This window comes from Arvicola amphibius, chromosome 3 (assembly GCF_903992535.2).
Source record: "Arvicola amphibius chromosome 3, mArvAmp1.2, whole genome shotgun sequence".
Lineage (NCBI taxonomy): Eukaryota > Metazoa > Chordata > Mammalia > Rodentia > Cricetidae > Arvicola > Arvicola amphibius.
Window position 1 is genome coordinate 173,739,761 of NC_052049.1, and position 274,682 is coordinate 174,014,442.

At 52.3% G+C, this 274,682-nt stretch overlaps 16 protein-coding genes across 30 annotated transcripts in view; 11 read left to right on the forward strand and 5 right to left on the reverse strand.

The window, feature by feature from the left end:
• Positions 1 to 6,455: 6,455 nt before the first annotated feature.
• On the forward strand, positions 6,456 to 133,421 carry Cacna2d2 (calcium voltage-gated channel auxiliary subunit alpha2delta 2). 6 transcript variants are annotated; one of them, XM_038321920.1, is made up of 39 exons: positions 6,456 to 6,670; positions 31,263 to 31,344; positions 69,913 to 70,029; positions 100,827 to 100,886; positions 108,951 to 108,995; positions 112,123 to 112,264; positions 115,023 to 115,154; positions 115,316 to 115,373; positions 116,042 to 116,092; positions 116,224 to 116,323; positions 116,460 to 116,618; positions 116,853 to 116,960; positions 117,060 to 117,138; positions 117,659 to 117,708; positions 117,883 to 117,972; positions 118,177 to 118,248; positions 118,465 to 118,539; positions 120,616 to 120,690; positions 120,771 to 120,842; positions 121,128 to 121,199; positions 121,306 to 121,367; positions 122,079 to 122,155; positions 123,285 to 123,305; positions 126,211 to 126,271; positions 128,157 to 128,254; positions 128,466 to 128,556; positions 128,674 to 128,736; positions 128,894 to 128,997; positions 129,198 to 129,296; positions 129,379 to 129,467; positions 129,673 to 129,720; positions 129,944 to 130,015; positions 130,117 to 130,269; positions 130,421 to 130,473; positions 130,562 to 130,617; positions 130,776 to 130,902; positions 131,027 to 131,136; positions 131,232 to 131,314; positions 131,404 to 133,421. In XM_038321920.1, exons 1-39 carry the CDS (start codon positions 6,456 to 6,458, stop codon positions 131,545 to 131,547), a joined length of 3,465 nt encoding a protein of 1,154 aa, XP_038177848.1. In that variant the 3' UTR covers positions 131,548 to 133,421. The 6 variants fall into 6 exon arrangements, with proteins under 6 accessions (XP_038177848.1, XP_038177851.1, XP_038177853.1 ...); XM_038321923.1 differs by having other exon boundaries at positions 131,027 to 131,135; positions 131,225 to 131,314; XM_038321925.1 differs by lacking the exon at positions 123,285 to 123,305 and having other exon boundaries at positions 129,670 to 129,720.
• Positions 133,422 to 138,337: 4,916 nt separating this feature from the next.
• On the forward strand, positions 138,338 to 142,834 carry Tmem115 (transmembrane protein 115). The gene is made up of 2 exons (XM_038323633.2): positions 138,338 to 139,687; positions 142,058 to 142,834. Exons 1-2 carry the CDS (start codon positions 138,837 to 138,839, stop codon positions 142,260 to 142,262), a joined length of 1,056 nt encoding a protein of 351 aa, XP_038179561.1. The 5' UTR covers positions 138,338 to 138,836; the 3' UTR covers positions 142,263 to 142,834.
• Positions 142,835 to 143,794: 960 nt separating this feature from the next.
• Positions 143,795 to 146,455, reverse strand: LOC119810250 (cytochrome b561 domain-containing protein 2). 2 transcript variants are annotated; one of them, XM_038323634.1, is made up of 4 exons: positions 146,302 to 146,455; positions 145,749 to 145,902; positions 145,267 to 145,304; positions 143,795 to 144,622 (listed from the first exon to the last, which is right to left on the reverse strand). In XM_038323634.1, the coding sequence occupies exons 1-4, from the start codon at positions 146,449 to 146,451 to the stop codon at positions 144,119 to 144,121; spliced, it is 846 nt and encodes a 281-aa protein (XP_038179562.1). In that variant the 5' UTR covers positions 146,452 to 146,455; the 3' UTR covers positions 143,795 to 144,118. The 2 variants fall into 2 exon arrangements, with proteins under 2 accessions (XP_038179562.1, XP_038179563.1); XM_038323635.1 differs by lacking the exon at positions 146,302 to 146,455 and adding an exon at positions 146,058 to 146,124.
• Positions 146,456 to 146,482: 27 nt separating this feature from the next.
• Positions 146,483 to 149,844, forward strand: Nprl2 (NPR2 like, GATOR1 complex subunit). The gene is made up of 11 exons (XM_038323632.2): positions 146,483 to 146,721; positions 147,215 to 147,306; positions 147,384 to 147,552; positions 147,697 to 147,805; positions 148,171 to 148,307; positions 148,407 to 148,504; positions 148,622 to 148,658; positions 148,771 to 148,864; positions 148,939 to 149,056; positions 149,286 to 149,428; positions 149,513 to 149,844. Exons 1-11 carry the CDS (start codon positions 146,644 to 146,646, stop codon positions 149,578 to 149,580), a joined length of 1,143 nt encoding a protein of 380 aa, XP_038179560.1. The 5' UTR covers positions 146,483 to 146,643; the 3' UTR covers positions 149,581 to 149,844.
• A 2,492-nt stretch (positions 149,845 to 152,336) lies between these two features.
• Zmynd10 (zinc finger MYND-type containing 10) lies at positions 152,337 to 157,034 on the forward strand. The gene is made up of 12 exons (XM_038323439.1): positions 152,337 to 152,572; positions 152,825 to 152,933; positions 154,571 to 154,687; positions 154,778 to 154,831; positions 154,949 to 155,086; positions 155,167 to 155,255; positions 155,351 to 155,451; positions 155,739 to 155,911; positions 156,124 to 156,249; positions 156,334 to 156,455; positions 156,580 to 156,705; positions 156,799 to 157,034. Exons 1-12 carry the CDS (start codon positions 152,481 to 152,483, stop codon positions 156,872 to 156,874), a joined length of 1,323 nt encoding a protein of 440 aa, XP_038179367.1. The 5' UTR covers positions 152,337 to 152,480; the 3' UTR covers positions 156,875 to 157,034.
• A 378-nt stretch (positions 157,035 to 157,412) lies between these two features.
• Positions 157,413 to 167,036, forward strand: Rassf1 (Ras association domain family member 1). 2 transcript variants are annotated; one of them, XM_038323745.1, is made up of 6 exons: positions 157,413 to 157,720; positions 159,586 to 159,692; positions 162,999 to 163,103; positions 163,310 to 163,607; positions 163,731 to 163,846; positions 166,512 to 167,036. In XM_038323745.1, exons 1-6 carry the CDS (start codon positions 157,471 to 157,473, stop codon positions 166,656 to 166,658), a joined length of 1,023 nt encoding a protein of 340 aa, XP_038179673.1. In that variant the 5' UTR covers positions 157,413 to 157,470; the 3' UTR covers positions 166,659 to 167,036. The 2 variants fall into 2 exon arrangements, with proteins under 2 accessions (XP_038179673.1, XP_038179674.1); XM_038323746.1 differs by lacking the exons at positions 157,413 to 157,720; positions 159,586 to 159,692 and adding an exon at positions 159,713 to 160,415.
• A 1,307-nt stretch (positions 167,037 to 168,343) lies between these two features.
• On the forward strand, positions 168,344 to 171,162 carry Tusc2 (tumor suppressor 2, mitochondrial calcium regulator). Its single transcript, XM_038323228.1, has 3 exons — positions 168,344 to 168,627; positions 169,662 to 169,782; positions 169,928 to 171,162. The coding sequence occupies exons 1-3, from the start codon at positions 168,482 to 168,484 to the stop codon at positions 169,991 to 169,993; spliced, it is 333 nt and encodes a 110-aa protein (XP_038179156.1). The 5' UTR covers positions 168,344 to 168,481; the 3' UTR covers positions 169,994 to 171,162.
• A 2,109-nt stretch (positions 171,163 to 173,271) lies between these two features.
• On the forward strand, positions 173,272 to 178,083 carry Hyal2 (hyaluronidase 2). 2 transcript variants are annotated; one of them, XM_038322626.2, is made up of 5 exons: positions 173,288 to 173,390; positions 174,336 to 174,586; positions 175,435 to 176,401; positions 176,825 to 176,914; positions 177,367 to 178,083. In XM_038322626.2, the coding sequence occupies exons 3-5, from the start codon at positions 175,481 to 175,483 to the stop codon at positions 177,766 to 177,768; spliced, it is 1,413 nt and encodes a 470-aa protein (XP_038178554.1). In that variant the 5' UTR covers positions 173,288 to 173,390; positions 174,336 to 174,586; positions 175,435 to 175,480; the 3' UTR covers positions 177,769 to 178,083. The 2 variants fall into 2 exon arrangements, with proteins under 2 accessions (XP_038178555.1, XP_038178554.1); XM_038322627.2 differs by lacking the exon at positions 174,336 to 174,586 and having other exon boundaries at positions 173,272 to 173,390.
• A 3,509-nt stretch (positions 178,084 to 181,592) lies between these two features.
• Hyal1 (hyaluronidase 1) lies at positions 181,593 to 190,221 on the forward strand. Of its 4 annotated transcripts, none has more exons than XM_038322100.1 (6): positions 181,593 to 181,786; positions 182,257 to 183,180; positions 183,619 to 183,708; positions 184,062 to 184,368; positions 185,611 to 185,786; positions 190,138 to 190,221. In XM_038322100.1, the coding sequence occupies exons 1-5, from the start codon at positions 181,727 to 181,729 to the stop codon at positions 185,781 to 185,783; spliced, it is 1,554 nt and encodes a 517-aa protein (XP_038178028.1). In that variant the 5' UTR covers positions 181,593 to 181,726; the 3' UTR covers positions 185,784 to 185,786; positions 190,138 to 190,221. The 4 variants fall into 4 exon arrangements, with proteins under 4 accessions (XP_038178028.1, XP_038178027.1, XP_038178026.1 ...); XM_038322099.1 differs by lacking the exon at positions 190,138 to 190,221 and adding an exon at positions 187,656 to 187,788; XM_038322098.1 differs by lacking the exon at positions 190,138 to 190,221 and adding an exon at positions 187,540 to 187,678.
• Naa80 (N-alpha-acetyltransferase 80, NatH catalytic subunit) lies at positions 185,654 to 188,736 on the forward strand. Its single transcript, XM_038322103.1, has 2 exons — positions 185,654 to 185,786; positions 187,540 to 188,736. Coding segments are annotated over exons 1-2 (1,002 nt in total). The 5' UTR covers positions 185,654 to 185,784; the 3' UTR covers positions 188,540 to 188,736.
• Positions 189,363 to 192,075, forward strand: Hyal3 (hyaluronidase 3). The gene is made up of 4 exons (XM_038322104.2): positions 189,363 to 189,487; positions 190,019 to 190,260; positions 191,146 to 191,235; positions 191,341 to 192,075. Exons 1-4 carry the CDS (start codon positions 189,370 to 189,372, stop codon positions 191,608 to 191,610), a joined length of 720 nt encoding a protein of 239 aa, XP_038178032.1. The 5' UTR covers positions 189,363 to 189,369; the 3' UTR covers positions 191,611 to 192,075.
• A 303-nt stretch (positions 192,076 to 192,378) lies between these two features.
• Positions 192,379 to 197,489, forward strand: Ifrd2 (interferon related developmental regulator 2). Its single transcript, XM_038322101.2, has 12 exons — positions 192,379 to 192,675; positions 194,434 to 194,553; positions 194,641 to 194,725; positions 194,838 to 194,962; positions 195,045 to 195,202; positions 195,352 to 195,402; positions 195,491 to 195,669; positions 195,754 to 195,859; positions 196,176 to 196,313; positions 196,552 to 196,680; positions 196,755 to 196,850; positions 196,975 to 197,489. The coding sequence occupies exons 1-12, from the start codon at positions 192,618 to 192,620 to the stop codon at positions 197,053 to 197,055; spliced, it is 1,326 nt and encodes a 441-aa protein (XP_038178029.1). The 5' UTR covers positions 192,379 to 192,617; the 3' UTR covers positions 197,056 to 197,489.
• A 504-nt stretch (positions 197,490 to 197,993) lies between these two features.
• Positions 197,994 to 201,699, reverse strand: Lsmem2 (leucine rich single-pass membrane protein 2). Of its 2 annotated transcripts, none has more exons than XM_038321214.1 (4): positions 201,672 to 201,699; positions 198,536 to 198,646; positions 198,280 to 198,465; positions 197,994 to 198,127 (listed from the first exon to the last, which is right to left on the reverse strand). In XM_038321214.1, the coding sequence occupies exons 1-4, from the start codon at positions 201,691 to 201,693 to the stop codon at positions 197,994 to 197,996; spliced, it is 453 nt and encodes a 150-aa protein (XP_038177142.1). In that variant the 5' UTR covers positions 201,694 to 201,699. The 2 variants fall into 2 exon arrangements, with proteins under 2 accessions (XP_038177142.1, XP_038177141.1); XM_038321213.1 differs by having other exon boundaries at positions 198,530 to 198,646.
• A 1,493-nt stretch (positions 201,700 to 203,192) lies between these two features.
• Sema3b (semaphorin 3B) lies at positions 203,193 to 210,658 on the reverse strand. 2 transcript variants are annotated; one of them, XM_038323224.1, is made up of 17 exons: positions 210,550 to 210,658; positions 209,633 to 209,790; positions 209,390 to 209,452; positions 208,864 to 208,983; positions 208,693 to 208,786; positions 208,386 to 208,505; positions 207,485 to 207,630; positions 207,277 to 207,388; positions 207,102 to 207,171; positions 206,834 to 206,978; positions 206,334 to 206,553; positions 205,281 to 205,372; positions 205,158 to 205,199; positions 204,802 to 204,959; positions 204,630 to 204,685; positions 204,403 to 204,542; positions 203,193 to 204,006 (listed from the first exon to the last, which is right to left on the reverse strand). In XM_038323224.1, the coding sequence occupies exons 1-17, from the start codon at positions 210,656 to 210,658 to the stop codon at positions 203,584 to 203,586; spliced, it is 2,268 nt and encodes a 755-aa protein (XP_038179152.1). In that variant the 3' UTR covers positions 203,193 to 203,583. The 2 variants fall into 2 exon arrangements, with proteins under 2 accessions (XP_038179152.1, XP_038179153.1); XM_038323225.1 differs by having other exon boundaries at positions 207,102 to 207,185; positions 207,276 to 207,388.
• Positions 210,659 to 221,725: 11,067 nt separating this feature from the next.
• On the reverse strand, positions 221,726 to 242,819 carry Gnai2 (G protein subunit alpha i2). Its single transcript, XM_038322584.2, has 9 exons — positions 242,560 to 242,819; positions 227,736 to 227,778; positions 227,413 to 227,554; positions 227,066 to 227,226; positions 224,560 to 224,688; positions 224,074 to 224,203; positions 223,831 to 223,984; positions 223,263 to 223,476; positions 221,726 to 222,712 (listed from the first exon to the last, which is right to left on the reverse strand). The coding sequence occupies exons 1-8, from the start codon at positions 242,675 to 242,677 to the stop codon at positions 223,286 to 223,288; spliced, it is 1,068 nt and encodes a 355-aa protein (XP_038178512.1). The 5' UTR covers positions 242,678 to 242,819; the 3' UTR covers positions 221,726 to 222,712; positions 223,263 to 223,285.
• A 17,987-nt stretch (positions 242,820 to 260,806) lies between these two features.
• The window catches only part of Slc38a3 (solute carrier family 38 member 3), a 16,873-nt gene continuing 2,997 nt past the window's right edge, over positions 260,807 to 274,682 (reverse strand). For both annotated transcript variants that reach the window (XM_038321366.2, XM_038321365.2), the window contains exons 2-16: positions 268,392 to 268,543; positions 268,214 to 268,292; positions 267,949 to 268,064; positions 267,329 to 267,402; positions 267,150 to 267,242; positions 266,981 to 267,062; positions 265,919 to 266,001; positions 265,780 to 265,838; positions 265,419 to 265,583; positions 265,253 to 265,332; positions 264,717 to 264,817; positions 264,382 to 264,506; positions 264,151 to 264,295; positions 261,782 to 261,885; positions 260,807 to 261,691 (exon numbers count right to left, since the gene is read on the reverse strand). In XM_038321366.2, the coding sequence (XP_038177294.1) occupies positions 261,587 to 261,691; positions 261,782 to 261,885; positions 264,151 to 264,295; positions 264,382 to 264,506; positions 264,717 to 264,817; positions 265,253 to 265,332; positions 265,419 to 265,583; positions 265,780 to 265,838; positions 265,919 to 266,001; positions 266,981 to 267,062; positions 267,150 to 267,242; positions 267,329 to 267,402; positions 267,949 to 268,064; positions 268,214 to 268,292; positions 268,392 to 268,492 (1,512 nt within the window). In that variant the 5' untranslated portion in view covers positions 268,493 to 268,543 and the 3' untranslated portion in view covers positions 260,807 to 261,586. The remainder of the gene's footprint in view (positions 261,692 to 261,781; positions 261,886 to 264,150; positions 264,296 to 264,381; positions 264,507 to 264,716; positions 264,818 to 265,252; positions 265,333 to 265,418; positions 265,584 to 265,779; positions 265,839 to 265,918; positions 266,002 to 266,980; positions 267,063 to 267,149; positions 267,243 to 267,328; positions 267,403 to 267,948; positions 268,065 to 268,213; positions 268,293 to 268,391; positions 268,544 to 274,682) is intronic.

Consider the following 274,682-nt stretch of genomic DNA (forward strand, 5'->3'; position numbering starts at 1 on the left):
CATGCATAGCTACCGGCTGAAAATGTCCCTTCCTTGACTTGTCCCAGGTTCAAAAGGAGACAGTACCACCTCCAGAAAGTAGGGACCTCACAAAATGGGGCACTGCTGGCTACAACCTTTCACAACACAGAGCTCCCACTAGCTATGCTGCCATCTTGTGCAGCCTCAGCTTCCCCTCCAGAGCCAAAATAGGAGCCTCTAGCCACGTCCATCTCCAAGGCTCGACAGATGGAACACTGCCTGCTTCCCTCAGCATCACAGTTAAATGAAGTCATGATGGAATTGGGTGCTGCCCTCCTGCTACCTGTCTTTCAGAGGTCAGTTCACTAAGGGGCTGATGAACAAAAGCTAACTGTCACTTCCAGCAGGGGAAGCAGACAGTTTTAGGAATTTCCCCAGGGCACTTTCTCAGCCTGTTGCTGGAGACTGTACTTCCTCAGGTTCAATCTCAATTCGTTGGTATCTAGAGCCGGCATGTTGAAGCCTTTCTTTTCTGTTCTGTTTTTTCCTTATTCCCACATACCCTGGCAGGTTCTCATATACCCCTGGCTGTCCTGGAACTAAAAAAGCCCACCTGCCTCTGCTTCCTGAGTGCTGGGTTAAAAGCATGCACCACCATCTTGCCCCATACTCAGGTGCCTTTCTCTAGTGCCAAGAGGAAGGTGGTTGGTGTGAGGTGTGGTTCTGTCTCAGAAAGGCCCCTTTTAGGAAGTGGCTCTCTCATTCCTGACATGCTGTGTGGAGGTGACTCATTCGGAAGAAGCATCCCTGGCCTGTTGACTTCATTAACCAATTGATCAAGGTCATCTGTGCCTCAATCTCTACACTTGCAAAATGACCAAGTTAGAAACAAACCATTTCCAAAATCACTAACTGGGTGCTAGCAGCCTGGGCAGGACACAGTTCTGCCCAGAACGATCTTTCCTACCCTTGATGGGTACAGTATCTGGCTGGCCCTCACCCTCTTCTGGTGGGATGGAGGGGCAGCTAGCAGAGGGGCAATTTGCTGTGGCCACCAGGCAAAGGCACTGAAGGGACATTAGGCGGTGATGAAAGGGCTGCGCTGCCAAAGCCTGACTTAGCCTACCATGGACACCCTTCACTTCCACCTGGAGGCAGAAAAACACATCTCGTGGAGAAGTTAGAGCTGCTGTCAGCCCTGGCCAGGGGCCTCTGAGGAGGCTTTTATTTATTCGAAAACCGTTCAGACACCTAATGCTCTGCTGAGGGGACAATTTCTCTCTTTTATTTGTCCTCATTTTCTCCTGCCAGGGTGGGATGACGGTCTGAGGAAAGCAAGCAAGACCAGCATCTGGGCATTTCTGCCACAGCAATGGGAAGGAGGCATAGAGGACAGAACCCAAACACCTGCCTGGGCGCTCTCTCTCTCTCTCTCCTCTCTCTCTCTCTCTCTCTCTCTCTCTCTCTCTCTCTCTCTCTCTTTCTCGTGTGTGTGTGTGTGTGTGTGTGTGTGTGTGTGTGTGTGTGTGTGGTAGAGGGGGTTTAAACTCAGGGCTTTGTGTTTGACAGGCAGAGAAACATTGTATCACGGAACCACATCCACATCTAGCCTGGGCCTTGGCTCTTTCTATTTACTGAGCCCCTGGATGAGCCCACCCTTCCCTGCTCCTCAGTTTCCACATCTGTAAGATGAGCAGGTTGGTCCAGATCTCCCCGAGGAACACCAGCTGTAGGACTACACAGATGGCTGAGTAACCATGTCTGTCTGTACAGAACCCGAGTTAGAAGGAAGCCTGTTACATGCAACAGAAGCAGTGTAGACTGCTTCCCTAAGCTCACAGGGTGATTGACATATTTTTACTTTCCTTCTTTATGGATGAGGCTACCCAGGGTCCTGGAGCCCTGGGTACAACGGTAAACAGCCTGCCTTGACGTCTTATCATACGTACCTCATGCTGTCCCGGAGACCACACTGTCCATCTTCCTGCCTCTGCTGGGAGCTCATTCTTGGTTATTCACACACACTTTCCCTGGAGAAAGGGCCCAGCCTGCTCCTACCTCAGGCCTTTATGCAGCCTGTCTGCCAGTGATGCTCCTTTGTCCTCCATCACACAGCCACTCAAGTTCTTGTCTTCCCTTTTGTGCCACTCCCAGGGTCCTCCCCTTTCCTGACTGCCTGGGTCTCGCAGAGCACAGTAATTCTATGTCCTGTTTGATTATGTGGTTTTTTTAAAAAAAAAATTAGCATGCATGTTTGAGGTATTTATCATATCTTTCCTGTGTGTCATGTTCCCCTACTAAGTAGGGAGTTCCCAGGAACCATGGACCAAGCCTCTTTTAGAAGCTCGGATCTACCTAATTAACCAGAGTTCTCCACTTGAGCAGGTGATCTGAGTTCAGTGACCCCTGTGATAATGGCAATCTAAGTAGGCAGCTACTGTTGCAGTATAAAAAGTCCTTGCTCGCCCATGGGCCCCAGACTGGGACTGTAGCTTTCCCTGCTTCTAGAGCCCAGGATGAGCATGTCAAAGTCAGGTCTGAGGCTATGACCAGCCTCCATCTTCATCGTGGGAGACAGATCTGGGATAATAATGCCATCTCCAGAGTCAAAGCCCCACTAGACCTTCACTAACATATTAGTGGCTTTAGGTAAGTTTCGTCCCATCTCTGGACCTCAGTTTCCCCTTAAGTCTAAGAAGATACTGGAGGTTCTGCCAGTCTGAGCCCACGATTTTACAGGTTAAAGGCTTAAACTCCACCTCCCTCTATCACAGTGAATTTAACAAAGGAGATTTAAAGGCTTTTTTGTTCTTGGTTTTGATCAAATTTGTTTATTTTTTGGTACGGGATTTTACTATGTTGTCCAGGTTGGCCCTGAACTCCTGGGCTCAAATCCATCCTTCAAGCCTCAGATGATCCGGTTTCATCTGGAAGTATTCTCTATGCGGTCAGAGGTGGAGCCCTCTTCTGGTTATAGATGGAGGTTACAGTTCATCTGCACCATGCTTAGACTGGGGCATTTAGGGGAGTGCACCCCTGCTAGTCTTGAAGGCTGAGCTGGAATCTTTCCTCCTTTTCCAGGAAGCTCCTACTTGCTTCAGTGTAGAGCCTGCCCTTCCTAGGGGATGTGTGACTCCTCTGTCTTTCCTCATTCAGCACTAGCTAAATGCTGAGTCCTGCCCTAAGGATATTACATGCTTTGGGTTTTGGCACTAGGTGGATGAAGACACAGGCAGAATAGATTTGCCTATGTAATCCATAATGCCTGTTGCCAAAGTTGATCCACCTCACTTCCAGATCAGGCTACACATCTTGGGCATAACTCTTGGGCTCCTTAACCGGCCCCCTGTTGGCTTCCTTATGCCAAGATTTCTTTGCTCTTTCAAATGGTCACAACCTAAATAGTACCTGGAAAGTGTGAGAAGGACTGGAGAGCTTTTAGGTGCCAACTTGATGAAAGGAGGGAGTGTGGGTGTCTTTCAGACCCCCAGGCAGAAGCCATCACTTGTGTGTGGCTGAAGAGGAAGTAGGAGAAATGGGGGGAGGCCCATCCGATTGTGGAGGGGCTGTTCTAATACTTCCTGGCGTAAGTAGTTTGATGGTCTCTTGAATATCCTGTGCCCAAATGGTAAAGGTGCAAGAGTATGCCCCCAGGGAGAAGAGACTGTAGGACTAAGGCCTCAGGGCAGGGGTTTTCACTGCAAGGGTTGCTGGACAACCTATAAGCTTGAGGGACAAGTGGGGGTGTTGGTGGTGGGGTAGTTTGTGGTAGAAATCTTGCTGCCCTGGCATAGTAAATAATCCTGTTGGGCTTCCTCTTCCCTTGGGTGGTATGGCTGAGCGTAGGGCCCTCTTGGCACATAGTAGGTTCTCTTTGGCACATAGTAGGTTCCCATAAAGCTCCGTCAATCTCTCTGGCTACTGATCTGACCTCCTGTAAGTCATAGAAACAGCTCCTGCCAGGTCCCTGGCTAGAATTGGTTTCTTTCTGCTGGCTGCAATGTTACATGCCCCTGCCACCCAACACCTTCCAAGACAGTCACCTTGGTCAGACGGGTGGGTCTAGCATTTCCTGCTGAACGCATCTGCCTGCTGTGGACATCTTATTCTCTGGTAAGCCACAATTGCTCCTCCCCAGATCTTAACCTGTGGCTGGAGCCAGCTGCCAGGAGGCTGAGGATATTGTAAGTCTCCCAAGTCTGAATGTGTAAACTCTTACTACCCATTTACTCTTAATTACCTCCCCTCCTTATTTGTCTTCCTTTAACGGCCTGTCAACCAAAATCTCCCGCCTTTCCCTCGGCGCCAGCGGCCTCAATTAGGTGCACATCTGCGGAGGCTGAGACTCAAATGCCCAACTGCCAGCGCTCCCTGCCGAACCAACTGGCCCCAGGTGCTTGACGGGCCTGGGTTCTCTCCGAGGACAGCACTGCCATCTTTGTGTCAAAGGTCAAGCAGGCTGTCCCTGACGTGTGTCAGGACATTGCAGAGTCTGCCTTGGGAAAGTGCCACCCTTTAGAAGAAACTGAAAAGGGATTACATCCCTTGGGCTGAACAGTTATTTGTCCAGACAATGAGCGGGGGAAGGCATCTCAGGCCAGTCCTCCCTGAATGTGAGGGATACAGATGTTAGAGACAGGAGTCAGCAGGCTAGGAGGGGGATGCTTAGCCCAGGCTGACTAACTCCAGTCCAGGACTCTGTCTTTATTCAACTTGGTGGTGGAACTGCCCAGTCCAGAGCGGACAGGGAGCAGTGGGTATTTGACTCAGTCACACATCTGGCTCAGGGAGGCCCCTGCATGTGTCTCCTTACAGAACTGGCCTGACGCAGCCTCCCATAGTTCACGAGACCCTTCCTGTCTTTCAGGTTCCAGGAACTAGTGGCAACCCAGAACCTCTTGCCTTCTTTGATATCATTGATGGGGGCCTCCTGATTTTCAGTATATTGCCAACCTGGCCCTGAAATGTCACTCAGAAAAGAGGAAGCCATTCCTTTGTCACGTCCTAACTTATAGGAGTGGGGCAAGGATGGGAAGCCCACAGCAGAGTTGAAAATCAAGGAAAGGTTGCCCTGCGTCTCTACAGGCTCTGTCGCCCTCAGTCCAGAGGCCACTGTTCTCTCCTCTCTCTGAAACCTCTCCTACTGTGGATGATAGGTGACCTACCCAGGCATGAGACAAGAGTCCCTGGGCATCTCTGAACTAAACCCAGCAATTAAGAACCCCTTAGCTTCATGTTTGGCAGAATCTGTGAGCAGCTACTGCTAGAGGGGTGCATCCCTGTGCCAGGCTGTCAGAGAGCATTCTCATCAGTGGGGGAGGGGAACAACGTGGGACTCAAGGGCCAACTTCAGCAGTCCCAACTGTGAGGGCTTCAGCCACCCATTTATCCACCTTCTCATCTTTTCCTGGCAATGACCCTGAGGACCTAGAGCGTATTCCTAAGAAAACAGTGGATTCTGAGAAGGTGGCCCACAAGCTGAAAGTTACACAAGCCTATCCTTGTAACTACATCAGGGAACTGCCAGGGGTCACTAGGATAGAATCGAATTAATTGTGCTGGAGTGATCTCCCTGACCCTCGCTCGACTAGAGGCTGTGCAAGTCCAGGGAGCTGAGGCTTGGGCTCCCCTACACACGTTGCCTTGGCGGTAAAGAGGAGCAAAGCAAAAACGGAGGTCTCTAACCATCCAAACTCCCAAGGAGCTAGAATCAAAATCTCCCCCCTCTCTCTCTCCCCCCCCCCCAAGGGCTGGAAGTGCAAGCCCCCCTATTCCCCTCAGGAAGAAATCTTGAGGTAGATGAGGTAGCTGGAGCTACTGTGGGTGGGACAGCACTGCCACCCTCCTCTCTGGTCTGCCGAAGCCTGCCATTTCACCATTAAACCTGTGACTCCAGGCCTTAAGCCTGTTGAAGGTCGAGCCCCGTAAGAGTCAGATGTGCAACTGCCTAGGAGAGTTCTCACTCACAGGGCAGAAGAATGTTCCCAGGTCTAAATTGGGGGGGGTGGAGGTGGGGACGTACACTGGGCGCTTGGACAGAGGCTGAGACGTAGGACTCGCGAACCCGGACTCAGATCGGTTGCACGAGCCAATAGGGCAGGCTCGGGGGTGAACGGGGACGAGGGGCGCGCGGGCACAGGCGGGCGCGTGGCCGCGGCGGGGGCGCGCGGAGGCGGGCCGGCCGAGGAAAGAGAGGGAGGGTGGGAAGGAGCGACAGGGGAGGGCGGCGCCGGCAGGTTGGCGGCGGCCGCTATTTGAGCGCAGGTCCCGGGCCAGGCGCTCAAAGCGCTTGGAGCCAGCGCGGCGGGGAGATCGTAGCGCGCAGCCCGCAGAGGCGCTGCGGCCAGTGCAGCCCCGGAGGCCCCAAGCGGAAGAAGGAGGTGGAAAAGAGGCCGGCTTGCCTCCCGCAGCCCGCCGCCCGCCCCCCCCCCCCAACCCGCCGCCGCCGCCGCCGTCCCCCCCCCTCCCCGCGGCGCCGCATCTTGAATGGAAACATGGCGGTGCCGGCTCGGACCTGCGGCGCTTCTTGGCCCGGCCCGGTGCGGACCGCGCGCCCCTGGCCCGGTCGCGGCCCCCGGCCCTTCCCTGACCCCCGGGACCCAGCGTCCGGGCCCGCACGCCCGCTATTGCTATTGCTGCCGCCGCTGCTGCTTTTACCGCTGCTCACCGCCCCCGGTGCCTCTGCCTACAGCTTCCCCCAGCAGCACACGTAAGTGGCCTCGGCCAGCAGCGGGACCCCGCGGAGCCCTGCGCTCCCCTGCGCCCCTCAGCCAGCGTCTGCCCCTCCTCGCGCCGGGTGTCAGGGCGGGGGCTCTGTGTCCCGTGGCATGCTGCAACTGAGGGTGGCGGCTACAAACCCCGTGGGCTAGCAGCCAGGGTCCCGGAGCTTCTGGCTGCGTTGCGAAACTTCCTTGCGGTGCCCCTGCTTCCCATAGACTGCCCCCACCCTCAAGGGGACTGAGCAAAAAAATCTCCAATCCCAGGGATGGGGCAAGGGGTTTGAGTTTGTCAGCTGATACTCCAGCCACTGTCCTGGTAATAAGGATCTTGGGGTTGGTTGAGAGAATGGCCAGAGACCCCTGTCCGCTAGACTTGAAACAACGAATCTGCCCTGTGTTCTATCCCGGGTGGGAACCTAGCGCTTTAGAGTCAGACGTGGGGTCAGACATCCACACTTGTTCTTTTTGGGCCTTTTCCTTTGGTTGGGGGCGGGGAGGAAGGGTGCTGGATGCAGAAGATACCAGTACCTTCTAGCTGTGGTCAATGTCACCTGTTCTTGGCCGCCCACCTGAGGGGGCGTCCCTGGAGAGCTCAATAAGGAGGTGAAGGTGCTGGGGTTGGGCCAGAAGGGAAAGACCCCTGCCTGCCCCTGATGCTGACCCTGTCGGCTCCAGTTCCTCACAGGGTAATAGCATTTCCAGGTTCTACCAGTCTCCTCACCTTCCCCAGGAGCTGGCAAAGTCGGGCAGATGTGTTTAGATAGGAAGTGGGTATTCTGTATGTGCCCATTAGGACAACATCTGTTTCTTGACACCATGCTCCAACCATATGCCATTGTCCAGACACCCCTTTGGGGCTTGACAAGGACCCTGCTTCTGTTTTCTGTCCTCGGCTTTGAGGAGCTACCTGTCCCCTGGACTCCTTCATGAGTGTCCTGGCTCAGGTTTGGGCATGAGGGTCAGGGTCTGGTCCGGCTAGTCTGCATCATAAGAGCGGTTCTACCCTTGGGTAGGATCCCCTGGTTCTGCCACAGAACCTGCCTACTTCAGCTGGCAGGTTCTCCCAGCTGAGGGAAAATCAAACTCGGACGGAGCACTGCTCCGAGTCTGTCTCCTGTCCTCTCTGCCATCCGTCGCTCTCCTCACACAGCCTGGCAGTGCTCAGGCGGGTGATCAGTAGGCAAATTACAGGTGCCGCACGGACGTGTCCTCTGTCAGCTGTCTGGGTTTTCACAAGCGCAGGGAAGTTCAAGGGTTGGTGGGGTGTGTTATTGTCTTTCATGTGCTGCGATGAAACTGGATTGGAACTACGGGCGTCTAAAAAGAGCAAAAGCGGTTTTTATTGTTCTTTTTTTCCTCAAAGGCAAGCCACAGTTTTTTTCCCTTTCCTAGCTGTTTCTTTCCCAGCTCCTCAAGTGAAGGTTTAAGTAGTCATCTCTTTCTGCCTCTTCTGACCTCTCTCCCCTTCCCTGCAGCGTGCTTCCCATGGCTGCTGGGCCTTCCTGGGTCTCCCCTAGGACAACGTAAAACCCTGAGCAAGTGTGCACCTGTCCCCCATCCCCAGAAGATGTTGAGGAGGGTGTGACTACAGCCACACATCATTTCCAGCTGGACACTCTTCTCCTTTTGATGTAGTTGGAGTTAATTTGAGGGTTCGGGACATGTCTTACAAACCATAATTAGGGGATGAAGTAAAGGAGGAACAGGGGCTTTGGGGTCTAGTGGGAGGTGACGAACTGTGGCATCGAAGCAGATTTGCCGTGACAGGCAGCGCCCTTCAGCTGCCCTGGTCCCCTGGATGTAGATTTTATTGATCCTTGGAGGAGGAAGGGGACTCTCGTGGACCCCTCCTAGTGACTGCGTAGTTCCAAGTTAGGGCTTTTGTTAAATGACATAAAAGGCTGATGCTGCCGCTGGGGGTCCAGGGCGAGTGCCCAGCCTCGGAGGCGCTGATACAGGTGGATTCTCAAGCTGGAGAGTAGGACTAATAGTCCCATGGTACTGGGATGACATGGAACACGCCTTCTGTGGGGAGGGTCCTCAATGATTAAAAATACCCTCTGGGGTGTGGAGCTGTGGGAAGGGGCCCAGCTTTTCAAACTGCTTGGTTTTAATCAAATGCGGGCTTAGGATCTGGTGGCCGTTATCTCTCTGGCAGTGTGGCCGTCTGCCATCGGGTGAAATGAACTGAGCCGTTAGATTATAAAGGGCAGAGGAGTTGCCACTGGAGGGAGGATGGGACTTTGGTTTTAGGAAAAAGGGGCCTCTGTTGCCCATCTGAATTTGAATCAGGGGTTTCAGATACATGTGTCATGCATGGGTGTGTATATACTCTCGTGTCTAGGAGGATGGAGTCCTAGAACAGCACATGCTCCCTTTTACCTGCTTCCTTCTGTTCCCGTTTACGCCCACCCCAGCGGTCAGGCCAGCCAGTGCTGCTGGCGGAGAGTCAGTCCTGGCTGCTAACAGCCTTGATGTATTTATGTATTTTCTGTCCCTCTTTGTTGCCCCCACATTCCAGTTTTGGGGCTTAGGGTCTCTCTCTCTCTCCTCACCTCCTTATTTATCCTGTCATCAATCTGTGCCCACCCTGACCTGCCTGCCTTTTTGTTCTTTCTGTTGGGTCCCTGTACCCTGCCGTGTGGTACCCCTGGTTTTCATGCTCCCCTGCTCAGTGAAGTTCTGGTTAAGCGCTAGATGGATTGCCCATCTGAACTGCCCGCCTGCCCGCACCTCTTAACACAGCTCTGCTCTAGCGATGGGTAGGTTTGGTGCCTTCCTTACTCTGGCATGGGTGAGGAGCAGTGAGGGGCCCTGAAGGGTTTGTACCCCCAACAAATTAATGCCTGTCAGAGTATATACGTGCTTCTCTTCTGAGCGGACAAGAGGGGAGCAGTGCCCATGACAGGGCATGCGTCAGTCTAGCTATGGTTAATGGTGGGTGACGTGTGTCTGTCTGGGCCTAGAGTAGGTCTCTCTACCTCTCTGTGGCTCTCCCTATTGGTGGGAGGCAACATTACATGTGTGGGTCCCCCCTCTTTCCAACAACCTGCGCAGCTTTCGCAGGAGGGAGGGGTGAGGCTTCCAGGCGTGCTGCCTGTCAGTAGAATGCGGCACTGCCAGGTGCCTGCACCCCTCCTGGTGCTGAGGTTCTGGGGGAGATCTTCGGTTGCTGTGCCCCCTGTACCCGACTTTTATTAGACTATTCCTCCTGGAAAGACAGGTCAGGCTAACCTCCTGAAAATGGAAGAAGGCCACTTTTAAATGGGTACCTTAGGGACTAGTCTCCCAGATTCCACACCACACCTATGTCCCCAGAAGAGACTGATCTCAAAGTGACAAAGTAACACTGACTGTCAAGTAAATCAAGTGAACCCTTCAGCATTCAATGTCTCCTTCTCCTCTCTGCTTGAGGGTAGATAGACACCACCAGCTCTTAGCCTCTTGGAGGACACAGTTTGGAGGCATGCTGGGTGTCGGTGTGAGCCTTGTGTGCTCCATTTTGGTCTCTAGATCGGACCCTCTCTTTTGAGAGGACCTTGCCTTGATTTCCCCTACTGAAATAATATAATCTTAAGAGGCTAGCGGGGAGAATCAGTGGGAGAAGGGCAGGCACCAGTGAGCAGGGACCAGGGCAGTGACTGTTCATATCTGTATCAAGTTCACAAGCCATGGCTGTGGGACCTCAACTGACTGTCGTTTCTCAGTGCCCCACCCCCACTTGGTTGACCGCATTCTTATTTTTTCTTAAAAATATTTTTTATTTATTGAAGTAAGGTCTTGTTATGTAGACCAGTGTGACCTCTGAGCACTGGAACTAAGTTGTGCTACCATGCCCTACACGAACTTCCTTCTTGTCTCCCCTTTGCTCCCCCTGTCCAACCATCATGGTTGGTGATTGGTGGTGGAATCTGTGGCCATGGAGATGGTGGACTCCCCTCACTGAGCCCAGGATGAGCTGCTCACCCCTGTTACCAGCTGTCCCCGGAACCCTTGTCAAGGCCTTCCCCAGACTGAAGATGGAAGGGCCTACCCAAAACCCACATTTCCTATAAGGACCGAGAGGATTTCTGTCAGAGATGTACCCTCCCTGCCAGGGCCCTGGGGACATCTGGACGGGGGTCCTGGAAGTAGGGAGAGGAGCTAAAAACTCAAGTCTTTAGGAAGAAAATGGAAAGGCCGACGACGTGGGAGGTGGGTGAGAGCCCCCTTTCCCTCTGTGACCCTGCCCGCTCGTCCCTTTTTTCTCTTTTTGGTCTTCTGCAAGCCGAGGGGCCATCCTTGGCCAAGGCTGGCCTGCCAGTCCTCCTTCTTGTGTGCACGCTGGTCATCATAGAATGTTTCCGCAACCCAGAATTGTCCTTGCCCTACTGCTTTAAATGTGGCAAAGCCTGCTGGGTAGGGTAGTGAGCAGCAGTGTGTGTGTGTGTGTGTGTGTGTGTGTGTGTGTGTGTGTGTGTGTGTGTGTGTGTGTGTGTGTGTGTGTGTGTGTTGACTCCATTTCCACATTCTGTTATGGTTCTCAAAAGAAAGGTCAGAGGTCAGGGTAGAGCCTGGTTTTTAATGCATGTGTGAAGTTGGAGCCTCTCAGCTAATTTGCTAGGTCCCTAGAACGTCACAAGACTCCGAGCTTCCAGATGCTTGAGACCAGTTGGGGTTAGGGCAGAAGGCCCTAGGTTCCTGAGGGCCTGTTGCTATTCAGAGGTTGCCTGCAGGTGTAGGAGTCAAAGCCGGCAGGTCTGGGCCCTGCAGGTAGCATTGCCTATGGGATGGGAATGGTCTCTTTCTGAGAAAGGTCCTTTCTCACCTCAAGCCTCCAACCCATTCCAAAATTGTCTGGGAACCTTTGATCTGTGTCTTCTGGTGATTGGGTCCTAGGCCTGGGAGGGGTACCTGAAGTCCCCAAGTGGATGGTGAGGAGGTTCCTATCACAGACATGGGCCTGAAACTTGCTGAGGAGATTCTCTTCATGTCACGTTTATTTTTCCTGGCACCGCTATCTAAACAAGAAGCTACGGAATCAATACGTGTATTCCCAAAGGAAAGTGTATGTATGGTTTGTACTTCTTTTTTCTTTTTAAATTTGTTTTTTACATTCCCTTTTTCTCTCGTTCTTTGTAACCTAAAGAGTCTTCTGCATTAGTGTCACTAAGGACCTCAGGGTGGGGAGAGTGTCAGTTCAGATGACCACTGAGCTTGAAACGCCCCTAAAGGGTTCTGAAGTCCCTAGAGGTTTCTTGGGACGCCCTTAAGGAATCAAGAATTCTGTCCTTTGGATGCACACAGATTGAGCATGGCTTTATGTAGACAGGTCCTACCCTGCCCCTATGAGACTTAGGCGGTTGGTGTGGTTGTCCCCACCACTGATCCTGTCCCCTCTTCGGTCCTGCTGTTTGCCATGGCCACACGCACTTCCTTACCTGTCTGGTCTTGTCTGATTCTCTTTGTCCTCCGCTGCTACTGGTGACTGAGCCTGGTGGGAGGATGACCTCATCTGCTAGCAGACCCTGCTTAGCTGTGTGTTGGGGGGGGGGAATGCTTTACTTGGGTTGGGGTGCTTCTGTCAAGAGCAAATCCAGCCCAGCCTTCTCTGGTGACCTTGGACAGAGGTGTCCCCCTGCCCAGCTCCCACACCTAGTCTCAGTCTCCTCTCTTCTCAGATCTTTCGACCCTGACATTCCAGCCCTCTAAGAAGACGAGTGTGGGGATCTTCCTTCCAGCTCCTCTCCATTCTAGCAGGGGTGAGGTGGGACCCGCCCCCAGCCAGCCTCCTCTCAGTGTGCATGAGGTTGTCTGGGCCTAGTACCTTGGGTGCCTTGATGCCTCTTGGCTTCTGACTGACCCACTTTGGGCTCTGATTAGCCTAATTGTTTAGCAGAAAAGGAGGAGGAGATGAAGTTTTTCCTGCTGGTCTTTAACTATCTCTTCCCACCTTAAAAGTGATGCTCACCAAACAAAGGGAACAGGGAAGGAGACGCCCTTCCATCATTCTCCCTTCCATTCCCTTAGATCCTAGGCTCCTTGCTTCCTCCCCCAATAGAGGGCCAGTCCTTTCTGAGCAATGCCCTTTTAGTGTGCCCCTAAGAGTGTCCCCCCCACACACACAGCCTTATGACCTTGGGTACTTACTAGGCTTCTTTAGAGTTGGGAACCTCTGTGGTACCTTGTAGGGTTGGGATGGTGCAGATCATGAGGAATAGATGTACTTCTAGGCTCTGGATCTAGGAGGGTGCTCAGGTAGAGCTGTGCCTACCCTGAGTGACCTGACCTCTTACCCATAGCATCCAGTATTCAGTCAGAGCCTGTAGGTACCTGGGCCCAGTTAGGGTTTCTGAGGCTTTCCTGTTGGACTGGGCCCTTACCTTTGCCTTAGTGCAAATGTAAGCCTATAGGTAGGATTGTCTACAGCTGTGTGTTCATGTATGACTTTGCACATGTATTGGACATGCATCATACTTGTTTACACACTTAATTGTGTGCCTGTGAGTAGGTGTGTACTTAGGTGTATTTGTGCTAACATAGTACTTGTATGCACATGTGTAGGTGTATATGTGCAGACATGTTTGTATGCACAGAGTAGTGCAGGTGTATGCACACAGGCACATATGAGCTCAAATGTGGGTGTGTGCTCATGTGCCTCTGTGTGTGTGTGATGCAGGCACACGCCAGTTTATCTCTACAGCCAGAATGTGCTTGCCGTACCCACCTTCTGTACCTGCCTTTGATGTGAATGCCAGAAGTTGGTGGGCGAATGCTGGCAGTGGGAAACAAAGCCTCCTGCTTGTGAAGACCTGTGTTTTGCAAACTCTTGTGTCAGGGACAGCCTGAGTTGAGGCTGAGCTACAAAGTTTGATCATCTACCAACTGGCAGGATGACAGTCTGAGAAGAAAACACACGGAGGCTGTGTCCTCGTAATTCAGATTTCTGCAAACTAAATGATATTTAGATTCACCGGAGGACTTGGGACTCTGAGGAGCTCTGGGAGGCCTTGGAGAAGCGGAGTGTTTTTGCAAGTAGCCCTCGTGTGGAGAAAGTCTGTAGGGGTCACATGGAGGAGGTCAGGGTGCTGGCAAACGGGAAGACTTGCTGTGTGACCTTGGGCTGCTGGGTTTCCCTCTCTGTACACTTCTCATTTGCGCAGTGAAGGGCGAGGAGCACCTGCAGCAGGTTTTGGGGTTCCTGCCCAAGGGAAGATGCCCCGTAGTCAGTAGTCACTATTCAGCATCTGACCTGTTGACCCTGTGTGCTCTATTCGGTGTCTCTAGTAAGATTCAGGGATGAATTTTCGTGTCCTAAATCTTTATGAGATTGCTTGTCCTGGTCCCCCTCATTAGGGTACTGGCGCTTGGGGCTGTGCAGGTTCTGATGTTTGAGAGAACCGTAAGTTTGACTTTATTGGCATTCTTAATGTCTGTGTGTTGGGAGGCAGGATGGCCTAAGGTTCTAGGCAATTTGAGAAGGGATGCCATCTTTATACTAGGTGGAAGGCAATATCTGGTACCCTAGTAGGCAGAGATCCTCTCTGGTGCTACCCCCAGACTACCCCTGTGCCTACCAGAAGACAGTGGGCACCAGTGAACACCAGGTTACAGGGCAGGACACAGAGGACAGATAAACAGATGGGGTGGCAGAGGAGTATCTTTACCAGCTGCAGAATTATTGCTCTGAAAGGGCTTGGGAATGATGAGGCCCCTGAGGCTCGGGGAGGAAGATGGGGGGCTGGGGGGAGGAAGATGGGGGCCAGGGGGGAGGAACATGGGGGGCCGGGGGAGGCTTGTCCCACAGTCAACTGGGCAGGGCTGATGCTGAAGCAGAACAGGAGGGGTCTGGAGGAAAAAGGCAGAGGAGATTCCTGAGGTGCTCGTGTACAAGACCTTGGTGTTTCTGGGCCCTCCTGACTAATTTAAATAATTGGATGGGCTGCCTCCTTCCCTGCAAGTCTCCCTGCCTGCCTGATGCTGGCTGCAACGCGGGCAGAGGGACTACAGGTAGAGGTGCAGGGAGTATTTTTGAAGGATCAAGGAACCTGTGCAAAACCAGTTGGGCACTCTGAGCCTTGTGTGCTTCCTGGACTTAGGAGGGACCCAGCCACAGAAGCTCCAGGAGAGCCACATGGCCTGATTTTGTATGCAAGGAAACCGAGGCCCAAGGAAAGGGAAGGGAGCCTTCAGAGGCCACATTTATGTTGTGGGCTAGGGCTCAGTGCATGCAGCTTGAAGGGTGATTTCCCATGCAGCCATCTGCACACTGGGACATGCAATCATTTGTCTTAAATAGCCATATCTGTGGCCTGGGGTAAGGGAGCAGTGGGGGGTCCCTTGGGTGAACTTAAAGCAGACTGCCTTTGTAGTGTGGTACTCCAGTCCTATTGGGGGGTGGGGTAGACCTTGATGCCGATGTCCCCGTGCTGTTTCAGAGTCACCTAAGCTTTCTGGTTCTCCTTGGGAAAAGCATCCTTGCCATTAGGCAGAAAGGTGGGTACCATGGGATGGGTGTGCTCCTCAGACAGGTAGAAGCCCCTGCTTTGCCTCGAGTTTCCAACCTGACGTGGCATTTCAGTCTTGATAGCTTCCTTCCGCAACCGCGTTCTCCCGCTGGCGCTGCCTGAAATGCTGCATTTGAAGCCTTAAAGGTCAGGCTCGGTGCTGCCATCAGCTCCAACAAACAAACAACAAAGCACCCCACTCCGGCCCTGCCCCCAACTTCAGTTATTAGAAATGTGAAGGCGCTGACAGAACTACTAACCTCCGCACAGAGCCTTTACAGAAGGACCTTCCTCTGTCCTCTCTGGGCCGGCGCTGGGGAGGGGGGCTTCCTTCTCTGGGACCCATCCCCGCCATGTCTCTTTATGGGAATTAGCTGTGACCTACACTCCAGCCTGGAATTCAGATCTTTGCCTGGGCTGCCACTAACCCTGGGAATACCTCTTCTCCAGCCAGCTACAGCCACGTACAGACTTCTCTGCCAGGTTGGTCTTCTGGGCCCCAGTGCTGGGGTGAGGAGCCTTCCTGAATGATGCCCACTCTGTGTCTCTCCTCTAGTCCCGCACCTGGGCCAGTGCTAGGCTACCTTATGGGGACTGTGGGGGAGGAAGGATTGTGCTGTCCCGCAGCGGACACTGAGTCCGTGGGGCGTGTTTGGCTATGGCGATGACGAATCAAGGCTGCTCGGGTGTACACCTTGGCAACCCCAGTAGGAGGTTTCCCCCTGTGGTTAGGCCTTTCCTCCTCTGACAAGGAGTCAGAGGTTGATAAGTATAAGCTGTCAATGAGAACCAGCTCTTCTGTGCTCTGCCTGGCTGGCCTTACTTTGGGTATGGCCGACTATTTTGGTCAACTTCCCTAACGGTAACAAGATGGCTGCCACAGCTCCAGGCATCGTATCAGACCCGGACTTTACGGATAGAACATGAGATAGTTCCTCTAGGTTTCTGTTAAGAAGAGAAGAAACCTTGCCTAGAAGCCCCTAGCCTACTTCCCCTTACACTTCATTGGCTAGCACTGGGTCACATGCCCACTCTAGACCAATCACTGGCGATTGGAGAAGGCACATTGTGATTGGTTCAGGCTAATCAGGATTTACCCTTGAGCTGAGGATGGGGTCACCTTGGGGCTGGAGGTGGAGATTCTGCAGGCTTGGGTTCTGTTAGCAAGAAAGCTGACGTGATGGGGGGTAGGGAGACCGTGGCTGCTCCAGGGTTAGACCAGAGGGGCGGAGAGGAGCTAAGGAAGCAGGAGAGGAGGGGGAAAGATGAGAGGAAAGGGGAGACATAGTCAAGAAAGCAAGAAAGTAGTTATTTGACCCACAACATCGGTTTCTGAGAGCTGGGCTCTGGTAGTGTGTTTTGTACATGCTGTGCAAGGAGGCCAGTTCACACACACCCTGTATCACACTCAAGAGGAAAGGAGGCTCCCGACAAGGCTAAGCGATGCTGTTGTCTCGCTTATAGCAAGTGGTGGCTGAAAGGACTGGCCCTCTCTGATGGAAACCTTGGTGGGTTTGTCAGGGGTGCTTTCTCTCTGAGCCAGGAGCAGCCCTGAGGATGGAGGCATCTCAGAGATTAGGGGACCCGATAGGACAGCGCCGCTTCACCCTAGAGCATAGCTGTGGCTCGGTGCCTTTGTTGAGCCAGCTTGTCCATTTTAGCTCCTGCGAGGTACAGGTGGAGAAACTGAGTCCTACTAAGAGACAGCACTTGAGCTTCTGAGCAGGTGAGGCGTAGCCTAGACCCCCAACCCATGAAGGATGCTGTGCTGTGCCAGCCGAGGTTGGCCAGCCTGGATGGAGGAGGTCATTCAGGTCACTTCGTTTCTCCGTCAAGGCAAGGGCAAACTGTTCTGAGCAGCAGGAAGCTACTAGACATTACCAACCCATTGGCAGAGGGGCATATCCTGCTGCTATGGAGCCAATCTGCTGGCCTGCCTTAATGGGTTGCCATGAGCATCCCGTGGCCATGGGGAAGATCCCTACTTCACTGGGTACTGTCTGTGAGATCGCCTCCTCACCCTAGAGGGAGGGCAGCTTCGGGAAGCGCTATACTTGTGCCAATAGTGGGACTGTATTTGTGCCTGGGTATTGCTGATTGGCTGCCGAAGAATGATAAAGTCCACACGCTAAAACAGCTGTGTTCCATGACCTGGTGCCCACCTTCCCATTTCTCTCTGGGCTCTTTATTGAACCAGTCCTTAGTCTGAGTTGGGCTCCCTGGCTGTTTCTGCCTCCTGGGTTAGAGTGCCCCTCTGGTCATTAATCCTCACCTACCACATGAGGGTATGGCCCTCTGGAACTGTTTGGAATCCAGAAAGGGAAGGGTATGGCCTCTCCTGGGCACAGCCAAGAGCCCTTCTGTCCACTACAGTCCTCCTGTGGTCCACACCTATTTCTGGCACCTGCTGGAAGCTGGTGGCATTGTGTCCAGTGTGCATGTGGAGTAGAGGGGAAGAACAGTCGAGTCTCATTCCTTATTTCCCATCTCCACCTCTGCTTTCCTGTAGTCCCTCTGCCCGGGTTGCATCCAGCATCAGGCAGGCAGGAAGACTTGCAGGGAGGGAGGCAGCCCATCCAATTATTTGAATTAGTCAGGAAGGCCCAGAAACACCAAGGTCTTGTACACGAGCACCTCAGGAATCCCCTCTGCCTTTTTCCTCCAGACCCCTCCTGTTCTGCTTCAGCATCAGCCCTGCCCAGCTGACTGCGGGGGTCTGTACAAGCCCCCCATCTTCCTCCCTGAGCCTCAGGGGCCTCATCATTTTCAGGCCCCTTCAGAGTGTTAATCCTGAGCTGGTGAAGATACTCCTCTGTCACCCCATCTGTTTATCCGTCCTCTGTGTTCTGCCCTGTAAGCTGGTGTTCACTGGTGCCCACTGTCTTCTGGCAGGAACAGGAGTGGGCTGGGGTAGCACCGGAGAGGATCTCTGCCTACTAGGGTACCAGATACTGCCTTGCACCTACTGTGAAGATGGGGACAATTGAGCAGAACTTCAGAGGGTCTGATCAGCCCGAAGTAAACCCACCTGTGGTCCAGCTAATGTTTGCTTGTTTCGTAGTGCTTGGCAAGGAGTCACTGTCCTCTGAAACCTCCCATATCTCCCTGGGAGGGTTATGGGCATTCTAGGGTACTCCAGTACCCACTTCTCCAGTATGTGTCCGTCAGGGCTGTGTGCCCAGGCTGCTGTCTTCAGCTCCTGTTTCGTGCCTCTTGAGTGCTCAGTGAGTGTTTGCAGAGCAAGGAGCTCACAATCTGCACAGTGGTCCCAAGGCCGGACTGGTCATGTCTCTGGAAGCTGAAGCAGACTTAGCCGTGGTTTGGGGTGGGGCCTCCTGTGGGCCTATTTTGGCTGCTGCTAGAGTGCAGTCTGCACCCCTGTCTTCCAGCAGTGTTGCTGCACTAGCTTCCCTGAGGGTGAAAAGGGGGCCGGAGACCCATAGGACTGTAGCGTTTAATGTGGAGGAGGGGATCAACATTTTCCTTTTCTGTTTGTCTGTTTAGAGATGAGGTAGCCTAGGCTGGCTTCAGGCTTCAGATTAAGGCATAGCTGAGCATGACCTTGAACTTCAGCGTCTCCTGCTTCCAGATCCAGGTTCTGGGATTACAGGCATTTACCATAACACCAGGCTTATGTGGCAATGGATACTAAACCTCCTGGGCCTCATACATGTTAGACAAACACACTGCCAAATGGGCCTCATCCCCAGACCAGAACCCGTATTTTTCTAGAGTCCTCCAGGTTAGCCAAGGTGGAGAACTGTGGCCAAGGGGAGAAATGGGAAACTAAATACCCATTCTTCTTGACAAGGGTGAGGGGAATGGCGGACTGGCCTCCTAAGGAGGCTGTCTCACTCCCTCCAGTCTGTTCTGCAGTGTTGTTTGCCCAAGCCCCACCTCCTTGTTGAACACTTTGTAGGCTGCTTGTCTGTCCAAACCCATTTCCCAACTGCCTTCCCTAGTTAAGCCCACTCCCCACACCTTCACTGTGCGGTGAGCTAACTGGGTCCCTGCTCTCAGGAGCTCACAGTCTGTGGGGAAGGTGGACAGTGAAGAAGACGTGTGTGTAGCTGAACAAATGATAGCCCTGAATGACCCAGGCATCGTGGAATATCCGGGGAATGTGGAGACATCACACTCCAGGCCACCGATTGTCTCTAAACCTTCCTCAGTTGGGGTTATGGGGGTTCTGATGATAACCTTCCACTGAAGATAAGCTACTGTTGCGGGGCCAGGCAGAAAGCGGGTAGAATCTGAAAGAGGCTGCCTAGTACCTGGCTCCAGCTCCAGGTGCTGAACCCCTGGTTACCCGTTTCTCTTTCCTTGCTCGTCATCGACACTGTTGCCCCTTTGGGCAGTGCCTTCTAGTGCCCAAAATGTCTTGGGAAGCCAGACCATGTACCTGGGGCCAGCCAGCCTGCTGCCCCACAGCCCCAGTTTCCTTGCACAGAGCTTCTGGGAAGTGGGTGGCAAGGAGCAATCCCAGAGGCCATTAAATCGAGTGATTTACATGGTTCCTGAGCTAGTGCCGGGAGAAATATATTTCACAGGTGATTTCCAGACTGGTGGCGTAAGATGAGGCCATTACTCTAAAATGAAGCAGGATGGAGACTCCATGTGCCCATCTGGAGGGACTTGTGGCTTTGGGTTTTTTGTTGTATGATGTGCACTCCTACTATGTGCTAGAAACTCTGCAGGGAGAGGAGCTGAGAAATCACAATGCCTCCTAGTTACAGAGTTCCAGGTATTCGGTGCCTTAGTTACTTCATCTTTAAAGGGAATTGGATGTGTTTTTATCAGTCATTTAGCCCTGTTCTGAACAGTTGATGTTGTGATGGCATGTAGCTCCTCTCTGCCTGGCCGCCATCCTGGAGGTGCCTTTCAAAGTGGGGCTTCGGGGTGGCCCATAAGCCCCATCTTGATATAGGTGTGGATCCCTAGAAACCCACAGAGGTGTTTTGTGTAGAGTACCAGAGAGCAGCAAAAACCCTTGTGGGCCTTTCTTGTCAGTAAGAGGGTCTGATGTTGGGGCAGCAGGGTAAAGAGTGTAGAGAATAATAATGCTCCAGTCTTGGGCTGGGAATGTAGCTCAGTTGGTTGAGTGCTTATCTAGCATGCACAAGGCTCTGAGTTCAAATCCCAGCAGCACCTAAACTTGGCACAGTGGCACAGGCTTGTAACCCTAGCATTCTGGAGGTAGAGTCAGGAGCCTCTAAGTTCAAGGTCACCCTCAACTATGTACAAAATTTGAAGCCAGCCTTTGCTACCTGGAGTGAGTCTCCGTACCTACAACTCCCACCTCAGGAATAAGGATACTAGTTACAGAGTTTAAGCTACAATGTTGAAATGCATGAGCTGGGAGGGTGGTGGTGGTGCTGGCCTTCAATCCCAGCACTTGGGAGGCAGAGACATGTGGATCTCTGTGTGTGTGAGACCAGCTTGATTTACAAAGCGGGGTCTAGGACAGTCGGGGCTACAGAGAGAAACCCTGTCTTGAAAACAAAAGCAAGCAAGCAAACAAGCAAACAGAAAACATGGGCCAACAGGCTCGACGGCAGGACCCAGTTGTGATGGGCACAGGTTTGTGTTCTGTGGGGTGATTGATTAGAGTGGAGTCCTTAGACATGTAGTTCTTAGCTGCCAGCTTGTTCTCCCTTCCTCCCAACTCAGAGGTCGAGCTTCCTGGTATATACAGAGGAGATCCTGCCTAGGCTATTACCTGCCTAGGTTGGGTCCCAGGAATTGAGTAGTGTCCTGCTCCATGACTCCTGAATTTCCCACCTTCTGTTTGTATCTGTTTTCCTAATACCTCATTGTTGGGAGCCTGCACCCTTACCACCCAGTACAGTCTTGGGCAAGTTGCCCCACGTTTCCAGGGTGCAGTGTCTGTGTCTGTGAAGTGGGCATGAATTGGTTTGCGCCTGGCTGTTTATCTTGACAGCAGTCACAGAGCACACCTAGCACACAATGGGTGCCTTACCCCCTATTTCCTGTGTGTTTGGGTGTTTGCTGAGGGTGAAGCCTCTCCCCCCCCCCCCATTGCAGCCTCTTTCACACTGCAGAGAGAGAAGGTCAGACCAGGTGTCAGTTTGGGGGAAAAAAATCTGTCCTCAAATCTTCCCAGAAGATTTCTTTCCCTGGCTCCAAACTATGCTCCACAAAAAGGATAGTTATGGACCCAGGCTCTAGTCTCAACTTAAGGTAAGGCTTGCTAAAATATGGTGAGAACTGTGGGTTTGTGGGGGTTGGTGAGGAAAATCCAGGAGGGCTTTCTGTCAGAGGTGACTGGGCCAGATGAGGAGGGACAAGGCCAGAGAATAGAGCTGCCCCTAATGGGCTGGCCTCTGAAGTCTTGGCCTGGATTCTCCTGGGTCTCTGAAGGCCTAGGAACTAAGGAGGAACAAGAGATCTTGAGGGGGTCTCTGTCCTCCTCAAGGCATGAAACCACATTGAGGACAAGCAGAGGACAGCTATTTGTAGCTCAGTGAGGAATTGACTCATACTGGCGGAGGGGAAGGACTGCAGAAGGGGAGATGAGGACTGGTGAATCACAGAACTGAGCAGAACGGGTGGCGCTATGTGGATGGGGTCTGTCTGGACACCCCCACGGGGGCTTTAGGTATTGGTTGGGGCAGCGATGGGAGGATGTCACACATGAGCTGTCCCTGACTTAGTTGGTGATTTCCACAGGTGTCCCAGACCTGCTCTTACCTCTGAGACCAGCGAGGCTACTCACTCCATCATAGCACCTGGCTCGGCACACAGGGTGGTGGCCATATGGCCACCTCCTATGAGCCAATTTGAGGGACCTTCGCTTGTCGGCTTGGGAAATGGGTCTGGGTGGGACTTGACTGTAGGGAATGCACCAGAAGAGGAGAGCTGCTGTGCCTGCTGCAGGCGGCTGAGGACCTAGGAAGTCTACAACAGAAAACCTACCTCCTGTAACTATGGCTGAAACCCTTTGCCCTGCCCCAAGGCCTCGGTTACTCCGTAAGTGGTTCTTGCTCACTGCTGAATCCCAGTTTAGGATTGGGAACTTCACAAACAATGACACCTGGGTGCTGGCATTCATAAGCCTCAGCTGCCAGGGAAGTTGTTGGCATTTTCCAGGACCTTAGGAAAGGATTCCAGACCCTACCCTTCCGCGATGAGCTATGAACCACACACGCACACCAGGACTTTCTCAGCGTAGTGCAGGGAAACTGAAGTTGTGCCAAACAAGACTCTGGGGCTCGCATAGAATTTAGCTGGAAAATAAAAGGTCTCACTGCCAGGGCTGTTGAAAACCACTTGTGGCCCAAACTTATCAGCCTATAGATGGGAAACTGAGGCACAGACAGGAGAGTATGTGTGCTTGCACGGAGTCCATATCCTTCAGTTCAGGGCACCGGAACCCAAGTGGACATGAGAAAGCACCACAAGCCAAAGGGGTAGGTGAAGAAGGTACCTGGTGGCCTTCATTGCGGGCAGGGTGACAGGGTGGCGGACAGTCCCCATTCGGGCTATTCCTCTGCACTTTCTTCTTGCTTCCTGGAAGAAGTGTCTGTGCCAGCACACCACCCTTCTGAAAGAGCCATGAATTATGCAGGGAAGCCACAGGCCTGGGCAGGCCCATCATAAATGAGCCTTAATAATTTATACTGAGAGGAGCCAGGGGAAGGGAGGGCCTTCTGGGCTAGTTCTGGGACAGCCTTCATTGGTGAGTGCCTAGAGCTGGCCACTCACAGGGGGAGCAGCATTCCGGGGAGGTCAGCTGGTCTCAGGGGAAGTATATTTGCTCAGTCAAGGACCTGTTCCTCAAGGCCAGAGATCTGGAACGTGAGCCTCGGGGCAAGCAGCCCAAGGCAGAAGCATTTGCTGAGAAGAAAATACCTAGTTAAAACAGTGACCCTCCAGGAGGAATAGAGACCAGTGACTACTAGTGGAGAGATTGCATTTTAAAATAGAGTTGGGGGGGGGGCTTCACTGAGCCAGTGGCGTGTATGCAGAGGCCTGGGGGCTTCATTGAGCTGGCGGCGTGTAAGCAGAAGCCTGGAGAAGGGGAGAGGACTGTGGGCCACTGAAGAGAGACTGTTCTAGGAATGAGGAAACCCTGTGTTCCAAGGTGTGTACTATGAGCTCAAGGCTATGTTCAGCCACACTGAGCAAGGCCACTGAAGGATATGGCTACTGGTAGGCTTTGACTTTTCCTCCCGGCCCAGGACCTAAGTTTGCTGCATATAAGAGGAACACCATCCCAAAAGGAAACCCTGGCTAGGTATGATCAAGAAACTGGAGAGATGAACTGCTGAAGCAAAAACTAGCAACCAGTGAGCTAGCCGTGGTCGGTCCAGGGGAGATGATGGCCGCCCAGGCCAGACTGGGGGTAGAGGTTGGGAGTGGGAGCAGAAAGGTGATTAGTGGGGTGGGAAGGGCACATTGTGAAGGTGCAGCCAGTAGGATTTGCACAACAAGTTGGATGTGGGTGTGAAAAAAAATAGGTTCCTAGTCACTCCCAAAACAGGGCTGACCATCAGCAGTGGCAAGAGACTGAGGGGAGGGGAGGGGAGTGGCCCCAGAGGGAAGACCAGGATCTTAACTTCATATACATTCAGACACCTGCTAGACACCCAAGTGGCCATATTACATCAGCAACTAGACATGTGTCCTCAAGAAAGAGAGAAGCCATCCTGATTGGCCTTCATGAGCCATACAACCTCGGGGACTTCACTCATTTGCTTTCTGCCTCAGTTTCCCCCATGAGGATTGGAGATAGTGATTGGGCTGCTGAGACAGTTAATTAAGAGAATACACTGTAGTCCCTGGGAGACCCTAGACAAGAGGGCTCCAGTCATACCTTTGAGGCATGAATTCTGGAGTGGTCTCGGGGACCTTGGGACAGCCCTGTTTAATTAGGAAAACTGAGATTTGTATGTGGCTCATAGAGAATGAATGGCCTGGTACACCGAAGACAGAAGGAAGATGGCCCTAGGGTCTCTGCCCACCAAGGCCAGGACCCGCTCCTCCACACTTCCCTGCTGCTGGTCTTCTGCCCTCTCCCTGTTCCATCTGCCTTCTCCAGCCCCTGTTCCACCAGGGCACTGTTACTGAGTAGAATTTACTTCCTGAGTGCTAGAACAATCTACTGTAGGGGTTTCTCGGTGTAGCTAAAATTCTCCATTGAGACCTGAAGGAGGAGGCGGTCATATTATGTAGCAAAACCTGAGGGAAACAGAAGTGAGACTCAGAACTTCACCACCATCCCTAACTGCCACCAGGAACCCTCTTCCAACTAAAACCTGACCCAAGCACACAGCCCTCCTTGCTCACGCACCAGCTTCCTCGCCCTTGGTGGTGAGGTAAGGGGTTGTGGCCATTTGTTCTGTGACCCTGGATCTCCTCCATGTCTCTCTCAGCCAAGTGGGCTACCTGGACAACCCTGGCCCCGAGTGACAAGACTCCCTGGCTCCTGTCCTTGTTCCTTTGTTCCTCTACAATCCCCAGCAGGCTGTTTTGAGTAAATATTGGGTGGACCCAGTGCCCTAAATAAAGCCAAAAGACCATTAGCGTGTACAGGGGTGGGGGTAGGGCCAGGGTACAAGTTTGCTGCCTTCCAGCCAAGCACCAATTAGAAGGAAAAGTTCTTTTTTAGCAAAGAAAAGAAGGGACAGCCCCATAATTAATAACCTCATTAAGAAGCAGTATTTGGGCAGGGTCCCAAGACACACGTAGATGAGTAGACGAGGCGGTGGATTTGTACTAATTCAAGCATCGGCAGTACTAGCCTCTGCCAACTTCCCAGAGTCCCCGAGTCTCTAGTGACAATTGGGCTGCATGAGATGGAGAGGGGTTCTCGGAAGCTTCGTGTTTCTCACTCTGAAGGTCCCCTTGAGTCACAATAGTTGGATGATGTCTAGTTCCCTTTGAGTCCTATGCCTCAGTTTCTCTGCTTGTGAATCTGGAGGGAGGGTGTGAGAAGCCTTACACCACCACGAATCAGCCCAGCATGCACACCCAGCCCTGGCCTCGTTCCCACCATGGCCTGACACAGGTAGTGTGAAGCCGGTGTTGTGTCTCTGATCTTACTGTCTTTGATGGCTCGGCCCACCTGACCTCTGGCCGGAGAACGGGTCACTTTGACTGGACCGTTGCCCTCTGCCAGCTTTGTCATGTGATCAAATTGGGGTGGGGTCCTTCCGGACGCCAGTGTTGAACTTTGAAATATGCGGGGCTCAGCAGAAGGAAGGATTCAGTGGACTCGGTGGTCCCTTCTGTTTCCCAAGGCTTTCAGAAGCAGGACACAGGGTGTAGCTATCCTGGAGGCCCATCTGAGGGAGACTGGATGGCGGGAAGATAGCCCTACAACCTAGACTGGTTATATATGTGAGTGTGTGGGATACAGCCCTTGTTAGCATTCCGTATATGAGACAAACTTCCACCTGCCTCCTCTTTGGGCCTGGGAGCTGGACAGGATAGTCAGCTTAATCTTCATTTTCTGGGTAGGAAAACCCGAGAGCACACATCTGGCTCAAGAGTTTGGAATAGCAAGGGCTGGACCTAGGCATTTGGGAATGACATATCATCTGCACACATGGTCTGAAAGGATGCCCTAGGGTGGTAGCCCTGAGGATGCCACTATTCTCGAGGATAGTCTTGAACTTTCTGCCACCTGTAGTTGGTGAGAGCCTAGGAGAGGGGAGGCTGCTCACAGCTGTCACTGGGGGAAGCAACCTCTCCTGGGCCAGCATGGGGTAGTGGACTCTGACTGCCACCAGCTTGTCTTCCCCAGGGCAGATCAGCCTGGCCGGTGCTCTCCAGAAATCTCTGGTCTGTCTTTCCATCTCCTGCTCCCCCTCTTGTTCTGTCTTTCTTCCTCTCAGAAGCCTGTGAAGGAGATAAGGTGGAGGTGGCAGGCCAATTGAAATATAATCAGAATAATTGAATAGCACTTTATTTTAAATTGTTGCCTCCCCCAAAGCGGGGAGAATAATTGGCCAGCCTGTCACAAGAGAAGCAAGAGACCTGGGGCCTTTACCAATGCCAAGCTTGGTTCTCTGTGCCCTTGGCAGCCAGAAGGTTCAGCTGTGCCTTCTCCCTGACACCCTTGCTTGCTCCAGCTGAGCCCCGTCCTCACACCTGCCTTCCTGCTCCACCCCCAGTGTGCACCCCTTGCCCTTACAAACGATGGCTGCTCTGCTGAGCTCAAGTCCCTGGTGAAAGAGGATGCCTGGCAGGGTCAGCAGGGTTTTGATGACAAAAAAAATTACTTCCAATGCAGAGGCAGGACTCAGGGGTCTGAGTCCCTTGCTCCCATCAGGCCTTGTCCTCTTCTGGGCGTGTCTGCTGTTGCACACTGTCCCTCCCTTCCTATCTGGTCCCGTTGCGGGGTCCAAGCTGCCCACGCTGTCCATGCCCTCTGAGGGTGAACCAGCAGTGTCACCTGTCTCTGGTTTTTGATTTGTTTAATTATAGATGAGTTTTCTGCATAATTTATTCCAAAAGCCTGGATTATACTGTACAATTAAATCACATTCTGATCAACAACTTCACATATAAAATTAACAACCAACAACAGTTTATGCCGCTGCATCTGCGCCAGGGCTCTTTCTCTTTTTCCCCTGTCCCTTCCCTGCCCCCTCTCCTCCTTTGTGCCCTCCTCTCTCTTTCTGTGTCCTCGGGGTGACCATTTGCAGCCAGCAGGTCTCAAGGCTGGATGGTCCCACCTGAGGTTGGACCTAGAGACTCCCAGCCTTCTAGAGGGCTTCTGGATGGTTCTGTCTACTAAATGGCTTCTCAGCACCAGCTCTTCCCCTCACATATGGTTGATTTTTCTCTCTTGACTAATGGTGACACCTCGCCCCCCCCCACACACACACACAGTGGCGTCTTGGCTTTAGAGACTGAGACCTGAGACCCTACAGTTTCTAGTGGTAGTTTCTTTCCTACTAGGCTGACTCAGTGTGCTGCACCCCACTCTCCCTTTGTGGTCTGTCCCCCCATGCCCTCAGTAGGTCTTTTGGTCCTGAGGATAAAGCCCATACTGTATGATTGTCTAGTCCCTAGGAGACTGTACAGCATGATTGCAGCTTATCAAGGTGTCCCTGTGGATGTGTTCTAGACTGGTCTTCAACTTCACATTCTCTTGCTCCCACCTCCTGAGTTCTGCTACTGCAAGCGTGTGCTGTCACAGCTGGTTGACGTGGTACTAGGCAAGCACTCTACCAGCTGAGTTATGTTCCCCAGCCCCCCCCCCCCATTCCAGCATTCAGACAATTATTATTATCCTTGTTGACAGGTGGGAAAGCTGAGGTTCCAACAGGGACAGAACTCTCCAAGACTCCACAGCTGGCAGTCTCCCCTGAGGCTTCTCGGAGCTGCCTTGTCCTGCAAGGAGGATGGACCTAAAGGAGCCAACATCTTTTTAAGTGTATAACCGGGTACCCATCTCGCCAAGTGGCTTGGCTTTGCTATCTGTAAATCAGGGCTGCAACGCCTTTGCTTCCCCCCCACTTCAGGCTCCTGGGAAGACAGGGCGCAGTCTCCATCCTGTCCCCACAGCAGTCATGAGGTGCGGCGCCCCCGGCTGCGCCACCGCCTCCTCTGGAGTTCTCTCCCTCACCGTCCTGCTAATTTGGCACTTACAGGCACTTAGAGATAAGCAGTGTCATTCCAGCGAAGAGGATGGAAAATCCCCAGGATCTGAGGATAGAGCAGGTAGACATCTTTGTTGGAATATGACCTGTGGGCAGCACTATCTGGCCAGGGGGCATTGGCATGGGCTCATGGGTCCAAGTCCACAGGAACATGGGCAGGATTTGATCCATTTACCTTTGAGTGAGTTAGACTCTGGATTCTGATGCATCTCTCATTCTCCCAAAGTGCCCATGCCTTTCTGTGGGATTAAGCCCAGCTATGCCTCTGTCAGGGTTGAGCTTGCTTTGGTGTGTGGTTTTTCTAGGAATGCTGCAGGCATACTCACTTCATCAGCTTCTCAGTACTGTACATCGCCCCCCCCCCCCTCCCAGCTAGCACCGGCCACTGGCCAAACCCTCGAACCCACAAAGTCATATCTGTTTGACAATGAGATGGATTATCTGTCAAGTCCTTTTTAGCTCCAGGACACAGATACTGCCTTCCTAATTTGGTTTGGTTTAGGTGAAGAATCAGAGTAACTTGTTTTTCTTAGCACTGTATTGATAGGCTGCAATCTGGGGGGCTGCAATTGGCCTGTGAAGCCCAGGATAGCAGACTAAGCCAAGCTGAGGACTAGAGCTGCTCCTAAACCCCAGAGGGAGGGAGGGGAGGAGGGAAAGAGAGAGAGAGAGAGACAGAGACAGAGAGACAGAGAGAGACAGAGAGACACAGAGAGAGAGAGAGAGAGAGAGAGAGAGAGAGAGAGAGAGAGACAGAGATACAAAGACACAAAGACAGAGAGGGAGTGTATATGTATGTCCTATGGAAGAATTTGAATTTGTCCAAAGATTTGGTTTTTCTAAAAATTATTTTAGTGTTGAAATAGCCTCTTTACATGAAATGATGGTGACTATATTAATAGTGTGTTGTCTGAGCAAAGTAAAAACTTACCATCCATGCCTAGTTTTCCAATGTAGTGCCTTTTACTTGTCTGTGAGATTCCAGAAGCAAGGGTCTATATGCATACTAGCAAAGAGGCCATACCCAGGTGGAATCATTGGAGAATTGGTAAATATTACCAGCTATTAGCAACTGACAGCTTCCTGGGGAGGGAGAAGTTGTTTTCTTTAGCGGTATGGTTCCAGGAAGTTTGGTCACACTGCAGTGGATGGCCCCCACCTATGGGTATGTGGGCGGCACATACGGGACTCAGTGGATTATTTACAAATACATGAAGAAAAGAAAGAGGACCTAGGCGTGGTGGCACACAACTTTAATTCCAATACTAGGAAAGTAGAAGCAGGTGAATCGGGGCCAGCCTGGTCTACACAGAGGGCTGACAAAAGCGACATAGTAGGAACCCATCTATAAATAAATAATAAGCATATAAATAGAAGTCATAAAGCTGGGAGGTAAGGATAGACCTGGAAAAAGGTAGAGGGGGTAAATATGAACAGAATATGTTGTATGAAATTATCAAAGCATTTTAAAATTCTTATCAGTTTGCTGCTGGAGGTGATAGTGGTGCTGTGATTCCTAACATCTGCCCTTTTCTATGGTGTAAATGTTCCCGTTGTGGCTGGTTCAAGCACTGAAGGTGGTGTACTGAGTTGGAAGGAGACGCACATGGTTGACCTTTGAACGTCAGTTCTTGCGATTGTGGCAAGCTTCTGCAATAAGTCCTGTGTCCTCCCTTTCCTGGATGAGTGACCTTAGAAAGGTCACTAAAGCCCCCTTTTAAACCCTCAACGTTCTCATCTGTGGCTTGGGGATTTTGTTTGCCTCTGAAGATTGAAGCCAGAAAGCACATGGCACGCTGGTACTGTACTTGTAGATAGTGGGTGCCCTTCTGTATATTCACGCAGGAAGGATTATGACTGGTATCTTGTCCCCTAAACCAATGAATGGCTGAAGTCAGGTTTAGTGTCAGGGTAGAGCTAATGGATGTCTTTAAAGATCAGGTCCTTGACTCTGCCCATTCGGTCCAGATACAGGACTGAGTGAGACTCTCTCCATTGTTAGCCCCCAAGGTTCTGTAGTTGCAGGATCACAAACGAGCCACCTGCTACGGTGTCCATGTGCCATCGGGGCCAGAGCCTCAGTGCTGGTGGACGGGGGTAAGGCAGAGAGCTGCACTCTTCCCTCTGCAGCCTGGCCGCTGAGGCTTACAGCCTGGCCTCTGCACAGACTTGAGGTTAGACTTTGCTCCATGGTGGGGAACAGAGTTGGGGAGTCAGGCAGTTTCTCAGCCCACAACAAGCTGAAGCTAATACCTCTTTCTTTTGATGTTGATTTTTTTCCATCACGGTCCTGACATTCAGCTTGGCAAATTGCAATTAGTGATCTGCCCGCCTCCTGCTCTGAGTTCCCATGCCAACCGACCCGGGCACACACAATGGCATGAGCCCAACCTCCTAGCACAGGCCTGAGGAAGAATGTGGGACAAGGAGCCAGAAGAAAGACCTGGCCCTAAATGACACCAGGGGATGTTGTTGGCCCTGTGAAGGGTGTTGGGGGCCCTGAGAAGTTTCCTAACATTTCCCTACTCCATTGTGCTCTGTGAACCCCTGGCCTCTTACATCTCTGTGGTGGGTCCCTTATGGGCTGTCTTGGAAGAGCCTTGTCTACAGCTTGCTTAAATGGACGTAGGGCTGAGAATACAGGATGTTATGGACACCTGTTCATCTTGTCCACTCACAGAGAATATAGCATCCCTGGCTCACCTACTCTTATGTTTTCTTGTGCCATTCTAAGAGATGACCCCGAATTATCTCCACATTCCAGAAGAGGAAGCTGAGAGAGAGAGAGAGATGGTTTTAAATGATCATACAGTCCAGCATATAGGTGGCCTGTTATGTAGGCTTGCAGTTCAGGGGTTCGCCAGACCTCCAGAAAGGAGGATCTGCACTGGAGCCCTGGTTGGGCTCATGATCGATATCCAACCTTGGGTCTCTATAAGCATCTCCGACAGGAAACTAGGAAGCCAAGGCCTCTGAGTTGGAAGCTCTTTATGTCTTCTGCTCAGATGAAGCCCAGGAAAGTGGGCTCCTCCACCTCCTCCTGTTTACGTGATGGGTTGGGGATGACAGCAGGTCCCATCCCTTTCCTCAAACCTCAGCTGGCTTTCTTAGGTCTCTGACCTCCCTGGTGTCCAGAAGTCCCCATGTTCAGAACCGCTACATCAAGGACTGGTCTTTCTAGTGAACAATAGTCTCTCTGCAGGCTTCTTCCAAACCGCTGAACTCCCTCAGCGCATCCACAATGCCCTCTTCTCTCCTCCCTAGCTGCCAGTCATTGTGAGGAAAGCCTAGGCCACCAGGCCAGACATCAAAGGGAAAAATCACAGGCTCACTCTGGCTCCTTGTGTCTGCTCCTTCTCTGGTGAAAATTGAGTTGAGTGAGTAGCTACCCTGGTTCCCCTGGGTGGCCAGGAATGGGCTGTTGCAGCTGCAGCTCCTGACATCTCTTTCTCTCCTGGATGCAGGATGCAGCACTGGGCCCGGCGCCTGGAGCAGGAGATTGATGGTGTAATGCGGATTTTTGGAGGCGTGCAGCAGCTCCGAGAGGTAAGCTGATGTACTTGCTTTTCATCCGGGACCTTCTTCCCAGCAGGAATGAGGAAATGAGGGAGAAATGAGGGGGTGAGGAGGAGGTGACATTGTTGAAGTCCTGGCATAGTGAGCCATAGTGGATCTCAAGTAGCGACTCCGTGAGGTCTCAGTCCGACCTTCTCCAGGAACCTGTTGGAATGGTGGCCCATTCTGATGAACTTTGTGCCTGGGAGGGTGTTGGGGCTTCTCAGTTTTCAATGGCGGTGAGGTCTTCAAGGCCTTTGAGGCAGTGCCTTGGGTGGGAGCCCAGGCCCTTTAGGGGCCATAGCTACAGGGTGTGCAGAAGCCAAGAGTCTCATCAGCAAGTAAATAGGATGGCCAAGCCAAGCAGAACCCAGAGAAGAGGGTGGGAGGCTGGTATTCCAGGCACTTTAGTCTGTATGAAGTGGCAAGCCTACGTTAAGTGTCGGAATGAGGGATCAAGGTGCGGGAGGGGTGATTGATTAGGCGCCAGCGACCACATTCATCCTGGGAGATTATGTTAATGTTTGAAATAGTGATGTGAAGAGCCGGCCATCCGTCACCCCCAGAAGGCTGCAAAATGTGCTGTCGTCAGGCTACAGGCTTGAGCTCTTTATGAGGAATATGAGGCTGGGAGAACGGAGCTCTTACAGCAATGGGTGTGAGGCTCTAATAAGAGGGTGTCTCTTCAGTGGGGTCTGTACAGTGCGGTCCTGGCCAGAATCAAGCAGAGGAATAATGGGGCTCTCCTTCCCATCGTTGGCCTGGGGACAGCAGAGAAAAGAGTTACTATTGGGGGTTGAGTCTAGGCCTAGGGCTCAGTAATTAGTGTTTCTGTCATCCCTCTTGGCCAGTGCCAAGGCTGGGAGATGTAGGCAGGGACTGTAGGATCATCCTCAGCCCCTTCTCAGGCTTAGTTAACTTGGAGTGAATATTTATATTGTTTATGGATGTAGGACCCCTGGCACACATGATGTTAAGCAGAGGTGGCTAATTAGTGGGTGGCATGGTGAGGAGGGCATCTGGGTCTGAAGGTCTGAGCTACTAGCTTGCTCAGCATTCTTCCTGAGATGGCCCAGGCCTGTAGAACTCCCTTTTCTGGTGCTGGGCTTGAACTGCAGTAGCCCCATTCTACTCTTCCCTGTGAACTCTCAATGACTCAGCTGCACTTGGAAGCCGCCAGAGCTTCCAGAGAAAGCACTATGGGAAAAGCTGTTCCGGAACGGGAGTCAATTTAGGCTCAGGAATAGCATTCTGCACTAACCAGGCTATAAGTGGGCACTGCCAAGTGCAACCATGTAGGTTAATGGAGGAATAGTAGACCCCTGGAATTGTAGTGCATGCTTTTCCAAGTTTTCTATGGGGCATTAGTACATCCGCGTATATCTAATGCCAGTTAAGAGCCCTCCAGGATTTCATATTTATGAGCGACTCAGAATGAACATTTATCTATGAAAAAATAATGTACGCTATATGCATGAGATGTGGATCTGTCTGGATGAGTGAGCTTCCTGGATGGTGAGGACCAGACATGGAATTTGACAGCAAACCTGTCATATGCACCTTGGGGAGACCTGGATCCCCCTGTTCGCCCTTCTTCACTGGGGGGGTTGCCTGGAAGATGAGGAGTAAGATGGCAATGGACAAGCCAGTTTTACCCCCCCACACCCCCCCATCCAGAAATCATTAGGATTTTCTTCATTTTCTCTCCTAGGAACTTTTCTCTCCCTCTGGGTGGCATGTGGGTAATTCCAGGCCCTTTTACCAGTGGACAAGCCGCCACAGCTGGCTTGTGGCAGAACTGGGGCTTCTGCCTCCTGCTCTAGCCCAGCCTCTGGCTGTTTTTCTCCTCCTGGGCATACAGAGAATGCCTGCGGCTGTGGGAACCTGGGCAGGGCTGTGCTTCGTATGGCAGGTGGGCAAGGAAATGCTGACCCAGCATCCCTTACACTTGGCAACCCCTCCGCTGCCCACGGCTGCCAGCTCTCAGAGGCTCTGTCCTAATCCAGTTTTTCTCACCTGCTTCCTCAGCCTCTTCCTGCCGACAGCTCTGGGACTGCTTCTTGGCACTGACTATTTGGCCGAGATGTGTCCACAGGGGAGGGGACAGGTGTACGGGTCTAGTGGGAGGAGCTAGAATGATCTAGCCAGTGGACTCCCTACCTGCTCATTGTTCACATCTGACCCCGACCCTTATACCCTCTCCCTCCCTCCAATGCATGCGCAAGGACTGGTGTGCCCTGCTTGCCTTTGGTTCTGGTGGGTCAGGAGGACGGTTGGTGCAGAGCTGTGACCAGCACTACCACTGGCTCTCTCACCAATGCTCCCTAGCTGCCAGCCTGAGCCCCCACTGGGGCTGCCCCTCCTCAGGCTTCTGAGCCTCTTTCATGGCTCCACTCTTTGCTTGCCCTACTCCTAGAGGCTGCCCCACCCCCAGTAGCTTGGAGCCTCAAGGGCTGGCAGCTGCAAGAGAGCAGAAACTGCAGACAGTGGCATTTGGGAGACTTTTCCTTGCCTTGGCATTTTCCTCCTCCCGACCTTATCACAACCCCATGGGGCATGGCTGGGGGCAGACTGTGGCCCATTTGTAAGTTAGAAACCATGGTAGACCATGGCAAGGAAGCTGTGTATGAAGACCCTGTCACATCCTCTCATCTGATCCCAGGCCAGTACCTGGTCTGCTGCTAACCTGTCATCTCTTCTTCCTTAGGTTAGCCAGATAGCCCTGAGCTACGCTTCCTTGGACGCTATAGCCTCACCCCAGCCCTTGCCAATTTTTCCTTGTGTGGTTCATGAAAGTGTAGACCCTAAACATTCCGCCTCCCCCACAGCCCATGGGACTGAGGGAGGTCTCCTGAGCCCCTTCTCTACCCTCCCCCATCAGCACCATATTGTCCCCATGCTAGGGGGAGAGTAGAGAACATATGCTTGGGCTCAGAGCTCATTTGCATAATGAGGATATCAAGATGAATAATTCATCAGTTGCTTGGGGGTGCAAGGGGAGGATGAGGAGAAGGGCAGATCCTCTCCTCTTCGAAGCCTAGGGCAGGTACATTCCCACTTCCGAATGGGTGGCAGGGTACGAGGAGAACAGCTCTGGGGACCTTGTGAAAAGCAAGGCAGAGACTGTCCTCAAGCGTGGGACAGTCATCGGGTGTACCAGCCCTGGGATAGGTAAGATGCTCGCTTATAGGGGAGAGGACCTTCTGCTAAGAGTGAGAGGAAACTGTTGACAAGGCTGGCTGGGAGCAGGGACCTGAGATGCCGTGAGGATCACGCCTATCTTCTGGAATCATACTGCCCGTGTCAAACTCCATGGACCTCACTTGCTGATCAGGGTGGAAATGCCTGTTGCCCTGGCTCTATCTCAAATGCCTCCTCCTTCATGGCGGTCTTAGCCGACCTAGGGTATCCTCACAGACCTGTTGTCAAGGAGGGAAACCCAGGGTCCTGGTCAGTCATCTCCAACAGCCCCTCCCGGAGCTCAGACAGGCCAACCATGAGCAGGTGTCCAGGCAACGGAACTGCACAGTCAGCACCTCCCCAAGCTATGTCCACAGAAGCAGGTTCAGAAATTCCCAGTCCCAGTCTCTTCTGGGTACCCCCAACTGACATCTCCAGTCAGGGTGATTCAGGCCCATGGAGTCTGTGGCTCCTCAACCTTTTATGAGGACCAAAAATAGTATTTCTAAACCAGTGCCACTACCAGTCCTGTCTGTCTTGTCTGCCCCCGCTATTCCTCCTGCTCATCAGCTCAGTACTCCAGGAATGTGTACATAATATTTGCAGCGTGCCACATCTGGAGCTGGCTATCAGCATGCACCAAAGTCCGGAAACATCTACTGTCCTCTGTAGGTGCCTTTGAGAAATGTCTCTGTCCGACCACCTCCTCCCCAGCTCACCTCTGCAAACTTATACGCTGGCTTTAGTATTTGCTGAAAATGTTGTCTGTTCCCATTTGAGGAAAGTGTGTGTTGGGCTTCCAAGGCAAGGTTAACAGTGCCCTAAAGTGGCACGGAGCACCAGAACCATAGAGGGGCAGAAGAAGAAGAAGGCTTGGGTGAGGGACATGCCAGGGGTTCAAAGTAGTCCCAGAAGGACAAGGCAAAGGCAGCGGTTGTGACCCCTGGTCCACACACTGATTTGTGTGTGCCTTTGAAAGACAGGCAGCAAGCAGCTCTTTAGGGATGCAGTGCACTGAGAGTCTGCTGGGGGATGATGAGAGAACCCCACCAACTCCCTCCCAGATCCTTCCGGGCTTACTGCACCCCCACCTCAGAGCTGGCTTCTTAGTGGCTCTCCACTTGCTTATCACGCAGGCCCCACCCCTCCTTCCAGCCCGCTCCCTCCTTTGGGGGCCCAGCGACACCCTCCTCTCCCCTGGTGCAGATGATGGTGATGCGGGGCGCCTTGTAGTGGGGGAGGTGGCAAGGGGCTCGGGTGTGAAATATGCCGCTGGGTAGGGATTGCTGTCTCTTGCCTCCCTAAAAACCCACATATATTATTCTTTAATGGAAAGTTAATTGTCTTATTATTCCCTCCATATGGTCCTCTTGCTTGGCACCCAGCGGGGATGCATGGGGCTGAGGGGGGGCTCCTGGGAGGGCGTCTGAAACGTGATGAGGCCGCTGCTTGAGCATAATTGGTTACAGAGAAGGCGGGTGCATCAGAGCCTGGCCGAGCCCTGTCTGGACCCCCTTTTTGTACCCTGTTCTCAGCCTACCTTTTCCCTTCCCTTGCCTGTCTTTGAGTGACAACACACGTCCCCCACAGACACCACGACGTCTGGAGCACGCTTTCCTGAGTGAGGTTACGCAGTTGGTGGGAGGTGGTTGCTGCTCTTCTGCTCCGCCCTGAGATACACACTCTCCAATGAGACTTAATGGGAAAAATTTCCATTTTTTTGAGGAGTTTTTCTAAAAGCTGTTTCATCTATGGAAGGAACTGCTGCCTATGGGCCAGCCAGGCTAAGGTCTACCACCCTTTCACACAGCACATCAGAGAGAGATTGCAGGAAGTACTGCCCCAGGACACCTTCCCTAGGTAGTATCCATGCTTCGAGCACCAACCTGCCAGGCTGCTGCGGTTGACTGGCACTAGAGCCTTTCTCAGCCCCAGCCCTCCACTCGTCCTTCCCTCTAGGAGCATGAGAGTGTTGTTTCCGAACGACTTTAGTGCATGAAGATACAGTGATAGAAAAACTCAAAAGGGGCCTGGGCACAAACACATGCCTGCTCTTCACCCCTGGAGTCTCAGCTGAGAAAGGCTGAGGCAGAGGTCCTTGCTAGATGGCTTCTGGGATTTTGGAATCTCCTCAGAAGGTGCTGCTAAGGTTTCTGGGAGTCCACAGACATAGAAGGGTCTAGAAGAATATCCATAGATGGGACCCACTACCAGATACAAGCATAGGGAGAGAGGCCTCTGGCTTCTAACTTTTGACAAGAGGTCACTATGGGGCACATCCAAGGTCATCTCTAGGACATGAGGAATAGCTTGGAATAGGAACGACATGTTTGCGGTCTGTGTCTTCTGAAGACAGAATATGCCCTGGCTCACACTGAGGTGGAGCTGGGGTCTTAAAGCTTATGCCTTGAGCAGCAATTGAAAGATAATGTGGGTGGGAATGACAGGGCTGGACTTGCAGTGTTGGACCTGGGGCACGCCCTCCTGCCTGTTTGAGCTTCTACCCCCATTTGTGATATGAAGATCCAAGCAGTTCTGTCTTCATGGGAGATGTAGGAGCCTCAGGGGAGCAAAAGAAGAAAGGTGTTGGCTACAGAGGCTTGCACGTCAGAGCTCTTCTGCCAGGAAAAGGAGCCCTGTAAGCATGGGTGTCTCCATTCTGTATCTCCAGAACAAATTGATTGCAGTTCTAAGGGTTGGCCACAGGTTTTTTAAAAATTCAAATATCAGGGTGTCGTCTCTGCTTAGCTCAACCCAGGATTTTGAAAATTGGTTTTCTCATCCTGGCTGATCATGACATATTTTGGAGACATTTTACTGAGAAAGGCATAAAGGCCACCAAGCTTGGGCAGGATTGGAATAAATAGCATCTATGAATCTATGATCAAATGAGGGTAGTGCTTTTCTTGGCCAGAAGTCCAGGGAGCCAAATGCAGAGACACCATGGGGAGGAGATGGCAGAGGTTAAGGGGAGGGACCTTGATTTATCCTCTTAGCCAACAACAAGTCACATGCTTGCCCCTTGGGCCCTTTAAGAAGAGTGAAGAGCATGGCAGCTTGCCTAGCATAAACTAGGGGACAGAACAAAGCCACCAAGCTCCGGACTGTTCCCAGGTATTGGCCCCAGGAATGGACAGGTTGATGGGTCAGGCCACAGCTGGGATTGGGGGTTCTTAAATGGAAGCTCCAGGGATCTCAGGGTCTTCTGGCTGGGCGTTCCTTGTCATGTTGGAGGACATAAGCAAAACCTTTCCAGGCAGACAGCACTTCCCTGAAGTGAAGGCCGCTTAGGTCAGTTGTCTCAGGAATTTGGAGATGCCTATCCAATAAAGAATGCTAATCCAATGCCTATCCATAAAGCAAGTCACCTCTCGATGCACACATACATGGAAAAGATGTTCTAGTGAACACATGGACTCTGAGATCCCCAGAGAAGCTGGCTTTGTGGCAGGACAGCAAGAGTCCAGCTTCTCTGAAGACCCAGTCCTTATGGAAGTAGCTAGGGCCTCTGATCTCCTTCCCCAGCTTCCACACCCATCTCTGAAGAGTGATGGGACTGCTGGGTCTACAGCCAGGGGCTGGTCTGATGATCCAGGGTGGGAGGCGGGGGATGGGATAGAGAGCCTAGTTGGTTTCCATCTTGGGCCATGGGGGACAGTTGACCCACTCTGTATTCCTCCCCATCCCCATTCTTATCCATTGCTGAATCGGTGGCAGCCATGGGGACACTTGACTCAGATTCATGGAGCCCCAAGCGCTTGGCAGAGGCAGAGAAGTAATTGGTTTTGACAAACCACAGCCGGCCCCAGGGGTGGCAGCACAGACAGCGTTTCCCACTACCAGGCCGAAAATGGAGGTGTCCTCTTCCCGCCTTTCCTGGGTTCAGCTGTCCTCTCTGTATGGATAGACATGCCGTGTTTGGAAAAAGCAGAAGAGCCACAGCCTTGGTCTTACCTCTCTCCCAGCCATGGGACCTGGTGATTCTGAAGGCTAGCCGACCTATTCCACATAGGGGAGGAGACTGAAGTAGCTAGATCCTGAGTAGTCCCTAAGGCCCTGTCCTTGTCTCTCCTTGGCTGGATATCCACATGACAGACACTTAGGCTTGGGTGCCTAGCCTCAAGGTGCACAGCAGGACAAGAAACAGGCTGTGCACATCCATGTCTGTAGTATATGCTATGCATGTAGACACCACATGGCTGTTCTGTGGATGAATAACCAAAGATAGACATCTAAAGATTGAGAAGGAGGCACTGGGGCTCTTGAGTGTCCCACAAGACCTTGGGTACCATCCAGCCCCCATAGGGGAAGTGAGGTCAGTGCTAGCTGCCCTGGGAGAGATAGGCCTATATATGGGGCTGCCGGAATGCAGTCTACATACAGGAGCCCCCAGTTGCTTTCTATGAGGAAGTAGAGGATACGGGCTGGGGAGAGGTGCTCTGGAGAAGAGCTGGCTGCACAGATATGCTGGCACTTGGCTGAAGCTAAGGAGTATGGGCCATTCTAGGGCGATGCAAAATCTCAGCTAAGGTGGGAGCGCTGAGCAGAGGCAGCTAGAAGCTTTGCTTAGGCATTTGGGCCTCCCCGCTGCCCTGTGTCCCTACCCTCACTAGACTTCGTCCAAATCCACTTGCTATTCTTCCTCATTCACCTCCTCCTCTCCTGATTTAAACCAAGATCACAGTTCTCCTCTTCCACGAAGCCCTCTAGGTTAATGCCAAGGCCCTTGGTGTCTAAGACTTCCCACTCCTATCAGCTTTTGCATCCTTATTGTGCACACAGGCTGCCAGGAACCTCTGGGAGGTCCAATGTTGTGATTTCATCATATGGAATACAGAAACTGTGACCAGAAGGCAGGATTATGTCCAGGCCTGCCAGAATCCACTGGAATAACCAGGAAGGCCATTAGCCCTGGTGACTCACTGCGAGTCAGTGACTTCATGCTGAGACTGATATGAAATGGTATCTGGCTGACCGTTGTGTATGGGAGAGAGGATAAAGTATGCATGATGCTGCGTGGGAGTGCGAGTACGCGTGTTCACACTGAAGACACACCTGTGCCCGAGCGCTGCAGGGGAGGCATGAACAACTGAGTGTTTGTGTGTTCAGGGAAGGGAGTGCTCATGCCTGCATGTATTCCTCATGGCAAGTGTGGCCAGGCAAGAGGGCACATATGGATCAGCGTGTGGCTCTGAGAGCTGTCTGCGGAAGTGTGTGCAGGCGTACATAGGGCAGGGTGGGACTGAAGGAGGCTGATGCCAAGAGTTCTGTCACCTAAGCAGGTGAGAACTACTTAACCGATTCATTATCCAAGCTGAGAAATCTCAGTTGTGGATAAGAAGCACACATTACACACATGCCTTCCCCCGAGTCATTCGCCGATACTGTGTGCAGCTTTCCTGCGATGGGGCAGGATAGGATCAGCTGTGTGTCATGCTCAGGATGAAGTGACCACACCGTGGAGATCATGGACCTTGTGCAGGACAGTTCTTGATGTCCTTAATTCAGTACAAAGGCCAGGCTGTAAAACCACTTAGGACATTTTCCCTATGGAGCAGTGGCTGGTCCAAGGACACAGATTCTGTGCCTTTGGATGCATATGGGGAGCACTTCTTTAATCTACAGGCACCGCTGGGCTCTTCTCAGGCAGTTCTCAGAGCCACATACTGATACTCTCTGTATTAATGCCTACGTTATCCTGTCCCTACAAAATGAGGGCCCTCACATTTCCCAGTAACCACAGTCCTACCCTCCTTCCTATTAGTGACATCGCTGTAGCTGTAGCTGCCCTGCTCTGTATCTTCCATTCAGACACAGCTCCTGAGACACTGGTGAGCTCTGCACCAGACTTCTACAGTCTGGGCTCAATGCTAACTCCAGCCCTCGCTCCTCAAAGACCCCCCAGCCCCACCTCGATACTCTGCTGCATCATTGCGCAGTCAGACTGGGTAGATAGGTCAAGAGGCAACCATTTGCCTCTTGATCAGGTGTTGACGGAAGAGCTTTCATTATGTTCCATCTATAAGCGTGGAATAAATCGGTGTGCAGTGAATTTATTCTTTTTAAAGAGGGACTTTACCACTGGGGAAAACTTTTAAAAGGAACATTTATATAAAAAGCAATTACCATGCCAGTAATTTTTATGTATTCTCCCCCTTTCTTCGTTGCCTTTGTGTTTGAACGTGACCGCCTCCTGGGCAGCTGCAGCCTGGCTCCATGGCAGCCTAGCTAAAGCTTCCTGCCTGTAGGAGCAGCCTCTTCCAGGAAGGATCAGCATGCAGGGCCTGGGCTCAGCAGGGGTGTGGACTCCAGGAGCATGGCTGGGTGGATTTGTGTTCCAAACTTGAGTACTTTGGAAATTTCCTCCAGTGTGTAGCTTTGTCCTGAGGTTGCTCCAGAACATGTCTCAGGTCAGGGACGTCCTTTCCAGACTCTTATTGGCATCTGCTGAGCACTTAAAAGGCCCTGCTTTGCAGCAGCATTACAGACCAACTCCAGGAGGAAGGAGGTAGCCGTGTAGGAGCGGGTAGGAGCGGGTATTTCCCCTCCCTAGGAGCCACTAAGGGAGCCACTAACGGGCAACCCTGCTTCCCCAGCCATTATTGTGCTCCCATTCCATGCATTATGTAAATTGTCTCCATTGCTAAGTGGTGGAGGAACCACTCAGAGAGAAGGAGGCAGCGAGGTCTGGAGCCTGCTGCTTGGGGGGCGGACAGGAAACTGGGTCCTGAAAACTCACTGCTTTGCATCACGGATGGTCTGGCAGCTTCTATTTCTGGTTAGAGCCCCTGGGAGCCTGCACAACGTTTACACCTCCAACCACAGCTTGTTGGGGGACAGATGGGGAGTTCCCAGGAAGTTGAATGAGCTGCCTCATTAGATAAGACCTCCCACCTCAGACTGGATTCTGATGCCCCACATCCGCAGGGCCTCTATAGACCCTGTGGTGGAGCCATGGAAGGTCCAGGTCTGGGAAGATAGCTCGGTGGGTAAAGACGAACATGAAGAGTGAGTTTGAATTCTCGGAGCCCACACAAAGCCTGGTACAGTAGTGTGGGTGTGTGATCTCGGTGAAACTGAATGCAGAAGCAGGAGAATCCTGGGGAGACCACTGGCCAACTAGCCTGGCATGCCCATCAGTAAAGAACAAGAGACTATGGCTTGGATAAGATGTGAGGTGAGGACCGACGCCTGGGCCTGTCCTCTTACTCCCACACATATGTCATGGCGTACAAGCACTTGCACTCCCTTACATGAATGAACACACACACACAAAGACACACACCATAATCAATTAATTTTTTGAAAGGTCCTATCTGGCCAAGGAGATGACTCGGGGGCACTCACAGTGAACATGTGGTGTGAAAGGTTACTGTTTGGGGCGGTGTCAACATCCTGGGGCACCAGCCGTTGTGGAGGGTCCGTGGAGGGGCTGTGGTGCTACCAAAGCATCTGAGTCCCCAGGCCTTATACAGGCTAGGACAGCGATGAGGCTCAAGTGAGACAGGAGTCACAAGTCCTGTCTGTCATCTCGCCTTTGACAAACATGGTTTGCTGGGAGAACTGAGCCCACCCAGAGGGCTTGGGTCCAGCGTGTCACTGTCTGAAGAACTCAGTGCTCTGAGATTTTCCAAAGCACTCATCTGAGCCTGTACTTGGCCTGAAGCCGAACAGTTCAGACCGCATACTGGTCCTCCTGTCCCAGGAACTGGGCTCCACTCTGTCCCTTGAATAGGAGGCTATGGAGTTGAGGCACCCCTGTACATTTATGCATGTTGTGCATTCCCTATACATCGTGGAGTTTGTTTTTCACAAAGGCTGTGAGAGTTAACAAATGACAGTCCTACTCAGTCACACTTTCCAGACAGCTGCTCTCATTCCCAAGCCCCTCCCAGGCAGGCTTGTCTATCTGTCCAGATGAGAGAGGCCCCTGGACTTTGGTATGAGCTCCAACAATTGTGAAAGACCCGGAGTGTCTCCAGCCTTCCTTGGCACCATCCCTCAGCCCCCTGGCATGGTTGGCTTTATCTGTCAGATCACTCCAGTGGTTCCTATCCCTTTCTGCATCTCACTTTGAAAAAATGTAAGGAAGGGACCTCAGAACAGAGGTCACAAACATCAAATTGGTCTTTTGGTCACCTGTACCTGTGATCAGAGAATTAAAACCTCAAGTTGCCTTCACTTTCAGACTGAGTAAAATGGTAGGCTCTACCACTTTGTCATCCATGTCCTGAGATCTCCAGTCGATACCTCTGCCTCTGCTGTTTGTCCTTCTTCCTTCCTTCGCTTCTCTGCATTCTCAACCTCCCTTACATTTCTAGATGGATTTCAAAATTCAGGGTTTTTAAGTTTGCATTACAAGGCACCTGGTGTAAAGTAACGGTTACACCAGCAAGCTGTGTAAGTGGAGGAGCCCCCTCTGCATTTCCAACTCCCCAGAGGCTGGTACTTCTCTTCTCCAAGCTCCGTAGCTCAGAAAGACATACTTATGTCGCCTCTGCATGGTTGTTCAAGTTTAGGCGTTATCCACAGGCGCCCTGCTGTGAGAGATGAGAACGTGCCTCCCACCGCAGGCAGTCCTGGCCCTGCTCCTCTGGTGCCATTATGTTGTGATGCAGTTAGATTCGAACTCACTGCTGACCTTGTCCTGACCTGGCAAGTGCTGTTGAGAACCGTACATCATAGCACACACAATTCTTGAACTTGTTTCCTAAAGGTGACAACTGTCAGGGTTTTGTTTGTTAATTTATTTGCTGAGTGTCCTGTGACCTGTACTGCTTCTGCCTCAGACTCGCGCCTGCCATTTTACCTGACCCTCCTCATTCAAGCTGACACTTCCAGGTTCTATTCATTGCAGCATGCTCCGGTGAAGACTGGCTGTTCCCAGGCTTGGGCGTCGTCCCTGGGACTGTCTCCACCTCTCTAGGACGTGTCTCCTCTTTCCTGGGTCCTGTGGCTGCTTCTTTCTTGGTATCTTGATTTTTTTTCTTTGTCTGGCACAGAATGTTTTCATTTGCCTTCCTGAGAAAGGTTTGTGGAACCTGGCTCTTGGCTTGTAGGTCTCAGCTTTCCTGCCCCTGTACACATCCCAGGAACAGAGGGGGACTGGTGTTCACTGGAAACAACCACCTATCTCCCGTGTTTTAAAGCAGTTCCTTCCATTCTCCAAAGCAGCCAGAGTCCTGACCCATTAGCTATGACCTGTTTTGTTTTGTTCTTAACCAGAAACATAAAAATTCCCACTCTGCGCAGTGTTTAGACGATTCCACACTTACTCTAACAGAATTTACTTGTGTTTCAGCCCTCAGTGGACACTGCCACGCCATGCTCAGGGCCTTCTCTTCGGGAAGTTTCTTTAATGCTTTATTTTTCTGCTTTCTCTCGTTCCTTTTCTTTATCCTTTTATTATTTTGTTTTTGAGAACTCTCAACTCCGATACCTCGCCCTCCCCTCCTTTTCTCCCCCCACTTCCTATTCCTCCTCCTCTCTGGTTTTCCATGTCTGTACTTTTGTTTGGCGATTTCTTTGTTTTATATTCTAATCTTTCTATCAAGTCTTACATTTTACCACCATATTTTAAGTTTCTAAGATGTCTTTTTGCACCTTTTTAAAAATAACATCTTGTTCTTGTTTCATTGTTGCCACGGTGTCTGCTAACTCTCAGTAGTGTCCCTTTTTAGAAAAACCTTTTATTTTGAAGAAAAAAAAAAAAAGAACACACACAGAAGCTGAAAAGATCGTATAAAAACGCCCCAGTCCCTTACCCGGTTTCTTCTAGGTGCCTTGCAGAACCGCAGTCCACATGTCAACTGAGAAACCAGTGTAGCACTGCTCTCCGAAGTGGAGATGCAATGCAAAGTTTTACTACATTTTGCACCCATGTCCTGTTCTCTTCCAGGACCACGTTTAAGATAGTTCATTATATTTAGCCACCATATTTCTTTAATCTCCTCTAGTCTGTGGCGGATTGTATCTTTGCTTGTCCTTCCTTATATTTTTTTTTAGTATTATATATTTTTATTTCATGTGCTTTGGTGTTTTGCCTGCATGTATGTCTGTATGAAGGTGTCAGATCCCCTGGAACTGGAGTTACAGACAGTTGTGAGCTGCCGTGTGGGTGCTGGGAATTGATCCTATGTCCTCTGGAAGAGCAGCCAGTGTTCTTAATCACTGAGCCATCTCCCCAGCCTGTCCTTCCTTAACACTTAAAATTATGTGCGTGGGGGTTCATGTGCATGTATATATATGGTCTATGTGTGTTCCTGGTGCCTGTGGAAGCCAGAGGAGGGCATGGGATCCCCTAGAACAAGAGTTATAAATGGTTGTGAGCTGCCATATGGGCGGGAACTAAATCCAAGTCCTCTGGAAGAGTGGTAAGTACTCTTAACTGCTGTGCTAGCTGTCTAGCCCCTGTCTTAACGTGTTTAAAAGTACTAGTCAAGGGCCTGGAGAGATGTCTCAGTGGTTAAGAGCACTGGCTGCTCTTCCAGAGGACCCAGGCTCAATTCCCAGCACTTACATGGCAGCTCACTACTGTCTGTAATTACAGGGGACCCAACACCCATGGCAGAACACCTATACACATGAAACTGAAAAATATATTTTTTTTTAAAAAAAAGTACCAGCCAAAGCTAGGTGTGGTGACTCACACCTGCAATCCCAACAGTTGACAGGCTGAGGCAGGAGGATGGAGAGTTGGAGGCCAACTTAGGCTACATAGCAAAACCCATCATTGAGTTATAACTCAATAATATCATTATCATTTATGAAAAATATAGAACAAAAAAGTATTCCTCAGTTGTTTTGTCTAGTGCCCCTCCCCCCAATTTTTTTTTCCTGAAGATTCCTCATGATTAGACTGAGGGTTTACACCTTTAAAGAAGGACATAGATGCATGTCAGCATGTCTTGGTCTTGGTCACTTGGCTAAGGGGCTATCTGCTTGCTTCCTCCATAGTAAACTTGCTGTTTTCTCCATTTATAATTTTAAAAACCTTTCTTGGAGGAGATACTTTGAGGCTGTGCAAACATCCCATTTCTCTCAAACTTCTGGCTGTCAGCTTTAGCGTCCTATTGCTGAAGCTTGCCTGCAGCGATTATTACTGGAATGTTCGAATAGTGCTTTTCTATTTCTCTCATTCCTTCTGCATGTATTAACTGGAATTCTTCTGTAAGGAAGAACTGTCTTTTTTCCTCTGTTTATTTTTTCAGTTATTTATTTCAGGGTGGACTCGTGGATGCTCTTTGTAGTCTATGATATAATTCAGTAGTATCGTTATTAGTTCTGTTGTGCAGATTGCTCCAGCTCTGGAGCAGGTCGCCTCCTGCGCTCTTTGGGCATGCCCTCAGCCTTGCGTGAGCCCTTGTTTTAATTTCTGTCATCACAAGATGCTCAGACACATCTTGTATTTTTCTTGTCCCACTCTTGGACTCTGAACTACTCCTAAGAATGCTAGCTCCGTTCATTGGAGAATATTTAGACATCAAGATCTGGGTGCTGTGTGTGCTTGCTGCTACTGCATGTTATTACTGCCTCTAGGCCCTAGGAGTAGGAAATGTGTATGGGGGGGGGGGTGTACGCTCACCCAGGTAAGCTCAACATCTATAATTATACCTGTATCTGTCTTTAATACGTTTTCAAATTGTGAAACCACAGTGGGCAGGCTCCAGTACAGCAACCCAGAGGCTCATTCAATTCTTCTTTCTTTCCTTCTAGAGACTTCTTTCTCCAACAGCAAGAACCCAGTTCTCATTATATGTGAAAGACACACTGGTTCGTCTAGCCCCGGTGTTTATAGCACAGATTACGTTTTCTCCCTCTGCCAGTTGGTCTCTGGTTCTGAGGTGCGTGGTCCCCTCCCTGCTCCGTGTAGGGTTTCCCTCGCTCTGTACATCTTTAAACAGAAACCGAAGAGCGTGTGATAGGACTGTGGACTATGGCACTGACCCAACTCTGGAGATCCCAAGTCGGTGTACCACCAAATAGTGTGTGTAGAAGCTCCGGGTGTGGTCAAGGGACGTGCGGATTATGATGTTCATTGTATCAGATCTGGTCAGATTGTCTTCCCGGGCTGCAGGTTCCCCCAAGAGAAGAGTCTTCCAATATCCCATTTGGGCTTTGGGATTCCCAAATATTGGGATTTCCCCCACTAGTGGCAGAAGTGAGATTTCTGAGACCCAAGGAGTTAGAGAGAACAGAGAGGCAAAGGGCACTACCAACCTCAGAGGGACAATTAGACAACTTGGTCCTCCCCCTGCCTATGGTCCGGCACCCCTCAATCTGAGTCTCGGGTCTTCTACTTGCAGGGAAGGCCCTGACAGGCTTAGCTCACGCATTCAGTGGTTGTGGGAGGGCTTTGCGGAAGGAAAGGATGGCAGGGCATCAGTTGTTCTGGGAAGCCCTGTTGTCCAACACCTTTGTGTAATCTAGCAAATAAGACCCCCGTGGCCAGAAGGCCTTTCCCCCATGGGGATGTTCCCAAAGCCTCAGCTGGTTCTGAGTCATCTAGAACAGGTTTTCTTTTCACTGCTGCTCCAGGTCTCTGAGCTCCACCCAGGACCGTGCCCTTATCTTAAGAGTTCTGTCCTCCTGGGAGCCTTCTCCAGTTACCAACTCCAGCTATTGAAACTGAGCTCACCCGAAGGCTGAAGAAGTGAGGCTGGGTACGGTCTTAAGGGAGGTCAGACCAATAAATTACTCAAATCAGATGACACAGACCTCAGCATCCTCATCTCTAAAAGGGAAGGTTGTCTCAGCCTTGAACCATACTGAGATGGTGAAGGAAGTGGAGTTACTGCAGCTAACAGAACCAAGCTACAAGTATATAGAAGCAGCAATAGAGGAGCATGGTGCTACAGAGGCAGGAGCTGGAGGTCGGGCAAGACCCGAGGATATAGGTAAATTGGAGGACCCAGGACCCAAGGGCAATACCTGAGGATACAGATAAATTGGAACACCCAGGACCCAAGGGCAACTGGGAGTGAGGTTGAGGGTTCCAGAGGCTGATGGGAGACATTCTTCACTCTTGCAGATAGACCTGGGCAGACTAGGTGGGCCACAGGCCGTTCTTAAAAAGCTTGGAGCTAAGATAATGGAATGGCTTTTTACAGGCAACTGCTGGTTACAAGGAAAGATGCTCAGAAGGAAAAGAGACTTCACTTCCAATTTCTCTGATGGCATTTCCAGAGGCTAGGCTGGCTGGACCACCTGCCAGAGTCTACTTTATTGCTTTTTATACTTGCTTCATTTAGTAAAGGATGGAAGAGGGGACAGAAGGCATTCAAGAACTCTAAAGAGGCAGTGGTGGTTTGTTTGTTTGTTGAGGGTGCGCATGTGTGTGTGTGTGTGTGTGTGTGTGTGTGTGTGTGTGTGTGTGTGTGTGTCTGTGTCTGTGTCACTAGTGATATAGCCTGGAGCCTCTGTGCTAGACAAGTACTCTACCACTAAGTGACCTCCCCAACTCAACAGTGGTACCCTAGGGGAGGCTATCCTGGGGAGGCCAGGGCTGGAATGAGAGGCCAGGCTCTACTCTGACCTCTTCAGGGAAGATTTGGGTATCTGGGTTTTCCCTTCCTGTTTTTGTTTTTTCTTCTGCAAAATTGGGTGGTGATACAGAACCCACTGCCACGCCCTGAGCTCCTGGTCTGGTGGTTAGCCATGGAGGAAGGGCAGGTGGACAAAGTCAAAATGGGTGTGACTGAATGAGGAGGGGCAGATGAGGGGTCCTGATGAGTCCTGAGCAGGCATGACATTGTGGAATTGTCCCTCCAGGGAACTGAGGTCAAGAGAGGGCCATGACATGCTCTCAGTCATACAGCAAGCAGGGGCCAGAACACTAGATGCAAATTTCATCCCGGGTCAATGGGTGAAAATGATGGCGTCGATCTGTTGTGCTGGTTGCGGTAGGTAAGACACACTTGTGTGACAGATGCACTCAGCCGTGAAGGGATCTGGTCCCATCGTGTGAGCCTCTCCCCTCCCCTGCCCAATAAGCCCTCGTCTTTTCTTGCCCTTTATTTTATGGGAACCAGCCATGGAGACTGGTTCAGCGCTAATTCAAAGCCATCAGCCTCCTTCCCGCCGAGCCCTTCCCCTTGGCACGTGGCCCTCTCTGGTGAGTACACCTCTGTGCCTCAGTTTCTCCACCTAGAAAGAGGGGTTAACACTACATACCCTGGTCCTTTTCTGGGGTGTCTCCAAATTTAAGCCACACATAACATGCTGGGCCGGTGACAAGAAGAGGTACTGGGTGGTGTCTGATCGACATCCTCCATGGTTGTGGCGGTGAATGGCCGTTGAAACCCTGCCCTCCTGGAATCTGTCAAAGGTTGACAATGCTTGGCACTGGGGACAGGCTGGGATGGATGGAGAAGAGCATGCAGAGGAGTGGGCATGCAGGCCCGAGTGTCTGTTTTGCTGATTGCTCCTTTTGCTTTCAAGGAGATTAAACTATTTTTAGTCCATGCCTACTGCTGGTGAGACGCCGGAGGAAGCCTTTCCATCGCCGAGATTTTCTGGAAGCTGCCAAGTGTGGTCTTCAGCTCAATTCTGGGAGCCTCCCAGAATGGGCGGGAGGAGTGTCTCTCCATCTGGGGGCTTTGGGGACAGGCTAAGATTGTCCCTGAGGTCCTTACTACGTTGGCCTCCTCAAACTGCGCTGCCTCGGCCGGCATAAAGCAGTAATCTGATGCGCCCAATGTTTGTAACGCTGTGTTTAAAAAAAGTAATTTATTTTCTAATTATTCCTTGTCTTGCATAACCGTGCATTGCCAAAGTGTCGCTATTTAAAATATTTATCTCTCCACGCCGCAGGAGCAGCTCTGGAGCATGGAGGGGGAAGAAATAAAAGTCCGCGTGCCAGTCGCAGGCATATTACTTTGACTCGTCCTGGCAGCTTTGACGTCTCCCTGTAAATACATTTATTTTTCATTAGGACGTTTCTGAGCTTGTGGCCCCCGGAGAGCGGAGTGATTACGCTGCTCATCCACGAGAGATGTAATAGAGGGGTGTTCGCAGAACCAGTTCCACCCAGAGCATCCTGTGCCTGTCTCTGCTGGGAGGGCTTGGGTGTGGGGCTTGGAGCATGTTGGGGCAGACAGTATCCATTCCTGAACTTTGTGCATGCACTATAAACATGTGGCCAGGGACTTTGAACTTTGATTTAATGGGGAAACTGAGGCCCAAAGAGGGTCTGCTTTGGAGTGGAATCAACTTCATCAGTAAAACAAGCAGCAGGTCATGGGCCTGACCTAGCCCTGGCGCCAAAGCCTGTCTTTACGGCTGCAAAGGCTTCCGGGTTGGCGTCAGGGAGGTCCTGGGTAGCTTCAAAGGCGGCACATGCAGAGCTCAAGCAGAGGGCCCAAGGGTACTGTTGGCAGGCTTCCACATGCAGGTCTCCCAATTCTTTTCCCGTTATCCATCTGCGGCTGCAGATTTGCGCCTCGGAACCCTCGGTCCAAGGGTTCCGGAAAGTATCCTTCTTCCCAGTGGAGCCCACTGCTAGTGGAAGCTGGACCTGGCTCCTCCCTCACTAACAGGCTATCTTCCAATTAGAAAAGAGAAAAGTCTTTTTTTCTTAGCTCACTGAGTCTAAGAGAGAGTTTTATGTTGAATTTTAAAATACCTTATTTTTTCCAGTCTATAAACTGCTAATCTCCCAGGCTAAGGGATTCTGGGACAAAAGCGAGGCCTGGAAGTGGAAATCTGTAAAATTAGCTTCAGCGGTATTAGTGTTTGCAGTTGAAGATTGAAAAATTGCTTTCCCAGGGCCTGATTGGAGGCTCCGGGCTCCTCGGGGAAGAGGCAGGGACTCTCTGATCTTGGGAGGCTGCTGTGGGGCTGGGAGCCAGGCTGCCTGTGCCGGCCTAGGGAGTGTCTTCTCCCAGGTTGCCCCCAGCAGCTAACAGCTTTTCTAGCTCTCCATGCACAGCAGGTGCCAAGTTCATGCTCCAGAGTCCAGCTGGGCCCCTTCCTCGTCTTTTCTTGAGACCTCCTGAGCACAGTTCCTTCCAGTCCCCCACCCTAGTTCTCAAACCCACGAGGGTGGGAGGAAGGTTCCACAGCCAGGCAGAGGGGCCAGCTCTGATGCACGTGGGTGCGCCCGTATGGCCCATCAGGCCTCTTGTGTGCTTGATTGCCTCTGATTGGCTGCAGCTGAATTCAGCAAAAGCTATTATTTGCCCTTGATGAGCCAATCAGATGGCCTCATTGGCCATTCAGAGCAGGCACCGGAACCTGGGGGTGGGGGGAGGGATATAGGATTCAGTAAAGGGGGAGGCTATGAAACAGATGCAGGACCCAAGCCTGTTCTGTGTCCATCACGACCTTCACACAGGTCACACCCTCATTCCCTGACTCATCACCCGAAACCAGGGCTCCTTACCCACTGCTACCTTCCCTGTTACCTGTCAGCCTTTGTCCCACAATTCTTCTTTCTGCAGAACCTTTCCATGTGCCTCTTCTTGTCCAAACCCAAGACTTGCTCCATGAAACCCATCCCATCCCCAAGGGGACCTAACTTTTCTAAGGTGCCACAGCTCCATGCCAGCACTCTGGCCTGCTCCACCAGCAATAACAGAAACCATGGAGCTAACAGTCAGAAAGCTACAGACAGAGAAGCCTGGCAGTACAGGTCTATAATCCCAATTACTTAGGAAGCTGAGACAAGATAGTCACAAGTTCAAGACCAGCCTGGGAAACTTAGTGAGACTGAGTCTTATAAAGAGAGGAGCCAAGTGGGGTGGCACACACCTTTAGTCCCAGCACCAAAGAAGCAGACATAGGTGGATTCCTGAGTTCAAAACCAGCCTAGTCTACAGATTGAATTCCAGGACAGCTAGGACTACACAGAGAAACCCTGTCTCAGGGGGGAAAAAAAAGTAAAGAGAAGGCTAAGGCAATATGGCTCAGTGGTAGAATCTTTCTTTGTATTTTTTTAATTTTATTGATTTTTATTGAGCTCTACATTTTTCTCTGCTCCCCTCCCTGCCTTTCCCCTCCCCTTCAACCCTCTCCCATGATCCCCATGCTCCCAATTTACTCAGGATATCTTGTCTTTTTCTACTTCCCATGTATATTAGATCCATGTATGTCTCTCTTAGGGTCCTCATTGTTGTCTAGGTTCTCTGGGATTGTGAATTGTAGGTTGGTTTTTCTTTGTTTTATGTTTTAAAACAGTGGTAGAATCTTTGTCTAGCATGCGCAAGGCCATAGGTGTCTTCAGCATAGAAGGAAGCAGACTGTTGTCATTGTCACCATCAGAATTTTTCCTTTGAACTTGGGCAAGTGACTTACATTCTTACTTTTGTTTTCCTTGCCTGCAAAAGGGCCTAATAATTGAACCTCTCTGAACAGAGTGTGACCTTAGTTTGGGGCTGGGAGATGTGAGGCCCAGAACTAGGGTAGGGGTATAGCAGTCCTATAGTCCTCATGATCGGCCTTCTTGAGCCTCTGTAAACTGGCTGAGAGTTTGGCAGACAGACTGGGCAGTCCAGTGACTCTGCCCTATTCAGATGATGTCTGAATGTCCAGATACCAAAGCAGGTACATGCTATAGACTCTGTGTGTGTGTGCGTGCAGGCAGACACATGTATATTTTGCTAAGGTTAAGAGGACCTGATGGGATAGACTACTGGGGAGTTAGCAAAAGCTCCGGAGGAAGGTAGGGCAGAGAGAAGAGCATTTCAGGTGAAGCACGGACAAAGGCCTGATAGGAGAGAGGGAGACCTTGGTGCTGGGGTGCAGTGATGTGTAGAGAGGGTCAGAGTGAGAGAGCAGAGCCTTCGTCTTAGGTCATATCCTTGGAAATGAACTCTTAGACGTGAACACAGGAGGCCTTTCAACAAGTCCATCATGGGAAATCAGCTTTTAGTGGAATGGGGGGGAAATCTCTTCTATAGGCTCAGAGTTAATGGGACCTTAAGGTTCCCAAGTGAATTGACCCAGATGTCCCCACCCCATGACTCAGGACTCCAGTCAGGGTCCTGGATGTTGTGTTACCAGCTTTCTGGGATTGTGATCCCCCCGGGGGTTCTTGACGCTTATAATTAAGCCCTGTGCCTGACCCTCAGCTTCTCTGCCTCTGGCTGCAAGAGATGAGAGAGTCTTTTTATATCCAGCCGAAGGGGCTTCTGAGTTACACATTTCACCTTAAATTTGTGATTAATCGCACTCCGTCTTTGATTGTCTCTCCAAAGTGCTGATAGCCCACAGCAACAGCCATCCCATTCCACGGTCCTTATAATCACACTTCCCTGGGCCGCGCAGCTGCCTGAAATATTGCACCCATTTGTGAGAGTTCGACCTCAGTTCGTGATGAGGGGGCATCTGATCAGCTGTGCCTGTCACATGCCAGAGTAGGTAGTACCCTACCCACCTCCACAGTGAAGTTCTCTTTGGCAGTGGGACGGCGCCCACCATAGAATCTGCTTTCTTGACCCTTTCCTGCCACCAGCTATGATGGGCTAGTTCCCTGGAGCAGGTGGCGCTGGCATGCAGGGTTTACTGAGAACCGTATATGGGTGGCAGACAAAGCAGAGTTGATTGGGTAGCTGAAGAAGTTTGCCTGTGATGTACTCTTGACCAAAGCCTGAGTTGGTCCCGCCTAGTATGGACTAGCCCCTCAGAGATGTCCCCAGCTGAGGACAGGGGGACCAAGCCTCTCCCATGTTACCCTGAACACAAGAGGGCTGCTCCCTACTACTCAGGCATGGCCTAGGGAAGGACTCAAAGGCAAGTGATCAGCAGCCATGCTCCTGGCACATGTGGGGAGAGACAGGGACGAGAACTTGACTGTAACTCCTGCCCAGGTTCTGAATGGTCTCTTACCAGCCCTGAGGGCTCAGGTGAGCCTCAAGGACCCTCTCAGCCAGTGTCATATGTCTCAACAGGGCACTGCCACACCTCCAGTTAGGATACAAAAGGATCTGAGAGGAGCACTGAGCATGGTGTGAGCTCTGGGCTGCACACACATGAGTCAGGGCCAAGTTTCATTGTCTGTCCAGCTGGGTGTCTCACTGTACAGGCAAACCAAGGCCAAGGGCAGCCTGGATCTGTGGAAATGGGAGCCATGGGTCAAGTCTGCCCTGCCAATGAAGCCCCACTGAAGCTGTCTGAGCACCTGCCTTAGTGACCCAAGCCTGTAACCCCTAAAACTGGGAGGCAAAGGCAGAATGGTGAGTTTCAGGCCTGACACAAAGACCCTAACACAAAGAAAAAAAAATGTTTTCTGAGTGTTCAGGCAAGGAGTCAGGGAAGGAAATAGTGTTCTGTTGGGGCAAGCGGGGCGGGAGTCTATTCATCCTGCCTCAATGGTTAATTAATGACAGATGGGGCAGGCTGGACCCGGGACAGCACCAGTGACTTTTGTTCAGCAAAGCAACTGAAGAGTAGAAGTTCGTTAGGCAGCCTGGGGTTAGAGCTTAGAGCGCCTGGGGCTTCCTCAGGCCAGTGACAGTCTGTGGTAGAGACAATGGGGGCCTCCAGAGATTGGCCAAAGAACCCTTGCCAAGGTCATGGACAGGCTCTTTTTGTTGAGGTCTTGCAAATAAGGCAGATATGAGCACACTACACACATCCTTATTTGAAAGAGCCCTGTGCAGGCCTGAAGATGGCTCATAAGTAGATTCCATGTCCAAATTTACCACACCGGCCACATACTCCTGCGGCGTCAGCCAGTGGCTTGTGCGGAAGGGCAGGCACTAAGGGCTGGTGTCTTACCAGTGTGACTGCTTAGGGAAGCATTGGCATGCAAGTGAAAAGGAAGGCTCTGAGCCGGGCATGCGCAAGCTGGCATGCCAGTTAAAAACCATCATCAGCCTTAGTGTTCCAACAGCCTCTTTCACTTTGTAAAAGCCTTTTCTTTCAAAAATAAAAGAAGATTGGAGGCAAGTACAATATTTGGCTGTGGCGGCTGTTAATTTGGCACTGGATGTCACCTCCGCCTTTCTCTTCTGGGATGCCAAGTGTGCCTTTCCTAGCTCTGGGTGGGTGGGTGAGGTGATGGGGGTGCAGGGCGGGCTCCCTGAGCCTCTTAAGATTCGAGATTCATTTCCTTAAACACACATTGTCTCACTCCAATTTCACGTCCGAGCAGTTCTGGCGAGGAATTAGCAGCCCCTGGGAGAGAGCGGGCGGGTTCTGTTTACACGGGGAGGGAGGGCGGGCATGCGGGAGGTGAGGGTGCAGGCGGGGGGCCTTGGGGCTGTTTGCATAAGGAGCCCACAGACAGACTGGGTCCTGGGTTGAGGCTGTCTCCCCTGGCCAGAGGCTCTCAAAAGGACCCATACAGTCTCCTATCACAGAATGTGTTAAGTCCCGCCCCGTTTCAGGTACATGGAAGAGGACTCTGTAATGATTAAGGGACAAATGGAGGACACTGGACCCTCAGCTCAGAAGTGACCATTCAGCACAACTTTCAATCAGAGAAGTCTAGCTGAGACCGAAAGGTCTACTTCTCCATCTCCTTATGCATGTGGACTTAATATCTCTGGACGCTGTTCTTTCTCCTATACCTCCTCCTGTGTACCTCCAACTATATGTCTCCTCCATGGTCCATACTCTTGAGCCGCTACAACCCTGTCATTGTGTAGGAGAAGCAGCTCCAGTGCATGAGCAGACCCCCCCAAGGCCCAGAATCAGGACTCTGCCGTGCTTATCAACCCCCAAGTCCAAGGTGTCATGTAGGAGGCGTGGGGATCGTGACTCGGGATAGGGTTCCCACTTGCCTGTTCTCCCCTTCAGGACAATAAATGCACAGTGTGTAGGAAGCAGTTCAGAAGGGCCTGACGAGGGCTGTTTCCCCACCCCACCTTCTTAAAGGTGCCTTCCAAACAGCAGAACCACAGTCCACAGACAGAGCCTTCCTCCAGCTCAGCAGGTCCATATCCTGAGCTGCGCTTCCCTTTCCGTCTTTCACCTGCCCATAGCCTGTAGTCAGCCTCTATCCACAACTCATATCCCTTTCAGCATGGCAGAGCTGGGCATCCCAGAGAGACCAGACAGAAACTGAGCCCAAGGCATGCTGTGGGGGAGGGGGCCCATCCTCCAGCTCTCCTGGCCTGCTGCTCGTTCATCACCTTTTAGAGGGGAGACCTGCTAATTTGTTAGCCCATTAGCTGGGCACTCGCAGCATATGGACCTGATTCCTGCTGCTCTCGTCCTGCCTGCCTCCTTGCCTGTCTGCCTATCTGCCTGGGAGAGCGTCATCTCAGCACATTGTGTGGTGTAAGGTCCAGGCTTGTCATGAGTTGGTGGGGGCTTTATCTTAATGAGAAACTGAGCCCATTGGTGAGACATCCATCAGAATCTTTAAAAGTGCACTCTGGGCTTCAACGAGTCTACATATGGAGTTCAGTCACATCCACATTGAGACAGAGCCTCAACTAAGCTGTGGACTTACGGAGATGTTCAGAAAAAGGTGCTTTTCTCTAGCAAGGGGGTCCCGCAAGAGTACCTTGAAACAGCATGGGAATGGGAGTAGATAGAGAGGATGCTTTGTCTTGACGGTCCTTTACTGTGTCCCCACCCCTGAATTTCTGTAATGGTACCCTTTGCAGCCTGGCATCCCTAGTGGGAGGTTCTGAGTTGCCTGGGGCTGAACATGTGGCAGATGCAGAGCTCTAGTCTCTAAGACGGTGGACAGAAGAGAAAGAGATCTACTGGGTTTAAGCAGAAAGACTCCTGGAACTTAAGGCTTTATTCTGGGAAGAAATTGACATTTTCCCCCCAGCATGCACATATACACCTAGAGACCTGCACATCAGGACACATGTGTACCTAGAGACATGCATCACGGTGTTCCAAATACCTGAGGACACACAGTCACTGGGACATTTGTTTGACATGTGTTGTCCATTGGAATAGCATCATTCTAATGTGCACACAAGTGTATACACGTAGCTGTGTCCCACCCACATGGGTGTGCCCTTCAACACATGTGTAACAGGCATACTTAGACTTCTGCATGTGCGCATGCACACACATACACACACACACGCACACACACACACACTGGCTCCTCTATTATCTGGGTTTATGGAGGAGATAAATTTGCAGTTTAGCAGCCCTAAACCTGCCAGGATTATAACTATAAAGAGCCAATAGCCTGGGCTCCATTGAGCCTTGCTGGGAATGTACTGTACAGGAGGGGTTTCCCAGCCTACTTTGCAGGACAGTCCTCCAAGGGCCTATGCAGGAACTGCCTAGGTTATGCTGGGGAGAGATTAAGAGTCGGGACTGTGGTCATCACCTTGGGACCTGAGCTTGGGACATCTCTAGTCCTAGTATGGAAAGTAGTAACTGTAGCTCAGGGTTGGAAGCAGGACAGTCTATAGGCCATGCAGAGGACACAGCTGGTCTATTTCTTACCCTAACTCTAGGCACTAAATGGGAGTGGCAATGAGAACAGCCCTGGGGAGTAGCCCAGTGAGGGGGAGTGTGTGGCAGGGCTGGCTACAGCTAGACTCTGGAGGAGCTTGGGGTTCTTTGGTGGTGGAGGCAAGAGGATAGGGTGCAGCCCAGCCCAGAGTACAGGCAGAATCACAACTGATAACCTGAGTCTGGCCTGTGAGCCTTCCCGAGCACTCCCAGGAAGCCCAGGCCACAGTGGAGTGTGGTAAGAAGGAACACAGCTGTCCACTCTCCTGCCCACATGAAGGGGGAAATAGGGCTGCCTTACATAATTGGGGCAATTTGTTCCACTCTTGTCCTCCTGGCGTCATTGCCATCACCACCTCCTTGCTCAGGGAGTCCTTGACAGAGCTAGCAGCTCAGGCCTTCCTCCCTCCAGCTGGAGGCTGCTAAACAGGATATGGGAGCCCTAGGCTTTGTCCCTGCTAAGACCTGCCAGACGGCTAGGTTTCTGTGAGAAAACGGAGGGGATCAGTCACAGCATGATAGCTCCTAGTCCCCAGAGAATCTGCACTGGCAGACACCCCCATTCCAGATCCCTCCCCACCCTGGGTCCCCTCCAGAAGCTCTGATTTGGCCTTGTCTAAGAATGGGATTTTCCCCCTACCTCAATCCCTCTGGGTAAAGGGAGTCACAACCTCAGGGCTTCAGCCTAGAGCCTAATGCAAGATTCCCCTGAGGCCCTTGGGAGGAGCCACTGAGCAGACCAGGGCTTCAACTGATGCCCTGGATAGATCTAAATGGACAACCTCAGGCAGATGAACGAGGGTCCCTTAATGTAAAGAGATTGGCTTCCTGTTGATCATTCATTCAGCAGTCTCGGAGGAACAAATCCTCATAGGATGTTCAAAACAGGATAGACTTGCCAACTTAGAACGCAGCTGTTCCCCTGACTTCCATAGCCTGGGACAAATGGCCCAAGACCTATGGCTGGGGTGGGGGGCAGTTGAGTAGTTTCCTGAAGACCAGTTGCTGGGGACATAGGGCTGGCTCTGGACCAGGTTCTCTGTTTATACACATGGTTAGTTCTCATAGTCATTGAGGCGGTGTGCTACAATTGGGCCATATAGGAAGCAGGGACAGTGACAGGGGCTCGTGAAGACTCCATACAGCAAATGACTGGAATGGAGATTTGTTTCTGCTCTGCTGGTATTCTTGCAATAATCACCACCCTATTCAGTAGTTCCCCCCAAAGCTGGGTGAGGAGGTAGCCCACATGGAATGGGACCCCAAGCAGAGCCTCTGCTCTCCTGAATGTAGCACACTTATTTAGAAGTTCATGACCATTCAGGTTAAGGGCCTGCCAGTGTTTGCCTGCATGTCGGGCTGCCAGTCCTGTTTACATAGTTGGTTTGCATGGCAAACACTGCTCAGGCCCACAGAAGGTAAACGCTGGCTCTTGTGGTTGCTGGAGTTCTTACATTCATAGAGAGGGAATCTGGAGCTTCAGGTGCCAGGCATCCCCCCTCTCCCTGAGCAGCGAAATAAGGGGAGTCTGGGGTGCAGAGAAGGGCCGGAGCCTGCATGAGAACACCTGCCAGACACCGGGTCTGCAGTTCACTGACCCCGGCTCAGAAAACCCTTGAGGGACGACCACCAGCATTTTTCAGATTTGAAGTTGGGAGCTTTTCCATGAAGATTTAGGAAAGGTGATGAGTGATGAACATCTCCTCTGGGGTTGTGCCCCCAGTGTGTGTGTTTCCTGGGTGCACCCACACCCCCAATGCATATCTGTTCTCATCATATTTTTAGTGTGTGCAAAAGGCCCCAGTGTCTGGGTCCTGTCTGTTTGTTTATGCTTTCAACTTGTTCTGTGGAAGATGTAAAGGCACTTACAAGGGTACATAAAACTCAAGAAGGGCTATAAACTGAGAGGAGGAAAGAAAGAAAAATGAAGAGCTGGGGAGGGAGTAAGATGGAGCTGAGAGATACTGACAGAGGAAGTAAACAAGATGGCTCAGGCCTGAGTGCTCCTCACACACTCACTAGTACCCTTCACGTGGGCAGCTCCAGCTTGGCACCAGTGCCCATTGCCTTCTTGCTGCCTCAGACTCGGGCCTTCTGATCAACCTGATTTAAGGACTCGGGTGGCAAGCCCAGTGTCTCCTGGGACCTGGCTCAGAGGCCACTGTTGACCATGCCATGTCCTTACTCCTACCAGGTCCCCCACATCCTTAGGAGCCTCTCCAGCAGTGTGCTCCACCAGATGTGCTAGGGCTGTGACCTTCAGGGCACCCTAGCCTTCCAGAAGCTGCAAAGCTCCACTGCTTAAAACATAGCCCATGATTTAAGGTTACTTGGGAACTCCTCTTGAGGTATGCTTGGGAGACCCATAGAGCCTGACCCAGGCCTGGAGCTGCCAGTGACAGGCATCCTCCACGAGTCTAAAGGGAATATATAAGTGGGATCTGTACATCTCTGCTTGGTGCTGGGTGTGAATGAGGTAAAGTCGGTGTGTGTGACAAGGTCAGTGCTTTTTTTCTCCCTTCATTTTTATTTATTTTTATTATTTATTATGTGTATAGGTGTTTTGCTTGTGTGAATGTCTGTGTACCCCCTGAATGCCTTGTGCCTGTGGAGGCCAGAAGAGGTGGATTTCCTGGAATTGGAGTTACAGACAGTTGTGAGTTGCCATATGAGTGCTAGGAGTTGAGTCTGAAAGAGCAGCAAACGCTCTTAACCACTCAGAAACCTCTCCAGCCCCAACAGGTGTGCTTGAAGCTGTCTGTGGAGACAGGTGTGGAGCAAGCACGTTGGGATATCCTTACCCTCGAGGGGTCTCTTTCTTTTTGAAGATTTATTTATTTATGAATATGAGTACTCTGTTTGCATGTCTGCCTGCATGACAGAACAGGGCATCAGATCCCGTTATACATGGTTGTGAGCCACCGTGAGCTGGGAGTTGAACTCAGGACCTCTGGAAGAGCAGCCAGGGCTCCCAACTGCCAGGCCATCTCTCCAGCCCCACCAGAGGAGGGGGATGTCTCTTGACACAGTGTGAGAGGCTGCAGCCACCACGGAGGCTTGGTGCCATCCTTGCCTTTATGTCCTGCTGTTCTCGTGTGAAGATCTCATGATTTTATGATCAGCTAGCCCAAGGGCCCTGGCAGCCTCTTTCGTGATCAAGAGCTGTTGCCAATGTTGTCATTGTTTGTTGACACTGTTAGCAGCAAGTCTTAATAGTAAAGGATAACCCTGAGACCAGAAAGTTGCCCCGTGGAGGACAGACTGTGTAAAGAAGGTACCCAGAGACGTGGAAGCACCCCTAGGAGACCCACAAGAGGCCTCCAGCACCCTGCATTATAACCATCGGTCTTTGAGGAATGTTCAGAATAGCCAGGCTGAGGGGAAAGGGTTGTGTCTCATAAAGAGTAGGGCTGGAATTCAAATTCATGTGTCTAAACATTCTAGCACATAGGTATGAGATATGGGAAATTTTACCTTTGGACAGGTTCTGACCCGAATGACACCTATAAGATGCCATTCTTCACCTCTAAGATGACACACCAGCTATTCCTGTCAGCTAGTTATGATGGAATATGTTAAAGGAAGCCTAAATAGGGGACTCTTGGAGCAAGGTCTGTGCTGGGTTATACCAGTAAAACGGATGTCATGCAGACGGAGGAAGCAAGTTCTGTCCTTTGCTCCCTGGCCTCTGGAACCAGGCTTCAGGCCAAGCCTCCAGCACATCTCATGAGAGAGTTTACAGGGGTGAATTGCTGTCACTGTAGGGGATGAGAAGTGGACTTCTCTGATAAGTTCTGGACAGCCAGGGCACTTCTCAGAGCCATCGTTTTGGATGAGGTCACAGTTTGGATCTGTGAAATAATTAGAAGCCTCCCCGGCTCACCAGGAACACACTGAGCATCGGCCTGCGTGGCTCCCAGACCCCTTCCAGCCCTCCCAGCACTGTGCTCCTAAGAGGTCATAGAGAGACCTTACTCCAGTCCATTGTAATAGATCCCTCAAGCATGAGGCAGAGACGAGAAAAGCTTAAAGAGACTAGGCAGCAAGGCAGTCATGAGGCCCAGTCCCTCCAGTTGGGCTGTCGGTGGAAGAGAGAAAGCTGATTGCTTCCTCTGAGGGCAAGGTCGCCACTTAAGGAGGTGAATGAAGGTGCACAGAGCAGACCAGACATGTCTGGCAGACCTGAGAATGGTAATGTACCCAGAGCCTGGCAAGGATGATGGTTCTGAGAAGTCCCGTGCCACAGAGGCATACTTTCATGGTGGCTAGACAGTTTCTCTGGCTCCCAGACCCTTGATTTCTTCAGCAGTAATATGGGAATAGTAAACGTGGGATTATTAAGGGGACTGGGGGTTATATACACCGAGCCCTGTCTGGATGCACAGAGGGCCTTGCCATCAATGTCGTTGTCCTTCTGTGCCTGCTAGAATTCCCGTGGGAAGAAAATATGAGCCAACTGGGTGGGAGGCAACGGGAGAGAGTGCAGCCAGGGTGGGTGGCAAGGGGCCGCAGATGCCGACACAAACAATCTGTTTCCCATAAACATGGGCACCCACACCAGCCGGCCGCCACCCGCGACTTCTATGAGTTGGGAAAGTGCGGGTATGTTTACTCGCACTCCCCCGTGCCAGCTGGTATGCTGGGCACAGCTTCCCTCCCAGCTGCCTCGACAGCCGGCAGCTCCCAGCTCAGGGAGGGGAGTGTGAGCAGGGCCCCTGGATCTTGCCTGCAGTTTGGTTCACCTCGGGCTTGCATCTCTGATGCTTCCCCAAGTCAAATATGGAAGACGGGGTGTTGAGAGTGTCCATGGCAGTTGGTCGTGTGACTGGACTGGGTTGGAACTGGTTTTCCTGCTCTTCAAGCTCCATCTCTCCAGGGACCCCTGTCTTGAGTTTAAACAACATGTGTCCCCCCAGTGGGGTCCGAGTCCTTTCCTCCTACACCCCAGCTGCCTTGTTGGCATCTCAGCACACTCCAACAGAAACATGCACATTGTAAGTAGGGGCAGCTGCATGGGCTCTGAGGTTGGGCCAATGTCCTAAGGGTGCTGAAATATGTGTGTTTCAGGTTCTCTGCTCTGTGAACATGTATGATCTAGACATAGCAGCAGGGAGACACATCATCCCCTTGAGGTTAAGATAGATGCCCACTGTGAGGGTATTTCCATGCCATGGCATCTTCCCCTTGAGGTTAAGATAGATGCCCACTGTAAGGACATCACTTGCCTTCAGGCCCAATGAAGAATTTTGAGTCAAAGAATGGGGGGATCTTGGAGGTAAGGGCTCAGGGGTGCTACCCAGGTTTTCATTAGCAGACACTTAGTGGTCCATGCTGGAGCTATAGCTTGTGACCTTGGATATAGGTCATGAGTGGCTTTGGCCATTAGAATTCGATATTGAAATACACTAAAGTATAATCTCTTCCCACTCTTCATGGGCCCTTTGGGAGGGATTACGATCTTTGTAGTAGGGAAAACCATCAAGTTTTTCTCTTAGGGCCGGAGAGACAGCTCAGTGGTTAAGAGTACTTGTTGCTCTATCAGAGGACCTGAGTTCAATTCCCAGGACCCACATGACTGCTCACAACCATCTGCAACTCTAGTTCCAAGGGACCATTCTCTTCTGGCCTCTGTGGGCACCAGGAACATACATGGCACACAGACGTACGTGCAAATGAAACACCATACACATAAAATAAGTTCAAATTTCTCCCATCTCTTGCCTGTTCCCAAAACATCCCCTCAGTACTAAGAGATCCAGAATGTAGGTAAAATTTAGTCATACACTGAGTGTCACTTAGGCATAAGGCCATGGGATACTGACATCTAATTACGGCAGCCTGGAGCCAAGCCACTGTGTTGGGTAACTGTAGGTGATTCCCTTAGCCTCCTTGACAGCTGGGCTCACAATAGTTCCCAAGACAGAGAACTTGTTACTTGCCAAGCAATGCTTCCAGGGTTGGGGAATCCTGGATATAAGAATGTTCCTTTAATTTTCCTGAGGTGGGATATGCTCCTCTGTTCATAGTACCCCCTAGGAACCCTGGAGAAAGGACCTCTGGTTTTGGAACTGGGTGGTGGAATCCAAGACTGTTCCCATATGGGATGCAGGCTTCAGTAGGCAGTCAAGTTTACCAAGGCTTTAAAGTTAGTGTGGGACAATGTGGCGCTAAATGCCTGTGATTGCTACACGATCATGAGTTAGAGAGCAGTGTGTGCTACAAAGTAGCAAGGACCCTGTCTCTAAGAATAAACTGAATAAATAAGTAAGTCCATTTAGAAATCCACAGTTCAGAGGAGCAAAGGCAGGGCTGCACCCAGGAATGGTTTCTGCTTCCTCTGCTTGGATGTAGGGTGGGACTTACAGGGAGAGGGACCTTCCTAGAGCCACCCTGGGGAAGTTGTCTCAGGCTGGTCCCAGCCTGGCTAGGAGGATTTTTTTGGTTTATTGTTTTGTGTTGGGTTTTGTGTCTTTTGAAAAACAAGAGATTGAGCCTTTTTATGACATGGATTTTACAGCGTAACGAGGCAGCGTAATTTCCCATTCTCAGCGGCAAGTGCACTTTTTACACTAATTGCATAATTAGACATAATGTACTAATTGCAGTAATGGATGACAGTCAACTAAACTTTAACTTTAAAAACAGGGAGGCGTTGCTGGGGGTGGTTGGGGGATTTTATCCCCCCTCCCTGGGTTTTGTGAAGGGGATAGGGAAGCCTGCCTTCTAAAGCTCTTGGAAGCTTCCTCTTAGAGCCCAAACCAAGGAGCCACCGGGCCCTTCTTCCTTGCCCAAGCTCAAGCAGCGTATGTCACAAATGTGGGGTGCCCCTGGGGAGTGTGGGCTGTGTAGGTAGGGCAGGGCCAAGAAAGGTAGTGCTCTCAACACAAGAGGGCCGTGTCCTCACCTGCTGAAGAAAGTCCTTCCCTGTACCTCATGCAAGATTGGCTACATCTGTCTGTGATCCCCACTAGACAGGGTGTTCCCCAGGCAATCTATTCAATATGAAGGTGAATTATTATCAACAGTGTGTCACACCGTGTCACAGTATACAGGCCGTGATTGTGACAATATGCCATATATAGCTGACTAATCATGGAATGATGGCAGTTGACAGACGTGAGCAGGTAAGGAAGCCTGGAACTGAGTGGCACACACCAGTGCCCAAGCACTAACTGTGTTCTGAGTGGCACACGCCAGTGCCCAAGTACTAACTGTGTTCTTAGTTGCACACACACATGCCCAAGCACTGTGTTCTGAGTTGCACATGCCAGTGCCCAAGCACTAACTGTGTTCTGAGTGGCACACGCTGGTGCCCGAGTACTAACTGTGTTCTGAGTTGCACACGCCAGTGCCTGAGCACTGAGTGGCTCCAGTGGTCCTTTACCCTTGCCCAGTCCATGACAAGTGAAGCTGGCTGGGGAGTTCCCAGTCATGAACACAACCTAGTGTAGAGCAGCCTGCATTAGGGTTTTTGTGTACCTAACATGGGACACCCTCTAAGTCCCAACAAGGCAGGGCCTGTGCCAGATCTATCCTGGGTATTTAATTTTCACTCCTTTTTATGGTATTTTGCCTGTATGTATGTATGTCTGTGTGAGAGTGTTAGATCCCCTGGAACTTGAGTTACAGACAGTTGTGAGCTGCCATGTGGGTACTGGGAATTGAACCTGGGTCCTCTGGAAGAGCAGCCAGTGTTCTTAAATGCTGAGCCATCTCTCCAGCCCCATATCCTAGGTACTTAAATGGGAAAGAATTCCAGGTGCCTGGCTTTGCATCACTCTTCCCATCTTTAACGATGGTTAATGGTATGTTATAAACCTTGATGAAGATAGGAGCCTGGTTAAGCAGCTTACTAGAGGTGAGGCCAGGGGCCCTCAGTCTGTCTCTACTCTGCCTAGCTAGTCATACCTGTCTGCCACTCTTCTTACGTCCTTGCTGGCCTTGAGCTACCTATGACTCTCATTTGTGGCTTCCCTGATCTCTAGCATAGCCTGTCTATCAGTGGATACCCACGTCAGTGCCAGACCCCAGGACCTCCTCCCTAGTAGGTCTAATCTGCCTTTGTGGCCCTCTTGTTGCCCTCCCCATTAGGAGCCTGGTGGCATGAAAGAAGGGGCAGTTAAGACACCCACCTCGGCTGTTCTTTATCAGACAAAAGAGCAGACACCAAGAGGTGTGGCAGAAGAGGGTTTAGGGGACAGCTGCTCACCCAGGGATACCAGGCTCAGAATAGGGGCTGGGATGCTGGAGCACCTAGCTGGGCCCCACGCTGAGCCTGGGCCTTTGAGGAGACAAACAGAAGCGAGGCAAGCCTGCATCAAATCTTTCTTGTTCCATTTTCTTTCTGATTTAATTTTCCAGAGATTAGGGCCCGTTCACCTTCACTGCGGAGAGAAGCCTCAAGAGTGTGCCTGTTTTCACTCCCAGGGTTATGTGGTTGGTTAGGGGATCTAGCTGATCCTGCCAGGCCTCCACTCCCTCCCTTCTGGAGCTGCTGACTTCCCACTGGCCCCAAGCTCCTCAGCATCATTGGCTGCCCCAAGCTCCTTTCTGGTTGGTCAAACTCCCTGCTCATCCCTTTAAAGCCTTATGCCCCCTTTCTCGAAAGCCTTACCTTCAAGTTTAGAGAGATACACAGGACAGAGCTACAAAGTACCCTAAGGCAAGGGCTTTGAATCAGACCGGCCCTGTGCAGACTCCAGCTCTGCTGTGGGACTTCACCTCTCTAGCCCACAGCGTCTTTGCCTGTTAGATGGGGATCACAGGGATACACGGTCTTCCTGGGCCAGCATGGATCAGTGAGGTCAAGGATGAAAGCACCTGCCCCGGGGTAAGCCAGTGTCCCTCCCACCTTCCCTCCTCCCTCTCCCTTCTCAACTTCTCACCCTGGCTCAGGTCTGGGCCCCACTGCTGCTGGCTTTCTGGGACTTTATAAAATGCCTCTGATGGGGTCTGTCCATGCTACTTGTCCTAGGATCTCTTTTCTCCTATGGTAGCTTTTTGAATTTGTGTATGAGGCTGCCATTTGCAAATGAGGCTGCCAGGCTCCTTCTACCTTGCAAGTGTTCACATTTCCCATCTAAGGTTGCTGTTCTGCAGACATCCTTCAGGCTCACTTCTCATTTATGTTAGGCTTCCCCCAGGAGGCAGGAAGCTGGGTCTGGGGCCTCCAAAAGGACCACAGAGCTAGTATGAGCACCCTAAAGGGGAAAAAACACCCCTACTGGGTCACCACCCTAGGCAGGGCCTGGGAAGTTCAGTTGGTAAAAAGCCTACCACATGAGCATGAGGTTAAACTAGCACCTTTGTAAACTCTGGGGACACTGTAGAGACAGGAGGGTCCCTGGGGCTCACCGGTATCCAGTCTAGCCAGATCAGTGAGTTCCAGATTCAGTGAGACCCCCACCCAAAATAAGGTGGAGAAAAACTGAAGATGTTACCTGGTGCTAACCTCTGACCTCCACTTCTACCTACTTGCACATCATACAAACACATTTTTAAAAATGGTGACTAGAAATCCACGATAGAGGTCCATGATCTGTAGCATGAGGGACTCCATATAGCCTCCTAAAACTGTCCCTTCTGTCTTAGCCACCCCTGCAGTCCATGTTCCCCTAGCCCTCTGTCTGCCTCCCCATCCCAGCACCTTCCTTCCACTCCCTGTGGGATGAAGCCCCTGCCTCTTGCCCCGCTACCACGGATGGCTCAGCATTGCAGTGCCTGTGTGTGCACTGGCTCTTTTGTTCACCTCAGTCCAGCTCTCTGGTTAAAGGTGAGGACCGCTGAGGCGTCATTGCTCTGGGAACTCTTTGGTTTTTCCAAATAACTCTCTGGGCCAAGGAAACGAGAAGGTGTGTGTTCCCTGTGTCCTGGCCTTTCTGCCATGCCCCGGCTGGTCCCAATGCCCTGGCTGGTCCCGAGACTCAGGGTTGTAGCTGGTGAGGAGCTAGCCTTTGGCAGGGTCCAAGCACTCTGCTTTCCCTGGGATTCCTCCTGGGTCCATGCTGGAAAGCAACTTCCTGGCCCATATCAATGTGGGGATGACTTACCCCCTTTGGGACGGGACACCATTCAGATCTCCCTTGGGCTCAGATCTGAGCTCAGGGCCCTTCCAGGGAACAGAATAGCTGGAACAGATGCAAAGGAATGTTGAAAGGATGAGACTCCAGAGGTCTGCCGTTCAGGAGCTGCTGCATATCAGGAATTCATCTGGGGCTGGGGCCTGGCTGGACCAGCAGCTTAAGCAGCCACTAGGATTTTGTCTTTATTACACCAGAACCCTTTACAATCCCTTTCCTCTTTCTCGACAGGATTTAGAGCACATGGGAAGACAGGGTGGCAGGGACAGCATGGGCAAGGTCTGCTAGCAATAGTCCAGAGAGGCCTCAAATGCAGGCACCGGGGAGCCAGCAGAAGGACACCGTCATAGGTAGAAGGAGAGCAGGACAAAGGCCTGGCAGAGGCATGCGGGGCTCTGGGAGCTCACACAGCTGCAGCAGAGTGAAGGGATGACCCAGGTCCCAACACTCTGCCCTTGAACACGGAATTGGGCACATGCCTTTGTTCAGTGTCCTCTTCACACAGACACGGTGCTTGGGGGGACAGCAAAAGAGCTAGCTGTCGCTGTGCGCTATCAGTGGCTCCCTGGTGTCTGGACTCCTCTGTTATCACCTCCGGGGCTGAGACTGAGGTGTTAGGGAAAAAGACAGGGTGGCTGAGGGGGGACTCAGGGACTCAGGAGACGGTGGTTGGCTCCTTGGAATGAAAGCTGATGTCAGTCTCAGCGGACACACCTAGCAGAAGAGTGGGGGCAGGGAGGGAACTAAGATTACCTCCTCTGGCTTGGTGATCTCAGACAGTAGCCGTGGTGGCCACAGTACAGGGCTCCGAGGACATGAAGTGTGCTGTAGTTTATTGGCTGTTGTTCAGTTGAGAACTGGAAGGACTCCCATTCTCACAGATATATCGAACCCTGGAAATCCAGAGACTTCTTGAAGACCCTCAATCTCCAAGCTTTGTGTCACCTGTTGGGACCCTGAGGTAGAGCTGGAACACCAGACTGCTTCCCTCTGCTGACCCCACCCAGTAGCCACCTAGGCTTCAAAGTATTTCGTAAGCCTGGGAAAGGGGTTCCCAGACATTTCAGGAAAACCAGCATGGCCCAGCCTCAGAGCCTGGGAATGACCTTGACAAGCAAATCTAATGTATAGAACTTCATCCCTTGGCCCTGATGAAGCCAGGCAGCTGCGCCCCCTGCTGGGTGCTGCTTCAACTGTGTGGCCCAGATCATGACTGCTACACAACCAGACTATGGTCCAAAGCTGAGGTGGTGGGGTGTTTTAAGCCTCCAAAGGTGAGAAGGGTGGGTCAGAGAAGATGGAGCCTGGCTTTGCCACTCCTCCCTATGTCCAGAATTGTGCTCTCCTGTCTGATTCTCGGTTCCCCTAATGTAGGATACCGGCTCCCTGCATTTCTCTGCAGCCCTTGGGTTGTGATTCTTCCTTTTCTTTGCCTCCATCACAGAGGACCATCAGAGGACCTTGGTCCAGAGCTGAGCATGGGTTCTATGGTACAACCTGCCCTGGTGTCTGCTCAGAGCCTCGGTCCTCTCTGGCTATACAAACAGGCCCTGCCACTCACCCCCTAATTGCCACAGCTCTGGAGGAAGGAACAACTTCACCACAAATTATTTTGTTCTAAGAGGAGGACAAAAAGAAAAGAGAAGCCGAGAGGGATGGGGGATGGCAGGAGGAGATTGCCTGAGCCTGCTTCGCTTACTGTTTTAACCCTTGAGCTGCCAGGCACTTGGCAGGCAGCAAGGCTGAGGCTCTGGCAGCCTCCAGCCCCCAACCCATCCCCTTGTCAGATGACAGAGTCCTTACCTCTGCACCTCTCTGTCATTCTCCGACCTTATCACGCCTTGTCTGTCTGTCTCTCACCAGGTGCCTCTGTCGTCTCCTTATTGCCCCTTACCACCAATCCTTTCTGTCTCCGCATGCCCCCACTTCTGCACAGCCTGGTGGCAAGGCTCCTCTAGTGGTGAGGTATGGGGTACAGACTTCCTGCAGTCATTTGAATGGATGCACTGACTGGTCTGGGTCAGGCTTGGAGACACTCACAGGTATATAATGTATACATATGTGTGCACATAACCAAGACCCAAGCACGAACAAAGATGCCTGCTGAAGTCTGCCTCTGAGACTCACAAGCTGTATCCAGAGGACCTAGCCTCACCCATCCTAAAGTCCACGTGCTGGCGTGTGCACACAGACGGCAGTGTCAAGCCACATCACATCCTAACCATCAGTTTACATACATGTGTACTCAGACTCCACCTCCTAAGGAGGGGGAATGGGCAGAGTAATTCTTCCTACCTGGTCTCCCTCAATACTCTGTGCCTTGAATAGCAGAGCCCTCCATAGTTTCTGGAAATGGCCTAGGGCAGCATCCGTAAAAGGAGCACATTGCCTGAGGCTACATGGAGGAGTAGCTATGCATCTGCACATGTAAGAGATTCATTCGTGGCTATGCACATATATGTATGTGTGTGGGTGTGCGAACATCTTCATGTCGGGATGTGGTTTATGATGTATGCTTTTTAGCTCCATCTCTCTCACCACATAACCTGCCTTCTGCTTCTCTTCCAGCCTACCCCTCCCCCTATGCTGCCTATAGGCACTTTGAACTAACAGTCGAGACAACTCATAGCCCCTGAAAAGGGATCCCTGAGGCCCAGACAAGGCAGACTTGGACCCATGAACCCCCAACACTGGCCACCAACTAGCCCACACTGGACCTTCATCCCAGATGCAAGCTATAGAACTCCAGCCCTGTGTTCCCCTTCCCTGAGATCATGAAGGTCCTGGACTCTGCTTGTGAGGGCCAAAGCCAGGTCCTACAGGAACAAGGACGAACTGAGCTGTGTTTGCAGCCACAGTATGTGAGGCCGTGGCATGGGACTTATGGACCGCTCTGGCCTCACCCTTAACGTCTGCTTCCTTCTAGATCTACAAGGACAATCGGAACCTGTTCGAAGTACAAGAGAATGAACCCCAGAAATTGGTGGAGAAGGTGGCAGGGGACATCGAGAGCCTGCTAGACAGGAAGGTGCAGGCCCTGAAGGTAGGCCAGTGTGTCGGGAGCATGAGGACATTAAGGGAAGGTGGGGTGGCCTTGACTCAAGGCAGTGTCCCGACCCTCGTTGTCACAGGGCGCTTGGATCCTGGAATTTCTGAAGGAGAAACAGCTACAGGACTGGGCAGCCATGGCAGTTGTAATTGGGTTTGGCTTCATGTGTGGTGACCCGGCAAACCTAGGCAGTCCTGCCTCTCCCTCCTGCAGGGCCTTGGAGCTTTCTCATTCCTACCAGTCCCCTGGTCTGTCTGTGGGTGGTAGAGTATGCTCTTAGGTGGGCTGCAGGAGCTGGTGGGGAGGGGATGGCATAGAGGCAGCCACAGGTGGGGAAGGCTGGAGTCCCGGCTCTGTCCAGATCTAAATATTTCTCTGCCTGCTCCAGGTCTCAGCCCCCCCCCTCATTAATACTCTAGTGTACTCTAGCAGCTAGTAGTAAGACCAGCCAGGCTAGCCTGACAAAGCAGCCAGACACCTACTCACTCCAAGGACAGCAGGTGAAAGGGGCCCTCAGGAGCTAAGGAGTCATTCCTAAGTGGGCAAGAAGCATCCATTCTGACCCTAGATCAGTGGCATCATTGTAGTTGCCCCCCAGACTATGTAGAAGATAACAACAAGGAAGAAATCTTGGTATGCCCTACAACATGGATGAGCTGAAACTCATCGTGCCAAGTGAAAGAAGCCAGTGACAAGGGCCACGTGTGTGATCCTATTTCTATGAAATGTCGGTAAAGGCAAATTCACAGACATGGGAAGCTAGCTTACTGGTTGCCAAGGGCTAGTGGAGAGAAGATAGGGCTGGTTGAAATCAAGGTTTCTTTTTGATAGTGATGAAAATATTCTAAATTTAGATTATGGCAGTAGTTGCACGACTCTAATTATACTAAGAACCCCTGAAATGCATGTTTAATGTGACTGAATTTGCTATGTCAATTAAATCTCAAGCAATTTTTCTAAAAATTAGTGCATCCGGGGGCTGGAGAGATGGCTCAGTGGTTAAGAGCACTGACTGCTCTTCCAGAGGTCCTGAGTTCAATTCCCAGCAACCACATGGTGGCTCACAGCCATCTGTAATGAGTCCTGGCGCCCCCTTCTGGCTTGCGGGCACACATGGAAGGAATGCTGTACACATAATAAATAAATATTTTTTAAAAAATTAGTGCATCTATCCACAACTATGGCCACGGTCAAGTCAAGAGAGCTAGCCTAGATCCTCCATATCTAGACCCCAATAAAGAATGAGTCCCCTTTTTCCAGTAGCTGGACCCCAGTATCCCTTACAGGACCCTGCTTTGTGTCACATAGGTACATGCAAGAGAGTGGGGATGGCCTTCTGATTGGAGGAAAAATGGGTTCTAAGGACTGCCCAACTATTAGGAACCCAGCAAACCCAGAGCTGTACCTAGAGAGCCTAGTCTCGCCTGATTTGGGGGTTCTCCTGGTCACAGATAAGGGAAGTCAATTGGAAGACGGGCTGCCACTGAAGGAGCAAAGCCAGGTACCAGCTGTAGGGGTCAGATGCCTCTGCCTACCAGGATTATACCATGTGCTCACCTGCCCAGCTAGCACACTGCACCTGTCCACTGCCCCTCCCAAACGTGTCCCTTTGTGTCTTGTTCTCTGTCTCCTTGCTCCTCCCTCATCCCAGACCCTTAGGGCCCAGACTAGTCTCACACTCCCAGTCTTTTTACCCATGCCTCCTGAGCTGGGATTACAAACACATATTACCCATACCTGGCTTGCCAGCCCAAATTAGTGTTGACATCAGGTATGTGTGGGAAAGGTCATGTTCAGGTCTTAGGGGGAGTCACGCACAGACTTCAGAACGGGTTTTCCTTGGTAGAGGCTAAATATGGTGAAGGATGGCCCTGCCAGCTTCCCAGAACCCAGGCCCCGCCATCCTCCTCAGAAACCATAGTCTTGATTCCCTATCCCCCTTAGCCCAATACTACAAGAACAACCAACCCTAATAGCAAAGGGGGTTGGGGCATAGCCACAGGCTTGGAGTCCTGTTTAACTCTCATCCTGTACCTCACATACTCATCCCTGCCTGAGAGACAGGACAGATATCTGCCTCCTTCCCACAGAGTTGACAGCACCAGCCTGTTCCCTGATACAGTCAGAGCCAAATACAGAATGACTTTCAATGGAGGAATGATGGGAAAAGGCACTCACCATGTGGTCAGTGGATCACGAGTCATTCTTATAGAAACCCCAAAAGGAAGTCTTTGCCCCTTCCTCTTATAGAAGGGGACACTGAGGCTTGGAGGTGTCAGGACAGGACACAAGAGAGCCAGAACTTGATCACAGGTCTTCCTGACCCGGATCCAGGTCCATGGCCCCCACAGTCCTGAGGCTTGCTCTAAGGCTACAGCTCTTGCCATCCCAGCACCTCCTTCTGTTACAGTCTGATTTCAGGCTCACCCTACATCCCCCCAAGACATGACTACCATTAGTTCTAATTGTTCAAAGTAAGCTTTGAACTTCATTGTTTTAAGTTTGCTTTTAATCAAGTTCTGCTCCTTTTCTACTTTCCCACATTTGTGTGCAGCCTGCTTGCAAATGAGGGGAGGAGCCTGGGGGGCTTGACTCCCACCCCCCATTTCATTGCTCCTCCCTCCCTGGACCCCGTCCAGTAATCCAATTTAAAACCCTTGATCTGGTCTTGAATCTTAATTTGGGGCTTGCAAAGAGGGAGCAGAGACCTGCAGGACACAGGGTCACTATATTGTCCAATCAGCATCCATCAGATGTTTCTTGAACAAAGTCAAGAGTCAGAAGAGGCCAGCTCAGGGCCTTGCAAACACAAGCAAGCAGTGTTCCCAGGTTCAGAAACCATGCTAGTTTCTCTGCTTTGGGCATGTAGAGGGCACCAGAAACTTCAACCACCCAGGGAGACAAGGCCTTTCAGCCAGGGCTTTTTAGGGCCTTGAGCTCCAGAAAGAGCAAGAAGGTGCCCGAGTCCTGTGGGCATCATGAGGACTCAGGTAGATCTGAAGCACAATTGTTATGTCCACGTCCTCTCAACGGAGGCCTCTGCACACCGCCTCCTTCTCAGAAAGGTCATTGTTATGATCCCTACTCAGTGTTGTCACCTGTGTTCACTCATGGCCAACCGTGTGATAATCCCTGTGCTGCTGCAAAAGGTGCAGGGAAGAACGGGCGTGTTCCCACCTTCACATACCAAGACCATTCCATCTCAGGCCCTAACATCCTTCTCTGTGCCTGTGTGCCAGTTACTCAGGAGGCCAAGGGAAGAGGATTGCTTGAGTTCAAGAGTTCAAAACCACCCGTCAACATCAAGGGGCCACATCTTAGCAGCACAGACTAAACTAAGGACCTGAGCACCCTTCCTGCCCAGCACCTCCAGTTTCACACCCCCAGGAACTGTCATTCACAAAGGACAGTGTCCTTGAAGGCTGTGTTGCTTGCTGCCCATCCCTGGCAACTTTGCCATGTGGCTTAGAGAAGAGGCCGTGGGTAAAGTAAGAGATAAGCTCATAGGCAAGTCTAAGGGCATGACAGCTTAGTGAACTAACTGGCAGAGAATGGGAATGCCAGGGCCACGGCACTCATGACATGGCACCGAGGCCAAAGCAGACTGCTGAGAACGTCAGTGTGGATACTGGCAGCCTGCTCCAGGAAGTCCTTTTGCCTTCCAACTCAGACAAGCTGGGGGCAGTGGCAAGGCCTGGCTGAGACTCCAGAATCTAGAAACTCAGGCCATACAAACTGACAGCGCCTTCAAATGTGCCACCATACAACCATGTAGCATTAGCTGTCTACAGTAGAACAGGCCTGGGGAAAAGAAAGATGAGGCGTTGGCTTCCTCTGACAGGATCATGGTCTGTGATGACCTAGTGACCTTGGATAAATCCCTGGTCCCTCACTTTCTTTCATAGACGATGAGTGTCCCTCCCACAGGCCCCCACAAGACTCCCATGGGTGGGCAGGAGGAAGTGCAGCCCTAGCCTCGGATCTAGGGGTTCCAGTGGGCAGCACCCCCACCACCAGTGTCCTCTGGGGAATTAGTGTCATTTAAAGAGTAAAATTAAAAACCCTTCTGAGCGCGGTCGCCCTGCTTTTGCTGCTAATGGCCACTTAACCCAATTAGCTGACGCATGTTGGCAGTGTGGCTGGGTCTGTTCAGGAATGGAGCTCTGAGTGGGTGTTCAAAGGGACTGGAGGTAAGGCTGGGGGCTTGAGGGCAGGCTACTCTGTTAGGAAAAGAGGGTTCCCCCCAGTTCAACTGCTGCTTCCTTTCCAAAGCTTCAACCCCGAGGGCACTTTGAACTGGATCAGCCTTTGAGGCGCCGGCTCCGAGCACTGGGGCATGTTTGGTAGCACCCTGCCCTCTCTCTTCCCACTAGATGCCAGTAGCACCCCACTCTCACAGTGTGTCTCCACACACGGCCTAGCATTTCCTGGTCAGGTGGTATAAGCGATGTGACAGTAATGAATAGAAGCCCCACAGGCAGCGGGGCACTGGGGACCTGAGAGATGTACAGATGGAACAGGGCAGCCCGAGCAAGAGAAAAAAATCCTTTCTTCCAAAGGGGCAAGAGGAAAGGCTGCCCGGAAGAGGCAGCAAGGGGAATAGTTGGGTCCGGAGGCAGCTTGAGGCCAGTTCAGCTGGGTACGGTGGTGCATTCATTGATGAGCGTTCAACAAATAGGTTGGTCCTGAGCAATCCAGGCCATGAGTCATCTGCCAAGGCCCGGCCTGCAGCAGGAGCTTTGTAAGCATTTGCGGAACAGATGCTGAGTTGTGGCTCTGGATTCAGCGGGAGCTCAGCTTCGGGGGTCGGACTCCAGTTCCGGGAAGCTCAGAACAGGCACAGTAATGGCGGGCTGACAGACAAGGGAGTCTGTAGCACCCGTTGCCTCCGCCCACCCTTCTCTGAGCAATTAAAAGGTGTTTATGTGGGGCTAGCAGTGGCTTCTGCCTCCCTTCCATTAGGAACATTAAGAGATCTTGACCCTTCCACTTTCCCGCTCTTGAAAAGAACTGAGACACGTGGAGCCAATTAGGCGCACGCGTGGGCGCCAAGGGCCTGAGCAGCTTTTTCTCCCTGATTGCGGCGTTTACAGCTGATTATTCTCCCCCTCACCCAAACAGTGCTGCTTCCTGGCAAGGTGCCACCCAGAGGAGCCTGCTGGGGGCCCCTGGGGACGAAGATGCATTGGATTAGTGAATGGACATCTATCGAACACCGTTCACGTGTGTGATCAGAAAGAAGGGTGGGGCAGGAATGGCGGAGCCCAGGTAGCCATGAGGTTTCTCTTAAGTCGCCATAGAAGGATGGAGTTCAGGGAAGGGTTCTCAGAGGAGGTGGCCTGAATGTGTGTAGAAACTGATGACCACTCTCCACACACCCAAGCATCCTTGTCTTTGGAGTCAGCCAGTGTGAGCAAGAGAAAGACACTGTTCCCACTTCCCTGTGGACATGAGTATGGAGCCCTTCTCTCCTACTTTCATCCCTGTTGGATGGTCCGGAGATCCCGAGATCCTCTGGAGGACTAGGCTGTGCTGGTGGGCCCAAGAGCTGGTCTTCCTGGGTCATTAGGGGGACTGTGCAGGTATAGTATGGCTGGGGCATAGCCAAGGGGTCCCAGGGTCTCATCAATCCTTCATCTTTACCTGCCCAGCTGACTCAGACCTACTGGGCCTCCAGAATGTCACCACGTCTGTTTGGAGCTGGCCTCTGGTCTCAAGTTGCCATTGTACAATAGGGTCTTCGTCTGGGATCTCCAGAAAAAAGGGTCTGGAAGAGCCACTGCCATTCCCCAGCATCTGCCAATCAAAGGGAGGGGTTGATGGTTGGGGTGCAACATCCCTAAGGGCTAGGAGATGAAATACACACTGTAGATGAGTTCTCCCGGTGGCAGAAGGTTAGAGGGAAGGGTTTGACGGCTTGAATGTACTAGGCCAGGAAGCAACATTGCCCTGACTCAGAGGCAGGGCCAGCTAGATGGAGGAAATAATCCCTGAGCCCACAGAGGAACACTGAACTCCACTCCTAGACAAGGCCTAAACTCAGGGGGAGAATCCCCTCTACTTACTCTCTTCTGGGACCGGTGGGGGTAGGGAGTTCTCGCTGGAAAATGGAGATCTTAGGAGGCAGAGGGAAAAAACCTACAGGTGCCACAGGGACAAACCAGACTAATTTAGGATCATAGAAGTGAGAAATTTAATTGAGTTTTAATAGCATGTGGCCCTCTGTTCTGAAATCCTTGTGTGTGAGGGTTGGGGAGGGTAGCAGTGTGCCAGCCAGGCTGATCCTGACCCTCTGGGTCCCAGATTTCAAGGAGACATGGGGTGTCGGTATGCAAATTAGCCACCATGGAACTGAGAAGTCTAAGATGACGGCCTGGAGGAGGTGGCAATTTAAACCGAGTCTTAGGAGACAGGAGGAATTGTCAAGAGCGGAAAAGAAGTGCTATCTCAGCAATGTCTAGTCCAACACCAGCCTAGTAAGGAGCATGAGCAGGAAGTGCAGCCTGTGCCTCCGTTCCCACTGCAGGGAAAAGGCAATGTGGCAGAGGTGACGCTAGAGACAACTCACTGCCTGATCTCTGGGATGCTTAGTGCACATCTCAAAGCATGCTCTAGGAGCAGACTCTCACCCAGTTTTCTGAGCTTCAAGCTGAGCAATAGACAGCAGCTCCCTGGTGACAGTTGGTGTCACTGCTCTCGGGGTGGTAGATACCACACAGGGGTAGTGAGGAGGCCAGGTGATTGGTTATCAAGTCACAGGATTCTGGGAGCTTCAGGTACCCTGCTTCAGCTTCTGATAGTGAGTACCAAGTACTTGCCTGTCACGTGCAGGCACTGTACTGTGTCATCAGGGACAGGGACAGTGTGCATAGACCTAAGGGAGTACAGTCTGCTGAAGGGGACAGTGTTATGATCCATGGCACAAAGTATGGAACTTAGGACTAAGCCTGGGGGGCCTGGGAAGAGGACAACTTAGCTAGGGAAAGGAGAGTACCAGAGGAATATGGAGAGAACATGGAAGTTCAGGGACCAGAAGCAGCCCTTCTGCCCCACCCAGTCAGCCCTCCCTCTTTGGGGACTTGACAAGGAACCCCATTCCCGAATTGCACCTCCAAGGCTCCCAGTGTTCAGGCTGCACAGTGCTTCCTGTGTTCTGGCCCAGGCCCTGAAACTGGTGTTTGGGAGGCTAGTCACGGTTGCTGGCCCTTTGTTGCAGCCTCCCTGTGTTTGCCCACTCTATTTCTCAGCGAATAGGAGTTGTCCCATGTTTGCTGTGTCAACACCAGCTGGAGCCCTGCTATGGAGATGGCTGAAGACATGAGGCCGTATCCTCCAGCGGCCCAGGGACCTGGGGTTCAGCCCTTACCTGGCAAGATCGGGGTTGGTGAACTATTGGATATCTCCTCACCCACATCCCATGCATTTGTCCACAGAAATGCCAAGTACGATGAGACAGACAGCTGGAGCCAGGAAAGCAAGTTCCCCTGTACACAACCAGGTCTTTCAGGCAGAGGCAATCTTCAAGGCTTTGAGGCTAAGTACAGGGTCCCCCAGCCCTTTGTGCAGGGTCCCTCTGACCTCCCATAACCCGAGGCCCCCTCCTCCTGTGTGTCCTCCAGGGCAGGGCAAGGCAGCTGGGTAGAGACAGGTAAGGTCACAGCCACAACACTGCCACGTCATCCTCAGAGCCTTTTGTGAGGCTAGTGAGTTCCTTTCTCTGTTCAGCTGCCTTACCTGTGAGACAGGTGCTAAGATCCACCCAGTGGGTTTACTGGGTGGTTCCCTCTGAGCGAGACAAAACTGTCAGTGTGCAGAGTACTGAATGTAACGTAAATTCTGATTGGTCTTAATAATAGAAACCTGGAGTCAGATATTGGGGTAAATGCTGAAAGATCAGATCAGTAAAGGAGCCAGCCACTAAGGAGACTTTTTACATCTGCCAAGTCCTCAGACCAAAGCGGGCAAGATCCTGTCTCCATGAATCTTCAGACTGAATCCTCAGACCAAATGCGTGAGCTCCTGTCTCCTCCCACCATATATTCCCTTCTCTGGATGGGAGTGGGCTGCAGAGTGAAACCCAACCCCCGAGAATCCAAAGGAATTGTCAGGAAGTGGGCAGCACTTGCTGCCTTTCTCTTACCCACCTTCTTCGCATGGTGACTTGCCACAAGCCCGTAGCGTGTGGACTGTAACAGTAGGAAGCTTCCAGGCAAGGGTGGTAAAAGCATGGACTCTGTCAAATCACAGGGTCTTGGGTAACTTCGAAGTGGATACACGCTCTCCCGCCTGCAATTTAGCAGGGCCGGCAGATCTACTGCACTTACAGCTCAAAGCCCTGGCTCCCAGAGCTGGGGACCTGCTTCTAGCCAGCTTTTAGATAGACTCCAGGGACCCAGCCACTTAGAAGAGTTGGGGCCAAGGGGTAAGCCATAGTCTATGGACAGTAGTGACAACCTAGATTTGTGAGTAATTCACTAATTCAGGGGACCACTGCCCCTGTTCTCTTAGACTCAGCAGGAGTACCAAGTTCCATGTCTCCAGATAACCCTGGCCTTTCCCTGCCACTCATGTGCACACCCCGGCTTCCTTTTATCAAATATTCCTCTGCTAATCTCATCTCCCTGTGTGACTACCGTGTAATTAGTTCATTTTGCAAACTATTGCATCTGTCATAGTGTCCCTTTCACTTTTTCCTCTCCCAGTAAAGGGTGGAAGGGGTAGAGAGAGACCTCTGAGGGTAGGGACATCTCATAGGTTAGCTTTGGCCCCGTTTCCCCCACACAGGACCCCAGAAGGAATGACCCCCCCAGTACATCCCAGCCCAGCCTGGTAAGTAGAAGAAAATCAGTGGGTTAGGCCTGAAGATGTCAGAACCCTTCCTGTGCCAGGAGAAAAGGACTGCCCAGGCCTCACCCGGTCCCTCCCCAAGAGTATCCACCATGTTATTCACCCCCGGGCACTGCCCAATTGCAGGACTCACACTAATAAAATACATGGTGTTGTTCCCGCCCACAGCCCAGCTTGTGATAGACAAGTGTATAGTAGCCAAACTGGAGGGGAAGGCAGAGGTGATGGATGAGCCCTCAGGCAGGGGCTCCTTGGAGCCATCAGCTAGGGACAAAATACATGCAGAACTTTACAATGGGTTGCATGTCCCTAGGCCTTGGCTAGGCATGACAGCTCCCGACCAAGCCTCAAGCCTCATCTTCCTGGGATCAGAAATGGCTGGGGCTAGGCAGAGGGAGCAGTCCCTAGTTTAAGCTGATTAGTTGATTTTTGTGTTGATACTGCTTTAAAACAGGATCTTACTAGGTAGCCCAGACTGGCCTCCAACTGAAGCAATTCCATGTCAGTCTCCTGAGTGTTAGTAATGTTAACGTGTGCTTTCATGCCCAGCTTTAAGCTTTTATTCAGGACGGTCCCAAGCTGGCCACCAGTGCTGAGCCCTGCATCCCCATCCCCCGATGGAGAACTGAGGCTGCATTGCACAGGACCCAGCTGGCTGCTGCTGTGCAGTGCACCAGGCAACTGGAAGAACTGGGCTCAGAGCCTTAGCTGGCATGGCCTACTTTTCCGCTCCCCCGCCCCTTGTCTCCCCGCCTTTTCTTGCTGTGATTCCCTCGGGATGTGAATTCTCTTAAACTTTTAATTAAAAACATTCTCCTTTCTCCCTTCAAGGTTTACTTCCCTGTGATTTTCCTCTTAGAAGGCAGGATAGGCGAAGCCAACGAGTGCAGGTCAGGCCTGTCTAGGTCTCGGTGGTGGATTCTGGGAACCAGGCCCTAGCCCCAAAGAGGATACCCCCATGTGTGGCTTCCCAACTCTGCCAGGGGAATAATTTCTAAGGATCTGAATGTCATGTTCAAAGTGGAGCTTTGGGGGCCTTGTGTGTGGACCACCACATCCTGCATAGTCACTCAGGGACACCGCATGTGCCCATTAAACAGGCCAGGACTTCCCTGAGTAAAGGGCCTCCTCCTTCTCTGTGAGGGTGCTGTTAGTTGTGGTGGCCTCAAGGTCATATGTGAATCCATGGGTTGCAAGCTAAAGAAGTACCTACCAAGCAAGTTACAGCCCAGGGCTGGTATCATGGGTCTCAAGGTCACCGCTTAGGTCACTGAAGCATCACATGTCAAATTCCCAGCTCAGACTCAGGGGCACATTGTCAGATCTTGGCTCACAAGATCAAGGCCCCAGGGATGCTGGAGATACAGGTCCTTGACATCGGGGAACCAAATCAGAATCTATAATTATAAAACTGGAGGGGGCAAGTTCAACTCTTTCTTCCAGCTGACCTGTCAGTCTGTGCCGACCCTGGAGAACGATGCCACTGCGTCTCCAGCTCCCTGCTTCACAATTAGAAGTGTTAGAACGTTCTTCGTTGGGTCAAACCATGTTTGTGTTTGCTGAACCCTAAGCAGTTCCTGGGCTGCATTTCTAGAAAATTTTGGTATAGATAACTCTCCATCAAAAGCTCTCCCTATCACAGGAAATAGAATTGAGTCTCCATCACCCATATCCCTAGTATTTCTCCACACCTCCACAAGGTGCCATAAACTCACAGATTTACCCAGGGATATCCATGTATTACCCTGAGATGCTCCCAGTGGGTTATATTTCTCCACCCTCAAGGCAGAGGCCATCCCCATGTAAACTCCTGCATGCGTAGAAACTCAGAATTCAAGCCAGGCAGGCCCCAGCCACAAGAAGAACAGAGGCATTACCAAAGGATTGCTTGCCTGTAGGTGATCTCTTCCCTCCACCTCCCCTTCCTCCTCCAGCCTGAAGCAGTGGCAATAGATATCGCCAGGAGGCCCCAGGGAAGGAACTGTAATGGAGGTGCAGCCCTATGGAGCTAGATTCACACAAATGCACACACACACACACACACACACACACACACACAGCCTCTAGACTGTCCTGGCCATCCCTCCTGAGAAACCCTGCATGTCCCTGCTTAATAGACCCTGAGACCACCCAGCTAAACTAGGAATGAGTGCTAAGGGAGATATCGCCACAGGAATAGAGAGTAAAAGAAACCTGTGGGCCACTTAGAGAAGGCAGAAACCAAGCATGGCAGGAAATGCCTGCAGTACCAGAACTTGAAAGGTAGAAGCAGGACAATTAGAAGTTCGGGGTCATCCTTGGCTATATAGTGAATTTGAGGATAGCCCTGGCTATTTATTTATCAATAAATAAATGAACAGGAGATGAGGCGATGGGTCGATTGGTCAGATGCTTGCTGTGCAAGTGTGAGAACCTAAGTTCAGGTCCCTGGCACCCCTGTAAAAGGCCAAGCATGGTAGCACATACCTGTAATCCCAGCGTTAGGAAGGTGGCGACAGGAGGATCATTGGAGCTTGATAACCAATCGGTCTAGCCAATTGGTCAGCTCGGGGTTCAATAAGAGACCTTGTCCCAAAAAAGCAAGGTAAAGAAAGGATTGAGAAAGATTGGCTTGCCTTCATGCCTACCCCTGACACACAAATATAAACTCAAAAAAGAAAATAAGCAAACGAGAAAGGTAGGGAGGGGCACACAGAAGGTATTGTGGAGAAAGAGGTAGGGCAGGGAGAGATGACAGACGGCTCAGACTCTGAGTTGAGGTCAGGCCCCGGAATCCTACATCCTCTTGGGGAAGGCAAGGGTTACTGTTGAAGACCTGCTGAGCACTTGCTGTGTGCCTGTGCCCATGGTCCAGCCCTGAGGAGCCCAGGCAGTACCTGCTTCCTATCCAGGTAAGCTGTGGCTCTAGGATGGCAGAGTCTTAGGAAAGGTTGAATTGCAGGCATTGGAGGCTCCTTTTGGGGTACAGCCAGCCCTGGCTAGGCATCATTAGAATGGTTGATGCCTGTGTCCTTTTCAAGCCATCAAGTACAACTAGGGACCCAGGGCATTTACTGGCCCTCTGTGTATCCCCTTAGAATGGCAGCATGATTCCTAGCTTGTCTACCTCACCAGGCAGCTGTGAAATGGAGAGTACTGGCTCCTAAGCCCTGCGTTCCCTGGAAGACCTTTCTGCTAGGTGTACATAGAGCTGCCTACCTTGTGTGGTAAGCAGACCAATGGCTGGCTTTCCCTCCTCCTCAGTGGCCCTGCAGCCATCCGTCACTTACAAATTCTCTTCATTTCTAAATAAAATGATTTGTTAATTTGAGTGAGTGATCGCCACTCGTCCGAGCCTCTTTGCAGGCCCAGGAACAGCTTGTGGGCTCCCGGAGCCCCTCGCCGCAGGCCTGGCGCAGACTTGCAGGGGTTGTTTTCGATTTAAATGTGAATTGAATGAGGAGAAAAATGTTTCTCTTGGCAATTCCATAGGAGCTCGCTCTTCTGACAGATGTTGGAGTTTATTATCCCATCGGGCCTGCGTTTTGTTGAGCAGAATTGCTAATTATTTCAGAGGCCCGGCCACAGCCAAGGAAGAAAAGGAGGTGGCAGGCGTAGCTTTGGGTGGCAGCGTCTGGGGCAGGTGCTGAGGCCAGAAGCTGCTACACACCCTCCTTAAATCTGCCGACATTGTGGATTAAGGCCTGCCCTGCCCACCCCTTGGTTTCTGTTCTTGTGGTGGGTACTCTGGAGGACGCAGCAAGGCCTTTGGTGCCAGCACTGCTTTGACCTTATGGCAAAGACTCTAGACCATGACATTTGGGATACGAATTGCTTGTGTTTAGTGGGTCCATGGGTGGCAAGTCCAGGGAGTGGGAGGAGAAAAATGGAAAGGACCCAACATGTTTCTATTTGTGTGTCAGCACAGTTGTCCTCTGGAAGGGCTTCACCTTGGCTGAGGTGTGTTTATGAAGTACGTGTCTTTGGAACTGCAGCTCTGTGCAGGTCTGTGGGAATCCCATATGCCTAAGCCCTGTTTCAGGTCACGCAGCCTGGAGTGGCTTTGTGTATCTGGTGACTGTGTTTGTGTTGCATGGGCCTTTGCAGTATACTGCTTCTCCCTTGTTTCTGCCCCCAACTGCAAAGGGAAGAGGACTTGAAAGACGTATGCCCATAGGCGTCTAGACCGCTGGCCCTCCGTGGTGCCATTCAGATGCTGGTGAGCACCCCAGATTTCAGTGGGCTCTGGGGTAAATTGAGTTAGGTAGGGGGTGGGTTTTGAGGTAGAAACCCTGACCTCTGGTCTATTCTGCCCTGGCCTGAACCTCACTGTGATTGCACGCAGCCCAAGTTTGAATCCGCTGAATTATCTCTGACACTGGTGGCATGGAGGCGTGGCATTTCCCCTCAGTATCTTCCGTGAACAGCCCCTTCCTTGTCCCACCTCCCCGTCCTAAGGCTCCAGACAATAGGCTGGGTGTGCTGACTATCCCAGTCCTGCCAGCCAGGGATTCAACCCGGGCCCCTCCCTCTCCTTACCCGCTTCCCACCCCATGCCCTAAAGCTCAGGCCAACTAAAGCTCTGCTTCCTGGGTTTACCATAAAGGCGACAGCAGCTGGGCAGGATTTTATAACCCTAATTAACACAAGATCCCCTGGGGTCTCAGCTCCTGAATCCTGATGCAGAGACCAGCGAAGCACAAAGCAAGAAGGGTCCTTTGTGGAGCCAGGTAAGGGGGGAACAAAAGCTCAGCCTTTCCCTGCCCCACGTCTGTGCCCCTGGTAACCCCCAAGTGGGAGACACTAGAGAATGGGGAGGGGTTCCCAGCCACCCTCAAGCTGAAATCGTGCCCAGCATCTCTGATTGACCGTGAGTCCCTGGGAACACACGGTCTCTCCTCCATATAAAACTCCACCTTGACATCCTTCCATTAAATAGGGCATGTTCAGAAGAGAAAATTGCTACTATTTTCCCCTTTTACTTCACTGTCATCAAAAATTGATCCCATATTGCATCCTTATTTCAAAGAACGAGCTAAAAAAATAAAATAAAAATTCCCACTCCTTAGAGCAGCAGCTGCATCAAGCTTTCCACCCCCACCCCAAAAAAAGAAAGGAAGAAAAGAAAACGTGACCCATTGCAGTGGGGGGGGGGGGCGCCTGCTGGCCTGGCTGAGGCTGTTGAGCTACAGTGGCTTTGGGATGCGCATGACCTGGCCTTGGAGAGGGCTGGGCACTGTGCAAGCAGAAGGGGTTTCGATCTGGTGAAATGTGGTAGAGAATGGGGTAATTGGGGGAGGTTAATTTGGATCTAAATGAAGCGATTCGTTATCTCAATAAGAAGCATCTCGTTTTCCAGGGAGATGGCTGTGCCTGCCAGATGCTGGCCTGCCGGTCTAGGTAGAGGTGGTGGCTCGGCACAGGGCCCCACAGTCAGTCCAGCTTCACCAAGCAGCCTCTCCTGCCTGGCTGCTGGAGGAAAGACAGTTTAATTGGGTTTATTCCTCAGTTCATTTGGCAACATGCAGAACGGTTTTTTGTATACAATATGAATAATAGAGACAGGGCAAAAGGGATAAGATAAGAAGCTGGGACCAGGATCGGGCACCTGGCCTAGCTGAGTAGACAGGTTACTCTGGGCCCCCTGAAAGCTAAGGAAGAGATCCAGCGTTTTGTATTTTAACCAGAGGAGATAAGGCATTCAGGTCAGTTCTTCTGGGAACCTAGTCTAGCTTGCCCAGGTGGTATTTGGGACTCAGAGGATGGTGTCCTCAGCTCTGTCCACCTTTATCTGGAGCAGGGGTTAGGGGCTGGCACCCTGGCTTCAGTGTGATCCCAGGCTCCACCAGGTGCTGCAGGCCGTCATGAATGCTGCTCACCCTGGTGTAACCATCACAGGCTATGGAGTTGTAGGCCTGGGTTCAGCAGAGACCCTTCTCCTGCCAACTCTGTGGACTTTGAGCGCTGTGCATTGTCTGGATCTTCTTTTTTCTGAGAAATGAACAAATGGCTCTTTCCTTGCCACCCGCCCAACCTGTGGCTAAGAAGATCATATGTGAGAATTCCAGAGGCACCTGAGGTTAGCACACTAGGTTTCTTTGGTCTAGCCTGGTGTTGGCTGTACTATGCCTGGCTGGGTTAAGAGGTGGTATTGAGACAAGTGGAGGCCCCTCCCCTGTACTGTGAGTTCTGCAAGGTTGGGGACAAATCCCACTCACCCTTCCTGTGTCTCTAGCACCCACTGCGCACCACAAATAATGTTAGTTGGTAGAAGAAAGAAGAGAAGCCCTCAGGGTCACCTTTTCATTTGTTCTGCATTGTGATGTTTGCTGTGACGAGATAACAGAAAACAGAATGATCAGAGGCTAGGACGAAGGCCAGGAGGGAGGAAAAGCAGTGGACAGATTGAGGTCACCTTGGAGGAGGGGACCTCTGGGTGGGAACCAAGCCGGCCCAAGCCAGGACAATCCACTCGGCCAGGCCTCAGTGGCAAGGCCTGAGACCTGAGTGTCTAGGAGCCAGGGCTCAGTGACTCCTTCACCTCCATCCCCAGGAGAAAGCCCCATCTACCAGCATGTCAGAAACAGTCAAAGACACAAAGGTAAGTGTTTGGCCAAATGTTAAGACCCAGATACCATGTGGGCATATGCATATGCATGTATGTTCTCCCATACTCACATGTCTGCACACATTCACATATGTTCACATGCACACACTCTCTCTTTAACTCAAAACCCACCACCCCCAGGATGGCAAAGCTCATGGTCACAAAGTCAGAATGGAGCCCCCCACTGACTTCCAACTAGCCACAAACCCAACATTCCCTTGTAAACATCAATGGAGAGCGAGAGACCATAGTCACAGACATCCTGCTTTCTGTGGCGATGGCCTTGACAGTGCGGTAGCAACATAGGGCCCCAGAGTGCTGGGACAGATGCTATCCTAGGAGTAGGCTGGTAGAGCCTAGCAGAGCACTGGGCACCGAATGAAGTTGCCTGGAGCCCTCCCTCAATACATTTTAATAACTTTAGAGGGCTGAGGTTGGGTTGATATGGAGAGCTCCTAGTTCTGTGGGTTCAAAGAAGTGAAGCAGACCCTGGGAATGGCCGTGTTCCAAGTAAGCCTGGCTACTCACCCTTGCCTGAGTTTCTCCTTTTCGGAAGTGGGATGAGGGCGCTGACAGCATTCTCTGAAAGCCCTTTCCAGATGTGCAGGGATGGCCTTGGCTGCCCCAGCCAGCCCTTAACTCCACATGGTCCTCTAGTGGGGAGGGGACTGACCTTGAGCCTTAGGCCCTTTCAGGCCATGATCTCTATCAAGACAGAGCCACTGGGGGCTGGAGAGAAGGCTCAGAGGTTAAGAGCATTTGTTGCCTTCTAGAGGACCTGGGTACAGTCCCCAGCCTCATGACTACCAACAACTGTAACTCCAGTTTCGGGAAATCTAAGACTCTCTTCTCACACCAGTGGGCACTATACCCATGTGATAAGCAGAAGACACATAAAATAAAAATGTAAAAAGACAGAGCCACTGCAGCTTCTTTCAAATGTCAGTGACCATCACATCAACAACTAAACTATAACAGTGCACCCCCAGTCCCAGTCCCCTGTGCCATGCGGGTTCCAAGCTGTGCCCATCAACAGTACCAGAGGGAGAGAGCACCGGTAGGTAGGTCTCCTGGTTTCCAAAATTAGCTTCATGTCCCTTCTTTAGAGGGCCTCTATTTTGTTTTTTGTTTGTTTTTAAGGCAAGGTCTTACTATGTAGCTGTGGCTGTCCTGGAACTCTCTTTGTAGACCAGGCTGGCCTTGAATTCTTGGAGCTCCGCCTGCCTCCACCTCCCAAATACTGGGATTAAAAGCATGCACCATTATGCGAGGCCTTAAGGACCCTCTTGCCACCTCTAGCTTTGATCTGTGTCCTGGGAAAGAGCTCGGGCCCACGAAGATCTCCCCCGTCCCCTGGGTCTGTTCCCAGATTCATGGTGATTCCCTATGCATATTCCTGATTACTAGCCAGCTGAAGGTCTTCCTCAGAGACCTTCAGAGTATCTCTTAAGTTAATCAGTGAGAGGGGGTGCGGGACACACCAGCACAGCCCCTGGGTCAACCCCTACTCTGCCCACATGAGCTATGACTGAAAACTGAGTACTTCTTAAAAAATGTGCATTGGTATTTCACCATGGGTATTGATTGGGTTCCCTGGAACTGGAGTCACAGACGGTTGTGAGCTACCTTGTGGGTGCTGGGAATTGAATCCAGGTCCCCTGGAAGAGTAGCCAGTGCTCTTAACGGCTGAGCCATCTCCTCAGCCCCAAAAGCTGAATTCTCTTAAGGCTCAGTTTTGTCTGTACAATGGGACAAGGATAGATCTGCTTTATGTGACTGGTGAGCAGCCGGGGCTCAGCATGTGCTCAGAGGTGTAACCTGTAGCAGCACCCAGTGTTGGTGCCGGTCCAACAGCTGTTCTTCCAGATGCAGGACTCCCAGACCCACAGATCCCTCACTGTGAACCTCAAGTTCTGGGATTATAGGCATGTGACACTTCGCCCAGCTTCCTCTGTGTTTTCTTGTCAACACGGTCAAAAATGGATGGTTCTATTTTCCCATTTCACAGGGAGGGAAACTGAGGCTCCTAAAGCTGAAATTGCTCAGTTAGGGTGGATGTGAGTGCATTGTGGGTCCTTCTGCAGAATCTCTCACAAAGTCCAACCCAAAGGGCTGAGGAGACAGAAGCTCAGCCAGCTGGGACTTAGGAGTCCCTTCCTTGGGCACGGCATAATGGAGAACAGACTCCTAGTCCCTCGTCCCAATGGGTAGGGAAGCTGAGGCCTGATTGGAGGTGGAGACGGCAAAAATGCCCGAAATCGACAGGCATGCACTGCATAGCTACGGCCCCACCCTCTCCAGCTGGTACCACGGCTATGTGGCCGTTGCTAGGCATCTGTAAGGCCCAGGTGGGCCCTACCTGTCATGGAGCGGCCACGCAGCATGAGGTAGGCACGAGGCCCAGGCAGGAGCAAGGCCGCCTCCGCCTGCCCGCCCTCCTCTCACTTGGCAACAGCACACAGAAGCCATTAGCGCCTGGCAGTCCGTGTCCCACAGCTCTGACAAACGCCTTAAATGTTGTCGCCACGGCTCCAGCTGTCCCGCCGGCCGCCTTTACTCCTCATAATAACCAAGTGTCGAGGCTGATTGCAGCAGCGGGACGCAGCCACTGTTCAGAGCGGCTTTTACGCTGGGCGTTTCCACCTGGCAACCGGGCTGCGCCCACCCTGCTTTCCACCTCCAGGCCTTTGTCTGCTTGTCACTTCTGCCAAGGCTCCCAGCATGACCTCTGGACCAGCTGGTGTCCAGCCTTATGTCCAGGGTAGTACCCATGCTGCTGCCACCAAAGCTAGTGGGCAGTCTCAGGAATCCACTCACAGCCGTATCCTGGGTGGAAATTCATGGCTTCAATTCCCACTCTTCTGGATGACCTCTGTGGGGAGCCCCAAGTTCACCTTGGTCCAGCTTCATCTCTTAGTCTTGTTGCCAGGGGTTAGGGAGGTCAGAGGCCAGCACTGGTGTGGCTAATGGCATATTCTGGTTTGAACTCTGCCATGGCACCACTGTGTAGTCTTGGGCAAGTGACTCACACTCTCTGAACCCTGGAACCCTTGTCTGTAGAATGAACATACTGACTGGAGTTCATAGGGCTGAGAGGACGGATTGGGTGACATGAGGAGAAATGAAGAGCTCTGTGGAAGAGGCTTGACCATGCTAGTCAGCGCCCAGCACCCTGGGCATAAGCCCTTGGATGGAGAGAGAGAGGCTAGGGGAGAGCAGAGGTCTCGCTAAGCTGCCCAACCTCACCTGCCCTGCCCCCCAGAGAAGACCATGCATTCTCCACATCCTTGTCTCGCAGAGGCTCCCACTTGGAACCACTTTCCTTCTCCCCTCGTTCTGACCTTGTGCCTCGGGTTGCGTCTACTGCCCCCTTTCCAAAGCCATCTTAGCTGAGACTAATCACATCCTCCCGCATGGAGTCTCCTGGGGGTGTTTAGCCTGTCTCCTCAGTGCCTCCCTCAGTCTCTCATCCAACTTATAGGAACCCCATTTTAAGAGGTGAGGTAATCCAGACTCAGCCACATCAGCCATCCAGGCCACAGGTGATCATCCTGGTGTTCTCTTATTAGAGTTCCAGGCTCTGCTGGAACCAGGGGTGTAGACTAAGCGCCATTCGATCACCCGACCTGAGTTGAAGATGAGGTCTCTGGTCACTGGGTCATGTATTCACAGGGGCCCTAACCCTCTGCATGAAGAACAGGGAAGAGGAAAGCATGACTGTATTTATTACACTGTTTTCAGAGTTGCATGGGCGATAGCGCAGGAAGCAGCAGCGGGGTCAGTAGCAGTGGTGCTGGTCACCAGGAGACCAGAAGTGATAGCAAAGGCAGCCACAGTGTAGTGGTGGCAGTGATGGAGGTGATATTGGCAGTAAAGGTGGTAATGGAGATGATGGTGATGGACGATCATGGTGGTAGACGGGTGAAATTCGCGATGAAGATGCTTGTGGTGCTGATGGGGAGGGTACCAAAAGGATGATGGGAGAAATGGTTGTGGCAGTCACAGGGGTAATGTTGGCTGAACATGGTGATGTTGGTGTAGGAATGGAAAGCCACTGTGGTTGATGACCGGAGGGATGGTAGGATGGCAATAACATTGGAGAGGTAGCAGGGGCTCCTTGTGGAGAACACCTCTTGGGTCAGTCCTGAGCAACTTGACCCACTGGCCAACTGTGCTCTAGATGGAGGCAGAACACGGTAGGGCTTGCTTGGTTCCCTTTTTCTTTTAACCTCCAGTGAGCAGAGCCTTGTGGGTAATGAGATGCAAATTGACGGAAAAGACAATGAGCCAGCCTGCGGCCGGTGGGGCAGCTTTTAGAGTCAGACTGATTGCCTTTGTGCCAATTTGCATGGCATTAGCTGTACAATCTCTTCCAATAGGCTCGTGTGTTTTACCAGGTCACCTGTATGGTTACAGTCTACAAGAGGCGGCGATCCCAGACCACAGGGCCAGCCAGTGCAGGGCCGCCTTGACCCTAACCTAAACAGGGGTCCAGTATGTGATTCCAAAGAGTCTGGGGTTGTGGGGAAATGCAATGAATTGAAGGGCTTCATGGTCAGTCAGGGATAGGTCCCACAAGGCCAGGCCCAGAGGGATTGCGTTGGTCAATACTCTGTGTTTGTCTCAGCATGAGGCAAAGAAAGGTGGCAGAGGCCAGAGCTAGAGAAAACTGGCCCTGGCCTAGTATGCCTCAGTATATACCCAGGTTCTGTCCCTAAGTGACATGACAGCTGGCAGTCCTTCCAGACCTTGGCTCCTCCAATATGCTGTGGAGCCAATAGGCCCCAACTTCATGGCCTTCACATTAAAAGTGATGATCATCCAGCCAGGCCCTCTCGGTGGTGTGCTCAGGAAAGTGGCCCAGGTCCATATCACATGTCGCAGCCCTCTGACACTCATAGTCACTGCCACTCAAGACTCTGCCTGGGATCTGCTTGGATGATGAACTCAGAAGGATTTAGGTGCATTGGAAACCAGGTCCTTATCCAAGCCTGACCCTGTTGTCCACCTGCCACGCTTCTGTCTCTATCCAGGGTACTGAAAGTTTGGGCCTAACCTTCGCTCGCTCTCTGAGCCCTCAGTCCCTCTGACCCAGCATCTACCAACCAACCTCACTCTGTGCCTCTTCCCCGTAACAGGTAGCCCTCTTCCCTTCACCCTCAGCCCAGCCAGTGCCCCCTTAGGCACCTCCCGATGCCTGTCCAGCCCCGCCTCCCTCCTCACTGTCCCACTCCCTCTCCCGAGGTTGGGCCTAATCAGAGCTAATCAGAAAATTATGAGCTGCCTGATTACTGATTAGATTTCTAATGTTAATAGAGTTGAGAAGGGCCTGCTCAGGCTATGTTTTAGGGAAAAGTATAAAAATAACATCGTGAGACGAGAGCATGGTGGCTGGGTGAGGGGCTTGGGCTTTCGTTGGGGTTGGTGGTCCAGGCCCAGCTTCCTGATGGGAATACTTTCTATAGCAGAGGGTCTTCCTAACACCCTACATTTTGCCAGTGAATTTTCAAACCAAAGCAGTTTTTACTGTAAGAGTCCTCGGGCAAGTTCTGTGTTCAGGTCAGTGAAACTGAATTGTGGTTGGGAATATAATGGAAACCTTATTGGTGATGTGCCACACAACAGAAGAGCCATGCTCACTGGCCTGCACATGCCTAGCAAAGGCCAAGCTTACGGAAGGTGCTCGGTAAACATTTAATGTCAAGGAGGACACAGAGTCACATTGATGCCTTCCCTCGGGAGCCACCACCTTTCACCCTCAATCCAGCCAATGAGCTCTCAGGCACAGCCCAGTTTTGTGAGCCACAGTGAATGTTAGAGACATCTGAGTAGATATGGAGGCTGGGGGCCTGCCAGGAGAACATACTGGTCCAGGGCGAGGGTGTCGCTTCTCCCCAGGGACTCGGCTCCTGAGCTGATGAGGTATGTGTGACCACACATACTCAGCTTCATAGTCAACAGACCCCAGTGGCTTTCCTTCCTGTTTCATCCCTGACTCGACAGCAGCAAGATGGGGCTGGCAGGTGACACTGTCATGTCTAGAGAGGGGTTGAGATCCTAGAAAGACAATGCCAGTAATCCTCTCTGCGTGGGTGCCAGGTGACACTTGAGCTTAGAGTCAGCCTCATCCTGCCCACATCTCCCCTTCTCTGCCATCTTTGTTCCAGAGAAACACAGAGCCTCTGAGTCAACAGCCCCTTAGGGAACCCCGATCCACCTCTGGCCTCATTGACCACCTGAGATCACGTAGTGCTTTTGGTTAATCTGGGCCTGTGTCCAATACTGAGACTGCACAGATCCATGAATCAAGTCCCTGCCCAGACACAGTATGGGAGCCCCAAAGGATTCTGGATCCTAGCCTAGCAGAGAACCAAGCTTCCTGAAGCACATTGGTAAACACCAATTTCAAAGGACGAGGGGAAAGATAAGGGGCAATCCAGACTCAGGGAACAACAAAAACAAGGGTTTGCAACCTGAGTGTAGAGGACAGCGTTCAAAGTCAGCACGGAGGGAGAGTGACAAGGTTAGGACAGCCCTATTAAAAATGGCAACCAGAAGCCGGGTGTGGTGGTGCACACCTTTAATCCCAGCACTCAGAGGCAGAGGCAGGTGGGTCTCTGAGTTCGAGGCCAACCTGGCCTACCGATCAAGTTTTGGGATAGCCAGAGCTACACAGAGAAAGCTTGTTTGGGGGGAGGTGCTATGGCAACAGGAGCTGAGTCTGGTGCCACAGACCTGCCTGTAATCTCAGTACTCAGAGGCAGAGGCAGAAAGATTGCCTAGTTAATACGATGACTTTCAGCTAGCCAGGCTACATAGTAAACCCTATCTCAGAGACTACACATTAATTAATTTAAAGAAAAATGCAACAGGAAGGAAGCATGATCAGAGTACCCAGAAAACACTGGCAGAGATATAGGAACCAACATGGTGACATAGGCCAGTAGAGACCCAGATGGATGACTTCATGCCAGACACTTTGGGTCTGGAGGCTGAAGTTGGTGTTGAGGACTCTGGAAGGGTCTGATCAGGAAAACGAGATGTCATCATTGGGATGACCATCATAAGGGGTGGTACAGCTCGGTAGGCTTGGATGAGGACACTCGTCTGGGTGCTTGGTCCCTGCTGTGGCAGCACCAGGTTAAAGATCAGGCCAAAATGCTGGGAATAATAAGCAACTCTCAACCAAAGAGCAGGACAGTCCATTGACATGAGTTGCAGAAGTCAGATCAAGCCAAGGTTAGAAGGTCAAGTGAGCTGAGGAATAGAAAGGGAACAATCATCAGAGACAAAGGAAAGGGAAACCCAGGACCTGGGGTTGTGTGTCCAAAATGAGTCCATGCTTTACCCTCCGTCTAGACCCATTCTGTCCATGTCCCCACAGCCCTGAAAGGCTCTAGTTCCCATTATACAGGTGAGAAACCGAAGCCAGAGAAGTGAAGGCAATTTCTGAGCCTCAGAAGCTCAGGCCTCCAGCTTGGGAGGTGTGAGAGGGGCAGCATTGTCACCCACAAGCACATACACACAAGCTTACGTTTGTCTGACTCAGAAATGTAGCCTGATGAGGGGGCAAAGGTACCAGTGTGCTCCATGGGGAACTCATAATGCCATGCTGATGTTGTCTGTGTGCCTGGGTAAAGGCTGAGAGAAACTTTGATGACTGTACTAGGTCAGAACTCAAAGGAAGCAAATCTGGTTAAATTATTGGAAAAGTCCCCTGGCTCACCAGGGACTAATTCACCTGCAGAGATATATAAATTTCATGCTGCAGTTCAAGCAGGGTGGGGAATACCAAGTTAGAGGTTCTCAATCACTGGCACTCTCAAGAGGTTAGGCAGGGCCAGACAGCACCTCAGACTGAGCCCCTTCAGTCCTGGTGTCCACAAGGCATACCCCTATCTCAGTGCCCCTTGGTGGAAAACACTTACCTACAGCCTGGCTCTGAGGTCTGTACCCAAACGCCAACCTAAAGCTGTTTATTGGAAATACTGGTTTGTTTCTTACCAGGCTCCCTCTAGCAGATGTCAACAGGAGTACCTAGAGGTTGCAGAATGAATAGGTGGACCTGTGAGACACCCCACCCCCCACCCCACACTAGAGCCCTGTGTGGCGATCCAGGTCTACACTCAGCCCTCCTAAAAAGCAGCCCATTGCAAGAATCAAACTCTTCAGAGGGTCCACTTCCCCTTGGAACCTCGGAACTGCTTTGGAAATTCAAGCTGACCCCAACAATGTATGCCAAGCCACAGAGTTCCCTTTCCTAGTCCCTCACCTGGTTGATATATATTTGGCTGCCATCCAGTGATAAAACCCGCTCTTTCTATACAGACTGGAGTTTCCATTAAAGCTAAGGCAATCAAGCCAGTGGGACTGATAGCCACCTGTGGATGCACTTGCCCCCTTTGTTCCCTGGGAAGAAGTGTCTCCAAGCTAATAACTTTCCTCTTCTTAATGTTAAAATGTACCCCACACTACCCCCTTTTTTGGGGGGTCACATACGGGTTACAAGATAATGTGGCTTTTTGCATGGGTGTTTTCCTTAAGGACCCAGTCCTTAAAGACCCAGTATTTTCTGAGGAATCTTGTGTGGTCTGAAAGTCACACCTTGGAGACACCAGATGGGGCCATGGTCTTGCTGCTGCTCCCTCCTCCATCCCAGACCACACTTTATATCTTCCTGTTTGTCCTGGGAAATTGAAACATAAACCATTCCTCCAAGGTGGCATGGAGTGGTTCAGGAATCAATAGCCAAGCTGATGTGGCCCACAGGGAGTTGGGGGGCACAGGCCCAGAAGTGGAGAAGCAGCTTCACTCCTGCAGAGAGAGACCACTGCTCCAATGAGATTTTCTCTGTTACATGTGTTCTGACCTTTTTATAAGAAAACAAATCCATTTTTTTAAGCAACTCATGTAGTGTGTATGTGACCTGTGAGGGAAAAGGTCAGGAATCCTGTTGCTGTCAACAAATGCAAGGTACTTTCCTTGCAGGACTGGCCATTCCAGGGGCTGTTTGCTATTTGGCTGTTTCGGTTGCTAGAATTTGGGTGAGGGGTTGGGGTTTTCCATTGTTCCGGTGGGGAGTTTATCTTTATGTTGGAGGCAGCATTGGATGGATGGAGGAAGGAACCTTACAGAATGGGCCAGGCTGAGTGCCTGCCCTGCTTCCCAGAAAAGCAAGCCACTGATGTGTGTGTCCCCATCACAGGGCATGTAAGACACAGGTCTGGCTGACCTGTGCCCAAACTGGCACACTTTTCCCTCATCCTTTAGAATTCTAGAAAGTGGGGGGCTAGGACAAGGCCTTCCCTCAGAAGATCATGGTCAGTGAGGTCGTGTGTACAAAGCTCTGAGTTCCTCGTTTGCTGCAGATGGTGTCAGGAAGATGCCTGGGCCACTAAGGAATCAGCTGTCCATGGTTTGTGCTTGTACAGACTCAGACCACAAGACGCACAGAGATGGGTCTGAGCTGGGGTGGTCCTGCTCCCTGGCTGGGGTGCTTGGGTGGACACACCATTGCCTATTCAAGGCCAAGGTGTCAGGGAGGGAAAATTCACAGGGCCAGGACCCCCCCCCCAGCCTTCACTACTGCTCCCATTGTCAGACCTGGGTCTCCAGCTCCATCTTTGCTGAGCTGCTTCTTGCTTCGTTATTATGCAGATATTTTAATTATGCAGATATGTTTTTAGACAGTTTTAAATATGTATATTATTTACTCATTAGACCATAACAGCTCTGGAAATTGGAAATCTGTATTTAGTATCTATCAGTGCACAATATGGATCTAATGTGGGGGCCCTCGGGGAAGGAGAGAAGGAGAGATCTGAGCTAGGTGAGGCTACTGGGTAGGGCTGCTGTGCTTGCCTCCCTCAGGACTGGCCCCAGTGATAACAGGGTTAGTTGGTAAGCTCTGGATACTTCTGGGAGACCACTTTACTGATCTTCTCTGTTGGGTAAAGAACAAAGGAACCACAGGGCAAAGCCGCTAAGTCTCGCCAGCCAGGCATACCTGACCTGATTAGCTCCTGCCCTGAGAAGTTTGTTGCCCAACCCTCCTGGGTTTTGGTGCTAGGTAGATTGAAGATGTCTATTTAACCACTTCCTGACCAGGTGGCTGTGCCCATGGCACTAATCCTCTGTGCCTCATTCCCCTCATCTACAAAAGATCCCCTCTTCGGCATCCCACAGTCTTCTCTATGGCATTGAGCTACCTGCCTTAGTGTGGGGGGCCTTGGCCTAGGTAGGTGCGGGGCACATTTGATGCTAGCTAGCCTGATGTTAACCTTCTGACAGCCCTCCTGCAGTTTCTCAGAGCATCTATCTGGTGCTGCCGCTCTGCTCTGGACTTACTGGCCCTGGCCTCTACCTCCCACTCCCCACTCCATCACAGCTCCCTCCTGACTTGTCCTTCCTACCCCCTGTACCCCAGATCTCAACCATCCTGCACATCCCCAGTTCAGAGCCTCTTACTCTAAACCTCTCATATCCTCTTGAAAGCAGGAGTAGCTACAACTAATTAAAAAAAAAAAAAAAAGGCAAGAAGTGTGGAGTTCTCAGCCTGGTGTGAGAGAAAGCAGGCTTTTTAAGAGGGTGACCCACGTGAGGGCTCTTGCCTCCCCCACAATCCCCAAACCCATCCCAGGCCAGGATATAGGGACTCCTACCCTCCAGGGACTGTCCATGGCCCAGGCCCCTTATCTCACACCATTGTCTGTCTCAGTTTCCCTAAGCTAAAGATGTTTAACTTAGTGAAATTTGAAGGTACTGGTGGCTGTACTGCTCCCCAGGAGAGTATTGTCCCCAGCCCAGCGCACAGCCGGTCCCCTTCTTTCTTGCCTTTTCTTGTAAGAAAGGCTCCTGGAGCTGAGGGAAATTGATTGTTAAGTGAAACTCTCTGATAATTGCCTCTGAAATGCCTGCTGTTATCGTGATGGACTTGGCTGGGAACAACCGTACTCAGAATCCCACTGCAGCCCTCTCCAATGCTGACCATGGTGGGGACATCACAGGCCAGACACCATCGGTGACTTCGCAGCAGCAGCGGCACACCCTGCGGGTGGTCCCAAGAGCCCAAACCACACACCTGCGATCACACACCTGCCTGGACACGGCGCAGCTCAAGCTCCAGACCTCTGTACAGGTCCAGAGACGCGCCAACCTTGATTTAAGAAATTCACTATATGCTAGGATCCAAATTACCCTAAACTTAATAGCAACCAGGCACTTCCCCCCTTGAGCTCCAAGATCAAGGAGATGGCAGACACACAGAAGGTTCCCTGGGTGTCATAATGGAAGCTGGTGCCTGGCAGGAGTCAGGGAATTGTCAAGAGCGAGGGGGTGAATCAAGCTAGAGGAATCTAGTCAGAAGTGCATGGAGGTGGGGGGGAACAGCATGTACAGGGGCCTGGTAGCAGGAGCCAAGGACTAAGGCTGGCTCCAAGAGCAGAGCCTAGATTCTGAACAAGGAGTCAGTCCCAGGGGGACAGTCACTTAGAGTTCAGGCTAAGAACAGAATGTCTCTTCCTTATCAGCAGACACCCTGGGGCCCGGACCAAACTGCAACTCCTGCTCAACCCAGAGTAGCCTGTAGGTTCTCCCCTGTATCTCCACCTGTTTCCTTCCCTACTCGTCCTGCCTGCCCCTGGCCCATCACAAGGGCACTAAAGAGATGGAAGAAAAGTGCCAGAACATAAATCTTGGGGGAGAGTGAGGACCCCTTGGCCAACCCAAAGCAGGCCTGACTGTTATGGGCTTTGTAAAGATAAAAACCCAAGGCTCTAGTACCCAACCTGGGCCAGGCAGATGGTGTTAAGCTTAGAGCCCCCACATAAACACGAGGCTGTGCACTGCCTGGAAGAGGCAAAGAAAAGCCCACCGGCTTGGCAAGGGTGAAAGGAAACTTCCAGAGAAGGTGGGTAACCAGGCAAAAGAGCCTGGTGGCCTTCAAGTGGGCAAGAACCTGAAGGAAAACTCCGGCGGACAGCTACCTATGAGAACTGCTAGGCTCGGAGAAAGGGGGTGGCAATAGCCTACCCACCCTCCGTGTGGATCATTTTGCCACCTCCAGATCACAGAAAGATCTGGAGGGCCAGAGAGGTGAAGCCACTTCTTAAGAAAACCATATTGAAGCAGACCAGGGTGGTCCTGCGACCACTCACCCTCCCACTCCTGGGTCTGACGAGACCTTGAACAGCAGTGGCCTGCCCACCTCACCCGATCCCACCGACCGGCCCTTCCTTCCCACACCACTGGACCTGCCTATTTAGTAGTTTCCACACGTCCAGCGCCTGGGGATGGACTGATTGATCTGTAACACCGAAAAAATAATAATGGCTTGATCGTTACTGAGGATTAAAAGTAATCCTTTTGCTGTGGCTATTGCAACTCCGTTATTCACGAGTCAGCGGGCTGACCCAGGCCTTTGAGCCCCTGGGACTCTGAGAGCTTAAGGAGACCAAGGACTGGGGCCCTCCCTCCCGGGTGCTGCCTTACTTTGTTTGCTAGGTTATGGAGCCTGAGATCTCCATATTCTCGGGACCTGTGAATCCCAGTGTCAAAGCTGTGTGTTGAGGAGTGAAGAAGCGTATGTGTGCACATGCGCGCACAAACACACACAAACACACACACAAACACACACACAGGCCAGTGGTTGAAAGTAACAGATTCTCTAGCCATGGTTCAGTTTGGTGTCTACAGCCCATCTCCTCTCTCCATCTTCTTGTATACTAAGAGGCCTTAATCTGGCTCCTACGTTGCCTTAGACATGACACGTGTAAACGGCAATGGCCTCTGCAGAGCCCCAAGTAACCTCAAGTCCACTTCAAAGTACATCTGGGGTCCCAGGAAAGACAGGGGTCCACTAGATAAGAGAAGGGGAGATGCACTGATTGTCTAAGGCCCCTGCTTTGAGGTGTGCCTCGGGGCTACTTCCCTGGACTTGCTAGATCTTTTAACCCAAGTAGCTTTGTACCTGGTGTAGAATGGTAACCACTTAAAGTAAATGGCACACATACCTCCACAGAAAGGTACTACAGGATTGTGAAAGTGGGATCTCATTCATTCATCCTAGGGGTTTTAGGCCAAGGAAGGATCCAAGATTTTTTTTTAAAAAAGAAAAAAGGATGAATTTTGCAGAGTCTCAAGAAAGCTTTTACATGAAAGCATTTGGAATGCCTGCTGGGCTTGGGGGCTAGTGACAGTCACATGATTAGATCTGCACCCTGAGATAAGGCTCCAGGTCTTGAGTGTGAAGTGGATGCAGAAAGATGTGATTTGGAGGGCAGGACCACCTGAGAAGGACAGAGACTAGCAGGCAGGGAGTTAGTGATGACAGGTTGGAAGGAAGGAGACCAAGGTCTCAAGAGAAGAGGGTTAGCCTGGGAGTGGTGGCGCACGCACTCGGGGCAGAGGCAAATGGATCTCTGAGTTCAAGGCCAGCCTGGTCTACAGAGTGAAGACCAGGACAGCCAAGGCAACACAGAGAAACCCTATCTCAGAAAACATCAAATGAGAGAGAAAGAGAGAGGGAGGGAGGGAGGGAGGGAGGGAGGGAGGGAAGGAGGAAGGGAGGGGAAGGGAGGGGGAGGGAGAAGATGGTTTATACCAGGACTGAGATGGCTTGCCATACAAGCTTAAGGAACAGAATTTAGATCCCCAGAATCCACATAAAAAATGGGTGGGTGTGGCAGCCTACCTGTAATTCCAGCACTCAAAAGGTGAAGACAGGATCCCTGAACAAGCTAACAAGGCTGGTCAAATCAGCAAGCCCTGTATTCAGCAAGAAGCCCTACCACGTTAAATAAAGAAGACATTCGACATTCTCTGGCCTCGACATGCACACCTACAAACACATGTGCATACACACCCATACCCCGTGTGTGTGTGTGTGTGTGTGTGTGTGTGTTCATCCACATACAATGACAAGAGATCTGTTCCAGAAAGACATGTAGGTTCTCATCACTTCAACCCAGGTAGGTGGACGATCACCCCCAGGAGTGTTCAGGAGCTCCAAGGCCTCAGATAGGCTTTATTAGACCCTCTTCTCTGGGGCCTACATGTCTGATGGATGGGGATACAGTGTCTTGAATACCAAGAGACTGGGGTCTTCTGATTCAAGTTGAAAACCTAGAATCAGGACATAGGATGGGTGGGGCCAAAATGAGGAACACTAGGTATAGGGGGCCCTGTGGAGGAGTGGTCTTTGGACCTCGTGGACTAAGCAAAGTCTAAGTAGGGACTGGGCTAGGACTCCAGATTGACCCAGACTCATTATGTGTCCTGGTCAAGTTGCTCACTGTTCCAAGCCTGGGACATCTTCATTGGAGAATTCACAGTGTTACCACACATAGTGGGTAGTAATGGCTGTACATATGGCACTGGTCAGGGGAAGGCTTGGCATGTGGTGTCCTCCCCACAAACTGGACACCAGTTCCTGGTGGTGGTTATCACTGGAGTCCTCAAGACGTCACTGAATTCTGTTTTTCAAGAAAGTCTAGAGGACCATATACTCAGTTTCATCCTTGGAGCCTTGGCCCTTCCTGAAGGACAGAATCTGTGGGAGTCCTAGGTTCAAGCCCAGAGGGTGGCCATGTCCTAGTGCCATCACCATAAACCTCTGGGATGTGTCCAGTACCGGTAGTACTGAGCCTCATCCCCCTAGCTCTAACCAGCTCCCTGGTGACTATACCTGGTTATGCTCTAGTTTACCATTCCCCACCATGAGGAGCAGGGCTGGCTGAGTCTGCCACATCTCCCCATCTCAGTCTAGCACTAAGCCTGCTTCGTGACAAGCACGATATGGACAGGTACAAGGGCGCTCTGCCCTCAGGACCGGGTTCCATTGTCAACGGCCACTGGAGCTAGCCTTCAAGGCTGGGAAAGAGGGAGGAGGCCTGGGAACCCTGTGGGGTTCTCAGGAATCCTGGGGGAGGACAGCGCATCTGAGTGAGTGGAAATGGACTATAGGTGTGTCCTGCTGAGCCTGGCCAAGGCAAAGTTACATGATGAGACACGCAACAATGTGTGGGGTTTCATGCCCTAGCTTATAGAGGGTAGGTACCACTGGAGCTTGGCCAGGAGCTGCCTGTACCATCGTCTGAACGGGAAGCACTGTGGGGCCAGAGACCTGTGGAAAAGCCACTTAGACTGCCTGTGCAGGCAGGCATCCTGTCTCCCACGTGACCCAGTGTGCTTGGTAAGGTGTCCTTTCCTACAGGCTGGGCACTATCTGGGCTAATGGCAGAGGGAGGTCCTGAGTCATCATGGTCCTAGGGAATACTGGGCATGGAAGGGGCTTTGGGCTGACGTGGAGCAGGCATCCTGCCTCAGCCTCTGACTCCCATGTATGTTCTCTGTCCCTCAGAGACTGGCTGATGCTGCAGAGAATTTCCAGAAAGCCCACCGCTGGCAGGACAATATCAAGGTAAGAACTACAGCATATGTTAGAGCAGAAAGATGGCTCAGCAGTTAAAGGCGCTTACCTCTGGCCTGGCAACGTCAACCCCCCAGGGCCCTCTTAGTGGAAGGAGAGAACCTACTCCCATGTGGGGACCTCTGACCTCCATACATGCAGTGTGGTGTGGGTGCATGCAGACACACACAATAAACAAAAAAATAAATGTAATTTAAAAAACTCATACTACCCTCCAGCATGCAGGGTATGACACCTTGAATTTGGGTGGCATGCAGAGGAGGAGTGTGTACTACACAGACCCTCTAGAGGGGCACTGTTGGAGCACAAAATCCTTTGTCCAATCCTCAGCAAAAAAAACAGCTTTCCTCAGTGTTGGGGAATGCAATGTAGATATAAGCCCTCTGTCACCCCAGAGGAGTCTTGGGGTGACCCATGAGCAGACAGCTTTATTAAAATAGCCTTTTCAAAAGAAGATATCATGAGTCTTAGAGAGTCCCAGGGTCATTGGTGCCTCTTGACCCCAGGACTCATCTGAGAATTTAATGTCATGACCAGAAGAGGCCCTGAGAAAGGGCATTGTCTGTCCTCCTAGGAGATCCCCAGGCTGGGTCCCGGCGACTGGCCTGCCAAAGTCACAGAAGTCTTTCCTTCCACCATGCAAACACAGAAGGTTCAAATACCTTGGGCACAGGGTGTAAAGGTCCCTGAGGATCTGAGGGGACAGAGCAGCCACACCAGCCTATTCCTGGCTGGAGCTGTACACTCCTGACCTGTTTTGTTGGGCTAGTGTCTGACTAAGGCAAGGCTCAGGGAAGCCTTTGAACCAGGGGCCATGGCACCCTCAATAACCAGACCAGAGAACAGGGCTCCATGGGTCTGGGCCATGGCTCCTAGTAGTCTCCTTGCTGAACATAGAGAGGCACCAAGAGCCAGCCCCAGGATCCAGGGACTAATATATAGGATGAAAGTGGGACATACATTGCCTCCTTCCAGCTCTGAGCCAATCTGATCTAGACCCATGTGCCTCAGACAGCAGGTAGGGTTGTGACCTGTACCCGCTGATGTCGTTTGTTGGCAGTAGAGATTTATAGCTGCTGTCAGTTCCCAAGCATCCAGACCTGTAGCCCGGATCTCAAAACCGGCTCCTCACATCCTCCTCAGACTGCCCTCCCCTGTCTTGCCTTGCCCTCATGGGAGCTTCTTCCACTACTTGGTGGATGTCAGGTACAAGGAGTTCACATGTTACAGGGAGTTGGGGGCAACAGCTGATTTCTTTTCTTTCTTATTTCATTCTCTCTCTTTCACGGGAACCAGGATCTTGAGCAAGCTGGACAAACACTCTACCATGAACTATACATAGCCCAAGATGATCTTTTCAATGACTATATAAGTTAATGACTCACCCCTAAACTAACTGGGCTCCCTGGAACCCAGGAGAAACCCTTCTCTTACCTGACTCCATCACAGCCCCATCTCTTCTCAGCCAGGCATCACTATGCATGCCTGTCGTCACAGCACTCAGGAAATGGAAGCAAGAAAATAAGGAGCCAGCTTCAGCTACATAGCAAGTTCAAGGCTAGGAGCTACAAGACCCTTATCTCAAAAATGGGAATGGTGGGTAGAGAGATGTCTCATTGGGTAAAGGCACTTGCCGTGCAAACCTGGCAAACCCACATTAAAGTAGAGAGGAGAGCTGACTCTACAAAGTTGTCCTCTGACCTCTCCACCGTCATCATAGCATGTGAATGCTACACGCACGCACGCACACACACACACACACACACACACACACACACACACACATGTTTCCCTCTCTCCACTTCTAGGAGATCCAGTGCTCTCTTCCAGCCTCTATGGGCATCAGGCATGCATATGGTACACAGACATACATGTAACCAAAGCACACATACATGTGAAATTATAAAGTAAAAAGAGAGGAAGATAGATAGACAGACAGTGCCTCTTACCTGAAATTCAGACCATGCTGCTATATCCAGATAACCCCTGCTTCACAGTTCCACCTGCCCCGCCCAGCCCTGAGCCTGCACTCGCGCCAGCTGTCTGGCTCCTCTTGTGTCCTTCCACAGCTTTGTTTCTCAGCCCTTCCTTCCTACCACACGTTCTACCATACTGAATACCTCTGGAGGCCCCTTCCGGTCCCTGGGTCTTTGTTTCTGCTGGTCTCCACCTTGAATCCCCTTCATTCCTCCTAGCATGTTCATGCTAAGCTATTATCTCTCCTCAGCCCATTATTTCCTCCGCCCTCTGAGTATCCAGGACCCCCCGCCCCCCCCCCCCCCGAGACTTTTCCTCTTCCTCATTTTTTTTCTGGCCATCGGCTTCTTTTCTCCCGTGACTACTCATGTTGAGCAGGGCAGGAGTCAAGAAATGAAGGCACGGGGGCTGGAGAGATGGCTCAGAGGTTAAGAGCACTGACTGCTCTTCCAGAGGTCCTGAGTTCAATTCCCAGCAACCACATGGTGGCTTACAACCATCTGTACTGAGATCTGGCGCCCTCCTCTGGCTTGCAGGCATACATCGAGGCAGAATGTTGTATACATAATAAATAAATAAATCTTTAAAAAAAAAAAAAGAAATAAAGGCACAAGAAGCCTGTCCTCCTCTTGGTTTTCTTTCCTTCCCAGTCCAAGCCCCAGAGAGGGAGACAAAGAGGCTACCACAGCTCCAGACCTGCTCCCCCTCCAGATTCTTCAAAACAAACCATGTATTTTCCAGTGCTGCCCTGCCAGGTCCCTGATCCGTGGATTTCAGTGGATAAGTGGATAAGCAATTCCACGTATTCTGGACCAAGGTGGGCACTGAGGATGCCTGAGAGAATGTGGGAGCTCAGGGGTACCCAAGAGCACTGAGAGATGCTGCTCAAAACCCCTCCTAACCAAGTGGTGGTGGTGTAAGCCTTTACTCAGTACTTGGGAGGCAGAGGCAAGCAGATCTCTGTGTTCAAGGCCAACCTGGTCTGCAGAGCAAGTTTCAGAACAGCTAGGAATACACAGAGAAACCCCATCTTGAAAAACAAAAACAAGTGAACAAATAAAAAAGCATTCCTATATCACTGCATCAGTTTCTGTGAGACACAAGCAAGGGCTTCATTCTCCCCATTGGCTAGCTGACATTGGTGTTGTCTGACAGCTCAGCATGGCCTCCAAGGGGTGAAGATGTTCACCAAGCTGCATGGATGCCAAGCCAATGATATATGGAACATCGTTGTTGCTTGCAACTGCCCTGGGCTGAAGCAGAAGTGGGCTCTGACTAACTACCCTCCTGCTTGATCTAAGCTGCTACAGATGTGGTTGCAGCCACAGACAGTACTAGCCACAGCCTTGTTTGCCCAATGCCCTCTTCCCTGTGACTCCTAGCCCATCAGTGCACCTGCCTGAGATCCTCAGGTGCAAGAGCTATAGTGACCTGATTCCAGGCTGCAAGGTCACTGCTGAAGATGTGCTGCTGCTTCTGCTGCTGCTGCTGCTGCTGCTGCTGCTGCTGCCGCTACCACTGCAATTGCCTGTCTGAGAGGCATTAGTTCTAATGGTGGCCCATTAGCCCACCGGCCAGCCAGCGCTAGTAGGGAAAGCTGGCAGGGACTGTTCATGACAGGGCTTACAGTGACTGTGGCTGGGGAAAGGATGTAGTTTGTCCCTTGCAAGCATAAAATCCACCCTGAAACCCAGTGACCTTGAGAAAGTGACCGACAGGAAATGAAGTAATATTCTTCCTCCGTGCTCAGGATAGATAACCAACCCATGTCACAATCCCAGCCTTAAGCTCAGGTCCCTTCCAGGCTCAGCCTTCTCACAGGAACTTTCTTGTCCCCTAATTCATAGGGCAAAACCCAGGATTCCTCTTTCCAGCCCCAACCAGGGCTCGCAGCACCTCTATATCACAGACAGTACCCAGGCAAGTGTCCCATCTGTCTGCCTCACTCGTGACTCCTTCAGATCAGAGATAGACAGACAGACCTGTGTCAGTGCCAACTCTCAACTGTCCTTCTGCCCAGCCCAATGCTCTGGTGGCAAAGTGACCTGGAATGGTCTTTTTACTTCTGAATGGGGAACATGGTGGCATCCCGAAGTTGTGGGCACAGGAAAGACTGGGCTCGTGGGGCTAGACTAGCGTTCACTGTACAATTAGTAGGGTGTGGACCTCCCAATGTGGACACCACAGAGCAGGGAACAGACAGTTGTGGTATGCTTATATATATGCACACATGCCTACCCTGTGACACTAGCCAGGAACTTAGAGGATCCTGGAGTCCACAGGACCAGAGCTGAGATACAGTCAAGGGCCAATGAATGGAGAATAAAACAAAACAAAATGAAAACACTGTCTAGTTCCAGGCCATGACCCTACATGTTTGATCCTGGCAGGGTTAAGGAACCAGACTTGGGACTACTAAAGAGACAGTGGCCCTGACTTGCAGGCAGCATGTGACTCTGCACAGACAGGCAGCAGGTGGTCTGGTACCCATAACACTTAACGGTAGATGAAGATGGGCCACCTGCTAGACTGTGCCTGGTGCCAGCATCACACTGTGCCAACATTGTTTGCCACCTAAGCCACCACCATGGAGGATCTGGGCCAGGGCATGGGTCGAGGAGGGGCGAGAAAGGACAGGCCGTTGGCCTCAACCTACAATAGAAGATAAATCATTCCCTGGGAGACTGGTGGAGGCAATAGCCCTGCCTGTCTGATGGGGGAGGTAACTCTACCTAGGGAATCTAAAGAGAGACCTGTGAAGTCAGGACTAAGGCCTGAAGAGCCAGCTGGACAAGACAGGTGGCCCCCCCCCCGGCCTAAGGGTCCAACCCAGCCATAGTGCTCACCACCTGTCTCTACCACGCCAGCAACAGACGGCTCTCAAAAAAGAAGTCCTTTTTGGTCTAGCTGAGCTGGCAGTAGGTCATGGACAGAAGACCACATGACCTCACTGGCAAGGCTGGGTGACTGCCTGGGCTCTGCACAGGGGACTGGTGGGCAGGTGACAGTCATGTCTGGGCAGCCTTGGCAGCAGCCCTACAAAACACCACCTCTGCATGACAGCCCTCTATCCCACTCATCCCAGACCATCTTCTTCACCCTGCCCCACAGCTGCCAACACCCTGTGTCCGCTCAGGCTTGGCTCCCACTAAGAAGCAAACGTGTCATGTGCACACACAGGCACACTGAGTCCCGCCCCTCACCAGCCACCTTCATAAACAGATTCCTGATGGGGATGATGAGTGTGAGTTGGGGAGGTTATTTCTCCACCCTTTGCCAAGCTTGAGCGACACAATCCCCAAAAGGAGGGAACAGAGGAAAGTCATTGGGACATACACTCAATCCTGATGATCTTCCAAGGGTCCTTCTCTACACTCAACCCCTCATGTGGGCTGTGGGTTGGCCTCCTGGAGAGGCCTCTGATATTCTCTGTCCTCTTCCAGATTCTGGATTTTATGGTGGGTGATGGACACCTGGATGCCAAGCTCAGTGAGGCTGCATGATCTTACCAGGCATTATTAACAACATGGGGGTGGGTCCTGAAAAATCATCATGGGCCTCCTGGAGCAAATCTCTCCAGATGTTGCCTTTGCTTTTGTGTTTTTGTTTTGAGACAAGATTTTACTATCCTCTGGCTGTCCTGGAACTCACTATGTAGACCAGAATGGCCTCAAACTCATAGAGTTCCTTGGGCCTCTGCCTCCCAAGTGCTGAGATTAAAGGCGTGCACCAGCACACCCAGCCTACTCAGCCTGTGCTTACTCACTGATGGTCAGAGTTTGACCCACAGACCCTTCTCCAAGGCACCTGGACTCACGTACTAGTCTGCCTCCTTGCTGTGTAACCCAGGACGTGAGTCTCTAAAGCCAGCATTCTGATGCTGCTCTGGTAAGGCAGACGCAAGCTTCCCAAGGACCTGCTCCCGCACGCTGCAAAGGCTCCTCCTGCCACACCAGCTCCGTATTGCACCACAAATAGCAGTCACAGCTGTGTTTACCATGTATCACACATCTGACCTTGCCAAGGCTACCAGCCAAGGCAAGGGGCAGGAAGACGACAGTAACCTGGGCCCCCACCTGTAGTCTACAGGAACCTGACAATCCTGGATGCCATTTTCCCTTTATCTCAGATGCTACCAGCATTCTGTCTTCCCCTGAGACTGTGAAACAGCAGGACAAATAAACAGAACCATGGGAACTTCTGAAGAGACGGCCCGAGTGAGTGCCCAAGGATGACTGGGGAACAGACAGACCCCCTTCCACAGCCTGGCAATGACTGGCCTCCACCCACACCCTTTCCTGTCCTTGCAGGAGGTTTGCCTAAAAAGTTGGCAAGTGAAGCCCCAGGTTGTAATCTGCAGTCCTCCCACTGCGCCCGCCTGTTTTCATTACGGAGGGAAAGAGCATCAGAACCGTGTTTATAACCCCCTTTTAGATAACAAATCACATTTTCTTTTCGCCTGCGAGTGTGTTGAATTGATATTTTTTTTCCCCTCAGTTTAATGGGTTTGTGTGTTCAGGAATGATCTTCATCAACCGAAACTCCTTATTGTGTTTGATGTAATGTCAGCTTTCATTACGTGCTTCTGTGTGAGCCAAACACAGGGAAAGGCCGAGCCCCCTGGAGCCTGCGCCTTGCCCCAGCCCCCACCCAGGCCTGGCTTCCAGGATGGGTGGGTGGGTGGCAAGTTTGGATGAGGCTAGAGATGAGTCGGGAGGGCAGGTTGAAGCCTGGGTATAAGGCCTTCTTTGTCCCTGCCCTGATGTCTCTGTATGTGTCGTCACCAGAAGTGCCACACACAGTAGACACCTCTTGAGTTACCTTTGGCCCAATATTCATGTTCAGGCATTGTGCCAGGCATTCAGTCACGGATCCAGAATGCTTGACCTAAGTCACTATGTCCGGCCAATAACCTGTACGTAACCCCAAAACCCCTAAAGAAGACAGCCTGAGACAGTTGCCTTAAACACTTTCAAATATCAGCCATCTATAACCATAAGCCACAGACATAGCATCTGGCCAAACCTGTCCCTGGAAGCATAAGGAGACTCAGAGAAAGGTGGATTCAACCCTCAGGTCACACAGTATGCCCTAGCCTTGGTTGGGCAGGGTAGCCTATGTGTTTTCCATCCATCATGGAGCGAGAGCTGGCTCTGTGCATGCTGCTTTGTAGGAAGGTCCTTGGGAATAGCCCCAGAGGCGTAAAGAACCCCCGGGACAACACTAAAGGATTTTGTTGTATAAATCCACTGAGGCACCTGGGGAGAGTGACTTGGACAATGGCCCTGGCCCTGGAGCCCACCAGGGCAAAGCGGGATGGCCCCTTCTGTGTGAGTGGCACTTGCTGACACTAGGCTCACCTTCTGGCGGCCTCTGTCAGCTGCACTCGGTTCTGATTAAAGATCATTAAACATGAAATTAGCCCGTTTGTGTTACGGGTCCCCGGGGCGGCGGATGATTATGACATGCAGATGGCCGAGAACCTAGGCGGCAGACAGGCAGGCACGGGCCAGGATGGGCAGGCAGGCACATGTGAATGAGGGCCATGGGCAGGCATACGGGCCCAGCTTTGTTTATTCCTGCTCCTGTTGTGTAAACCCCTTTGCATTTCACAACAAATCACAGATAATTAATAAGTACATGCTCGTAATGAGCAGCCTTTTTAATAGAAGAAATTGGAAGATGCAGTGTGAAGTCATTATTTCGCTGTTGCCCAGGCTCAGCTCGGAGTCTCTGTCTTCCTCACTCCCTGGTCCTGCCTCAGCCAGTCTCTCAGCAGCCAAGCTGGCTCTGACCCTGCCCTCAACCCGCCTGCAGGGCAAGGTTCTAGTACCCTGTGTGTGGGGAGCCTGGGGTACAGCAGCTTCTAGAGTGTGAAGGATGAGTCTTGGGATGGGGGCAGGGCGTCAGCAGCACTGAGTCATCCCACTTTTCCTGGGTTGGCTTTGGGTGGAGGAGGGGACTGTCTCAGTCCTAGAGTAATCCATAGAGCTGGTTTAAGCCTTGTACCTAATGGGCCCACACTGCATCTTGGGAGCCCCTGAGCTATGAGTGCTGAGGCTTCTCTCTCATCACCAGGAGGAAGACATCATATACTATGACGCCAAGGCTGATGCTGAACTGGTGAGTGCCCCACCTTCGCTGTAGAGGACAGGAAGCTGCCAGAGTCACACCCCCACTGCTGGGTCACTGTTCTGACTTAACCTTTCTGAGTTGTGTTGGGTCAGGTCTCTCATCTTCCACAACTCCCTAGAGGTCCTTGATACTCCAGGACTGTGACTTCATCGCCACTATGGGCTAAATTTCCCTGCACAGTGTGGAACAGGCTGGGTCTTCCTCTCTGGGCAGGATGGTAAGGTGTTGGACATCAGGACAGTTCAGTCCCAGCATGAGGGGCTCTCTGAGCACCATGGGAGTACAGGGGGAGGGAAATAGATCCAAGGGCTTTCCTGGAGTGAGACATAGTGACATCTAGGCTCCTCCCCAGGACAGTGGAGGCTCCCTTCCCTGAGATTCAGAACATCAGGCCCTTGAGAGCACCAATACCTGGCCTCCCCTGGCTTCGCCCTGCATCACTGGGTGGCCTCAGACTCAGAGGCAGCTGAGCTCCTGCATCTGTTCAGATGAGGCCACTACGATAATCTCCCAGAAGTGGTGACACTGGGCCTGCACCATCCTGTTCCATGAGTTTAGGTCTGCTTGGGCTGCCTTAAAAGGTAGTGAGGTTCCCATCATTCAAGGCCTCGGTGAGGATGATTGTGGGGTGAGAAAAACCTGTGGGTTCAAGCGCTCGGGAGTAGACAGCGTTCGGAGAACTTATCAGTGTCTCCCTCCAAAACGCAGTGGTTGAAGCCGAGTCTAGTACTGACTTGTGCTTGCTGATACAGAAAACCCAAGAAAGGTCCAGCATTCCCTTTTCGGACCTGTAAGCCCAGAGACTTCCCAGGCCTAAGCAGAAGTAGCCCATGATACCAGGAGGTGGGAGGGTTGGGAAGGATACTTGCGCGGGAGGCCATAATGCCAGGTTGGCCTGGGAAACCTTCAGGAGGGCAGGGGGCCGAGAAGGAGGGGTGGGCTCAAGCAGGTGCGCTTCCCCTTGGCTGAGCTCCGTGGCTCCCGGAGAAGTTGCTAAAATTAAAGCTGGAATCTGAAATTCAAATGAAGAGCGAACCTTTAATTAGACCCTGAATCTAATTCCTTACCCCCCTCAGCAGCGGGCTGTAATTTTAGCAATCAGTGCATTAAATATAAAGCAGAAGACTGCAGTTGCCCACTGCACCGAGCTCCTGGGCTTGGGGTGGCACGGAAAGACTCCCTGGACAGCCTCGTACCCAAACCCTGACAGGGACACTGTTCCCTGCTCCCAGCAGCCCGCAGCTCTATTCAGGACCCCAACCCTGGCTCCAAATGCCTGACTTTTTCCCCCAGCCCTTTCAGGGGGGATTGGAACTATTTCAGTCAGAAAGTATTGCTCTAGGCAGGGCTGGACTAGGGGCAGTGAGGCCAGAAGCCCCCAGGCCCAGCCTAAATAACGGCACACACCAAGTCCCCAGCTTTTTGTGTTGTGTTGTTCTGTTTTGTTTTTTAATCTTTGCCAGAGGTACAGTTAGAGATCTTTCTAGACCATTTACTTTTAAATTACCAGCCAGAAGGTGGGGGTGAGGAAAGAGAAGGAAGGAAAAAGTTCGCCAGCTGAAAGCTTATCAGAATGGAATCCAAATGTCACATTAGTTGGGAAAGTTGGAAGATTAAATTTTCCAGCGCCCTTCATCTGCCGCTGACATTTGGGGGGCTTTCTTCTCCCACACCTCGGCCTCTAAGTGGAGCGTACGTGGCTTATGCCTCTCAGACAGCTGACTGCCTACTCCAGCCTGTATGTTCAGCTGCTGCTGACTCTGGCTTCACCTAGCACATTTCACAGGCTTCCCAAAGTGAGCAGGAGGTGGGTGTACCCAGTGAAGGGCATGCAGGACAATAGCCTGAATTCTGTTGTCCAGAACCTTCCCTGGAAAGAAGGGAAGGGGATTGTCTCAGGGCACTTCGGAGCAGTGTCCTCGGATATGGTCTGGTGAAAGGAAACAGCCTGGGCAGTAACCTAGAGCTTGGAACACAGAAAGGGTATGCCTGGGCCACAGGCAGCAGCAGAGGAGCAGCTCGGGACCCATTGAGAAGAGAGGATGAATGGTGCCTGAGCTGAGCATAGTCAAAGGGTCTTGGGTGGGGGGACAGGGTGAGGGAATGTGTGGAGCTGTCCATGTCTCCCTTGCCTTCCTGTCTGGCTTTCTCTTCCCACCCGATTCTCTCTCCACCATCTTCCTTCCATGCTTGCACACCTGCACCGGAGCCACGGGTTGCAGCATCGACTCTGTAACCGCAGCCCCACTCCTGACAGCCTGTGGTAGTAGGCGGGGGGCGGGGGGGGTTGCACAGCGCATGCCCAGCCTGCCTGGCCGAGAGATACCGTAATTGGCACCTGTCAGGCGGCTGCAGCTCGTTTTAGAAAATCAACGGGGGCCTTTACAATCCTGCTGCTAGCAGGCATGGTGGACCCACCCTCTGTGGGTCACCTGGTCTCTGTGCTAACCCCCACTCGGCTCTAGAGCTACCCTACTATAGGGGATGGTGCCCCAGATGGGACTAGGTCTCTAGGTTTCTCTCTCTCTCTCTCTCTCTCTCTCTCTCTCTCTCCCTCCCTCCCTCCCTCCCTCCCTCCCTCCCTCCCTCCCTCCCTCCCTCCCTCCCTCCCTCCCTCCCTCTCTCTCTCTCTCTCTCTCTCTCTCTCTCTCTCTCTCTCTCTCTCTCCATGCAAGGACTGAGTGGAACTCAGTGGGGAGTATGGGGGTGCAGAGCTACTGAGGCCCCACTGTGATTGCACAAGGCATGTCCTTGGAAGTAGAAGTCCGCAGCCCACTCCTAACTGCTCCCCCATTTGCCTCCTTCATTGACAGTTGCTTTTCAAGGATGTGGAGAAGGGGTCATTTTGGCTTTGATTTTAGCTGAGGTTTGACAAATGGATGGTGGATGCGGTGGGCAAGAGCAGGTTAATCCACAAGCCTTCTGGGTGAGGGGTTCATGCTATGCCCGTGTTTTCCCATTGTCTCTCCATCCTGTCTCTTGTCTCTGCAATACCATAAGATGACCCTAAGATGACCCTGTCTACTGGACTCTGGCCTTCCCCAGCTCCCCAGCAAACCTAACAAACCTACTCACCATTTTCCAAACTTGACACGGGCGGGGCTGCTTTCTGCAGGATGACCCTGAGGGTGAAGACGTGGAGAGGGGATCCAAGACCAGCACATTAAGGCTGGACTTCATGGAGGACCCAAACTTCAAGAACAAAGTCAACTATTCATACACGGCTGTGCAGATCCCCACGGACATCTACAAAGGCTGTGAGTGTGAGGGGGGTGGGAACAGCCCTTCCCCCGACGTGGGGGCCAGCCCACTTCCCAAGCATTCCCAGGTCCCTGAGATGGGAGCCAGTGCCACCTACCTCCAGCCAGCCCCCTGCACACAGGGTCATACTCTGTTCATTTCTCTGGCTTACCCACATACAGGCTTCCAGCCACTCTCAGCAGAGCTTCAACAGCCTCTTACCTTTCCTGGCGTGGGCTCAAGCCTGTGTGTACACAGTTCGCACACACACGTGCACACTGCTTCTCACTGCTGGGCTGAACCCTCAAAGCCATTCCTTGCCACCCTTGCCCTTCTCTGACTCTATTAGGAGGGGCTGGGAAGCCCCAGCATAAGATGGACCCAGAGATTAAGGACAGCAAGCCGCCTGCCGTAAACAGCAGCCCCAGACCTGATTAGCCCACTCTGCTCTGTGGCACAGAGCTGGAAGAGTGGGAAATAGTTCTAGCCTGGAGCAGCTGAAGGTGTGGTGAAGCCGGACCAGGAAAATGTAGTTGAGATTCCGAGTCCCAGGGGCAGGGCAACCTTGCACGGTGGGGAAATGAGGTCGCTATAGCGCCAGTCTTTCGCCGAAGCTCCTCGTCTAGTGTTCAGCTTTTGGCATCTTCTCCCTACAGCACTCAAATCCTCAGAAATGTCCTCTAGAAGTTGACTGAAGGCCCTGGTTCTAACACAACTATTTGAGCACCTACCTATAGGACAGCCTCAGAATCTGCTGGGCTAGGAGGCTGGGGGGCTGGGGAGCTGAGGGCAAAGGTAGATTCAGAAAGTAGGGACTCCTAGAGTCTCCCAGGAAGCCCCTGCCACCCACAACATCAGCCAAGTCTTCTGGGTGACCTCAGGTTGGGTGTGGGGGAAAATGCTTCTCTACCTGCACGCTGCCCGGAGACCACCTGCTTGAGCCAGTCGAGGGGCACTATCACAAGCAGGCACGCTAATTAAAACAGGAGCCATACCACCCTCCCCAGTCACCCCTCGCTACCCACACAAATTACATTTTATATGTTTTTTATTTACTGTGTCACTTTTAATTAAATCTGTAATCGCCTGCCTGAGGGGGCATGGTCCCTATTTCCCAACTCAGTGTGATCTGAGAGTGTGTGTACACGGGTGTGATATAGGACTGTGTGCATGTGTGGGTATCTGCATCAGTGTGTCCTGCAGGGCACATATCTGCAGGACAGCCCACCTGGAGCAGGGGTCACCCATCTGCTGGCAGCCTGAGGGACTTTCAAGTTTCTCAGGCAGAAAGGCTAAAGGCCCAGTGATAGGCAGACATCCCCGCAGGCTCACAAGACAAATGGCATTATGTGAAACATTTGGGGGTCTCACTTCATTTTTCCTTAAAAAGAAAAATAGAAAGTGTTCAACTCACTAGGTTTCTAAATCAGAAACAGGACCATAACATAGTGTTCAATAGGCAGAGCCAATGATAGAAATAGGTTTTGTGTTCATATTGTGGTCAGTTAAGGGGAACCACAAAGCCAAGAAGGAGCTAGATGGCAGAGGGACACAGCACACAAAGGAAGGACGGAGGGGTGGGAGAGGGTGGGTCAGGCCCCTGGCAGGGCCACAGGCAGAGCCTTTGGAGGCTGCCAAGCTCAGCTTATCTGTTCTAAGGGAATCAAAGCCTTGATGGAGCCTTCTCTGGCTGTCACTTGAGATCTCTGATGGGGATCACAGAGGGGTGAGTGCCAGGGCTCCCCCTGGGAAGACAGAAGGAAACTAGGAAGAAATACAGAAGTCAGAGGCCTAGCAGAAGCAGGTGTCACATTCCTGGTTTGTTTCTGTTCAGAGACTGGTACAGTGTATACATAAAAACATGTGCCCACACACACACATCAGGTAGACTTAAGGACACCGTGAGTTCTGGAACAGGAATGCCACCCAGGTTGGTCAGCAGGGTAGAAAGCAGCCTTACTCTGTGAGGGTGTGCAGGGGTGAGTCTGGCAGGAGGGAGGGGTCACTCATGTGCAACTCCAGGGGTTAGGGAATGGAAGGGGTGGGTAATTGGTGGTAGCATGTAAGACCTCCTATGTGCCCCTTACCCATGGCAGCAGTTGTGTTGCTTGGAAGAAAGGGTATAGGGCTCCTACATTTGGCTGGAAGCACGGAGAATAGAGCCAGGAATACCTGCCGAGGATGCGGGCTGCGTGTGACATGTGCATGTGTGTGCAAGTACACGTGCCTGTGTTGGAGTAGGATCCTGGCCCCACCCCTGCCCCTCCACAGCCCCCACCTCTGCCCCTGCTTGCTCCTGGCCCCAGTTGATTAATCATGAAGCTGAGTGGCTTCCAGCTTATCAGGTACCTTAATAGCTGAATAATTCCAGCCCCATCAGCAGGCCCTTAATTGCTTTCTTGTGGCTGCAGCCTGGAGTGCATGCTGAGTGGGTGAGCTCCCTGGGGACCAGCCTCAGGCTCCAGGCAGCATGCTGGATGGGGGCCCAGCTCACAGTTCCCTGCCACCTAGGTGGCCCTTCTCCATGGGCCACAAGCCACATCAGCCCTGCTTGCTCACTGAGGCCTGGTTGAGGGGTAGGCTGAGAAATTGCTTTGATGATTTGGAGGAGGGAGGGCAAGAAAATCTTCCTGGGGGAGCTGGTATGGTCCCTGCTGGGCAGGCCACGAGCAGAGGAGGCCATTGAGGGGGGAGGTTTAGGCATCAGTGCCGTGGAGGTGAGTTTAGCAGGGGCAGCCTAGAGCTCTCCAGCCCGGCCTTCTGCCCGCTCCCCAGCTACCGTCATCCTCAATGAGCTTAACTGGACCGAGGCCCTGGAGAATGTCTTCATCGAGAACCGTAGGCAAGACCCTACCCTGCTGTGGCAGGTCTTCGGCAGTGCCACGGGAGTCACCCGCTATTACCCAGGTAGGTGCCAACCTGTCTCCTTGACCTATCCAGCATCCATCTTGCTCCATCTCTAAGCCCACCCATCCTGAGGTGCACAGAGAAAACCAAGTCATTCTCATGACTCCGAGCTATTCTAGTCAGGCCTTTCCACCAGGTTCCTTCACCCTCTCTTTCCACAGCCACACCATGGCGAGCACCCAAGAAGATTGACCTGTATGACGTCCGAAGACGACCCTGGTGAGTGAGCAAGGGGGGTTGAAGAGAGAGATACCCCCTCAGCTCCCCATCTCTTGCCCGCTCCCCTCCCTCTCAATATCCAGACCTCCGAGCAGGGCGCAGCCAGCTCTATCCAATTTTCATTTCACACATCGCTGCCACTGGAAAATGGATCCCATCACCCAGGCAGGCCGCCCAGCTGCCTCTGCCCCCACACATACCGTCCACTACCCAGTCCCCTCCACCCACTCAGGACCGAGAGATCAGCCCAGTAAGGATGTTCCCAAGGGTAGATATCGCCTCTGCCAGGTTAGAGAGCCCCACCCTACTCCTTTGATCCCTAGACACCCCTGCCCTCTGCTCTCCCCATCTCTCCCTACATCATAACCTTCCCCCTGCTATTCTGTGGAGCCTCTATCTGGGGCAGAGGACACAAGCCACTGAAGCTCTCTGCCCCTCTGTGGATTACCTGCCCCCCACACCTCTTGTTCACTTAATAAGGGACCAATCACTCATGGCATGAGCAGGAGCTGTCTTCTTTTATAGAGCATGGTCTACCCAGTGCCCAGACCCATTTTGACCCATGTAGTACATGGCCAATAGAAATACATGAACCAATAAATGGGTAGAGGGAGGAAGAAGCCACAGGTCCCGAGGTGCTGTCCCTAACTGAGTCTTCTCACCGGCAGGTATATACAGGGTGCCTCATCCCCCAAGGACATGGTCATCATTGTGGATGTGTGAGTGAGCGTTGTAGGCTGGTGGGACTGGGATAGGACCAGGGCTGGATTCTTCTGCCTGGGAACATTATGAGGGGAGGGCAGGGGAAGCCTGAGAGCCCACACACATGTAGCCCCTGTGCGGTTCGCAGGAGTGGCAGCGTGAGCGGCCTGACCCTGAAGCTGATGAAGACATCTGTCTGTGAGATGCTGGACACACTCTCCGATGATGACTACGTGAACGTGGCCTCAGTGAGTGCCAGGGTGGCAGGCGGGCTGGGAGCTACTCACCCCCATCCAGCTTGCTCCCATGACAACCATCAGCCTTGTGCAACAGCTGTCCACCGTGGCCAGCCTGAAGCCACTCACCCTCCCACTGTCCCCACAGTTCAATGAGAAGGCGCAGCCTGTGTCTTGCTTCACACACCTGGTGCAGGCCAATGTGCGTAACAAGAAGGTCTTCAAGGAAGCCGTGCAGGGCATGGTGGCTAAGGGCACCACAGGCTACAAGGCCGGCTTTGAGTATGCCTTTGACCAGCTACAGAATGTGAGCCCCATTGGTGGGCAAATGGGTGGTCAGGGGTGGGCAAGGGACCAGGCATAGTGACGTGGGAAGATAAAGATGGATGGCCTTGTTAACACTAAACAGGCAGCTTAGACAGATAGCCCACATGCTCTGAGGGCCGAGGGCCAGAGGGCCAGGCTTACCTTCCAGAGGAGGGAGGCCCTACCCTGGACCTGTGAGAGACCAAGGTGCCTGCCTCTGTTCACCCTTGACTAGTCCAACATCACTCGGGCTAACTGCAATAAGATGATCATGATGTTCACGGATGGGGGCGAAGATCGTGTGCAGGATGTCTTCGAGAAGTATAATTGGCCCAACCGGACGGTGAGGCTCAACCCTGACGGGTGGCTGCCCTGAACTAGGCCCAGGACAGGAGAGGTCTGTCCTCAAGTGGCCACAGGAATAACCTCATTGCTCCGACAGGTGCGCGTGTTCACATTCTCTGTAGGGCAGCATAACTATGACGTCACACCGCTGCAGTGGATGGCCTGCACTAACAAAGGTACCTCGCTGGATTTCACTGCCAAGGCATCTGCCTGCTATGTCCTGCTGCCAGCTGTCCATCCATATGTCCAGCTGTTTGTTCACTCACTGTCTGTCTGTCCTTCCATACAGATGGCTGTCCATTGCTTTGTCTGTTTGGTGGGCTGTCTTACTTGTCTATCTGACAAAGCATGTTCCTGCCCATCTGGCTGTATGTCCACTGTCCATCTGTCCAGCTTTTCTGCTCCTACATCTGTTTGCTGATCAATCCATCTCTCTGTGCACTTGGGTAAACTCTGAATGTTAACTGATATCCTAGAATGAAACTCCTTCCTCCACCTCCACTGCTTCCTTAGACCCCTGTCCCCTATAATCTATCCTCTTGTGTAGTCAATGTCTGGGCAATGCCAGGGAGCACAAAGAAGTTTGGGCGGGAGTAACTAAATACACAGAAGGCTGCAGATATGCCCTAGGAGGCAGTGCCCCCTGCGATGTGGGTCTCGCTGTGCCAGACAAGCCCACCTCTCCTCCCTTTACAGGTTACTATTTTGAGATCCCTTCCATCGGAGCCATCCGCATCAACACACAGGTGAGGTGGCGGGGAGGCCGCCCCTCCCAGTTCTTTGCTTCCCTCTGGTTTCTGCTGAGTGCCTTCCTCTGCCATGGGCCGAAAGCGACCCCTGGTGGCTGCTGAGGCACATGGCAGCAGATGAGAGAAAGTGAGTTGGGAATGACATTTAAGTGCCTTTCTCTCTGTACCCAGGAATACCTAGATGTGTTGGGCAGGCCCATGGTATTGGCAGGCAAGGAAGCCAAGCAGGTGCAATGGACAAACGTGTATGAAGATGCACTGGTAAGGCCTTTGGGCAAAGGAAGGGGACTGGAGGCCTTCCCTCAGGGATATGCCCACAGGGTCAAGACCCTTGAGGGCCCCCTTATTGGTGTTGACCAAGTAAAGGAAAATGACAGGTGGCCTATGCCTGAGCCCCTTCTCTGAACGCTCAGAGTGGGGACAGAACTGGCCATAGGAGACCTCATCCTCTTCCTCTCCCCTTAGGGACTGGGGTTGGTGGTAACTGGGACTCTACCTGTTTTCAACCTGACACAGGATGGCCCTGGGGAAAAGAAGGTGAGGTGCCTGGTGAGGTGCCCAGTGGGCTATCTGGGGGAGGGACTAGCATGCTTTTAGCAGGTCTGGGAATGGAGGAGGGATAGGACATCCTACAAACTGGCCAAAGCGACTGTCTGTGTCAGCAGCTTAAGGCCTTTAGTATGAGGCCTGGTCCAGGGGTTCCCCCATGGATTTGACTCATTACAGTGTACCATCCCATTCCTTTGTGCCCAGAACCAGCTAATCCTGGGTGTGATGGGCATCGATGTGGCCCTGAATGACATCAAGAGGCTGACTCCCAACTACACCGTAAGTGTCCACCTGCCCCACTATCCTGCTTCTCGTGGTGAGACAAGCCAGACTCAGCAGAGGAGATCCAGGGATTGAAGGGTCTTCACGGGGCCTCTGAATCCAGAGGATCATGAAAGACTTCCCAGGGGGCTGGAGAGATGGCTCAGAGGTGAAGAGCACTGGCTGCTCTACTAGAGGTCCTGAGTTCAATTCCCAGCACCCAACGGCAGCTCACAGCTGTCTTTAACTCCAGTTCCAGAGGATCTGACACACCTACAGGTCAAACACCAATGCACATAAACAAATTAAAAAAAAAGAAAAGAAAAGAAAGAAGTTTCCCAAGAGGGTTTGTCCAAAGCTGAGACCAGCAAGCCTCATGGGAAAGACTTTTTCAGGCAGGTCTTGCTGACCTAAACGTCCATTTCCCATGTTAATATTGTATTGTGAAAGCAGCTCAGACAAATCACAAACACATGGGAATAGTTATGGCCTGTAGAGTTTTATTTCATTTTTGTTTGGTTGGGTTTTTGAGTCAGGGTCTCTTTCTCTATGTAGTCCTGACTATCCTGGAGCTCACTATGTAGACCAGGCTGGCCTCAGCCTCACAGAGATCTGCTTATCTCTGTCTTCCAAGTGCTAGGATTAAAGGCATACACCACCATGCCTAGTGACCCATTAAGTTTTGTTTGTAGACACTGATATTTGAATTTTATATTATTTTCATAACATAAAAGAAAATAATTAGATTTTTTAAAAAATTCAATGTATATCTATACTTTGCTTGCATGTATGTCTATACCACATGTGTGTCTGGTATCCCTGGAGTCCAGAAGAGGATACTGGATCCCCTGGAACTAGAATTACAGATGTTTATGAGCTGTCATGTGGATACTAGAAATAAAATCCAGGTCTCTGGAAGAGCAGTCAGTGCTCTTAACTGTTGAGCTATCTCTCCAGTCCCTTCTTTTGGGTATTTTTTTTTTAATTTAAAAACATGAAACTCGGGGGCTGGAGAGATTGCTCAGCAGTTAAGAGCATTGCCTGCTCTTCCAAAGGTCCTGAGTTCAACTCCCAGCAACCACATGGTGGCTCACAACCATCTGTAATGAGGTCTGGTGCCCTCTTCTGGTGTGTAGGCATACATGCCTGGACACTCTATACATAATAAATAAATAAAATCTTTTAAAAACAAACAAACATAAAACCCAGCTGGGTAGTGGAGGGGCACCCCTTTAGCCCCAGGACTCAGGAGGCAGAGGCAGACAGATCTCTGTGAGCTCGAGGCCAGCCTGCTCTACAGTGTGAGTTTCAGAATAGCCAGGACTGTTAAACAAAGAAACCCTATCTGGGGGAAGAAAACAAAACCCATACGAGACTTACATCCAAATTTTTATGACAGGTGGCAAGCCAGATTCGGCCCCCAGACGTGTCCTGGGTGGAGAACTGGGGGGGGGAGCAGAGAGAGCACTTCCAGACAGCCGCATGGAGGCAAAAGACAGAAGCTGGAGCTGGGAAAGGGATGGGATGGCAGTTTGGCTAGAGAACTTAGGTCTCAGCCATGAAAGCAAGGGGAAGAAGGACATGCGTGACAGCTTTAAGCCCAAACCATATGAAACCCTTGCTTGACCTGAGAGATTCCACGTCGAGTAGGAAGACAGTCCAAGGCAAAGGCTGGTCCCTGGGTTCCACTTGCTCCTGCTTGCCTTCCACCAGGCCTGCAGGGTTCCCAGGCGCCTCTCCCTCCTGTACGACCACACTGAAATGGGGACAGGAAAGCATAATTTGAGAAAGCAGTAGGTACAAGAGGGCCAGAGTGGTACAAAGGCAGCAGCCTTGTGGGCCACATGCAGGTGCAGAGGTAGGCTGGCTGGTACCTCCACGGGAAATGAAGGATGCCTGCCTACAGGGCCAGTCAATCTTGGTGGGGGCTGGTGTATGAGGGGCACCCAGCCTGGTTTCAGACGCAGACTTAGGGCCATATGCCAGGAGGGGGCCTTTGGCCAAAGGCAAGAAGCATGGGAAACAGAATAGAGAGCAGCTCATAGTGTAAGAAATCCCTGTACATCCTCTGAGCTCTGAATCTGTACCTCACAGCTTGGCGCTAATGGCTATGTGTTTGCTATTGACCTGAACGGCTACGTGTTGCTACATCCCAACCTCAAGCCCCAGGTAAGCCAGGTGAGTGGCCATGGTAGGCAGGTAAATCCTCCAAAATGAGGACTCCTGACTTCCTATCTGGCTTCCTGCAGACTACCAACTTCCGGGAGCCTGTGACCCTGGACTTCCTGGATGCAGAGCTGGAAGATGAGAACAAGGAGGAGGTGAGGTGAAGGCAGGGAGGAGGTGGCTAGCACAGGAGCAGGAGTGAAGGCAGGGAGGCAGGAAGGAGGTGGCTAGTACAGGAGCAGGGGTAAAGGAGAGAGGAGGTGGTTAGCACAGGAGCAGGGGTGAAGGCAGGGAGGTAGGGAGGAGGTGGCTAGCACAGGAGCAGGAGTGAAGGCAGGGAGATAAGAAGGAGGTGGCTAGCACAGGAGCAGGGGTGAAGGCAGAGATGCAGGGAGGAGGCTAGCACAGGAGCAGGGGGTTCACACCGTTGGCTCTTGCAGATCCGTCGCAGCATGATTGATGGCAACAAGGGCCACAAGCAGATCAGGACATTGGTCAAGTCCCTGGATGAGGTATGAAGGCACGGGATGGGAAACAAGGGCATCAGAATGGGCACCCATCCCTACCCACCCACCCTAGCCTGCTCACCCAAGAACCTGACGCAGCCTCCTCTCCCAGAGGTACATAGATGAGGTGATTCGGAACTACACCTGGGTGCCTATAAGGAGCACCAACTACAGGTAAGTGAGCCAGAGCTGGGTAGACAGAGAAGGGCGAGAGTGACCCCGAAATCTGAACCCAGCTGCTTCTCCCTCTTGCACCCCTGTCCTTACTATTTATTTAACCTGAGATGTTTGGTCCCCCAGGGCCTCCCCTGGCCCTGTGGAGCAAGCAGCAGGTCCTGGAAGAATGGGATTGAGGACAGGACAATGCCCCTGGCAAACCCCTTCCTGGAGGATCTCCTGGGTACCACACCCCAGGGATCATCTCAACACTCCCTGACTGCTCAAAGTCAGCATCGCAGCCTCAGCCAGTCTTGACCCCGGGGGCTGTCTTCACGCGCCCCACTCAACTGCTCCGTAGTTCATTTTGAAATGATAGGAGCATTGTCACACCCCAGGACCAGCCTGTACTGCCTCTGGGCTCTCATGGGGTTCATGTCTGCCCCTCAAAAGCTTCCTGTTGGTCAGGACATTGTGGGGCAGGTGGGTATTGAGGTGGGCAGTAGGGTGGGGAATCACTTTGGGGTTAGTAGTTTCAAGGCCTCCAGGATGGTTTGGGGAGAAGGTTCAGGCCTCCAAGGTGCTAACTCCTTGGATATGGAGTTGTGCAGGGGACTTGTGGCTGCCACAGCTTGGGCCTCTGTGGCTCTAAGGCCCTAGGAAGGAAGTGTTAGTGTGGCCCGCCAATCCTCATCAGTGACCTGTGCTCTCCCCTCCCCTCCTCCCCAGCCTGGGGCTGGTGCTCCCACCCTACAGCACCTTCTACCTCCAAGCCAACCTCAGCGACCAGATCCTGCAGGTCAAGTGTAAGTGGCCTGGCCCCTGCCTGCGCCCTGCACCCCTGCCTCTGCCCCTGCACCCTTGGCCGGCCCCAGGCAGCATAGCCAGCCGCGCTTGCCGGCAAGGCAGCCCCTCCTGCCAAGTCTGCCCAGCCTCAGGCGTGCCCACAGGCTGGGGAACCAGCCTTCGAAAGTCTGTGGAAATCTGCATGCTTGCCTTTTCTCAGATTTGGTTCTAGACCATTCTCTCATGGTTTCCGTTGAGGATTGTTTTTGGTTTTTCCTAGCCCGTGTCTTCCCTTCTAGCCTGCCTGCCCTAAACACTCCTGGGGGCTACATTCCTAGAAAGCACCCCTGCCCCTCCCTTCTCTTCTGAGCTCTTTCCCCTGTTCCTCCTGTGGTGCCTCCTTTGTCCCAAGATCTCTTGTCCTCTGTTCCTCCCCCATCCGCTCTTCCCCCTCCTCCTCCAGGTCACCTCTCCCACCATCTCTTCCCTCATTTCTCTCCCCCCCTTCCTCCCCATCCTCTCTTCCTCTCCCTCCTGCTCAGTCCCTCTCATTTTCCACCATCCCTTCTCCCCAACCCAGAACCCCTGCCCTCCCCCTCTCCCTTTGTCTGTATTCTTCCCTCTCTCCTCCTTCCCTTCCTCTTTTCTCCCTCACTTCTGGCTTACACCCTTCTCTCCCCCCCCCCCAACGCTCCTCCCTCTTTCACCAGTACACACCATCTCTCTCATCCTTTCTCTCTCCTTCCCTCTCCCTCCTCGGCTCTCCCACTCCTCTGCCTGTGGCTCCCCATGCATGCCTGCTCACCATGGGCCTCTCTGGAAAGGCCTGGATCTCAGGCCTGGCCCTGCCTGCCCAATGCCAGAGGTCACTGGGAGGGAGGCTGGGGCTCCGGCCCCACCGGGCGCCCCCGCACCTGCCTGGCCGACTGGGGCTCATCTCCTTTGAGTTTCTCGCTCTCTCTTTTTCTCTCTCATGTCGTTTTTTGCAAGAAGTTTCCTTTCGGTATGATGATGAGACACAATATTTTCATTCAAACAGCCATTGAATAAAATATTGTTTGTGCCCCTCCCCTTCCCCTCCCCCTTTTCGTTTGTTTTTGTGTTTGTGTTTTTGTTTTCCTCGCTTTCTCTCTTGGTGGACTGTCCCAGTGCCAATCAGCAAACTGAAGGGCAAGTATATTCAGAACCAGTGCACCCTCCTCTCCCCACCCCACCTGCCCTCACGCCCCTGCTTGCCCCCCTTCCTGCCCAGGACCAGCCACACCCCTGCCCTCTGGGGCTCCCTCCCAGCATCCCTTGGCTCCTCGGTTCTTGCCCTTCCTCTGATCCTGACACCCCTCTTAGAGCCAGTAGCCCACTTCTGGGGCTGTCTGCGGAGAGTTCTCCAGCGTGTCCTGTGGGCCCAGACCCCTTTCTCCTATTCCCTAGTCTTTGTGGGACCCCATGGGAAGCCCCCTGCCTCTCCAATTTCTCTGCCCCTCTAAGACAACTCAACAGTGGAAACAGAGCTGGATGCTTCACCACCACCACCTTCCCAGCAGGGCAGGAAGCTTGAGATACAGTTCATAGGTCAGCCTTCAGCGGGGCTCATGTAAGACTGGAAGAGGGAAATCCCAGCAGGCACCCTCTAATGGCACTTAGGCCTCTGGTTCTGCTGTAGCCCCAGAGCTCACAGCCCTCCTAGAAGAGGTGGCAAGGCTCAGAAGCCTTAGTGGGGGGGGGGGGGTCACACAGGCCACCAGGCCACAGGAGGACAAGGCTAACCAGCCATCCTGGGTAATGTGTGTGCCCTGCTTTGCTAAGGATTCTTGGGCAATCCCTGATCTTAGGTGCTTGCTGTTCCTAGGAAGGCCCATAGGTGTGGGAAAGCTATTCCCCTGGGGAAATAAAGGCAGATTCGGAAACCATAGGCTTCACCAGGCATGGATCCCCAGAGCCAACCAGAGGAAACCAGACTACTGACAAAGGAAAGGATCCCAAGTCAGGTGGCAGAACGGTAGATGGTGAACCGCCAGGCCTTGGCAGAGGACAATGGGAGTTAGAAAAGGTGGCACATGAATATGTTTGCCATTGGTGCACAGAGAGCTGCCTTCCCAGGGAACATTTGACTCTGTGGGGCATGGAGAACCACGTGGTGATGTCCCCAACCTGGAAGCAGAGGACTCCCCAAGAAACCTAGAGGACTTGTCTAGCCTAGTCCAACAAAGGGAATAAGGGGTGCTTGCTGGCCTGGGTCAGAGTGGGTTGCATAGTTCCACTGGCTTGAGTTGTCTTTTCTCCCATCTCACACTCCACGTGCTGACCCTAGAACTTCAAGACCCTGGAAATATAACAAGCATAGTATAGTCTCCCTCCTTGTCCCTCATCCCTCCTTTTTCTTTCTCCTCCTCCTTTCCCCAGCCCTACTCCCTCCCCTTTGGCTTGTGTCCAAACCCTGCCTCACAGTCCTATCAGAAAGGAACAGTCCAACCAGTGACTGCCCAGTCCCCCAAAGCACCTCAAGTTTCCTCTGTCCAGAACTTTGCAGTGCATCGTGGGAGTATTTGGGAACAGTGAAAATCCCTCTTCTGGGGTAACTAAAGCACTGGGGTGAAAGAGAGCTCGGGATGTGGGTGAGGGTAGGATGGGGAAAGCCAAGTGTGGTGGCCTAGGCCTAAATCCTAGCATTCCAAGAGGCTCAGGCAGGAGGATTTCCATGAATTGGAGGCTAGTCAAGACAGCAGAGACCATCTTTTTAAAAATCTAGGGAGTTGGACTGCCAGAATTATACTAGCCAAGGGCCCTCACAGATACAGGTAACAGGGCTGGGGATGTAGTTCAGTTGCAACAACACTTGTCATTGCCTGGTATTTATCAAAAGTCCTGGCTTCAATCCCCACCATCACATATTCCAGATGTGACGTCTCCTGCCCATATCCCAGCTCTCTGAAGGTGTATGCATGAGAATCAGAAGTCCAAAGTCATTCTCAGCTGTGTAAGGGAGTTCTAAGTCAACCTGGACTGCAGGAAACCCTATCTCAAAAAAATAAAATGAAATAGGCACACAACAGAGTAATCCAATCCAGCTGGGCAGAAAGAGAGGCCACAGTGGATCCTACAGTCATATTCTCAGGCCTGTGAGTACACACCCATATAAAGACGAGTGTGCACACACTCGTGCATCCATGCCACCTACATGCACAGCTACTAAGCCTGAGGCACAGGCACAGTTGCTAGACCACCCACCTAGGCACTCCCAGCATTCCCCCGTAGGCTCCTCCTTCCCCATGTGCCCTGTGCCCCCAGCTGGGAAAGCAGGTGTGCAGAGTGCACCAGCATCCCTGTCTCGCCACACACTGTGGAACAGTCCTTGCCCCCTGGGTTTCCCTTCACCCAGCATCCTGTTCCAGGAAGGACACCCCACCCTCAGACCTCCACGGTGCACTGCCGTTACCGCCACCACCAGCTGTTCACACCCGTCTCTGGTTGGACTGTCTGTGCCTGTGAGAAACCCTTTCGGTTTGGCCATGTTGATGCCTGACACAGAACAAAAGCAAGACCTACCAAAATGCAAACAGCTGCGGCAAAGAGAGCTAAAAATCCGCAGCCAAAAGCCAATTCCCTTCCTCAAAGTCTCTTTGGAGGCAAAGGAAGCTCAGCATGCGGTTTTTCCATTATGGATGTGATAAGAACAAGACTGGCGCCTCCCCCAGACCATGCATATATATAGCAGTGTGTGTATATATATATGTGTGTGTGTGTGTGTCCGTGTATATGTGCTATACAGCAGTATGGAAGCATATACAGCCACGCCAAGGGACTCACTACCGACAGAGGACCAGGCCCGGGCAACATATTGGCTATAACTGCCCTTCTCCTGCGATGCTGTAGTTTCCACAGGCCCTACACCCTCCTCGCCCTCCCTTCTCTTTGGCTCAAACCTGAACGTGGAAGTGGCGGGTTCCCTCTTTGCTGGTGTCTTCCCCCTCCCTTAAGCCGCCTTGTCCCTACCTGCCCATCCAGCCCCATCAGCTCTGAGCCCCCTGGCCTCCTGCCTCCCCAGCCCCCGCCGGATAACCCCCCGTTTCTGTTGCAGATTTTGAGTTCCTGCTCCCCAGCAGCTTTGAGTCTGAAGGACATGTTTTCATTGCTCCCAGGTAGCTTGCGTGTGGCCTTGCTAAGGCGTCCTCCCCTCCCCTGACCGTCCTGCCCTACCTCCTGCACTGCTGCCTGGAGCTCTGTGTGTCTATGTCCTGTGCAGTGATGCTCCTAACCCCGTGCATAGCCCGGTATGTGCGGCTGTGTGCATACCCAGGCCATGTAGCCGCACCAGGCAGCAGTAGCTAGTACCCATAGCCTGTGTCCCACCAGGCCTGGGGCAGGTGGGCTTTGGATTCTCTACAACCTCTGTGCCCTCCCAGGCAACCAGGAAAGAGCCCTTTCTACCTTGGGCTGGCCTGTCCCCCCTAAGGTGCCCTCGGTGGGCAGCTGCTGCTCTGGTTTGTGGTGTCCTGTCCATACCTCCACCCGCCCCCCGCCCCCATGGTTGTCCTGTGTCAGTGTTCGTGTGGGTCTGAGGGCTGAGCCACCCAGAGCCCCTGTGGGTAGTGCCAGCGGTGCCGGTCCTGAGGAGTGGGAAGGAGGGCAAAGGCTTTGAGGATCTTCTCTGGCAAGTGAGGGCTCCGGGCCCAGAGCCAACCCTGGAGCCCACTCAGTGTGAACACACACATCACAGTGTACACACAGTCTGCCATGGACTACCTCTGAGGAGGCCTTCTGGTGCTGAAGCCCTCTCTTGTGACCTGAGTTTTGAATGAGAGCACTCCCCGGCGCCACATGGGGCTCTGGACACCCCTAACCTCTGTGTGTATGCACGCTGTGTGCATGCACCTACAAGTCTCTGTAGATGTTTGTACTTGTGAGTCATTGTGTACATGTGCAAGAGGCCACGGGTAAATGTGGGGTGGGCTGTATGCAGTAGTGATTGGGAACGGCCTGTGAGACACATGCAGAAACTGAGGGAAGAGATCTGTGTGTCATCTTAATAACTGGCTCAGGAGTGTGAATAAGTGTGCATAAAATGAGCATATGAAGTACCCTACAATGTGACCATGCATATCACATGTGTGGTATGTCTTATGCACAGCTGTGTGGGTGTCGTTGGGTACATCCATACAGAGGGTACACTTCACATAGGCACTGAGGGGCAGTGAAGCGGTGGGGGCTGAGGATCCAGTCCCAGGTGTTCACACTCATGGATCCTGGCACAGCATGGGGAAGTAGCACATTTTTTTAATTACCCACAGAGTTGTTGTCATATAGGCCACTGGAGAGGTCCCTGGTGGCAGGGGGAGTGGGTAAGGGATTGAGCAAGAGAGATGGTTCCATCCATGAGGGGAGAGAGAAACATTGTTCTCCAAGAACCTTCTTGAGGCTCTGCCGTACCCATGTTTGCTGGACCCAGAACCTGTGCCTCATGAGGGCCTGCTCACCTTGAGGGAAGGAGCAGCCAGTCCGGGGACCTACACATTCCTACTGACTTCCCAACTGTGGCATGATGGAAACAGTGAACCCCTGGAAACCAGAATGCAGTGCCCAAAGGCACAAGGCCAGGAAGAGGCAAGATGAGGCCTTAGATTGGTAGTAGCAAGTGCTGGTACTCAACCCCACCCATGCCCACTGGAACATTGTAGGGCTTCAGGTAGATGAGCCAGACACTGATAGTTGCATTTCCCGAGGCCTCTTGGGTACACCACTTGGGTTCAGCTGTACAGGAGAGATGGCAGGTTCTGCAGGGGTTAGACCAGGAAAGAGAAAACCCACCAGGGCGGAGGAAGCAGACCCCCATCCTCTGTCCACTCTGCCTACCTTAAGTCCAAGCAGCCTATAGGCCCACAGCGACCACAGCTTGTGAGAATATTCATGCCCTGCCCCTCAATCTGGACTTCTCAGCCTTTGTCCAGGCCAACCCATCAGGAAGCCTGGAACCCTCTGCCCTGTGCAGCCCCCCAAGCCCACTCTTCTTGCCCCTCCCTACCCCAGAGAGTATTGCAAGGACCTGAATGTCTCAGACAACAACACTGAATTCCTGAAAAACTTCATTGAGCTCATGGAGAAAGTGACTCCAGACTCGAAGCAGTGTGAGTATATGGCAGGCATCTGGATCTGGGCTGCACCTGGGGTCGGAGCATTGCGAGGGGAGGGAGGGAGCCATACCCACAGACGCTTGGAGAAGAGCAGGCAAGGTCTGACCAGGGCATAGAGAAGGCTTTCACCAGAGCCCTGGGAACTGGGGAAGCAGTGATAGGGAGCTACAAGAAGACATCCTTCCAAGTTATTCTTCTGTTCCAGGCAATAACTTCCTTCTGCATAACTTGATTTTGGACACGGGCATTACACAGCAGTTAGTAGAACGTGTGTGGCGGGACCAAGATCTCAACACGTATGCACCACCACCCTGGCTGTGACTGTGTGTGGCAGGAGGCTGGGGTTGACCCAGAGGCCCTGGCCTTGCACAGTAGAAGGCAGATCTGTGACCCCACCTCCCTGTTGTCCCCAGGTACAGCCTGCTAGCCGTATTTGCTGCCACGGATGGCGGCATCACACGTGTCTTCCCCAACAAGTAAGTGAGCAACCCCACTCACCAACAGCCCTCCCTGTCTGGGACCTAACCATTACTACCCAGAAGCCTCTGCACTGCTAAGACCATTGTATACCACAAGCTGCCCCTGGTATCCAGTCGTATACCCACTGAGCTCTGCCTGTCTTGGGCGCTCTAGGGCAGCAGAAGACTGGACAGAGAACCCCGAACCCTTCAATGCCAGCTTCTACCGCCGCAGCCTGGATAACCACGGTTATGTCTTCAAGCCCCCACACCAGGACTGTGAGTGTCTGTCCCCGGTGCCCATCAGCAGGTGGGAGGCCTCAGCTGAGACCAGGGACATGTGAAGAGAAAGGCCATGCCAAACACTGTCTGGGGTGCTGTAGGCTTAGACTGGGTCTAGTCCCGGGTTGGTAGGACCCAGTTTGGAGTGGCCAGTATAGGCAGCCTTCCCTTCTGACTGCTCCACCCATCCATCCCAGCTCTGTTAAGGCCACTGGAGCTGGAAAATGACACGGTGGGTGTCCTCGTCAGCACAGCTGTGGAGCTGAGTCTAGGTCGTCGCACACTGAGGCCAGCAGGTGAGTATGAAGGTGGGGCAAGAGACAGTAGTCAGGAAACCAACTAGGTAGGTAGCATACAGTCCACTGCTCTCTCCCACAGTGGTGGGTGTCAAACTGGACCTAGAGGCTTGGGCTGAAAAGTTCAAGGTGCTTGCCAGCAACCGCACCCATCAAGACCAACCTCAGAAGGTATTTGGGCAGGGGAAGGGAAGTAAGCCCAGCAGTGTCCTCTCTGGAGTCCCCAAGGACCCCTAACGAGCCTGCCACTCGGAGTGGCTCCGGCACCTGTGGGAAGCCGGGGGTACTGCAGATAGGCTGCAGACCAGCATATGAAGAGTAGCAGAAACGAGGGAAACTGGTTGGCACCTCACAGACCCCATTTTCTGCCCAGCAGTGCGGCCCCAGCAGCCACTGTGAGATGGACTGCGAGGTTAACAATGAGGTGAGTGCTGACTCTGCTCTGGACCCCAACTTCCCTCATCCCCAGACTTCTTGGTCCCCCGTGACTCCTAGCCTGCCTTTAGAACTTGACACCCCTACCCTGACTTCAGTCTTGACAAACCTAGGGCAGTGGAGCCCCTCATTGGGAGTAGTTTGACTGCCAGGTCCTGAAATAGTCTGAGGCGGGGTCCCTCACCATATTTACCCACTTCCCTCCCACTTAGGACCTCCTCTGTGTCCTCATCGATGACGGAGGATTCCTGGTACTGTCAAACCAGAACCATCAATGGGACCAGGTGAGGGTCCGGAAGAAAGTGGAAGGAAGGGATAGGGCAGAACCATCTAGAGGTGCGGCCCCACCAGCCCTGTGACTATTGCTCCCTCCCTGCATCACCAGGTTGGAAGATTCTTCAGTGAGGTGGATGCCAACCTGATGCTGGCCCTCTATAATAACTCCTTCTACACCCGAAAGGAATCCTATGACTATCAGGCAGCCTGTGCCCCACAGCCTCCTGGAAACCTGGGTGCTGCACCCCGGGGTGTCTTTGTGGTGAGCTACTACCAGAAATGCCCGGAGATGGGGAGGGAGGTTTGGAAGACCCGCCTACAGCGAACCCTCCCCCACCTCTAACGTTTGAGAGAGCTGGGGTTGACCTAGAGCCGGGCAACAGTAGACACCCGTGCTCCTCTCTCCACTACAGCCAACCATTGCAGACTTCCTTAACTTGGCCTGGTGGACCTCTGCTGCCGCCTGGTGAGTCCTGAAAGAGTGGTTGGTAAAGGTGGCCAGGAAGGCACTGGCCTCTCCTAACCGCCAGTACTCGGTGCCCCGTGCTCTACAGGTCCTTATTCCAGCAGCTACTCTACGGCCTCATCTACCACAGCTGGTTCCAGGCAGGTAGGTAGGACTTAGGAGGCTCGGCTTCAAATCCACATCACGGGTGGGAATTGCCACCCGCCCGCTTCCCTGGGAGGGCGGGGCTGAGGGCTGAGCCAAGCTGAGGCCGACACCGTGTCAGGGTCTGTGGGCGGGGCTGAGGCGTCTGGGCCCCGCAGACCCGGCAGAAGCCGAGGGCAGCCCCGAGACGCGCGAGAGCAGCTGCGTCATGAAGCAGACCCAGTACTACTTCGGCTCGGTGAACGCGTCCTACAACGCCATCATCGACTGCGGAAACTGCAGCAGGTACTTGCAGGGCGAGAGGCGGGGCTTGTTGGAGGGGTGTGGTCTGTTTGGTGGGGCGTGGCCAGGGCAGTGGCTCCGGGGAGGAGCGAACCTCCAAGGTGCAGCCCTCCGATCGTCCCTCCAGGCTGTTCCACGCGCAGAGACTGACCAACACCAACCTTCTGTTTGTGGTGGCGGAGAAGCCGCTGTGCAGCCAGTGCGAGGCGGGACGGCTGCTGCAGAAGGAGACACACTGTATCCTCCCCCCGCCCTCCCCGCGCCCCTCCTGCCCTATTCTCCCCTCCGTGTTGCTGCTGCCGCCTCCTCCTTGACTCCCCACCCATGCCCAGCGGACGGCCCGGAGCAATGTGAACTGGTGCAGAGACCGCGGTACCGAAGAGGCCCTCACATCTGTTTTGACTACAACGCCACGGTGAGTCGGGGGAGCGGTGCTGCTGACGTCCACACGATCCTGCGCCGGTTGGGGGAACGACCGCCTGCTTGTTTCCTTCCCCGCTGCAGGAAGATACCTCAGACTGTGGCCGCGGAGCCTCCTTCCCGCCGTCGCTGGGCGTCCTGGTTTCCCTGCAGCTGCTGCTTCTCCTGGGCCTGCCGCCTCGGCCACAGCCTCAAGTCCACTCCTTTGCTGCCTCTCGCCGCCTCTGAGCGACCCCCCCCCCAACACACACACACACACACACACACACCATATCCCCGCCTTGGCCTCCTACTCTTTCGCTCATCCTCCCATCCCCTTCATCCCACAGTCCCCAACCTAGCGCCTGGGCCACTCCCTCACTGAAGGACTTGGGCCCCTCCCCCCAGAGCCTGTGCCTTGGGGCAGGGGAGCCCCAAAGTAGGGTGTCATGGTGTTTGGCACTCAAGATTTATCTCACCCCTGAACTGTCCAAGTGCCCACAGACCCCGGACTCATCTCCGTGGGCTGGGACAAGAAGGCCACAAGTACTGGTGCCAAACCAGGCCTCCACCGACCAACCTGCCTGGAGACTCCCTCTGTGTAGGCGACCCTGCCTCTGCTGGGTGCCCCTAACGTGACCCTTTGGCCTCACCCACGCTCAAACTCACCTTCTCTGGGGAAAATAATGGAAGAAGAGAGGTGGTAGTGGTGAGAGAGATTCTGGAGCAGCCCCCCATGGGCTCCTGCTCCTTTCAGGCCTACAACCACAAACCCACGCCCCAGCCTTGCAGGTGTCAGGACAGTCTCACAATGACATCAGTTCGGACACACCCCATACACACCTGGACCCCTGAAAGCAGAAACTGGACTCTTATTAGACATAACCCGGAAGGAGCACACCAATGGACATGGACACACACCATGGGGGGCCCACAAAGCCTTACACAGGGCAGAGGTCAGGGAGAGGGTAGGCCTGTGCCTTCCATCTCTGCTCCCCTCTGCCTCTACTCGGAGATGATGCAGCCCGGCTGGCCCTCCCATCTCTAAAGCTGAATGCCAGACAGTGCCAAATGCTGGGGAAGGCCTCTTTTCACCCTAGCCACCAGTGTCCCTCCAGTGCCCCCTCCCTGCCAGGTGCTCATTATACCCATTCCTCACTAGTGTCAGGACCCTAGTAGGACCACACATCACTGCCTGAACCCCTTTAGCACAACAACCCCTCCAGACATTGCTCTTTGCCTTAGCAGGGGTGACTTGGTCTCTCCTGGCTGGGCCATCCCACCCCCCAATCTGGTTCTTACACACTCAGGCCCAACTCTCTTTGTTCTTTGTACACCGCACATGTACACACACACACATTCCCTCCCCCTAGGAGGCCAAATTGCCCCTCCCTTGCTGAACACACACTTCTACCATGCACACATGTAAACACTGCACACACACACACACACACACGAGTCTGGGCCTGGACACACCTCTTCACACGATTCATCCTCATCATCCAAAGGCATCCCAACCTGGGGCCAATAGGGGACTGAGGGCCGGGGGGTGTAGCCATGAGGCTCAGCTGGACCGGGAGGAGGGGGGAGGGTGATGCATTAATTAATGGCTTCGTTAATTAATGTCACGTTGCTTGTTGCTTTCTCAGTGTGTGTATGGTCCATGCCCAATGCTGGTGACAGGGTGGGCATCCGTGATGTGTGCCCAGCCTGGATGTCTGCTGTGTCCTGTGGGGGCGCGTGTGTAACTGTAGTGTAGTCAGGTGCTCAATGGAGAAATAAACAAAAGAAACAAATTATACAGAAAAATAAGTATATATTTTAAGTTTAAAAACAACAGTCCCCATCAAGTAGTTGTCCGTCCCCCGGCTGGGTCCATTCCTCTCATCCACCCGCCTGACCTGGCTGTCCTCTCACCTCGGGCTGAGGGACTTGGGGGGCCATTTCCTTTACTTTGCTTTCGTTGTTATTCTATTTTGTACAGACAAGTTGGAAAAACAACAGCGACAAAAAAAGTCGAGAAACTTTGTAAAATATCGTGTGTGTGATTCCTTGTAAAATATTTTCAAATGGTTTATTACAGAAGATCAGTTATTAAATAATGGTCATATTTTCACTTCAAACAGTTTTCATCCACTGTGTGGGCCTTGGGTTGAGGAGTGGGTAGCTCTGGTGACAGGTGGCTGTGACCGCTGAGTATCATCCTGCTCTGTCAGAGGAGAAGCCAAGGCCGTCCTGTTTCTCAGAGGTCAAAGACCGTTATAGGACTCCTATCCTTGACGAGGCTTTGTTTCATATCATGAGCCTCCAGAAGAGAAACTGTCAAGAGGGGGGCAAAAGAGCACCGCCCAGAGCCTCGAGGCCAGGCCAGGACTCAGAAGGAGAGAGCAATGAGGTGATCAGTAAGGCTGAGGTCTGTCCTCTGTCTGCCCGTGGGATCAGACCAGGACCTAAGAATAGACCCTCTGCCTGGAGAGACACAGTTAGTTCCCACATCCATCCTGCTGCCCTGAGGATGCCAGGATCTGGCTCAGCCACAAGCAAGTGGGGATTCCATCATGAGTCAGGGAGACCAGAGGCCAGGACAGTTCCTGCACACACACAGTCCCTTCTGTGTGTGTGTGTGTGTGTCTGAGAGAGAGTGGGGGGAGAGGGGGTCTCCCTGCATAGGCCCGGCTGGTCTGGTTGCCAGGAGACTGAGGGGGCACAGGCCACCTGATGTCACAGGACTCCTTCCAGGTTGGTGTCCACCTCATTGATAAACATCTTGCCGGATCGTCTGTCCTCTGAGCTTGTGTGGTTACCATTACACACTGGTTCACCAAGTATATTTTAATACTAACTCTAGTTTTATGGCCTCTGCATTAGGTTTGGTTTTGTTTTTTAGCATGAGCATAGCGGTAAGACAGCAGACAGCCTGAGGTGTTCGCGCCTTGCACTGTGTTCTTGGCAACAAGTCCTGTACCCACTGAGTCCTCTCACCAGCCTGGCCCCTGCCTTCTTTTCATGGGGAGAGGACTAAAGCCACCAACATAGATGCTCCTAAATTGGATGCTCACTCTTTTCCTCAAGGTAGCAGGGTCAGGGACTCATTCACTCTGGGCCCCTGGAGGTTAGCCAGCTAAGTTCTCACTGTGATCTCAAGCATAGTTACCAGCATATCCATCCCCACAGCACAGACGAGCAAGGGAGGGAAACTCCTATCTCCCCAGAAGAGAAGGGCTGAAGAAAATCAGTGAAAGCTGGGTGTGGTGGTACCTGCCTATAACTCACATTGGGGAAGTGGAGACAAGAGACTCAGGAGTTCAAGGCTATCCTTAGCTACACAGGGAGTTCCAAGCCTGAACTGGGCTCCATGAGACCCCTCAAAATTGAAAAAAAAAAAATCAGCTAAAGTCTCAAGTGGCAGGGCTAGGAAGATGGCTCAGTTGGCAACGTGCCTGCTGTGCAGACACGAGGACCTGAGTTCAGGGTCTCAGCTCCCATGAACAAAGCCCGGTGCAGTGGTCTATAACCCCAGCACTGGGGTTGGTGGAACCAGCTAACCTAACGGGACCAATGAGTTCCCCGTTCAGTGAGAGGCCCTGTCTCAAAACATAAATATAAATATAATTCCAGCACTGGAGAGGCCAAGGAGGGTGGACCTGTTTGTTTGAGACCAGACTGGCCTATGTAGTGAGTTCCAGGCCACCCATGGCTGCACGGTGAGATTCTGTCTCAAAACTAAGTAAAGTAGGAAGTGATAGATGGCATACACACATGCTCACACAAAAGCATGAGGGCCTGCTGTGTCCATACACACACACACACACACACACACACACACACACAGAGAGAGAGAGAGAGAGAGAGAGAGAGAGAGAGAGAGAGAGAGAGAGAGAGAGAGAAGAGAGAGAGAGAGGAGAGAGAGAGGAGAGAGAGAGAGGAGAGAGAGAGGAGAGAGAGACTAGCTGGAGGAAACACTTGGATTCTAAACATTTTTTATTTATTTATTTATTATTTATTTATTTATTTATTTATTATGCATACAGTGTCTGTCTGCATGTATGCCTTCAGGCCAGAAGAGGGCGCCAGATCTCATTTTGGGTGGTTGTAAGCCACCATGGGTTGCCTGGAATAGAATTCAGGAACTCTGGAAGAGCAGCCAGTGCTCTTGATGGCTGAGCCATCTCTCAACATGTTAAAGGACATTCTAGGCCTCAGCCAAGATGCGGTTTCTCTCACTGCTGCAGGAGCTGTCCTCATACCTCAAAACAGCTCCCATGCTTTGAAACAACGCACATGATTTGGGGAAGGGGCAGGGTTGTCAGATCAAGTCCAGTCAGTTCTGATTTGCAGATAATTTTTTAATGTTTTTTTCTTGGTTTTGTTGTTGTTTTGTTTGTTGGTTGGTTTCTCTTTTTCACTTTTTTGTTGTTTTTTGTTTGTTTGTTTGTTTGTTTCTGAGACAAGGTTTCTCTGTAGCTTTGGAGCTAGTCCTGGAACTAGCTATTGTAGACCAGGCTGCCATCAAACTCACAGAGAGATCCACCTGCCTCTGCCTACCAAGTGCTGGGATTAAAGGTGTGTGCCACCACCACCCGGCTTTTGTTGTTTCTTTTGAGACAGAGTCTCGTGTTGCCCAGTGTGACTTCAAACTCACTATATAGCTACAGGTGGCCTTGAACTCCTGATCATCCTGCCTCAGCCACCCAACTGCTGGGAATACTGGCATGCACCACCACCACACAGACTCTGATAAATTTCTAATAAATTAATAATAAATAGGTCTTTTGACCAGGCAGTGGTGGTACGCAACTTTAATCCCAGCTCTAGGGAGACAGAGGTAGGTAGATCTCTGAGTTCAGAGTTTGAGACCAGCCTAGTTGAGAGAATGAGTCCCAGGACAGCCGGGAATACACAGAGAAACCCTGTCTTGAAAAAACAAAAACAAAAAGGGGAGAATGGCCCTTGACTCCTATCACTCATGTGGACCACTGTCAACATTGACGGTGTATCATCAGTGTAAGTCTGTGCTATCACTTTGCTCTGAATAAACTTATTCTTTCTTTGAGGGAAAGTGGATTGTTGGTTGTTTTGGTTGAGGAGGTGTATGTTTCTGCATGCACATGTGTGCTGTGTGTGTGTGTGTGTGTGTGTGTGTGTGTTTAATATTGCATGGGACATCGACCCTACCCTGAAAATTATTTATTCAAAATTCAAATCTGACTGAATTGTTGACTCTGAATTTTGTTTTGGTTGGTTTTCCTTCTTATTGTTGTTGTTTTGTTTTGGGTTTTTTTCTTTGTTTTATTTTGTTTCATTTTGTTTTTTCAAGATGGGATTTCTCTGTGTATCCTTGGCTGTCCTGGAACTAACTCTAAACCAGATCGGCCTCAAACTCACAGAGATCTATCTGCCCGCCTCTGCCTCCCAAGTGCCAGGATTAAAGGTGTGCGCCACCACCACCCAGGAACTCTGTATTTTAATTTGCTAAACCAAACTTAACAAACACTGGTATGTGGCATATAGTAGGAACCCTGACCCCAGACAAAAATAGAGGAGGGCCGGGCGGTGGTGGCGCACGCCTTTAATCCCAGCACTCGGGAGGCAGAGGCAGGCGGATCTCTGTGAGTTCGAGGCCAGCCTGGTCTACAAGAGCTAGTTCCAGGCCAGGCTCTAAAAAAGCTGCAGAGAAATCCTGTCTCGAAAAAAAAAAAATAGAGGAGGGAAGGCAGCTTTGGACACACGGGCAGTTGTGCTGAGATGAAAGAGTTCTGCATTTTATAATAAAGTCCCTCGTCATAGAATTCATCACATTTTTTAAAACTATGCACTTTTTAAAAAGCAACAATATGCAACAACAAAAATCTCAGGACTGGAGCGATGGCTGGGTGGTTAGAAGTGCTTGCTGTACTTACAGAGGACCTGAGTTCTGCCCCCAGCACCCACAGCTGCTAGCTCACAACCTAACGCCAGCTCCAGGGATCCACCTTCCTCTTGTGGCCTCTGTGGACTGCACACATAATGGCAGAGACACGCATACATGTAAATAAAAATATTTTAAAAATAAATCTCAAGAAACACCCTGCTGGCAGCCACCACAGTGTGAAGTTGAGCCCAGACCAACCTGGATGGTACCTGTAGGGAGAGCTCTCTCAACTCCAGTAGAATCAAGTCTCTGGTGGGAGAAGAGTCACTGAAATAGTAAAGCCTCACCCCTTGCTACCCCTCAGGTGAAAAATCTCAGTTCATGAGCCACGTCCAGTTCACTGGATCAAGAGCAATGTGAGCACCCAAAATGACCTGACACATTTCTGCCTTCTTTGATCCTTAAGGTAAGAAGAATGCCGGGAGGTGGTGGCACACACCTTTAATCCCAGCACTCAGGAGGCAGAAGCAGGCGGATCTCTGTGAGTTCGAGGCCAGCCTGGACTGCAAAGTGAGTTCCAGGACAGTCAAGGCTACACAGAGACGATTTGTCTTGAAAACAAAGTGGGGGTGGGGGAGCCTGAAATCCTCACCATTTTTGAGGTCTGTGAAATTGCACTTCAAAAATGTTCGGTCAATATTACATTGACTCCAAATAATGGAACAAGGGTTCTAGCCCGCCTTAGGCTCTTATTTGCCAGACCACGGAGTTTCTCAATAGTTCACACGCATTGGTACAACACACCAGAACCGTTCTACATCTTTATGTACCCGCTTACAAAAACACTGCTGCACCTGTACTAATCACAAATAGTCACGCCCCTCCAGAGAACTCAACAAGTGTGTGGTCCAAGGCTATGCTGCCCCCTGATCCCGTGCACTCAACACCTCGTTTGCCTTCCCAGATCAACAATCCTATCCTGGCCCCGACTTCCCTAACCGGCTCCCCCCCCCCCCCCCCCCCAGAACTGAAGGAGTCAGCCCTGAGAACTACAACTCCCAAGCACCCCCGCCTAACCCTCTACGGGACCAGTCGAGCGCACAGCTTCTGGGACTTGTGGTTCTATGCGGAAACCGGTCGGCTCTGTACACGGACTCCGTATCCCAGCATGCCGAGGAGCCGGAAGGCAAGCGCTCAGAGGGCACAGGGCCGAGGCTGCCTCCGGGGGCGCGCAGGCGCGGCGTCCCTGTTTGTCGGGCCCGGAGAAGGGAGGAGGTACCGTCAAGTCAAAACCCTAACCCAGAAGGAGCTAAACGGTCTTGACTTGAGCCGGAGCAAGACACCAGTACCCCGCAGAGCCTCAGAGTGAATGGAGGACGGCCAGCCTTGAGATCAACGCTAGCCCGGCCAGCCTGGCCGCTGGGCCTACGGAACCGGCCGGCAGGCGTGCCCAAGCCGTTCGGGGCCTAACCTCAGGTCCTCGGCCAGGGGCATAGGCTCTGGCCTGGCAGCAGGGCTTTCTCTTCCTCTTGGAGCTACAGCCGGACCAGACCGGAGCCAGACCCTTCCCAGAGAGCAGTGAGTAGCCGGGCCTGGGCCTCCCGTCGGGGCCGGACTGGGACGAGGCCCCGGGGAGGCCCCTAGGCCACCTTCCTCACCTTCCCTCAAGCCGACGTCCGCCGGGAAGATGCAACGCGCCCTCCCCGGTGCCCGCCAGCATCTGGGGGCTATCCTGGCCAGCGCCAGCGTGGTGGTGAAGGCGCTGTGCGCCGTGGTACTGTTCCTTTATCTCCTTTCCTTCGCCGTGGACACGGACTGCCTGGCGGTCACCCCGGGCTACCTTTTTCCACCCAACTTCTGGATCTGGACCCTGGCCACCCATGGGCTGATGGAACAGCACGTGTGGGACGTGGCCATCAGTCTGGCCACAGTAGTGGTGGCCGGGCGATTACTGGAGCCCCTCTGGGGAGCCTTGGAGCTGCTCATCTTCTTCTCGGTGGTGAATGTGTCCGTGGGGCTTCTGGGGGCCTTCGCCTACCTCCTCACCTACATGGCTTCCTTCAACTTGGTCTACCTGTTCACTATTCGTATCCATGGCGCCCTGGGTTTCCTAGGTGGTGTCCTGGTGGCACTCAAGCAAACTATGGGAGACTGTGTGGTCCTGCGAGTGCCCCAGGTCCGCGTCAGCGTAGTTCCCATGCTGTTGCTGGCTTTGCTGCTGCTGCTCCGGTTGGCCACGCTGCTCCAGAGCCCGGCCCTGGCTTCCTACGGCTTTGGACTGCTGTCCAGTTGGGTGTATCTTCGCTTCTATCAACGCCATAGCCGGGGCCGAGGGGACATGGCTGACCATTTTGCTTTTGCCACCTTCTTCCCGGAGATCCTGCAGCCTGTGGTGGGTCTGCTAGCGAACCTGGTGCATGGCCTCCTGGTGAAAGTCAAGATATGCCAAAAGACGGTGAAGCGCTATGATGTGGGAGCCCCATCATCCATCACTATCAGTCTCCCAGGCACAGACCCTCAAGACGCCGAGCGGAGAAGGTAACTGGGAATCTTCCAGAATCTTGGCTAGATAGACTGTGGTCACAGGCCATCCATTGAGGAGCTTGCTCTACACAGGCAGGAGAACTATAGCCTGGAGTTGGGGGCAGCCTCGGAGCGGATTCGGGATTGGGCCTCGAGGAAGGAACTCAGTATGTAGGCTTCACGGCTCTAGTGTGTGTTTCTCACCACTTGGCCACTTAACCAGTTCACAGACTGCCCAGTCACCTTGGTCTAGCCACAGAATTTCCACATTCTAGACACTGGTCCTGTAGGAGACAGAGACTGTTGGTCCCTTTCTCCTGTGATGGGGAGGGGAGCAATGTCTGTGTCCTCAAGTGTTTCCTTCCACTTAATGTAGGATGCTTGGGGTATTACTAAACTTACTCCTCTTTCAGGCATGTGTCACCAAACATGAGGACAGGCTGAATGTGGGAACCTGCTGACCACAGCAGGCAGGTCTGAGACCTACAACCCAGGGTGTCTGCAGCATCAGTAATTTCACAGCATTATTTACTGGACACTGTAGTCAAAGCAGGTGAAAGCTTTTATTTCCTCAGACCTATGGACTCTTTACAGTGTCCAGTGTTATTTTTGAGACTTTTCAGGCCGTCTCTCCCAAGCCTGCTGCTCAGCCTTTGTCAGAGGTTCCTGCCTTTGCTCACCTGCAAAGCAGGTTCCTGACTTCAGTGGAGGAATGCTCTCTGGTGTATTCACTCCTGCTGCTGCTGTGTAGTCGAGTGTAAAACGCGACTTCCTTGAGGGAGTTACCAGCGGTAGGTGAGGGGACACACCCGGGCATGCTGCAGGCCTAATTCTGGGCCTTACAGCTTGAGGGGTTTTTGGGGGTGTCCTAATGACAATTCCATTTTGACCTCATTTAGTAGAGGAAGGCTGAGCTTTCGAGCTGTTTGGATGGGACTGGACCAGAGGTTTCCCTTGCCCCAGGGAGAGGTCTTGAATTGCTGTGATTGACTGGTCATTCAAAAAACCACTATCTAGGATCAAGAAAATAGACAGAAAAGGAAGAGTGGGGATTGGGGCAAGAGGCGGGTTCGTGGCATAGTCTGGTGGTTCTTGGCTTACATGGAGTGGGTATTACTCTTACAAACAATTTGTCCTCTGACTGTATGCCACTCTCAGACCCAAAGGACTACAAGCAGGAAGTAGGAAATTGAATACTGGCAAGGACATCTCCAAGAGTAGTCTGGGGAGTGACAGAGAAGAAGTGTTACTGGGCCAGGTTGGAGTGTGTTGGGGTTTTTAATGCCCTCGTCCCTGTTGCTTTTCCTATCTTTTTCTTTGGCATGGTAGACTCTTTGATCTTGGAAGCCATAGAATGACTGCCTTTAGTGGTAAATACGCTGAGCCACCAGGATCCATAGTGACTAGCTACAAGTGGCCACTTGACCTTCTGTGGGCCAGACTGCTGAAGACTTGGGACCTTGTTCTTCACTGAGGCTGTGTTGCTCAGTGAGTAGGGCACATCTTGAAGGAGTTTCCTCCTGGTGTCCAAGGTGTGGAAAAGCACCCAAAGCATGCTGCAGGCTCGTTCTGGGCCCTACAGCTTGAGTCTTTCTGGGTGTCTATATCAAATTCCCAGGTGTATTTTCTCACCAAGTCTGTACCCTGAGAACAATAGGGTGTGCCCTGTGCATGCCCACGTGGGCTGTTTCTCTTCTATGTGGGCTCTGCAAAGACTTGGGTGGCTTTGAGAAACTTCTAGAAAGATTATTATAGTTAGGAAGGGTAAAATGATTGAAGTTGATGCTGCTTCATTAACCCCTTCCCTAACTGAGCCTGGTGAGACTGGCCCATAGTCCCCTCTGCTCGGGAGGTTGAGACAGGAGGATCATGAGTTCAAGGTCTGCCTGGGCTATAAGAGCTAGCTTGAAGCCAGCATGGAGGATTTCATTAACAAGACTTGCCTTTAAAAAAAAATGATTCGTTTGTTTTAAGTGCTGGGAATATAGTTCTGTGGTAGAGTGCTAGCCCTAGGTTTACTCCTTAATAGCACACAAATAAAGGACCCTGTCCCTGGGTATGACACCTGTGCACAGGCAGGAGCTCATCCCCAGGGACTAGGACATTCCACTTGTCGGCCCTAAGGCACTAGATCCACCTCTAGCCAACAGATTTGGAAGCAGACCTGTGAGGTGGGCCGCAGCCTTTGCCTGGAGGTCTGACAGTGACGAGGAAGCTCCACATTCTAATTGGCAAAGCAGATCCTGGGCCAGTCTCCTGAGGAAGGGAAACCATGGGACTCTGGGGACCAGTCTCTGGTGGGAGGAGTTGGCCTTCTGAGGAAGGTTGCATAGTATGTGCCTCTCCCAAGCCCAGTGTAACCTGTTTTCTCTTTTCTGGCTTTAGGCAACTGGCCCTAAAGGCTCTCAATGAGCGGCTGAAGAGAGTGGAGGATCAGTCTGTCTGGCCCAGCATGGATGATGATGAAGAGGAGGCTGGGGCGAAAAAGGACAGTCCTCTGCCCTCAGAGAAAGCTTCCACACCCCCAGGGAAGGGGACTGCCCCAGAATCCAGTCTCATTACCTTTGAGGCAGCTCCTCCAAAACTGTAACTCCAGACCACTAAGTGGCTCCTCTGCCCCAACCCCTCCCTGATGTGTCTCGGCTACTCCAGGGCACTGACTGCTCTGAGGATGGGGAGGAGGGCCTTCTGGGGTCTCTTTGGCCTTCTGCTGTTTCTCAGCAACACTACATGGGACCCTTGCTACCTGGTTCCAACTCCAGACAACCACAATGCCAGGTATGGGGCCTCTGAGCATCAGCCAGTCCAGACCCCCATTCGTGGTAAGACTGTACCTCAGCAGGTACAGTTCCTCACCAAGGAAGTGGCTGTAGGGACACTGGTATCGCAGCTCCTGGGCCAGCGTCGCATTCGAAACTGGTTGCCAACAGCCCTGAGCCAAGGCAAGGATTTGAAACTGCCAAAAATGTCCTGGGGGCCCAATCAGTATGGGTCTGTGCATCTCTGCCCGCCCCCAGACTGCATTCATGTCAGGGTTTCTTGTGCCCTTCTGTGGCAGTGACTGTCCAGCCAGAGCCACCACAGCTCCCAGGTATTTTCTACAGGACCACCTGAGCGGGCAGCCAAGCCCAGCTTCACAGTATCAATAAAGCGGTTCTTTGAGGTGTGGCTCCCTGGCTCCGTTAGGCCACCTTGTGCAGCCCTCTCGTCCTTACCAAATGCAAAATTAAATATGTTTTCTGGGTCCTAGGGCTCAGTTCTATGGCAACTCCACCTCACTAAGAATTCCATTACCCCCACCTCTTCTCTACTACATACCTGCTACTAAGCAATCTGGTGAGAGCTAATACCTCAGTCCCTTACTCCTTTTTTATCTCCTCAGTCTATTAGGAAGGCCCTGTGCAAGAGGACCTGACAGCTGAAGTCCTCTCCATCTGAAGGAGTTGTCTTAGGCAGCGCATGGTGGCAACGCCTATAATCCCTATCTCAAAGAAAAACCTGAGGCTGAAGGTGGAGCTCAGTCGGTGGAGCACTTATTTAGTGCTTACAGAGCTCTGGTTTGAGTCCCAGCACTGTGTAAGAGGGGCATGGCACATATACACATGGTGTGTATGTTCACACTGCCATCCCAGTGCTCAGAAGCGGAGGCAGGAGGATCTGAGGTTGAGCTATCATCCTTGGCCACACAGCAGGTTCAAAGCCCACATGGGAGATGTGACACTTTGAAGTCAAAAGGAAAGTTTTTCTTGTTTATGATTCAACTTTCTTTTTCGAGAAAGGGTCTTACTATTATTATAGCTTTGGCTTCATTGACCAGGCTGGTCTTGAACTCACAGAGATCCACCGTGGTTCAACTCTAAGTTGTGCCCTATGCAGGAAATCTGTGGAAACAGTCTCCCTCCCGTCACTGAGCTAACCATGTTCTCAGACTCCAGGACTTCGCTGGAAACAGCAGTGCTGTCCACCTGCCGCCTACTAGTATGCACTGGGTGTTGCAGGAAGCTTAGAGGCCTGGTTCTGGGAGAACGCCATCATTTGCAGGGGTCCCGGCCTCACCTGCTGCCCATTGTCTCACGTTGATGGCATCAGCGAGAACCATCCCCAGTGGCACTGCTCCTCCCATAGTCTTTCCAGTTTGTTTTTCTTTATTTTCAGTTTTCTGTTTATTTTTACTTTTTCATCCGTGATTTTGAACATACCAATACAAATCTAATCTGTATGGCTGGGGAAACAGTGTTGCAACCCCAACTTCATCAGACACATGATTCGGGCTCCCCTGAGCTGATAGCAAGAAAAGGGAGGGCACTCCAGCACGAGGAGCAGAAATGTCACCGATCTACCCAAGTGCCCTAGTACCTGAATGTTCCCTGACAGAGGGTCAAGCAGGTTTCTAGCCCCAGATCCTATGCTGAAGTGCAAATCCAGGCTTCCTGGTATCTGGGAAGCTCATGGTTGGATCCTCTTGCGGTATAGGTAGGCATTGCTCACTTGGTTCATGATTACCAAGCTGGTGAGGACAGGGCACAGCAGAGCCAGGTACCAAGCACCACCAGTGACAGCAGCAGTGAACCAGGATGAGCACATGCCCAGCAGGAGGCTGGCACTACCCAGCAGGTAGCCCACCAACCCAGAAGTGGCATGGTAGAGTTTCAGCTTTGCCAGGGGCCATCGGGGCAGCAACTTGGGGTAGAGCAGCCCCACACCCCCTGAACACTGTAGACCTGCCCACAGCACAGCTAACAGCCCTGCCTGCCCATGTCGGGTGGCCAGGTGTGCTTTGCCAAGCTGCTCTTTGTGGAGGATGACAAGCCCTAGACCCAACAGAGCACAGAGTAGGGCTAGCAGCTGAAGCACCCAGTGGCAGCGCGCTCGGACCTTCCGTGAGAGGGAACGCAGCAGTGAACTCTCCGGAGAAAACATCAGGAGTGCCTCGGTCATCAGGAAGGAGAACTAAGGAGACAGAGACTCAAATGAGAGTGCTGTATGCACTTTAGATAACCCTCCACGCAGGTGCACTTTGCCCCATCCATCCTTCATTCCCTTCCCCAAGGACAAGATGCTGCATTTAGTGAACCGGTGGAAGGCCCTGTGTGGGGGGCAAAATGTCTGCCCTGAGTAGTTAGGGATGGTTGCCTCTCCAGACTTCTCCCTAGGTACTTTTCTGAAATGTCAACTCTGCTAAGTTACCCAGCAAACAAGGTTTGAGACGTGGCAGTAATAAATGATTCACAAGCTTGTTTGCCTCCCATGAGGCTGGATACAATTTCTTGGCAAGAGCTGTCCACATGGGTGCACTGTTTCAGGGAAAATTAGATGCATCACCATAAACTAAAGTTTTTAGGGACAGAGCAATCTCCAAATGTAGTTTTTCAGCTTCCTGGCTGGAGGTGAGAGAAGCCTAATTTTGTGCGTGGGTGAGTGTCCCCCATTTGTGCTGGTCTTGAATACCATCTTTCAATCCTTAGATATATGTCAGAGGCAGTAGTTGGAACACATAACTCCTCTAAGCTGGCACTAGATGCCTTCAAGGATTCTGAGGGTCACCACCTATGCCCACACTCTACCCCTAAAAGTTACCCAGATCCACTACTTACAGCCAGAGACATAAGAACAGGGTGCCAGGAGAACAGACCTGGAATGAGAAGAGGAAGCCTCATGGAGCCGAGGGAAAAAGAAACCAGCATATCCAACCCTACAGCCTGAACGTGAACAGCCCACATTCACCTAAAGAGGTGCCAAAATGTGAATCCCTTCATAACAAGCTCATCTTAGCCACCCGCCCCTACTCACTTCCTGGGGTAGAGAGCATGCTCTGCCACTCCTCTGGCAGCTCCTTCCTCCAGCAGCTCCATGTGTCAGGAAAGAAATGCCAAGTCAAAAAGAAACCATGTACTCTCTGAAGCTTGGCCAGGCTGGCAGAGCCCCCACACCGATCTACTCTCCCCGGGCATAATATTCCTCAGCCAGCCAAGCCTGTTCCCACGAGTTAAGCCCTTTTTCACTTCCTACTGCCCCTATTCCCCAAGAAAAGTGGCTTTTCACTCCCATAAGTCAACTATGAGTTCTATCTACTTACTGGAGCCAGGTTTGGCAAGTACAGTCACAAAGATGGTAAAGCCCAAGGCCACAAGGTGGGCTGCAGCCCCAGAGGCAGTGCGTAGAGCTCGGTAGATGTGCGACTCCGTCTCCACAGAAAGGGCCATGGTCAGCCCAGCTGATAGCTGTACAGCCTGAAAGCATCGTAGGCGTTGGCAAGGGTGCCCACTGTCCACGCCTCACTGAGGACAGTAATTTAGGGCAGGAATGCCACCTTTTTTCCGGAGAAGTTAGGACAGGAGCAGAACAAAGTAGGCACCAAGAACAGTCCCAACTTAACAAAGTCTACCTGTCAAACACCTGTATTTGAAGTGGTACTGATCGCACCGGCCAGGTGGGAATGCGAGAGGACAAGTAAAACTACAAATCCCAAAATGCAGCACGTCATCACTAGCCGGGACGGAAGGCGTGGAGCACTACGGGAATTGTAGTTCCCAGCTGCTTTCCTAGCTAAGCGTCAGCCTATTTGCACATTGCCTCCCCACGTGCACCTAGCACGCTGTACCTCCACGGTAGGAATTTTCCTTTCTCACCTGCTTCTCAGGTTCGACGCAGTGACTTCCTCCAAAATAAATTGGATTCCCCGGACCCGCCAGCCGCGCCACCGCTCCTTTACGGAGGCGCTGCACTTCCGGGTGCGTTGTCCACCCACCCAAGACTTCCTGGGACAAGCCCCCTCCCATCCCATCCAGCGCCAGCCACTCCTCCGAGGCGCGCTGCGCAGGCGCTGTTGAGTTGACGGAGCTTTTGGTTTGTGTTCACAAACCTGTGTGACCTAGCTCAGGCCTCTTTCTCTTTTTGACAGGTGTTCCCAGGGGTGGAAGCGACCACTGCACGAAAGACAAGGGACTACAGACTCAGGACCGGTCAGCGCCATGGGCAGCAGCTGCCGCATCGAATGCATATTCTTCAGCGAATTCCACCCAACGCTAGGACCCAAAATTACCTATCAGGTGCCTTTCACACTCCCGGGACCTGACGAGGAGAGGGATGCTCTCCAGAGCTCAGCTGGCTGCCTGGGTCCCTGTGCTGCCTCCAGGCTTATCTCTCCAATGGAGAGGATACACAGACCCAGGTCTCTGGTTCCTAGTAAGGGAGGGAGATTTGCCACACAAGCGGTTTTTGTGGCAAATCAGGCTATAGGATTCAGGGAGGTGATCGGTCTCATGGAGGGTTAAATGACCCAAGAGAGTCACTGAACTGAGACACAAATGATGTCTAAAAGTTAGGTGAGAGTGGAGTATTCCAGGCAGTGGGAATAATGAATGCAAAAGCCAGGAGGTTTTCCAAAACATAGCATGTGAAAAAAAAAATAGCATGTGTTTGGAAACACAAAAAAGTACTGGGCAGACGAGGGAAAGAAAACAGTAGCGGATTTGTGCCTGGGTGGGACGTACAACCCCCCAATCCCAGTTTCTGAGGGACTCTCATCACTGCCCTCCGCAGGTCCCTGAGGATTTCATCTCCCGAGAGCTGTTTGACACTGTCCAAGTGTACATCATCACCAAGCCTGAGTTACAGAACAAGCTTATCACCGTGTGAGGTCCTGGTGGGGCGGGAGCAGAGGGGTCCCAGACTGGCTTGTGGGCGGGCTGACTCTCCTCTACCCATCCAGCACGGCCATGGAGAAGAAGCTGATTGGCTGCCCTGTGTGCATTGAACACAAGAAGTACAGCCGCAATGCCCTCCTCTTCAACTTGGGCTTCGTGTGTGATGCTCAGGCCAAGACTTGTGCCCTTGAACCCATTGTTAAAAAGCTGGCTGGCTACTTGACCACACTGGAGGTCTGCAACTTGATGGGCGTGGGTGCATGGCAGGCACAGTTGGGGAAACTGTTCCTGTGTCTCCAATCCCTAGCCTCCAACAGCTAGCTCAGAATGCAGCCAGCTCTGAGGTCTACTCAACCATGTTGTCCATGTTCTGTCCAGCTCGAAAGCAGCTTTGTGTCCACAGAGGAGAGCAAGCAGAAGTTGGTGCCTATCATGGCCATCTTACTGGAAGAACTAAATGCCTCTGGCCGATGCACTCTACCCATTGGTATGGGCGGCCTCTACCCGGACAGTATATGAATGGAGGAAGGAGGGGAGAGCACAGAAATGAGCGTAGCCACTGCAGGAGGACAGGATTCTTGGACAAGTTGGTGGGCAAGAAATAGCCGTGGGTTGAAACAATGATGTCTGAGGGTTCAGTATCTAATGGGGGTGGAGGAGCAGACAGCAGAATTCTTCAGCAGTACTGAAGAAGTATCTTGGCAACATTCTTCTCCTTCTCTGGGCCTTAGTTTCTTGCTCCATAAAAGAGGAAGAATGATCCTCCCAGGACCCATCTGCCTGCCTCAGTTAATGCTAGGAGAGTTAAAAGTAGTGACTGAGGGCACTGAGGATGTGGTGGGGTCCCCGCAGATGAATCCAACACCATCCACTTGAAGGTGATTGAGCAGCGGCCCGACCCTCCTGTGGCTCAGGAGTATGATGTGCCCGTCTTTACCAAAGACAAAGAGGATTTCTTCAACTCGCAGTGGGACCTCACAACACAGCAGGTATACGGTGTACAGGCCCTCTCTCAAGTATTACCACCGTGGGCCTCCCACAACCTTAGCTTCAGCTCACCCTTGCCAACCCTGCTTTCCTCTTTTCAGATCCTGCCCTACATTGATGGCTTCCGCCATGTCCAAAAGATCTCTGCTGAGGCAGACGTCGAGCTCAACCTGGTGCGCATTGCCATTCAGAACCTGCTGTGAGTGCAGATACAGTTGTGCTCACTAGAGGGCCACCAGTCGGAGGGGAGCCAAAGGACCCTGAGTGTGGCGTGGGAAGGCATGGTTTGGAAGCTAAGCGCGTCTGTTTCCCCCAGGTACTATGGTGTTGTGACACTGGTCTCCATCCTCCAGGTAGGTGGGGCTGGGATATAGCTAAGTAAAATGGGGATCATTTGGCCTGGACCAGATCAAGCCAGACCCCCAAGCACATCATGCAGGTCCTTATGCCCCTGCTGTGTTCTAGTACTCCAATGTGTACTGCCCGACTCCAAAAGTCCAGGACCTGGTAGATGACAAGTCTCTGCAGGAGGCGTGTCTCTCCTACGTCACCAAACAAGGTAGTGGCAAACCCTGTGGGAGACCCATTTGGGGAGGATAAGGCCACCTAGGAAGCTGACTGTGGCACCCACAGGGCACAAAAGGGCCAGTCTCCGAGACGTATTCCAGCTGTACTGCAGTCTGAGCCCCGGCACCACTGTGCGAGACCTCATCGGCCGCCACCCCCAGCAGTTGCAGCACGTCGATGAGAGGTCAGAGGGCATTCTCAGGCTTGCGTGCTGGGTTCAACTGTCTTGAGACTCTCTGGAGGAGCCTCGAGTCAAATAGGAAGCAGGGAATTCCCAATGAGTATAAGTATGTGGTCCACTAGTCCAGGCAGCCTTCCTGGAGATGGTGACCTCGGAGGCCACCCTAGCCTGTAAGGAAAGGTTGGCTAGGCTAGGCTAGGGTACCAATGCTCTTCCCCAACCATCACTTCAGGAAGCTAATCCAGTTTGGGCTTATGAAGAACCTCATCCGGAGACTACAGAAGTATCCAGTTCGAGTGTCTCGGGAGGAACGGAGCCACCCTGCCCGCCTTTACACAGGCTGCCACAGCTATGATGAGATCTGCTGCAAGACAGGTGGAGGCAGGCGGGGCAGGCTGGGTGAGGTGAGGGCTGTCCGACCCTGCAAGGCGGCTGACCTTGCCTCCCTCACACCACCAGGCATGAGCTACCACGAACTGGATGAACGACTAGAAAACGACCCCAACATCATCATTTGCTGGAAGTGAGGCTGACTGGAGCATATTGCCATGGCTACTTGCCCCTGCTACGCCCTCATTGGTCCACGGGGGCCAGACAAGTAGGCTAGTGCATATGGCCTGCAGGTGATCCTCGGTTCTGTGAATCAAGTCATCTCTTTCGTCCTGTGGAATTTTGAATACTGGCTCAGCCAATCACTAAAGATGTGAATGTGCCATCTAGCCTGGCCGGGCTGGAATGCCATCTAGTGGACAGAAGTGACAATGGCCAAGTAAACAGTATGGTTTTGGTTTGGTCTGGTTTGGTTTTTTGTCTTATTGCGAGGGGAGTGATTTTTTTGAGACAGGATCTCACTATGTAGCCCAGGCTGGCCCTCAACTCATAGAACTCTGACTGCCAGGTTTAAAGGTGTGCACCACTACACCTAAGCACACATATTTCTAATATGTTTGTTGTTGTTTTTTGTTTTCATGGTGAGTGGGGGGGGAGCGTGTTTTTTGAGACAGACTCTTATGTAGCACAGACTGGCCTGGAATCAGCTGTGTAACAGATGACCTTGAACCTTCTGAGTCTCCTGTCTCTGGTTCCTGGGTTACACTTAAGCTCCCATGCCTGCCGCCCCCCCCCCCATGTATACTGTGCTGGGGCCAAGGCTTTGTGCATGCTAGGCAAGTCCTCTACCGACTCAGCTATGACCACAGCTCTGGGCATGTAAACCAAAGAGCCAGACTCAGAAGGGACCAAGAGATGCTCTGGATTAGTTTGCCAAGAAAGACCTCACTTGGGAGACGTAAGCTGGACCTTGCAGGAGTAAGAAGAGTATTCCAGAAGAAATAAGTTCAAAACCCTAAAGCAAGGGCCAAATGTAGTAGTCCATTCTTGTAATAACCAACACTCAGGAGGCTGACGTAGGAGAGCTGATTCAGGTTCAAGGACAGCTTGAATGTATGTGTTCAAAGCCAACCTGGGTGACATAGTGACACTTTCCTCAAAAAGCCAAAGGAGTGTATGAGGAGCTGAAGGGAAGCCCATGAGGCTAGGACAGGGAAGCAAGCATGGGGTGCACACCTGAAACCCCAGCATTTGGGAAGTTGACCAAGAAGGGGGAAAATTTGGACCAGCCCTGGCTCTACAGTGAGCTCCAGCTTGGTCTTAGCTGTATAAGGAGACCCTGTCTCAAAGAAAGAGGATGGGGTGCTGGAGAGATGACTCAGAGGTTAAGATCACTACTGCTCCTGCAGAAGACTGGAGTTTAGTTCCCAGCACCCATGTTTTCCCAGCTCACAATTGCCTATGACTCCAACTTCAAGGGACTCGATGCCTCTGGCCTCTGTGTGTAAGCATTATAGCACGAATGGAAAGGTATCCTGACAGCTGAGAGCCAAGGAATACCACAAAATCACACCACACAACAAACCTCACACACGAGATTTATTGGGAGAGAAAAAAAGAACAGGATGTACAATGTTTTACTCTTGCTCTTTTGGGGACCTGCTACCCAGCTCCAAGTAAGCACACATGGAGGCTTTTCCTTCCTTGTGGATGCCTGGCCTTGGCTTGTTTCATGCCAGCTTTTCTTAAATTAGCCCAACTACTTTTTTGCCTCCAGGCTTTTTCCTTTTCTTACTTTCACTCTTTCCCATGGCCAGCAGGGTGGCTGGCTGGCGGGCTGACCCCTGGAGTACTCCCCTTGTTCTCTCCTTGCTCCTCTTCTTCCTCAGTTTTCCTTCTGTTTACACTGCCTGCCTGCCAGTCCCACCTATCCTTGCTCCTGCCTTGGCCATTCAGCTCTTTATTAGACCATCAAGTATTTTAGACAGGCAAAGACTCACAGCTTCACAGAGTTAAACAAATGCAGCATAAACAAAAGCAGAACACCTTAAAATAATATTCCCCAGCACCAGGAGGGTGGCTGCCTCTGCTGGAGCGAGAAACCGCAGCAAACTGAACAGGACACAGGGCTTATATAGAGCTTCTTGGGAAGGGGGTGGAACTTTCCAGAAGACTGGTGGAAATTCATGTCAAGAGATTGGGCTTTTCACTCTGTAGGGTGGAGCAGGGTCCAGCAGTTAGGGTACTTAGAGTATTCTGTGGGTGGAACCTGACAGCTAGAGCTCCTCGGGGTAGTGGCCTGGCCACTCCTGTGGCTCAGGGGTTTACACTGTGGGCACCTGCACACACGCTTGTGCACAGACACAAACATAATTTAAAAATAAACTTAGGAGGGGGAATGGGACAAAAACTGAAGCACGGAGGTAGGAGAAGGGGTGAGCGATAAGTCCTTCAGAGTTGGTAAGTGCTGTGGTCTAGCATTTTGGGTGCCAGAGATAGGCACAGGGCCATCCGGAGGAAAGAATGTTAGGTGTGCATCTTTAGGACTCCTGGCTGCTGGACTGAATCTGGGGACACAGGCCTTTGATTTCTGCACGAAAGAGACTGAGCAGAGGCTCGCGGTTCTCTATGGCTTGGAGGCCAATTTAGTATGCATAGGGAGTTCCAAGCCAGCCTGGATCACAAAGTAAGACCCTGTCTCCAAAAAAATAAAAGACAGCTTCCGGGGGAGAGTCTAGAATGCAGTTACGTCGGTCTCATGAGAGACCGCTATAGTTACCCCTTGAGAGGCTCAGACAGTGTAGCTGCAGGAGCGGTGAGGATCCAAGTTATCCATAACTGCTCCGGCCCTGGAGAGGTGTGGCCAGTCTCCGGCTGCTTATTGGCAGGGAGGTGGGCGTGGCAAGAGGGGCATCAGAAGGACTCTACGCAGGCGCCAAGCTCACTCGTTTCCATGACGACGAAATAGACGCGCCTCAACGGCTTAGCAATTGTTCTGTGCCAGACTTTGGTCCCGCCACTGAAGTCTGTCAGATTCCCCTATTCCGACTCCTGCATTACAACCGCCCAAAAGCCAAACTAATCCTGGTCCCCCGACATGGGCGACCTGGAGCTGCTGCTGCCTGGGGAGGCTGATGTGTTGGTGCGGGGCCTGCGCAGCTTCCAGCTAAGGGAGATGGGATCCGAAGGGTGAGGCAGCTGCAATAGGTGGGGTCACCTGGTCCTTTAGTGGAGAAGCTGACATTGGAGAAGGGGTGGCCCAGTGTGGAGGGGGCTCCAGGTGGGAGGCAAAGCCCTTTGAGATAGAAGTGTGTGGCTTCCGACACACCTCTGGCCTCAGGACAGGATCACACAGGCTCCAGTAGATCCAGCCCCCACCTGCATTGTGCACTCCCGTTGCACATTTGTACACCCAATATGCACACATCCCTTCGGGGGCAGGTGGAATAAGCAGCATGAGAACCTGGAGAAGCTGAACATGCAAGCCATCATTGATGCCACTGTCAGCCAGGGTGAGCCCATCCAGGAACTGCTGGTCTCCCATGGGAAGGTATGTTAAGGTCACAGGATTCCTTGTAGCACAAATAATAAAAACCCAGAGACAGATATTGGGGTTCAAGCTGAAGATCAGAAAAGCAAAACGGCCAGCCCCTGGCTCTTACCTCTACCTCAGACCAAAATGGGTGATCCTACCTCCAGGAAACCTCAGACTGAGACTAAAGAGACCTGTCTCTTCCATTTTATATTCCTCTCTAGTGCTGGGATTAAAGGCATGCACCATGCCATCAGGCCTCTGTGGCTAACTAGTGTGGCTGCTGGGATTAAAGGTGTCTACTAATGTGGCTGCTTTGCACTTTGATCTCCAGTCAAGCTTTATTTATTAAAACACAAATAATGTACCATTATAATTTCTGCCTTTCTACTCTTCTTCTTGGGGACACTGGGCACCTGTTCTTCCTTCTGGCCTGGAATGCCTGTTATTCCTAAGTGGGGGAAACTGTGTTAGGTTTCTTCCATTTACTTTGAGATAAGGTGTTGATCCGTGACCCAGGCTGCTGTTAGCTCCCAAACTTCCTGTTTCTGACTCCCAAGTGCTGGGACTTCAGGCCTGCCCATCACTATACGTGGCTACATTTCCTATTGTACCCTAGGTGGATACAAAGGCTAATTAGGGAGACAGCCGTGGGTCCTAGACTTGCCTGGGCTGTAGGAGGAGCACCCAAGTGCTCACATCACTCTGAGTTGACTGAAGCCAAAGGAGACCCTCACTAAATAGGAAGTGGGGCTTTCAAAGTGGGAAGAGCAGCCTTTCTTTGTAAGAGAAGAAGGTAGAGACCAGGAAGATGCCTGGTCGGAGGGGGCCGGGGTGACCCTAGTGTATGTAGAGGGGTTCCCCTGCGAGAAAAAGGCAGAGATGGGCACTGGGAGATGTGTAGACAGAGACTGCTCATTCGTTTCCCGGCTGCCCAGGCCCGAATTAATCACACAGAAACTATATTAAAATACTGCTTGGCCTATTAGCTTAAGCATATTACTAGCTAGCTCTTATATCTTAAATTAACCCATTTCCATTATTTTATATATTGCCACGAGGCTTGTTATTTACCAGCAAGATTCAGGGCATCTGTCTCCTTCAGTAGCTACATAGCATCTTTCTGACTCCTTCTACTCTCTCTCTACATCTCTGTTTGGATTTTCCACCTGGCTTTACTCTATTAAGCCATTGGCCAAAAGCAGCTTCTTTATTAACCAATAGCAGTAAAACACATTCCCAGCATACAGAGAGGAATCCCACCTCAGGGATGGTCTAGGAATAGGGCACAGTAAAGGGCATAAGAGTGAGGCCACAGCACACAGCCTGGCAGACCAGGTGACAAAGACCAGAGTAAGGACATGAAAAGGAGGGCTGACCTAAAAGAGAAGCCTAGCTGGAGAGGATGGGGTAAGGTACAAGAGAGACAGTCAAGTTTATCCACAGGTAAGGAGGCTGCTATCCTGTCAGAGATATGGAAACACAGAAATGAAGGCCTTACAGTACAGCAGGGACTCCGGGGTGCTTACGGAACCTGAGGGGCAGGTCTAAGGGTCCAGGAGAGTTGGAGAGTTAACTGGGCTAAAGCAGGCACAGGAGAGCTGTGGTGCCAAGGCAGGTCCATGCCATCTCTCTTCCTCCTCTGTCCTTTGCAGATCCCCATGCTGGTGGAAGAGCTGATCGCAGTGGAGGTGTGGAAACAGAAGGTGTTCCCGGTGCTGTGCAGGCTGGAGGACTTCAAGCCCCAGAATACCTTCCCCATATACATGGTGGTGAGCTGGGCCTTCACAGGGTCCTGAAGACGAAAGCTAGCTAATAGCCCCTGCCCCTCCCTCACAGCCCAGCCCTGTTCTCTTTGGCAGGTGCACCATGAGGCCTCCATCATCAATCTTCTAGAAACAGTGTTCTTCCACAAGGTGAAGCATCTTCCTTGTCAGGAGGCCATTTCTGCAGGCCCGAGCCTGGTGGGATGGATCTGTGGAGAAGGGTATCATCAATATCGAATACTGAAATATCCCCTCTCTGACCCCCAGGAGGTGTGTGAGTCAGCAGATGACAGGATACTGGACTTAGTGGACTATTGCCACCGCAAGCTGACACTGCTGGTGGCCCGGAATGGCTGTGGTGACCCATCTGAGGAAGAACGGTCCCAGGATAATACCCCTATGCAAGTAAGTTAAGGTTTCCTGGAGGGGGCCTGAGACCTCCAGAGGCAGGGGTGAACGCTGTGTTCCCGCGCTCCCCTCACCAGGAGCTGCAGAAACAAGCTGAGACAATGGAGTTTGAGATCTCACTGAAAGCTCTCTCGGTGCTTCGCTACATCACAGACTGCGTGGACAGGTGGGCCACCCTCCAGCGCCTGGGGCACACAGTAAAGGGCTGCAATAGTAGGCTTGTAACTTCTGCTAACCCCCCTCCCTTACTCCTACCCTTAGCCTTTCCCTGAGTACCTTGAACCGCATGCTCAGTACGCACAACTTGCCCTGCCTCCTGGTGGAGCTGCTGGAGCACAGCCCCTGGAGCCGGCGGGAAGGAGGTAAGGCCTCTCCCACCTGCCAGGACTTAACTGGCTGCTTCCAGAAGATCCTCGCGGTTAATGGAAGTGGACAGCCAGACAGCCCGCACACTGAGGACACGAGGATGCCTCACCCAAAATGGGGCTAGATTTTTGACTCTGAGGCAGACATGTCCCATGGACTTACCTTGTTCAGACAAGTCTGGTGGCCCGGGTTTTCGAACCTTGCCAGGCAGTTCTCAGTCCTCCAGTCCACACACTCCAGAGGATACAACACCTGCATCCAGTGAGCTAGCTCTCCTCCCCAGGCAAGCTGCAGCAATTTGAGAATGGCCGCTGGCAGACAGTGGCCCCCTCAGAGCAGCAGAGACTAAACAAGCTGGACGGGCAGGTGTGGATCGCCCTGTACAATCTGCTGCTCAGCCCTGAGGCCCAAGCCCGATACTGCCTTACAAGCTTCGCGAAGGGGCAGCTGCTTAAGGTGGGGAGCTCAGCTACCCTACCCATCCCTTTTGCCACCATCCCCACCCTGCCCCGCCCCCACTGCATCCCTGCCTCACCCTCTTTCAGGTGACAAGAGAGCTAGTGAGACTAAACCCTCCAAGTACCCCCAACCCAGCTTAGGGACTCCCTGTTTCTTGCCCCTCCGGCCAGGACATGTTTCACAATGGCTTTCCCTGGATACCTTTGCAGCTTCAGGCCTTCCTCACGGATATACTACTGGACCAGCTGCCCAACCTTGCTGACCTGAAGGCTTTCCTGGCTCACCTGGCCCTGGCTGAAACCCAGCCCCCTAAGAAAGACCTAGTGTTGGAACAGGTAGGCACCCAGACCGTTAGTAGCTCGGGGGGCCATGATCCACTCTGTCAGCTCCTTCCTCTCCTCTCCCTTACTTTCTCTTAGATCCCAGAAATCTGGGACCAGCTGGAGCGAGAGAACAAAGGCAAATGGCAGGCCATTGCCAAGCACCAGCTGCAGCATGTCTTCAGCCCCTCAGACCGGGATCTGCGCCAGCAGGCACAGAGGTAAGGCCTGCTGCGTGGCAGAAGACAGGTAGGTGCATGGGACATAGAAGGCATGGCCATAGCGGGAGGGCTTCTGTGCCCCTACTTGTCAGGTCCAGTCACATCTTCTTGGCCCCTCCCCCAGGTGGGCTGACACCTACAGGCTGGACGTCCTAGAGGCCATAGCCCCAGAGAAGCCCCGCTGTGCTTACTGCAACGCGGAGGCCTCCAAGCGCTGCTCCAGATGCCAGAGTGTGTGGTATTGCTGCAGGTAAGAGGACCCTAGGACATCCGTCCCCTTAAGCCCCGACCCTGGGTCCTCCCACAAGCACTGTCACCCTCACGCAACCCACACCCCCTGCAGGGAGTGCCAAGTCAAACACTGGGAGAAGCACGGAAAGACGTGTGTTCTAGCAGCCCAAGGTGACAGAGCCAAATGAAGGCTGCAGGTTCTGAGGGCCGACGGAAGAGCGCACCCAGAATGTGACTCTGAGCCTCAGGAACTCTGCCTGGCCCCTGTCAGACCTCAATTTCCCTGGCGGTGAGCACAGCTGAGTCAAGTAGAGCTGCAAACCACCACCAGTCGACGTACAGACAAGCAAAGGCTCTTCATTTCCTGCCCCACCCCGCGAATACGTAGAGAAAAAAACCAGGCCGCAGCAACAGCAAGCGGACAGACAGGGCTGGGGGGCGTAAGCAAGGGCCGGATGTGGAGACCCTCTTCCTTTATCACAGTAAAGCGGACCTCATGAAACACATCAGTGTGGCGCTTTGCCTTCGTCGCTGGGGGCGGGGGAGGGGACATGGGGAAAGACTGGACGCAAAGCCTGGGAAGGGGCTCTTTGAAAGTGTCCACCCCTATGCCGTGCCCCGCCCACAAGTCCACACTGTCAGCTCGCCTCGGTTTCCATTGCGTTCCCCGCCGCTCTTTCCCGCCGCCCTGCCTTGATCCTGGGGGCGGTGCCGAAGTGGCGGCCCGCCCTGCGGCCTCGCCCGCTAGCGCTCAGTCCTTCTGGATCCCCGGTCTGACCGGGCCATGTCGGCGGAGCCAGAACTCATTGAACTACGGGAACTGGCACCGTCTGGACGCATCGGCCCTGGCCGTACCCGGCTGGAGCGTGCCAACGCTCTGCGCATCGCGCCGTGCACAGCTCGCAATCCGTCACAGCAGCACGTCCCGGGTCGCGGCCACCGCTTCCAGCCTGCGGGTCCCGCCACGCACACGTGGTGCGACCTCTGTGGAGACTTCATCTGGGGCGTCGTGCGCAAGGGCCTACAGTGCGCGCGTGAGTAGCGGCCCCACGCAGCCTGCGATCACCGAACGGGAGGTCAAAGGCAGCACCATGGCTGCGGGTCAAGTCGCAGCGGAGGGGGTCAGCAGTGATGATCCTGCAGACCAGGTTCCATTACCTTGCCCCATTAGGGAGCGTGTTTAAGAAAATGATGTATCACTTGTCACACTTCGTCCGTGGCTGGCGCACAGAAGGTGCTGGTTTCAAGATCGTCTTTAAAGCGCCTGGGCTCTTGAAAAGCCTTTGTGCCTACTGTGCCCTGAGCCTGCATTCCGAGGTCCGCCTCTTCCCAATGATTGGCTCACTGTGTTCCCCTCCAGATTCTTGGGTGACCACCCACATATGATAGGGGGCAGAAAAAAGTTAGAACCTTGGTTGAGCTCCTTGTAAGGAGGAATTTTGTTGAGTCTTTAGTCAAGGTTTGTTTCGAGTCAGGGATCCAGATGCTAAAACGTGGAATACAAGCACACACACACACACACACACAGTAGTCCTTCTGGAGATTGCCAGCAAACAGAAGTTCGACTGGCCCAGGACACTTTATGCCCTCCCATTTCTTTGTGTCTAGACCTCCCAGACTTGTTGGGTCCATTGTTGAAAGTGGACCTTAGGCATTGAGTGGTTTTGTTGTTTTGTTGGTTGTTGTTGTTTTGAAATAGGGTCTCACTATGCAGCCCTGCCTGACCTGGAACTCTCTATTCAGATCAGGGTGTGACAGAGATCCACCTGCCTCTGCTTCCCACACTCTGATGGGTAGCTGGAGTTGTCAGTGCTTTGAGCCATAAAGGTAGGAACTTCAGGATGGAACTGTAGGCCTGTGCGTGCCTAGAGCTCATCTCATTCACTGCGTGAGTATGTCACAAATCCAGCTAGATACAACGGTTTGTGACACAGCAAGGGCTATGGTATTACAATATTCTCAAAGAGAAATAAAGTCGCTCTGGAGATGAGAAACGGGACCACTTGGGTGTTTGACAAGAGGTTGATAAGCAAATCAGACAAGTGTAGGGTTTTGCTTCAGACAACTGGTGGTAACTTTTGCCGATTTAGAAACCTGGGGTGGCTTGAAGTGAAAAAAAGGGGAAATTTTGGCCATGTGCATTTGAAATCTTCATTAGATGTTAAAGTGAAGGCACTACGTGTAGGATTTGTTCTAACGGGGTAAATCAGTGCCACCCTGGGTCTGGAACAGGTGAGTTGTAGACAGAGTTGGGACAGTGCCCAGGTGAGAAACCTGGACATCAACTCTTAGACCTGGGAGTTGAGACAGAGCTGAGGAAGGGGCTAGCAAGGAGCTGCGGAAAAGGAAACCTGGCTAGTGAGTGTTGTCCTGGGAGCCAAAGGGAGTAAGCAACCAACCTTAAGGATATAGCAATCCCGGGAATGTGGACAGAAGGCCAAAGATTAGATTTGCATTGGGCATTGGCACATATCTGTTAATGCTGGCACTGGAGCAGTTGGTGGAGGCAGGAGGATCACTGAGTTCAAGGTTACTATTTGAGGCTAACCTAAACTACGGGAGACCCTTTCTCAAGAAGCAAAATAGGCTTGTGTAAACAAATGAAGAGGTAGATGGCAAACAGAGGAAGTCGTAAATTAAGCGCTTTTGTTTTCAAGTTAATGGCAAAGTGAAGTGGTAGCTCGGCAGTGTTAGCAGGGTGAGATCTCTAACAGCCTGAGGCCTTCCAGCCGGTTTCCAGAGGTGCTTCGGACAGACGACTCTAGAATCTGTGTTGCGTGGGCGGGCGGTAACCGAGTTTGAGAAAAGGCCAGTCAAGCCCAAATCTGTGGGGCGGAGGCCCCCTGTCAGTGGGTCACTTCGCCGAGTTCCTCCGCCTCACGGCCAGCCCTTTCTGCAGACTGCAAGTTCACCTGCCATTACCGTTGTCGTGCGCTCGTCTGCCTGGACTGCTGCGGGCCCCGAGACCTGGGCTGGGACCCCGCATTGGAAAGGGACACGAACGTGGTGAGCTCGGGGTCGGGGGAGTGTGTGGGCCGGGAGGGGCCCCGGGGCTTAGTCCCGGCCCCGTACACAGCGAACATCCCAATTACCGATTTCCCGGCATCAGAGAGGCTAGTTCTGCTTGTGGGTTTGTCAGGAGCCCACCCCACGCAAAAACTACGGCCCGCAAACCAGGAGCCGCGAAGGCGCGCCCGGGCACGATGCACGCGCGCAGCACTTTTCACACCCCGCTTCCGGCCCTGGGGGCAACGTCGGTGTGCATGCGCACACGCCCTGCCGCCTCCCCGGGGGACGTGGGGCTCGAGAGGCGGAGCCGAGTTGAGATGCCTCTGCGATGAGGTCACTCCTCGAGTAGTAGCGTGGTGTCCCCGCCCCTCGGCGTTCCCCCGCCCTTCGTCCCAACCCCCCAACCCACCAACGACTCCAACACTAGATTTTTAGTCGTCTACGTTTGCAGTCCTAACGGTCGCCGCGCGGCGCAGGCCTCAGCGCAAGCGCGTACTGACTCGCTCACACGCACGCACGCGCCCGGGGCGGTGGTTGGAAGCTCCCCACGCAGTGGATCGGGCGGGCAGGGCGATGAGCGAGGCCGAGACGCCTTCCTTCGAAATGACCTGGAGCAGCACGACGAGCAGTGGCTACTGCAGCCAGGAGGACTCGGACTCGGAGCTCGAGCAGTACTTCACGGCGCGGACCTCTCTGGTCCGCAGGCCGCGCCGGGACCAGGTTGGAAGCCGGGTGGGGGCTGTCGCCGGCTGGCGGCGGGCGAGGGGCGATCGCTCCAATTCCGCCCGTCCCCGCTAAATTGCGGCCTAGGGAGTTAGTTGATAGGGAGCCTCCTGGCGGGTCCAGCCGAAAACCGGCCGGGAAATGTGTATTGTGCTCTCTCTGCTCCGGGTGGAAAGAAGCTCGATTCCAGCGCGCCGGTACTGAGTCCCCAGGCTTCCCTGGTTTGCGGTCACAGACCGGTTGAGCCAGGGGAAGCAGCTCTGAAGCTTGGGTGGACCAGAGGCGGGCGTATTCACCCATGATTAAAGTCAGCCTCAGCCCAAACCGGCGTCTTGATTTCGCATTTGGGCGCTCCCACTCCCTCCCTGGGGGAAATAAGGAAGTGGAGGAGGAGTCCGCCGGGAAGTGAGAAGTTTGTTTCGGAGGTGACTCTGTCCCTTCCACTTGCAGTCTTGGATCAGCCAGAAGAGTTCGCAGCCATTGCTGGGCCAACTCTGACACCAGCTGCTGGAATGTAGACGATTTTCCGATCTTCCTTCCCGGGTGAAACTTTGGTGGGGGTTTGGGGAGTCTAGTAAGAGGGCCCTTGCTTTGGACCTTAAGTATTAGGAGCATTCCTATTCCCGTAGGGAGCAGGAAAACTATAAAATGCCCCAAGAAGGGTTTCTACTTAAGATTTAAAGTGTGGTACTAGGGCAGCTGAACGTTCCTAGAGTCTCCTACATGTGCCAAATTATCAGAGACTTTCTGGGAATATCGTGGTTGTGACCACCAAGCTCAGATAACTTCTTCTTGAGCCATAATACCTCAGAAGAGCGCAGAGACTGGGGCATCAGGAGAGTGAGGTGGAGACTTAGTAAAGTGAAGGTTAGTAAACTTAGCAGCAGCGAAGTACAATTCCTTATCCGAGCCCCCCCCCCCAAAAAAATGTCTGTGGTGTTGTAGGAGAGAGTTGATACAAATTTTTCTTTATTTTCTTTCTTTTTTTCCGAGTCAGTGTTTCTCTGTAGCTTTGGAGCCTGTCCTGGAACTAGCTCTTGTAGACCAGGCTGCCCTGGAACTCACAGAGATCCGCCTGTCTCTGCCTCCCGAGTGCTGGGATTAAAGGTGTGAGTCACCACTGCCCGGCAATACAAATTTCTTAAAGATGGGCTGCTACTTGACACCCCAAAAACCTTAGTCCAGACTGTAGATTCAAGATTCAGTGTGGACCCCTGAGGTTCACATGTCTCTCAGCCTGAGTCATCTTCTATTATGGAAAGGTGGGGGAAAAAAAAAACACAAGGTGCTAGCCAGTTGAAAGGTATATAAAGAAAATAATTGTTTAAAAGCAGCTGAAGTGTATAGCAAGCTCAGTTTGGAGAGTACTTACCTTGCATGGTGGCCTGACTTCCATCCGCAGCACCATTAATGAACCAATAGATGGTGGGTAGATGGATAGATGGAAGCTGAGAATTAAAGTAAAATCATGAGGGCTGGGGCTAGAGTTCAGTGATTGTGAACTGTGGCCCAGCGTGTGTGAGGCTGTGGGTTCATCCCTGGCTGACACCTTGTGAGAACTCCTGGGATAAGGCATTGGTCAGTAGCCATCCTAGCTGTGTTTGTTCCAGTCGCATTCCCCAGGACCTCTCTGATGTCAACAGGAAGTTAGACTGAGGCAGTGAGGCCAAGTGAGTTTGGGAGGAAAATTAATTCAAGTCCTAACTGCCGTAACCCACACTCCACCTTTCTAGCTAAAACCCAGTCCCTAAAGAGCTAGTCTTCAGGCTAGGTTTCCAGACAGCAAGGGAAGAACAGCCTACCTGCTTGGCACTGGTAGGACAGCCACTAAGGGAAAGTTGCCTGTACACCTCTCGCAGGATTGGAGCCTGGCCTGAAGCTGCCTTTTGTGCAGCCTGAGTCAAGGGTAAATGGTAGTCGCAGTGATTCCTTCCCTACATGGGATGTGCCCAAGAAATCTCCTAAGGCATGTTAACCCAATGGAGATCACATTTCCCCTCCTGACTACTGATGTTTATCAGCTCCCCTGCTTCCTGCCCTGTGGTGGCTCATGTTCTGTGCTGGTGCAAAGTGGAAGAGTGGGCTGCCTTCTCCAGAACAAACTCTGACCCAGCTAGTGTTCTGGGACCAGCTATGCAGTTGAGATGTGGTTTTAATTTTATTTGGGTGGGGGTGGGGGTAATACTAGGGATTGAAGGGTCTCTCTTATACTAGGCAAGTACTCCCCAAGAAGTGTTTTTACTTTAAACAACAATTCTCCCTAATAGTCCTTCATGTTTTCCTGGCCCTTTGCCATGCAACTTTATTTGTCTTTGTTTCTGTAATGTTGTTAGGGACCACACACAGTCAGTGCTGAGGTGATTCCCATCCCAGATAGTAGGAAGCCAAATGATCCTACCTTTCTTTGCCGGCTCCATCTATAGCATGCAAAATGGAGCAGTGATGGGGTCAGGGTGTATGGATTTGGTGACAGGACAAAAATCAATATCCAAGGAATGTTTTGGCTGTTTTTTTTTCTTCACCTCCAAAAAAGCCTTGCACTTTTCAAGGGCCCTGTATCCATTCTGACCTGTTTTGTAGGATGAGCCTGCACAGCGAGAGACACCTGATCTTTCCCAGGCTGAGACTGAGAAGAAGATCAAGGATTACAATAGCCAGATCAACAGCAACCTCTTCATGAGCCTGGTGAGTTGGCTGCTCAGGTGAGGAGTGTGGGGCGGAACAGAACCCAGTTTTGTGCCAGATGGCCATAGTCATAGCCAAAGTATTCTTGGTTGACTCAAGCAGTGACCTGTGCATACCTGGCCTCGCCCCAGGTGAACTCAACCCTGTCCTCTTCCTTCTCCACTAGAACTCTGTCATGGTGTGGCTTTTCTTTTTCTCTTTTTTAGAACAAGGATGGCTCCTACACAGGCTTCATCAAGGTTCAGCTGAAACTGGCACGTCCTGTCTCAGTGCCTTCCAGCAAGAAACCACCTTCTTTACAGGACGCCCGGCGGGGCACCGGGCGGAGCACAGCTGTGAAGCGCCGCACCTCCTTTTACTTGCCTAAGGATGCTATTAAGCACTTGCATGTTCTGTCACGAACACGGGCACGTGAGGTCATTGAGGCCTTGCTGCGAAAATTCATGGTAGTGGATGATCCTCGCAAGTTCGCACTCTTTGAACGAACCGAGCGTCATGGCCAGGGTAGGTTTCCTATCCCAGCTCTTCCTGTGGAAGGGGTGTGTATCACATGCCTCTTTATTCAGAGGCTGGGGCATCTGAGCCTGTTTATAATTCTTTATCCTTTTTGCTCTGCCTGATCTCCAGTGTACTTCCGGAAACTATCAGATGATGAGCAGCCCTTGAAGCTACGACTTCTTGCAGGGCCTAGTGAGAAGACCCTGAGCTTTGTCCTGAAAGAGAATGATTCTGGGGAGGTGAATGTGAGTACATCGTCTTATTTCCTTATCACCAGACAAAGCTAGTAGGTTGTAGCTATAGTGAGGGTTTCAGGAGAAACTGGAGCTACAGAACAAACCCTGCACAATGTCTCCAAGAATATACAGGCCCTGGAATGAAAGTATAGGCTTCAAGGACACTGGAGCCAAGGTCTAGATCCTTAGGAAGAAGCTGAATCTGGTGGTTCATGTTTGTAATCGAGGTACTAGGGAGGCTGAGACAGGAGGATTGCTAGGAGTTTGGGGTCAGTCTGAGCCACAAAAACAAGCTAGAAGAACTGTTCTGATTCTTTGTTTCCTGGTGTGGGATTTGATTGACTCATGGTGAGCCAAGAACAAGTTCAGAGCTACACAGGTGTGGCTGAGAGATGGCTCAGCAGTTAAGAGTGCTTGCTGCTTTTCCAGAGGACTCCTGTTCTGTTTGAAGCACCCATGTTAGGTGGCCCACTTTCACCTACAACTCCAGCTCCAAAGGATTTGACTTCCCCCTCTGGCTTCAGAGGGTACCTGTACTTATGTGCACATAACCCTATACACACCCAGACATACACAGAATTAAAACAATGGGGCTGGAAAGTGGATCAGTAATTAAAAGCACTTTTTGATCATGCAGAGGATCTATGTTAGGTTCTTAGCATCCACATAGACCATGCACGCAGTGCACATATGTGCCTACAGGTAAAACACTTATACACATAAAACAATTTTTATGTGTATGAACAACAAAAAAACCACTCTTCCAATAAGGCCTACTACTACCAGCCTGTAATCTCAACTACTTGGAATGCTGAAGCAGAAGGCTCACAAGTTCAAAGCCATCCTGGGCTACAGAGTAACTTAAAGACCTGTCTGGGTTAACTTATTGAGATACTATCTCAAAAAGTAAAAAGACTTGGGGCTATATATAGTTCAATGGTAAGATGCTTAACATGTTGGATGCCCTTGGTTCATATCTTAGGGTTTCTGTTGCTGTCCTCAAACACCATGACCAAAAGCAAGTTGGGAAGGAAAAGATTTATTTGGCTTACACTTCTACATCATAATCCTATCATTGAAGGAAGTCAGGGCAGGAACTCAAATAGGGCAAGAACCTAAAGCCAAGAATTGATGCAGAGGCCATTGAGGTAGTGCTGCTTACTGGCTTGCTCTTCATGATTTCCTCAGCCTGCTTTCTTTTTTTTTTTTTTTTTTTTTTATTTATTTATTCTGTATACAATATTCTGTCTGTGTGTATGCTTGCAGGCCAGAAGAGGGCACCAGACCCCATTACAGATGGTTGTGAGCCACCATGTGGTTGCTGGGAATTGAACTCAGGACCTTTGGAAGAGCAGGCAATGCTCTTAACCTCTGAGCCATCTCTCCAGCCCCCCTGCTTTCTTATAGAACCCATAATCACCAGCCCAGGGATGGCACCAGCCACAATGGGCTGAACCCTGCCCTGTCAATTAATCACTAATTAAGAAAATGCCTTAAGCCGGGCGGTGGTGGCGCACGCCTTTAATCCCAGCACAGGAGGCAGAGGCAGGCGGATCTCTGTGAGTTCGAGACCAGCCTGGAGAGCTAGCTCCAGGACAGGCTCTAAAGCTTCAGAGAAAAGAGAAACCCTGTCTCGAAAAACAAACAAACAAACAAAAAAAAAAAAAAAGAAAAGAAAATGCCTTACAGTTGGATATTATGAAGGCTTTTTCTCAAGGTTTCCTCCTTTCAGGTAACTCTAGTTTGTGTCAAATTGACCTAAAACTAGCCAGCACAATTTAATTCCTAGTAATGCAAAAGAAAAGACTTTTTACCTAGGGGTTAGTGTGTGGCCCAGTGGTTAAGATTATATGCTTAGTATGCATATATATAATATAATAGTTTTAACCCAGCAGCAGAAGAAGAGAAAAGAAGCAGGGGGTGAGCAGGCTGCCTGGGAATGTAGCTTTGGAGTAAAGAAAATGTAGTTTGTTTACATTTATGAGACCCTGGGTTTGTATTGGAAGGGGCCCACGCAATAACAGCTATTTGGGAACATCCTGATTTGCTGTCTCTCTATGAGGTGACTGTTGTGTAGGATCTGTCTTTTGTGCAGACTGCTCATGAGGATTCTAGCACAGACTATTTAACCTAGCATTGTGATCCAGACTTATAATCATGGCATTCAGGAAACAAAGACAGGAGGATCACAGCTTTGAGACTAACCTGAGCTACATAGCATGTCAGGGCCCGCCTTTGATATGCAGCAAGACTGTGACTCAAAAAACAACAAAATAGGGGGCTGAAGATTTGGCTTAGTGGTTAAGAGCACGTGTTGCTCCTACAGAGGACCTGGGTTTGATTCCCAGCACCCAGATGATGACAGTTCACAACCATCTGTACTCCAGTCCCCAGAGATCTGATGCCTTCTTCTGACTTCCATGTGGCATCAGGCATACACACATGATGCACATACATACATACGCAGACAAAACACTCGTACATATAAAATAATTAAAAACAATAACAACAAAACCAAAACAGGTAAGGTTGGGGAAGAAAAGGGAAGTGGTACTATCCCAAAGCCCAGTTCTAAGGTGTGTGACCGTGAGGCACTAGTTTTTGAGAAGGGTTTGCAACTTAGCCATTTCCTGCCATAGCCCAGTCAGTATCTTTCTCCTCTGCCCCTTTGCAGTGGGATGCCTTCAGCATGCCAGAGCTGCACAATTTCCTACGTATCCTGCAGCGGGAAGAAGAGGAACACCTTCGACAGATTCTGCAGAAGTATTCTCGTTGCCGCCAGAAGATCCAGGAAGCCTTGCATGCTTGCCCTTTGGGGTGACCTTTTGTTTCCTTGGGTAGCAGGAGGAAAATAGGCAATGCGAAGATCGTGCCGTGTGAGTGTGACAGGGCCCGTGGGGCCTGCAGAATGAGTGTGCGTGGAAGCCCTCCTCTGCTAAAGGGGGTGAGCCCAGAGAACAGTGACGCAGCCGGCCCTCTACCAGTGGATACAGCGGGGCGTGGCTTGCAGCCCTCTGCCCATTGTATACTGGGTCCTACTCTGGGTAGCTGCTCCAGTCTTTGATCAGGGTCTCAGCTTGAGAATCTTAGAGACTCTACAAACACAACGAGGTTATATTTGCAGGGATGGGGGCCCGAGTCTATGGTGAAAGATTGTTTGGGGTCGTGAATAAGTCTCAGGATAGCCCAATCAGAGCCAAGAATATAACTCAGAGCCAAGAATAACTGCTCAGAATAGTACAGACATTGAGATGGAGTCTGTGTTTCCCTCTTCCAGTGCCTTATGACTTAGACACATAACCCCGAGGTCAAGGAGGGCTGGCAAGTATAACTCCTATGCCTCAGTGCATCCTCCAAGGACGATGCTGCTGGACCAGACCCACTTCTTGTTTGCCAAAGCCAGAATCTCCCTCAGATACTTTTGATGGAAGTGTATGAATGTATGCAATGCTTTGTGGCCTCAACTGAATGCCTCCTGTGGGGAAAGGGATGGGGGTGTGACAGTCATCATCAGGGCCTGATGCCTGAGAGAATTGGCTGAATAAAGATTCAAGAACTTTTCTGGTTTTGGACTCTATGGATGTGGGCCCCCCAGTCAGGAAGCACCTAATGAGAATGACTGCCAACAGTGATTGGCACATAGAGTGCATCTTTCCAAGGTCGCAGTGGGACCAATATGTTGAGGAGATGTAAGCCTCTGGATTTGGGTGTCTTTCAACACTCTGAGGACTACATCATGGTGGAGACAAGAATAAGCTACAGTCAGAGCACAGGGAAACCATTTTCTCACACACCACCTCAGGGCAATCACCCCTTCATCAAATAACCACTTGTGGGTATGGACACATTCACAGGGTACATTTGGGGACAAGTCTTGGTCTCCTAAAGGCTTATCTGGTGAATGACTATATTTGAATATAAGAATTGAATATAAGAAATTTGTTCACAAAGTTTTTGAAGATATTTGGCTCCCCTGCATAATTGCTCCCTCCTTTAATCCCAGCCCTTAGGCAGAAGCAGGTGGACATGACTTAGGCGAGCCTGTTACACATAAGTTCCAGGCCAGCTGAGGCTACATAGTGAGACACTGTCTCAATAAAAGAAAATACAAGACATTAAGCAAGTTCCTTAATTTCTTTACGTGCAAAGGTGACGACTGAAAAAAAGTTGTGAAAACAAGCTAAATATCGTAGCCTGAGGCAGGCCTAAGGTCTCTTCGGGGGTTGGAGAAGTGACCTAGTTGAGTATTGCCGCAGGGCTCCGGTGTCGGGCGGCAGGGACTTTGGAACAGTCATACCCAACCCGACCTTAAAGTCCATAACAACACATTACCTCCGCTTTTCAGGGAGGGAGCTGACCCTAGGGACTCATTGCCTTCTGGGACCTGGAAGGCAGCGCATCCTGGGTTGTTCGGTCTCTGAGGGTGGCCATTGGTTCTAGTTTACAGACTGACGAGATCTTGAGCCACTCAGAGGAGGCAGCGTGCGGAAGCGGAAGTGAGGTTTCCGTGGAGACAGCAGAGCCTGCGGAAGGCGGCGGCGGCGGCGGCACCTGCGAGCCGAGGCTGGGGCAGGGCATGGTCGCGCTCGCCGTACTGTGAGAGCGGAGCGGCCGCTGGGTCCGCCATGCGCCGACGGCGCTGACATGGGCGCCAGCGGCTCCAAAGCCCGGGGCCTCTGGCCCTTTGCCTCCGCTACGGGGGGCGGCGGCCCTGAGGCGGCAGGCGCTGAGCAATCTTTGGTGCGGTCTCGAGCCCGAGCGGTGCCCCCCTTCGTATTCACGCGCCGTGGGTAAGGGCATGGGTATCTGCCTTGGGGAGGAAATCCGGGAACGAGGAACGCCCCCCCCCACGTTTGAATCAGGATAACTGTCATGTTTTGGATACCCATCAGAGCAAGGGGTGGGGAAAACCAAGTGGCATTCAGCTCCTGTCTGCCCAGAAGGATTTTTTTTTTAGAGAAGAGTTGGCTGAGTCTTGTCCCTTGGGTAAAAGCTCCCCCATAATCCCGCAAAGGGGTGTCCGAGAGTCTTAAGATCTTCGTTTCATCAACTCAACCTGCAAATTAAAGGCATTTATGTACCTCCTATTCTTCCATGCCTTAGACGAATCTAACGGAAAATGATCTTCTGCTTAGGTGTCTTGCCCTCCCCACAGTGAAGGTGGACCTCTGAGAGTAGTGTCTGTAAATCTGCTAGGCCTCAGTGCTGAAGGTGAGGCCACCCAAAAAGAGGCCCTCGCCCAGTTGGGTTCTCTAGACCTGGAGCACTAACCATCTTTTTCCCCAGGGACTCACACAAAAAGGTGTGGACCTCGAGGGCTCCTAGGGACTGACACTCCCTGGGATGGGAATTTGCCAGTAAACACTAGAAAGACCCAACCAGCAGTGTTGATGGGGCTGTACCAACCACTTGGGAATGAGTGGGAGTGCATCCTTCCTGGCTCAGACATCTGCGGTCTTGGTCTTTGCCCTGACCTAGCAGTGTCTTTAGAAGTGAGATTAGTGTGCCCAGGCCAGTTCCCACCCACTTTATAAGCTCTAGGTGAAGGGCCTGCCGCTGGCTAGTTTACCCTTGTGGATCAGACAGCTGATGAGACAGTGTGCTCTGTTGTGACCTCTGTTGGTGTGACATTATCAGTGGCATTGATGCACTTTCTGTGTCCTTCTAATGACTCCAAGCAAAGAGTTCTTCATGCCTACTATTCTTCCACCAAGGTTAAGATTGTGTCTCTTCATCTGGGGTTCAGCACACTTCCCTGTGGTTTGGGGCAATTGCCATGACCAGGTGCGAGGCTCCAACCCAGCCTGTTCCCTTCTCTACACAGCTCCATGTTCTATGATGAAGATGGGGATCTGGCTCATGAGTTCTATGAGGAGACAATCGTCACCAAGAATGGGCAGAAGCGAGCCAAGCTGAGGCGGGTACATAAGAATCTGATTCCTCAGGTGAGGGGCTGGGCAGTGGTCGTAACCTACATCGGGTATGTCAACAGAGATATAGCTGGAACTTACTGGGGGAGCTGCTGGGAATATCAGGAAGGCTCCTAGCACAGGCTCTGAGCTCATCTTCACTCACCTGTTTCCACGGCAGGGCATCGTGAAGCTGGATCCCCCCCGAATCCACGTGGATTTCCCCGTGATCCTCTATGAAGTGTGAGCCTGTGGCATGGCAGACACAAGCACCCACTGCCCCAGCAAGAAACTCCCAGGCTCAAGGTGTAGCTTCCATTCAGGAGTCCAGGCTGGTGCCACAACCCTGAATAAACTAATCTCCATTGGCCCAGAACCTTCAGTTGTAAAAGGGACAGTCCCTCAGTGTTAACTGGTATTGGTTTATGTCTGAACAGTAAGTGGTTAGTGGCTTGTGAGGGATAATGGCAGAATTACCAGCCCATCTCCCCCAGCCGCTTCTTGAAGAAGCCTGGCAGGACACATGCTGGTCAGGAATGCCTGGTTCCTAGTTCCTCGCCTGACCTGCTTTCTTCCAAGCTTGCCTAGGGCCCAGCACTTTACAGAGTCTGCCTTCTTCCGGCCCCTGGGCTGTGGGGGCTGGACCCACGTGGGAGCGACCTTCCCCTCACTTCCCTTCCCCCTAGTCAAAGCATTCAGCCGTTTGCTACCTCGATTCCTCCTGTGACACAGACAGAGACTGGGGATAGTGCTAGCCTCGTTCTTCCTGCCTCCCTGCCACTCGTTCCTGCTCCAAGATGGACAGTTTGCTGGCCGTTAAGTAAGAATGGGGACTAGTGTGGGAGGCTCCTTTCACCCAGGGCTGGACTGATCTCTCTTGATTTCTCCCAGGTGCCCTCCCCCCAGTTGGGAGGGTGCAGGCCGGGGTCAGGACAGGCTGTGAATGCCTGTGCCTGTGGGGACTCGCCCCACACCACGTATGCTGTCTAATCTCCCTTGTCTTTGCACCACAGTCCCACCCATCCCCAACTGTCGGGGAGGGGCTGTTCACCACCCAGTGGTAAGAAGCAGCACGCCAGGGCTGGTGCCAGTAGCTGTGAGGAGCCCATCACCCCTTCTCCTATAGTATCTTCACTACTTGAGGGTCAGTTAAGGGAAAATACTGGAGCTCCTTGGTAAGGATCAAAAGAAGGGAAAAACACATAAAAGGAGTAATTCAAATGTGAAGGTTTGTAAATAGACTACGATGATGTTGGGGCAGAGCTGGATTATTATATAGAGATGGCTTTTAAAGAAATCATTGTAGACGCTCTGGGCATCTAGAGTATGAGAAATGCTTGGGGAGGGTGGTCCCCAGCATAGGAAGACTGTTGTGTTATCTGTTCAGTTTCAATAAAATTATTTGTAGACCCTGCACATGAGCGTGGCTTCCAGTGAGGCTTTAAGACCCGATTTCTAGACTACCACTTGAGCTGATCAGGTAGGCCTCTGGCCCTGGACTCTGCCAGGCTGGCAAGCCCCCTCCTCTAAGAGCCAGTAAGTCTGAACATTGCCTGTAGCAATACCAGCCATGGCCAACAGGTGGCTGTGTTCACACACCATCTCCAGCCCTGGGAGCTGCTCACCTGCCTCACCTTGTTTGGGACTCGGGAAATAGGTCTTGAAACCCTTCGGGAGATTTGCCTAGCTGTCTTGCCTAACTGGTGAGTGTGACCATACTTAGCTGTGGGATAGTTCTGGTCCCAGCAGTAACATATTATCTCAAGTGAGGTTACAGCTTAAGCCCCATGTCCCTCAAAGTTCTTGAACGGCAACCAGGTATTTCCCACCATGCCCTTGGCCTCCTACCAGGCTCTGGAGCCCACACACCGGACTCTTCCCAGGTAACAATTGGAGGGATGAGCTCAGCTCTGTTGCAGCTTCTATCGTTAGGCTCCGTCCCTAGTACGTCGTCAGCTTTCTGCCGCCAGGGGACATTCTGCCTACATTTCTCAGGGTATGCTATAAGCAGCCTCTCTGCTAGGCCTATTAAGCTCAAGAACTTTAGGAAGGAGGAATTCATCAACCCAGGGTCAGGGCAGTTGGTCTTCGAGTTGCTCAGGGGCTGGAACTTGTCAAGTCTTGAGTAGGATCACCCTGTGTAGCCTAGACTTCCAGTTCTGTAGAATGACTTCCATCCCCTATAGGATGCCAGGCTTAAAGCCCCTATACAGGGCCTCCTGTTAGAGGCCAAGGCTCCCCATATCAGACAGTATCTCCCACCGCCACCATCCTGCCTGGGGGAACTCCCTGTTCTGGACCTGCTTTGCTGACCCCAAAGCTATAAACAATAGACGCATCAGGGCAGTGTTTCCCCACTCCATCCGGCTGGGCTGTGCTCACTTCCTTCCTGCTGGCTGCCTAAGGAAGTGTCCCTGCCCTGGGCAGTCTGGCCTGGTCTTTGTTTTCCCAGGAGTTCCACCCTTGGAGCTTCCTAGAAGCTTTGGTTCCTTTTGAAGCCAACACAGGGGTTCAGGGATGCTCCACTGATGTGTAGGACCAAAGCCTAGGCTGGACACTCAGCCCCCATACAACTTTTTTTTTTTTTTTTTTTTTTTTTTTTTTTTTTTTTTGGTTTTTCGAGACAGGGTTTCCCTGTAGTTTCTAGAGCCTGACCTGGAACTAGCTCTTGTAGACCAGGCTGGCCTCGAACTCAGAGATCCGCCTGCCTCTGCCTCCCGAGTGCTGGGATTAAAGGCGTGCGCCACCACCGCCCAGCCTCCCATACAACTTTTTATTAGCATGGGGACTCCCTAGTGTTCGTGAGCCACTTGGGTTCTGAGGGGTGGCTGGTTCAGGGTGATTTGAGAGCAGGCAAATCTGCCTGCACCTCCAGAGAGGTCAGAAGGGACCCTGCTGGTCTTCAGGAGTCCCTCTTGTGAGCTCTCTCTCCCACAGGGACACACATCTTCACATATTCATGTCTGAGAAGCCCCATGCTCCGCACACCCTCCTGGCCTCTGCCCACCCCCACTCCCATATCACACAGACACAGGCATTAACACATTGTCACATTGTCTCCTTTGTCATACTTAAGATACTTCCGCTGTCAGTGGAAAAAAATTGACTCAGCTACTGGAAGCCCCCACCCCACCCAAGTCTCCCCCTCACACGAGATAGTTTCCTTCTTTTGCACCTGCTCTAGGGGGCCATCAGCTAAACAATCAAGCAAAATAGTGTGACTCCCGTGAATACCGACACTCACCTCCCCCTAACACTACTGGATTTGATTTGAGGATGATTGAAACCTCAAGGAGATGAGCGCCTGACCCTAGGCCTATATCCTTCCTGTCACCTGGCACAACTCCTGGGCCCAGATCCTACTCAGAGGAAGGGTGCCAAGGGCAGCCAGCCAGCAAGGGAAGCAGGGTCAGGGGGCTCTCCTCCCAGCCCCTGTTCCTGTCCCTTTCCGCCCAGAGGGGCAGCAGGAAGTGAGGAGAAAGGGCAGGGGTGGGAGGCGGGAGGGGGTGGGAGGGAATGGGGTTTATCAAATCCCCAGCAGGCTGCCCACAGGGCAGCAGCTGGTGCAAGTAGCCTAGCTGGAGAAGCCCACCTCAGGAAGAAGGGAGGCCGCCGACCTACTGGGCGGACGGACTCCCGCACAGGTGAGCCCAGAGAAGACCTTTAAGCTGGTGGGGCCGCTTAAATGTGCTAGCGGCTATGGCGCTCCCTAGCTTTCAGGCGTGCGGGCGGGAAAGGGGCTGACGGCTTTCGGGAAGTTGAGTCGTGCTATGGAGAGCAGATCTAAGAGGTAAGGGAACAGCTCTAAGCCTACTCCCTACCAGAAGGGGATTGCAAGTCAGAAGGGTTCAAATTATGGACTAGAGGCACTGGGGAGCCATTGCAGCCTACTTTCCATAATTCCGACCCGAAACTTCTGCGACTTGCACTTTATTCGTGCTTGACTGGGAGTCCCCATCCCACCTCCACCACGTCGCAGAGACTGAACCGAAGAGAATCCAGTGGATTGGCCTGCCCTGGTGTGGATCCGGAGAAAGCGGGTAGACCACTTTTCCTTTTGGGCCAGACTGAACTTCAACCCCTCTAGAAACGCGACGACCTACCCCCTGGTTACCAGGACAACCGCTGCGTCGGCTTTGCCAGAGGAGGGCTCAGAGGCCGTCCTAGGCCCCCTCCCCTAGACAGGCAAGGGGCGGGGCTTCCCTCTGACCGCAAGCTAGTGTAGGGAGTCTGGGATTCGAGAAGGCGGGTCGTTAATGTCCCTGGCGGCTCCGGATTCACTCGGGTCAAAATCTCTTATATTACACAAAGGGCCCACACTGCTAGAGTCCAAAGTCAGGCATGTGGGACTGAACCCGCAGCTACCCCCAGTCAAGGCCTCCACACAGCACCACCTCCGCGCGCGCCCGCCCGCCCCATCTAGTATTCTACCCCTTTAAGAGGACGGCTGCAAAGAGTGGACTGTTCCACTGGCGACAGACTGTGGGGGTACTATCTCAGGCTGGATGACTCTCGCGGCTGAGACCCTAGCGGAAATCCCGATTCCAAGAAGTATTAGATCTCACATAGATGACTATGTTCCTCTGCAGAAGGTCTGGGGGTCCTCGAACTCGAAACGCAGCATTGGAAGAAAGGAAGGCGAACGCACCCTCCCCGCGAGGCCGCAAATCCTGCCATAGGTCCACCTTCGAGGCTAGATTCTTAAAGGGCCCGCTGGCCTCGGGGCGGAGCCAGCAGAGGCTCGAGCTGGGGCAGTGCTTGGGCGAAGGGCCGGAGCGGGCTTGGCTGGTACCAGGATGGCGGCGGCCCTGGCGTGGGTCCTGGTGGCGCCTGGTGCGAGGTGAGGGCGGGCGTTGCAAGCCTGGTGACTCTCTCCCTATGAGCTGGGCTCTGAGTCTCTAGGGGCGCCTTCATAAATGACCCAGGGACCCCCACCCCCACCCGGGTGAACTCTGGCCCCACGTGCAGGGCGGGGGCGGGGTCCCGCACAAAGACCTGGAGGAATACCCTCCTCTCGGGACCCTTGTGCTGGGAGGTGAGGGTGTAGGCCGGTCGCGAGGACTCGCACAGATTTTCGGTGGCTGTGGTGGGAAGGGCAGGTCGGCGAGCACCGCGGTGCGAACTCCGCTGCCCCTTTGTCCCCGGACGCCTACTCCAAGCCAAAGACAGTGTCGGTGCTCGGGACTGAATCCTGACAGCCTCGCTCCTCTGCTTTGGAGCATGTTGTACTGATACCAGTTCCTCTGCCGTGTTCATAACAGCTTCCCAGCTTCTGTGTGCATTGTGTCCAAATGCTATCCCTTCTCTAAATCAAGAGTTCTTAGTGGGGGGTTGGGGGGCCTCTAGGGTGGAGCTTGTGTTCAGAGTGTTCTAAAACCGTGTGCTGTATGGTATATAGGCATGTAATTGAGTCTGGCCGTGAGTCTGGAGCCTAATTCGTCCCGTTTCCAGAAGGGAGACAGACCTAAAAGAGATTCTTGCCCAGCCACAGGCAGCTCCAGAAAATTCTGTGGCTTGGTAAAGCCCCTAGATCTCTTGCCTGCCCTTCAGTATCCATCTCTCAAACTTCTTACGGCCTTGGCAGACACGGTGGGGAGCACAGTGTGGGTTTGGGGAGTGTAGATGGGATTAAGGTGCACGCCTCTGGAACTGTCTAGACTGATTTGTTCTCTCCCACACTTCCTTCAGTTCCTGAGCTGCTACCAGGCAGGTGACACTTCCTGTAGCCCCCAGCATGCGGGCAGGACTGGGTCCCATCATCACACTGGCCCTGGTGCTGGAGGTAGCATGGGCCCTGGAACTTAAGCCCACAGTGCCACCCATCTTCACTGGCCGACCCTTTGTGGTCGCATGGAATGTGCCCACACAAGAATGTGCTCCGCGCCACAAAGTGCCCCTGGACCTTAGGGCCTTCGATGTGGAGGCCTCACCTAATGAGGGGTTTGTCAACCAGAACATCACCACCTTCTACTACGACCGTCTAGGCCTGTATCCACGTTTCGATGCAGCTGGGATGTCTGTGCACGGTGGTGTGCCTCAGAACGGTAGCCTCTGCGCACACCTGCCCATGCTGAAGGAATCTGTGGAGCGCTACATTCACACCCAGGAGCCTGGGGGGCTGGCAGTCATTGACTGGGAGGAATGGAGGCCTGTATGGGTGCGAAACTGGCAGGAGAAGGATGTGTACCGGCAGTCTTCACGCCAGCTGGTGGCCAGTCGACACCCCGACTGGCCACCAGACCGAATAGTAAAGCAGGCGCAGTATGAGTTTGAGTTTGCTGCTCGGCAGTTCATGTTGAATACACTACGCTATGTCAAGGCAGTCCGACCTCAGCACCTCTGGGGCTTCTACCTCTTTCCTGACTGCTATAATCATGATTATGTCCAGAACTGGGAGAGCTACACAGGCCGCTGTCCCGATGTGGAAGTGGCACGCAACGACCAGCTGGCCTGGCTCTGGGCGGAGAGCACCGCTCTCTTTCCCTCTGTGTACCTGGATGAGACACTGGCTTCCTCCACACACAGCCGCAACTTTGTGAGTTTCCGTGTTCAGGAGGCCCTTCGTGTGGCTCACACCCACCACGCAAACCATGCCCTCCCAGTGTACGTCTTCACACGCCCCACATACACCCGAGGACTCACAGGACTGAGTCAGGTATGTGTTCCAGGGCCTTGCCTTCTTCCTCCAGGAGCCACTGCATGCGCGGGTTTATCAGGGACCAAAAGTACTAGAGTTTACCGCATATTCCACATTTCTTTTAATCTTGTGGAAGGCCGACATCCTCCTCATTCTGTAAATAAGACTGAGGCCCAGAGCTCAGAATTAGCCTAGAGCCTCTAGGAAATCCATGAAAAGCACACAGAATTAAAGCCAGTCTTCCTGAGTTAGGAGTCAGAATGTGTGCTCTTGGCTTTGGAGACAAAGGTCCCAGGTGGGCATGGAAATGGACTTAAACCAGAAAGCAGAGCAGCCCCCGCCTGGAGGCATACGGGGAGGGCCTGCGCTATGGTCAGCAGGTTAGAACAGGTGTGTCCCTCCTTTCCTGTCTGCTGTCAGTAATCATCCGTTCCCACACAGATGGACCTCATCTCTACCATCGGTGAGAGTGCAGCCCTGGGCTCAGCTGGTGTCATTTTCTGGGGCGACTCAGTGTATGCGTCAAGTATGGTAAGGGAGACCCCCCCCAGCCAGCCAAACCTGGTGGGGAATTTATACTTTGGCTTCCACCCTCACCTGGGTATATGAAATGAGTCTAGCTTGGCTGCCTCCTCAGCATGGAGGCTTTGACCCTGAACCCAACAGAGAAGAAGGGCACCCCCACCCTGTTCCCAGGAAGAGGAAATGCTGTCCCGAACAGCTGGAGTTCCACCCTTCCTCATCCGCACAGCTGGGTTCCAGTCTGTCTCCACCCCACTTCTCACTAGGGACAGGACTGTAAAGGCTCGGGAACTGTATATATGATATGTAACATATGTACACGAGTAAGTGTGCCCAGGATGAGGTTCAGAGAACACTCCACCGCTGCCGAAAGAAAGAGGTGTAGACAGTTTCCATCAGGGCTTTGGGCAGAGGCAGCTACCATCGGATGCTCACCTGCTAACCTTAGCCTCTTCCTCTAGGAGACCTGCCAGTACCTCAAGAATTACCTAACACAGTGGCTGGTTCCCTACGTAGTCAATGTGTCCTGGGCCACCCAGTACTGCAGTTGGACCCAATGCCATGGCCATGGACGCTGTGTGCGCCGCAATCCCAACGCCAATACCTTCCTGCACCTCAGTGCCAGCAGCTTCCGGCTAGTGCCTGGCCGTACACCTAATGAACCCCAGCTTCGACCCGAGGGGAAGCTCAGCGATGCCGACCTCAACTACCTGCAGACGCACTTTCGCTGCCAATGCTACTTAGGCTGGGGTGGCGAGCAATGCCAAAGAGACCATAAGCGGGAAGCTGGAAGTGCCAGGAGAGCCTGGGCTGGGTTCCACCTCATCGCTCTGCTGGCTTTAGTAGCCATGGCCCTTACCTGAACCTTATAAAGGGGTCTCCCCCCGGGATATCACTCCAGCTGGCCTCTGGCACAAGGATCTGGGCATGAGGAGCCTGTTGGGGGTAGACAAATGAATTTGGCATGCGCAGAACCCCCAGGATGCTTAACAGGCATCCATAGCAGCTGTCACCCCCCTGTTCTAAGGGGGAGAGAAAAATCCCCCGAGAAGCCCCTCATCTTGCCAGTGAAGGAGGAGGCTACAGCTAAGCCAGGGAAGGCCTGACTCTGATTCCCTGCTCCTGGATAGTTTATAGTTCTGGGGTCTCTTTTGTAAATTAAATATAAAACAACTGTGCCTGGTTTTCCTGCCTCTGGGCTAGTGTGTGCAAGAGAGCTCAGGGCTGTTGATGAGGTTAAGCTGAGCTCTTTGAATCCCTCAGCTGTGTGGTCACTGGGACCTAGGGCCGTGCCTGCTCAGCAGTTGTGGTGGGCAGGACCCACTAGAGTAGGATTCCTGCTCTACCCTAACGTCACTTCCACTTTACCTTGGCTGGAATGAGTTGTGCCCACCATTGTGTGTCTGACAGAGCTGGCTATGTATCTGCCACCTGTCCCAGTAGCCCAGGCTGGACCAACACCAGCTTTCTTCCCTCAGCCACCCATGGAAAAGGGGGAAGTGGTGCCTGATCTTCCCAGATGTTCCTACAGACAAGGGCATTTCTGCTCCCTGATCCCGAGGACAGTGGACTCCTGTCACATGCCCTTTTCACCATCTGGGTCACAGCCTTCTCTTGGGTCTGGGAGGTAGGCTGTTGGGGGCTTGAGATGTCAATCTGTCACAATGTGGATGCCTGATGGAACTACCCTGATCTGCGGAGCAGGGTCATCCTCAAAAGGTCAGCTTTGGAGCCAGGACACGAATATATATAAGGTCAGTGATAGAGACTCGCCTAGATATGTGAAGGTGCTGGGATTGATCACCAGCACTGTGTGTGTGTGTGTGTGTGTGTGTGTGTTATAAATACACAAAAACCCTCTCCCGTCCATGGAACAAACTGCCTAATAGGAGATCCAGAGGAGAGAAGTAGCAGCTGGGGTAGTTGGGACAACTCTGACCAGTGTTACCTCCATTGTCCTTCCCTCAGACCCGCTAGAGTGTCAGTGATGATCCCCTCAGCCCTGCCCTCAAGAAACTTAGTGGCCCTACAAGTGCTCCCACAGTTAGCTTGCACTAAGTCCCGAGTTCACTCACCAGAACCAGAAAGTGAGTAAGGACAGCCAACAACCATGTTGAGATTTGAAGGGATGTGGAGGAACCAGATGATGATGCATGCCTATTGTAATCCTGTAACTTGGGAAATAGAGGCAGGAAGATCGGAAGTTCAAGCCCAGTCCTGGCTTGGAGGCCAGCCTGAGCTCTATGGGTATAGCTCACATATGAGTATATGGCTCATATAGGCCAATTACATATCTTCAAACAAAAGAGGAGCCTGCTGGTGGTGGTGCACACCTTTAATCCCAGCACTTGGGAGGCAGAGGCAGGTGAATCTCTGTGAGCTCCAGGCCAGGCTGGTCTACAGAGTAAGTTTCAGGACAGCCAGGGCTATACAGAGAAACCCTGCCTTGGGGAAAAAAAATAAATGAACAAACAATAACAAATCAGAAATAGGGCTCTGGGTAAAAGGCACTTGCCATCAAGCCTGATGACCTGAGTACAAAACTGACCAGCTCCCTAGAATTGTACTCTGACCTCCATATGCACCTGTGGCACACATACAAATAAATAAATGTAACAAATTATGAGACAAGAGTCTCACTATGCAGCCCTGGTTCGCTTAGCACTCACTATGTAGATGAGGCTGGTGGTCTTGAACTCACAGAAATCTACCTGTCTCTGCCCCCGACCCCATGCACTGGGATTACAGGCACATGCCACCACACTAGACTTAATTTTGAAACCTGAAAAAAAAAAAAGCAAAAATAATGGAGCTCAACAAAGGAGAGCAAGGACTCGGGAAACTCCCATCTCCTCCACACCTGTGATTTCCAGCAATACACAGGGGTGAGTACTGAGAACTGAATATATATAAATTATATATAAATATAAAAGCTACAAGATTCATGAATCCCCCTCTCTAAAACTAAAAAGCAGTAAATAGTTGCTAGAGAGAGGAGCTACCTACAAGTTGGCAAGCTGTTCCAAGGAAAACAGCTTTTGCGTATTGTTCCCTATGCTAGGGTAGGCCTTTTGGTGATACAACTGCCTTTGAGTCATGTGGCTTCTATAAGTAGCCCCTCATGTTCTTCCTGTAATGTAACAAACAAACAAACAAACAAAAAAAACTGAAAAACTCTTTGATTCACCGGTTAGACTTGGACAGAATAGTCTCTTTGGTCTGTCATCAGTACTTTATCTGAGATGAATAGAAGTTGTTTACACTTGCTTAAGAAAAAGTCATGCCACACCAAAGATAACCAGAACCGCCCTAAGGGGTAGAGGAAGGGTCAGGGTAGCAAGATGGGGCTGCTCAAAGACCCTAGGCATACACAGGCAGTGAGACCAAGCCCATATGGTATCCCTCACCAAGTACGAGCTTCAGTGGTTCAGGAACAGACACAGCTGCAGGCCCAGACAGCATTCCACCTGGGCAGGGCCATGTCCTCTCCTTTCTTTCCCAGCCCTTGCAGGCAAGCCTGGGCCTGAGCACCTAGCAGATCTCAGTAACCAGCCCATGATTCACCGAGCTAGTAAAACAACAAACACATGAACACACGGTACTTTATGCATGCACTCACCGACAGACCCCTGCTCATTTCCATGGTCATGCAAATACAGGGTCTCGTGATCGCAAAATAGCAACCTTGCTAGCACATTGTCCCAGGCACCGAGACCCCACACTTGTATGTATAAACCCCTGGGGATTTGGGCAGTGGCCCAGTTAGCACTAGTGCTTCACAAAGACAGTCACTGACCAGACTGGACAAAGGGTGATGACACGCCTCAACCTCACAAACACAGAACCTCCCAGAACCAGGCACAGGCAGGGCTTAGAGCCTCCATAGTTCTAGGAACCCACAAAGTTTTGTTTGACTTGTGTACATGTGTGTGTCTTTCTCTGTGTGTGTATGTGTTATAAGTATGCATTTGTGTGGTATAAAGGCCAAAAGTCAAGTGTATTTCTCCATTGTTTTTTTAATTAGCATTTTACATTTATTTGTTCTTACATGTGAGCATGTGCATGCCATGATGCTTTGGTGGCCGTCAGAAACACTGCTTGTCACAGTGGTGTGGAGAAAGTCCTCTAGAAGCACATAGTCCTCAGGGACCACACACTTAACCGGTTATGCCTGGACACACTAGTTCCACCAAGTGTGTCGCAGGTATTGAACTCAGGTCATCAAGCTTGGCTGCGGGTGCTTTTACTGGTGATCTATCTCACCAGGCCTTCTTATGCTTTAAAAATGTCTTTTTGAAGGGCTAGAGATATAGCTTAGTGATAGAGCATTTGGCAAGCAAGCATGAATCCCTGGGTCCTATTCCCAGCACTGCAGAGAGAGACAGACACAGAGAGAAACAGAGACAGACAGACAGACAGATAGAGACACACACAGAGAGAAACTTGTTTTAATGAGGAAGGGACCCACAAAGGCAAAAGTGCCCAGAGGCTGAAATGTCATGGTGCTTTGGAGAAAGGACTCCCTCTATAAGCATATAGTCTTCAGGGACCACACTGCAGGACCACACATTGCTTGACCTGGTTGGCTACTCTGCCTCCAGCCCCAGTAAGGACACAGCCTCCCCAAGTGCTGTCTGAGTGGGAGGGACTGTTGCTAGACCAACCCCAGTCCCACCCCGTGCCAACGCCAGCCGCCAGCCCATAAACTGGGTGGTGTGACTGTCTACAAAAGCTCAGAATTTCCCCGAAGCTGCAGCTGGAGCAGCCACAAGCAGCAGCTTCTCGAAGTTGCTGCAACTAAGGCCAGAACTGAGCCAAACCATGCTTGTGCTTACACAGCATGGTCAGGAAGTTTGGAGAATGAAACCCTTCAGTCCTGAGGTCAGCAGGGACAAGTGGGCAGCTGGCGGGTTTCCAGGGCTGGGTTCTTCTTGGTCACTTGAGCATCCCTTTTTCCAACGGTTGCCAGGATTTCTGGTGGGAGAAACGGAATGGCCTCCCTTATTCATCAGATCGGCCTGGAACTGAGGGCTCAGCTCTCAGCTCCTCTTTCAGAACAGATGTGATGCTTCCTCTGGCCCTTGGGGGAAAGGGTGGGTAAGATGAGGTCAAGGCAAAGCTTGGGGGAAGCAGACGGCAGAGTCCTGGCCACAGAGGGGACTCACTCGTACCTTCATGGCAATGCTCCTCTCCAGGCCTCTACTCAGCTCTTTGACCTCGCTGAGCCCTGCAAATTAATGGTCAACTAAAATCACAGCAGGGACAACCTTTGAGGAAGGGGCTGGGCCCAACGACTCAAGCAGGGTTCAGAAAGTTTGTCATATGCTTTGAACTCTGCCTCCCTTGACCAGGTCTCCCCAGACCCACCCCATGCCACGGCAGCCCACCTGCTTTATGTCTGTACCCTCTTCCTGACCTTGCTCAACTTGGCCCAAGGCTCCAGAGGTTCCACGGTACCCAACAAGCCGTTCATCACTGTTTGGAATGCAGACACTTACTGGTGCCTGGAGAGTTGTGGAGTGGATGTGGATGTCAGTGTGTTTGACGTGATTGCCAACAAGGAGCAGAGCTTTCAAGGCCTTAACATGACGATTTTCTACAACTGGCAGTTGGGCACCTACCCCTACTATACATCTACCGGGGAACCCGTATATGGTGGCCTGCCCCAGAATGCCAGCCTGGTTACCCACCTCGCTCATGCATTCCATGACATCAAGACTGTCATGCCTGAACCTGAATTCTCAGGACTGGCAGTCATTGACTGGGAGGCATGGCGCCCACGATGGGCCTTCAACTGGGACAGCAAGGACATTTATCGACAGCGCTCAATGGCACTTGTCCAGGCAGAACACCCTGACTGGCCGGAAACTTTAGTGGAGGCAGTAGCTCAGGACCAGTTCCAGGAAGCTGCACAGGTCTGGATGGCAGGCACCCTCCAGCTGGGGCAGGTACTGCGTCCTCGTGGCCTCTGGGGCTACTATGGCTTCCCTGACTGCTACAACTACGACTTTCTAAGTTCCAATTACACAGGCCAGTGCTCACTGAACATCCGTGACCAGAATGACCAACTAGAGTGGTTATGGAACCAGAGCTATGCCCTCTATCCCAGTATCTACTTGCCTTCAGCACTGATGGGCACAGGGAAGGCACAGTTGTATGTTCGACACCGAGTACAAGAGGCATTCCGTGTAGCTAGCGCTTCCAGAAACCCCAGTGTGCCCATACTGCCCTACGTGCAGATCTTCTATGAAATGACAGATCATCTTCTGTCCCTGGTGAGTCCTCTGTCACCTTGTCTTCACTGTCAGCCTTCCTTGGTAGATAATAAAGCAATAGGTCCAACAGCAGAATCCACATAGCTTCAGGGTACTTCAGTCTTTCTTTGGGGGGGGGCATGTAAATCAAACTCAAGGTCTTGTACAAATTCTTTCCTACTGACTTATACCCTAGTACTTTGTCCAATCATGCCCACATACATGGGGCATCTACTTGGTAGCAAGTTCTTGTGGAGCACGGGTGATTCAGAATTTAATAGAAAAATTAGTTCCTGTCTATTTACAGGCTAGACAGAGAACAGGCTTGCCCCTGGCTATAGCACTAGAGCAGCCTCAGGTGAAGGCTACATATTATTTGTCCCATCCAGTGATGTTGCAGCAGTTCCCACAGGGAGGACGGACGGTAGGTCCCATAGAACTATGCAATCTCCTTCCCAGGAGGAGCTGGAACAGAGCATTGGGGAGAGCGCAGCTCAGGGAGCAGCCGGTGTGGTGGTTTGGGTGAGCTCAAAAAATACAGCTACCAAGGTAAGTCGAGGTCTGAGAGGAGGGGTAGGGATGAGGGGAGACTGGGCCTACTCTTTGTACCCAGGAAGTCCTGGCTGAGTGAAGGTAAGAATCACCTACCTATAAGAGGAAAGGACTGGGCTGGAGAGATGGCTCAGAGGTTAAGAGCATTGCCTGCTCTTCCAAAGGTCCTGAGTTCAATTCCCAGCAACCACATGGTGTCTCACAACCATCTGTAATGGGGTCTGATGCCCTCTTCTGGCCTGCAGGCATACACACAGACAGAATGTTGTATACATAATAAATAAATAAATAGGAAAGAACTAAGTGGGCCTAGACAGGCTGCGGTCACTTACACTCTGCTTCCCACTCAGGAATCATGCCAGGTCATTAAAGAGTATATGGATTCCACACTTGGCCCTTTCATCATGAACGTGACCAGTGCAGCTCTTCTCTGCAGCGAAGCTCTGTGTTCCGGCCACGGTCGCTGTGCCCGCCATCCCAGTTATCCCGAGGCTCTGCTCACCCTCAACCCAGCCAGCTTTTCCATTCAGCTAACACGTGATGGCAGGCCCCCAAGCCTCAATGGTACCCTCACACTTAACGATCGGGCAGAGATGGCTATGAAATTCAAGTGTCGCTGCTACCGTGGATGGCGTGGAAAGTGGTGTGAGGCGCAGGGTACGTAGTGATTAGCTGGACCAGCTCGCACACGCTGAGCACCTAACATACCCTGGGCCTACCTATGACTTCCTCAAATACAGTCACATGCATACAGTCACAGTCAGGAGTACACTCCACTACTGCCCTAGTCATATGCACACAGGTACACTCATGGGGGTAGTCACATAGTGACTCAGAATTAAGGGCAGGCACTATAAGGACCTACTTGGCAGAATCACAGGCAAGTCCTTCAGAATCTATGAGTCAGCAGTCACAAAAGCTGACATTTGCCTTATGTCCCTCTGTGCCAAGACCTGTGCTAGAAGCACTAGAAGTCTTCACAATTCAAGACATGCGGGAAGGGTGAATACTTTTCACATATTTTTTGCTGTGCTGGAAATTGAAGTTAGGATCTCACACATGATAGTGTGTGCTCTATCACTAGGCTATATTCCTAGCCACTGAGGGGGAGTACTTTTTGACCAGTGTTGCCCAGCAAGAAGAGACAAGCAAGGCCAGACATGATGGTGCACACCTGTAATCCCAGCACTAGGGAGGCAGAGGCAGGCAGATCTCTGTGAGTTTAAGGCCAGCCTGGTCTACAGAGTGAGTTCCAGGGCAGTCTCCAAAGCTACTGAGAAATCCTGTCTCGAAAAAGAAAAACAAAACAAAACCGAGATGTATACTGAAATCCAGGTTATCTGGCTCCAAAGACAGAAACTTGCACACCTACTGTGTGTTGGTAGTGCCCTAAATAAGCTGGGAAAACACAATAACACCACTCTACAGGATCCTTGTATCTCTTGAAAGATACTAGCACTGCTCAACCCAGCCAACGAAGCTGTCATATTTTACTTAGCTGTTTAGTTAGCTCCTAAAATAGGCAGGTCTCAGAACCCAGAAAGCACTGGGAAGGCTAGTTTCTTTCACCCAAAGTGTGTTGTGTAAAGACCACTGCTTTCCATGATCAGGAAGAAGTCCTCTGATGCACTAGGGCTGCTAGACTCTATCAAAGAGCAGACAAAACGAAACTCCATTACTACGAGCCCGGGGCGGAGTGGGGAGAGGTGCAGGCGGAGCCAAACACAAGCAAGCAGCTAGAAGTCAGAGGCAGGGCCTGCAGTGGCCGGGCCAAGAGGAGGCGGAGCCATCGGGAGGAAGTTTTAGGCCTGGCCACCGCCGGAAGGGAAGAAACCAGGGGACCGAATGGGCCTGCACTAGTTCTGTTGTGACGCTCAGAACCAGGGGCGGGGTGTCTAGGTGGTGGCATTCCGGGCACGGAGGAATTAGGAGGAGGTACGCCGTCGCCGGGGAAGACTGCTGTGAGTCCTCCGTACGGCTGGGACCAGCGTAGGCAAACCGAGGAATCGGATCCAGAGACCGCTAGAATCGTGCGCAGGCTGGACGCGGACCATCCCGGAACTCGGCTTTAACATGTCAGTATCACCCTCACATCTCACACGTTACTCATCTATCCTCCCCGCGCCTGTGGTCCCCCAAGTGGCCGTGTCGCCCCTCAAGTCTTACCAGCGTTGGCCCTTTCCCCCCTAGAGCATGCTGAGCCACACCCACCCATAATCAAACTTTCAAAACCCCCACTCCCAAAAGATCCATGGCCTGTGTCCCACAGGGGCAGGTGCATACCCTCTCTGAATACCGGGAGCTTTGCTCTACCTACAGTGGTGGGGCCCGCAATGAAGGGGTTAAGCCGGTCTGGGGAACTCTGGGGCTCTGGGTAGGGGCGGACCCTGAGGTTCCTCCTTCCAGTCCTTTCTTAGCAGCCTAGGAGCTGGGAGGGAACGCTACTCCGACTGAGCTGACTGAGGCAGGTAAGGGGCTTAAAGCCCAGCTATGGGATTTGTGTGAGGGGTGAGAACTGCCTGCCCTCAGGCTCAGGGAAAGTTGGGAAGGGGAGTCAGGAGGCACTTTACGTGGGAGCAGATGAGTAGAGAGGGACTAAACTGCTCACACACTCCAAGAAATTCCCCAACATAGCCCCTCTTTCCAGCAGAACCTAAAATAAGGTGGGTAAACAATGAGGTTTAGACATGGGGTTTAGGCCTGGGTCCCCAGCCTGATGGCCTGGGTCCCCAGCCTGGTGGCCGTTGGACACCTGTAGATTTAAGGAAGCCATGGTCCTTATCAGGGTAGCTATGAAACTCAGGCCAGAGGCAAGCAGGCTTGCAAAAGCCACATTCTGTGCAATGGGCCAATCTCCATACTAATGCTGTTAGGGCACCATATGTAGCAACAGTTGGGTCTATGCCCAAACTGACCTGAACTGGACAGAATCGGAGAGGGGAACCATCAGCTCTGCTCTCCAGGAAGGAAGGCAGGTGGTGGTGATGGGGGTGGACTGGGGCTGTTTGGGTGGGTGTGTGGGTCCCAGGATCCACTTGATAGCAGGGGTGGGCTCAGATAGCTGCAAAAGCTCAGAGCTAGTGGAGAGCCGACATGTAGGGAGAAGGAGGGACAGGGCAACTGCTGGGAGTGATCTTTCTTCTGAAAAAGAAAACTCAGGTTATAGAGAAGTAGAGAGATATCTGGTTCACCCTCTGCCAGGCTAGCCAGCTACAGTCATGGACTACTACAGATAAGACAGGCTGCTCGGGGTGGTGACGGCTGATGCCTGCCATCCTAGGACTTAGGGGGCTGAGGTAGTTGGATTGCTACTTTGAGGCAAGCATAGGCTACATACCTTGGAGAGAGACAGAGGTTGGGGTGACCCAAACCAAAGCAAGAGATAGCCCGCAAGTGGGCGAGGTTGGTTAACCTGGCACAGTGAGCTGTTGCAATGGTCAACATATTTGTAGCCAGAACTTCTGGGTTCTACCACAGCCTCCAGCATTTACCATGACCCCCCTCAGCCTCCCTCCAGTGTTGGGGTAGGATACCTGGGTTCATTCACCCATAGGGATTGGTCTCTTCCTGGACACCTTTACTTTCCAGTGCATTCCCCAGTTCTCAGATGCATGCCCTCATCCCTCAGTCCTTCCCTGCCTCTACCCTGTCTTCCTGACACAGCCTAGCGTGGCTGTTATCCACAGGAGGTGAATCCGTGTATGAGGCAATGCCACTGCCTGGAGACTGTGGTCTTACCCTCCAGCCTGGCAATGAGCCACCTGAAACCTAACAGGAAGTGACCTTGGCTTCCTATCTGCCTCAGCTGAGCCTGGATCCTACCTGTAGGCAAGAGCTGACTCTGAGCCCTGGCCCAGCCACACTGACCCCTACCTTAGACCGGATGGAGCTGATCCTGAGTACCAGCCCAGCCAAGCTGACTCTAGATCCTACATGCCAGCCAGAATTGACCCTGAGAGTCAACCTGACCAAGCTAACCCTGGATCCTGCACGCCAGCCAGAGCTGTCACTGAGTCCTAGGATAGCTGAGCTGACCCTGGATTCCACATGCCACCCAGAGATGACCCTCAGTCCTGGCCCAGCTGAGCTTACCCTGGATCCTGAACGCCAGGCAGAGGAGACCCCAGCCCTCAACCCAGCTGAGTTGACCCTGGAGCCTGTGCACTGTCGACCTGAGCTCCTGAGTGCTTGTGCTGACCTCATCAATGACCAGTGGCCCCGCAGCCGTGCCTCCCGTCTGCACTCCCTGGGCCAGTCCTCAGATGCCTTCCCCCTCTGCCTGATGCTGCTGAGCCCTCATCCCAAGCCTGGAACATCCCCTATTGTGGTGGGCCATGCCCGCTTATCACGGGTACTGGACCATCCCCACAGCCTCTTAGTGGAGACAGTGGTGGTAGCCCGGGCTCTGAGGGGCCGTGGCTTTGGCCGCCGCCTCATGGAGGGCTTGGAGGCTTTTGCCCGAGCCCGGGGCTTCCGCCGGCTTCACCTCACTACCCATGATCAGTTATACTTCTATGCCCATCTGGGCTACCACCTAGGCGAGCCTGTGCAGGGTTTGGTCTTCACCAACCGTCGGCTGCCCACTACCTTCCTACGTTCCTTCTCTAAAACACCCTGCCCTCAGCCACCCTGCAAGGGGCCTATCCTAGCTGCCCAAGCTATCCCAAGGAGCTCCAAGGGACCCCCATTGCCACCACCTCCTCCCTTACCCCAGTCTCTGACCACATCACCCCCTCCTTCACCAGGGCCCCTCGCTCAAAGCCTGCTAGAGACACGACACCGAGATCTGAAGGGGTGCCCTATATTCTGGATGGAAAAAGACATCTGAAGGCTAGGCACTGTTTTTCTGGGACACTGAATTGCCCAGCAGAGTCCCAGCCTCAGCCTACTGACCATACTTTAGCCCCCTAGCCCTTGGGGGCAACCTTAGCCTGTGTGTTTCCTGGGTACCAATGGGCCAGAAGGTGGCTTAAGAGCTTTGGCTCAAAGCTGTTAGTGTGGCTGAATAAAGGCTTCCATTAGGTATGGCTGTGACAATTTATTTGTTAACCCCCCGCCCAGATCCTCCATCCCTAACTTGGCCCAAGAGCCATTGATGAGGTAATATCTGTCCTTTGTTGCTCCTCCTCTGCCAGGCCCAGGGTAAACTGGTCTTTTCCCATTTGCTCATTACCAAGTACTTACTATGTGTCAAGCCCGGCACTGGAAATTGGCAGTGAAGAATTTGTGTATGTGGCAGGACTCATGCTGGGAGCCAAAGGGATCTGGGAGATGGGTGCTGAATATGAATTAAGTCAGGGAAGCAAGAAGGCAAGCGCTGAGTGTTCTTGAGGCAGAGACAACATGGGCAGGGGAAAGCGGGGGACTTGTGACAGCCATGAGTTGGGAGGCCTCAGAGAACACGATGGTGCCATAACAGAGATGGACAACACTGGAGCGATGGACAAGCCCAGGATGCTTGGGGTATGGCCTCTCTGAGAGACCCATGGAACACTTTGGAGCCATTTTTAACCCCCAGCCCTGCCCCTTGAGGGGAGGAACTTGGGAAGCTTTCCCAGCTTTCAGCTTTTCCTTGCTGTGCAAAAGGCATGGCCTTGGCCGTGGACTCTAAGCTCATACCCCCTCTCTCCTGCAGGTTTCCATCTTTGTGGCACGACCATGCAGCTAGGCCTAACCCTGGTAGTGGGGGTAGCCCTGTGCTTGGTGTATGGCCAGTCCTTGCTGCAGGTTCCTGAGCGTCCCTTTTCTGTGCTGTGGAATGTACCCTCAGCAAGATGTAAGGCCCACTTTGGTGTGCACCTACCACTCAGTGCCCTCAGCATCGTAGCCAACTATGGCCAGCATTTTCATGGCCAAAACATCACCATCTTCTACAAGAACCAGTTTGGTCTTTATCCTTATTTTGGACCTAGAGGCACAGTCCATAATGGGGGTATCCCTCAGGCTGTGTCACTAGACCGCCACTTGGCACAAGCTGCCCATCAGATCCTCCACAGCCTCGGGTCTGGCTTTGCTGGCTTAGCAGTGCTGGACTGGGAAGAGTGGTATCCACTCTGGGCTGGGAACTGGGGCCCCCATCGCCAAGTCTACCAGGCGGCCTCCCGGGCTTGGGCACAGCAGATGTTCCCCGAGATGGGCCCTCAGGAACAGCTCCACAAAGCCCATACTGGCTTTGAGCAGGCTGCCCGTGCCCTGATGGAGTCCACACTGCAGCTGGGCCGGACACTTCGCCCACGTGGGCTCTGGGGTTTTTATCGATACCCAGTCTGTGGTAATGGCTGGCATAATACGGCTTCCAACTATACAGGCCACTGCCATGCAGCCACCATTACCCGAAACAACCAACTACATTGGCTCTGGGCCGCTTCTAGCGCCATCTTCCCTAGCATCTATCTCCCACCCAAAATGCCACCTGCCTACCATCAGGCCTTCGTCCGACACCGCCTAGAGGAGGCCTTCCGTGTAGCCCTTGCCAGGCACGCACATCCTTTACCCGTTCTGGCCTACGCTCGCCTCACACACCGGAGCTCCGGGAGATTCTTGTCTCTGGTAAGTAAAAGCTGAGGTTTAGGGGTCTGAGTCCAGAGACACAGCTCTGTTCTAGAAAGTCCTGAAGAGAAGACATTGCCTAAGGGACTTGGGAAGGTGGTCATGATCTAGGGTTTTTTTTTTTTTTTTTTTTTTTTTTTTTTTTTTTTTTTTGTTTTTTCGAGACAGGGTTTCTCTGTGGCTTTGGAGCCTGTCCTGGAACTAGCTCTTGTAGACCAGGCTGGTCTCGAACTCACAGAGATCCGCCTGCCTCTGCCTCCCAAGTGCTGGGACCAAAGGCGTGCGCCACCACCGCCCGGCTTTTGGTTTTTTCGAGACAGGGTTTCTCTGTAGCTTTGGAGCCTGTCCTGGAACTAGCTCTTGTAGACCAGGCTGGTCTCGAACTCACAGAGATCTGCCTGCCTCTGCCTCCCGAGTGCTGGGATTAAAGGCGTGCGCCACCGCCGCCCGGCATGATCTAGGGATTTTAAAAATTCCCTATCCTGCTGGGTGGTGGTGGCACATGCCTTTAATCCCAGCACTTAGGAGGCAGAAGGAAGCAGATCTCTGAGTTCGAGGCCAGGCTGATCTACGTGAGTTCCATGATGGGCTGGAGCTATATAATGAGACCCTGTCTCAAAAACAAAAAGATCCCAGCCTGCAGTAGGGAGACATGGCTGTGTGCTGGGAGATCTCAATGGGTTAAATAGAATCCAGCCTTTGGGTATCTGGTCTAAGGACAGTTATTCTCTGGAGGTCCTGGGAAGTTACTTAGAGGCTCTGTCAAAAGGGCCCCTATCTAGAGGCAGATCAATTATAGCAGTAAATCAAATGGTACCTTCAATGAAGTTGGGCCCTGATGAATCTGGCCAGTCCAGCTTTGGTTTAATAGTTCTTTGCCCCCAGGATGACCTGGTGAGGACTATTGGTGTGAGTGCAGCACTGGGAGCAACTGGAGTGGTTCTCTGGGGGGACCTGAGCTTCTCCAACTCTGAGGTGAGCATGGCCCCTCGTGCACATACTGGAGTCCTAAGTTAAGGGAGAAGCCATGCCGAGTCATAGAGAAGAAGCATGACGTATACATATCTCTTTTCTTCTTAGGAGGAGTGCTGGCGTCTCCATGACTACCTAGTGGGCACTTTAGGCCCCTATGTGATCAATGTGACAAAGGCTGCCATAGCCTGCAGTCACCAACGATGCCATGGCCATGGTCGCTGTGCCCGGAGAGACCCGGGACAAATGGAAGCCTTTCTGCATCTGAAGCCAGATGGCAGTCTTGGAGCTTGGAAGTCCTTCAGATGCCGCTGTTACTTGGGTTGGGCCGGCCCTACTTGCCAGGAGCCTAAACCTGAGCCTAAGGAAGCTAAGTAGAGTCAGGAGTTCCTGTCCTTAGTTCTTGTCCCTGCTGCCACTTTCCCAGGCTAGGGAAATTCGCCTTTATGCTTTGTTTAGCTAATAGAATTTTACCAAGTAAATAGGCCACTTCCACCAACACACCTCCCCTCAGAATTCCTAGGGAATAGATAGGGCCTAATAAAAACATAAAACCAGATTCAGAGCCCTCTGAGGTCATCTGACTTAAGGCAATAGAGCAGCCTCAGGGAGTCAGTTCCAGACATTTAAGGTTGCCAGCCAGCCTAGGGCTTTGTTTCCATACCTTAGTGCAGCTACTGAGAAGTCATAGCTAGGGGCAGAGAGACAACCCCTACACTCTTCCCAACACACGCGCATATACACATACACACATGCGCCCTCGCCAAAAAAAAATATAAGCTAAGGTCTGTTAAATGCTAGGCTATTATTTGTACTGTCATCCATAAAGTCTCTCTTTCGTTACTTGAGGTTTGTCTGTCCTCACTATTCTACCAAGTGTCAAACCCTGGCCTCAATGCTGATACCCCATTACGAGGGCCTAGCCAAGCTTCCAGCACAGAGGGAAACTACTGAGTTAACTATCAATCCAGGCGCCTCGGGGACGGGGGAGGAGGAGGGGCAAAAGGGGTACGCAGGGCATTGTGGGTACATAGTTTAGCTAGTGCGGCGTCGGCGTGTGTGCCTCCAGAATGGACTACCATTCCCGTCGTGCACTGCGCTCAACTCGGGCCGCCCTAATCTGTATTCGTAGACGCCTGGGGATGGTAGTTTCGGCCGCGTGGACGTGGCTCTGAACCGGGTGGCGGGGAACTCACCTTCCCAGCGACCCGTTTGACAGGGCGGGGCGCCTCATGAAGATGGTGGCGCGCGCGGCGTGTGGCTCCTGTCGTCTTCCCCAGTCTCAATTCGGCGCACCGGCCAGCGTTTCGCTGGTTTGGAGTCCCCGCCCTCCCGGTCCCTGACCCCGCGCCCCCTTACCGTGTCTCTGACTCCTGGTTCCAGGAATGCCTCGTGCTCGTAAGGGCAATGCGCTCCGCAAGGGCGGTCAGCGCCGTGGAGGAGGTGAGTCCGGGGGCTCCGGTAGAATGGTTCAGTAGTGAGCGGGGGTGTTTCGTGGTTCCCCTTGGATGTCACCGAGGGTCTTGGGTTGGCGAATCTTGCGGGATCAGACCAGTGCAACCTCCCGGAACTCTGCTAAGGCTCGCACGTGCCCCAGCAGGCATTGGCCACGTGTGCGCCCAACTTGAGCTCATTGCCAGCTGTTTTTCGAAATCCCGCGCCCGCAGCGGTGATTTGGCCAACATTTAAGGACCTAGATTTTCCCATCGCTGCTGGGGGGTGGACAATCACTTCAGACAAAAGCGTGAAGCCAGCCCCTTTACCAAATACTAGTGCTTTTGGTAGACTGCGCAGGGAAGTTAGTGGAGAGGCCTTGTCTGTTCCGTAAACCGGTGAAGTGTGATTGGGAAAGTACAGAACTGAGGCCTTAGCACTTGGGCTGGAGACTCGGTGGACGTCCAAGAGCATGAGTCCGTCTTGAGACTCCTTATCAGCCTCAACCAGAAGCATGTCCTGTTGCGGTAAACACGTTAATTCTGCTGAGATAGGGTGCCTGCCAAGCACAGTTTTGGTCTGACTGGCACCCTAATGCTGCTTGGGTAGGTAATGCAGCTTGTCATTAGCAGGGTTACAAGGACTAGTACTGAAACCAGTTACTGAGTGGTATCCGATGGAATCATGGGGAGGCCCCATGGAGGAGCTCCTGGGTGAGACCTGAGAAGGAAAAGCGCCCCAGGCAGAGAGCCTGTTGTGCAAAGGCCTGGCAACCAAAGGGACCACAGTACAGCCAAGCAAATAAGGAAGTCTGGGCTGTTTTGACAAGTGACAGTAAGAGAAAAGGTGAACAGAAGCCAAGGTGTGGGCTCAACTTCTTCCTTCAGGCAAATAATGTTAATAGTCCCTAAAATGTAGGGATTGCCACCAGATCAGAACCTGTCCCGGACTCTGCTGCAGTAAGTAACTCTGCCTCAAAGCCAGTCCTTGGCCCTGGAAAGAACTCACACACAGGAATGTACCTGCTCTACTGACACTTTGGGGGTCCCCTATGTACTTTTTCAATGCTCAAACAGTCAAGATCTTCTTCTGGTCTTTCACTGCTAGGAGGAGCCATTATATCTATATCTAAAGTTCATGGCCCGGAATGGACCAAAGGAAGCTCAGGAAATAATATATTTGAAGCACTCAGCACATGCACTGGGACCCGGGCTTCTGCTCCCAGAGTTGATAGGTAGTTTAGTGAGTGTGGTGGCCTGGAGCAGAACCCTTACAAGTCAGTTGTTCAAAGGGTGGGCACTGGTCAAATTATAGCTCTGCCAAGATTGGGGGTGGGACAGGGGATGCTAAGGGTATAGCCCAATGGAGAGCATAAGACCCTTGGGTCTGTGTAGTACTGTACCCTGAGCCCTAACCTTTACTTGCTCACTTTTGAGCATAATTGAAACTGGGCCACAGGCCTAGGTGGAACTCATCCAGTCCCTTCTGTCACTGTGTGGTTCCTTCTCTCCTTAGAGCAGTTGTACCCTCCAGGGGTCCCCACTCACCAAGTCTGGCAGGTTGTCCCTAGGTAGGCCTAGCACCTGTGCTCTCTAGCAGCAAAACCTCCTGTCCTTTTTCCTCGCTTCTGAATTCAAGTCCCATGTGTCAGCTCCTGTGCTGCTTAACCTGGCCCTGGTTTGCTCATCTCTGCGATGGGATAGCATTCATGAAGTTACACGAGGTACCCTGAGTCATCCCTCACCAGTGCAGTTTCGTGTTCCCCAGGTGCCAGGAGCAGTACCCAAGCCGACTCAGGTTCCAGCGAGGATGAAGCGGCTAGTGAGGCCCGGAGTACCACCAGTGAATGTCCCAGCCTGCTCAGTACCACTGCAGAGGACTGCCTGGGTGAGAGTGGGTTGAAGTGTGACAAGGACGCAACGAGGGCTCCACTGGGCAAGGACAGGATTCAGTGGTGTACGGCTGACTTTGCAGGTGGGGAGACTGTGGATGAGCAGAGCCAGCAGGACAACCTGGAGGAGAAGCTGAAGGACTCCGTGGACTGCCTCACTGACAAGAGGTACCTCTGGCTGCTGGCCAGCTTCGACACGTTTCCGCATGCTCAGCCTTTGCCAGGTGGAACCAAGGGAGCCATCACCCATGTGAACCCTTTTCTCTTATCTCCCTCCCAGTGCCAAGACCCGGCAAGGAGCTCTGGAGAGCCTGCGCCTGGCCCTGGCCTCCCACCTGCTTCCTGACTTTTTGCTGGAGCGCAGCCTCACACTGGCGGATGCCCTGGAAAAGTGCCTTAAGAAAGGTCAAGTCCTGGGCGCTTGGGGAACCCTAGCTAGGCAGGTGTTGATGCTTGCTGCGTGCGCTAACTGGAAAGCATCCTGTAGGGAAGGGTGAAGAACAGGCCCTGGCTGCTGCGGTGCTAGGCCTGCTCTGTGTGCAGCTGGGCCCTGGACCCAAGGGCGAGGAGCTGTTCCATAGCCTGCGGCCGCTGCTAATCTCGGTGCTCAGTGACAGTACTGCAAGCCCCGCTGCCCGACTCCATGTGAGTATGTCCATTCCCCATGGACCCTCATCCCAGAGCAGGATGTCGGGGTCTACTATCTTCAGAATCCCGACCCTAAAGAGGGTGAGCCTCGTGTGATATTCCTGATGTTGAGCCATGGTAGCCTAGCTTTGTCCTCTTCCCAACAGTGCGCTTCTGCTCTTGGCTTGGGCTGTTATGTGGCTGCCACCGATGTCCAGGTAAGTGGACTTTGTACATGGGTTACAGTGTAGTAGCTAGACTCAGTGGCTCTGTCTGTGAACCTCTCCTGTCTCCCTGTGCTCCTAGGACCTGGTCTCTTGCTTGGCTTGTTTGGAAGGTATTTTCAGCTGGTCCTGTGTCCCTAGTGGCTCCCCTGCTGCTCTGGTCCCTGCCAGCCTACATGGCCTGCTCTGTGCTGCCCTGCAGGCCTGGGCATTGCTGCTCACCATCTGTCCTAGTACCCACATCAACCACATCCTTGACAGGTAGGAACAGCTGCCTACTGGGAGTCGGGAGATTGCAAAGGGACCCTCAACCCCTACATGAAACTTAGCTCGCTGTTTTCTTAGGCAGCTGCCCCGGCTGCCGCAGCTCTTGTCCAGCGAGAGCGTGAACCTGCGGATTGCTGCTGGCGAAGCCATCGCTCTGCTCTTTGAGCTTGCCCGGGACCTTGAGGTGTGAGGGAAGTACCTGCTGGCATCATGCGTGTGCACGTGCACACACACACACACACACATGCATGCGTGCACATGCACACACAAATCTTCAGTCTTGGGCCATCTTGTAGGGGAGGTGACCCCAACACTTAACATGCTAGGTGCTCTAGTGGGGATTCTGAGCAGAGGTGAACTGCTGGGGAGAGGCCAAGGAGGGCTTGAGAGAAGAGGAGCCAGGCAGAGGAGAGCAGTGAGCGGAAGAAACACTCGGGCAGCACCATGCCCAGTTCTAGAAGAATTCAAGCTTCTACCGACACCTCATTGTTCCCACACAGGAGGACTTTGTTTATGGGGACATGGAGGCGCTCTGTGGCTCCCTGCGCACTCTCGCCACTGACAGCAATAAGTACCGTGCCAAGATTGACCGCCGACGCCAGCGCTCCATTTTCCGAGCCGTGCTGCACTTTGTTGAGGTATGTGTGAGAACATGAGTATTCTTTAAAAATGTGTCCCCAAGGGTTGGGTGTGGTGGTCCATGTCTATAATTCCCCCCTCCACACACACTCACACACTTAGGGGCAGAGGCGTGGTGAATTCCAGGACAGCTAGGGCTATGTATAGGCCCTGTCTCAACACTCCCTGCATCACACAAACACGCGAGAGTGCTCCCAGGCGTGCTAGCCAGTCCCGTCCTGGGCCTTCTACCTACAGGGCGGTGACTGTGAGGAGGAGACAATCCGCTTTGGACTGGAAGTGCTTTGCATAGACACCTGGGCTCGCCACCGCATCTACACAGCCTTCAAGGATGTGCTGGGCTCTGGCATGCACTATCACCTCCAGGTGAGGGGCTCTACGGGGAGGTCTGCCTAGCTTGACTGCTTCAGAATGCCTTTAGTTAATTGCCTTGTCTTCAGAACAACGAGCTTCTCCGGGACATCTTTGGCCTGGGCCCTGTGCTGGTGCTGGATGCCGCTGCCCTGAAGGCCTGCAAGATTTCACGTTTTGAAAAGGTTTGCATCTTGGCACCTTTATCTTGCCTCCTGTTCCCTGGAGGCCTCGAGCTGTGAGTGGGCCACAGGAGGAGCCCGAACTTTCCTTCTTGGTTCACCAGGCTCCCTTCTTTGCCTCCCTCAGCACCTGTACAATGCTGCAGCCTTCAAAGCCCGGACCAAGGCCCGGAGTCGTGCGAGGGACAAGCGGGCAGACGTCTTGTGAAGCAGACTGGCCAATGAGAAGGCTACCCATACCCTTACCATATTTTTAACAGAAGACAGCAAGAACTGGTCTCCACCAGTGATTGTCACTTTATTATTATTTTTTTAATGATGAAACCAAAAATAGACAAATGTGGGAGGGCCAAGGGATCAGGACACTTAAGACTCTGGCCCTCTGTATCTGCACTCAGCCCTGTGGCTATGGCCTCATCCTGTCCTGTCTCAGGTGAAACCAAATGTGCACCAGTCCCAGAGCTGAGGGGCAGGTGAGAAAGGACTGACCCTTTCCTTTTTTAAACCTTGCCCCCTGGAGCCACTTCCTTTGGGGTCTGGCTCCTGTCCACAATGGCATAAGGTAGGCAAAGCTACCTAGAATGAATGTGTGTACTGATTTTTAAAAATGACAGAGTATTAAAGAGTACTTGTTCCCCGTGACCTTTATCCTGAGTCCTTTGCTGGCCTTCCCTCTCTTCTCCCACCTAGGCTTGGCCCCAGCTAGATCTCTATTTCATCTTGGCCCTCCAAGGCAGTCTGCCTGCATGGTCCCCCACCCCCAGCTCAGCCTAGCTTGTCTGAGAACTGAGACTGGACCCCCCACTAGGAGGCCTGGCAGAGTGGATGGCCAAGCGGGAACAGCTATTTCTAGACTTCTGAATCTCCTATCTGGGGGTGGCCAAAGGGTGCTGACAGGCCATAGGAGGAGCCAGGAGGTGGCTGGTGCCCCTCCTCTGACCTTTGGCTATCCAAAGGAGAGCCTTGGCACCAGAAGGCTTGATCAGGCCTAACCTGAAGAGGTCAAGACAGGCAGGAAGCTATTGAGTCACGTCAGGCTCTTGTACAGAAATCTCACCAAGGAAATAGTGTAGCTGTCGCTAGCCATCAATGGGAGAACAGACCTGCCCAAGGTCCCTTTATCTTCCCCCTCATACAAATGGCATCTCAGCTGGGTGCCCGAGCTTCGCTGGCGTTGAGCCTCCTTAGCTGACTGAGGCTAGCCAGGCGCAATTTGAGCAGCGTCTCCTCTTGTGTGCGCAGTGTGTGTGCCAAGACCCTCAGGGATTCGCTCTGCAGCACTGGGGATGGGAAGACATTTGTGGGACCTTGTCAGACTTGCCATTCCAAATCTCCAACCAGCCCAGCATCAGGGGTTGCCCACTGACCCCTGCCCCACCCTTTATTGCTGCATTTGCAGGTGCCCTGGGTTTCCAGCCCTGATTGTCCCTACCACTTAGGTAGACAGCCAGGATGGCTAATGCCAGGCAGGTGAATACTAGCAGTGCCAATAGCAGTAGGAACCCCCCACGGCCACACATGGGTCTGCAATCAGCTTGGGTACACAGTGATGGCGGCAAGACACCCAGAAGCTCTTCCCACGTCTGTGCCTCTTCAGCCAGATAGGGCTGGAGTGAACCTGCAGGGAAGATGGTTTACAGGAAGGTGGTACCCAGAGCATCCATCCCCACCCTCCTTCGCACCCTTACCTCCACTGTGTAGGTCGCTGATGGACTCCACTTGGTGCAGACGTACCTCCTGCACGTGGTTAGGAGCCAGTGTTCCCCTGCTCCTCTGGTTCTGCATTGGCAACACAGTGTCTATAGGGGCAGTGGGACTGATTTGAGCAAGCCAGTCACTCCTTACTGTGTAGGTAAACTCAGGCTGCATAGGGGTCTTGACATGATCCCATGTTCACAGTCAGGCATTCCTCCGCCTGTTTACTGCTAGCGAATAGTTCACCAACCTAAGCCCACGGCAATAGTGAGTTTGCCATCAGTTCTGACCTGACATGACATGGCGCCTACTCCTAGGCAAAGCAACTGCTTTCCTGACAGATAATGGTTCTGCTGCTCTTCTGGAGCCCTGCTGTTTTCACGCAGCAGCACTGCGGGAGACCCTTTTTTTCTTAACAGTTTCATATAAATTTGAGGACTCCTTCCAGCCTCCCTCTGAGGTTATCTGGGCATTTAGGTTGTTTCCAATTCCCTTTGGAAATTAACCCCCAGGACATCGATTAAATATGAAGGTTTTCCCCACTTTCCTGAAAGTCATTGAAGTCAATTCTCAGAAGTGGAATCACTGGGTCTGAGGACAGGAACTGTAAAGCTATCATCAGAATTGTCTTCTGAAATCCTGTCCAGAGCCCAGCAGTACAGCATCACCATTAGGCATCCCACTAGGGAAAAAAAATGGATGCGTGTGCATGTGGAAGCCAGAGGTCTCAGACCTGGCACAGGAACTCAACAGGCCAGGCTCACTAATTGCAGAGCCCCTCCCCCCCAACTCTCCCGTCTCCACCTCACCAGAGCTGGGATGACCTGCAGTCCGTCTCCTAGTCATAGGGACTTACAGACGGCAGCTGACTTTTGCTTGTGAGCATGTCACAGGCTCCCGAGAAATGAACTCAGGTCCTCCGTGCTTACAAGGCAAGTTTTTTCAGACCCTGGATGCACAGACCTTGACATATTTGCTAATTTGAGAGATGAGAAACAGCTTGACTTTGCCTAGGGGTCCTGACTAATGTGTGTCGATTACCCTTCCACAGGTTCTGCCCATCTAGTCACTGACTCTGGTTCCCTTATGGTTTTATTCAGATTTTGTTTTTGTGATAGTGTCTCACTATGTGACCTTTGCTGGCTTGGAACTCATTTACCCTCGAAATCCTCTTGCCTCAGCCTACCCATTATTGGCATTTCATGTGTGTATCACTGGGTACAGCCTTATGATGTGTTAGTGGTGTGTGTATATGTAATGGATACCCACGTGTGTTTAGACCCTTGTGCAGATGTGTATTTCATGTGTGTATCACTGTACCCAGCTTTGTGATGTGTTAGTGGTGTGTGTGTATATGTAGTGTATACCCACGTGTTTAGACCCTTGTACAGATGTGTAGAGAGCAGAGGAGGACCTTGGGTGTCCTCGTCTATTATTCTTGTCTTATTCCTTTGAGGTAGGGTCTCTTCATGAGGCTGGAAATCAGGTTTTGCTTTTTTGATTAGGGTAGCTGGCAACCAGGAAGCCCCAGCGATCCTCCACTTCCCAGTATACACAGCACCGGAGTTATAAGGCACACAGACCACACCTAGCTTGTTATGTGGGTGGGTACTGAGATTTTACCTTTTGGTTTTGGTTTTGGTTTTTTTTTTTTTTTTTTTTTTTTTTTTTTTTTTTTTGGTTTTTCGAGACAGGGTTTCCCTGTAGTTTCCAGAGCCTGTCCTGGAACTAGCTCTTGTAGACCAGGCTGGCCTCGAACTCAGAGATCCGCCTGCCTCTGCCTCCTGAGTGCTGGGATTAAAGCCGTGAGCCACCACCACCCGGCTGGTTTTGGTTTTTAAAGACAGGTTTCTCCGTCTCACTCTGTAAACCAGGCTGGCCTCGAACTCACAGAGATCCTCCTGCCTCTGCCTCCCGAGTGCTGGGATTAAAGGTATGAGCCACCACAAACTCCAGTTTCAAGGTTATGCAGCAAATGCTTTTAATCACTGAGCCGTCTCTTCCCTTCCTCCTTCCCCTTTTGTTTGAAATGCTCAGAAAGTTCCCAGACTGGTCTTGAGTTCCTGGTTAACTCAAGTTATCTTTCTGCTTCAGCCTTCCAGTTACTATCAAAATATTTATAATTTCTAAGTAACTATAACTACACTTTCTGCTGGTGTTATTTGACTGGATATTCATTATTTTGAAACAAGGTGTCACTATGTAGCACTGGCTAGCCTGGAACACATTATGTAGAGCAGGCTGGCCTTGAACTCAGAGGTCCTCCTGCCTCTGCCTCCCAAGTGTGCACCGCCAACGCCTTCTATTGGGTTTCGTTTTGTTTTAGTTCTGCTCCACCAGAACTCCAGATGCTGTGGGGTGGGGTGGCGCCTAGATAACAGTGTGGCGGGGTGATTTTGGGCCCACTAATCTGCTTGAAGCTGCCCCTTGACGTGCTCACAAGCAATTCAAACAAAACCAGATGCTGTCAGTCCTTAAGGTCACATTAAGTCCCCCCTTGGCACTTTATATTTGAACATACTGTATTGCTACAGGAAAAAAATACATGGTAGATGTTACAATTAAGTCATCTTCCCCCCAAATGTAGGCATCCCCCCTTAGTAGAGGGCAGGCCCTTTCTCTACAGTATAAAATACGGAGGGCCACTGAGATGGCTTAGCAGGTAAAGGCACCTGACTGGCAAAGTGTCAGTCTCTACTAGGCTGAGACACTCCAGTTTAGGATATTTAGACCCAAGGTAGGGCAGACCAGAGGCCTGGCTACTTCCCAGTCCCTGGGCCAGATGTTGAAATGCTTCCTGGAACCACTTTGCACCCCAGTTCCCGCTTCTTTGCTGATGGAAGAGCTGAACTGCTTGGCAGCTCCCCAGATGCCCACACCCACTTGGATACAGCCTATAGCACCCATTCTGAAGTGGAGAGCTGCAAATCCCTCCCCACAGCCCATAGCAGGGGAAACTGAGTCAGGACCTGAGAAAGGGAGGAGCTCTACGTATGACAGATGCATTCTTCTTCAATACAAAGGAGTAGGTCCCTAGAACAGGGTGTGGAAAAACTACTCAAGGCAATGAGGACTCCATAGGGCACTGGGTCCAGAGCCCTGCCCTCCCTCATGGCTACCCTCTCCTACCTTCTTGGGTCTCCTCAGGCATGGCGTTGATAGGTAGTCAGGGGCCCGATGAAAGTGCCCAGTAGCAGAACTGGACAAAGACAGCAGTGGCTCCTTGGAAAGGTCTCACGGCCTCCCAATTTGATCTTAAAATAGGCCTGAGCTCACTTCCCTGGGCTATATTTAGAGGGGGCATCTCTGAGCCATGAAAAGGGGCAGAGTGACCCAGATGGGTTGGCCTAGACTACCTGCTTGGTGATGGGGCTCAGCCAAGAGCAAGCATCTGCTAGCACATGGACCCAGGGAACTGAACACCATACCAACTCTATACACACATAGGCTTTGGGGCCTTCATCCAGAAGGTCGGCATGCAGCATGTGCCATGTAGCTATGACGAAAGAAACCCTGCACGTCTCCACTCAGCCGTCCCTCACTACCACAGCCCAGCTGCCATCTTCCAGCACCCGCCCGTGTGACCAGCTAGGACCAGATAGTGGGGGTGGTAGACAATAATGCCATAGGGATCCAGCAGCCCCATGAGTGAGCACCCATGCTGACCAGTGGACAGACTGGGATGAAGTTGGTATTTCTAGTATTAAACTAGCCTTAGGTAAAGAGAATCTTGAGACTGTAAAACAGGAGCAAGGGGTCCTAGCCAATAGCACTGCGAATAAAACACGCAGAGACATGACTAAAGGATTCAGCACAAAGTAGTCTTGATCCTCCCTCTCCCTCCTCTCCACATGGGGCGAGTGAGGATGTATAGCAGCAACACACTCACTCTGGAGGGAAGGAAGCAGGTCCAGTTTCCAGGCTTAGTCAGTGTGCGAACGAACTCTGTTCTGCTTCTTCTCGACTGTGCAAAGCAAGGCTGGGAGGAGGGTCTACCTTCCCAAACATCCTGAATCCATCACGTCACATTATCGTATTAGCCTCCTTGACGTTCCTCAGACTTGGCAGGTTTGTTCCCCACACCAAGGCTTTGGACTGGTTCTTCCATCCTGGAATGTTCTGCCACCAGACATCCTGTGACAGGTTCCTTATTATCTTTCAGCTCAAGTGTCAGCCCTCCAGTGAGTTCTGCACACATTCTTGCCCACAACATCCAGTACTGTTTGTTTTTCCATCGGAGAGCTTAGCCCTGCCATTAATAGTTGGAGAAAGCACTGCGCATGTCAGCACCCTCGGAGGCTCACTGGAGCCAGCTGGGTCATCCAATACCACTTTGGATCTTCACTACAGCAAACTTTTCCCCTTCAAGACAGGGTTTCTCTGTGTAGCCCTGGCTGACCTGGAACTCGCTCTGTAGACCAGACTGGCCTTGAACTCACAGAGAACCTCCTGCCTCTGCCTCCAGAATGCTGGGATTAAAGGTAAGTGCCACCACCACCCTGCAGAACGGCAATTTAAGATGAGAAAAATTTAGGACTTTGGACTGCTAGGACAATACCCGTAGCTCCCAGCAAGGTCAAGGACTACCTGTTATCTGCTGGGGCCATTCCAATGTCAGCTGATAATGTGTTTATTGCATTACTTTAATACAGTTGGCTGCCTCACCTGGAACCCAACAGTCTAATCTGTTCATAGCTTTCTGCTCACTGCCCAAGAAAGAATGCTTCCCCCAGGGCAGGCACTCAAGACAGCTCTCTGGCCCTGGTCTACTGTGGAGCCCCACTTCTCTGTCCCCTCCCTGCAGGCTAGAACCTGAATTAAGCCTGAACTACTCTTCTGAGGCTACATTCGCGGGTTATCTTGTTAACAACTTAGCTGGCTCAGCTACCCTTTGGCCAGGGCCTATGTATTATGAGTTAGGTGTCTCTCTATTGGCCCAAGGACCTCAGTGTGCCCCAGCCACAACGCTTATGTCTTTCTGGCGTTTGACCCTCTTCTGAGTGCCATATCCAGCCTGGTCCCTGGTGTGGGGACAGCCCAGTCACCAGTGTGCTGCACTACGTGGCCCACGCTCAGCGCGCAGCTCAGAGGCATGCATCCGCCTGTTGCGACCCTTCCGACGTGACTCTGCTGCCACAGAGTGGGGTCCAGGCTGCGGGCGGGGCCCTGGCTGTGGGCGGCACATTCGCAGGGAGTTAGCCCCTCCACCGCCGCCTGGCTCCACCAGCTGCAGGAAGTCTCGGTACCAGAGTTTAGGGCCTGGGGGTGCAGGGGCTGCTGCCTCCTCAGCCCGTGCCAGTCTTTCGGCCTGCACCGCACTCAGCACGTGCAGCACCAGGCGACACAGTGGCCGTGAAAAGCCTTGTTCGACCGCCACGCACAGATACACGCCGGAGTCCTGGCGCCTCAGCCTACGCAGCAGCAACCCCCTGGCTGTCCGCTCAAGTCGCTCCTCAGCCAGCACCTGCGTGTGGGGGCAGGCACAGAAGCAAAGGGTCATTTGGAGCCAAAGCTGGACGAGGATCATGGATGGTGGCCCATGCTCACTTAAAGGCTAGGTGTGCAGGGATAGGAATACTTAGGATGAAGATTCTATCTGGGTAAGAGGGGTCACTTGAATGGGGGATGAGGGAAACAGGAAACCTCAGTGGGCTGAGGTAGAGGGTGGGTCAGGAGTCTAGTTGGACACAGTGGGGGCATCACTGGGCTGTGGAGTTCAACTAAGGACTGAACGGGTAAGGAATCTGACTGCAGGGCCTCGTTGAACTGGACTCCTGTGAGGTACAAGTCAAAGGTCTCGTTGGGCAGGGCCTGGCTTCTCTTAGATGGGCCTGTTTAGGAAGGGTGGAGGGAGGCACACCTGGGTGTGAGCCACCTCCCCTGCACGATGGAAGGTCCACTCCACATGTGCCTGTAGCGAGCGGGGCTCACACTCCAGAAAGGCACTGCCGTTCTCCACGCCTAAGACCTTCCGCTCCAACAGCGCAGGGTGAGAGGAGTCTTGAGACAGAAAGGTAAAATTCAGACAAGGTAGGGCTGGGTGTGGCAGTTTCAAGGCCTGAGGGTAGGAGTTGAAGAGGTACTCACCCCCAGAGCACAGGGTGCTAGGGTCACCATTCCTTATGTCTTGCCTCCGGAACCGCCTGAGGGAGATATTAAAACCTGTGAACCCTTCTCAGCTGGTGGCGAAGCAGTTAGTGACCCCCACCCCCTACCCCCACCCCCGCAGTGGCCCAATCCAGACTCCATGCCAGCCCACCTCTTGGCAGTAGGCTGGAAGCGTGTGCAGGCTGATCCATCCCAAGCACAGTAAGGGTCACGGGCCAGGCAGCATTCTGCGCAGGCACGGCCTAGGGCAGTGCAGCGATGCAATGCAATCTGGGCCACCGCACTCGGCGATGCTATGTAGAGCTGGTGCTAGAGGGCACAAGAACTCCAGTCTGATTGAGGGCAGCCCTTACCTGGCTCCCTTCGGTCAGGCAGCCTTCTACCCACTTGACGGATGTGAACACTGAGGTCCCATTGTCTAGCAAAGCACAAGCTATTCCTGAACTCTGGGCTGTGAAGACTAAGGAGAAGCTGGCTGGTGGTGCTCCTTAGAGTTCAGTTACTCACCCTTTTAGAGGAGATTTGCATGCTGGTGATGGTGGCAGAGTCCTGAAAGGGAGGCAGGACATGGGATCAGCGTTTATTGAGTTGGGGTGATGTATCCTAGGGTGACTGGGGATGAAGCCTCACCTCGAACACCTGCAGCTCTTCCAGGAGAAGTCCCTCGGAGTTAGGTCGGCTGCCCTTGGGGACTGAGATCACTTTCAGCACTGTGCCCACATCTGTGGAAATGAGAAGAGAGAGCGACTTGGTTTTCCCTGACAAGCAGGTGCAGTGTCCACCTCAGTGCTGTGGGTGTTATTTTAACTGGGCAAAGGTGTGTTACATTAGCTTCTGCTGCATTTGTTTAATTATGTAAAGATGTGTTTGCTGTTGCACCTTACCAGCCTAAGGCACCTGACTGGGCTAATAAAAAGCTGAATGGGGGCTGGAGAGATAGCTCAGTGGTTAAAAGCACTGACTGCTCTTCCAGAGAACCTGAGTTTAATTCCCAGCAACCATCTGTAATGAGATCTGGCACTCTCCTCTGGTGTGGGAGCATACATGGAGGCAAAATGTTGTATACATAATAAATAAATAATCTTTAAAAAATAAAAAAATAAAAAGCTGAATGGCCAGTAGCTAGGCAGTAGAGGAATAGGCAGGACTGGCAGGCAGAGAGAATAAATAGATGAACGAGAGAATGAGGAGAAAGAGAGGGAGATGTCAGCCAACAGACACAGAGTAGGACATGCAGAAAGAAAGGTAAAAAGCCCTGAGGCAATATATAGATTGATATTTAAGAGCTAGCCAGAAACAAATCTAAGCTAGGCTGAACATTCAAAACTCTAACAAATCCCTGTGTCATGATTTGGAACTGGTTGGTGACCTAAAAGAAAAAAGCCTGGTATATCCATGCACACGTGCATGAATGTGTATGCGCGCGTGTGTGCGTGTGTGTGTGTGTGTGTGTGTGTGTGTGTGTCTGCACACACACGCACACGCACTGTCTCCACCTTCATCGTGGTTAGGGCATGAAAAAGTGAAAATTGTAAGTTAGAATAGCTAGGGCAGCCTTCAGAAAGTGGGGCCATAGCCCAGACAAAGATGTAGAAATTAGACTAATTGGCACAACTTCTACCTCCAGGCCAAGGAACCTGGAGGGGGCTTTATGAGGGGGTGCTATTGTGATGAGACCCCGACCTGTACCAATGAAGAGAACATCGTAGTGTCCATCGGCAGCTGCTACGCGGTCTGCAGCGATCTGGGTGAAGGTGTACCCAGCTCCCACTTGGAGGAAGAGAGGGCGTCCCCCAACGGGCAGGACTGGGTTGTACATGAGCGGGTGGTTCCGTGCAAACTGGATAACATCATCTGGGAAGTCCTTGGTGGAACTGAAGGTGCCAAAAGTCTTGCTGGGGCACTAGGGAAGGCAAGACACTTAGGATGATTTCGTGGTCAGCCCCTTCATTCAGAGCCTCCGGGAACAGGAAAGGTGAAAAGGGACAAGAGCCTTTCCCCGCGAACCTTAGGCTGAGAGGGCACATGGTCTCACTCTGCAGTTCTGTAGTATGGGGGCGACATTTCTCCAGCCATACCAGAAGGAAGAAATCGGACTCCCAACAAAACCCCCAGGCCAAAGTCATGTTCTCTGCCCTTGAGACTTCAAAGCTGATTGTCGCAAGCAGACCCTAGCAACGCACCATGCCAGGTCGTGGGTAGGGGACACGACCTTGGTAGGACACCCACTGATGTGTAGGCCCCTCCTTGTGAGCAAAGGGTCCCAAGAAGGCTCGGCGCACGTCATTCATGCTGTACACGCACACAGCGGAGCCCTGGAAGATGCCACTGTGAGCAATGAAGAGAACGAAGTGAGCAATGAAGAGAACGAAGTGAGCAATGAAGAGAACGAAGTGAGCGCAGGCAAGCCAAACTGACTGCCCAAGGGAACTCCCACTTCCGGCCCCTCACCTGGAGGTGGAGAAGACGGCATAGAGAAGTGGTGTCTGGCGGTCCCGGGAGGTCAAAAGAAACACGTCCTCTGTAAGCAAAGGGAAGGTTGGCAGGGCAGTACACCACCCCCAGGCTCCTGGATTCTGCACCCTCGGCTCCTCCCCTGATGCCATCCCTCATTTAAGACACTCACGAAGTTGGTCAAAATGGGTATCACCCTCAACTCCAGGTACTGAGCACACAAGCCTCGCTTTCAGAAATGTGGTCCATTTGTTGACCAAGCTGCGCTGGCCACCCAGGTCATTCTGTTCACAGGATCGGAAGGGATGAGCACAAGACCATCGCAGGCAAAGGGTCGGGGCAAAGGTAGCCAGGGAACGAAGGGCCCAGTGTCTCCTTACCCTGCAGATCTGGCCAACGCGGGACACAGTCATTCGTCCCATTGCGGGTGCTGCTTCCACCGCAGACTCACGGAAGAAGAAATAGATTTTATCGTCGTCAGGGTTCTCGCTCTCTGGGATCCAAAAGACCTTGACAAACTTGGGTTCTAGACCAAACAGGAGGCATGGTATCAGCGGGTCCTAGTCCTGGCCCCAACATTTAACCCATCAGCAGACTCCTGCAACTCCAAGACCTACTCCTATGATCAGCAGCTGCAACGCAAGAAGCAGCCACGAGGGGGCAGTAGAGACCATAGCTACAAGCACAAGCGGGCTGTACCTCTCCCCTTTACAGGGCTTCTGATCATGTCACACTTTCTTACATGTGCCAGGAAAAGATGGAGATGGGGTATCTGTTTTCACCTTCATTCATAAACTCTTCCTCCTTACCAGATAAAATACTCCCTCTTCCTCCTTCCGTTCCTCCTACTGTCCCATAGTAAAGAACTCCTATCGATACTAGTTCCCTGAATTTGTTTCTCTGCTGGCCCCAGGGCCTTTGTGCTAGTCATTCCCCTTATCTGGAATGCTCTTCCAATTCCGTTAGCTGGTTTTCTTGTATTCTGGAAGCTCTTAATAACTCATACCTCCTCCCAGCAACTACTTCCTTTCCTCAACCCAAATTCCTTTTCCCTTTACTTTCCAGGGGTGTCATGGTCACCGGAATTTATGTCATTATGTGTTTGTTCTGAGATTCATGGACTCAAAGGTGCTTGCCTGGCTTTGTGACCCTGGCACAGGGCCTGATTATGGTACACACTTGGAGAGTCTTCTCCCATCGCTCTCTTACTTTTCCGTTGTGTGGCACCTTCCCTGTGGAGGATAGCAGTTTCCTCCCAGGGGCTCCCACTAAGCTTCTCACCATTGAGCCAGCGGGAATCATGGGGTTCTGTTCGGAGACTCGGATTCTGGCCCAGGCTGCGAAAGATGGTAAAGTCCCGGCCCATGAGGTCTGCTGCCACCCCTGAGTACAGTTCTTCCCCTGCAAACAGGGCAAGAGGGTGTTCAGCCAGCTGCAAACTATGGGAGTAGAAGTTGCCTAGGGAGTTCTGGGGGTGCTCAAGGAGTCAAGACTATAGGGTATCTGAGGGGGTGCCCTTGGGACATGTGAAGTTCTAGTATTTCCAGGGGGGTCTAGAGCTGCATTGGGTGCCAGCCTTTGGACTCACCCACCAGCACGGAGGCAGCGCGGTGCCTCGGGTCGTAAGGGCTCTTTCCCTTGCCGTCCTCAAGTTTCTTCAGGTCCAGTCTGAGCATGGGTTCCTGGGGGGAGGGGGAGCTGTTAACGCCAGGTCCTTCACCGTGACCCCCGTTTCCCTGCTGTCAAGTCTTGGTTTTACCTCCAGCCGGTGGCCCACTTCCACAAAGGCACAGGTTGGGTGAAAGGCCCCGGTGCCACAGGCCAGCAGGTGTGTGTGGTTATAGGTGTGCAGCAGCTTCACAAAGTTCATGCACTCCGTCTGGTAGGCAGGTGGGAGAGGGGTGGGGCAGGAGGAGACAGTCAGGCTTTCCCCAGGGAGACAGCCCTGGGGCGGGGTGGGGGGTTACAGTTCAGCCCAGGAAAGCACTAACCCACAGGGACCACTGGGACCACAGGGACCCGAGTGTCCTGCTATCTGACAAGTCCTGCCTATCTTCACAGGGTGGCTACACGAGGAAGTATACATATGCACAGCCCCCCACCCCGTGACTCAGATGCCCCCAAGAAGAACAACCCTGACTCACCACCTCCAGACCTCATCAGCCTTGACCTCCCTGCCCTTACCCTAACCAGAACAGGCTAGCCTCTCTCTCAACCCTGGGGTGAGGGCCTCCCCACCCCCCCACCCTCCTCCGCATGCTCCCCGTTGAGTAGCCAACACTCACACCAATGTCCTTCCCTGCCCAGTTGCACTCTTCCCGCCATTCCACAGGGGCCGGCCAGGCCAGCTACAGGGCAGGAACACAGGTTAGGGACTTGGGATGTTCTTTGTTTGGGGGATTTCTCCATCCAGTTGCCCACCCCTTTGGGTTTCTCTAGAGTCTAGGGTCTAGACAGTCTGGAGTAGGATCCTAAGGCTTTGCCCTGGGGTAGCACTTAAGTTGGGTAAGATTAGGGGTCCCTGGCACCTTCTTGGCTCGCTTGCTGATGTTATCGAGGCTGAGGGAAGCCACATGGTTCTCAGCACCCACAAACAGGCGTCCGCGCTCCTCATCCACCAGTAGGGCTTCGTAACAGCAGGTGCGCTCCAGTCTGAAGGTTCGGACACCATGCTGGGTCTGTAACTCTGCAGGGAGAAATAACACTGAGTATTTGCCTGCCTGTCACGACAGGAACATCCTAAAGGCCATGCCTGGTTGTCTGTCTACGGTTATTTGTGTTACCCAAACTACACACATAGCTGCTTACATGCATGTTAGCTTATGTGTATGAAGACTGGCCCACCCAGGTACATGGACAGAGTCACAGGGTAGGTGGTGCAGCGCCCAGTAAGGAGAGAGAAGATTTAGGAAAACACATACAGACAAGCGGATTGCCATGCTGGGAGGCCAGGCTCATGGACCCAGGGTCTAAGACAGGCAGAGAGGGTAGGAGCGGAAAGGCAGAATTCCATCCCTAACAAGTCAGGCTTCCCAGTCCCCCTGTTACCAGCTTGGATTCAGCAGATGGCCACCAACGACCACTGGCCACTGCTCAGAGCCTACCCTCTGTGCAAGGGGTAGAATAAGGAGGGGCTCTGCTGGCCCCAGAACCTTGACTTCCCTACAAAGAGGCATGGCTTGCCTTGGGATGGGGAATGAAAGAGAGACAAGGACTGTTGCTATGGAGACAGTAAGGGTTCTCCTTGGGAAAGCATGAGGAGAATGTAGGCAGGGAGGCTTGGGCCTGAGGCTAGAACGGGTTAACTGGAGATGGCCTAAGAATGCCCCCAACCCAGCAACTGTCCAGTGATGGGCATGTACATGCTGGCACCAGCAAGTCTTTCCTCACTGGGCCCTTTTCCTCTTCACCTCAAGCCGGCCCTCAATCTGCCAGGTGCACCTACCTTGAAAGGAGAGCCGAAGGCGTGGAAGGTTAGGGGCAGCGTCCCCCAGCCCTGCTGCCCAGAGAAGGGCCAGGCCTGGGATCATGGCGGCGGCCTCGGCCCGCCCCATGCCGGCAGCTCAGGGCGCTCAGGGTTCAGCAGGCGTGTGTGGAGGAGCCTTCAGCTGCCCTGGACTCTGCCCCAGGATCTGGAAGAGAGTCGGCAGCAAGGCAGAGAGGGTAAGGGCGGGAGGGCATGGGGGAGTCCCAAGGGATCAGATTACAGCCCCTAGGGAAAGAGGCTGGGGGGTCGCATACCGTTTCCTCTCCACCAAGGGTGCCCCGGCTGGCCACAATCAGAGACACACCCACACCGGGCACACCCTCAGGGTCACCCTGCATTGGCAGGCACCCGCCCCACCACGTCACCCTCCTCAGTAACCTCCCCTCCTCTACACATACTCACAAACATTAATTCACAAACACTACGCACCCACTACATGCCAGCTTGGGGCAGGGACGAGGATACTGACGACACAGACAAGGTCCCCAGGCAGTAAAGGGCAAAGGGCCAACAAGGAGTCAGATCTTGTGGTTTTTTCAGAGGGCACCAAGTGCAATGAGCAAAATAGCTGATGAAGAGAGAATGGCAGGAGGGGCTGAGGCCTCTGGAGGTGGCTGGGTACCCACTGACGGGGAGGGAGATGCAGAGGGACTTTGGGGACTGGAGCAAGGCTGTGGCTGCCAATGGATATGAATAGGTTTCCGAGGGTCCCTTCGTGAACGTGTGTACATGAGCAGTGTGAATGCATGCATATGTATAAATGTCTATGAGCAAACACATGCCACATCTGTATAGACATGTCAGGTGTGCAAATCTGCATACACATATGTGGCACTGTGTGTAAATCTATTCCGTGTGTACCAGCATAAAATATGCCTGTTTGGAACATGAGTCACATCTGTGCATGGGCCATGCATAGTGGCCATGCAAGAGAATACAAAAGCAGGATCAATCACTCCCTTTGACTCCAACATACAAGTGGGACCTGTTCTTCCCAGGACCCCCACCCAGACCCACACCAAATTCAGCAGTGATCCTCCCACTGCCACTATTGTTCCTATCTGCAGCCTGAGGGGGTAAGGAGCTAAGCATGCAGACACCCGAGAGAGGAGTGAGGTGATCCCTCTGGCTCACTTTATGCTCCAGGTAGAACAATGATTTGTCCTCCAAGTCCCTTCCAATTCCGGGTCTTGTTTTCCTGTCTTTGAGCCTCTCCACTGAACCAGATATCTTGCTTGTCACTCTCGGGTGGAGCTAGGTTCTGGCTGCTATGGCCACCCTCCTTTACGGGAGCAGGCAGGACAGGTTGGGCACAGGGACCAAGGTCACAGACCCCCTCCTCCCTCTGTTTGCTACCCCCTCCACCAGCTTCTAGACCCCTTCCAGGCCAGGACCCCTGTCTCTCTCCTTTCATTTGCTGACACTTGCCTCTGCCTCTTCTCAGGGTCAGGAAGTCTGTGGAGCTGACATGGGCTGCACTCCTCCAAGAACTCTGCAAAGGGGTCTCCCACCTTAACCCCTCTTTCCTGGAGAAAGGGAGTAGGCTAGGGCCCACAGGGCACCCTCTGACGGCTCCTTTAAGCAGAAGCCCCCGCCCCCACCAGGCCAGCCACCTCCCAGAATACCATAAAGTTTGCAGGGCTACAGGGTGGATCGGGTGACCGGCACAGGCAGCTGGGACTGGCTGGAGATGGTGGCCCTTCACGAGTGGAATAGGAGCAAGGGTCGAGCAGGTAGAGGTGGCCCTCTCCTGCTGGATCACAAGGTGAAGGGTGCCCCAGATAGTAGTCCCAGAAACCTGGCAATCAGCTAAGACAAAGCAGGTAGAACCAGCAGAGACCCTCCCCGACAGTTCTTGTGCAGCGGGCAGAAGGAATGGTAGACCAGGCAGTCCGGTCCTCACCTGTCCCTCCACAGCCGAGGGATGACTGGACACTCGGCAGCAACCTCAGTTCCTAGGAGCTGGCTGTAATAGGTGGGTCAGAGGTCAGGGAAGGCACTCTCCTCCCCTTTCCTGGGCCCCAGCCCCAGTGGCTTCCTTACCAATTGGACCTCTTAAAACTTCAGCTGTCTGGCCCTCAGTGGCGATGACAGCCAGGCAGGAAAAAGAGATGCGGTGGGGGGGGGGGGGATGCAGCAAATCTCACTTCTGCCGAGTGTGAGTGTGTGGGCCCATCCTGAGAGCCTAGTTGGGCTGGAGCTAGGGGCAGACTGCTGGGAGGTGGGGTACTATAGACTCCAGCCTCTCTTCCAAGCTGGGAAGACTGCCCTGCCCATCAAGGCCAGAGCAGGGCACCTGAGGGAGGTTTTTGTAGAGTTATTTTTGTTTGTTTGAAGGCAGGGTCTCATGTAGCCTGGGCTGGCTTCCAGTTTGCTAGGTAGTCAAGGATGGCCTTCAGCTCCTGTTCCTCCTACCTCTGCTTCTCGAGGGCTGGGCCAGGGGTAAGGCAGATAGGACAGACTCCTACTCTTGACTTTGGTGCCCAGGTGGAGAAGTACCTGGGATCCTGTCCTGTAGCCTGCTCTGGAAAGCACTCCCTGTTTATACTCTTAGGGGCACTTTCAAGGTCTGGATATCGTCTTGATATCCCCAAGGCTGACAGCAGGATCTCAGTGGTCAGAGACCTCCAGCCTTGGCTGTCCATCACAGGAGCCGGACACTTCAACTGTACAGTTTTGCTACAAACTGCCCGGGTGTCAGCCAGTCAGAGATAAGGGGACACAGACAGAGATAAGGGGAGACTTATCTTCCCAGGAGTCTGCTCCGAGGCCTTGCCTCAGGACCCAGTGTTCCTGGCCTGCCTGTCTAGCGGCAGCAGGAGAAACTAGAGGGGTTCCGAAGGACACCTGGAAGAACTTGAGGCTTCTAGGGTGAAGCCTTGCCCTGCTCCTGGGCTGGCTGCCTCTCCCCATGGACCAGGGCAGCTTCCTCTGGCCTCATGCAAGCAAACAACATTCTTTGGCTGTTTACAATTTTCCACCCAGCAGCCAAGATCAGCAAGTGCCTTTGAGGCCCCTACCCACCCCTGCTGTGTCCCCAGTCTGCCCAGACTGCCTCCAGTTCAAGGGAATGAGCTGTCTCTGGCTCACTCAAGACAGGTGGCTCGTTCCTGCAGAAGAGGAAGGGATGGATGGGCAGCAGGTTCTTCCCACGACACCAGGGTTCATCATGCCAGGCTGGAGGTGGGTTGTCCCTTAGAGGCAGCACTTCAGATGCTGGTATCCAGGTGTCATGATCACTCCTCAAGACTCTGGAATAAGGCCATCTTGGCCTGGGTCTGAAACCCAGAGAGGCAGTTGGGGTCCTGCTTACACCTCTGCCCTGGGACATCCACGAGCACAGGTCTGCGTGGGTTCTTCCTGTAAGTTGCCCACCGACCGCACAGCCTGCCATGGCCATGGCTTTTCCTTTGGGAAATAACTGGATTGTTGCACTGAGTCGCAGCAGTTGCGCCTCCCCTCCCCTGCACCATTGAACCTACTCCTTTGCACCTGGCTTGGGCTGCCCGCAGTATGGCTGCTGCAGCACACCTTCTGATGAAGGCTGTGAAGGTGCCAGTGCCCTGGGCTCCAGGGATCTCGGGTGCCTCACTCACACCTGCTTTTGCAATCAAAGCTGGCGGCTCCACGTTACAACCGTCCCCCACCAGCCACGTAGGCACCAGGTCACGTGACTGTGAGGACTGAGGTTCGGTACCAGGAGGTGGTAAGGCACAGCCATGAAGAGCCTCCTGAAGCCTAGCTTCCTGACAGAAAAACACTTGCCCCCATTCTGTGAAAAAGCCAAGGGACTGACAGGACATTCCCCACCCATAAACCCCAAGTCTGGTCTCCATATCTAGGAGACCCCCAGCCCACCTTTTGGAAAGATCAGTTCCTCCCTTCCTTAACTGTTGCCTTTCCCTTCAGTGGGCCACGTTAGAGCTGAGGTGGAGGAGCGGCAGGAGGGGCCATCAAGAGCTTTGGACCTAGCGGGAGGTGGTGGTGCATGCCTTTAATCCCAGCAGTCAGGAGGCAGAGACAGGTGGATCTCTGTGAGTTCGAGGCCAGCCTGGTCTAAAAGAGCTAGTTCAAGGACAGGCTCCAAAACTACAGAGAAATGCTGTCTCAAAAAACCAAAGGGAAAAAAAAGAACTTTGGGCCTTTAGCTGTGGCCCTCCCCCTGCTGGCTCCACCCCTGCCTTCCCTCCCTCCCTCGTGCACATTCCTCACAGGCTGAGGTCAACCCCTCTGGGATGGGGAGTCCCCCCCTAACCAGCCACATCACAGTTCCACACTAACTCCTGTTTTCTTCATTGCCCAACAGAGTGGAGTGGGGGAGGCAGGGGATAAGGGGCGGGGCCTTTACAGCCTTTGGGGGAGGGGCTACACCAGGAAAGCTGCAAAAGTAGACTGTAGGAACTCTGTACTTATCATCAGACATTTACACACATTACATTTACATACATACACATTCCCTAAACTGGACATAGAGAGCCTCCCTGGAAGCCCTGATTTGTGGGGGTGCTATGTATGCACTGGTGGAGTTGAAGGTGAAAATTGAGGGAATAACTCTCTCTCTCTCTCTCTTTTTTTCCTAAGACAGGGTGTCTCTGTGAAGGCCTGGTTGTCCTGGAACTCAATTTGTAGACCAGGCTGATCTCAAACTCAGGATCCGCCGCCTGCCTATGCCTCCCAAGTGCTGGATTAGAGGTGTGGGCCACTACCTGCCAACTCTTTAGTAGTGCAGAAAGAGACAGGACTGAATTCAGACTCTGCAGCTCCTCAGTTGAGTGTCCCCGAGGTGGATCTTAGAGAGAGCGCTTATAGAGAGAGCTTATAGCTCATAGCTCACTCTCCCCATCTCCCCATTCCCTTCAATGTCGCCACTAGGCCAGGCAGGCTGGGTGCATGTTAGAGGAACAGCTAGTGTGTGTTATTGCCAGTGAAGGTCTGGGCGTCTTATGAGGACCCTGAGGGAAACCCTTCTCTGCCCTTCTCTGTTGTGGCTACCATCCCAGCCTCAGGCTTCAGCTCATCTCCCATCCCTGTCTCCCTGCGCAGCCACCCTCTCCACTCTCAAACCACTCTGCCCAGGGCGCCATCAGAGCCTCCCTCCTTCCCTTGGGGATTCAAAAGTCCCCAACCCACCCCTAGCAGTGCCCAAGACCACCCTCCCAGGAATTTTATCATAGATATTGCTGAAGATAGGGCAAGACTCACCCTACCTGCCTCCTGCCTCTGACAGGATCCCTGGGGTCATCCTTCATCTGCATTTCGACTTGGTTGCAGGCTTGTAGAGACTGCAACTCCTGGCCTGGAGTCCACAGCACATCCCTAGCTCAGCCTTGCCATTCTTCTAGTGCTCAGTGGCCCCACTGCTGGAATGCATAGAGTTTTTGTTGCCAAAATGTTCCTTGGGCTGTGCCTGAGCCCTTTAGAGTCACCTGCTGGATGCCCCTTCACAGTTCATTAGCCACCAGTTCTTATTCTTTCTCTGTGGAAGATTCCTGTGGCACCATTTCAACTTCAGGGCCAGGCCCTAGATTCTCCACTGTGGAGGCAGCAGCAGGGGCCATCATCATTGGGAACCCTACAATCTGGAGATGCACAGCAGAGAGAGATGCAGGAGAGAGCATGCCTGTAGGGAAACCTCTCCACTTTCCTGGGCCTCCTAGATCATCATGAGGCTCAGGAATTAATGCAGAAGATACATCTCAGTCCCCTTTTACTCTGCTCCTGGCCTCCCAAAACTGACTTTCCCACAACCCTAATGAGATCAGAAAGCAGAGATGGGAGATGACGCCAAACTATGATTTTTCTCCCAACCAAGATTACCTGCAAGGTTGCATCTCCATTAAAATTAAGGAATTAGCACAGAGGTGGTGGCGCATGTCTTTAATTCCAGCACTCAGGAGGCAGAGGCAGGAGGATCTCTGAGTTCGAGGACAGTATGGTATACAGAGCAAGTTTCAGGACAGCTAGGTCTACACAGAGAAACCCTGTCTCCAAAAGAAGTGGGGGAGAGTTTTGTTGGAGGCCACTTGTTTGTTTTGGCTGTCCAGACTCTAAATAACCACTCAGAAACTATATTATTTAAATTACTGTTTGGCCAATCAAGCTTATTGTTGCCTAGCTTTTATATCTTTGGTTAACCCATTTTTATTAATTTGTGTATTGTCATGTGGCTCTGGCTCACTGGGTAAAGTTTTGCCTGGCATCCAGCATCTGTCTCTGGCTTTTCACTGACTCTACCTACTCTCTCTCTATCTATATATCTCTTAGCCTGGTTATATTCTGTTAAGCCATTGGCCAAAAGCAGCTTCTTTATTCATTAACCAATAAAAGCAACACATAGACAGAAGGATTCCCATATCAAAGCGGACTGGAGAGATGGCTCAGTGGTTAAGAACACTGTCTGCAGGGCTGGAGAAATGGGTCAACAGTTAAGAGCACTGCCTGCTCTTCCAAAGGTCCTGAGTTCAATTCCCAGCAACCACATGGTGGCTCACAACCATCTGTAATGAGGTCTGGTGCCCACTTCTGGCCTGCAGGCACACACACTGACAGAATATTGTATACATAATAAATAAATATTTTTTTTTTAAAAAAAGAACACTGTCTGCTCTTCCAGAGGACCCAGGTTCACTTCCCAGCTCACAACTGTTTGTGATCCAGCTCAAGGTGATTTGACACCCTCACACAAAACACCAATGCACACAAAATGAAAATAAATTATAAAAAATGTGAGAAGTCAAGACAAGAAGAGAGAAGGAACCATGGCCTTCACCTCTGTCTTCCTTGAACCCTGACACCTACCACTGTGTGACTGAGGCTGAATGTCTGGCAGGCAGGCAGGCACTTGCTGTACACATGCCCCAACTGGCTGGAGGCCATCGCCCTGAGCACATAATGGGGGTTGCCTTTTATTCCAATTGCAATAGAGTTGGGGAGATGCAGACCTACATGGCAATGATGAAAGACCTAAGATCCGGTTGGTGTCTGGGGATGGGAGACATTGTAGTCTTTTTTCTTTTTTCTTTCTCTCTTTCTATTTTTATTTATTTATTTTTTATTGATATTTATTTAGCTCTACATTTTTCTCTGCTCCCCTCCCTGCCTCTCCCCTCCCCTCTTCAACCCTCCCCTAAGGTTCCCATGCTCCCAATTTAAAGATCTTGTCTTTTTCTACTTCCTACTTCCCATGTAGATTATATCTATGTTAGTCTCTCTTAGTGTCAGCATTGTTGTCTAAGTTCTCTGGAATTGTGGTCTGTAGGCTGGCTTTCTTTGCTTTATGTTTAAAAACCACCTTTGAGTGAGTACATGTGATAATTGTCTTTCTGTGTCTGGGTTACCTCACTCAAAATAATGTTTTCTAGCTCCATCCATTTTCCCGCAAAATTCAAGCTGTCGTTATTTTTTTCTGCTGTGTAGTACTCCATTATGTAAATGTACCACATTTTTCTTATCCATTCTTTGACCAAGGGGCATTTAGGTTATTTCCAGGTTCTGGCTATGACAAATAAAGCTGCTAAGAACATAGTTGAGCACATGTCCTTGTGGCACGATTGGGCATCCTTTGGATATATACCCAAAAGTGGTATTATTGGGTCTTGAGGAAGGTTGTTTCTTAATTTTCTGAGAATCGCCACACTGACATCCAAAGGGTTGTACCAGCTGGCACTCCCACCAGCAGTGCAGAAGTGTTCCCTAAGACACTGTACCCTTATTGTCACCCCTTTCTGTCTCCCAAGACCACTGAGAACCTGCTGGCCATTCCATTGAAGTCAGGGCTGTTCTGCTTTTGCCTGAAGCTAGCCTGGTGATCTTGGTCTAAGGATGTGTATGTAATGATTTTTGAGGGACATCAGAAGTTAAGGCTCTGGGGCTGTTGAGACTGCTCAGCAGGTAAAGGTGACTGCCACCAAACCTGGTACTCTGAGTTCAATGACCAAAACATACATCGTGAAAGGGGCGAACTGAATCCCACAAGCTGTCTTCTGACCTCCACAAGCATGCTATAGCACACATGTGGGGGGATTTACATAAAGTGTTAATATAAAAAAGTCTTGGGTCCGGGTTGGGGATTTAGCTCAATGGTAGAGCACTTGCCTAGCTAGGCCTGCTTTGAAACATGGTGAGAGATTCCATCAGGACTAGGCAGTTCCTGCAGTCACAGAAGCCCTGGCTGCAATCCCAGGAAGGGCCCCTTTCCCATTCTGCCTAGGACATCTGTCTCCACCTGCCTGCTGGGCCTTCCTCTTCCCCACAAAGTGTCTCAGAAGCTCCCTTCTCTGGGCCTCTGACTCTTAGGGGTTGTTCCTTCCTTCCTCTTCTCTTCCCAGCTGTTCCGCTGCCCTACAAATAGGTTAAAAATACCGAGGCCACCACCAACCACATCAGTAGCTCCAGCAACTATTTCAAGTGAGCCAGGCTCTCTTGGAAGCAGACCAGCCTCGTGGCAGTCTTCACAGTCCGGGGACTGCCCACCCTACACTGAAAACAGGAGCTTGGGGCTCTACTTGCCTTTGGACATCCTGCTAAGAGTCTTGGACCTCATACTGCAGCTGCCCATGGGTGTGGACACTGGGAGATTTCTGGAGAAAGAACTCAATTTCTCTTTCCTCACTCAGCTGTTTCCCAAGAAAGGAGGAACTGCTGAGGCCCAAGAGAACAGCTTCAAATGGTAGGGGGTGCCTACCTCACTGGGTACCTCCAGTTAGGGTTCAGGATACCTGGGCAGTCCTTCGTGCCTATCCATTACCCCCTACGCATGGCTGGGAATTTCCCACCAGCTAAAGAAAGGCTGGATTGAGAAGCCGCCCCCACCAGTCCTGGGACAATGGAGCCTTATGCCCTCCAAATCAGAGCTGGAATAGAAGGAAGGGCCAAGGGCAGGTGGGGACTTAACTGTCTGTACCGGGGCAAGCTCTGTTCGCCAGAACCACACCCAGACTCAGTGCTAAGTGAGATCCCAGGGGATCCTGGTCAGAGCCATAGATGGCCCACCCAGGCAGGGAGGCACCGGGTGCATCAGACAGACAATGTCAGTCCCTCAAAGGCCCTCTGTGCAGGGTTCCCCTCAGGACAGAAGGAAGGAACCATCTCCGGTGCTTGCTTCCTGCTGGGCGGGCATGGTGGCCCTGGAATAGCTCCAGCCCGCCTGCGGCACGTTGGGGTTCAGGCCTGAGCCTCAGAAGAAAGACAGGGATTTGGGGATGGCGCAGGATCCTGTTCTTGTCTGTTGTACCCCATGGCAGAGACAGCCGGAATGGCCTGAGGGACTGGGGTGGAGGAGAGGCCTAGGAAACGGGCGTTCCTTCCGACCAGCCACCACAGCCTTTCATCTCCTGCCAGCATCAGAAACCCGGTGGCCTGTGGCCACTGACAGGTGTAAGGAGGCGAAGTCCCAGGTCTCGGGTCCAATCCCTCCCTCCCCCGCCTCCGCGGCGCCGACCCTCGCTCGCCCCAGAACCCAGCCGCTTTGTCAGGCCGCGGGCGCGGAACCTCCAATGCCACACAAAGCTGCTTTTGTGTCCAGCGTCCTCCACGGGACCCGGTGACGTCAGCCTCCGTGACCAGCTCAGCAGCAAAGAGTACAGGCTGTGGCGCCCCCTGGCGGCCGGTGGCAGAGACCTCGGAGGTTCGCCCACTTGGGGCCGGCCTTTCGCCTACTGCTCCCTGTAGCAAGCTCAGCCCGCGACTGCCTTTGTGTTCCTGGAAGAAAACCCAGGCATTTAGCACGGAACGGTGCCCACAACCATTCCACGGGCACCCAGCACCGTTTTCCACATTTAACCTTTCAATGAAGCCAATGACAGACCTCCTCTATGAACCCTGCCACGACAGCCTGTCCCTATCCCTCTGATTTGGCGAGATAAAAGTGTTTATTAGCATATGTTAATTAATATAATGGGTTTCATGATGACGTTTCAACATGTATAACATGCATTTTTACCCTACTAACCCCCATTACTCTTTCCTTCCTCTTGCTCTTCCACCGATCTGGTCCCCTTCTCTTCCCAACTAGTCCCTTTTCAATTTTTTTAAAAAATTCATTTGTTTTTATATACATTGGTGTATTGCCTGCATGTGTGTCTGTGTGAAGGTGTCCTCAGGTCCTCTGGAGCTGGAGTTACAGACTGTTCTGAGCTGCCATGTGGGTGCTGGGAATTGAACCCCGGGTCCTCTGGAAGAGCAGCCAGTGCTCTTAACCCCTGAGCCATCTCTCCAGCCTCCCTCAATTTTTTTTTAAAGTGACACAAGCGTTTCAGCAGGATTACTTCCAAGAGTTATGCTACAACACGGAAGAAAACAGTCTCTCCCTTTTTTCATCAACCAGTTAGCGTCTGCAAACACTAGGGGGCGAGTCCCGGCCTGGTTAGCCACCTACCAGGATGTTCATTGTTCCAGACAGTATTTCCCTGTGTAACAGTGTAACAGTCCTAGCTGTCCTGGAACTAGCTCTTGTAGACCAGGCTGGCCTCCAACTCACAGGGATTCACCTGCCTCTGCCTCCTGAGTGCTGGGGTTAAAGGCACGCACCACCACCACCCGGCTCGGCTCCTTCTTGCAATTCTTATATTCTCTATCCCACTTTTACAATGTTCCCTGAGCCTTGGAGTTGATTCAGTTTCTTGAGTCCCACTCGTATGTAGCCCAAGCTGGTCTGAAACTCTTGGTCAATCTCCTGCTTCAGCATCCCGTGTGCTAGAATTACAAGCATGTGCCACCACTCTTGGCTTCTTCTGAGTTTGTCAAGTCAAGAGGTGCAGCCCACTCATCTGTGTAACTTCAGCATCTTAAACTGCCTTTGAGCTTCTGGGGCAGCAGGTCATAATGAGTGGATTCAACGCTGCTAGACACCCTGCTACTCCCAACTTACATGAACTCTCTAGAAGAGCTCTCAAGTCTGCTCAGTTCTGCAGGACTGAAGAATGACCCTGACCCCAAACTGCAGAGTCAAGAAGTTAGTCTCTGTCATGCAGGTTGTCCAGTCCAGAGGGCAAACTGAAGCTCAGAGCATCATGACTGAGTTCTGACCAGAAAGCATAATGTCCAGGGTCCCAACCCAGGTGAGTCATTGAGCTGTGATCCACCCTCTTGTGCAGTTCAATACCTGGGAGAAAAGAACAACCAGCAGGTCTTGGTGTTTTGTTTCTACATTTTATTATTTCAAATCATGTGAACAATTCCATAAAACATGTGAAAAAAGCAAGGAAGTGTTCAACGCTGAAGGACCCGGGCCTGGGGTGAGGGCATGAGGGGCCTGGCCCCTCAGCAGGCAGCGGCGGTTCCTAGATTAGCGCTAAGGAGCTACATTTAGGTTAATGGAGTCTGGGCCCAGGGCTTCAGGGCAGGGCCCTCAGGGACATTGGCAGTTGTCTGGAACAGCCCTTGGAATCCAATTCCGTGGAGGGCAGGGCAGGGGGCCGCCCGAAGAGGGATGGGTGTAAACACGCAGACACACTCAAGGCACGGAATCACTGGAAGGGAGTTGGGGAGGAGGGGTGCTGGTCAGGACCTGACAGTTTTAAATAGGTTTCTCTAAAAAGTCTTCTAGGTTTGCAGTTTTCCTTTTTTTTTTCCTTTCCTTTTTCTTTTTCTTTTTTTCTTTCTTTTTTTTTTTTTTAAAGCTACGAGAATGAGCAGGTGGACTGTGTCTCCAGGAATGGTGGTCTCTCTTGCTTCTTGTGCTTTTTCCTTTGGGGCCTCCGAGCGGCAAAGGGTAGGGTAGGCAGGAGGCTCCCTGTAAACATTTGGACTTGGGTCAGGGCTGGTGTTGGACAAAGGCAGGGGTCTAGGCTGGAGAAGTGGGTACCCCTCCAGACACAGGCCTTGGGGAATTCCGCATGCGCTCCCCTCACCCCAGAACAAGACAATGGTTGGAAAACCAGAACAGATGCCCAAGAAGGGTGTACCATGGCCACTCCCAGCCCCTCAGACAAGGGTGGGCTTCAAACAGGGAGGCCTATGGCAACCCCTCCCCCAAGTCTAGAGCCAAGGGAGGGGACAGGGGAGCTGAGAACAGAGAGAAAAGATGGGAGAAGCAGCTGGGGATGGGGGAACAGGCAGGGAGCATGGTCTTCTTGCCCCCCGTCTTCTTCAGGGGTAGTAGGGAGCAGAGTCGGCGGTGGCCCTGGAGGTGGAGGACAAACACAGCCTGAGTTACATGTGGCTCTCCTTGCCTCTCTAGACAATGACCTTCTTTGCCCCCCACCTAGTTGTTACCAGGGACACAGCTGTGCTCAGGGGCCAGCTTCTGTTGTTGGGTTACGGGGTGTATGTATCAGTAACGCTGGCGGTCATTGCATGTACACCAGGGCCAGTGGGGCTGGCCTGGGCCAGGACTGTCATCTGAGAGACAGATGGCTAAGAACAGCGTAAAAGTGCGCAGCGGGGTGGCCAGGTCTCCTCCGGCGTCTAACTAGGCTAGTATAACATGCTGGTAAGGAGGTAAGTTTCTTCCGAGGAATGCTAAATAGTCCTCTAGCTCTGTCCAGGGGAAAGTCAGGTCCTTCTGTTTCCCTCCTTTGTCTCTGGTCCCTGACTGCCCTGTCCATCCTTGCTTCTTCAGGCTGACTACCCCCAAGGGACCTCCCATAAGCCTCCAGCCCTACCAGTTCTCTGAATTCAAGGGTCTCACTACGTTGTTTCCCAATACCTTGCCTTGAAGCCTTCTGACTTACCATCCTGCCAGGCCTGCTGCCCCTCAGAAGAGGCCACAGTCCTTCAGGTTATTCTTAATGATGACGTCGGTGACGGCATCAAACACAAACTGCACGTTCTTGGTGTCGGTGGCGCACGTGAAGTGCGTGTATATCTCCTTGGTGTCTTTGCGCTTATTCAGGTCCTCAAACTTGCTCTGGATGTAGCTGGCGGCCTCATCATACTTGCTGGCCCCTAAGGAAGACAGTGAAGACTTTTGTAATTAGAAGGCAGGTGGGCTCCTTCCTGCATGTACAGGAAGGATCTGTGCACATGACAGACAAGCATATAATGTGTGCACAGCATGTTCATTTGTCAGTGCACACACTGTAGGAAGGATGTTTCACACATGCAAATGCTCAAGCATAGAGGCCCGCATGTGATAACAAGCCTTCTGTGTGCACAGTACGTAATCCTGAGTGTGGTACCGCATATCCCGGTGGTTTTCCTTCTGTCCAGACAGAGGCATCCACGGGCCACCAGGACCCCAGTGGTACCTCCTAGGATGGTCAACACCTCATCTGTGAGATAGGCTTCACAGAGCCCCACCTGTGTACTCGGGGAAACAGATGGTCAGAGGGCTCTGTGTGATCTTCTCTTCAAACAGGTCCTTCTTGTTGAGGAAGAGGATGATGGAGGTGTCTGTGAACCACTTGTTGTTGCAGATGCTGTCAAACAGCTTCATACTCTCATGCATGCGATTCTAAGGGAAGGACAATGAAGTTGGTATTGCCTCCCCATCCGCACTCCCCCATCTCTGTCCCCACCACCAGGGCTCTCTTGGGTTCTTACCATCTCCTCATCCTCAGCCAGCACCAAGTCATAGGCGCTCAAGGCGACACAGAAGATGATGGCCGTGACACCCTCAAAGCAGTGGATCCACTTCTTCCGCTCAGATCGCTGGCCACCCACATCAAACATCCTGCGGACATCGGGTCAACTTAGCTCCAGGGAGCAGAGCCCCAGGAGAGACAACCTTGCAATTGCATTTTACCGGCTAGCAGGCTGAGGACAGAGACCCGGCCAAAGTGGGATCCTCCACATCCACTCACAGCAACCAGGGTTTTGAGTCTGGTCAGACAGGCTGGAGCCACGTGGGACAGGGGCAGGAGAGGCTATTAGCAGGAGGTGTCTACTGATAAACTAGGTGGTGAAACAGAAGGACACCTTTTCCTAATACAGACCTGAGGACCCCCAGAGGGAATGCGGAATTATGTCCAATGGCTACCTCAGTGGCTAGCATGTATTACCCCTAGCCCTGTCCAGACACCCACTCACTTGAAGTGTAAGTCCTTGAAGGTGAAGTGTGTTTCCACAATGCCCGTGGTTTTCACACGGGTCCGCAGTACATCCTGCTGCGTAGGGATGTAGTCACTCTGTGCAATGCGCTCCAGGTCGTTCAGGTAACTGCAGGGAGGAAGGAGAGGATCAGGCGGACCAAAAGGAAGCACCCTGACCTGGACCTCAGACAGACAAAACCTGGCTTTTTTCTTCTCCCTTCCTCCTCCGCCTTCTACTCCAGGAGGGTCTGGTTTATGTAGTCCAGTCTAGTCTCAAACCCACAATCCTCCTTGCCTCAAGCCCCCGAGTGCTGCGATTGCAGGTGTGCCTGCCACTCCTGCTTAACCCTTGCCTGCTTCACAATTGTTAATGAAACGAGCAAACATGGGCTTGATCCCCTTGTTTACCACCTACAGAATGGGACTGGGAGAAGGGTTATGGCTCCGTGACCCTAGCAGTCAGGGTCTCAACTTGACCTGCATCCAAAAGGACTCAGAATATTGGACCTACAAGCAAAAGGTGGAAGGGGCAAATTAGTCCTCCAGGGAGAGATTCAAGATGCTAATCGGTATAATTAAAGTACCCACTGCAGAGCAACCTGGTGTGGTCCTTTCATAGGGGACTAAACATGTTAGGGCCTGCCAGGCCCAATGGGTCCTTTGCCTAACACCCAATAAAATTTGAGCTGAGGTGGGAACACAGACACCTGCTTGGCAAAGGCCCCTGGGGCTCCTCATCATAAGCTCCTTTAATTAGTATCAATGCCTCTTGTGCAGGATCCAGGGCCCAGCTATCTGTCTGCCTAGATATATCCAAGCTGTGCCATCAAGCTGGGTCAGGCCTTGAAGCGGCTGCCCTCTACTGGTCTTTTGGGGCAGGGGTGCTGGGGCCAGCAGCCAGCCAAACCAGGCCAAAGGGAAATGATCTCAGAGAAGCGGGGATAGAACAGAATAACAGGAAGGGCCACAGGGGACCATGACGCACTTGCTGTGACCTGCGTACCACGTTCCATCCCCAGCAGAAGGAGCCCCTAGCCTAGAAGCCTGGGGTGGGGGGATAGGGGATGGGGGCTTCAAAGTAGTCTCTCTCATCTGAACAGGCAGGTTCACCCTAGGGACCCTCTGCTGTACCACGGTCTTACCGGACTGTGGTAAAGTTTGGTGTACCCATTTCACGTGATGCTCCATCCCATACCCCTCCTTTAAATGATCCCTGACAAGGCAGAAAGTACCCTGGCAGAGCAGAGCCTGTGGTGACTACTGAACCCCTATTTCTTTAAAACAGCATGCAGTAATATCTGGGGAATAAAGACATAGGAAAACACAGGAAGTGGGAAGTGGCCTGGAGATGGCTCCTCAGCCTACCCTCGAGTATTGGGGACACTGAAGTAGTTCTGATTGTCAACCATTAAGTTGATGGGGTTCACCCCTCCCTGCCTATATAGCCCACAAGTTGAGCTGGTGGCGAAGCCTGTGATTTCAGGGTGGGGCAGTGCTGAAGCCTGGAGGCCTCTACGGATTTGGCTATAATCACAAAACTACTAGGGGATGGGGGGTGACCCTAGGGCAGCTAGGTCATGCAAGGATGGCAGAGGAAGCCTGTTAATGTGACTAAACAGGACTTGGGAACTCTAACCAGGGAGATCTCCTGCCTACCCTTGTGAGGTCTAGCCCTGTTGAGTGGGCTCAGGTTTGGATGGGCAGTAGGGACTGGGTGGAGGTGATGCTGGCTGCCTAGCTGAAGCAGGAGGAGGAAGACCTTAGCTAGCATTTATCTGGTGACACTGTCCAGTACCTATGGACGTCTCCTACCACCTACCAGGGTATATCTCAGCAGCCTGCCTCAGTTCTGACACACGGCTGAACACACAGGGGAATTCGGAACTACGTACAGGCCTCAAGGATCCAAGCCTGCTGGGCCTCTGGGATTCCGGGGCACTGGTTCTCCAGCTAAATCTTGGCCTTGGCTTGGATCCAGAAAAGGTCAGAAGCAAGGTCCAGGCTCTAGCTTGTATACATCTGTCACCTCAAAGACAGTCTCTTCTTCCTCTGGGAGCTTTTGGGAAGCAGGCCTGAACGCCCGTGTCCTCAGTGACAGCCTGGAGTTTGCATGTGCTATGCCCCTGCCTCAAATCCCCTCTCACTCCTTCCTTTCCTACCTCTGGCTCACAGTTCTGCTGAGGCCGTCCTTCCTCTGGGCTTTCTCCCCCAGTGGTACTGACACCTTCAGCTGTCATTGCTTAAGGACCTGTCTTTTCCACTCATCACTGTGTCCCTGACGCTTTGCACAGAGCAGGTGGCACAAATGTTCTTCAGAACAATTGTGTGTAAAGACAGATAAGCTAAAGTAGCCTGAAAGCCACAGTGGCTGTCAACCCTCCGGGCCTTTCGATACCATTCTATCCGAGTGCTCCCACCCAACCTGCCACCAAAGCCTCTGTGGACAGTCATCAACTTCAGCACCCTGCGACCCCTTACCATGTCTGGTCCCTTGCAGTACTTACTAAGCGGCTGAATCATTGAGCTGGTATTCCCGTGAGCGACCAAAGCAGGCTTGCACACCATGGTCAGCCCAGAGCCTCCGGATGACGCCGGACAGATCTTCAGGAAGCATACCCTGCTCCTCAGCAGCACAGGACAGTGCAAACAGCTGCCTGGCATCATCCTGGCACAGAATTGGAGGGCAGTCAGCGGGTAAAGGAATGTACCGGTACCCGATTAGTAGAGGGAAGGAACTCCCCCCGCAGAATGGGGCCCAGGTTTGGGGTACTCTCAGGTTCCCCAGGACTAGACTTGCCCCAAAGGCTTCTGGGAGACAGGTGGAGGGGGAAAAGTGGAGGAGAGCACATACCGCACGCTGGGGGTCGGCAAAGTCAATCTGCAGGTTGCCCATGGCCTTGACAATGGCCATGATAGACTGGATGGTGTTGCTGTAGACAACTGCACGATACTGCCGACATTCTTCCTCTGAATAGCCGTCTTCATGGATGATCCTATCAGAGAGGTCAAGAGTTATGGTCCACAAACCACGAGAAAACATGGCTGCTAGGGGCTACTGGGGACTGCAGGGATCTGCTCCAAAGATGGGGAACGACCCCTGGCCTGTGAAGCCTAATTGATATAAATAGCTACAAGACACCTAGAGACAAGTAGAGACCACTGCAGACCACTTACTTCATCTGCTTGACGATGGTGCTCTTCCCTGACTCCCCAGCACCTGCAATAGAGGGTACAGATGTCAGGGACAGGCCCAGTGGGCTCTGAGAGCAGACTAATGGCCTAGTCGCCATTATCCCTGATGGCACTTCTTACCTTCCACAAATCAGTGGCACAGTGAGACAGAGGTGTCGCCAGTAGCGGCCACAGTGGCTAAGGAAACCTATAATATCCGTCCTGTGATGGGCTCCTGAAGGCCTCTGCTTCCCTAGGCTCCACTGTCTACCAGGGCTCGGCACCCCTGCCCTGCATGAGTTCAAGGATTTGGCTAAAGACTCAAGTCTGCATTCCCTGTTCGCACACATGCAGGCTTGCCACCCTGCGCACTTCAGGCAGAGCTGGCTAGAAGGTGTCCTGCATTTTGCAAGAAGAGCAGAACCACCCCCCACAAACCCTGAGATTTAGCTGCTAAGCAACTTACAAGGGCCACAAAGTCACATTCCTGTCCTCTGGATGTGGCCCAAGGCCCAGCCCTCTGCTTTCTGAACCAGCTCTGTCCTAAACAGATGGAAAATAGAATTTCTCTCCTCTCTCTCACACAAAGTTCTGACTCAAGCGTCTCAGCCTGGCAGAGCCTCTGTCCTCATTTCTCCGGGACAGGCTCTGAGGTTTGCTAAGCCCTCCCATGTTTGCCACAGCAGCTCCATCAAATAAGCATCTTTTCTGGTCTCCTTTTACAGAGGACACTGAAGTTCAAAGGTTACATTCTTGGTGTAGGATCATGCAAACATTCCAGATGGCACCACAATGCCAAGCTAAGGCCCCCTCCTCCTTCCCAGCCTTGGCCCAGGTTCCTTCTGCTCCTGCCCCTTCACCAGCTGTCACTCCTGTCCTGCCAGGTACTGCCTGCCTCTTGCTTCCTTCCGGCCCCTGCTCACACTGCTCCTTTTACTGGGTAAAGCTGCCCCATGTTCTGTTCACAGTATCCCATGTCTATGTCTCCAAGCAGTTCACAGGGTTGGCAGCAGCGTCTATGGAGAGGTCAAACTTGGAAACTCTATTTCATTCATTCATTCATTCATTCATTCCTGAGACAGGGTTTCTCTTTGTAGCTTTGAAGCCTGTCCTGGAACTTGCTCTGTAGACCAGGCTGGCCTCGAACTCAGAGATCCACCTGCATCTGCCTCCCAAGTTCTGGGATTAAATGCATGCGCCACCACCGCCCAGCAACTCTATCCTTTCTATTAGGATCCCTTAGGGATAGTCAACTTATAATGGGCTAACACACTAACAATAGCATCATCAGTAATAATGATGGCGAAGCTGTGGTGAGCACCCACTGTGTGCCAGGGGATGTTTTATACCGATTGTTTTGTTTTTTGAGAGACAGGGTTTCATGTAGACCAGGCTGGCTTCAAATTTGCCATGAAGCCAGAGATGACCTCAAATTTCTGAGCTTCCTGCCTGGAATTATAATTGTGTATCAACGTGGCCAGGTTGTTGTTTGGTCCCCGCATTATTATTATTTTAAGGCAGGGTCTCACTATGTAGCCCTGGCCGGCCTCAAACTCACAAATACACCTCCCTCTACTGGCCTCCCAAGTGCTAGGTTTGGAGGCATGCACCGCCATCCCAAGCCCTTTGTTACAGCTTTTAAAGTATTTTATTTTGGGCCAGAGAGATGAATCAGTGGATAAGAGCACTTAGTGCTCCTTCAGAGGACCTCGGTTTGGTTCCCAGCACCCACATGGTGCCTCACAACAGTATGTAACATGGTTCCAGGGGCTTCGATGCCTTCTTCTGGCCTCTGTGGGCACCCCTACACATGTGGATTTAGACATTAACAGGCAAACACCCATACACACAAAAATTTAAATAGATCTCTTTATGTGTATGGTTGTTTTGCTTGCATGTATTTCTATTTCACATGCATGCCTGGTGCCCACAGAGACAGACAAGGCTGCTGGACTTCTTGGAACTTCAGTTATAGATGGTCATGAGCTATCATGTGGGCGCTGGGACTGAACCTGGGTCCTCGGGAAGAGCAGCCAGCGTTCTCAACTGCCGAGTCATTGCTCCACATGTGTATGGGTATGTGGATGTCAGCGTGGGCGCTCACAGAGGCTTCCAAATCTTCTGAAGCTAGAGCTCAAAAGTGGTTATGAGCAACCCAACATGGGTGCTGGGAAACAAATTTGGGTCCTCTACAAGAAGAGCAAAGACTCTTAACTACTGAGCCATCTCTTCAGCCAACAACATTTAAAAAATGTGTGTGCACGCAGAATTCGCCTTGCAGCAATCAGTTCTTCCCCCCCACCATGTGGATCTCAAGGATCAAACCCCAGGTGCCCAGCTGGGTGGCAAGTGCCTTCACTGGCTGAGCCATCCCACCACCCCATTGCCCAGTTGTTGTTGCTTTTAACTTTAAATTTTATTTTTATATTTTCAGTTACAATAGATAGTGTATCTATTGTATGTCGGGGGTGGGTAGGTGCATGTGCATGCAGGTACCCACAAAGGCCAAAAGAAGGTGCTAGGTCCCTTAGAGATGGAGTTACAGACTGTGAACTGCCTGATGTGTGTGCTGGCACTGAACTCGGGTCCTCTGCAAGAACAAGAAGCACCCCTAACTGCTGAGCCATCTTTTTAGCCAAGCCATGCCCAGTTTTTATGTGGTGCTGGATTCGGCTGAGCCCAGGGCTTCATGCACACTCAGTAAGCACTTCACCTACTGTATTTACCAGGAACTTTCACCTTCACAGCAACCCGAGGGAGGTTCTATTCCCACTTCCATCCCTAAGGAAACCGAGGCACATGGTGGCAGTCCATCTTGCTCTGCACAGTCCCTCCTGGAGATCCAATGTCCCTGGGCCCAGCTGTCCTTGTCACTGTGTTCTCTCTGGCCCAGTCTCTGAGGTGCTTAAGAAGCAACAGGGACCAAACAAGCAGTAGCAGGATAGGCTGACAGACCTTATCAGGACTCAATAAGTCTCAGTTTCCCCTACCCAAAGTCACATCTCACTGGGGAAACTGAGGCACAGCTGTGCCCCTCACAAGAGCGGGTCTGGGTACATCCCCAATCTAGCAGTTACTCTTGAGGGGAAGGTTTGCGTTCTTACAAATGTGGCCAGGTGCTTATAATCACTGCGTATCTGATTGTCCAAAGCCTGCTTCCAAGAACGGTGTGGGAACTGTTAAGGCACAGACCTTCCTGCCTCGGATAGTGTTCTCTCTGGCTTTTTTAGCCCTGGGCACTAGAGGTACCAGATTTACATACTGCCTGGGTATGAGCTGTGATCATATGGGTACACAGAAGTGGAATGCAGTTCCTTCACATTCTACAAGCCCAGAGGGATGTTCAGAAGGCCTGCAAAGCCTGCCCACACTATCCAACCACTGAGTGCTAGGCCCACAGAGCCTCAGTATCCGACAAGAGAAGAAAGGGCACAGTGGCCACCTAGCTAGACTTCCCACTTGTTCCCACACAGGAGAGGGAAGGGGAGCCATCTGGAGTATAAGAAGAACCAGTTTCAGCCAGGATTGGGGCCTCATTCAGAGAGCAGAGGTTAAAGATGTGAAAATATGGGTCAATGGGCCATGCTGTCCAGAGTCCAGGGAAGGATCACTGAGCAGAGTCCAGGACACATGGGAAGGGTAATGGTGGCAGATGTCCAGGCCTCTGGAGACCTCAAGTGAAGGTTGTCCCTTCTTACATGACTTCGGAACGCCTGGCTATGTGAGGCACTGGTTTCTCTATTGGCCACTGTAGGTAAAGAGGGCATCTAATCCTCCGACCACTCTCTCCAGAGGAATTGCGGGCTACCCGTGACCCTGCCCAGTGCCAGGGATGATGGTACTTGCTTTGCATTTGATTTCCCTAGCAAACCTGACAGACACCAAAAGGGCCACACCTGAGCAAGTCAGGCCAGGAACCAGTTCATATACTTCTTACCACTGCCAGCTGGAGGCCTCCTTCTGCACTGCCCTAATGCCTCTGTTTCCTTTTTGCAGGCCTCTCAAATTCTGAGTTAGGGCAGTCTCTGTATCTGGCAGTGGTCACTGCAAGCACAGCCCCCTTTGACAGGTGGATAGAACAAGGCTATGGCGTTTCCATCCCTGGGACTCAGAGAGGTCCTTCTGTCATTGCAGCCACTGTGACTCAGGCAGGAAGTAGTGAGAGGCAGGACAAGGGTGCGGTACTGGCAACCAAGAAGGAAGTAGGGAGACATCAGGACTGAGTCGGGGAAGGCAAGGCATTGGAAGCAGGTCATCCAGTGAAAGGTGTGTGGTAAAAACTTGGTTCTTACACAGACTTGGTGCTCCCGGAGCTGTGGGGCCATAGCATCATTCGTCACTGTCCCGACGCCTTTTCTCCATCACGGTCTGACACACCACTCCTACCACATCTGGCCTGTGTGGCTGTACTCACTCAGCTTCCCTGCCAGCCCTGTGCCTACTCTGGGGAGAGCTTCCCCAGCAGCAGGTGCCAGCCTTTCCCGCCCCCACCAGGTGCTCCATCCCCAGCCGGATGAGGTCAGAGGGGACCTGCAGAGCTCCCCTAGGGTGGCCATGATATTCCCACGAGGCTACACCTCTTCCCACAAAGGAAAACATCGCTGCAGCTTTTGTCCTAAATCCAGCTGCTGGGCCCACTGCAGGAGGGCAGTGATCTCAGAGGCTACTCTGCAGAGAGCACCTGCTTCTACATGGAGCCCTGAGCTCCTATGGCGAGAACAGACCGGAGGAAGACAGTACCACTCCATCTGCCTGGCAAGACCTGCAAAGTCTCTCCACAGACAGGCCTGTAAGTTCAAACACTCGATGCTAGCTCATCTAGGCCCCAGTGTCTAGGACTTTGCTACACATCCATCTTGGACCCTCCACCTCCTACGTTAGGGTTAGAGCTGCTGGGACTCTAGGACCTACTGCCGCCCTTTCTGGCTTCAGTTCCTTTAACTTCTGGATCTTCTCCCGCCCCAGGAGCAGAGGGGAGGGTAATAGAGATCTGTTCCACCCTGCTGCCTATACTGCTCCTTCCTGAGGTTTTCATTATGTTCAACTCTTCCAGGTCTCTGGTACCTCATCTGTGAAACAGAACAACACATTTTCTTCTTTTCTCTGTGTAATAGCTCTGGCTATCATGGAACTCCCATTGTAGACCAGAGTGGCCTTGAACTCAGAGATCCACCTGCCTCTGACTCCCAAGAGCTGGGACTAAAGGCGCGTGCCACCACCGCCCGGCCGTGCATTATCTTCTAACAGAAGAGCGATGAGAAATGAACGCAAAGCTGCTCTCGAGCACCTCATCTGAGGTTGGTGCTGGGACTGGAGAGGCAGCTGGCTAAGAGCACTGGCTGCTCTTCCTCTGACCCTGGTTTGACTCCCAGCATCCAAATGGCAGCTAACAACCCTCAGTAACTACAATTCCAGGAAATGTGACACCCTCCTCTGAGAGCCTGTCCAGGTACCATGGCAAGCATGTAGCACACAGACATACATGTAGGCAGTCATTTATAGCAAAATAATCAAAAAATACATTATATGAAATTCTCTAAGAATTAAAAAAATTGAAATCTTGGAGAATTAAACAAGTAAATAAAATATATATGTAGATATGGGTTTTTTTTGAGACAGGGTTCCTCTGTATAACAGAACTAGGGAACTGGCTGTTTCCCAGAACATGCTTTGTAAACCAGACTGGCCTTGAACTTACAGAGATCCACTTGCCTCTGCCTCCCAAGTGCTGGGAACAATATGCACCACCACACCCGGTAATATATATATATGTGTGTGTGTGTGTGTGTGTGTGTGTGTGTGTGTGTGTCTGTATGAGGGTGTCAGATCCCCTGGAACTGTCTAGTTGTGAGCTGCCATGTGGGTGCTGGGAATTGAACCTGGGTTCTCTGGAAGAGCAGGCAGTGCTCTTAACTGCTAAGCCATCTCTCCAGTCCATAAAAACATACTTTAAAAAAAGTTGTTACTAGTGTCTGGGCACGGTGGCACATGTCTGCAATCCCAGCACCTAGAAGGCTGAGCAAGGGGAGGTTGATTTCAAAGTCAGCCTTGGTTCCGCAGTGAGAGCCTTACCAGAAGGAAGAAAGTCAGTTGTCACTATTTCCTACTTGATGGAAGAATACAGGTTTCCCCAAACATCACTTCCTATAGCTCACACAATGGCCGGCGGCTCTGGTCACAGTAACACAGGCAGAGTGGAGTACTACGTTTTTCTCATTTGAAGTAGAACTCCTGAAGACTCGGGGAGAAAGAGCAGCAGCTGACAGGCTGATATAGAGCAGGGAGGGTGGCCTGCTGGGATAGCCTGAGATGGAGTGAGACTCGCTCGCTCACTTCTCTTCCACACACCAGAGACTTGGACACAGCGCCTTCCTCTTGCCCAGAGGCTTCCCAGCTGACTCCACACACTCAGAGGCTGGAAAAGGGCCTCCCCGGAGGCAGCTCCTGAGCTGGTGGGCTCCCCTGGAATTCATGGGCTAAGGAGAACAGGCAGCTGACGTGGCAGCCCAAGGGCAGAGATTCTCATATGTAACTGGGACCACAGGGTAGGCTTGGACAGCAGCCCAGCTCAAAGCCACAGCGCCAGGCACACCCATTCCGCCACAATCGCAGTGGGTCACAGGAGAGATGGGTCTGAGCCCTGGGATGGCCACCCTAAAGGTAACCCAGATAGCAGAAAGGTCCTGAGTCTTGGGCGCTGTGCCACCTCGACCAGTCTTGGTCCCATTGCCTCCCTGCCCCAGAGCCCTGGGTCTTGGGCTCAGCGGCCACCAGGGGGAGCCGAGCAGCCAGAAACAAAGCAGAGGCGGTGGGGGCTGGGCAACGCAGGGAGTGTTTTGTTTCAGCCAAGCAGCCTCCCCAGCTAGGGGTGGCTGGGGGAGGTGCCAAGACCCTCAGCGACAACCTCCTCCCTGGGAAGCCCCCAGCCAGCTCCAGTCTGAATACACAGAGACAATGGAAACAGGAGGGAAGAGAGGAGGGGGTACCCAGCCAGACAAAGGCTCCAACCCCACCCCAGGCCTCTCTTCCTTCCTCCAGGTGCTGTTCTTTGACCCCCTTAACCCTCCAAGGAGGCTCAGCATAATCTCACACTGGGGGGAGAGGGAGGTGGGGTTTTGGAAGGAACCCGCAACACTTCCACCAGAGTCTGTGGACCAGCCCTCTACCAGAAGCCCCAACAAATCAGTCACCCCCAGGCTGTAAGTCTCACCACCTGTAAGAGCCTGGAGACATGTCTCTCTTTCCAGCAGCTTTTCTCTGGACTCCAACTATTCTTCAGCGACCTCTTCTGAGTAACTGCTGCAGGCCCTAGGTGAGAGGCCTGCAGCCTGGGCCTCAGTGTTCCCGTCTGTGAAATGTAGCCCCTCATGGGAATGTGCCAAGCCCAAGGCCCACCCTGAGCAGCTTTCTTACGATCTTCAGTCACTCCAAACTGCCTTTAGACCCAACTCAAGCCAGCAGCGGTTTATGCAAAGTCCCAGTACTGAGCTCAGCCTGAGATCACACAATGAGGAATGTGGCTGGATTGGGTCCCTTTGTCCCCAGGCCTTGGTGACAAGGGGGATCGTGGTCTAGCTAAGCTTTCTAGCTAGCACAGCCTCCTAGGCAAGAGGGCTTGTTCTAGCAGCATGACAGACTCCCTGGGAACCTCCATGAGGAGGATTACCCTCACCTAACCACAGACCTGAGACCTGGAGGTCAAGAAGCAGGACATCTGGAGTAATTGCGACAGGCCCACACAGCAGCCACCTTCAGTCACCACACAGTGCACACACTGAAGCCACCATTGAGCTAATATTCACGATAGAAGCCTTGTAGGAACATTCTGCCGTTCCCCATCTGTCTAATTCCCACCCTAAGCAACCAGCAGAGACTTCAGAGTCTTTCAACATTCCTCTAGCCCAGTCTGTTTGTCTCAGACTGGAGGTTAGGGGAGGAAGGGGGACAGGGGAAGCACAATGCTAAGTTGATGAGTACGACGTGAGCGCTATGAGGAATAGGGGCTGAGAGGAAAGGCTCCAAGAGGTAGGAGGAGCCGTATGTAGAATGAAGCCATAGCCACAGGCAGATTTCTGTTTGGACAGCAGAAGGGCTCAAGGAATCATGTGTTTCACCTTTAGGGCAAAAGAGGACTTAAGACTCCTCGAGGCAGGATCCCCAACACCCACAGATCATATGTGCACCTGTAACAGGTGCCTGTCATCTTAACACCAATCCTGGCAGGGCGCAGACACCAAGGGCTACAGTGGTTGGACAAGCACACAAGGACTGCTTGAGCCACCTCCTAGCATCTGTCTCTGCTTGTTTGTCCTCAGTTTCTCCACTGGTGCGAAAGGTACCAGTGCAACGCCTAGCTAGGCCTCCCGAGATCAAATAGACCACACAGAGCGTGGTGTCACATAGCCAGGGTTCAATCAGAGGCAGCTGCTGTTATGAGCAGAAAGGAAACCAAGGTACCGTGAAGGTGCCCAGCTTCAGCAAGTAGTGATGTGAGAGCCTTAAGCTAGGTTGAAGGCCCTCATCAGCCCCAAGGCAGGGAAAACCCAGAGTGAGATAACAGGGGGCTGCTGCTCCACTTCCAGGCATTCATCTCTGCCCGTAGCTGGCCTTCCTGCTTGGAGGGCAATGGCCACTCAGGAATCTAGGAGCAGCTTTTGGTCTTCCTGCTGGACCTCCCACTGGTGTCCCTCTCCCAGCCACCACTTCCTGTGGCTAAAGGAGGGGCTTAGAATCCTTCTCAGAAGCACCGCCTCTGACATCCTGGCCCCAGCAGTTGCTAGGATAGGACAAGGACAAGGCCCTAACCTAGTGACGGAGTGCAGGAGACCTGCAGGAACCCACAGGTGAGCCTGGGCAGGTGCAAACTTTCTAGGCCTTCTGGCTGGCAAAATCCTAGGTGACTCAGGACCCACACTTCTGCACCAGCATCCAGGCGGCCCTCTGGCCTCTTCCTCTTTTGGGCTCCTCCCCACCAGCTGCTTCCTTTTTCTCTGATGTGGACACCATTTCCCTGAGAGGCCCAGCTACATGACTTCTTGCCCCCGCTCCTGCCTCGGCACACTAGGGACAGCCATCAACGTCCAGCATCCTCCACAGCTTAAAGCCAGCTTCTTCCCACCAAGCCTTTGAAGACCCCACTTTACTCAAACTAGCCTAATACTCCCTCAGAACCTTGCATGCAAATTCTTAAGGCCAACCTTGAAGGGTGGCCCAGCAATCATCATTGCTTGGTCCTGGAAGATGATCCTCCCCAAACCACCAAGAGTAGCTTCAGACCCATGAAACAGCAACAGGCTGAGGGTGGGGTCGGGTTTAGTAAGAACAAGAGCTCTAGGCAAAAGACAGGGTGTGGCTAGACAGAAGAGGCCCCACCCTGCACCTGTAGCTGAGGCAGGGGCTTCCTGAAAGCACCAGGTACCAGGGCACACTAAAGGGGTCCAATCCTCTGCTCATCCCAGGGCACACTGTATAACAGTCTTATCATGATCCATGAGCTGTGACTCTTCTCAATGAAATCCCAGCTTGCACCCACAGAGCTGAGAAGGCTGCCAAGCCTATGCCCTCTTCCACTGGCCCACTCCTACCTGTCCCAGGACCAAGAGTGGAGGCCATAGCGCTCAGGCTCCAGGTGACACCTCTCATCCTTGGCTGGTGGTAGGGGTGGGGTGCCCTGGTCCCTCAGTAGCTAAAAGATTGCTGGGTAAACAAAGTTGTTTGCACCATCTTCCTGCCAAGTGAACCAGTGACTTTTAGAAACAATTTGAGAGACGCAGTGGAGGGTGCAGACTGAGGGCAGGATACACAAGATCAGAGTGCTTTCCAGTGCCCCAGGTACCAGTGCTAAGGAGGCCTGGAGACATCACTGGGATTGATCACTGCAGTCGCAGCCCCACCCCCACCCCCGGCTGCGACTTAGTGGACAAATCAATGTTTGCCTTACTTCTCAAATCAGCCAGGGCCAACCCTACAAGTTCCACAGACCCAAATGAGCCCTGACTATGCCCACTCCAGATCTGGCAGCCTAGGCTCTGACTTGACAATAGTAGGGGGCTTGGTGCTCGCCTCAGAGTTTCTTGTGTGGAAACCTGTGCCCCTCAACTGGCTGGCCGGCCACCTTCATTTACAGCAGGTCATTCCCAGTAATGACCACCTGTTTGACTCCATTCAAAGGTTCCCCCACCCCCACCCCACCAGGAATGGCCCTGGCTGAGCTGTCCTGATTCACCAGTTCAGGAATATCCCTTAAAATAAATACGTAGTCTCCACGGGCTCCTACCCTGCCCAGGGCACTGTGCAGCTTTTAATGTTGGCTGTACCAACACTGAAGTGATGGGCCGGGCTGAGCTTAGCAGGGCTAGGCAAGATGCAGACAGAGGAGGTTAGAAATGGCTCGGACCCCCCACTCCCTCCCTAGCGTGGGAGCTCATCCAGGCTTGCCTGGGTAGACAAAGCCTTGCCCAGCCTGGGGGAGGGGTGGGAAGAGACTTTGAGGCCCAAGCAGACCAGCCCCCCATTCAAGTGCTAATGAGCTCCAGCAGGGGAGAAGTGGGTTAGGGAGGGAGAAGGCCTGAGTACCAGCCCACCTGGCTCGCAGAGCTATGCCACACCCCCAAGCTAGGCCCCCAGAGATTAGGCCTTAAATCCCTGGAACAGCCAGTCACTCCATCCGATGTCAACTCCTAGCAAACCCTGGCCTCCCACTTGCTGTGAACTTCCTGGGGGCAGGGAAGGGAGTTCCCCAGGGTCCCCATACTGTACCCAGGCAGCTCTGTCAGAGACAGCAGAGAGTCCCTCATCTGCTTTTGTTTCTTAGCCTCCAGGCTCTGGAGAACTGTGGGCACAGCCCGAGTGGTACAGGATGGACAGGCAGCTCTCTTGGAAGAACTTTTCCACCTGAAGCAGTGCAGAAGGTGGAACCAGGATTCTGTTTTAAATTTTTTATTTTATTATGTATATTAGTGTTTTGCCTACATGTATGTCTGTATGAAGGTATCAGATCCTCCAGAACTAGAGCTATAGACAGTTGTGAGCTGCCAAGTGGGTGCTGGGAATTTAACTCAGGTCCTCTAGCCGATCAGCCAGTACTTTTAACCGGTGAATATCTCTAGTCCCAGGATTCTAACTCACATCTACATAACCCCCAGAGTGGTCCAGTCAGGGTGAGCCTCCAGCCTCAGGCCAGGAGAGATCCACCAAAGTCTTGGGACTCTTGGCCACATCTCCTGTCTCAGTGCCTTTGTTGAACCGGTTCTCTCTGTCCTGGTGTCTGGCACTGGCCAATCACCATTGGCAATCATCTCATGGGCTAATGATGTTCATTTTGTAAGCTACATAGGAACTTCTCCAGAAAGCCTCCCTTACGGTTACTCATCCAGTGCCTAGCTAGTCAGGGTCCTAGGCCAGCCCCCCCCATCTCCTCATTGGCAGCCCCAGGATTCTATTTTCATTCTCTCATTCCCATACATCGTCCCTCACCCCCAAGGGCTGTGGCCTCTTCCTGATGTGTTCAAGAGCCTCATGGTTCACACACATACTTAATATGCACCAATGCAGTATGCCTGCGTTTTGCTAGACACACGGACAGGACACAGGCTACAAAACTGCCTTCCTGGTCCTGTAAATCTACGAAAGCCTGGCTTTGGGCAGTACCTGCACTAACAAGCCTGGAGCTTTGGCGACACCGCTCTCAGGCACCGCTGGGGGTGCTGAGCTGTCACTGGTCCCAACACAGATGAGGTGAGACTGCAGGGTCTGCCACTGTCTCACACAGCGTCCCTACTGTGTGCGTGCCCTGAGACAGGCTGTAGGTTGGGCTGGAGGAGATCTGTGACGGGCAGGGTGCACCTGTCTCTGAAGCACCTGAGCGGTCTGTGATGGGGCCACGAAGAACCTAAGAACTTTGCTTTCAGCATCCCGCCACTCTTGGTCCTTGATCTCCCAATGAGCACTTGTCACCTGCTCACAGTGTACCTCCACCCACCCATCCCCCAAACCAAGTCCACTAAATACGTCCTTCATTCAACATACAAGTGAAAAGGACTAACTGCCGACTTGCCTCAAGGGCCATTACCATGTTCTAGTAGGGAAAGCAGAAACTCAGGGAGCAGAGAGGCTGCAACAGCCTTGGTGGGACTTCAGGGAGGATTCTGGGAGATCTGCGGAATATTAAAGAGCAATCAAGTAGGGAAGGTACAAAGTCCTGTGACGAGACAGAACACACAGCATCTATGGAGCTCACAGTGGACACTGCTTCTCCCAGTGTGTCCAGCTCAGGTTGTCACCAGAGCAGCAAAGTCCACCTGGGCCTAGCTGGTCAGTCAGGTTGAACTGGGGGCCATCGGGGGTTCCCCTACAGTGAGACTAGTATCAGCTTCTCTACTTGTCCCACCAAACTGCCAAGGGAAACTATCTTGCTAGTGTGTACCACATCTGCCTCTGCCCTGGTGACAGTGACTGTGCCCGCCTTCTGGCAGGGATACAGGGTATGGAGGGAGACAGTGTGCGGGTGGGGCAGCAGGCGTGGTTCTGGCTGGGAGAGAAGATTGGCACTTGCCCAGCCTAAGTCCCCGTTGCCTGGACAGAGTCTCTGGCTATGCATAACTGGTGTCCAGAATTCTAAACCTGCTACAGCTAGGAGCCTATTGTCACCTTATTCCTTCCTGAGGAAATGAGTAACTCAAGCCGGGACCCCTTCCCAGGTAGCAGTGACAGAATGGTCATGCAGACCGGGCTGTCCATTTCAGGCAGAGCTCTCTGTCCTTGGCTGCACACCCTTTGGAGGGTCTTAGTCTCACAGTGGGTACCCCTCTAACACAAGCCAGGAATTCCACTTTGGAGAAAGGAACAGTCAGAGGGGTAGGATCCTGGGATAGACTGTTCCGTGATAAAGTGCTAAGCCAGCTCCTATACCACTGGCTGATGCCAGCCTAGTCCTAGGAGGAGATCCTGGGTCCCACCTAGCCTGTCCGGAAAGCTCAGATGGGCTCTAAGAGGCAAGCCTGTCAGGATAGAAGAAGCTTTGTGCGGTACAGAACAGGCCAGAGGTCGTGTGCAACCCCTGCCCCGGGCTCTCTGGTCCAGACTCACATCTCCTTAGCTACCACAATAACTGCAATAAACCTGGGAGGGGCTGGTAAGGGGCTCCAGGCTGGGCACTGGGAGGCAGCGTTCCCGGAAGTGCCCTCCGTAGGCCCAGCAGCAACGGACATTCCGCCGCCGCCGCGTCGACACCCACTCACGGCTTGCCGCACTCGCAGCAGAGACAGGAAGAGGCAAGCGCCCAACGCAAAGCAGCCCAGGAGGCTGGGCCGCCGCCCCTTCCCGCCCCTTCTCTTCCTCCCCGCGGCAGCAGAGGAGCGGATGCCATTTTGAAACCTCCGGGGCTGTGCCCCCAGGCCGGGTCCGCCGGGACAGTCAACAGATGGATCCATAAAGACTGACATGTTGTTTCTCGGACACAGGCCTGGCAAAAACTGCCAGGCTTTTCATAGCCTGCAGGCCCCAAGGCGGCCCTGGGACCGAGGGGCCACACCCCCCCCACATACTACCCAGCCGATTACGCTGCTGCTACGACGCTGCTGCTGCTGCTGCTGCTAGGGCCTTCCTCCCCACAGTCCAGGGGACCCCATCTTTCCAAGTGAGGCTTCCACAAGGAACCACTCTGACTCCCAGTGGGAGACTGGACACAACCACCAGGCCCACTGCCTTTGCCAAAGCCTAGCTTGAATGCTTCTGAGCACACGGGGCTACCGGTAGCTGACTCCCCCCAACCCCGCATTCGGATTGCCCTCTCCTCCCCATCACAGGATTCCACTGGGAACCAGCAGTATCCTAGGTCATCTCCCAGGCCTTTCAGCCCTGGGTGTGAGAACCCCAGCGGCCGTCAGCAGATCTCTTCAGAAGCGCAGGGGCAGCAATATGTCGGTTGTCTCACAACTTCCACTTCCCCCCCCCCATCCCAGCAGCCACCATCTTCCTTGGCCTTGGAAGTGGCAACAACCCTAACTCCTCCATGTTCCCTCCTATTTGCCCAGACTCCCCTGGCCCTGGCCCAGACAAGCCTTGGAAACTAGGAAACACATTCCCAGGGAATGGAACTTCCCACAGATGCTTGAGGCCTGGTCCCTCTTCCCGCAATGTGACTCAGTCCAGCCTCTTGGGGGAGGAGGGGTCTGCCTAACTCAGCCTCTGGTTCCCTTCCATCACAGCCCACCTGGGACAGGAGGGTGCAGAATCAAACGAAGGCTGCAGTGTGAGAGAAGACTTAAAAGAGGGGCAGATGACTTGGGGGTTGATGCCTGCGGAGAGAGATCTGGTGACCCGGCCCGGAGGCTCCACAGGGATTCAAGCTGGAGAGGACTCGAGAGTCAGTCTCCCTCTTAGGAGGGTCTTAAGGGGTCAGACTGAACAGGCAGCAGATACAGGTTCCAGAGTAAGGCTAGGGAAAGAAGGAGCGGGTTGGGGCTTGACAAGGGTCCCAAAGAATGCCAACAGAAACAGAACAGGTGGAGCTCGGAGGTTCTAAGGGTTTAAGAAAGTGTGGGAATACACGACAGGGGCTGAGTTCCCTAAGACTGGATAGTAAGTGGGGGTGGGGGGACACAGTCAAGCGGGGTTTGGGGGTTTGGTATCTGGGATGAGTTGAGGGTCTGAACTAGAGTCTGGACGAGGATTAAAAGTCTAGACCAATCCAGAGTTTCCAATCTTAAAGGGTGGGCCAAGGGGTTTCAAGCTCAGGTGGAGGCAGTACCCACGCCAGGTAGTTTCAGGTCCTTGTTTGGGGATTAGCTCTGAGAGTCAAGGGTCCCAGAACCAGGCGCTGCCTCACCTAACAGAAGCAACTTCACCTCCCGCGCTGCCTTCTCGCCGTCCTCCCGCAGGTTCTTGTCGATCATCTTAGAGCGCTCGGCTGCCGCCTTGTCCTCGGCGCTCACGGTGCAGCCCATCCTGCCGTCCGCCGGCCCGGCCTGGCCCCCACACGGCCCACGGCCCGGCTCGGCCCCGCCCGACCCACTCCACTACCTCCGACGGCCCTCTGCGGGAAGCTCTCAGGTCCGCAGTTCCGAGCGACTGCGGGAGGCGCCTTCCCGGCCGCCGCGCACCGACGGCGGGGCGGGCCAGGGGTGGGGCCCGGGCGAACCAAGCCCGAGACTGGGCCGGGGCGGGCCTGGAGGTGGGGCTAAAGGAAATTTGGGGATGGTGATTGGTTAGAGGGCGGAGCAAAGGGAGAACTTAGGCGCAGTCCAAGCCTGGGCGAACGCTGAAAGCGGGCCTCAACGAGGGAAGGCGTTCGGGGTAGAGCTAATGCAGGCTCAAGCCTCTGGGCGGGCTGCAGGCGGAGCTCGGCTCCGATTGGGTGCTGAGAGCCTGGGGCTGTTTCAAGACTGTGGGACCCGTTGATCTGGTAGCCCAAGGGTCGGGACTGGCTGCCTTCGCTACAGGGCAGGACTCTGAAAAGAAACCAGGGCTCTCGGAGCTTTTTTGAATTAAAAGAGTAAGATGGAGAAAGTGTGTCTTCACTTCCTAGAAGTGAACTCATAAGCTTGTTCTGGGGATCTATTAAACTCGGCCCTGCAGAGGGCAAATGATGTCTTTCTGGATTTTGGTTTTCTTTAAGGCAGCTTTCCTCTAAATTGCACCAAGGCAATAAAAAGCAAAAACAGTTGATTGCTGTCTTTACACCTTTGCCTGAACTATCTTCTCCTGTCATCTACACCTTAGTCCTTTTGCCTAATATGTTGGGAAGCATTCTCCTGCAGGCGGTAATACCGGCCTCAGCGAGGGACCAGCCAAACTGGACTCTAACAGGAGAGCTAGAAGGAAGACAACGACAACTTGCTACTGGACTTCTGGAACAAACGCCGTGATCTCATGATGTGTCCCTTTCATCCTCTGCCAGCCTCGAGGGGTTTCCTCAGTTTCATGTCTCTTTTGGGTAGTGCCTGCAACCCTATGGCAGAGCAAAGATGGAGTGGAGATGTTTAAGATCTTTTTAGTCTGCTTTTTTTTTTCGAGACAGGGTTTCTCTGTGGCTTTTGGAGCTCTTGTAGACCAGGCTGGCCTCGAACTCACAGAGATCCGCCTGCCTCTGCCTCCCGAGTGCTGGGATTAAAGGCGTACGCCAAGCACAGCATTTGGTCTGCCTTTTAAGAGGAGCCTGTGTCCCCCTCAACTTGGATTGGACATTTGAAACGTTTTCCAAACATTATACAATTAAGGTGTTCTGTATGGCCCCAGGCAGAAGCCTGCTCTTTCTCTCCTGAGTGTCCATGTGTCCTAACCATCTGAACGTCTTCCCTGTCAAACGAGTCATTAGCCTGCAATCATCCAGCGGTTCCCTCAGGGATCTTTCTGCCTGAAGCCGAAGCTCAGGCCCTGCTCCAGGCGTGCATTAAATAGCATGAAAACACAGAATACTACCCATCGAGAGGGGTATGTTCCATATGTCCACCTGTAGGATTTACCTCCAACATGACAGAGCCACAGAACACATCATGGATATGAGCATGGTCTACTCCACACAGATGACAGATGAATCCCTCTCCAAGCCAACCCCTTCCCCCGCTGCCTGCCACGCCCTGTGCTTCAGAGCTGTGCTCCTCTGGCCTCCCTAGCAACAGCCAACAGCTCTCTCAGTTGCCAGGCAACAAACGAACCTGTCAGCCCCTTGGAGGCCCCACTCTAGGGAGGTGGGCAGCACACAGACCCCAGTCTATGGAGGTGGAGCAAGAAGACATGGCCTTCCCCAGTCCTGGGCCAGATCCCACAGCTCTTGCTACCTTCCCAGCAGCCAGCCATTCCTCTCCAGCTCCATATTCTTCCTAGGGAGTCTGGCAGCTCCTACTTCCAATGCTCTGGCTGCTCTTTCCTCATTTCCATGTGCGGCTCCAGAGCTATGGCCAGGCTTCGGCTTGCCACTCCAGTTACTTCCCTCCCTTCCCATCAATTCAGAACTCCCGTGGTTATCTCATCTGATTTCGTTCTGATTGTCAGTCCCGTGTTTGAGCCTCTGCCAGAAAGCTCTGACTTCCACAAACCCGTTTTGCCCAGAACTGGGTATATCCATCCCACCCTACTTGTACCTGTCCCTGGATAGTCACTTCATGTCCCTCCCACTAGCCAGAGCCAGGACCCTGCACTTCCACCAAACACACACACTGTTAGCTTCTCCTGTCTGTTCTCTGCCTCTATGAGAGCCCGTTCTAGGAAGACACCGTCCTCTCCAGCTCTACTGCTGCTCCAGTGCCTCTTCCACGCGGTGACCAGCAGGACAACTGAAGGAAATCACATCGCTCCCATTGTACAAATCTCTAGCTCCCTAGTACCATGAGGATAAACCTTGCAAACACTGGTTTAAACTTTGCTAGAAATCTGGAGTAGTAGGGCACACCTTCAATCCCAACACTCGGGAGGCAGAGAGAGGTGGATCACTGTGAGTTCAAGGCCAGCCTGGCCTACCAAAATAGCCCAGGACAGGCAGGAGAAATAAATAAATTTTGTTAGAGGTAAAAGTTATTGCCTGAAAGAACTCTGGCAAAGTTGCTGGCTGTGACTTACTCTGGACAAGGATCAGATGCCTTCTATGTCCTTGTTTGCTTACTAGTAAAGTGGATCTGTTTATACCCAAAGCACAGGACCAAGGGAGGAAGCAAGTAAAATGTTCAAAATGTCCGTGACAAACAGAATGCTTCAGTGCAGGTAAATTGTTAAAATAGCGATTTATTTATTTATTTATTTATTTATTTATTTATTTGAGGCAGGATTTCTCTGTGTAACAGTCCTGGCTGTCCTTGAACTCACTTTTTAGACCAAACTGGCCTCAAACTCACTGAGATCCACCTATCTCTGCTTCCCAAGAGCTAGGACTAAAGGTATGTGCCACCACCACCAAGCTCTATAATAGTGACTTTTCTAGACCTTATAGCAGCTGATGCACTCAGAAGATGACTTCCCATATAAATCAGGCCAACCTGAAGCTGTGGCTGTCCTGCTTCCGGAGAGCTGGGATATAGGAACGGGACTGAAGCTGTGGCTGTCCTGCTTCCGGAGAGCTGGGATATAGGAACGGGACTGAAGCTGTGGCTGTCCTGCTTCCGGAGAGCTGGGATATAGGAACGGGACTGAAGCTGTGGCTGTCCTGCTTCCGGAGAGCTGGGATATAGGAACGGGACTGAAGCTGTGGCTGTCCTGCTTCCGGAGAGCTGGGATATAGGAACGGGACTGAAGCTGTGGCTGTCCTGCTTCCGGAGAGCTGGGATTATAGGAACGGGCCACCATCATGCCACTCTATCTTGCCTTGCTGTAGCACTTCATCCTCTATCCCATTAATCACTGCTATTACAGCCATTTGGTTTTTTCTTTTAAGATTTATTTATTTATTGTGTATACAGTATTCTGCCTGCATGTATGCCTGCAGGCCCAAAGAGGGTGCCAGATCTCATTACAGATGGTGGTGAGCCACCATGTGGTTGCTGGGAATTGAACTCAGGACCTCTGGAAGAACAGTCAACACTCTTTTTTTTTAAAAAATATTTTATTTATTTGTTATGTATACAATATTCTGTCTGTGTGTATGCCTGCAGGCCAGAAGAGTGCACCAGACCTCATTACAGATGGTTGTGAGCCACCATGTGGTTGCTGGGAATTGAACTCAGGACCTTTAGAAGAGCAGGCAATGCTCTTAACCTCTGAGTCATCTCTCCAGCCCCCCCAGCCATTTGTTTTATTTCCAGGCTGTGGAATAGGTCTCTCCGGCATCCACTGTCCTGTCTTCAGCTATATCCCACTGGAGTGGGAGGGAGCAGTGGTTTTCAACCTGTGGGTTGCCACCCCTTTGGGGGTGAAACAACCTTTTCACAGAAGTTGTGTATTTACATTATAATTCATAAGAGTAGCAAAGAAAATAACTTTATGGCTGGGGGTCACCACAGCATGAGGCACTGCATTAAAGGGTCACAGCACTGGGGAGGCTGAGAGCCGTGTCACTGAAGTGAGTCTCATGGTGGGTTTCCCTGACCCAGGTTCTGGTTCCAGGTCGATAGGGCAGCAGGTAAATGTTTGTCAAATGACACTAATAAATTACCCCACATCTGCTTTATCCTACGTGAGGTCTCCTCATCTTAGAGATGAATGGAGACCACCTATAACCCCAGCAAGGCAGAGGTGGAGGCTGGAGGAACTGAAGTTGAAAGTCGCCTTCCGTTCAGTAACAAATCTGAAACTAGTCTGGGCTGTCCAGTGGGTCAGATCTTCCCCCAGCCATAAGCAAGAGAAGAACCGCCATAACAGTACACGCAGAGAAGGGAGACTAGTGCTGCCTGGGAAGTCCAGGGAACCTTCTTGGTGGAAGAGATATTCTGAGCAGAAAAGTGAGAGAGAACATTCCAGTAAGAGGCCTGGTGAGCTGTAGCAGCTCAGCAGTTAGGAACCTCGAAGCTCTAGCAGGGGACAGGGATTTGGTTCTCAGCAGCCACATGGTGGCTCACAACCATCCTTAACTCCAGTTCCAGGGGATCTGATGTCCTCTCTTGACCTCTTCAGGCACTGCACAGACATGGTGCCCAAACATATACACAGGCAAAGCACTCATAGTCATTAAATAAAATGAACTGGGCAGTGATGGCACATGTCTTTTTTCAATCCCAGCACTCGAAGGCAGAGACAGGCGGATCTTAGAGTTCCAGGCCAGCCTAGTCCACAGAGAGAGCTCCAGAAAGTTCAGGGCTACACAGTGAAACCCTGTCTCAAAAAAACCCAAATAAATAAATAAATCTTAAAAAATAAATTAGAAAATGTTTAGAGGAGGAGGCAGGGACCACACATGAAAAGGAGAAAGGTAGGACTGAACAGTGGGGCTCAGGGAGGGGAACCCCTTGTTTATAACTCGATCAGCTGAGGACCAGTTGACTTGTCTCTGCCCAGCCCCCATGAAGATAGCAAAAGTTCCAGGTTTCTCCACTCTCAGGAACCCAGGAGTGCTTTGGGGGTGGTCACTTTGGGGGCAGAGGGTAGTTTAGCAAGAGCCTGAGACCAGAAGAAACCTGGATTGTGGCGAGCTCAGCACCACCGAGGCCTGACTGTGAAACACCATGATGAGCAGTGAGAGTGGCACCAGCTGGAATGCTGAAGGGAACGCTGTCTCCCCCGACAGGGCCAGGACAGCCCTGTGGCTCACCACAGGCCACAGAGCGTGTCCAGCTTGTCCTGAGTTCCTGTCAAGCCACAGGCCTGAGCAGGGTGAGGAACAGAGACCCCTTTAGTGGGCTGTGACACCCTAACCTACAGGCGCCAGGAAGAGGAAGCTGCCAACACTTCCCCAAAGGCAGTTTCAGAGTGGGTGTGTCTGTTGCCTTGGCCCTGAGTCCAGGACTGGTCAGGACCCCGAGGGAGGGCCAAGACCCTAGGTACCCCACCTCCATGGAGATTAGGAGGCCTGGAGTCCCCAGACAAAGACCCATGACCACGAATCACTACCTTGGAGACAAGGCATTGCCAACTTCTGCTTGAAGCTTTCAGTAGTTCAGTGGCCAGAGCTCCTGTCCTGGCTATTACCCCCACCACCCCCGCAGCCGTGAACCAAGCTCCACCTTCTGGTCTGTCCCCTGTACTTCCCCCTTTGTGCTTGGTCCAGCAGTGATTCTGAAATTGGAGTGGGCGATCTTCCTCTCTCTGCCCTGTCAGGGTGCTTTTTTTTTTTCCCCAAAAGGAAGAAACCAAACCTGGAGCCCTAGACCCTAAGTTTTCCCGTTCTGACCATCTCTTCACAATCATTGACTTCAGTTTAGAGAACTGAAGACCTGAACTCTTTGCCCAGAAGTTTCTGGATTAGACAAGATCTGCCCTCCACCCCACTCCACCGCATCTCAATGTGTGGGAAACTTCACCGGCTGGAGCACTGGAAACTGCTGGGTGCCAAGGCTGGGACCACTAGGGCAGGGAAGGCGGGTGGACTCCGCCCTCAGCAGCGCCTGCTCACCAAGTAGACAGAGGAGATCTACAGGGTGTCACCACAGTCACTGGGAGATTGTGCAGGGATGCCAGCTGGAGGAAGAGCGCTCTGTCTCATGGAAAGGGGCCATTTTGTGACAAGCTTGCTGTTCCTGGACCAGAAGAGAGCCTGGCTAGTAACGTGAGCTATGAGTAAGGACAGTAATGTGACAGATGCCACTGAGGGAGGACACCTAGCATCTCCAAATGAGGGAGGGACCCAGATCTATCCTTGTAAGTCCTACTTGTCCTGGCCTTTAGGGACACTTCTGTTACAGATAGCAGAATGGCCCTGGAACCTTGCAATTGAACAAGAGGACACTCAGAGCTTTGGGGCCAAGATCTGAGCCTCCCTTCTCTTAGTGGTTGAATAGTTCACAGCCTGATTTTTTTTTTTTTTTAAGATTTATTTATTTATGTATGCAACATTCTGCCTCGATGTATGCCCTCACGCCAAAGGAGGGCGCCAGATCTCAGTACAGATGGTTGTGAGCCACCATGTGGTTGCTGGGAATTGAACTCAGGACCTCTGGAAGAGCAGCCAGTGCTCTTAACCTCTGAGCCATCTCTCCAGCCATCTCTCCAGCCATCTCTCACGGCCTGATCTTCCACCGTGCCTTGGAAGGCTACTTCCTGGGGGACGCTCGGGGTCCTGGGAGGGTGTAGGAAATGGTAATCAGTTTTATCCCAGGAGCCACCGCTTTGCTCAGGTTGTTGCCTAGTCCTCCTTCTCGCGCTGTCCAGAGGCTGAGACTGGTAGCCTCTCCCGTGACTCGTTAGTGCTGTCATTAGTACTGCTTCCTGGAATTTAATTTAATGAAGAGGCAAAAACAGCTCTAATGAAGGTGATGTAACAGCAGCCACTGAGCAGGGTGCACCTTGCCATGTGGGAATGAGAGCTCTCTGTAGATGGTGGCCCAGAATAGAGAAGGGAGGAAGACAGAGCACTTGTTCTGGGGGGACAGCAGGTCACTGCGTCAACCAAAAGTGATCACTCAGAGGGGCGCCTGGTAAGGAGTAACACAGGCTGCCAGAGAAGCCACAGCGCGTGTCATTGCAGCAGACCAGGTGTAAAGTAGCGCCAGAAAGGAGGGCAGAACACAAAGGCCACGCACGGGCAAGAAAGAGTTGGACCTATGGCTCTCAGATGTGAGGAAAAAGAACAAACTGTATTCTACGATGAAATCATTTGAGGGCTTTTTTTTTCTTTTTTAGGCAGAGTGACAAGATTTAACGTTTCATTTTTAAAGATTTGTTTTTTAAGTTAATTAATCAATTATTTACACAGTGTCTCACTATGTAGCTCTGGCTGGCCTGGAACTCACTAGGTAGACCAGGCTGACCTTGAACTCACAGAGACCCTTCAGTCTCTGCCTCCCAAACAGTATTGAAGGTATGTCCCACCATACTAAGTCGTTTTTAATTTTTGTTTTATTATTTTAAGTGTGTATTATGTTTTGTCTGCATGTATATAAGCATGTGCATCATATGTGTGCCTGGTGTCCATGGAGGCCAGAAGAGGATGATACATCCCCTCAGATTAGAATTATGGTTGTGAGCTGCCATGTGGGTGCTGGGAACTGAACCTGGGTCCTCTGTAAGAACAAGTACTCTCAGCTAGTGAGCCATCTCTCCAGACCCAGTTTTAATTTTTGTTGTTTTTGTCTTTGTTTTTGGAGACAGAGTCTCTCTGTGGAACAGCTCTGGCTGGCTGTCCTGGAACTCGCTTTTTGTTGACCAGGATGGCTTGGAACTCATGGATCTGCCTGCCTCTGCCTCCCAAGAGGTGGGATTAAAGGCATGTGCCATCACCACCCTGCCGCGGTTTAAGTTTTTTAAAGAAGACTTAAGTCAGGCACAGTGGCATAAATCTTTAATCTGTGAGTTTGAGGCCACCGTAATCTACATTGTGAGTTCCAGAACATAGTGAGACCCTTAAAAAAAAAAAAAAAAGGAATTTACTTACATGATTGTTTTGTCTACACACATGTATTTGAAAGTGCTGGAAGACAGTTGTGAGCTACCATATATGCTGGCGGACAAATGCCAGTCCTCTGGAAGAGACCCAGTGCTCTTAACTGTTGAGCCCTCTCTCCTGCCCCTCTTTCTTCCATTTTTAAATTATGTGTATTTGTGTGTGGGTGCGTGCATGTGAATGCAGTGCCCTTGGAGGTCAGAAGAGGGTGTCGGATCCCAGGAGCTGAAGTTACACACATTAGAGTTGCCCAACATGGGTGCTAGGAACTGAATTCTGTCCTCTGCAGGAGCAGCAAGTGCTCTTAACTGCTGAGCCAGCTCTCCTGCCCCAAGATCTGATATTTTAATGATCCCTCTGGCTCTTACAAGAAACACAGCCTAAGGACAAGAGGGAAGGCTGGGAGGCAGGGAGCAGTCGTGTGAGGTGGGGTGGAGCCTGTCCCACAGGACTGTCCTGTCTCCTTGGAGCCGAGATCTTATGTGTGTGTATACAAATACAGTAAAGGGCTGTCTTTTGCTTCCTCCAGCAGGCCTGGGACTGGTTGGTCTCCTTTTAGCCTTCCCTGAAGGCTTAGCCTTTTCTCCAGATAAAGGAGGCTCTTTCTATATAAAAAGACCTTTTAAGGCTGAGTGTGGTGGCCCTTTCCTTTAGCTCCAGCATTCAGGAGGCAGAGGCAGGTCTCTGTGAGGTCGAGGCCAGCCTGGTCTGCATGAGTTCCAGGCCAGCTGGGGCTACATGGTGAGATCTGATTTTAAAATAAATAAATACATTATTGTTGGCGTGTGTGTGGTAGGGCATTTGTTTGGAGAACAAAAGAGAACTCTATGGGGTCGGTTGTCCCTCTACTTTTAAGTAGATTCCGGGATTTAGCTCAGATTGTCAGGATTACACCCGCTGAGCCATCTAGCCGCCCCAAGAACACTTCTGAAGTCCCCATAAGGGTTTCTTCACCTTTCTGCACCGCTCCATCTTCAGGAAGCCTTCCTGGCCTGCCCCAGGGTCTTGACCAGTGACCACAGTCCACAGAGGACTATTTCACAAGGTAAAAAACTGGGGGCTGCTCAGGCGTGAATCTTAGAGTTGTGCTGGGCGCATCCTCGTGGGGTACCGCTTGTCTCGGACTCTGCACCCAGTCCTCTAGTACCCCTGAGTTATTGACATCCCCCTCCTAAATGCTCTCACTGTCTCCCCACAAAAATCTACCTCCGGTCGAGCAGAAGGCGGAAGTGGTCTCCCGGAGAGTTGCCCCGCCTCTTCCGGGATCTCTAGGCCAGAGCGCGCGATTTCAGCGGCCACCTTCATGGAGGAGCGGCGCCCCCTGGCGGGCGGAGAGAGCATGCGGCTCAGGAACCGTGGCGGACCACGCTCTTCATCCATCTCCCTTTCTCTAGTCCTCGCTTGGTCTTGGGCCAACACTTCTGGTTGTTACCGCCTTCCAGGTCTTCTTGTTTCCTGCCTTGGGCTCTAGTTTCGCTTCCGCCGAAGCGTCAATACGTGGCCGTCGAGGCCTAGTTCCTCAAAGCAGTCCCTGTTTAACATCTTGTTTGCCCCGTGCCCTCTGTGGTACCTCTGTGCTCCCTTGCCCGGCAGCGGAATCCATCCCATCCAAGCCCTCTTCCCTTGTAGCCATATCAGGTGGTCCTTGGAATGTGTCCAGTGACGACAACTGTCTCTCCTGGTGCTTCATCCGTTCTGTTCAGGATTCTCCAACTCTCTCGGCTTTCACGGCACCGCTGAGATTGGAGATTTAGAAAGTGGACGTCTTGCCTGCTTCCTGAAGGCTTAGGCTCCGTGTCGGTTGCTGTGCCCAGCCCGAGATATGCACTGTGGGAACTGAAATGCACTGTGAAGTTTGGCCCGAAAGTCAAGGGTAGGATACAGAGAGAAACTGAGTAATACCAGATGGGGCTCTGAGACCCCTTAAAACCTGGGGAACATAGCTCAGCGGCTATGGCCTGCCTGTCATGTGCACAGCCCTGGGTTCCGTCCCCAGCGGGTGAGAGAAGGGATCTGGGTATGGGTTGGGGATGTAGCTGACTCTCTCAGTCGGCAGAGTGCTCTCTAGCACGCAAGAAGCCCTGGTTCCATGTCCGGCCCCACCTAAACTGGACATGCTGCATGCATGCGATCTGAGAGATGGAGGCAGGGGAAAAGGGTCTGAGGTCTTCCCCAAGGTCAGGTAACAAGTGGGCCCAGACTAGATCCCTGTGGTATTCACCAGCCCACAATACCCCTATGGAGATCTGGAATCGGCTCTCCCTTCCTCTTTTCTGCCACCTCTGTTTAATCAAGGGTCCCTGCACAACTCAGACCACCAGAGGGCAGCAGAGGCCGCCTGCTGTAAATTCGGGGCTTGGCACGCAGGGCTCAGACCACTCAGGCTCTCTAGGCTGGCTGTGCTCAGGCTTTAAGGCCTTAGATTTTGTTGTTGTTGCTGCTGTTTGTTTGTTTGTTTGCTTGGGGTTGTTGTTTTGTTTTGTTTTCTTGGGACAGAACCTTTCCTCATAGTCCCGGTCTGCCTACAACTCCCTATGTAGACTAAACCAGCCTTGAATTTGTGGCTTATCCACTGTAGGCTTCCAATGCCTCACCTAGACCTTGTGAAGTTTTGAAAGGAGGTTTCTTCTTCCTTCCTTCCTTCCTTCCTTCCTTCCTTCCTTCCTTCCTTCCTTCCTTCCTTCCTTCCTTCCTTCCTTCCTTTCTTCCTGTCTTTCTTTATAGAGATTTATTTTATGTGTATATGTGCACATGTGTGCAGGTTCTTATGAAGGTCAGAAGAAAGTGTCAAACGCCTAGAGTCAGAGCTTCAAGTAGCTGTGAGTCATCAAATGTAGGTGCTGGGAACTGAACTCAGGTCCTCTAGAAGAGCATCAAGTGCTCTTAACTGCTGAGCCTTCTCTGACTCCCTGAAAGCAGTTTTGTTCTTTCAGACTTTCTTTCGGGGCTAGTCTTTCTAAGTCACTCACTTGTCATCAAATGTCACTGCTACAAGCTGTCCGAGGAAAGTCATTTGCTTAGCTTTTACACTGGGATCGTGGCAGACTCCTGCACATGTCCCCAGGTCTTCCTACATGCTTGTTACTGTAATGGCTCATCTGGGACTCAGTGTGTGCTAGATATTGTTCTTGGTCAGGTTTCCAGCCACATTGCGCCCTCTGGTTTCCAGGTATCACTGTAGATACCCTCTCCATCACTGTCTTCTTGCTCGGTTTCTCCAGCATCCTTTTTACCAGCTCCAGCTCGTCAGCCAGCCAGCTAAACTCTTCCATTTCTTCTTTTTTTTTTTTAAAGATTTTATTATGTATACAACATTCTGCCTCCATGTATGCCTGCAGGCCAGAAGAGGGCGCCAGACCTCATTACAGATGGTTGTGAGCCACCATGTGGTTGCTGGAATTGAACTCAGGACCTCTGGAAGAACAGTCAATGCTCTTAACCACTGAGCCATCTCTCCAGCCCAACTCTTCCATTTCTATTCAGCATTAATTTCCAGTCTGGCTGCCTTCGTTTCTTTCTTTCCTATTTTTTCCATTTCATTTAATTTTTTTAAAGATTTATTTATTTATTATGTATACAACTTTCTGCCTGATGTATGCTCACACACCAGAGGAGGGTGCCAGATCTCAGTACAGATGGTTGTGAGCCACCATGTGGTTGCTGGGAATTGAACTCAGGACCTCTGGAAGAGCAGCCAGTGCTCTTAACCTCTGAGCCATCTCTCCAGCCCTTCATTTCATTTTTTTTCTTTTTTTCTTTTTTTGGTTTTTCGAGACAGGGTTTCTCTGCAGCTTTTTTAGAGCCTGTCCTGGAACTAGCTCTTGTAGACCAGGCTGGCCTCGAACTCACAGAGATCCGCCTGCCTCTGCCTTCCGAGTGCTGGGATTAAAGGCGTGCGCCACCACCGCCCGGCTTCATTTCATTTTTTAAACTTAAAAAATATGTACATACAGGACTGGAAAGATGGCTCAGAGGTTAAGAGGACTGGCTGTTCTTCCAGAGGTCCTGAGTTCAATTCCCAGCACCCACATGGTGGCTCACAGCCATCTATAATGAGATACAGTGTCCTCTTCTATCATGCAGGCATACTTGCAGACAGAACACTGTGTGTAAAATAGATAAGTACATCTTTAAAAAACATATGTGTATGAACACATAAATGCAAGTACCCAAAAGGGGCAGAGACTTTGGAAGCCCTGGAGCTGGAGTTATAGGCAGTTAGTTGTAAGCCCTCTGATGTGGATGCTGGGACTCAAACTTGGGACTTATAGAATAATAGTACAGAATCTAAGCCATCTCTCAATTCAGCAACTAGAGCAATCCATATAACACTTAGACTTACTAGCGGGATGTGGTAGCACGTGCCTTTAATCCTAGCGCTCTATTGGCGGAGGCAGGTGGACATCTGTGAGGGCAGGGCCATCCTGGTCTACAGAGGGAGCTCTAGTCTAATCTAGGGTCATATTCAGATCTTGTCATTGTCACAAGGCATGAGGGCTGGAGAGACGGCTCAGTGGCTAAGAGCACTGGCTGCTCTTGTAGAGGGGCCTGTCTTGATTCCCAGCACCCACATAGTGGCTCACAACCATCTGTTTTTATGTTTGTTTGTTTGTTTGTTTGTTCTTTTGATTTTTTTCTTTTTTTTTGTGTGGAAAGGTTGTTTATTAGGGAAGGGGGTGTTCCACAGTGGGGTGAAGGGACAGGAAGGGGGCAGGAAAAGAGGAAGAAGAGAAGGGGGGAAGAGAGAGGGGGGAGAGAAAGAGAGACGGGGAAGCAGAGAAGTGGGGAGAGAGGCCAGAAGCTGAAGATCAGCCTGCCTCAGCCAAGGGAGTGGGCGTGGCTTGTCTCTTAAAGGGACAAGGACCAAAACCATAACATTCCCAGGTCTTCCTTATAATAAAAAGCAGGAGACACCACAGTTTGAAGGAATTGGGGTGGCGAATTCTCAAGACCGCTTCCGGCTGATTGTGGGCGTTGTCTTTGGGGGGGAACCCAAGAGAAGGCTGGGTGCTGGTCACATCCTGGCATAGCTGGTCTCTTTGCTTCTGACGGGTGTTTGTGGCATGGAAATGTCCGGTGTCTGATTAAAGCCGTGTTGGTCGCAGAGCCGCGTACAGGCAGATGGAGCGCACGTGATCATCGTCCGTAGGGCCCCCAGTCCTCAGGTTCTCAACCGTGTCCCGGCATGGGCTGGAAGCTCCAGGCCGGCACCGTAGCCTGGTGCTCCAGCCCCGAAATCAGGGAGAAGCGGCTGTAGGGTTTTCGGCACCAATTTTGTTCAGCACCAATGTGTTTCTTTTCTGGCTTGTGTTTACCGTGGAATCAGAGGAAGGAACCTGGGACTCAACCACGTGTGTGGGAAGGTTGTTTATTAGGGAAGGGGGTGTTCCACAGTGGGGTGAAAGGAGGGCAGGAGGGGGGCAAGGAGAGAGAGAGAAGAAGAGAAATAGAGATGAGAGAGAGAGAGAGAGAGAGAGAGAGAGAGAGAGAGAGAGAGAGAGAGAGAGAGAGAGAGGGGAAGCAGAGAAGTGGGGATAGAGGCAAAAGCGAAGCTGCCTCTCTGAGAGGAAGATGGAAAAGAGCTCTTTTGATTTTTTTGAGACAGGGTTTTCTCTGTGGCTTTGGAGCCTGTCCTAGAACTAGCTCTTGTAGACCAGGCTGGCCTCGAACTCACAGAGATCCACCTGCCTCTGCCTCCCAAGTGCTGGGATTAAAGGCGTGCACCACCACCGCCCGGCTCTACACAACCATCTGTTAACTCCAGTTCCAGGCAATCTGATGCCCTCTTCTGACCTCAGGTCAGACGTGCGTGTGGTACTCATCTTCACATGCAGACAAAACACTTATGCACAGTAAAAGTAAATAGATAAATAAAAAGTATTGTCTGCTTTAAAAAACCAACCAGTCAGGCATGGTGGCACACAAAGCAATACAAAGGAAAAAAACAAAACAAAGAAAGCTAAAAACCTTTGAGTTGCCGCTTACTACTGAACCTGAATCAGACCTTACTCTCTTTCATTTCAGGGCCTGGCATTGTTCTCATGCTGCAAAAAGAGTCCAAACATCCTGTGGTGGCTGACAGGACCAAAGAGTAAGTCCCCTCTTCTGGACACTTCTACTTTGTTTCACCCAGGCCCAGCCTCAGTGACCTCCTGGCTATTCCTCCTATGTTAGGGCATGCGAGGGCCTCAGGGCTTCCCATTGTCCGGTCCTGCTGACCGGAACAATCTCCCGAGCTTCCCCTGCATGTCCCCCTGAACATTCCTATATGGTTTGGTTTCTTCTGAGTTTCTGAAGAAGAAGTCCATCTTCTGTGAGGTCCACCCTGGCCCACATCATGACCCCTCTCCATTGCATCTTTTGATGCTTTTGCTCTGTCCAGTACTAAGCATTTTCTTTATCTACTTGGTTTTTCGAGAAAGAATTTCTGTGTAGCCCTGGCTGTCCCGGAACACTCTATGTAGACCAGGCTGGCCTCAAACTCAGAGATCCACCTGCTTCTGCCTCCTGAGTGCTGGGATTAAAGGCATGCACCACCACCACTGGCACATCTTTCTATTATTATTATTATCATCATCATTATTATTAATATTATTAATATTATTAACAATTATTATTTAATGTGCACTGGTATTTTGCCATCGGCGTCAGGTCCCCTCAAACTGGAGTTACAGCCAGTTGTGAGCTGCCACGTGGTGTGGGGCATTGAACACAGGTTGTTTGGAAGAGCGACCACCACTGCTCTCAACTGCTGAGCCATCTCTCCAATCCCATCTTCTTTATTTTTTATTTTTTTGTTTTAGTCTGTTTTATTTTATTATTATTATTACAAATTTTCACCTCCTCCCATTTCCATCCCCCTATCTTCTTTATTTTTATTAACTTTGTTTGTTTGTTTGTTTGTTTTTTGAGACAGGGTCTCACTATGTAGCCTGGCTGTCCTGGCACTCACTCTATAGACCAGGCTGGCCTCAAACTCAGGGACCCACTTGCCTCTGCCTCCCAAGGGCTGGAATTAAAAGTGTGTGCCACTATGCCCTGCTAGTACAAAGTATCTTCTAATGAGTGAGATAACTTAGTGGTCATGTTTAATGCCTGTGTGCTAAAGGTCCCTTCCCCTTGTTCATTGTCATTTAAGGAGTGTTTGGCAGCAGGGTGGTGGCAGTGGCACATGCTTTAATCCCAGCACTTAGGAGGCAGTGGCCGGTAGACCTCTATGATTTTGAGGTCAGCCTGCTCTATAAAGTGAGTTCCAGGCCAGGCAGGACTATGCAGAGGGACCCTCTCAAAAAAACAAAACAAAACAAAACAAAACAAAACAAAACAAAATGTTTGTGAGAAGTTTTTTTTTGGATGGCTTCAATGTATCTTGAGAGATGAGCCTGTGCCTACTATGTGTGAGTCCCTGGGTCTGGTCCCCACCACCCTACCTGGAAATAGGACTGGACCCTGGGTTTAATATCCAACACCAAAATAACAAAACAAAACAAAAAGTGGACGACTTATTTTTCATATGAAAGAAGATTGTATACTTAGTGCAGAGATGTGGGCAAGGTCAGCTGCTGGGCAGTGAGGGACCAATATATTTTCCTGGTCTATATTATAATTTTGGTCTTTCTGTCTGTCTCTCTCTCTTTCTTTTTGTTTTTTCAAGACAGGGTTTTTTCTGTAATTTTGGGGCCTGTCCTGGAACTAGCTCTTGTAGACCATACTGGCCTCAAACTCACAGAGATCTGCCTGCCTCTGCCTCCCGAGTGCTGGGATTAAAGGCGTGTGTCACCACTGCCCAGCTCTCTGTCTCTTTTTTATTTTTATTTTTTTAAATATTTTTATTTATTTATTATGTATACAATATTCTGTCTGTGTGTGTGCCTGCAGGCCAGAAGAGGGCACCAGACCCATTACAGATGGTTGTGAGCCACCATGTGGTTGCTGGGAATTGAACTCAGGACCTTTTGAAGAGCAGGCAATGCTCTTAACCTCTGAGCCATCTCTCCAGCCCTCTGTCTCTTTTTTAAAAAGATTCATTTATTTATTCTATATACAGTGTTCTGTCTGCATGTATACCTGCAGGACAGAAGAGAACACCAGATCTCATTACAGATGGTTATGAGCCACCATGCGGGTGCTGGGAATTGAACTCAGGACCTCTGGAAGAGCAGCCAGTGCTTTTAATCACTGAGCTATTTCTCCAGCTCCTTTTTGGACTCACTATGTAGCCTGGGCTGGCCTTAGACTTGGAGTCTTCCTGGTCTAGCCAGTGCTAAGTACATTATCTTATTTTTCTATGACAAGCAATCATTAGAAAACAATGAACGGTAATGGGAGTTGGGAATGATGGCACACCCCTGTAATCCCACCTCTGAGGACAACTGGAAGTTTGAGTCTAGTGTGAGCTACATGGTGAGGTCTTACCTTACATTCCCTCACCAGGAAAAGAGTGTGCTAGACTTGTGGGGTGCTCCTACAGCAATATTTCAAATCAAACAAATTTTTCCCCAGTGTCTCTGAGTGTGTGCATGTGTGTGCGTTACCCTGAGTTGCACTCAGCCTCACGCTTGCTAGACAAGCTCTCTACCCTGAGCTTCCAAGTCTAGAACATAATTTTTTCTCAAAAGCATAAAGAAGGAAAAGACCTAGGAAGCTATTCAAAACATATGCTAATCCTCAATCATGTTCAAAGAGCTGTGGACCCGTCCTTGTGAAGGCTGGATCCTTGTGTCCCTGGACTGGCAGCCAATGTGGGAATACTCCCTTCACAGGCACGTGGGTACATGGTTCTTGACTCTACAGTGCCTACATCACTTGTGCCGTTCCTACCGGAGCCTGCCACCCATGGTCAGGCTGAACATGCAGAGAAGAGCTCTGCAGTGAGGGTCCCCTCCATGCCCTGGCTCTGTATGGGGGCTACTGTTGTCACATCTGAACAGAGAAGCCTGCAGCCTTGGCTGCTGTCCCATTTCTGTGCTGTCCTGCATCTTTCTTTGAATAGAGGATGTAAAAGGCTCTAAGATCTGCCCATGGGATAGACTCTGCCCTTGATTATCCCTCACTGTCCATGAGCCAGGCATTCTAGACAAGACTGTGCCCCACCTAACAGAGAAGAGACTGGTGGCCCCTAGGGGACAGTCCCTCCTGTACCTTAGGTTGCATCTACCTTTAGGTCAGTGTCCAGATGTTTCTTGTGGCCAAAGGGCTCCTGGCTGAAGTCAGGTACCTAGGACCCATGGGACTCAGGAAGCCCCCCTCTGCTAGCTGGCACAGCTATGGGCCAAGCAGCCACCAGCTTGAAGAAGTTCTTTCTTCAGGTCTTTCCTGAAGAAAGCTGGCAGTTGCTTTTCAAGTTCAAACTGGATTTTTCTTGCTGTCCTTTCGCTGGTGGCCTAGCCTGGTGCAGGGTCTTTCCTAATGAGGGTTTAGTGCCAAGGCCTGGGCACTTCCATCTCTCTGGGCTGTAGCTGATTCAGGCCTGAAAGTTGCAGTGGGCAGCTTCCCAGTCCCACTTGGGCCAGGATACCTGGGGCTGCCCTGGCTCCTTGAAGTCCCTGCCTTGCCTTGAACTTCACTCTCCCTTAGTCACTGAGGACTATCCCGACTCCCCTGAGACTCACTTACCTACCTTTATTCATAGAGGTGCTTATTATCAATAAAAAGAACAGTCCTACAAAGGGAAAGATCCAGCTTCAAGGCATTAACACGGGGTTGACAAACAGCCTAGGAGCAGGAGGATGGCAGGGCCCTTTCCTGCGGCTTCTGCTAGGCTCAGTTGCCCCCAGCTCAGACCCTCTGTGGAGCTGCTGGGGATGCACCTCACGTTGCTTCCTTCCGCAGGCTTCTCTCTGTCCCATTTCCTAGGGCCTCATTAATTCCTCCCCACCTCACCCCGTGAGAAAGCAGGTCTGTGCTGAACTTGGCCCGGGCCCAGAGCTGGGTCTGAACATGCCACTGGTTGGTCGGAGAGGCCGGAGGTGGGATGGGGGTGGGGGGATCTTGTTCAGTCCCCACTCATGTATGCAAGCAGACAGGAGAACCCCAGTGCCATCCATACCCTTATTAGCCCCTACCCTATTTTCCAGAACCCCGAAGATATGGAGACCAAGAATATAAAACATAATCAGTCTTATGTATAATATTTATAAAAGGCCAGCCTCCCCAGCTCCGTGCCAGTCTGGCTCCTGGGTTTGACTCTCAAGGGCAGGATACTTGGGGCCCAGCCTTTCTTCTCCCAGCACTGGAATGTAAGTCATGGCCCCGGCTTGAGGTGTGGGAGTCCCAGCCTCCCCAGGACTGGTGAGGGTGCATTCCAACCCCATCCTCAGCAGAACCTGCAGACCCCAGATATGGGGTGGGATAGGGTCTCCCTCCAGGAAGGAGATGCAAGAAGAGAACAAGAGTATCCTAGATTTTGGGCCCAGTTGTTGGAAAAGGGGCTGGGAGATCAGCAGGCAGGGCGGGTTGGGCAGAGGAGGGGGGCAATGAGCCCTCTGGGTGCAGACTGTGGCTTCCCAGCAGGGCTGGGGTATGCCTTCAGGCCTGGGTTCTGGCTCTGTGTGGCTCAGGAGGTGGCTGCTGGGTCTCAGTGTACACAGCTGTGGGAGGGGGAGGAGGGTGGAGGGCTCTGGTGGGATCTGAGGCAGCAGCCCCACCCTGTTCCGAGCTCAGGAAGCCCCAGCAGCCCTGGAGCCCAGCAGGGGGTGGTCCAAGGGCCTTGGTCCTGGCTCTTCAACAAAAAACCTTCCAACAGGAGAGGATATGGGTGGAGTCAAATGCCATAGTATTTACAGTGTCTCTCTCCCCTGTCTTTCTCCCCTTACTGAGCCCCTGACTGGGAGCAGGGGCTGGAGAGGGAGGCAGGAGCACTAGGATGAGTACACAGAACAAGATGCGAGTCCTCCTAATGGTTTCCTCCGTGATGGCTGGTCCCAGAGACCCAGTCAATGATGATGAAACTCAAACTCATGGTCATCAGCAAAAAGCCAACCGCAGCAAAACAAAGGGCCTGTTGAGTGTCAGAAATGAATGAAAGAACCGAGATACGGACAGTTCCCTCAAGCCCGCCCCAGCCCACCGGCTTCCAGACCCCTCCTACCAGAATTTTAGGGGTGGATCTTGCAGGCTCCTTCTCAGTGGGCATGATTCGGAAGTAGAAGATGGCAGGAAAGATGAAGATGAGGCACGGAGCAGATGTGGCCCCTGCAAAGAGCAGAGCTAAGCAACAGCTGGCTCACAGTCACCTCCTGGCCCAGGCCTGAGGTGGACTCCCAGTGAGATCAGCTGCACTCTGTTGTGAGAGCCCTGACTGATGCCAGGAGAGTCCACCAGCCTTCTCCTGCCTTCTCATCCACCAGGCTGCAAGGCCGATGGTGTTGGTGGGTCAGGAAAATGTCAGTGAATGAAGCAAACAATGAAAAAGAGAGACTTACTACAGAATAAAGCCTTAAGGATCCTGGGTTTCTAACACAGCTTATTATAATTCGGGTCTCGAATGCCCTTAGAAGGCCCGAGTGTTTTGGAGGTGGGGTCTCTAGAAGGTTCAAGTTGGGGCTATCAGGTTGGTGTTGTTTGGAAGTGCAAAACCTTTAGGAGGTGAAGCCTTAAGGGAGGTCCTTAAGCATTGGCATGAGCCCCTTAAGGGGACTGTGAGGCTTTGATCTGCTCCTCTTTCCGTTTTAGTTCTTGGCCATGGGGTAAGCAGTTTTGTTCCGCCACACCCTTCTGTCATGATGGATTAGCCTACTACAGCCCTCAAATCCACTGGCACCAGTCAATCACGACTGGAACCTGGAAAAGTATGAGCCAAATAAGTCTTTTTGTTTATATGGGCACAAGGCTATCCCAGGATAGCCTCAATCTGTATAGTCAAGAATGACCTTGGGGGGCTGGAGAGATGGCTCAGAGGTTAAGAGCACTGACTGTTCTTCCAGAGGTCCTGAGTTCAATTCCCAGCAACCACATGGTGGCTCACAGCCATCTTTAATGAGATCTGGTGCCCTCTTCTGGCATGCAAGCATACATGGAAGGAATGTTGTATACATAATAAATAAAATATTAAAAAAAAAAAAAAGAATGACCTTGGGCTGGGCAGTAGTGGCACTTGCCTTTAATGCCAGAACTCAGGAAGCAGAACCAGGTAGATCTCTGTGAGTCTGAGGCCAGCCTGGTCTACAGCGCGAGTTCCAGGACAGGCTTCAAAACTACACAGAGAAACTCTCTCTCTCTCGGAGGGGGGTGGGGGAGAAGAAAAGGAAAAAAAAAAGAATGATCTTGTACTCCTGGTTTTCCTGCCTCCACCTTCTCAATGCTGGGAATACAGGCTTGTGCCACACACAAAACGCTGCTGGGCTCTAACCCAGTGACAGCATCATGCACACGTAGCCAGGCAAACACTCCACTAAGCACTAAGCTGCTAAGCTATGTCCTCAGCCCCTGGACCTTTCCTCTCTTTTTATTTAATTTAAAATTTTCCATTTATTGTTTTGTCTTAGTGTACATATGTAAGGGCATGTGTGTCACTGTACATGTGTGGGGGTCAGAGGACAACCTAGAGGAGTTGGTTCTCTTCCACGTATGAGTCCCGGGGACCAAACTCAAGCTGTCATTTCTCGGTGGCAGGCGCCTCAGTCACGGCCATTGCACCAGCCCTGCGTGTTCTCTTTATACATTAACTGCCTCAGAGGCTCTGTTACAGTGGCAGAGCTGACTTGACTGGCACAAAGGTCCCCAAGATTCTCCCATCACTTCAACAACGCATTTCTGTCTGTTGGTGTCAGCTCAATGCAGATTTGGAACATATGGAAGCAAGAGTGTTTTCAGATAGTCACAAGTCTCAGCGCCCAGACCAGAGAGACAGACTGAAGAGGAGGGTCAAGGGATCAGACTTGGGTCATCCCGAAGATGTTTCAGAATTGTCTAATTTTCTAGCTTGGAACCTCAGCTGGGATGGGACAGTGGACAGAGACCCAAGCCTGGAGTCTGATAGTCCTGTAGCTGGATTGAGACCCTTGGCTCCCCAACAGCAGCTCTTCTGTTCCTTCCGTCACTCTGGACTTTGGTCCCCCGAAATGTAGAATGGGGGTAAAACTTTCTGAGACCTTTTGCTGTTGCCAGAGCATCTTGCTATGCTGCCTGTGCTGGTCTTGAACTCCTGGGCTCAAGTCATTCTCCTGTTTCATCCTTTCCAGATAAGATAACTACCGTCCCCAATCCAGGGAGGTCCTTCATGAAGACTTGGTCCTAGAGACTGTTCCGTCATCTAATGAAGAGGACCAACTCAGTGGTTTTGAGCCTTCAGAATGGACTGCAATAGTTTTAAGGACAAGAGTTCAAGTTGGAGCCTAGACTATGCACGGGAGCCAACTCTCACTTAAATGTAGGGTATGTGCTGAGGGGGTCTGCTGGATGTAAAGAGATGAGAGTCTCTGGGACACTATTCCACTCATACAGCAAGATCAGACTCACCAATGATCCCAAAGATGCCCAAGATGTTGGGGGCGAAGATAACCAGCAGGTTGATGCAAGTAAGCAGGCCAGTGGCGATGAGCACGTGCCGCAACCAGCTGAACTCCTGGTTCTGAAACAGCATCTGCTGGATGGCACGTCGTACCTGGGCAGGTGGAAAGTGCCATCAGTCCTGCTGGCCCCCATTAGACCCTCCCTTCTGCTGGCCCCGTAACCTGTCTGCTGGCTCACCGGGAACAGGACGATTGGAACTGTAAGTGTGACTGCTATCAGTACGGCCACGCGCACACATAAGATCAGCACATCAAACGGGTCCACCTTGCTGTAGGTGTGTAGCAGCTCCGACTCCACCCCGTCTGTGGCAGGCAGGGAGGGTGGTCAGCAGGCCAGGGGGCGGTGGACCCTGACACTGTGGGGAGTGGCACTCAGACTCACCTCCACAGCTGCAGGACAGGCAGGCAGCACACATCTAGTGAGTGCCTATAGTAATCAGGACACTATGGCCACTGACCAGCCCTTGCCTCCCAGCCTGGCCTCTGATCCCACCCGTGCTGATCCAGCCATACCATAGAAGGTGAGGTAGCCGAAGAGGGCAGCCAGGAAGTACATGACATACATGACAGCAATGGACAGGTTGGAAATGTGTTGCATCTTCTTCTTGGAGGGGCTGCAGACAGTAAGAGAGGGGCTTAGTGCCAAGCTGACCCACCCTGTGATAACTATATATACTCAAGGGTCCCTCTGGTACCACATTCCTCTATTCAGCAGTGAGAAAGTCTCCTTCTTGCCCCTAATTTCTATTCTTTTTTTTTTTCAAGACAGGGTTTCTCTGTAGCTTTTGGAGCCTGTCCTGGAACTCCCACTGTAGACCAGCCTGGCCTCGAACTTACAGGGATCCACCTGCCTCTGCCTCCTGAGTGCTGGGATCAAGGGTGTGCACCCCCACTGCCCAGCTCCTAATTCCCACTCTTATTGAACACGAATATCTTTGGTCTGGTGACACAGGCCTTATCCCCTCTCCCTCTGGACACTATCTACGAGCACATCATTCTCTGCGGACCGTCAAGGCAGCCACCATCCCTCCCCAGCCACAGACACCTACTCCTTGAGTTCTGTGTATATAGGCAGCACCTCGGGGTGGCAGACGAAGGCGAAGGCCATGATGGGGATGGTGTATGCTGTCTGGAGACACACAGAACTATGTCAAGGCAGCCGTCCCCCCCCAGGCCCTCTCCCCACTTCCCTGGCCTGGCTTGGCCTGCTGGAACCTGTGAGTTGAGTGTGAAGTAACTTGGGGTGCAGAAGGCTGCAGCCTCAGGCTCTCCCTGTTGCTGTGCCTTCTCCTCCAGTACCACCGTGTGGCTGAAGTTGCCTGTGGCATTGGCCAAGTCGTGTGCCAATGAGCAGGGAACTTGGAACTTCTTGTAGATGACCTGGGGTGAGGATGGGTGAGAGTGTCGTGTCAGGCTAAGCTGCTGGCAAAGTCGCTGTGAAGCCATGTTCAAGCTTAGAAGAGCTGCCTTCTCACTCTGGCTTCCCAAGTGGTCCTCCCACCCCCACCCCCGCCCTGAAGACAGAGGACTCCCTTGGGCCACTGCTCTCTCCTGACCAACATGGAAGGTGGCTCACTGCGATCAAGAAGAACACCATGCAGCTGAGAGAGAAGCCACTGGAGTAGCCCAGGTAACCTGCCGAGGAGAGGACTGTGAGACTCAGGCCTCCCTTGCGTGTCCCCTCACCACCCTCCAGGCTGACCCTGGTGACTCACCAAGCTGCCGCATTAGTGCTAAGGGCAGAATGATGGTGATAGACACCAGGATCACAAGGTAGTTGCCATCCATGTACCATGCCCTGAAGGGAGAAGAGTGGGGACCACAGTCAGAATCTCCTCAACCTGGGGTGAGGTCCCCTGCTTCTCCCTGTTAGGGCACCAGTAATGCCACCTTGTGTCCTCTGACCAACATTTAACTATAACTCCAAGTCTCCCTGAGCTTCATCTGAGAAAGGGGGTGGGGCTCATCTCACACTCCTGAGTGTGAGCTGGCCGGGGACACAGCTTGTGTGGGTCCCCTTCTGACTGCAGGTGCTGACAGTGTTTCCTAAGCACACATAGGCCTGGGCCCATCCTGATGCAGGTGGCAGGGTGAAAGGACAAGGCTCAGGAAGGGTCTGTGCTTTTCTTGGGAGTTTCAGGGACTTGCCAATAACTGTGGCCCTTGTGGTCTTTCTTGGGCACCTGCATCTTGTATTATTCAGGCCCTCCTCTGTCCTAGAAATGAACGCGGGGCACAGAGAAGGGCAGAAGGCCCAGGAGCATCCATTCTTCTAGATTCCTTGGAAAAGGCCCCTGGGACCCGAGGTGCAGAACCCTAATTCTTCCTCTCAGCATTTTCTCAGTCATGTGGCCCCTTTGCTTGCGGGCACTGGGTGGTCAGGAGCAGGGTTAGCCTCTCCTCCCTTCCTCTCAAACACAAAGCAAGGCTGATGCCCAGCCGGTGCTGGCTAAGTAGTAGGCACCCCCACACATGCCCTGGGCTTAATCTCTTGGTAGTGGCGGCGGGGGTGGGGGTGACCCCATGGTCAGGAATAGCAGGTGCTTAGAGCTAAGCCTGAGGCCCTTCTGCTCATGAGCAGGGTCCTGGGTCACACGGACCCTAGCTTTCTAGTTCTAAAAGTCCCCTCTTGGGGCTTTCCCTGGATGTTACGCACACAGACAGGAACCGAATGCGGCTCTATTTGCAGTCCTCTGCTCTCTAGCAGCCATACTTCTGTCCTGTCTAGCAGGCTGGCTGGGCACCCATTGCTTCCCACCCTCCTTCCCCAAGCTCACGAGGTCGGCTTCTCCAGATTCAGGAAGGTCTGTATGACAAGAGGCAACTCAGACTTGATGATGTACAGGTAGCTGGACATGGCTGGGGGAGAAGGCAGGGGACAGCTGCTGAGGTCAGCTGAACCAGCCAGCTCATCCTGCACCCCACTGCCCCCACCACCAGCCTCACCTCCAATGTTCTGCAGCGTGATGGCCAGAGCTGCTGCCAGCTTCCCTGGGGTCCCAAAGGCACGGTAGCCCAGCTGCTCATAGGCACGGATGCCTATAGAAACCAGATGTCATTATTGCCAGGGGAGCTTGCCCCGTTCACCTTAGTCCCCCTCCCCTGCAGGCCTGCTCAAGGCTCACCCACAATCCCCGAAGACTTGAGGAGCAGGTGGATGGAGTAGCTAGATAGCAGGGCAACAGCTGTCAGAAGGAACCTGGAGAACATGAAGGAAAGAGGCCCCTGGAGGTTTGCTGGCAGGGAATGATGAGCTCAAGGAGGCTGGGAGGAAGGAGTCTGTCTGTGACATAAATGTCTGAGGAGCGGGTGCAAGTCAGGAGACTCCAGAGATAGGAACACTACTCTCTTTGACCCAGGGTGCAACATGACCCAGGTGGGGGCCCTCTGGGTCAAGAGTGTCCTGTGCCTGTGCTCCGAGCCCCTTCTTTCTGGAGTCGTTGGGACAAATATGTTTTCCATTCAGGCTTCAGGGCAGGGCCACCAAATCAAGGACACGTGTGGCCACACAAGGCCTGGCCACAAGGGTTCAGCCATCATGTGTAAACGTAGTAGAACAGACTCAGGCCTGTCGAGCTGGCCTTGTGGGTTTGAGGAGCAGTGAGGTATATTTGTCCGGCTGGGGATGTTTGTGTAGCCGTGGACTGGTGCAGAGTAAGAAGTGCCCACCCACTGGATAGCGAACTGGAAGGTCCTGGGAGGTCATGGTTGGCAGTTGTTCAGGGCTGTTTGCAGAGGCACTCACAGGAAAAGGATGATGCCAGTATTGGCCATGGCGTAGGCGAGACCCAGGATGCCACTGCCCATGATGGCATTGCTGAGATTGAACACGGACATCCCAAATGATGTCTTCCCCTCGAACTGCAGGTACCAGAGAGGGACGGGGAAAATGGGGCATTGTAGCATCCTCACTCACTGTCCCTCAGTCTCCCACTGCCTCCCCAGAGCACCTCATCACCGCGCCCAACTTCCCCCCAGTCCCCCAAGTCCCCTCAGGTTGCCCAGCTCACGTCAGTGAAGTGTGGCGCCTTGCTGGAGCTTTTCTCAAGGAAGCCCTTGCCTTCTGCACAGTGTTGGGGGTCTTCGGCCCTGCAGGAGGAGACCAGCACAAGTGACTTAGCTCCATCCCTGTGTTCTGTGCCTCTGCCCAGTGCTTCCCTGAGTACTACCAGGTCCCTCTCCTCTTACCTCTGTGTGTCTGTTGCAGACACGCCCACCGGTAGGAGTCCCTCCAAGTGCTTGCCATTGGGCACCAGTTCCACCATCTCTGTCTGTCGTGGTATCTCCATGGCTCAGAGACTCCCCGGGAGCACCGCTCACACACCAACACAGTCAGACGCCTGTGGAACAGTCAGCTCCTCTGGTTATCTTTGGGATCATGGTCTGGTTTCCCACATGAAGTCAGTGGCCTTAGTACATCTCTGAGAGGGTCACTTAGGACAGCCAGGTGCATGAAGGATCACTGGGATCCGTCTCTTCCTTGGGCTCTGCCTCTGGGATATGGAGTAGAACTTGGACACCTGAGCTCCTAGGACACCCGATGGGCATGTAGACCAGTCCAAGCAAGCCTCAGTTTCTCTACCTGCGAAGCTTGGACCATTTGGGGATCTGAGTCCATAGCTGAGTGGCACCAGAAACCCTGAATGCTAAGTGCTAGATCCTGACCCCTCTCTGCATATGTGTCTTGGAGTGAATCCCCTTCCTCACAGTAGCCCTGGGACACAGTTTCCTGAACTGGTCCTGTGTGCCAGGGGCCTCCTGGCCAACCTAGAATGGCACTGCCCGATGGCTGGAGGCCTTGGGAGAGGGTGAGGGCTGTGGGCCCTGTTCCCAGATGCCCGGCGGGCTCTGCTGGCAGTCAGAACAAAGGGCCCTCTGTGGGCTGAGAGCTGGCGCTGTGGACAGCAGGCGCAGAAGATGCCCCCTCCAGAGCCAGGAGGCCTGAGGCGGTGCTGGGGCTGGACACCTGGGCCTGCCCGGCCTGGCTGTGGTGAAAGGCCCTCAGGGGCCCTTCCAGGAAATGGATGTCCTCGGGCGCAGTTCTCTGGGCCACTTGGTCTTCATGCTCCTCACAGCCCTGGCCTCAGGACCATACTTTCCTTCTAGCATTGCCTCTCTTGCCAGGGGGCCCCTAATCCAGGACCTGCCATTCAAGCCACCCTCTAAACAGAACCCTCGTTTCCCTGGGCCAGGAGCTCAGGGCTTGGCTGGCTGAAGAGAGGCCCAGGTCATTGCTGGGTGCCCCTTCTGTCTCTGGGCTTGGCTCAGTTGGACTGCAGAAGATCCAGCTTCCTCACTTCCCACTGAGCACAGCCCAGACAACAACTCACTGGCCCCTCTCCCATCTCTGGGGCCAGGGGTTACCTACCGTGTCCAGAAGATGTCTGGGCAAAGTGAACCCAGGCTTTTTCAGGACATCCTAAAAGCAGAGTAGCCAGCAGGGGGGCTGAACCAGAGTGGAGACCAGAAAGGGGTGTCTGTGCCAGGCAGGATAGCCAGAGCCTGGGCCTGAGGCATAACAGGGTATCCCAAACCCAGCACTGACTCCTGTCCCTACTCCAGCCCGTAAGGGTCTCAGGTGGGCTTTGAGGTGGGAAGCTACAAGAAGCCCAAGCAAACACTCAGGATTGATCTTGATGTTCCAGGGAGCTAGGCTCAGGCCTTAGGACCCCACACCCTGTAGACACCTGTCTCACTACATCCACCGGAGTACCTCACCCACTGTTCTGGCCCAGAGCTCAGACCTCAAATACCTCAGCCCTGGGGACTCCCCACCCGGCACCATTACCTACCTCTGTCTCCCTGGTTGCCGGTTTTGAACTCCTCATCCTCCCAGCTCACCTACTGAGGACCCTGATAGTGTGGGCTTCAGTTCGTGGACTCTCTTCCCCTCTGTCACCCATCACTCCACTGCCCTCATACTGCCCCTCTGCTGAGCCCTGCCATCAACACCCCTCCCAGAATCTCACCTAGGTGGAAGGTTCCACTGCCATGTCTCCAAAACCCCTCCAGAGTACCCCCTGGCACTCAGTAGGTTGCCCTTGCTCGGTCCCCACCCTGGGCAAGCTGGGACAAGCCCTTGGAGTGTGCTGTGTCAGCAGTCTAGAACAAGCAACCTCTCTGCCGTAATGACAGAGGCCCCCAGGCTTGCCTGGGCTGGTGTGTGCAGGGCTTCGTTCTGTTATGGCATCAGGGTACCAAGCAGCCTGGCACGGCCTCCAGGAAGGCTAAGTCCATGGAATGGCTGTGGGAGGTGCCTAAGGTGCCAGCTCTAGGCTCCCTGTCCCCTTTCAGTGGGGCTGAAGTCTTTGGGGCCTGGTGGCTATTATTCATAACCAGTCATTACTAGGTCTCAGGCTGCCCTGAGATCCCAGGAAGGGTGTAGAATCTTTGTCCTTAAGTGATCTCCAGTCTGGTAGAGGTGACGATGCTCTTCTATGTCCCATTACCCCTCCTCCCAGCCACCACTCTAAATCTCCTACAACTGAATGTGAAACATTCTTCTGGGTCTAAAAAAGTTAGGGGGAGGGAGTTATCAAGGGAGGTATCCTGGAGGAGGTGGTGTAGCCAGGTCTAAATTTCCAACAGAAGCTCCAAGGCATGAAGCAAGGAAGAGAGCCTTGGGCAGAGGGCACAGCGTGGACATAGACTCTGAGGTGTAGTATCAGCAGGAGGTGAGGGTGGAATGAAAACTTCATGGCTACTGACAAACCTTCCAGAGCCTTAAAGGCTAAGTGAGTGTCTTTATTCAGTGAAGGCAGTTTCAGGACTAGAGCCCCAGAGTGGAGACTAGTTTTGACCCTATGAAGGAGACCTCAGACATCTCCCAAGGCTGCCAGCTCACCTCTTCCAGCCCGTACCCTCCTTTGCTATCTCCTGCCCTCCTATGTGTCAGGGAGTCGGGGTACTCAGGAGAGAAGCCTGATTAAGGAGAGCCGGCAGCAGAGCCAGTCCCGCAGAGGCGAAGGCCCAGACCGTGCTCTAGACTGGATCAGTGCAACATGAGCAGAGCACTCTCACCCGGGACCTAACGGTCCTCTGATACCTAGGGGTCCTGTGAGGATAGACCAAAGCTGGCAACAGAATGAGGGAGCTCTGGGAGGCTTCGCCTTCACGAGCAGGCCATGGGTGTCCAAAGAATGGTCAAGTCTTAGGGTAGAGAGAGCACCGAGCCCTTGGGCAGGTCATCAGGACAGCTTTGGTCATGAGTGCAGTATGGGCCTGGACAGTGAACTGATTGCTGTCCCAGGCCATTGCTCTGAGGCTCGTTTGTTCTGTGGGGAGATGGGGAGGGGCTGCAGCATCATCAGGATGGTGCATCAAGTAACGCCTGCCCACGCGGGCTTCACAGAGCGAGAATTCATCAGGCACACCTCGGCAGGTGTTGACTTTGGCTAATTAAAGACTTGTAGGCCTAGGAATCCAGGCCAGGATGGGTTGGCTGCTTGCATCAGCCACTATGGGAACCACAGCTTTCTATCCTACAGCACAGTCCCTAGGTCCTGCTAACCTCCATTCTCAGGGACATACGTGGGCTTGCAGGGTAGGCTGGCTGCACAGTGGACTGTACTTCTCCCAGTCCTGTAGCCATATGTTTCGATGGGGGGTGGGTGTCATGTGAGGAGCAGGTTGCTTAGACTGAAGGGTTACTATACCTATCACTGGAGGCCCCAGGTGGGGAAAGCTACCTCTGGATAGCAACCTCTCTGCTGGCCTGCTTCTCCTGATTTTAGAGAGAAGGACTCCATCCCGGGACAAACCGTACATGACTGGAGAATCTGCACAGCCGGCATGTTTGATCTTTAAGTCCCCAACACACAGCCCTAGAGACTGCTGGGAGAAACTGCTGCCCTAAGAGACTGAGGTGCAGGGCAAGTAGGAGGCTATTAAAACTGTCAGTCACCCCTAGCCCCTCCCCCAGGCCACAGCTTCACATTGGTGGTAGAAGACCCCAGTCCTGTACCTCCCACTATATCCCATCATCACCACACAGCAGAACAGGAGAGGGCAGCATGCGGCCGGTGTGTGGCTGGCACAGACGACCTGACGAGGTGCATGTGCAGGACTGGGCAAAGCCACTCTTTGATGGCCTGGCGCATTGATAAGCTAGCCACCCCAAAGACTTAGGCTCTGCTCCTTGGCTCAGGGATCTGTAGCCTGTGTCTTGGTATTCTGGCTATCCGGAAGTACCTAGGAGGATCTGAGAAGCCCAGCTGGGGCCGGAAGGTAGACTTTCCTGTGACAGGGTATGTTTCCTAGACAACCAGCAGATGCTTACGAGCCACCTTGGCCTCATCTCCCACCTCGACTTGGACCCTCTCTGCTCAGGCTGGTTCTAAGAGAAACTGCAGCCAGAACCTCCTGGCCCAAGCTGGCCAGAGCCAGCAACAGTCCCTCCTCCAGCTCCATTGCCAGCTTGTTCAGAGGGACGTGCGGCCAGAGGTCCTGCTGAGGCAGAGGACAGGACATCACGTGACCGTGGCCCCCCAGAGGCAGGGGAGACCCTGCGCCAGCCAGCCCATCTTCCTCCCTGCCGACCCGGAATCCCCTGGAGGTGGCCAAATATTTGGACAGCCGGACTCCTGGCCCCAAGGAAAACTGGAACACAGGCCTGGGGCAGTTTGGGACTCATTGTAGACCCTGATAGGGGGCTAAAGCAAGGTCAGCTTGGAGGAGGGGAGACATTAGGTCAGGAGGATTGAGGTAGAGGGAGGGAGAGAGGGGAGAGATCTGAGGGGAGAGAGTCAAGAGAAAACATACACACTTCACATTTCACACATGCGCCCATGCGTACTGATCCAGACAGACAACCAGACAGACAGACAGACAGGGGCCCAGGGAGATAGAGAAACTTGGTTGGATATTCAGGGTCACAGACAAAAGAAAACAGAGAGAAACAAAAACCATACAAAGTAGATGATTTGATATTCAGGCAAGGAGAAAGAGACAATGAGGGAGGTCAGAAACAAAGATAACCATTCGAAGGTAGAGGTGGAGAAAGATGGTGGCAGGAGACAGCCAGAGCCCCATGTGTGGTGGCACAAACCTTAAGGCCCAGCACTTGGGAGGCAGAGATAGAAGAATCTCTATGAGTTAGAGGCTAGCTTGGTCTATACGGTAAGTTTTTTTTGTTGTTGTTTTGTTTTTCAAGATAGGTTTTCTCTGTAGCTTTAGAGCCTGTCTGTCCTGGAACTAGCTCTTGTAGACTAGGCTGGCTTTGAAAAACTCAGAGATCCACCTGCCTCTGCCTCCCAAGTGCTGAGATTAAAGGCGTGCACCACCACTGCCAGGCTACAACTCTGTCTTAAAAAACATAAACAAAGACAGGAGCCCTGGAAGGAGCCCAAATGGCCATGAGCGGAGAAGGAGGCAGGTGTCTCAGCACGACAGGCACCATAGGGTGTCCAGGTGGAACTCAAGAGGGATTCCATAAGGCCTCCACGGCATCTTCAGCTCTCCATGAATTCAGACTCTATCCCAATGAGATGCAATGTTATCCAGTGGAGCCAAGCCCAGGAGGGTCATAAGGCCAGGTTCTACTAGAAAACTTGGAGACCTCAAGGCTGGTTCCTGAGACTTATTTACCTGAATAATAGAAAAGACAAACAGAAGTGATGGCCAGCTGGGTGACTCCTATTGTCAGTGGCCACACACAGGTGCAGACGTGCTGGCTGAGGGGCTGTGTACAGGACGTGGCCCGCAGAGCGGAAATCCAAAACCAAGCAACTCTAGGCTGCTGGCAGGAAAGCTCCTCCTGCCCCAGCAGCTGGTCCTTCCCTTTGGCCCCCAGAAGTGCTGCCTAGTCCTTTAGAGTTCCCACCCTCATGTCCTGTATCTGTCTTCCCATCCAGAGTCAAAGGCCTATCTCTTCAGTACCCTTCCAGGCACCACACTGTGAACAAGGCACATAGTAGGTGCTTAATCAACATCACTAAACAAATGGAATGGGTTCAAAGCCCTCTGAAGGTTCTCAGTCCAATTTACCTACTCTGGGGTGCCTGGTCCCTGGCGATGTCTAAAATAGAACTCTTCCCTCAGGGCCCCTTCCTGCTACAGCATAGCCTACATATCACACCCCAGCCTTCTGTGCACACCGAAGCCAAAACTGCATCTCCCTAGCAGGCACTGCCTTGCAGACATGCTTTGCCCTCGACCCACACCCAACCCAGACTTCTAGGGCTTGCTGCATTAACTTCATATTTTTTTCCGGGTCCAGTCTAGAGTTCATGATCTACCCGCCTTTATTGAGCCTGTTTCTCCATTTGTGTGGGACTCTTAGGCCACTTTCCAGGCCAATGGCACAGCTACAGGAATAACCAACACCTTCCAGCTGGCTATCTGGAGCCTTGGACTGTGGTGGACAGCAAGCTTGAGACAAGAATCAGCACTCAGCAGCACGGCTTGAGAGGGCAGTGAGAAGACAGGTTTCATGGATTCAGGCAGGAGAAAGCTCTGAGACATGGTCTCGTCCTTCCTGGA

Bases quoted from the DNA above. Each gene is read 5' to 3' on its own strand.
- Gnai2 (XM_038322584.2), bottom strand. From the start codon at position 242,677: ATGGGCTGCACCGTGAGCGCCGAGGACAAGGCGGCAGCCGAGCGCTCT. The intron at 227,227-227,412 runs GTATGTGCTCTC...ATTCTGTGCCAG, and splicing joins TTGCCGACCCCCAGCGTGCG to GATGATGCCAGGCAGCTGTT. The intron at 224,204-224,559 runs GTGAGTGGGTGT...CGATGTCCGCAG, and splicing joins TTCAAGGACTTACACTTCAA to GATGTTTGATGTGGGTGGCC.
- Cacna2d2 (XM_038321923.1), top strand. From the start codon at position 6,456: ATGGCGGTGCCGGCTCGGACCTGCGGCGCTTCTTGGCCCGGCCCGGTG. The intron at 115,155-115,315 runs GTAGGTGCCAAC...CTCTTTCCACAG, and splicing joins AGTCACCCGCTATTACCCAG to CCACACCATGGCGAGCACCC. The intron at 128,557-128,673 runs GTATGCACCACC...TGTTGTCCCCAG, and splicing joins CGGGACCAAGATCTCAACAC to GTACAGCCTGCTAGCCGTAT.
- Rassf1 (XM_038323745.1), top strand. From the start codon at position 157,471: ATGTCGGCGGAGCCAGAACTCATTGAACTACGGGAACTGGCACCGTCT. The intron at 157,721-159,585 runs GTGAGTAGCGGC...CCCTTTCTGCAG, and splicing joins CAAGGGCCTACAGTGCGCGC to ACTGCAAGTTCACCTGCCAT. The intron at 163,104-163,309 runs GTGAGTTGGCTG...TCTCTTTTTTAG, and splicing joins GCAACCTCTTCATGAGCCTG to AACAAGGATGGCTCCTACAC.
- Hyal1 (XM_038322100.1), top strand. From the start codon at position 181,727: ATGCTTGTGCTTACACAGCATGGTCAGGAAGTTTGGAGAATGAAACCC. The intron at 183,181-183,618 runs GTGAGTCCTCTG...TCTCCTTCCCAG, and splicing joins CAGATCATCTTCTGTCCCTG to GAGGAGCTGGAACAGAGCAT. The intron at 183,709-184,061 runs GTAAGTCGAGGT...CTTCCCACTCAG, and splicing joins CAAAAAATACAGCTACCAAG to GAATCATGCCAGGTCATTAA.
- Nprl2 (XM_038323632.2), top strand. From the start codon at position 146,644: ATGGGCAGCAGCTGCCGCATCGAATGCATATTCTTCAGCGAATTCCAC. The intron at 146,722-147,214 runs GTGCCTTTCACA...TGCCCTCCGCAG, and splicing joins GACCCAAAATTACCTATCAG to GTCCCTGAGGATTTCATCTC. The intron at 149,429-149,512 runs GTGGAGGCAGGC...TCACACCACCAG, and splicing joins TGAGATCTGCTGCAAGACAG to GCATGAGCTACCACGAACTG.
- Sema3b (XM_038323225.1), bottom strand. From the start codon at position 210,658: ATGGGGCGGGCCGAGGCCGCCGCCATGATCCCAGGCCTGGCCCTTCTC. The intron at 208,787-208,863 runs GTAAAACCAAGA...CCCTCCCCCCAG, and splicing joins AAGTGGGCCACCGGCTGGAG to GAACCCATGCTCAGACTGGA. The intron at 208,506-208,692 runs GTGAGTCCAAAG...CCCTGTTTGCAG, and splicing joins CGCTGCCTCCGTGCTGGTGG to GGGAAGAACTGTACTCAGGG.
- Lsmem2 (XM_038321213.1), bottom strand. From the start codon at position 201,693: ATGCCTGAGGAGACCCAAGAAG. The intron at 198,647-201,671 runs GTAGGAGAGGGT...CTGCCCCTATAG, and splicing joins GCCTGAGGAGACCCAAGAAG to ACACTGTGTTGCCAATGCAG. The intron at 198,128-198,279 runs GTAGGGACAATC...TCCCATCCCCAG, and splicing joins CCTGGCTGTCTACCTAAGTG to TGCTGCAGAGCGAATCCCTG.
- Zmynd10 (XM_038323439.1), top strand. From the start codon at position 152,481: ATGGGCGACCTGGAGCTGCTGCTGCCTGGGGAGGCTGATGTGTTGGTG. The intron at 155,087-155,166 runs GTAAGTTAAGGT...TCCCCTCACCAG, and splicing joins AGGATAATACCCCTATGCAA to GAGCTGCAGAAACAAGCTGA. The intron at 156,706-156,798 runs GTAAGAGGACCC...CACCCCCTGCAG, and splicing joins AGTGTGTGGTATTGCTGCAG to GGAGTGCCAAGTCAAACACT.
- LOC119810250 (XM_038323634.1), bottom strand. From the start codon at position 146,451: ATGGGAGGGGGCTTGTCCCAGGAAGTCTTGGGTGGGTGGACAACGCAC. The intron at 145,903-146,301 runs GTGAGAAAGGAA...CGATGCTTTCAG, and splicing joins GCGTCGAACCTGAGAAGCAG to GCTGTACAGCTATCAGCTGG. The intron at 144,623-145,266 runs GTAAGTAGTGGA...CTGTCTCCTTAG, and splicing joins CTGTTCTTATGTCTCTGGCT to TTCTCCTTCCTGATGACCGA.
- Tusc2 (XM_038323228.1), top strand. From the start codon at position 168,482: ATGGGCGCCAGCGGCTCCAAAGCCCGGGGCCTCTGGCCCTTTGCCTCC. The intron at 168,628-169,661 runs GTAAGGGCATGG...TTCTCTACACAG, and splicing joins TTCGTATTCACGCGCCGTGG to CTCCATGTTCTATGATGAAG. The intron at 169,783-169,927 runs GTGAGGGGCTGG...TTTCCACGGCAG, and splicing joins ATAAGAATCTGATTCCTCAG to GGCATCGTGAAGCTGGATCC.
- Tmem115 (XM_038323633.2), top strand. From the start codon at position 138,837: ATGCAACGCGCCCTCCCCGGTGCCCGCCAGCATCTGGGGGCTATCCTG. The intron at 139,688-142,057 runs GTAACTGGGAAT...TTCTGGCTTTAG, and splicing joins CAAGACGCCGAGCGGAGAAG to GCAACTGGCCCTAAAGGCTC.
- Hyal2 (XM_038322627.2), top strand. From the start codon at position 175,481: ATGCGGGCAGGACTGGGTCCCATCATCACACTGGCCCTGGTGCTGGAG. The intron at 176,402-176,824 runs GTATGTGTTCCA...GTTCCCACACAG, and splicing joins GACTCACAGGACTGAGTCAG to ATGGACCTCATCTCTACCAT. The intron at 176,915-177,366 runs GTAAGGGAGACC...CTCTTCCTCTAG, and splicing joins CAGTGTATGCGTCAAGTATG to GAGACCTGCCAGTACCTCAA.
- Hyal3 (XM_038322104.2), top strand. From the start codon at position 189,370: ATGCAGCTAGGCCTAACCCTGGTAGTGGGGGTAGCCCTGTGCTTGGTG. The intron at 190,261-191,145 runs GTAAGTAAAAGC...CTTTGCCCCCAG, and splicing joins CCGGGAGATTCTTGTCTCTG to GATGACCTGGTGAGGACTAT. The intron at 191,236-191,340 runs GTGAGCATGGCC...TTTTCTTCTTAG, and splicing joins TGAGCTTCTCCAACTCTGAG to GAGGAGTGCTGGCGTCTCCA.
- Ifrd2 (XM_038322101.2), top strand. From the start codon at position 192,618: ATGCCTCGTGCTCGTAAGGGCAATGCGCTCCGCAAGGGCGGTCAGCGC. The intron at 194,554-194,640 runs GTGAGAGTGGGT...CTGACTTTGCAG, and splicing joins CACTGCAGAGGACTGCCTGG to GTGGGGAGACTGTGGATGAG. The intron at 196,851-196,974 runs GTTTGCATCTTG...TGCCTCCCTCAG, and splicing joins AGATTTCACGTTTTGAAAAG to CACCTGTACAATGCTGCAGC.